At 42.9% G+C, this 263521-nt stretch overlaps 3 protein-coding genes across 3 annotated transcripts; 2 read left to right on the top strand and 1 right to left on the bottom strand.

Annotated features, from left to right (window-relative positions):
• The first annotated feature begins 48188 nt into the window (after positions 1-48188).
• Positions 48189-60854, top strand: TSGA13 (testis specific 13). Its single transcript, XM_058530157.1, has 7 exons — positions 48189-48211; positions 50413-50491; positions 52683-52754; positions 53932-54129; positions 57250-57392; positions 57971-58098; positions 60685-60854. The coding sequence occupies exons 1-7, from the start codon at positions 48189-48191 to the stop codon at positions 60852-60854; spliced, it is 813 nt and encodes a 270-aa protein (XP_058386140.1).
• Positions 60855-61234: 380 nt separating this feature from the next.
• COPG2 (COPI coat complex subunit gamma 2) lies at positions 61235-211949 on the top strand. Its single transcript, XM_058530084.1, has 24 exons — positions 61235-61324; positions 62494-62546; positions 63120-63200; positions 65877-65948; positions 77509-77588; positions 95774-95849; positions 97328-97420; positions 98398-98484; positions 99562-99719; positions 117517-117650; positions 118203-118270; positions 120098-120286; positions 124696-124791; positions 125090-125333; positions 127451-127526; positions 128356-128459; positions 128972-129097; positions 130199-130261; positions 130722-130861; positions 131448-131619; positions 209581-209678; positions 210437-210575; positions 210867-210965; positions 211461-211949. The coding sequence occupies exons 1-24, from the start codon at positions 61288-61290 to the stop codon at positions 211589-211591; spliced, it is 2616 nt and encodes an 871-aa protein (XP_058386067.1). The 5' UTR covers positions 61235-61287; the 3' UTR covers positions 211592-211949.
• A 13-nt stretch (positions 211950-211962) lies between these two features.
• Positions 211963-225313, bottom strand: MEST (mesoderm specific transcript). The gene is made up of 12 exons (XM_058530137.1): positions 225085-225313; positions 221628-221782; positions 219844-219923; positions 219372-219449; positions 219112-219248; positions 218876-218934; positions 217790-217830; positions 217169-217239; positions 216812-216913; positions 215383-215459; positions 214203-214266; positions 211963-213263 (listed from the first exon to the last, which is right to left on the bottom strand). Exons 1-12 carry the CDS (start codon positions 225108-225110, stop codon positions 213146-213148), a joined length of 1008 nt encoding a protein of 335 aa, XP_058386120.1. The 5' UTR covers positions 225111-225313; the 3' UTR covers positions 211963-213145.
• Positions 225314-263521: the final 38208 nt, after the last annotated feature.

The raw sequence follows: 263521 nt of genomic DNA, 5'->3' as shown, positions 1-263521 counted from the left end.
GGATAATGGAAGCAAGATTTGTAGGCTGGTCTTTCAGTCTGGGTATTGTTACCCTTTTCACTCCAGTGGCCAGAGAACTCTTAAGGAGAGGTTAGTAGTAAAATGCCTTGGAAGGGGCTTCCTAGTGTTTCTTTTGCTTCTTTTTGTTAATCAGTTGGAGCTCAGTGAGTGAATGTGCCTGGGGATTGGTTGGGGTCAGCTTGAACCTCTGGGCCTTTGTCCCACCCCTGCCATCCTGAGTTCTGATGTAGAAATGACCTAGTAACAGAATCTATTAATAGAATTCTTCCTGAAATCTGATTTGGAAGCTGGGAATGAATTCCAGACCTCGGGAATGAGAGAATTGGATCCTCTACCCCTGTCGGGGGGTGGGAGGGTGGTGGTGGTGGTGGTGGTGAAGGGTACAGGCCTTGCCCCCACCCGTGGGGACAAGAATATCTCATTTGTCCCTATTTCCCTGTTCTTCTCCAAGTAGGGAGCCATATTAGAATATTATTCTTGGAACTTGTCTCTACCTCTTACTCACTTCTCCCCAAAGGAAGATGGTGTTCTCTGATGGAGACATAAAGGCTCATTATACACACGCATACACAGATACACACATTCATGCTCTAAGCTCTCTTCTCTCTTTTGAACCCCTTTGCCTGCAATGTGTATGCACTCCACTCAGATCCTGTTTTCATATGGTAAGCACAACTGTTGAGACCCAGACCTGCCTCCCAGTGGCAGGTCTGAAGAACACCTCTCTCTGTCTCCACTTTTGGGGCGGCCATGCCAGTTGCAGCTCTCCAGGTAAGTGGTTTTCTTTTTGTCTATTCTCCTTTGGGTGGGTAATCCTAATACCAGGAATTGGGAGGGGTTGGAGAGGCAGTGGAAGGATGGTATTAGAAAGCCAAATTTTGGCCATAGGTACGGCTTCATCAACAAAATACTGATATTTTGATCCTCCTTAGTCTGATTCCTGTATCTATTACTCAGTTGGTTGAAAACTTAGAGGGGAAAGGATATGATTAATTTTCTCCCTGAAGCCCCAACACATGCAAATATGCATTGGCTGTTAAATCTTGAGAAATAGGCAGTCTGACTGGAATTAGGAAACCAAAATAAGATGTGTGGAGAGGGGGTGTTTGGTGTGCCAAGGCACAGGGCTTTAGTGCTTTAGCGATCTTGGGCCTTTCAGTTCTTTGGCCTTTTCAAGTCCTAGCAGCTTATGGTAGCTAGTGTCCACAAGCAAGTCACTATTTTTTTAGAGGTACTGGACATAGGGCTTTGCAGAAGTAGGCTGCATAAGCCACTGTGGCTGATCTTGATTCACATAGATATAGTTCAGACAAGCTTGCCGCAGAAGGGAAAGGCACTATGGAATGGAGCAATTTGTGCTGCCTTTATTCTCAGCCAGAGTTGTGGATGAGGACTTTAAGGTGCAATGGTATAAGTTCCACATGTACTTCAAAACACAAATTTGGGAGATTCTAGCCCTTAAATTGTGCTAGGGATTAGCAGGTGATGTTGGATCAGTTGCACCCTGTTTGGTTCTCTTTTATCTTGACTTGAATTGCATCCATTTGTAGGGCCAGAGAGAGACCTATGGGAGGGGCTGAGTTCTTTAATTCATATGGAGTATCCAGAGTCACCTTCTATTTGTGTCCCAAGTTGTTGCCAGATGTGTTGACTATATAAACCCTGACAGTGCAATTTCAGGGACTCAAGATGTCTGTTCAATCACAGAGGAATGGTGGATTTTAATTGTAAATAAAAAAGAGAAATGCAAATGTTTGTTTATATAGGGGTTTGAGGTAGAGAGAAGCAATGCTATTATAATCCCAAAAGCAAGGAAGAGTATTAAAAAGGGTTGTGCCTGGATTCTTCTCTCCCTAGGAATTGGGTCTATTCAGGAAGTCAAGTAGGAGCCATATTTGTTTCAAATATAAATTTAGATCTTGAAGTCAAAATGGAGGCGATGGGAGGGTGAAAAAGCAATAGAGAAAGACAGGCCAAGTGAGTTGGAGGAAGAGAAGGATTTCTTTAGAAGAAAGGTTTTATTCTTAAACGACAGATTTGACAATACAAATGAAAAATAAGACCAAGAACCAACCAATCTTGAAGATGGGATTATAAAAAGAGAGTGGTAGTTTAGTTAATACTAGGTTAGAGGAGGTGATTGAAACCCAAAGAGGTATAACAGAAGAATGGAAGCAAGCTCTCAGAGAGAAAACAGAAATGCCCAACTCCACCAGTGCTCTCAGGTCCAAGGTAATACTGAGAGGTACCTACCTGAATCTGCAAAGAAAGCAATGGGAAATCATCCCTTCAGCACTGAGATAAGTGTACTAGAAAGTTATAGAAAATATAGACAATACTTCCAACATTTTTAGCTTAGTCTCAGTGATGTTACCATTGTAAATGGGAATATAAATATGGCTTGGCAAATGTACAGACTTAGATCTCTAAGGGAAAGCATAAGGTAGATGAGACACATGAAATATGTCAAAGTAATTAATCAAATTAATAGAAATTAGGGGGAAAAAAGCATGATCATCCCAGTTGGTTCCAAAATAAACATTTGTTAAAACTCAACATCAATTTGTGATGTAATTTAAAAACACCTTAGCAAAACTAGTAACAAAAGATAATTTCTTAAAGTGAAAAAGAGCAGCTACCAAAAGCTTATAGTAAACATCAAATTTAATGTTGAAAGATTACAGGCATTTCTGTTGGCCATATGCTGAGATAGAAAGAAAGTCTCAACAAACCCCAGGCAGGTAATCACATAAAAATATGACAAAAATATAACCAAAGCCCCATACATTGAGAAATGTAAAAACAAACCTCTACCTACCTCAGATAAAAGAGGCAATTACAAAAATTTAGAACTGAATGAGAACCTAAATCACTACATAGCAAAACTTCTGTGATGCAAGCAAATGGTGCTGGGGAAGGAAGTGCAGTTTATAGCCTTAAATTTTTATTAAAAATAAAGATTGAAAGTGAATAAACTAAGCTTTCAGCTCCAAAAGAAGAAGAAAACAAACTCAAAGAGGTAGAAAGAGACATTATCATGGACTGTGATTCTCAATAGGGAAGATATTGCCTCCAAGGGAATGAAAATTTGTTCTTGAGGGGTGAAAAAAATGTTACATATTAATATGGTTGTGGCCCTCCGAAAGGCTGTACTACATAGATATACACTATATGGGTAGTTTAGAATTTTGGGGGGAAGGAGGTTGTGAGTAGGAAAAAAAAATGTCTAAAAAGGCTAATAGAGGAGTGATGTGAAAAAACACTGCCATAGATAAAAGCAGAAATTAATGAAACAGAAGAAAAAGATGAGTAGAGTTGAGCAGAACTCTTTTTAAAAGCCTAATAAAAATAGATTTCTTTGGCAAATATGGTTAAGAAAAAAGAAGGCACAAAAAAAGTTATCAGGAATAAAAAAGGACAAAATTATAATAACCCATGAGCAGACTTTTTAAATTGTAAGAGAATAATACAACCAGCTTTATATCAATAGAGTTGAAAAATATATGCATAATGTAATAGGAAAATATAAAATTTCAAAGTAGTCTAAGAAGGTGTAGAAAATCTGATATTGAGATGATAGTCAAAGGCTAGCAAAAAAGCACTAGGTCCCAAAAAGGCACTAGGTCTAGGCGGTTGTATAGGCAAATTCTCTAAACTTTCAAGAAACAGATAGCTTCAATCTTTTATAAATTGTTCCAAATCATAGGAAAATATATTAGATTATCCAATTTACTCTATATTATATAGTTAAGCTAACCCTAATACCAAAGCAAGACAAGTAGAAGGGGGAAAAATCCACTTTTATCTATAAAGCTGTGTGCAAAAATCCTAAGTAAAATATTAGAAATTCTAATTCAGCAGCAAATGAAAACAATAATGCATTATGATCATGTGAAGTTTATCTCAGGAATGCAAGATTAATTCAAAAATAGAGATGTAACAATGTAATTCACTATGTTAATTGAAGAAAGGAGAAAATCAATGACTTTCTTATATGCCAGCAATCATCAATCAGAAAATGTAATAGACTAAGTGATTCCATATAGAGTAGCAATGAATAACATAAAGAACCTTTATAGACAAAACTATAAAACTTTTACTGAGTGACATAAAAGAAAATATGACTAAGTGGAGATAAATAATGTGTCCATGGATGGTAAAACTCAATACTATAAAGATGTCAGTCCTTTTCTCAAATTTACATATTTAATGCAATTCCAATCAAAACCCCAAAAAGATTTTTCACGAAACTTTTTCAAGGAAATATTACAGAAGATCATGGGGGGCAGCGAGAGAGGGAGGGAGAATTGCTTTACCAAGAATCAAAATATTACAAAGCTATGGTCATTAAAACAGTGTGATAGGGGCTGGCCCCGTGGCCTAGTGGTTGACTTTGGCATGCTCTGCTTCAGCGGCCCAAGTTCGTGGGTTAGGATCCTGGGCACAGACCTACACCACTCATCAGCCATGCTGTGACAGTGTCCCACATACAAAGTGGAGGAAAGATTGGCATGGATGTTAGCTCAAGGCTAATCTTCCTCAAGCAAAAAAAGAGGAAGATTGGCGACAGATGTTAGCTCAGGGCCTGTCTTCTTCAGGAAAAAAAAAAAAAACTAGTGTAGTATAGTGGAATAGACAAACAGGTAAGCAGAATTGAATAAAAAACTCCGGAAACAGACCTGAGAATATAGAAAAATTTGGCATGTAAGAGAGATGGCACTTCACATCAGTGGGAAAAGACGGACTAGTCAATAAATGCTATTGGGCTCTTCATGAAACAAAAAAATTAAACACATTACTTTCTATCTCAAATCTTTCAGAAAAACAAATTCCAGATGGTAAAGACCCAAACATTTTTAAGCTATAAAAAGTATTAATCAAAAATACTGGCAAATATATCATCATTGCATAAGGAAGGCCTTCTTGTTTAGGACACAAAAAAATTTTTAAATAAAAATTTAAAGAGGGAAAAGACAGATTTGACTTCATCAAAATTCTAAAATGTTTTATGTCTGAAAACCTAAACAAAATTAAATATCAAGCTACACTCTGAAAAAAATATTTAACAAGCACAGGTTTAATATCCAGAACATATAAAGAACTGAAAATTCAAGAGACAAGGACCCAAAAAAGTGGTCAAAGCATAGTAACAGGCAATTAAAGAAAGAACCAGAATTGAGAGACAGTCAGTGGATCTTTAGCCTTGTGTATATAATGCCTTTGCTCTTTTAAAAGGAGAATATCTTCATGTATTGCTTGCATAAGTTAAAAAAAGACATTTAAAAAGTATTTTAAAGGAGAGGAAAATACTAGTGGTTAAAAAATAAAAGCAGATGACAGAATAGGAAATAATATACCAGACAAGCTTTAATAAAAGCCAGCAGGGTGACAAGATTAATATCAGAGTCAAAATAAAATTCAAAGTACAAAACGTTAGTGGGGCAAAGATAGACTATTTTATATGGAGAAAAAGAACAGTACACTAAGAATCTAAAGTAATCAAGAGCCTTTTTGCCCATATATTAGGGATGTCAGCTCAGGAGGTCTAGTGCCAATTCCAGAACTTGGAGAGGGGTTTCTTCCCCCATCCCTCGCTAGGAATCAGAGACCTCAAGCTCATTGCAGGGGCAGGGGTGGGGGTGGGAGGTGCCAACGAAGGTTAAATCACACAGGAACTAAGCCCAATCTCAATTCCCTTAGAAACTCCCACTCCCACCCCCAACTCCCGCCTTCCACGGCCACACATACACACAGCCCCAAGCCCTTCCTTCCTTCCTCCTCCTCTGGAATATTCTTTATCCCTCTCATTTTCCACAATAGCTCTTGATGATCCAAAGTTTGACCTCGAATGCTAGTTCCCCTTTCAAAATATTCTGGTTTAGTAAAGGGAAAGAAAAGAAAAACAGTCAAAAACATACAGACATTTACAAGATTGTAGCATCCTATATTATCTATAGCTGATTGCATCTTATTAACAAGCTCCCACACCTGTGAATGACAGAGGAAAAATTTAAATTTGTCAAACTGTCTCAGGGCTGCCTCCTTCCAAGGGTCTCCCCCCTCCTTCCTACCATGGTTTCTGAATTTTGGGAGTTTGTTTATCCTCATGATGGCAGACAGGGAAGCAATCTCAAGGCTGTGTGCTGTGATGTTCTGTGGGTCCTCACTCATTTTCCATGCTGTGTGGCTTTGCTGGAGATCTCTGGGCATATAGTGCTTGTGCCCAATGAGTTGCAACAGGTCCTGTCTGGTTCTTTGAGCTGCTTTTCTGATATTTGCTGCAGGAGCCTGTGGTCCTGCTGTAGCTTCTTGTTGTGAGGTTTCTGCTGATGCAACTTTTTCATTCCAAGTGCAGACCTCTTCTGGACATTGGGTTCTCTCAGCATTTCTGCACCCTCTCACCAAGGCATGAAAAATATTCTGCTTCCCCTCCACACCACACCAAGGGCACAGGGAACTGGAGTGCAGACACAGGTCCGTCTGCCTAGACACCTTTCGGCCGTTTCAGAATTACTTCTTGAATGGCACCATATTGCCCCAGCAGCACGCTGCACATGAAGTGGAAGTGAGGGACCATCCCAGAAGTTCCAGATTCTACCTCAACTTATCTGGGATTCCTGATGTCATGTCCATCTTCCCCATTCTGGGCACGGCCCAAGGAATGAGGGGGTGATGGGTTCTTTCTCAGGAATCCAAGCACCAGGTAAGTCTAGTCTCAACCCCTCTGACCTTCCCCCTCTTTGGCTCTTCCAACTGGAAGAACACTTCACTTCCTCCCTCAGTAGGTGGCAACTTTCCACAATCATACTCCAAGTTTGCTCTGCCTGTTGATTATAAGCATGTCTATTGATTATAGGCATGCCTATTGATTATAAGCAGCATGTCCAGGCTACATGCTTTTTTCTTAATATTTAAGAGTGTTTGAAATTTAGAGTTTCCTTTACTTTCCCAACAAAGCTTTCAAGACCATTATATAGTTATAGTTCAAAAGCTGAACTGAAATCATTATTTACCTTCGCATTCCTGCTATAACAATCATGATGTTCTCTGAGGCACGTGGATGCCTCTAGTTAAAAAAAGAATGGCCACATGGAAGAAAATAAGAAAAAAAAATCACATTAATATTTTGCAAAACATATCTCCCTCACACCAATTTTTAGTCTAGTTAAAGATTAAGTTATTAGTTCTGAAGGTGGAACTAAGAGCAGGGTTTTTCCCCCTTCTAACTAATTGGGTCCTTACAAGAGAACACACTTATCAAATATAAATAAAACAAAAGAAAGCTTTAGTCTGTCTTCTGCAGACCCCTAGAATCAGGAAAAGCCCCAGAGAAAGGAAGGATCACAGTTCTTACTGCTCCAGTAGGGTATGTATGGCACAAGTAGATGGCAGAGAGGGTATCAGCAGCATCCTGTCATCCTACTGGTCCCTAAGGAGTTCTAGGGCCACTCATCTAGTCAAGGGAGGGACAGCTACTTGGTCAGTGGGTTCCAGCAGGGGTCAGCAATAGATCGGACTGGAGTGCATCTAGCAGCCCCAGAGGCGGTGCTAGAGGCTTTCCTTCTGGGGCTGTGTGTACTCATGGCTTTTACCTAAAAGAACCAGGATTTCATGGGCCAGGACATACATTTCAACAAATATTTATTGAGTGTTTACATTGTGTCAGGCACTGCCATAGGCACTTGGGATACATAAGTGAATAAAACAAAGATCCTTGCCCTTATGATTTTATATTCTAGCAGAAGGGATATAGAAAATAAACAATAGGTAAATTATATAGTATATAAGGTAATAAAAGATATGGATTTAATAAAAAAGTAGAGCAGGCTAAATGGGATCAGGAGTGCTGGGTGGGATTAGGGGTTAGATTGAGGTAATAAATGGAGTGATCTGGATAGGCTTCACTGTGCAAATAAGACATGAACAAAGACTTGAAGGACAGGAGATATCTGGGGGAAAACTCTCCAGGCAGAGGGAACAGCTAAAGAAACAACCCTAGGGGATGAGATCAAGAAACAGAAAGGAGAGCAGCATGGCTGCAGCAGAATTATAAAAAGGAAGAGGGGATACCAGGTTATATGGACCTTAGAGGCCTTTGTAATGACTTTGGCTTTTTCTCTGGGTAGAATGGAGAGTCACTGAGATTTGAGCAGAAGCATAATATGATCTGTCTCATGTTTAAAAGGATCATTTTAACTGCTATGTTTGAGGAATTTAAACAAGGAGACATGTTAGGAGGCAACTTCATTAATCTAGGTAAGAGATGATGGTGGCTTAGACCAGAATGATGGTAGAGGAGATGGTGAGAAGTGGTCAGATTCTGATATATTTTAAAGGAAAAGCCAATAGACTTTCCTAAAGGATTGGCTATGGGGAGTGAGAGAATGAGAAGAGTCAGAGTGACTCAAAGTTCTTTGGCCCGAGAAGCTGGGAGGATGGAGTTGCCATCAACTGGGATGAGGAAGGCTAGAAGTAGGGGCAGGTTTGTAGGGGAAGAACAAGCGTTCTGTTTTGGACATATTGAGTTTGAAATGTATGTTAGACATCCCAGTGGAAATTTTGAATAGGGAATGAAATGTCGGGAGTTTGGGTGATAAGCCTGGGCTAGAGATAAAAATTTGGAGTTTACACAATTTAAAGCTGTACATCTAAATCAGATCAATGAGAGAGTGAGTGTAGAGGGAGAAGAGAAGAAAGGATAAGACTGATCCCTGGGGCACTCTGACATGAAGAACTGAGGGAGGTGGAGGAACCAGCAAAGAAGGCTGAGAAGGTGTGACCAGTGAGGTAGGAAGAAGCCAAGAGCATGATGTCCTAGAAGGCTAGTAAAGAAAGTGTATCCAAAAAGGGAGTGGTCCACTTTGTCAGAGGCTCATGCTAAGTCAAGTAGGATGAAGGATGGAGAGCTGACCATTGACTGTAGCCACTCAGTGGTCATTGGCGACCTTGGTAAAAGCAGTTGTGGTGGAGTGGTAAAAGTAAATGCCAGATTACAATGGATTTAGGAAAGAACAGGAAGAAAGTGGATACCATGATTATAGGGCACTATTTTGAGACATTTTTCTGCAAATGGAGCAAAGAAATTGAGTGAAAGTGGTAGGAAAAAATGGGGTCAAGAGAAGTGATTCTTTTTTTTTTAAGATAGGGAAGTGGAGGGGGTGAGGGGATAGGGAGAAACAGCTAATGCTAATGAAAATGATCCAAGAGGGAGTAAAAAGTTACTAATGCAAGACAGAGAGGGAGGAATATTGCAGGAGTGATATCTTTGAGGAGGCAAAGGCAATGGGATCTAGTGCACAAGTGGAGGGATTGATTTTAGCTAGGAGCATGGATCTTTATCTGTGAAGCAGTTGGAGATTCAGATCTTTTCTCCATTAAGGCCTGCTCCACATTATTGTGGCCCCTTAGTTACTCAATTACTAATACAAAATCTACGATGAGGCATTTGCTTCCCTGATGAATTTCCAGGTTCGACAGTAAAAGGAAAACATCCACCAAGAGTTCTGAGGTATTAAATTCTGAGTTCAAATCATAGATACCTTTTTCCTTAGATTGCTAATATCTCATAATTTCTCTTCCCAGCACCATTTTTAAGGCTGAGCTGGGCATTTTGATCTCCTTTATAACTGGAATGACTGAGACAGATGGGGTCCTCTAGTCCATTGGTCATTGGTCATTAGCTACAGTAGAGTCCTCGCAACAGGCAACCTTACCTTGTTCCTCAGGAGGCTTTGAACATGTATTCAATCCTAGTTAGAGGACCACTGTGATTGCGTTCAGAGTCTGGCCCATCCTGATGTAGTTCCTATGATATAGAGATAGCTTTTGTTCTGGAGTCCTAGAAAATAGACCTAGCTTCCCATCTTCTCAAGTATTTGTATAGCTAAAGCAAAACACTTTTCTCAGACAACCATCAGCTTAGCAGGTTTTGGGTCATAGACAATGTCACAGTGATAGTCCCCTGGGATATTTATGGATTCTTCCTTAGCCCCTCACCATGGGTGTTTTAGGTCTAGGATTAAAGGGTCTCAGCATCCACTTTTTATACCTAGGTGGAGACAGAAGGCACTTTATTGACTAGGGAGTAGTAGGTCAACCTTCCTGATATTGCCCAGAATCCCAAATTCAGTTCAACAAGAGCTGAAAGTTGCTTTTCTCCAGGGCTGTAATTAGGAGCTGGTAGTGGCAATATGCACATCCAGAGGTTCAGAGACTACTTTTTTTAAAGACTCAATGTTCTGCCAGAGCTCTAGAAGGCACATAATCTAACAAGGAGGCCTCAAGTGACAGAGACCAGTCAGAGTAAAGGGAACCTCAAAGCCAGAATGACAGAACTCCCTTGTGTACTGACTTGAGTCCTTCCTACTTCTTGGGGGCTCCCCACTCAAGGGAGCCGCAAGGTAGAAGACTGATGGGTGACTAAGTAGATAAACTGGAGTAAGATGCTGGTAACTAGACAAGTTGACAAGGCACTGAAGCTCCTTCTTGGAAAAAGCCACCTTCAGATGTAAATCCTTGTGACAACAGACATTTAATGCTCAGAAGTCAGAAAAGGCACTGAGACTTTGGAGTGTGGGTATGTGCAAATACCTCTGAATGGGCTCTAGATAAGGATGTCATTGATACAATCCTGCAAGGAAATTCTGAGGGAGAAGGGGACACCAAGAAAAAGGTCTTGCCACACCACAAAGTGGTACAAGTTGGGAGAATTCAAACAACCATAGTTAAGTATGCTGAGAGTGTGCTGCTGAGCAAGTGAAGGGGATGCTGCTGGTTGGAGTGGACAGAGATCTAAAGGAAAGCATTGACTGTATCAATGGCAGCAAATAACTGTGGTTGATGTTATATCTGAGCCAAGTTAAAGACCCACACAACAATCTCTATGAGTCATCTGTAGCCAATCTTTTTAAGAGGCCATATTGGAGAATTAAAGAGATAAGTGGTAGGAAAATGATCTCTACTGAAGGCTGTCAGGCATGGTTGTTGAAATTTCCTTAAAGGCCTTAAAAGCCACAAGGCACCAGACAGTGCCATGTTATTTAGAGTCCCAGCAAGAGATATATAGCACACTCAAATTGGGTCAATAGAGGAGTTTAACAAAAGCACTATCCTCAAAGCTGTGAGTAGAGGTTAAGCAAGGGATAGTTCAGTATCCTGCAGCTAGTAACTTAGGGTGCCATTACCATTCCTAGACTTGAAGGAGCAAGGTGAGGGGCTTAGCAACAGGTTACCAGAACCTGAAGAGAGAGAGCTATGTGGAGAGGGTCACCTGACAGGTGCAATGTTCTTCAGTTAATGGATGAAGCCATCTTGTAGCAAGCCTGCCAGGAGGGTACCAAGAAAAAATTACCCAGATCTCACTCTTCTCCCTCCCCTGGGTCTTTTCTTACTTGTTCACCATTGGCCAAACCCAACTGGAAACTAGAGAACAAGAGAGTATCTTGACTGGGTCAGATTTCTGAGGATGAGTAAGGTAGAGAGTAGATATGGAGGGATATCAAAAGATATCCATCAAAATATCAGTAATTTTGGAGGACTAGAGGAATGCCAGTGGTCCTATTTTTTTTTTAACTTGTTTAGATGATGGAACAAAATATCTATTCACTGAGAACAGGAGATCTAGACCACACATTATGGAACTCTATGTCTAAGTTACATCCCCCAAGAAGAGCAGTAACTATCATGCGGTTAGCATGGCCAACAAGATCAACTTTGAAAAACATTACCTTTTACTAATTTACAATTTTAATGATCTTTTATCCTTATTACAGAGCAAGAGCAATACATTTCCATTGTAGAACATTTGGAAACATAGATAAAGCAAAAGGAGAAAATAAAACTGTCTTGTAATCCCACATTCTAGTGATAATTATTGCTAATATTATGGGATGTATTTTTTAAGTTTCTTAATCATACCTTACATATATATTTGTATATTTTTTAACTTCTTATTTTGACATAATTTTAGACATAGAAGTTACAATAATAGTACACAAAATTGCCATGTTCCCTTCACAATGGTCCTCCAAATGTTAACCTTTCACCACATTTGCTTTATTCATATTTTTCTCTTTCTCTGTGTATACACCCACTCATATATACATACATACACACACAAATATAATTTATACACACATCATACATATCTTTTTTTCAGAATCATTTATAGTAATCAATAATAAATTTTAAGAGGCAAGTTATGCCAATAACCTCTAATATCCCCAAGTGTAATGAGAAATCCTCAAAATTGAGAACAAGAGAATAATAATGATAACAGAACCCTTATCAAGGAATTTTCATCAGATCAGAACAGACTTATGAACAAATTGAACACCCTCAGTCCTTTGTAAATACCCTGGGGTCTTATTGCAATCCTGAGAGAGGCTGTGAAGGTTCCTAGGTGACAAATGCCCAGCCATGCTCCTCTTTATGGGGATGAGACTCTTTAAACTGGGCTAGCTGAGAGATAGCAGGTGGCCATTAGGGGACTCAGATAGGAACCTCAGAAAGCCACCTGTGAGGGGATGTCTGGAGGCATCGAGCCAGATCACGAGCAGCCAGGCAAGTGATGCCCCATTCCAAAGATATTGTTGCTTGGCATCCTATCTCATTTAGAGTGTAGTAAACCATTGTGAAGAAGTCAATTCCAGGTGTCCAATCATAAATGCTTGGTATAGAAGATAGAGAAATTAGTCATTCCTACCAGGACATAAACAACCTCCCCCACAGTGGAATCACTAGGGAGAGAAGAGAAAGTAAGGCCTTCTGTTACTTGTCAGGTACTGGTTTAAGCAGAATAATGTGTTGGGACTGGGTTAAATAATTTTTTTCCAGCATAGCACATCACCTTGAGATTTGGCATAAAATGGAGCCAGATGCTAAAATGCCTTCCTGGATTGTTTTCCAGGTTTGGGCCTGTTCCACTGAGATGTACAGTTGAGGATATCAGATTGTCCATGCTTCTGAAAGCCAAATGGCAAGAGGCTTAGCAATAGGGTCAGAGCACCACAGACTGGCACTGAGCTGGATGTCAGCAGACAAGAGCCAAGAGAGTCTGACTTACGCTTATCAAAGAGAAGTGCATGCCTATCTGATCCCACACTTGGCCCTGTTTTAAAAGAGAAATTACATTATTTTCCTTATAAACTGACCCTTACAGCTTTCAATTAATTTAGGAGACTCTCTTGACCAAAAAGAGAAAGACTCATTTTAGCATAGTAATTCCTCGCAGAGTGATTTTCCTGAGGATACCTACCAATGTCCTGTAAGGGAGGCTGGCAGTTGGTACTCCAGGTGAATGTCTTCTTAGCCAAGGGACCTGCCCTGTGCTTCGAGATCAGAAGGAAAAAATGAAGAAGAGATAGTGTAGGAGGGCTAACAGGGAAGAGAGGGAGCCAGGACTACTCCCTCACCAAGTTCCCAGTTCCTGGGAGGAACTGCATGTGGATCCTCCACATGCCTGTGGGCCCAAGAGTTATCTGCAGAGGGTGGATGAGATTGGGCGCTACAGTCTTGCTGGGATGCCACAGCGAGGCAAAGATGCACACACATAAAAAGAATGTGATGTGAGCAACCCAGTTGGAAGGTAGCTGGGGGGAGAGCTTGAGAGCGAGTCTGCTCTCAGTGGAGCCTGCTGAAACTACCACCTTGTCCACACTGTGCCCATAGACAATAAGCCAAAGAGAGACATAGACAATCTTTTCATGAGCAACCCAAAAGAAGGTTTCTACCTTTGCTATCCCTTCACCCCGCTCTCTCATCAGAGGGTCATGTGACAGGGAGAGAGTCGTGAGAACCACTGCCTCCCTCCACTCTAACCTGCTAGAAACTAGGGTGCATAAGGGTTTTAGGGGAGACCTTGAAATCACACATAAGATTTAAGTTGTGGAACGAACAGCAGGGAGTCATAAGAACTGAAAATTACTATTCTGATAGATGAATCACTAGGAATCAATAGGAAAGGAAATTTCAAAAGAGCAGATAACAGCAGTCACTAGGGAAAAAATTTCATTTTATACCCAATAGTTGAGATTCTTCTCTGACAGTTACATTAGACATCCAGACATTTATATCCTCCCCCTCCTAAGACCCCTAGATTCCATCTATACTCCTCTCTCCATTTTTGCCCTCTTAGTACAGCAACAACCTTATCAAGGATCAAATGCACACCAATGAACATCATAACCTCCTTTTTAATCTATTTTCCCAGTGACATGAGGAGCGAAAATGGTCAGGAGAGTCTCAGCTTCTAATGAAATGAGACCATTGTGGATCTCCTGGTGGAAGCATTCCTTTCTTTGGTATTACAACCTTTAAATAAGCGAAGCCCAAAGCAGTGGAGAAGGGAAAAAAGTACTTTGCAAGTGAAATGAGAATCCCATCCCAACATTTACCCTGACTCACGTATTCTGGCTTTGGGAGAAATAGCCCCATATGTAGTCCTCGGTCAGACCACATGCCCCATCAAGCATCCCGATCCTGCAAGTGTGGGCTCTCAGCTGACACCACACACTCAAAGGATTTTGCGTCTTCAAAATCTTTTCCACCCAGTGACATCTGGATGACGCAGTACATGGTAAAACCAGTGGATACCATGGGCATAATTAACTTTTTGCTCTACTTCTTTTATGAAAAGTGAATTTCTTGGTCCAAAACAAAGTTATACAAAATACTATGTTAGCAAATCAACTCTAAGTCCAAAAATGATGGTAATGGGAGAAGAAAGGTAGGCAAGGAAAACAAATTAATATCTAGAGTTTTTATTCCAGTGTAGGGAAAAAGCAGTCCCTTTCATGACTGAAGGGATTTGGTTCAACTCATCAGACACCATTCACCTGACTGTGAGGGCTCAGAGGTCATTGTTGCTTGGAGGTTGATAACCTGAGAAAGAAAAAAAGAATCCACATTGTTGAGCCAATGTATAAACTCCAAATCTGCCACTATTTCACTTTGTTCATGAGTCCACGAAACAAGTTCTCAGTGCTGGGAAAGAGACCCACTGACATCTACAGGACAGGTCATTTTATCTACCTGGTAATTTAGCCTTCTCTGTAGTAGGAGCCTTTTGGTGAGCAGCCACAGGACACACAGATATCTTTACATTCTGGGTTCATTCTGAGCAGTTCATTCATTCATTCTCTATCACTCAGTGTCCCAGGAGAAACAAATGGTACATTCAAATTAAGATATTTCAAGGAAGTAAAGAGGGTTATTTACAAAGGTGTAGGCAGCACATAGCACAAAGGATAGTATAGTATCCTAGTGCTATTGCCACACTCAGACCCAAAAAGCACAGGGGAAAAAGAAGACCCAGAAAGAAAAAGCCACGTAGAGAGGGCCACCTGGAAGAAAGCTGTGACATTCATTTGAGATAACCCGATAGGGAGAGACTCAGAGGAATATAAAATTTGACTTCATTCTCCTTCCTTCTCATCTCCTGCTGGGTTCCTATTTACCAAACCCAACCAGAAGCCAGAGGACAAAGGATGCAGACCAAACAGGTCAGCCTTCCAGGGCAGAGAGCATCAAATGGGCAGAGAGGTGGAAATGAGTGAAGAGTGGATCTAGAGAGGCACATAGGAGATACCCAGCACACATTTTTTCAAAAATTATTTATCAAGTGCACCTACAATGTGCCAAACACTATTCCAAATTTTGGGGACAGAGCAGTCAAAAAACAGAGAGAAACTCTTAAATTCATGGAGCTCATAAAATAAAGTACATACATAAAATATATAGTATATTAGATATTCACAAGTAACAATGAGAAAATAAAGCAAGCAAGGGATGTGAGAAAATATTGGCTGAGGAAGACTATCATAATCTTAAATAAGATGACAAAGAGGGCTTCAGGGAAAACCTGAAGGAGGTCAGGAAGTGAGCCTGTAGATATCTGGGAAAAGCAAACCATACCTAGGGACTAGCAAGAGGAAAGGCTTTGAGATGTGCGTATACCTGGCGTATTTGAGGAACAGAGAGATGGCTAATGGGTGAGGTAAGCAAGAGGGACAATATTAAGAGATAACATCAGAGAGGTGGAAGAGTAGGGGAGGCAAAGTGGAGGCCATACCATGTAAGGCTTTATAGGACGTTGAGAGAAATTTCACTTTTACTCTGAGCGAGATGGGAAACCATTGGAGGGTTTTGAACAGAGGAGCAGCATGATCTGACATGTGCTTACATCACCATCCTGGCAGCTGTGTTGTGATAAACTGACATGGAAAGGAGGGTCAAGGTTAAGAGAAGGAGACCAGTTAGGAGGATATTGCAATAATCTGGTCAAGGGACAATGATGGCTTAGACTATGGTGGTAGCAGGGATAGTGGATGGTAAAGTTGAGAGGATTTGCTGAAGGATTGGAGGTGGACATGAGAGAAAGGGAGAAAGTTGACTCCAAGGTTTATTGGCTACTGGAAAAAAGTAATTGCTCGTTACTGAGACAGGAAGGATTGCAAGAAGTCAGTTTGGTGTATATTGCACTGAGTGGATATTAGGAGCTCAGTTTTGGACATGTTGTTTGACATCCAAGTGGAGATGTGAAAGTGATAGGCGGATATATTAGTCTAGATTTTAGGAGAGAGGGGGAGATTTAAATATTCATTTGACAATGTGGTGCCCTGGAAACCAAGGAGAGTTGATCATCTATGACAAGTGCTACTGATAGTTTCAATTAAAGTTGACCTAAAATTACCATTGGAAGAAGCAATGCCGGTGACATTTGTAAGAGCAGTTCTAGTAAAGGGTAGGAATGTGAGGCGGTTTGAAGTGATCAAGAAAAATGGAAGGAGAAACATTGGAGATAGTAAGTATAGACAAACCTTTCAAGGAATTTTGCTGTAAAGGGAAGGAGAGGGAAGTGGGACCAAGATAAGGTTTTTAAAGACAAAAGAAACTAAAAAACTTATTCTCAAACCTCATTGTCACCAATCATCCAATCTTGATCAATTAAAATTTATCTCAGATATTGAGATATGAGTCTATTTAAGAAAATCTATCAACAAAATTCACAAGATCAGTAGACTAAAGGAAAAAGTGCAGGAAAAAACTTTACACTACTAGGCTTCAAAAACATTTGATTTTTGATAAACACCTATTTATGATGGAAAAAAATACCTTTAAGAAAACTAGGAATAAAAGGAAATCTTTCACTTTGATCAGGTTTATATGTCAAAATCTAATAGCAAACGTAATTAACTTTAGATCAGGAGCAAGATTAATATGCCCCATCTCTCCTATTGTTTAAATAATTTTATTTATTTATTTTATTTCCCCCCAAAGCCCCAGTAGATAGTTGTATGTCACAGCTGCACATCCTTCTAGTTGCTGTATGTGGGACGCGGCCTCAGCATGGCCAGAGAAGCGGTGCGTCGGTGCGCGCCCGGGATCCGAACCCGGGCCGCCAGCAGCGGAGCTCGCGCACTTAACCGCTAAGCCACGGTGCCAGCCCCTCTCCTATTGTTTTTTTTTTTTTTTTAAAGATTTTATTTATTTTATTTTTTCCCCCCAAAGCCCCAGTGGATAGTTGTGTGTCGTAGCTGCACATCCTTCTAGTTGCTGTATGTGGGACCCGGCCCCAGGATGAACGGAGAAGTGGTGCCTCGATGCACACCCGGGATCCGAACCCGGGCCACCAGCATCGCAGCGCACGCACTCAACCACCAAGCCACAGGGCCGGCCCTCTCCTATTGTTTAATATCAAGGTCCTGGCCAACTTTATAAGGAAAGAAGAAGATAAGTGGATGAAAGGATTGGAAGGAAAGAGATGAAACTACCATTGTAGTTGCAAATGATATGATCATTGATCTAGAAAAACCAAGAGAATCAACAAACCATTATAACTAATTTCTCTAAACCAATAATAACCAACTAGAAAATGTAATAAAAATAAAACACTATTCACAGTAGCAACAAAAAACTATGAAGTAACCAGGATTAAATTTAATCCAATATACATAAGACTTCTTCATAAGAAGAAAACTTTAAAACTCTAGTAAAGGATACAAAGAAACTCTAAATAAACGGAATTTTTTCCTCTTAAATGGTACAACTTGATAGTGCAACAACTTATTTTTGGGAAAAAACACTAATAAAGGATATAAAGAGGATGTAAATAGATAAAATTTCTTGCTTTTGTGTGGGACAACTTTATATTATAGTAATGTTTCCCTAAATTCATCTATAATTTTAAGTAATACAACTCAAAATTCCAGTTGGATGTTTTGAGGAAGATGATAACCTTACTCTTAAATATGAATAAAAGTCAGCTTTAAAAACATTAAACCTTAAAGAAATAAGATTATAGAGGTGGAATTTGCCCTACCTGATATTTACAGAATATTGGCTCTTAATACCTAATATGAACAAGCTTTGGCTCAAGAAGAAACAAATAGACCACTGGAATAGAATAGAGAATTCAGAGACAACCATTTCTGTATTAGAATTTAACATATACTAAAGAAGGCACCAAAAATCCATTGAGAAATGAAGATTGATTGATTGATTAGTAGATGATGTTGAGGAAGCTGGCCCACTGTGTGGAACAATATAAACAGGATTATTATATAACATCATCACTATATGGAGAACTATAAACTGGATCCTTATCTAACATCAGATACAAAGGGGGATTCTAGATGGGTTTAAAGACTTAAATGTGGGGGAAAAAAGTCATAAAAGAAAAATTCAGAGAATATCTTTATGTCTTAGGAACTGGGATGGACTTTTAAACAAAAGTTAGAAATTACTAACCATAAGGCAAACTGTTGATGAATTTGATTACATCAAAATCAGAGCTTTCCAAAACCACAATGAGGTACCACTTTACACTCTCTAGAATGGCTACAATTTAAAAAGATGGAAAATAACAAGTATTGGCAAGGATGTGGAGAAATTGGAACCCTTGCATCTTGCTAGTGGGAATGGAAAATGGTTCAGCCATTGTGGAAAATAGTTTGGTGGTTCTTCAAAAGTTAAATACAGAATTACCATATGACCCCAAAATTCCACTCCTAGGTATATACTCCCAAAGAATTAAAAACAGGTGCTCAGACAATTGCATGTACACACGTGTTCATAGCAGCACTATTCATAATAGCCAAAATATGGAAACAGCACAAATGTCCATCAATGGAAGAATGGATAAACAAATTGTGGTATACCCATATAATGGAATATTATTCAGCCATAAAAAAGAATAAAGTAGTGATATGTGCTGTAACATGGATGAACCTCCAAAACACTATGCTAAGTGAAAGAAGCCAGACACAAAATGTCACATACTGTATGATTCTGTTTATATGAAATATCCAGAATAGAAAAATCCATACAGATAGAACAGATTGGTGCTTGCCAGAGGCTGGAGGGTAAGGAGGATGGGGAGAAATTGCTTAAGGCATAAGGAGTTTTACTTTGGAGTGATGGAAATGTTTTGGAACCAGATAGAGGTGGTGATTGCATGACATTGTAGGTGATCTACATGTCACTGAATTGTTCACTTTAGAATAGTTAACAAAAAGGTTTTGGTGGAGGTACTAAAAAAAGAAGCTTTCTATCCAGGGAAAAACCTAATACGCAGATAACAGAATTAAAGATAACCTGTATTGTTTAAAACTGACAATGGATTATATCTAGAATATACAAAAAAAAACTTGCAAATTTACAAGAAAAAGACAATAACCCCAGTAAAACAATAGGCAAAAGATATAAATCAGCATTTGCAGAAGTTGATAAAGAGGAAATGCTCACACTCATTCATAATCAGAGAAATGCAAATTAAAACAGTGAGATATTAATTTACACCTATTAGATAAGAAAAAATTAGAAAGTTGAATGATACTAAGTGTGGGTGAGGGGATGTATCTTAGATCATGTTCCCTAGAAGCAGACCTTGAGATGTGGCTTCATTTGCAAGTGATTTATTAAGGAAGTCATTTCAGGATAAACTGGTATTGGAGTAGGGGATGCAGGGCAGAAAAATGGAAGAAACCAAACAAGGAGTATTTCAGACAGAGTCCTAGCCTCAACCTGATCCTGTGGGGGAGTTCTAGAGGGGAAATACACCTCAGTCTGAACTATTTTACGGCAAAGGAGCTGGGCTTTAATACCTAGTACTGCAGTCACCCATTGCCTACAGGATGCCCTAGGATGACCTAAACCCCCAGGCACTTCCTATTCTCTGGGGTAAGCGGCTCCAACAGCCCAAGGGCCATCCTCTACAGAAGTTTTTAGGACTGGCCAGGAGCAAATCACACAGAAACTTGGAAATGAGCCCACAGAGGCAGAAAAAGGGATCAGGAGTTTCTGGGCATAGCAAGAATAGTATCTGCAACAAGATGTGAGAATACAGGAACCCCCAGGACTACTGGTGGGAAAATAGACTGAGGAAGCCATTGCTAAGATCAATCTAGCATTTCTCAGGCAAATTATATCAAACAGACATATGTGTATCATATGACTTTTTTTACTTTTGGATATTATCCCAAAGAAATTATAACATTTTCATAAGAAGAATAATTAGTTGCACATGTCCACGAGGACATGGCTTTTTCCCCAAAAAACTCTAGGAGTCACTAATGTGGTCCTATTATCAAGGCCTCACACAGGCTCCTTTCATCATCCTAACCTGTTAGCATCATTGGATCTACTGATTCATAAAAGCCAAGTGACAGAACTGCTTGTTTGTAGCCTGAACCAGCTGAAGAAACTTTCCTTGCTTTGGGCTCCACTCAAATTTGACAGTTTTTCAAGTGTCGCCTGTTAAATTTATCAATGCAACATACCTGAATGTGTCATTTGTTGCCTCCAAGTACTGTGCCTTTTTCTTAGTGTAAGGCAGGTCAGCGCTTTACTTGGGAGGAGACATCCTCATATACCTCAAAACTGGACCTCTTAGAAGATACATTGATGTAAAAGCCCTCATATTTCCCACTTTCTGGCACACATGTGTTTTACTAAGGCTTTTAGGATACTTCCTGGACAAACATAATTTTCTCTGCGATGGTGAAAGGATCAAGGTCGTTGTATTGGTGAGGGGTACAGTCAGAAAAGTGGAAACAAGACTGAGATGTAATTTCAAATGAAGAGTATTTATTAAAGGGAATTGGTTACACAGTTGTTGGAACACTGAACAAGCAAAAAAGGAGGTTGAGGTAACTCAGAGATTAACATCTTTAGGAAGAAGCTACCCTTCCTAGAGCTGGGGGAGCAAAATGGAAGATGTTAGCAGAACCTAGAGAAAAGGACACTTTACTGCTAGTGTGTACACTGCGGAGGGAGTGTAGCCCAGACCACTTAAGGGGATGTGGCCAAATGAGTAAAAGAGTATATAGTAGGCTTGGCTGTTATTCATCTTTTGAGGGATCATGGTGAGGTTATTGCTAGGAATTCTTGAAGAAGCTGGAGGCTTCTTCTTGAAGAGTTGGAGGGTGTGCAGATTCAAGCTGGAAACTGGAAGAAACTCCCTCCTTCTTCCCCTTTCCAATTCCTGAAAGTTCCTCCAATTGGCAGAACCTAACCAGAAGCTAGCTAGCAAGGGAATCTGGAAAATGAAGTTTGTAGAGCCCCGTTCCAGCATCATAGATAGATGTCTGACACACAGCAAGATGGTGAAGGTATATTGCTGGCCCTGCCAGATGAAAGCAAACAACCTCTAGTATTTTTTATCCTAGCCGAGATAATCCAATACCTGCCTAGATTCACCTGGGCATCACTAAGCTGCTGTTATTGGCTCTATTTTGTGGGGGAGACTCTTGGACATCACCTAGAACATAGAGATATGATGGCACAGGAAGCAAAGTAGAGAGAGGCGGAAGAGATTTAAAAACAGGAAAAAGAGAGTGGGCAGAACACTCTCTCCATGTACTACATTCCTTTGTTTTCAGCCATTCTGTGTTATATTTTAGATGTGTCTAGGTAAATAGTACATGGCTGGATTTTTAAAATCCAACCTGAGAATACCTATCTCATAGGTGAGCTTATTCCATTTATGTTTATTGAGAATATTGGTTTATTTGAACTTATTTCTACTATCTTATTTTGTGTTTTCAATTTACTGTGTTTTTGTCTTTGCTTTTATTCTTTTTCCTTTTTTGACTTATATTGCTTCAACTTTTCTTTATTTCCTTCTATTTATTTGAAAATTATAAATTTATTTTCAGGCATCTCCTACTTAAGTCAATAATCCTTTCCTGAAAACCAGATGTTCTGTATAAAAATGCTAAGCAGGAGTGTATTTCCTATAATTTTAAATGGAAATATTATAATGGGTTATATGTCAACAACAATCTTCTAATCAAGTTCTTAAAACATAATTAAAACACTTATCTATCTTAACAAATCATCATATTAGGAAGAAAAATGCTTTAAAATTGCTTTCTGATCAGAAGCAATTAATATAATTGTTAAACAGTTGATTTGATGCAATAATTTGGTCTCAGCATCAGCAACATCTGAAATGCATATTCCTTTGTCAATACTTGTGCCTTGTACAATGCCTACATATGATTTTGACATTCTGTTAATTGTATTCAGAATGTAAATCAAATTATTACTTGCACATTTTTAAAATACATATTTTTAAAGTTGTATTGAGTTTTATGGACATGAATATAAATTTTTCTTAGATAAGCAATGGATAGAAAACATTTCTGTGGAGAGATATACTTCTATAAAATTGGTCTTTAAAAGCAAGGAAACATTCACAGTATTAACAAGCAAGATATTTTGTGGATTATATCTATATATGCTTTTTGTGTATGTGTGAGGAATAGTAGCCCTGAGCTAACATCTGTTGCCAATCTTCCTCTTTTTGTTGAGGATAATTGGCCCTGAGCTAACATCTGTGCCCATCTTCCTCTGCTTTATTTTTTTATTTTTTTTATCTTTATTTATTTATTTGTTTATTTTGTGAGGAAGATCAGCCCTGAGCTAACATCCGTGCTAATCTTCCTCTTTTTGCTGAGGAAGACCGGCTCTGAGCTAACATCTATTGCCAATCCTCCTCCTTTTTTTTCCCCAAAGCCCCAGTAGATAGTTGTACGTCATAGCTGCACATCCTTCTAGTTGCTGTATGTGGGATGCAACCTCAGCATGGCCGGAGAAACCCTGCATCGGTGCGCGTCTGGGATCCGAACCAGGCCGCCAGGAGCAGAGCGTGCGCACTTCACCGCTAAGCCACGGGGCTGGCCCCTTCCTCTGCTTTACATGTGGAATGCCTGCCACAGCGTGGCTTGATGAGCGGTGCATAGGTCGGCACCCAGGATCCGAACCTGCGAACCCTGGGCCACCAAAGCGGAGGGTGCGAACTTAACCACTACGCCACAAGGCCGGCCCCTATCTGTATATTCTTTTAGTAATTACCCTTAACATTTCAACATGCAATTTTTACAAAGTTAAGAAATATATTATCCTCCTGAACATATGGAATTCAAAAGGAAGACTGATTACCTCTGAACTCTCCCCTGCCACCTTCCCTACTATTGACCAGAATTTTGGTTCCATCTTGTTTTCTTGGTAACTATTTGTTTTGAAAGCATATAAAACTTAAGAAAAGTTGCAAGAATAGTAGCTACCCCTAACCCAGACCTAACAATTGTGTACATTTTGCCCCATTTGCTTTATCATTGGTTTTCAGAAATTTGAGCATAATATGCTTCAGTGCTGTTTTCTTTTTGTTTATCGTGCTTTGGGTTTGTCAAACCTCTTGAGTATGTTGATTGATATTTTTCTTCAAATTTGGGAACTTTTTGGCCATTATCTCTTCAAATATCCTCCCCTTACAAGGGCCTCCAATTACACATAGGTTAGACCATTTGATATTGGCATACATGTCACTGAGGCTTTATTCATTTTTCTCAGTCATTTTTCTCTATATGCTTCAGTTTGGATAGTTTCTTTTATTATGTCATCAGATACTCATATTTTCTTCTTCATGTCTAATCTGCTATTAAGCCCTTCAGTGAAATTAGATATTGTATGTTTTTCCATGGAACATGTTAGACTCACTAAATTAGGTCATAAAAAGGCATACAAGGCTTTCCAAATATTAAAAAAGTAGTGTCATTGAATGTTTTAATTGTGTGAATTGAAGTATCTGACCAAACTGTTTTTGAATAGAATGATGTATTTCTCTTCCATGTGTGGATATTCTATCCTATATTAATTGAGGTTTTGATTAGGTTAAAGTTTTAATCTGATATAGTACATGTCCATAATTTTTTTTCTTTTTATAAATTTATTTATGAAGCTTCCCAGGAGAATTTCCAAAAGTGTTAATGGACCAACATAGAATCTCCTAGATCTCTTGAGGAGTATCTGTGGGTCAACTCTAGCAACTTGTCAAATGGACTCTATCCCCAGAGGACAAAGTCTCAGGTAAAGATTAAAGTCTGTACATGTTGAGGAGCTGCCTAAGGCTATACAGTGAGAACGAAGAAGTAGTCTACTCCCTACCCCATCCTCCACTCAAAGATGTCTGGACAAATAAAAGGTAAAGAGGACAGGTCTTGGGGAAGTAGATTAGACTCCTTGCAGATCCAATTATATAAAGTTCAAATGTTGTTTTAGTCACAATTTAGAGGCTATTTTCCACATCCAAAATTATGAATTTGAACACCCAGAATACATGTAATAACATAACTATTAATTTGATCAGCTTTCCAATACTTATTTAACTATATTGGTTCCCTTAAATCCAAATCAATATCTTTTTCTCTTGACTAATATTTAAACTGGCCTGAAAACTTAAAATTCCTCTGTATCTGTTTATGGATTCCTGAATTATCCTTTCCCAAAGCTTTTACTCTCAGGAATCATCCAAGAGAAGTCCCCCAATTGTTCATAACTAAGGACTTCCCATCTGTTACCATCAGAGGGCGACTTGCAATAATTTCCTGGTTCCAGGCTCCCTCTTGGGGTGTAATTCCAAATTGCTCCCTAATATCATTCCTTTCCTCTTCCATTAAATCTCTTTGGAACCCAGTCATTTTTCCAGACCTACTGTCATTAAAAACATCTTCCAACCCTTTTCCAGCCTAGTTCCCAAATGTAAAAGCAGTCTGGTCCAAATATAAAATCAGCGGGACATCCTTCTTTTCTTTTATAGAAGACTAGTAATGACGTTTCAGATCTCATGTCTTCCCCTAAATATCAGTCTCTTTTCATTCATCTGCTGATATGTCCCAGTTTGCCTTCTGTCTGTCATTTCTAAAGCTAACATTCTCAAGTCATAGTTCTCTCTTCATTTGAAACACCCAGTAGGTTGGCCCTACCTGCTGATCAGGGCCTTCCCACTGTTTCTGGGCCAGCCTGACTCCATGAGTGAAGACATGCCAGATGCAGGCTCCCTGTAATGAATTTTCAGCCTCTGAGATGGTATTGTTCCATTCTTCTTGTAAGCAGAGGCCTCTTTCTCTTCATCTAGTCATTGCTATACTGCTATGGTATTCACAAATGTGATTGGGTCATAACTAATGGACATATCAGGGTGAAACTGAGAGCACAGAGCAGAGGGTGGATAGGTAGGGAAATGCCTGAGAGAGGCTGTGGATAAGCCATACAAATCCCTTGATATTGGTTCCACTCTGATTTTTCCTTGCACCTAGCATTTCTTCTTTTTTTTTTCTTAATTCTTTTTTCTTTTATTGCTAAAACATTGGTTTTTAACGTTATAGAAATTTCAGGTGTACATCATTATAACTCAATTTCTGTATAGATTACATCATGTTCACCACCCAAAGACTAATTACAATCCATCACCACATACATGTGCCTAATCATCCATTTTGGCCTCCTCCCTCCCCCCTTCCCCTCTGGTAACCACCAAACCAATCTCTGACTCTATGTGATTGCTTGTTGTTGTTTTTATCTTCTATTTATGAGTGAGATCATACGGTATTTTAACTTTCTCCCTCTGACTTATTTCGCTTAGCATAATATCCTCAAAGTCCATCCATGTTGTCGCAAATGACTGGATTTCATCGTCTCTTATGGCTGAGTAGTATTCCATTGCATATATATACCACATATTCTTTATCCATTCGTCCCTTGATGGGCACTTAGGTTGCTTCCAAGTCTTGGCTATTGTGAATAACGCTGCAATGAACACAGGGGTGCATGTGCCTTTACAAATTGGTGTTTTCAAGTTCTTTGGATAAATGCCCAACAGTGCAATAGCTGGATCATATGGTAGTTCTATCCTTGATTTTTTGAGGAATCTCCATACTGTTTTCCATAGTGGCTGCACCAGTTTGCACTCCCACCAGCAGTGTATGAGAGTTCCCTTCTCTCCACATCCTCTCCAATACTTGTTTCCTCTCTTGTTAATTATGGCCATTCTGATGGGAGTGACTCATTGTAGTTTTGATTTGCAATTCCCTGATAGTTAATGATGTTGAACATCTTCTTATGTGCCTGTTGGCCATCTGTATATCTTCTTTGGAGAAATGTCTGTTCAGATCTTTTGCCCATTTTTTAATTGAGTTGTTAGTTTTTTGTTGTTGAGATGTATGAGTTCTTTACATATTTTGGATATTAACCCCTTATCAGATATATGGTTTGCAAATATCTTCTCCCAATTGTTAGGTTGTCTTTTCGTTTTGTTGATGGTTTCCTCTGCTGTGTAGAAGCTTTTTAGTTTGATGTAGTCCCATTTGTTTATTTTTTCTATTGTTTCCCTTGCCTGGTCACACATGGTACTTGAAAATATGTTGCTAAGATTGATATCAAAGAGCGTACTGCCTGTTTTCTTCTAGAAGTTTCATGGTTTCAGGACTTACATTCAAGTCTTTAATCCATTTTGAGGTAATTTTTGTGTATGGTGTAAGAGAATGGTCTACTTTCATTCTTTTGCATGTGGCTGTCCAGTTTCCCCAACACCATTTATTGAAGAGACTTTCCTTTCTCCATTGTATGTTCCTGGCTCCCTTAGATGTGTTGGTTTATTTCCGGGCTCTCGATTCTATTGAATTGATCTGTGTGTCTGTTTTTGTGCCAGTACCATGTGGTTTGGGTTACTATAGCTTTGTAGTATATTTTGAAATCAGCGATTGTGATACCTCCAGCTTTGTTCTTTTTTCTCAGGATTCCTTTGGCTATTAGGGGTCTTTTGTTGTTCCATATAAATTTTAGGATTCTTTGTTCTATTTCTGTGAAAAATGTTGTTGGAACTTTGATAGGGATTGCAGTGAATCTATAGATTGCTTTAGGAAGTATGGACATTTTAACTATGTTAATTCTTCCAATCCAAGAACACAGAATGTCTTTCCATTTCTTTTCCATTTCCATTTCCACCAGCTATTCCACAGCTATTCCTTTGTGTCTTCTATTTCTTTCAACAATGTTTTATAGTTTTCAGTGTACAGATCTTTCATCCCTTTGGTTAAGTTTACTCCCAGGTATTTTATTCTTTTTGATGCAATTGTAAATGGGATGGTATTCTTAATTTCTCTTTCTTCTACTTCGTTGTTAGTGTATAGAAGTGCAACTGATTTTTGTACGTTGATTTTAAATCTTGCAAATTTACTGTATTCATTTATTTTTTCTAAAAGTTTTTTGGTGGATTCTTGAGGGTTTTCTATATATAAAATCATGTCATCTACAAATAGTGACTGTTTCACTTCTTCCTTTCCAATTTGGATCCCTTTCATTTCTTTTTCTTGCCTGATTTTTCTGGCTAGGACTTCCAATACTATGTTAAATAGGAGTGGTGGGAAAGTGGGCATCTTTTTCTGGTTCCCATGCTTAGAGGGATAGCTTTCAGTTTTTCACCATTGACAATGATATTAGCTGTGGGTTTGTCATATATGGCCCTTATTATGTTGAGGTACCTTCCTTCTATAGCCGTTTTATTCAGTTTTTATCATAAATGGATGCTGTATCTTGTCAAATGCTTTCTCTGCATCTATTGAGATGATCATGTGATTTTTATTCTTCATTTTGTTAATGTGGTGTATTACGTTGATTGATTTGAGGTTGTTGAACCATCCCTGCATCCCTGGAATAAATCCCACTTGATCATGGTGTATGATCTTTTTAATGTATTGTTGTATTCGATTTGTTAATATTTTGTTGAGGATTTTTCCTCATCAGTGATATTGGCCTGTAATTTTCTTTTTTTTGTGTTGTCCTTGTCTGATTTTGGTATCAGGGCAAAGTTGGCTTCATAGAATGAATTAGGAAGCTTCCCCTCCTCTTCAATTTTTAAGAAGAGTTTGAGAAGGATAGGTATTAAGTGTTTGAATGTTTGGTAGAATTCACCAGGGAAGCCGTTTGGTCCTGGACTTTTATTTTTTGCGAGGTTTTTGATTACTGTTTTGATCTCTTTACTGGTGCTTGGTTTATTCAAATTCTCTATTTCTTCTTGATTCAGTTTTGGAAGATTCTATGATTCTAAGAATTTATCCATTTCTTCTAGGTTATCCAATTTGTTGGCATATAGCTTTTGGTATTATTTTCCTATAATCTTTCGTATTTCTGAGGTATCATTGTAATTTCTCTTCTTTCATTTCTGATTTTATTTATTTGAGCCTTCTCTCTTTTTATCTTGGTGAGTCTAGCTAGAGGTTTGTCAATTTTGTCTATCTTTTCAAGAACCTGCTATTGGTTTCATTGATTTTTTTCTATTGTTTTTCTAGTCTCTGTTTTGTTTATTTCTGCTCTGATTTTTATTATTTCCCTCCTTCTACTGATTTTGGGCTTTGTTTGATCTTCTTTTTCCAGTTGCCTTAGGTGCACTGTTAGATTGTTTATTTGAGATTTTTCTTGTTTGTTGAGGTAGGCCTGTATTGCTATAAACTTCCCTCTTAGAACCACTTTTGCTGTATCCCATAAATTCTGGCATGTTTTATTTTCCTTTCCATTTGCCTCCAGGTATTTTTTTTTCGGTGAGGAAGATTAGCCCTGAGCTAACATCTGTTGCCAATCCTCCTCTTTTTACTGAGGAAGATTGACCCTGGGCAAACATCTGTGCTCATCTTCCTTTACTGTATATGTGGGATGCCTGCCACAGCATGGCTTGGTAAGCACTGGGTAGGTCCACAACCGGGATCTGAACCTGTGAACCCCGGGCCACCAAAGCGGAGCGCGTGAACCCAACCACTATGCCACTGGGCTAGCCCCTCTCCAGATATTTTTTGATTTCTCCTTTGATTTCTTCATTAACCCAATCATTGTTCAGTCGCATTTTGTTTAACCTCCACATATTTGTGGCTTTTCTGATTTTATTCCTGTAGTTGATTTCTAATTTCATGTTGTTGTGGTCAGAAAAGATGCTTAGTATTATTCCAATCTTCTTAAATTATTGAGACTTATTTTGTGGCCTAATATGTGTGTTCTTCAGTTTTTGGATGGAATGTTCTCTATATATCTACTAAGTCCATCTGGTCTAATGTGTCATTTAAGGCCAATATTTCCTTATTGACCTTCTGTTTGGATGATCTATCCATTGGTGTAAGTGGAGTGTTAAAGTCCCCTACTATTATCATGTTACTGTTTACTTCTCGTTTTATGTCTGTTAATAATTGCTTTATATATTTAGGTGCCCCTATGTTGGGTGCGTAAGTATTTACAAGTGTTATATCCTCTTGTTGGATTGTTCCCTTGATCATTATGTAATGCCCTTCTTTGTCTCTTGTTACAGTTTTTGTTTTAAAGTCTATTTTGTCTGATGTGAGTATTGCTACCCCAGCTTTCTTTTCATTGCCATTTGCATGGAGTATCTTTTTCCATCCCTTCACTTTCAGTTTGTGAGTGTCTTTAGGTCTGAAGTGTGTCTCTCGTATGTAGCATATATATGGGTCTTGTTTTTTTATACAATCCACCACCCTATGCCTTTTGATTAGAGCATTTAGTCCATTGACATTTAAAGTAGTTATTGATATGTATGTACTTATTGCCATTTTGTTACTTTTTTTCTGGGTGTTTTAGTAGTTCTTCTCTGTTCCTTTCTTCTTCTCTTGCTCTCTTCCCTTGTGGTTGATGGCTTTCTTTAGTATTATGTTTGGGTTTCTTTTTCTTAGTTTTTTGTGTATTTATTATAGGTTTCTGGCTTGTGATTACCATGGGATTCATATATAATAACCTACATATATAGCAATCTATATTAAGTTGATGGTCTCTTTAGTTTGACCTCTTTCTAAAAGCTTTACTCTTTTACTCTCCTCCTCCCACATTTTATGTTTTTGATATCATATCTAACCTCTTTTTTGTGCATTTGTATCTATTACCTTCTTATCATGGAAAGAGATAATTTTTTCCTATTTGTGGTCTTCTCTTTCCCCCTTAAATAAGTCCCTTTAGCATTTCTTGTAGGACTAGTTTCTTGGTGATAAACTGCTTTAATTTTTGCTTGTCTGGATAACTCTTTATCTCTCCTTCCATTCTGAATGATAACCTTTCCAGGTAGAGTATTCTTGGCTGTAGGTTTTTTCCTTTTAGCACTTTAAATATATCGTGACACTCTCTTCTAGTCTGTAAGGTTTCTGCTAAGAAGTCAGCTGATAGCCTTATGGGGTTTCCTTTGTATGTAACTTGTTGCCTTTCTCTTGCAGCTTTTAGGATTCTTTCTTTATCTTTAATTCTGGACATTTTAATTATGATGTGTCTTAGTGTGGGCCTCTTTGGGTTTATCTTTTTTTGGTGCTTTCTGTGCTTCCTGTACCTGGATGTCTGTTTCCTTCCTTAGGTTAGGAAAGTTTTCAGCTATTATTTCTTCAAATAGATCCTCTGTCCCTTTTTCTCTCTCTTCTCCTTCTGGGACACCTATGACATGGATGTTAGTGTGGTTGATGTTGTCCCAGAGGTCCCTTAGACTGTCCTTATTCTTTTTAATTCTTTTTTCTTTCAGGTGTTCAGCTTGGGTGATTTCCTCTAGTCTTCTGTCCAGCTCGCTGATCCATTCTTCTATATCATCTACTCTGGTTTTGAGTCCGTCTAGTGAATTTTTCATTTCTAGTATTGTATTCTTCATTTCTGATTGGTTCTTTTTTATATTTTCCAATTCTTTGTTGACATTCTCACTGAGTTCATCCATTCTTCTCCCAAGATCAGTGAGCATCCTTATGACTTTTTGTTTGAATTCTGTCAGGTAGGTTGCTCATTTCTGTTTCACTTAGTTCTTTTTCTGGGGTTTTGGCCTGTTCCCTTACTTGGAACATATTCCTTTGCCTCTTCATTTTGCCTCTTTCTCTGTGCTTATATCTATGTATTAGGTAGGTCAGCTACATCTCCCGACCTTGGAGAGGTGGCCTTATGTAAGTGATGCCTTATGAGGCCCAGCAGTGTGCTTCCCTCTCGTCATCAGTTCCAAATGTCCCAGGAGTGACCCCTGTGTGGCCTATATGTGTCCTTCTGTTGTGGCAGGGTTGCTCTTGCTGCAGGTGCCCAGGGAGACTGGGTTGTCCCCCTGGCCAGCTGGTTGTAATGCTCAGCTGTGTGTGGCTGCTTTGTACCCTTCAGTCACTTTATTGGGTATAAGGGGCCCCAGCACAGTTAGCTGCATGGTCTAATAGCACATTCCTGTTGCGGTTTTTCTGTTAAGTGAGTAGGCCCCCACCATGGCTGGTTGCTAGGCTCAGGGGCTTACAATTGCTGTAAGCCTCCAGCCTCCAAGGCTCTTGTCAGCTCTTTCAGGATTGTAGCTGAGTGGGGCCAGCCCCAGGCACAGGAGCACCCAATTGCTTCAGGCTTTGGAAGGTGGACCCAATCCCCTATGTGGCTGTTTGAGAAGCACAAGTCTTCTGCAGCTGACAAGCCCCACCTCCCACAGGGCCACACACCCTGTCAACACAGGCCTGCCCCATGCATGTGCTCTGACCCCCTAAAGTGGACCCGGTTGCCCCACTGCAGAGGCCCCACACACTCCACCCACTCCTTGCACATGTCCTGCCCCACAGAGGTGGACCCACTCACCTGGCTGTAGAGAATCCAGGCAGCCAGCTTATGCAGGCCCACCAGTTGACCAAGGGCTTGCTGTTGGGTGGGGCCAGTCCCTAGGAGGCTGCCTTCCCTGGCTGAGCTGATCAGTGCTCTAGTGGGTGAGGCATACCATGGGTTAGCAGGCCAGGGAAAGAACTCCAATGGCATCTGCCAGTGTCTGTGTCAGCACACCGGTACTAGGTCACAATAATGGCTGCTACCCATGTCTCAGTCCCTGGAGAGGTCTCACCTCTCACCAAGATGCACCCAGGGCCTATCAGGTGAGTCTCTTTTCACCAAAGGACTGTGCACCTTTCTTTCTGGTGATTTTAGGTTGCTTTCCAAAATGGGTGAATTTGTGTCTGGGCCCTTTAAGAGCAGGCTTTTTTCCCCTTATCTCCTATAGCTTTTCTGGGGTTATTCGCCATCATTGTTAGTAGCCAGCAAAGTCAGATATTATGACACTCGTCTCAGTTGTGCTGGGACCAAAACTTCTGGCAGTAATGTTCCCCCCCTCAGGTCCTCCACTCCTCCAGGGAAGGCTGTGTACCTTTGGATTGCTCCCAGGCAGCTGTGAAGTGCTACAGCTTGTGAAGGTGGCTGTTTTTCTCTCCAGAAAGGAATTTCTGCCTCTTCCATCTAAGTCAGGACTGTCCCTTGTTGTGGGGGTTCTTTTTAACCAGTTTTCAGTTCTCTCTCAGGGGTAATTGTTCCAAGAGTAGGTGTAAATTTGTTGTGTCTGGGGGATAAGGTGAGTTCAGAGTCTGCCTACACCGCCATCTTGACTGTTCTCTAGTATTTCTTCTTTAAGAATAAGATAAAAAGGAAGAAAGTGTGGGATGGCTATGTAGTACCACCAATAATGCCTAGCACTAATAAATCAAACCCAAAAGTCTCACATAGTCAACATGAAACTTTTCAGTTGAGTTTTCAGTTACTCATTCAATCAACAAATATTTGCTGAGTGTCTACTGTGTGCCAAGTACTGCTGTTCCAGGTACTGAGGATATAATAGTGAACCAAGCATGCTAAATCCTTGCCACATTGGAGCATACACTCTAATGAAGGAGATGGATAAATGACTATATACAGATGTAACGTAAATATAATATATATTTTATTTATATATAATGTATAAATATAAAATATATTATATTTCTATAATATATAATATAAATAAATTTATTTAATATATTTATATTTAAATAATATATTAAATGTATTACAATAATATAATAATATAAACATTATACATATAACATATAAATATATTTAACATAATATAAATAAATTTACATATTTAAAATATGTAAATTTAGGTAGATCTAAGGGCTTTGAAGAATAATGATGCATAATAAAGGGATAGAATGTTACCGGGAGAGTGGCTAAGGAAGGCCTCTCTTATAAGGTGACACTTGTCCAGAAAAATGAATGAAGTGATGGAGTAAGCCATAGGGAGTTCTTGGTGAAGAGTGATCCAGAGAATAGAATTAACAAAAGCCCTGAAAGGGAATGACCTTAGCATGTTCAAGGAATAGTAAGAAGTCCAAGATGGCAAGAGATGCTGACATGATGGAGAGACTTGCAGGAGATGAATTGGGGAGGGAGCAGGGAGAATCACAGAGTCTTATATAATATGGTAAGGAGTTTGGATTTTATTCTTAATGTAATAGGAAGTTATTGACAGGTTTTGAGCAGGAAAATTCTATGATCTTTTTTTACATTACAAAAGATCTATCTACAAAAATACATTTGCTTGTTTCTCTCCCCTTCTCCTGTGTGTCTTTTTCACTGTCTCTGGGCTTAACTAGGTGTTCATGAGGACATAAGTTAGGCAGGCCCAGCTTGCAAGCTCAGGGAAATAACATACTTAGGCCATAGTTCATAGACTCTTCCTAAGTGCCTGAGAAAGATTATTTAGAATTCATTCTTTTTTTTTTTAAATTTTTTGTTTATTGCAGTAACATTGGTTTATAACATTGTAAAAATTTCAGGTGTACATCATTGTACTTCTATTTCTGCATAGATTACATCATGTTCACCATCAAAATACTAATTACAACCCATCACCACACACATGTACCGAATTATCCCTTTCACCCTCCTCCCTCTCCCCTTCCCCTCTGGTAACCACCAATCCAATCTCTGTCCCTATGTGTTTGTTTATTGTTGTTATTATCGACTACTTAAGAAGGAAATCATGCGGTATTTGACCTTCTCCCTCTGACTTATTTCACTTTGCATTATACCCTCAATGTCCATCCATGATGTCACAAACGGCTGGATTTCGTCGTTTCTTATGGCTGAGTAGTATTCCATTGTGTATATATACCACAGCTTCTTTATCCATTCGTCCCTTGATGGGCACTTAGGTTGCTTCCAAGTCTTGGCTATTGTGAATAACGCTGCAATGAACACAGGGGTGCATGTACCTTTACAAATTGGTGTTTTCAAGTTCTTTGGATAAATGCCCAACAGTGCAATAGCTGGATCATATGGTAGTTGATTTTTTGAGGAATCTCCATACTGTTTTCCATAGTGGCTGCACCAGTTTGCACTCCCACCAGCAGTGTATGAGAGTTCCCTTCTCTCCACATCCTCTCCAACACATGTTGTTTCCTGTCTTGTTAATTATAGCCATTCTGACGGGCGTCAGGTGATATCTCATTGTAGTTTTGATTTGCATTTCCCTGATAGTTAATGATTTTGAACATCTTTTCATGCGTCTGTTGGCCATCTGTATATCTTCTTTGGAGAAATGTCTGTTCAGGTCCTTTGCCCATTTTTTAATTGGGTTGGTAGTTTTTTTGTTGGTAAGATGCATGAGTTCTTTATATATTTTGGAGATTAAGCCCTTATCAGAAGTATGGTTTGCAAATATCTTCTCCCAATTGTTAGGTTGTCTTTTCGTTTTGTTGATGGTTTCCTTTGCTGTGCAGAAGCTTTTTAGTTTGATGTAGTCCCATTTGTTTATTTTTTCTATTGTTTCTCTTGCCCGGTCAGACGTGGTGTTTGAGAAGATGTTGCTAAGACTGATGTCGAAGAGCGTACTGTCTATGTTTTCTTCTAGAAGTTTCACAGTTTCAGGTCTTACATTCAAGTCTTTAATCCATTTGGAGTTAATTTTTGTGTATGGTGTAAGGTAAGGGTCTACTTTCATTTTTTTGCATATGGCTATCCAGTTTTCCCAACACCATTTGTTGAAGAGACTTTCTTTTCCCCATTGTATGTTCTTGGCTCCTTTGTCAAAGATTAGCTGTCCATAGATGTGTGGGTTTATTTCTGGGCTTTTGATTCTATTCCATTGATCTGTGTGTCTGTTTTTGTGCCAGTACCATGCTGTTTTGGTTACTACAGCTTTGTAGTATATTTTGAAATCAGGGAGTGTGATACCTCCAGCTTTGTTCTTTTTTCTCAGGATTCCTTTAGCTATTCGGGGTCTTTTGTTGTTCCATATAAATTTTAGGATTCTTTGTTCTATTTCTGTGAAAAATGTTGTTGGAACTTTGATAGGGATTGCATTGAATCTATAGATGGCTTTAGGAAGTATGGACATCTTAACTATGTTAATTCTTCCAATCCAAGAGCACGGAATATCTTTCCATTTCTTTGTGTCTTCTTCAATTTCTTTCAGAAACGTTTTATAGTTTTCAGTGTACAGATCTTTCACCTCTTTGGTTAAGTTTATTCCTAGGTATTTTATTCTTTTTGTTGCAATTGTAAATGGGATGGTATTCTTAATTTCTCTTTCTGCTACTTCGTTGTTAGTGTACAGAAATGCAACTGATTTTTGTATGTTGATTTTGTATCCTGCAACTTTACCATATTCGTTTATTACTTCTAAAAGTTTTCTGGTGGATTCTTTGGGGTTTTCTATATATAAAATCATGTCATCTGCAAATAGTGACAGTTTCACTTCTTCCTTTCCAATTTGGATCCCTTTTATTTCTTTCTCTTGCCTGATTGCTCTGGCTAGGACTTCCAGTACTATGTTAAATAGGAGTGGTGACAGTGGGCATCCTTGTCTGGTTCCTGTTCTTAGAGGGATGGCTTTCAGTTTTTCACCATTGAGGATGATATTAGCTGTGGGTTTCTCATATATGGTCTTTATTATGTTGAGGTACTTTCCTTCTATACCCATTTTATTCAGAGTTTTTATCATAAATGGATGCTGTATCTTGTCAAATGCTTTCTCTGCATCTATTGAGATGATCATGTGACTTTTATTCTTCATTTTATTAATGTGGTGTATTACGTTGATTGATTTGCGAATGTTAAACCATCCCTGCATCCCTGGAATAAATCCCACTTGATCATGGTGTATAATCTTTTTAACGTATTGTTGTATGCGATTTGCTAGTATTTTATTGAGGATTTTTGCATCGATGTTCATCAGTGATATTGGCCTGTAATTTTCTTTTTTTTGTGTTGTCCTTGTCTGGTTTTGGTATCAGGGTAATGTCAGCTTCGTAGAATGAGTTAGGGAGCTTCCCCCACTCCTCAATTTTTTGGAAGAGTTTGAGAAGGATAGGTATTAAGTCTTCTTTGAATGTTTGGTAGAATTCACCAGGGAAGCCGTCTGGTCCTGGACTTTTATTTTTGGGGAGGTTTGTGATTACTGTTTCGATCTCCTTACTGGTGATTGGTCTATTCAAATTCTCTACTTCTTCTTGATCCAGTTTTGGAAGGTTGTATGATTCTAAGAATTTATCCATTTCTTCCAGATTGTCGAATTGGTTGGCATATAGCTTTTCATAGTATTCTCTTATAATCTTTTGTATTTCTGAGGTGTCTGTTGTAACCTCTCCTCTTTCATTTCTGATTTTACTTATTTGTGCCTTCTCTCTTTTTTTCTTGGTGAGTCTAGCTAAAGGTTTGTCAATTTTGTTGATCTTTTCAAAGAACCAGCTCTTGGTTTTATTAATTTTTTCTATTGTTTTTTTGGTCTCTATTTCATTTATTTCTGCTCTGATTTTTATTATTTCCCTTCTTCTACTGATTTTGGGCTTTGTTTGTTCTTCTTTTTCCAGTTCCTTCAGGTGCATTGTTAGATTGTTTATTTGAGATTTTTCTTGTTTGTTGAGATAGGCCTGTATCGCTATAAACTTCCCTCTTAGAACTGCTTTTGCTGTATCCCATAAATTCTGGCATGTCGTATTTTCATTTTCATTTGTCTCCAGGTATTTTTTGATTTCTTCTTTGATTTCTTCATTAACCCAGTCGTTGTTCAGTAGCATTTTGTTTAATCTCCACATATTTGTGGCTTTTCTGATTTTCTTCCTATAGTTGATTTCTAGTTTCATACCGTTGTGGTCAGAAAAGATGCTTGGTATTATTTCAATCTTCTTAAATTTATGGAGACTTGTTTTGTGGCCTAATATGTGATCAATCCTGGAGAATGTTCCATGTGCCTTTGAAAAGAACGTGTATTCTTCGGTTTTTGGATGGAATGCTCTGTATATATCTACTAGGTCCATCTGTTGTAGTGTGTTGTTTAAGGCCAATGTTTCCTTATTGATCTTCTGTTTGGATGATCTATCCGTTGGTGTAAGTGGAGTGTTAAAGTCCCCTACTATTATTGTGTTACTGTCTATTTCTGTTTCTATGTCTGTTAATAATTGCTTTATATATTTAGGTGCACCTACATTGGGTGCGTAGATATTTACAAGTGTTATATCCTCTTGTTGGATTGTTCCCTTGATCATTATGTAATGCCCTTCTTTGTCTCTTTTTACAGTTTTTGTTTTAAAGTTCATTTTGTCTGATATGAGTACTGCTACCCCACCTTTCTTTTCATTGCCATTTGCATGGAGTATCTTTTTCCATCCCTTCACTTTCAGTTTGTGAGTATCTTTAGGTCTGAAGTGTGTCTCTTGTATGCAGCATATATATGGGTCTTGTTTTTTTATCCAGTCAGCCACCCTATGCCTTTTAATTGGAGCATTTAGTCCATTGACATTTAAAGTAGCTATTGATAAGTATGTACTTACTGCCATTTTTTAACTTTTTTTTTTCTCAGTGTTTTAGTAGTCCTTCTCTGTTCCTTTCTTCTTCTAAACAGAATTGATGGTCACTTTAGTTTGACCTCTGTCTGAAAGCTGTACTCTTTAACTCCCCTCCTCCCTCCTTTTATGTTTTTGATATCATATCTAACCTCTTTGTTGTGCATTTGTATCCATTACGTTCTAATCATGGAAATAGATAATTTTTCCTATTTGTGGTCTTTTCTTTTCCCCTTAAATCAGTCCCTGTAGCATTTCTTGTAGCACTGGTTTCTTGGTGACAAACTCCTTTAATTTTTGCTTATCTGGGAAAATTTTGATCTCTCCTTCCATTTTGAATGATAACCTTGCTGGGTAGAGTATTCTTGGCTGTAAGTTCTTTCCTTTTAGCACTTTAAATATATCGTGCCATTCTCTTCTAGCCTGTAAGGTTTCTGCAGAGAAGTCAGCTGATAGCCTTATGGGGTTTCCTTTGTACGTAACTTGACATTCTCTTGCGGCTTTTAGGATTCTCTCTTTATCTTTAATTCTGGACATTTTGATTATGATGTGTCTTGGTGTGGGCCTCTTTGGGTTTATCTTGTTTGGGGCTCTCTGTGCTTCCTGTACCTGGATGTCTGTTTCCTTCCTTAGGTTAGGGAAGTTTTCATCTATTATTTCTTGAAATAGATTCTCTGACCCCTTGTCTCGCTCTTCTCCTTCCGGGACACCTATAACACGGATGTTAGTGTGCTTGATGTTGTCCCAGAGGTCCCTTAGACTGTCCTCAGTCTTTTTAATTCTTTTCTCTTTTACCTGTTCACCTCGGGTAATTTCTTCTAGTCTTTTGTCCAGCTCACAGATCCGTTCTTCTGTATCCTCTACTCTGCTTTTGAGTCTCTCTAATGAATTTTTCATTTCCAGTATTGTATTCTTCATTTCTGATTGGTTCCTTTTTATATCTTCCATTTCTTTGTTGACATTCTCACTGAGTTCATCTATTCTTCTCCCCAGATCAGTGAGCATCCTTAACACTCTTCGTTTGAACTCTCTGTCGGGTAGGTTGCTCATTTCTGTTTCACTTAGTTCCTTTTCTGGGGTTTTGTCCTGTTCCCTTACTTGGAATGTATTCTTTTGCCTCTTCATTTTGCCTCTTTCCCTGTGCTTGTGTCTACGTATTAGGTAGGTCAGCTATGTCTCCTGCTCTTGGATAGGTGACCTTATGTAAGTGATGGCTTAGGAGGCTTCCAGTGTGCTTCCCTCAGTTCTCAATGTTCCAGGGGTGACCCCTATGTGGGCTACGTGTATCCTTCTGCTGTGGCCTGTTTGCTCTCCCTGTAGGCGCCCAGGGAGGCTGAGTTATGCTCCTGGCAAGCTGTTGTAATGCTCAGCTGCTTGTAGTTGTTGTGGGCCCTTCAGTCTCTTTATCAGGTGTGGGGATCCCCAGCATAGTTGGCTGCAAGTTCTAATACCACGTTTGTGTTGCAGTATTTCTTTTAAGTGAGTAGGCCTCCACCATGGCAGGTTGTTAGGCTCAGGGCCTTACAATTACTGTAAGCCTCTAGCCTATTAGGTCTCTTGTCAGCTCTCTGAGGATTGCAGCTGGGTGGGGCTGGCCTCAGGCACAGGAGCACCCAATTGTTTCAGGTTTTGGAAGGTGGAGCAAACCTCCTATGTGGGTCTTTGAGAAGTACAAGTCTTCTGCGGCTGAGAAGCCCTGCCGCCCACAGGTCCACACACACAGTCAACACAGTCTTGCCCCGTGTGAGCGCCCCGACCTCCCCAAGCGGACCCAGTCTCTCCACGGCGGGAGCCGCACACACTCTGCCACCGCCCCACACTCTCCACCGGCTCCTTGTGCACACCCTGCCCTGCTCAAGTCGGCTCAGTTGCCAGGCTGCAGAGAATCCAGTCACCAATCTATGCAGGCCCACAAGTTGCCTGAGGGCTTGTTGTTGGATGGGGCCAGTCTCTAGGGTGGGCTGCCTGCCCTGGCTGAGCTGGATTAAATCGGTGCTCTAGCGGGTGGGGCAGACCCTGGGCTAGCAGGCCTCAGGGAGAACTCCAATGGTGTCTGTGTCAGCACACCCACACCAGGCCACAACAATGGCCACCGCCAATGTCCCAGTCCCTGGAGAGGTCTCACCCCTCACCGAGATGCACTCAGGGCCTATTAGGTGAGTCTCTTGTCACCAAAGCACTGTACACCTTTCTTTCTGGTGATTTTAGGGTGCTTCCTGAAACGGGTGAGTTTGTGCACGGGCCCTTTAAGAGCCAGCTTTAGTTTCTTTGTGAACCGGGTTTTCTGGGGGTGCTCCCCAGTGTTTTAGTAGCAGGCACAGTCAGATATTATGCCGCTGGTCTCGATTGTGCTGGGTCCACAATATGCCCACAGCGGGGACGCTCCCCGGCTCAGGGCCCCGCGTCTCCAGGGAGGCTGCGTACCTGTGAGCTGCTCCCCTGGCCGTGAAGCTGGCGGCGTGTGAAGGCGGCATTTTTCCTCTCCGGAAGGGAGTCTCTGCCTCTTCCACCTCAGTTAGGATTGTCCGTTGTTGCAGGAGTTCCTCTCATCCAGTTTTCAGTTCTGTCTCAGGGGTAATTTTTCCACGAGTAGTTGTAAATTGGCTGTGTCCATGGGAGGAGGTGAGTTCAGAGTCTGCTTACGCCGCCATCTTGACTCCTCTCCTCTAGAATTCATTCTTATAAAATGTCTGTGATTTCTTAAGGGAAATAGAGCTGATAAGAAATTCCAAAATGCAGTCGAATCTCTGCCTGATAGATTATTCATTTCCTAATATTACTTCCCTTTTATCCCCCTCTCCTACAAAGGAGATTCATCTCAAGAAAAGCTGTAATTGTGTTTAGGCAGCCCAGAGTGAAAGGGAGCTTTGGCTTGGACCAGGGTGGTTGAAAAGCAGTCAGATTTGGAATATATTTGGAAGATAGGATCAATAGGACTTGACGATGGATAGATTGGATGTGTAGTTTAGGGAACGAGAGGAATCAAGGATAACTCCAAAGTTTTTGCCTAAACAACCGAATGAATAGCAATGCCCCTTCCTGAGATGGGAAAGATGGAGGGAGGAATGGGTTCAAGGGGAGGGAGAATCAAGAATTATTTGGACCTGTCAAGTCTGAGATGCCTGTTAGACATCCAAGAGCAGATATAAACCACTACTGCATACAGCCCCCAACCAGAATGGAAGCTCCAAAAGGACAGGGATTTTCGTGTTTTGTTTACACCGTATTCTCGAAACCTAGACGAGGCCCCGGCACACAGCAGGTGTTTAACAAGTATTTGCTGAATGAATGAACAAATAAATGAATAACTGTGAGTCTGAGACTTTTGTCATTTCAAGTCCTGGCCTGCAGCCCTTGCTGAGCAAAATGATAAAAAACAAACTGTGGCAACAAATACCATTTATTAATACCTAAAATAGTGAGAGAAAGCAGAGTCCAAGGGGCCTCTTCTCTCTATTGGAACTCAAAATCAAATGTCTGGATTGGCCTGCAACATGGAGGAAAGGTCAACAAAGAGAACGGAGGGCCAGAGCCTGAACAGAGGAGCGAACCAAACCACTTATGTTATCTTTTAATGTATAAGATCTCCCCAAAGAACAGAGGAAGCCCAAATAGTGATAGGGATTTCCTTCTTGAGGGAAGGCAAAGTGGGAAAGTGAGAAAGAAGAGGCTTCCTCAAGAATTCCCTCCCCACTCCCAACCCCCATAACCTAAGCCTAAGAACATTGATGTTTGGGGAGCCGGCCCTGTGGCATAGCGGTTAAGTGTGTGCACTCTGCTGATGGCACCCCAGTCCTGGATCCCAGGCGCACACCGACACACTGTTTGTCAAGCCATGCTGTGGAGGCGTCCCACATAAAGTAGAGGAAAATCAGCACGGATGTTAGCTCAGGGCCAGTTTTCCTCAGCAAAAAGAGGAGGATTGGCATGGATGTTAGCTCAGGGCTGATCTTCCTCACAAAAAAATAAATAAATAAAAAAGAACATTGATGTTTGAAAGCTTTTGCCAGTATTGAAATACAATATATGGCTTGGTATGAAAATGCAATGTATAGGAAGATACATATAGCTTGGTACAATTATGTATTATCCTATATCGCTGTTGCTGGCTATTACACAATGCAAAGTCTGGTGTTATTTGGAAGAACTGGAAGGAGCAAGAAAATAACAAAAGTAAGAAGGTGGGAGGAAGCTTCCTGGTTTCAGCTTTGCTGAGATGCCAATAAATTGGTGCTAGTTGCCTAGGTCTACCTTTTGTGGGTGCACTCAACTATGACACCATGTCTCCCATATCAGAGTAGAATTCTGTAACATTTACAAATATTCTTCTTTCTTGGAGAGAGGCATCTGAATTGATCACATCTATTTCCTAAATCATTCTGTCTTACAATTGGGTCTTTGATGCTTGGTCTTAAAAGCTAAGACTCTGTGACCTTGTTCTTTGGTTCCATTAAGCTAGATTAGGAGAAAGGCTCTAGGGAGACAAGAGAGTGAAACGTATCTGTGAGGTTGGGAGATGCCATGAATAGGAGCGCATATCCTCTGCTCCTTCATATGTCATCCTACCATGTTTGAAACTTTTAGAAATTTGCCCGGGTGGGCAGCTCTATTCCCAAGGTTTTTCCTGAGACCACTTTCTATCCCTTATTGTCTATCTTGTATGTTTAAAAACCTCATTTTTTTTTCCTTTCTGTTTCTCCTTTGGTCCCCATATCCCTGACACTCCAGTGCTAAACTGAACGGAAGTTCTGTGTAGAGAGACAGTTTCCACTCTCTCTTGGGAGTAGACATCCCCATATTTTTGATAGACAGATATACAAACAAATTTTATGGCCTTGAATTTCCCAGATTCCCAATGTCCTGCTCTTCTTTGTATTTCTCCATTTCTGGCAGACTTTATTAGCTCCCTATTTATGTCAGAGTGGCTATTACGGCAGCAACATTCTCCTCCTCATAAAATTCATTAGCTTTGAAAATCATTTCCATTCACTCATCTCTGAATAATGCTAGTTCTGTTCAGATTTGATGTTGGTCAACAGATGAGATGAATGAATTTATTAACCCCGGTCCCACTCTGCCCACGGATGGAAGGCAGGTTGCTAGGCAAAGCTGCCTGCCCAGTCTCCAGTTTCTAGCAGGCTTTCATTTTTGTAAGGACAACTTTCTGAAACCCCTATTTCCTGGTTCTATGGTATCTGAACCAATATAGAATGTTAAAACTACAGTTGCAGCATTCACTGAGCCAGGATGTTGAAGTCTTTGAAGTACCAAACATACTCCTCCCCCTACAGGTTCTGAAGCAATTAATAAAAACATGCAAGAATCAGGTAAGTTCAGTTATTTTGCTACAAGCTAGTTTGGAGACTATGGCTGGGGCCTGAATATAAATTTGGCTTCCTAATACATGCCCTTAGTCACTGATAAACAATAGGCCTCTCCTTGACAAAGGAAGAGCCTCCCCACATAACTTACCATATGCTGCTGGCAGGCTGTTTGAGAAACGGAGAGCTGAAAATGCTACCCTTGCTCAGAACTATATGCCACTACTTTTTCATTGCAGAAGGAAAGAAGGGTGGATACCAATACTTTCAAAGGGGTGGATGTTTCTATTTTATAAGCAGTCAGAGTAGGAGGAGAGGAAGAAAACGGTTCCACAAAGAGTTCTCCTGCCTTATACCCTCACTTACTGCTCTTTGCTCCTAATGTCACATCTTCCAAAATGCACTGTGCCACCTCTTGCACTCCATCCTTACTGCCTAGCTGTTACCTGGGGTGTGAGGTCACCATCTGGACGTGCAAAGTTGTGGAGAGAAGGGATGAGGAAGAACCATTTGTAGGTCCTACCATGGATCAACACCCAAGAGGCAGTAGAAAGGGATGATCAACCTGACTTTGGCTGAGGTAGGCCCTATGTCTGAAAAGAAGACAATCAGTGAGGAATGTGTGATGCATTCACATTATCTTCTCTCAGATGTCTCTCTTTGTTGAATTCAAGACTAGTCAGATTTTTCAGTCTAGATTTATCTCCCTTATAATTGGTAGCACTGGGTTGTTTATTAAGCTTCGGTAATTTTTGTGAGATTTTTATCTTTTTCTATACCTTCAAAAGTTGCAGTTTAGAGGCTTTAAGGTAGAGGCTCTCCTCGCCTTTTTCATGCTATCGTTTCTTCCTGTGACCTGTGGCTACTTTCTCCCGGTTCTCCTCCAACCCCCAGCCACACCTTCTCAGTGTTCTTGACGCCAGCCACTTGTGATGCTCTTCTTTTGGTGTTTGCATGGTCCAGGGCTCTGCCCTCTGTCTTAGCCTCTTTTCAGCCCACCATTTCTCCTGCTTGGTCTCATCTACTCCGATGGCTTCAACTAGAACATATACTTGAGGCTGACCCCCAAATCTGTAATTCTATCCTAAACCCCTCTCTCTTGAGCTCCAGACCCGTGTTTTAAACCATTTCCTAGACAATGTCCCCATCTGTACATCATATTCAACTGACCAAAATCGAAATTCATCATTTATCCCCCAAATGTGGTCTATCTCCTATATCCTCTAATTTGGCAAATTGCACCTCCATCCACTCAGGTAACCAAGCTAAAAATGTGACTATATCCATTATCCCGTGGACCCAGGTGGTTACTAGTCTATTAACTGTGCCTTCCTAACACCTGTCAGATATCCTTCCTTTATCCCTCTTCATTGCCACTACCTTGCTTCAGAACCTATGTCAGTTTAGGTTTTTTGGTTGCAAACAAGAGAAATGAACTCTGACTAATTTAAGCAAAAAAGATTCATTCGAAAGGATATTGAGAAAGCCCACAGAATTGACGGGAAAACTGAATAACCATACTTCGGGGGGACTAGATCTGGGACAGCTTTGGGGACCTCCATGGGTGGAGTTTAGTCTCTCTCTGGGATGCTGCATAAGGTAACTAAGCTACAATCATCTTTCATCTCTGTGCGTCTTTTGTTTTGTTTTGTTTTTTTTGTGAGGAAGATCAGCCCTGAGCTAACATCCATGCTAATCCTCCTCTTTTTGCTGAGGAAGACTGGCTCTGAGCTAACATCTATTGCCAATCTTCCTCCTTTTCTTCCCCCAAAGCCCCAGTAGATAGCTGTATGTCATAGTTGCACATCCTTCTAGTTGCTGTATGTGGGATGCGGCCTCAGCATGGCTGGAGAAGCGGTGTGTCGGTGCGTGCCCGGGATCCGAACCCGGGCCGCCAATAGCCAGCGCGCGCACTTAACCGCTAAGCCACGGGGCCGGCCCGATCTCTGTGTGTCTTTATCAAACTTTCAAATTCCTAGTAGAGAGAATCTGGTTGGCCATCTTTGAATAAGTCATCCAGGGCTAAGAGACAGGGGTGAGTGGCACAAATTTGTGACGACTACAGACCCTTATAATTTCTCAACCCTTCCTAAGAACTGCTATAGCCTTCTCAAAGACCTCTGCATCTTTCCCACAGGCGGCAGAAAACGCTGCCACCATTTTCATATTTCTAAATACATATTGCTCAATGTATCTCCTTATTCAAAATCCCTAATAGCTCTTCATTACTCATGGAGTAACCTATAAGCTTCTATCAGGGACTTCAACTCTAGGATTTGGACCTTGGCTAACTCTCAGTCTCATCTCTTGCTACCTTTCCGTTAAAGCTCGTGTTCCAGGCATCCATGCTTTGTTCTATTCTCATGTTTTTGCTCATGTTGCTCCCCATTTCTCAAATGCCCATTTTCTCTTCTCTTCACCTGGTTAACTCACACTCAGCTTTCCAGGCTCAGGTTAGGTATTAGTTCCAAATCTTTTCCCTCCCTTAAGTTCTCTTCCTCTTTGCTCTGACAGCATTCTGAACTTATGTCTAATATAGGTATTGCAAGCTGTTGCATTGAATTCTTCTTGTTTCTCTTCCTGGCTAAACTATGAGCTCCATGAGGTTGAGGACTACATCTGACTCATGTTTGGCTCCCATTACTTAGGATGGTGCCTAACATGTCATAAATGTTCAGTAAATATATAAATGTTCAGAAATAAACAAATATTGCTTTTTAATGCTTACTATACAAAGCACTATAGGGGGAACAAATATATATAAAATTCACATTTCCACTTTCAAGGAGCTTACCGCCTAGGAGGCAAACAAGACCTGCATTTAAGAAAAGTACATGTAGGGCCAGTCCCGTGGCTTAGTGGTTGGGTGCGCGCGCTCCGCTACTGGCGGCCTGGGTTCAGATCCCGGGCGCGCACCAACGCACCGCTTCTCCAGCCTTGCTGAGGCTGCGTCCCACATACAGCAACTAGAAGGATGTGCAACTATGACATACAACTATCTACTGGGCTTTGGGGGGAAAAAAGGAGGAGGATTGGCAATAGATGTTAGCTCAGAGCCAGTCTTCCTCAGCAAAAAGAGGAGGATTAGCACGGATGTTAGCTCAGGGCTGATCTTCCTCACAAAAAAAAGAAAGAAAAGTACAGGTAGTGCTACAAGATACCATGTAAATGCTTGCACAAAAAACAATGCCTATAGGCTAGAATTTGGGATTGGATTGGTCTGAAAAGTCTTCTCTGAAGAGGAAAGACCTAAGTAGTAACATAAAGAAAGAAGAAGATTCAAATGGTTTGAAGAGGTTAGGGAGAGTGTCTTAAGTATGGGGAATAAGAGAGAAATGCTCACTGTGTTTGAGGAATAGGCTGAAAACACTGGCTAAGGTAGAGGTTGATTAAGATATGGTGAAAAGGTCAGTTTGTGTGTGGAGGGAAGTCATAGGTTAGAAAAATAAATTGGAGCAGGCTGTAGCAGATTTTGTATAAGTATGTCTTTGTGCTTTTCATTTTCTGGTTTCAGCACAGAACACCTCTGCATTCTAGATTGCCTACTCATCACAAATTCCGTGTGTCTCCTCCAGAATCAAGAAAAGAATAATTAAGATATTTTCAAAATGGAAAGTTTCCATGCCAAGGAATTTCTTCTTCCTCCCCGAACTAAGATTTTCTGATATCCTTCAAGGTACTGTATACCAGATCTTCCCATTCTTACTTTGAATGTAGTTTTCGTGTTTGTGTGATTTTTTCTCCATCCTGGGTTGCAGACAAGTAGCAGAAGTCTTGTACCTCCCAATTTGATGGCTCCTATTTATTTTAGTTTCAATATATACATGAACTGGACTCACAATTCCAGAAAAACTAACGGTAAGAAAAAGGTGAAAAGCTCATTAGTCTGTTTCCCTTCAAGGGAACTTACAGAGTTTAGCTCAGTCTAGTCATAAACTCTAGACAATCATCTTTAGGGTTTATGTCTGGACAATCAAACTAGACATAAACCCTAAACAATCACCTGTCAACACTATTAACACTAACACAGATCTTTCCTCCAAATCCACGGGGTTTGTAGGAGCTTGGGCTGATAGGCCTTATCAATATTCTACTTAATTGTCAAGGCCCCCTTAATTTGACCCAGTCCTACTATCCACTCTTATTTCTTCCTACTTAAAATAACAACAACAAAAACAATAAGAAATAACCTTCCAGTTAGGCTACTTCACACACTATCCTGCAAGGCCCAGCTCAAGCTTCACAGTCTTTAGGAAACATATCATCATCATCAACTACATCATCAACTTTTATCTTCCATTTTTAATTGTCTATATCAAAAAGTGTAGCAACTCCCTGCCTCCCCCCTGACACACACACCAATATATACACCTTCTTTTCCCAGCTTCTCAGGCCTAATCTATGTACAAACATGGTTGTATTGAGAGGGGAAGTAAATTAGAGGATGTCTACTCCTCCAACTTTCTCCCACGACTGACGTGAATTTTCAGGGCTTTAGTTGGTAAATCTCACCACTACCATGGAATGAGAATGTCACCTTTAAATCATTTAGTTAACTCTCTCCAAGTTTACAGATGAGGAAATCGAGGCCCCAAGAGATGAAGTGACTTACCTAATATATTAGCATGTATTTGTCATTATTGTTTCACATTTAACCATCACTTCCACTTCCCTCCCCCCATTTACCAACTAAACTTAAGTTCTTGAGGGGAAGGATCATCATGTCTTGTGCATTTTCTGCATTCACAACAGCACCTATTGGTCTTCTCTTGTTTCCCATACAGGAACAAGAGCGGGGCTAGACACACAGTGTGTGCTAAGGAAAAAATGTCTGGATTGAATTGAACCCCTGCAGAACGTGGACTATTTAGAGGCACTGAGTTTGGCCTCTGAGTGAATACTTGCCTTGGGTTGGCCCACTTAGCAGTGAACAGCAATGGGCCAAAGGAGACACACCAAGTGCGTAGTCTTGTTTGCTCAACTAAGTTATAAATACCATCTTATACAAACTTATTTTGTAACCCGTAGCACTTTGAACAGTACTAATCACAGAGTAGACCCTCATTAAAGATGTTTTAATTGGGGCCGGCCCTGTGGCTTAGCAGTTGAGTGTGCGCGCTCTGCTGCTGGTGGCCCGGGTTTGGATCCCGGGCACGCACCGAGGCACTGCTTGTCCGGCCATGCTGAGGCGGCATCCCACATACAGCAACTAGAAGGATGTGCAACTATGACATACAACTATCTACTGGGGCCTTGAGGAGAAAAAGGAAAAAAAAAAAAAAAAGGAGGAGGATTGGCAATAGATGTTAGCTCAGGGCCGGTCTTCCTCAGCAAAAAAAAAAAAAAGAGGAGGATTGGCAGGGATGTTAGCTCAGGGCTGATCTTCCTCACAACAAAAACGTTTTAATTGACTGACTGTCTTCAGATCAAAAACCAGATCTTGGTCTGTGTTTCATGTAGCAACTAGAGTAGCTTTGCCAAAAGGAAAGCACCAGGCTGTCCAAAATGGACACTGCTGGGCTGAAGAAGCATTTTTCATGCAGCTCTATGCCTTAAATTGGCCTGAGGAAGAGTATCTGGGATCCTGTGCTGCCTTTTAGATACCAAAGAATCATTTTGAAAAGTGCTACAATAAAGATTATAATATATTATTAATTATTAGATAACTCAAGGTAATAGGACAGATCAAGAGGGCATAAACTTTAAGATGTTTAGTGGGGATGAATTTATTTTGGTCTATCTACAATGTGTTACCTGCTCCCCTTGGAACTATTTTTAAGACCTCTGGCCTGAGATGGAAGCTATCCATCCTTGGATGGGATTTGATCCTGGATTTCGTATTATTTGCGCCATGCTATAGCCAGTTGACCTACCAACTACATGGCTTGGCTATTTCTTCGTTTCTTATTTTGGTCCTTACTCTGCCACCCTCATTTTTAAAGGAGAGAGGTCTAGTTGAGGTAGTTGCAGGATCCTACTTAATTTGAGCTAGTTTAACCCCGAAATGGAACTATTTCCAAGGAGGAAGCAGGCCACTTATTTTTTTTTTTTTTTTGTGAGGAAGATCAGCCCTGAGCTAACAATCATGCTAATCCTGCTCTTTTTGCTGAGGAAGACCGGCTCTGAGCTAACATCTACTGCCAATCCTCTTCCTTTTTTTTTTTTTTTCCGCAAAGCCCCAGTAGATAGTTGTATGTCATAGTTGCACATCCTTCTAGTTGCTGTATGTGGAAGGCGGCCTCAACATGGCCAGAGAAGCGGTGCGTAGGTGCGCGCCTGGGATCCGAACCCGGGCCGCCAGTAGCGGAGCGCGTGCACTTAACGGCTAAGCCACGGGGCCGGCCCCCAGGCCACTTATTTTAACCATTAACCCTATCTTACTTATGAGCATCTTTCACTCTGTTCAGGAAGTAAATGGATTTAGTAAGAATCAGTCACGGAATCCAAAATACTTTATTACTAAATACTGCAGCTTCTGCCCCTTGCCCTCTTTTCTCCAATGGGAACTGTATCTGGGTGAGGAATGGGAAAATGGGGAATGGGTAAGTGAAAGAGCATAGTACGAAACTATTTGCCATTGATGATTATTTTTACTACCCTAGTTCTAGGAAGAGAAACTTAGATGTGGTTAGGAACATGAGGGAGCCAGTAATCTAAGCCTGGTCATTAAGAATTGGACATTTAGTTGTGAAGTTCCGCTAACTATATTCTTTCTCATGGAATCACCAGCTAATCATTGGTGAAGACAGAGCCATTTCCATGTGGAAAAGAGTAGGCAGGTAGGCATTCAAAACAGTAGGTAGTCTTTAAGGGTGTAATGAGGGTCCAGCTATAGAAAAGAATTTCCTTAAACAGTCTACTAGAGCACTTCCTTGAGTGGTCTAAAACCCCTATTTTAGAAGAAATCAACTCAACAGATGTCATCACATCTCCAATAGGTCCCACTTGCTTGATTCTTCGAACTGAGTTTTTGTTTTTCCCCAGCATGCAGGCTGGTTAATGAATCCTATTCTTCACTACCCATTCATATTCAATTAGTGATCACCTAAATTGAGCCCTTCTAAGTCAGGCTCCCAAACTTTGTTGCAGAGATTGAGAACATGCAGATGACCAGGGCTCTGAGTAAGAAAATACAACTGGATGTTTTGCCTCTTTTTCAGGTTTCACTGTGGCAAATCAAAGACTTCAGGCACTAGCCTAGTTAAACTTGAGAAAGGAACCGTTGTTAATAGTACTGAGGTAAGGAAGAGCATTAGCAAATGTTCATTTGTAATCTTTCTTTGGAGTTCCTTAGAGTACTTTATAAGCTGGGTCTCACAAACTTCCTGTTGTAAAGCAGAAATGGGTCAAGATTTATGTAGAGAGCGAGGTTAATTTATCTAATTTTATGCAAGGGAAACAGAGACACAGAAAAGAGAAGAGACGGGACACATCAGCAATAAATCAGGGCTTAAAACCCAGGGGCTAGAAACCTATCTTAGGGTGTGAGTAAGTGTTAGACTCTGACTTACCTAGACTTTGTGGCCACCTCTTGCAGCAAAACTCCATTAGGTATCTTGGTCGCTTCCCCAGGTTTATCATATTTGAGTGAATTTTCCAGGCCAACTTTTATTTTATCAGCCAGAGATAGTGCAACCCAACACAAAACTAAAAACATATTCCAATTTGGACACTCTTGTGAGTTTAGTCAACTGCTGGAGACTAATTTGGAACCGAGATGCAATACCTCAGAAAAATTCAAGAGTAAAAACATTTTCCCCAGAGACATTCCCCCCTAAAATCAATTTTTAAAAAATCTCATAAAAGAAAAGTCTTTGCATCTTTCTCCCAAATAAATTTTTCTGAGACTTCTATGATTCTAAATATATATGTCATATCTGTGAAGTAGGTTTTTCATACTATATTCTTTTTTATTTTTTTTGTGAGGAAGATCAGCCCTGAGCTAACATCCATGCTAATCCTCCTCTTTTTGCTGAGGAAGACCGGCTCTGAGCTAACATCTATTGCCAATCCTCCTCCTTTTTTTTTCCCCCAAAGCCCCAGTAGATGGTTGTACGTCATAGTTGCACATCCTTCCAGTTGCTGTATGTGGGACGCGGCCTCAGCATGGCCGGAGAAGCGGTGCGACAGTGCACACCCGGGATCCGAACCGGGCCGCCAGCAGCGGAGCGCGGGCACTTAACCGCTAAGCCATGGGGCCAGCCCACATACTATATTCTTATTTTGAACAAAAGGACTTCAGTTTTCCAAAAGGTAATAAAAATTAAATCAGTGCATCTTTGGATTTGTCCCATATTTCATCCCACCGTTCCTAAAGGAATGTAAGGCGCGGCTCTGCTAGTCTTCCTGGTCCTCCCCCAATCCCCAGGCATTGCCAAGTCCTGGCATTTTCCTCCTGGAGCATAATCACGCCTCCCCTCATTGCACAGTGCTGACCCATTCTTCCTACTTCCCTCTTCTCCATTCACCTTCTTGCTTTATTCACCTTTTCAGTGCATGTTGCCCTTCCTCTGCCCCCCATCTTGCCATATTACCTCCTTGGGGGCATAGCAATCTTTAGAAATGTTGATCCAAATACAGGTTGTGCTCACCTCCTCTTGTTCTGATTTCTGATTATGCCAAGCCCAAAGGAGGTAACTCAGAGCTTTTGTCTCCATGTGTTCTCATCCCTTTGATTCATCATATGATAACCTAGGGCTAAGCTAGAGGCTAGGCAACATCGCTGGGGTCAGGAGAAGGAGATGGAAGAGACCCAGCTCCTCTACCACCAGACATGACACTCAAACAATCCACCAATCACCAGCACTACCACCAGCAGAAAAATGCAAAGTGGTAGACAGAATTGTTACCAAAATTCAATTATTTTTGCAACATTTCGGAAGAATCACATACATACTGCAGAAATATTCAAAAATGCAAAATGCACCGTGGTTTCCCCTTCCTCTGTGAGTGTGTCCACCTGCAGCTCAGTTGGCAGTTATCCCCAGGGCTCCCTTCCACTCACAGCCCGTAGGTTCTCGCCCTTTTGTAACCTGCTTTTCTCCTTACAGGTTGTCCTCCATGTTGATTTTCACCTGATTTTACTCCTATAGAAATGGAAAAGACAGAAGAAAGAGGTGTGATCCCTTGGAGTGATTTGCCCCATCTGAATTTTGATGCTGCCCTTGTCTACTTTACCTCCTAACAGCTTGATCTGACATTTCATAAAGCTGGTCCACATTTCTGTGTACAGCTTCCCTGTCAGGTTGTCTCAGAACCTAGCTCTCCTTCCTGTGGCCCGCATTCCAGAAACCCAGGGTGCACAGCACGAAGCACAGTGTTCTCTTCACAATTTAAATTAGAGACCAGTTTTTAGCCAGACGAAGGTGAGGTAAGGAATGGAATACTGTTTAGGAGAGGTGCAACCACTAATTTTGATTATTGTCTCCAGATTAATGATGCAGTCTGGCAATCAAAATTTGTTCTCAAGAACCTTCGGTATTACACAGTCCATCCAAATTTGGTAGGTGGAAGAAGCGTTCTGCCAAGATCCCTAAGAGCAAGTTTCAGCAGTGGGGCAGCGGTCTGCTGCAGAGTACCCTAAATGCCTCCAGGTGCAGCCCGCTTCTGTGACTGTGCGTGTTCATGGGACTGGGAGGCAGAGCTGTCCTGGGACACCATGCCAGAGGCAGTGCTGGGAATGGTGGTGGTGAGGGAGGAGGGAGGAACTGGGAACACAGCCATCCCTGCAGCTGATTTTTTTTTCAAGTTGAGAAAACTTATATATAATCAGGAAGTAATTCATTCTCTCCCTCTTCCTTCCTCTGTCTCCAATCCTCTGCCTTCCTCCTATTGACAGAAAAGCAAATTTAGTGGGACTGCCACTTCCCCCACCCACATCTTAAGTGACATGCTGTCTTTTGTGATGGCTTTTCCCTTTTTTTTTTTTCGGTGAGGAAGATCGGCCCTGAGCTAACATCTGCCAATCCTCCTCTTTTTGCTGAGGAAGACTGGCCCTGGGCTAACATCCATGCCCATCTTCCTCCACTTTATGTGGGACGCCACCACAGCATGGCTCGACAAGTGGTGCGTCGGTACGCCCCGGGATCTGAACCGGCGAACCCCGGGCCGCCGCAGCGGAGCATGCGCACTTAACCACTTGCGCCACCGGGCTGGCCCCCGGCTTTTCCTTTTTAATGTTGTGCTTATTATGCATGTTAATGTGGTTGTGCCTGTGGAGAAACATTGGTGAGTGGGAAGATGTGGATAAGGGCTCTCTTGCCCCACCCTCAGAACTCCCTGAGCAAGGAGATTTGGTCCCTGACAGCTTGTCCCTTCTGCCTCAGAGAGAGTTGTGGAGAAGGCCATTTAGGGTTAACATAGAAACCTCTCTGGTTGCCCCATTATGTTGGGCATTAAGTTACACTGTTTTAGAAGAATTAAGTCACCTTGCTCCTTTTATTGTGGAAACCTTTCCATCTCACTTCTCCACCCTCTTAGTCTATGTGCACAGAATGTTCTCAAGGAAGAAGGGGACAGAGAGAGAGCTTCAGACGTTTTCTGTTAAATACATTTCAGAGCCGATTTGTCCAGCCCCCGTCCAGCCCTACCCCACAGAGGCAAAAGATTAGCCAACTGATTTGTTATTCTTCTCTTGATCTGAATCCTTTGTCTGTCTGGAAACCCTTCTGTCTGCTCAGGCCCAGTACTATGAGCCTTTGAAGCCCACTGCACTGCAGAAATTCCTGGCTCGAAACAGGAAAATCAAAAGCTTCATGTTAAAAGTAACAGAGTATGATCAGGATAAGACCTTATTGATTATGACCAACAACCCACTTCCCTGCCTGATCGACCAGCAAGTCACACCAAAATACTTTTCCAAGGAGTTACTGCTCAAGGTAATGGCACCTGGGGAAGTTTCCTGGCACCTTGAGTAAGGACCCTGAGGAATTAGGAGTTAGCTAGAAGAAGGGAGCTAACTTAGCATGGAGGATGGTATTCAGGAGCCAATCTCTTTCTTCTTCTTTGCCACATGCTTCACAAAACAGAATCGGGAGACCCTGGGAAATACTCAGAATCAGAGTTGTACAAGCTGGGGTCGTGAAACTTCATTGCATGGAGAAAAGACGGTCTTAATTAGAAACTATTCCTCTTTGGCCAAAACTATTTAGTTTGTAATTTACAAAGGGTAAACTAAGACTCTGGCTATCTAGTTGAGTATAAAGTAGCAAAGGATAAATGAGGAAATAAGGAATAAGGACAAGAAATGAATATCTACATGGGAAAGGAATAAAGGGCTATACTTTACACTTACTGCTTTTGGATGTCAAGAGAAGGGAAGAGGAACAGAGCATTCACTATCACAGCAGCCAGACATTTGGGACTCTGTTATACACTAAAGGAGTTCAAATTCAATTCGATAAACAATTGCTGAACATACACTAACCTAAGAAGTAAAATATAAAGATGGTTACAGGACAGTTTCTATCTTGAAGTAACTCGGAGTCTAATAGGAGAGACAAATCAGTAAATGAGATATACAAAAGTAATTATAATATACCGGGATATATGAATAATAAAAGAATATATAAGATACAGAACTAAAATGGAGTAGAGGTTAATATCTTTGTTAGGGGAAAGGGAGTAATCAGGAAGGTTTTACAGAGGAGGTGACCCCTGACAAAAGAATAGGAAAATATTACAATCAGAGGGAAGGGCAAAGGCATGGAGACATGAGAAAGTGAGGTGCATTTAGGGAGATGTAAGAGAGTAAATGGCAGGAAATAAAAGGATATAATCAAATTTGCATTTTATAAAGACCTTTTTTGGAGGTTGGGAGAAAGGCACATTATTTGTGAAGAGACAAAATTCAGAAAGATTAGTTTTGTTGTTACTACAATAGCCAAGGTGAGAGATGATTAAGAATTGAACTAAATCAATAGCAGAGAAAGTGAAGAAAATCAATTTAAGAGATATTTAGGAATCAAGACCTAAAAAACGTCTTGGCAGACTTGAGAGAGGGCCTAATAAATATAACAAGAAGAAATTAAATAAGTGAAAGTACAAACAAAAGAATCTAATTGTAACAGAAATTTGATGCTGGGAATGGCATTACCCAAGACAGACCCTTATAATAAAATGTGGTGAATTTGGAATGAGTATTTCCTTGGTTGTTGCTCAGAATTTGTGCCCTTTGAATCTAAACTCAACGGTTGTTTCTCATGGTAGTGAGTAATATACACTGACAGAGGGACAAATACCAGGCCAGGATTGCCCTGCTCAAGGTAGAAAAGGAAATACAAGACTATCAGTATTGCACTATTGTAACCTTGGTGCAAGAAAAGCTTTCTTCCAACAGCTGGCCCTTTGTGAACCTTCCAGATCACATGCAGGACCTGATCATATTCATGAACAAATTTGGTACCAGCCAAATTGTATCAATAGACAGAGTTAAGGCTCTGATTGTCAAAGACTGGCAATGGTAATTTTAAGGGGCTATCTGAAATAAGTCCAAGAAGATGGAAATGCCCAATATCTAGAAGGCCTCTTTAATATTTGTGCTGCATCTCCTCCTTCTCCTGCTTGACAAATGTGACAATCTTTTGTGAGCCTAAGATCATATTCAAAAGAAGTATTCATTTGCTATGCCCAGGCATGTATACAAAGGAGTGTGGGTTCCAGCAGGTAAGTAGTAGAATGGACCAGACACGTCTATCACAGTGATTGTTATACTTACAGCCCCTTCTAAGTGAAACCAACCCTACCATAGTTCCTGAAGAAAAGGATGCCTTCATAGGTCCTGTTTTGTACAACTAGACTCAGTCTTCTACTCTTAGCAGGCACTGTTATGGATGGTAGGAACATTGTGACTAAGCCAAAGTCTACGCGAATGAAGTTTAATTCTAGTGAGGTAGACAGACAAGCAAGCAAACAATCACAAAGATAATGTATAATGTGATAAATTCCACAACAAAGCAGGATAAAGGAATGGAGTGTGATGGGTGTGAGTGGTGATTTTAGATAGTGTAGTTAGGGAAGGCTCTCAGAAGAGGCAATGACATTTGAATAGAGATTTTAACGGGATGATGGGATGTGTCGTGCAGTTGCTACACCTAGCATGTTGTTTTCATTTCAGATTGCCACACATTAGGAAGAATATAAATTGTAACTTTCTCAAATGAGTTACAATGAGATAAATCAGGTGAATAGGGAACGCAAAGCCATGTCATATGAGGAAAAGCTCAAAATATTGCCAATATTGAGCCTGGAAGAGAGAGCGAGCTTAGGAGGAACATGACGGATTTCTTCAACTTCTTTAAGGACCCTGTGAAAGAGACACTCGATTTGTTCTGTTTGGACTGTAGGGTAGAAGTTGCAGGGAGATGGCTATCAGCTGATCAAAGATGAAATAGGTTGGGTTTTTAGGAATAGGAAGATTGACCACTTGATAGTGGTTGTGGAGGGGATATGAGTGTCAGATGAATGGTTAGACTTGATGATCTTTAAGATCCTTTCTGAAACCCTTTGATTCTGTGACCTTTAGTAATGATAAAATTATTACCTCATAAAACATCCCATTCTGTGGCCTTTTCAATGCAGACAGAGAATGGAATGTGAATGAGGCAGCCATTTCTGAGAAAGACAGGTAGAGACCTGTGGATCTATTTCCCAATTTATTATCAAATGTTTGGTTTGCTAAGCAATTCACTAATTGAATCCTTCTCAAAACTGGATAAATTCTTCTGCTTCACTTCAAAGGGTCAGTGGGCAAGTTCAATCAATTCCTTAGGAAACTGACCAAGCTTTGGACAAGTCATCTGGCAATGACACAAATGGGTATTAGCCCACTTAGGAACTGCTTCCTCTTCTTTTGGTTTCTGAGTCCCCACTTCCCTCTCTGACAGGTTTTGTTGCATCCTTTTAGGGGAATTGGAGCTTAGTCCAAGAACTTAGTTCAGCCTTTAAGTCCCAAATGACTCAGCTTACTCCCTTACTTACTCTTCTTCCCTCTGCTGCAGGAAAGTTGCCATCATCACAGACCGACTGAGAACTTCTGCCTGCCCCTGATGTCTCAGAAAAAAAAGTTAAGATCTGAGCTGAAACCAATCTTCCCTGTGATACTGTTGGAGGATCCTACATCGAAGCGAGAACAATGGTTTAGGTGAAGTCCTGGCTCTTCTTGTACTCATTTTCTTGCCTATCTTTTCCTTATTCACATTATTATCTCTTTTCAATTCGACTTAATAAACGCTTTTTGGTTGTAGGGAATATGTACAACTGTATAACAATAAGACAGCTTCCCTACATGGCTCGCAATCTCATTTACACCCTAATGACAAAGAAACCGTAATGCAAAACTAAGGTTTTTCACTGAGAATGATTTTCAAGAGTGAAGAGAAGTATTCGAAGGTCTATGCTTTGAGGAAACAGAAGAAAAATTTTCCCTCAGTGAATATCAAGTGCTGTAGCATAGGAATAATGTGCTATGAGACTTTATTTGAAACTAGTTACAGGAGCAGCCTATGTCTAGTTTGGAGAAGAGAGAGGAGATTCTGGGGTTCCTTCACAGGTTTACAATGTTAGGTTCTAGAAGCATCCCTTCCACTGAACAAAACTCCCACTCTGTACCAATGAACACCCTCTAGTCATTGTCCTTTGTTCTCCCCCAGAATCTGAGAATGTAGTGACTGATTCCACTAACCCCCTGCCCTAGGATCTACTAAATGATCTTTCTTTAAGGTTTTCCACCAACAACGATTTCAAGAGTGAAGGGAAATATTCGAAGGTCTACGCTTTGAGGAAACAGAAAAAAATGTACCCTCAGCTCAACTTTGCTCCAGTTAGTAAAAGAGATATGACGAAAGATGGTAAGCTCTTCTCCTTCAAAGCAATGGCTTATGGGACTGAGAGGTGGGCGGGAGGGACAATGTAAGGGGACTAGAAATAAGGGCAAATCGACATCTCTCATGGTGGTTCTGGAGACTATTTTTCCTTGTAGCATGGAAGCTAAGAACTGATAGAGACCCAAGTGGTGCTGGGCTTTGGATCCTGTTTAAACCCTCAAATTTCAGGAAAGCTCTAGCATAGTGTTTCCAGAACTGCATCATCTACCACTTTAATAGTTTTGGTCATATCCATGTGTTATTTGTCCTATTTTTTTCTTAATGTTTTTCTTTAAAAGGACTTTTTTTTGTTCTTGTCCTAATTGATACTGTATCACTGACATCATGGGTTTGATATATTAATTACACTTCTTTTGTCTGACATACATTTAATGACATTCATAATAATTAAATTTTAAATGTTTATGTGTCACCCAAACTACCCAATAGTACACATATCACACTGTGAATCTCATCCTTCCTCAAAGGATAAGTCTGTGAGGTCCATGAGTCTCTCTGGGGTTGAGGCAGGATATGGGGTGGAAGGGGTTTGAGAAAAGGATGAATGGAAGATGGTACAATGAGAATGCTCCTCACAAATTATCATTCATTTAACAACATTTATGGGGAACCTAGTTAGTGTTGGATACTTATCAAGCACCCATAACAGCACTTTCAATAAGTGAGGTAGATAAATGGACCAAACCATGAAGGGCCTTGTATATTATATATATAAGGACTTGGGTTTTATCCAGTAGGCAGTTGGGACCCACTGAAGGATTTCAGAGCACTCAATAGACATTTGTGTATTAGAAGTAATAATTGATGGGTCCCCAGATGTCACAAACTTATGGCTTCAAGATAGAGTTCATTTCTCCTATGGGGTTTCTCCTCTCAAGCAATTTCTGAGACTCCCTAAGCTATGCTTACCACTTCTACAAGGCCATCTTAGTGATTGCTTAACACCTTTGCCAGCCATCCTCAGTCCAAACAGTCACGGTTCCAGAGGTGTGAGGTCATATTGTACCGTTCCCGAACTAGCTACTTCAGGCTTCCCTGTTTCTCCTGCACCTATTTGCCACCCGCCCCACGCCCACCTGCTGCCTCTCTTAACTCCCCACGTACAGCTAAAACCAAGCTGTGATATTGAACATAGATAGATGTGGAGACAGATAGATAGATAGAACATCACAGATGTGGAGAGAAGTTAAAAAACAGCAGAGAGTCATTTACCTTGCTTTAAAAGGGGCTACTCTTAGGCTCAGCCTCAAACTGGTCTCAGTTCCTTTATACTTCCCAGCAGGCTCTCAGCACATGACCCATTCTTGGGAGTCTCCTGGCTTATCTACACTGTCTCTGCCTAGGCTCCCAATACCCTTGGCCCAAGGACGGGGAAGAAGATCGCTCCTTCCCAAAGCCTATTTATTTTCAGCCCCAGAATAAATAAGTAGGAACATCTATTTCCTTCAAGGGAAACTCCACCTGGAAAACAAGGTTTGAGCTTTATAAGCTAGATAAGGCAAGCATAATAGTTAACGGCACATTTAGTAAAGTCAGAGTTAAATGTTAAATGATACCATATGTAGGATACTAGCAGTTCCGCTTAAATTCAGATCAGGGGAAAGAATTTCTCCAGAATCTAGAATCTAATCTAGATTAAAATTTCTCAAGGTTGTGATCCTGTTAAGGATAACCCAATGTACATTTCTAAACAGAACATTTAATATCTCAGTCTGCAGCATTTATTAGATTTATGGTGACTTTAGTTTCCCTCAAGAAATAAGAATGATACTTACTTATGCTTCTGAAGGGCCCATTATGGAGCTTTTGCTAAACAAAGACAATCTGCTGTGAAGTTGAAACAATGTCTCCACTTCAAGTAAAAGAGACTGCTAGCAACCCCTCCTTCCACCACTAATGTTCCATGTTTACCAGGCATCCACAGAAAGAAAGATTACTGCACATAGAGGATGGTTTGGATATGGGCTGTGAAGGCTGGTTAGATGATAGGACCTGAATTAAGGTGATAGCAGTAAGAATAAAGAAACAGATTCAAGGAACATTTACAAGGCATAATGCATCAAAAAAGTGAGGAGGGATGGGAGCAGAAAGAACCCACAATAGAAGCTTCCAAGAACAGGCAGAGGTTGAAAGAGAATCTGGATAAAGTGATGACACTAAAGCCAAAGGCAGAAACAATTTCTCAGACAGGAGAACTGACAGCCAACGTACATTTTAGGAAAAGGCTAAGAGGAATATGAGCGAATGCACTTTGACTTAGTAGGAGTTACATAAGTCAACGTGGTTGCAGATGGAATCATTTGAAAGGGGTGGGATTAAACAGGGAAGACTCGAAACTGTCAGTGATTTAAACTGGGTTTTGATGAAGGGAAGGAATCCAGAATTATAAAGGTTAGTAATGGTAGTCCGTGGTCCGAAAATCTACCCTCACGCTAAGAGTAAAGACTAGCTTTCTCCCTCCAAGTGGGTCTCTTTCACGCCTCACATGAAGTGTCCTTCTAGACCCTGTGGAAATCCACATTCACCAAAGTGCCCTGTGCTTTGTTGCAGTCTCCAAGAAGTCAAAGAGTGACATGCCAACTTCCAAAATGACTTGGGAACCACTAACCCTTTCATCGCTCCTGGAAGAGAAGCCCACCAGAACTGTGCCAGGGGAGAACGCCTTCCGCAATGGAAGGGCCCAGCAGTGGATTATAAAAAATGCCACTGTCGTTAAGTGAAAAACAAACCCCTCAGGCCTTTCGCCTCAGTCTCCAGAGACTGAGGGGCCTGCAGAACTTGCCATCCAGGGCGTGCCAACCAAATAAAATCGCATTCTGCCCGATTCGGGCGTGGGCTGCCTGGTCGCTGGCAGGGTGGGCCGGGGCGAGCCCCCAGCTCCTACTTGTCGCCGCAGGGTCCGGGATGCGCCCCGGGGTCCCAGCGCCTGGTCCCGCCTCCGCCCGGCAGGGGGAGGAGGAGAGGGCGTGGCCCCGTCCCTCGGGGGCGAGGGCGGCCGCCAAAGCCGGGAGGGCGGGCCTTCTCCCCGAGTGACAGGACGCCGGCCCAACCGACGCCCGAGCACGAGGCCGGCCTTCCTGCAGCCTCTTCCGCTCACCGGCTGCGGCGCCTGGGACGGTTGCGGTGGTTCTGGGCGCTGGGAAGTCGTCCAAGATGATTAAAAAATTCGACAAGAAGGACGAGGAGTCTGGTACGCGCTGGGCTTCTGACGCCCACCCTCAGCCGCGGGCGACCTTTCCCCCGCCGGCCGCCACCTGCTCTCGGGGACTGCGGACCTGGGGGCGTGGGCGCCGGTGTGCCAGGGGGCCGGAGTTGGAGCCCGGCCCCTCCCTCCGCCCCGCTCCGCTCCAGCCGGGGGCCTGCCTCTAGCCCCTCCCCCGGGCGCCCGAGCCTCCCCTCGGGTCGCGCGCTCACGCCCCGGCGCCCGCGCCCCGCTCGGGCTGCTGGGGATCCGCGTGTCGTCCCCCCGCCCAACTCTGGCGCAGCCCCTCGGAGCCGCCTCCGCCCCGCTCACAGGGGGTGGGCTGCCGGCAGAGGGGGCGGGCCCTTCGCAGGTGGCGGAGGGAGTGGGTGTGCGCGTGTGAGAGGCGGCGGATGCTGGTTGTGTTAGGCACGGAGTGGGTCTGAGATCGACAGGGCAGTGTGTGTGTGTGTAGATGAACTTGGAGGTACCTTACAGGTACTCCATGTCTTTCTGGGGCCCTTGCTCTGTCCGCTTGCTGGGGGCAAAACTGTCCCATGGTACAGAGATCATTTAATGCTCAGGCATCCAAAAGTGAGTTGGGACTGAATACCCGTTTTTGGTCCAGAGCAAATGATGAAAATGCCAAGCTACCTTAAAAAAAAAAAAAAAAATCTCAGTGTTTGATAGCTGCCCTCACAAAGTGTGGTAGAGGGTTGGGTTAGTAAACCTCCATGGCCCCTTTCAGCTTTAAGTTTATATGATTCTCTGCTAAACGCTTCTTTTCTGTCTCACAGTAAATGTTAGAAACACATAAAATAGTGCCTGCATTTAGTGAAATCCGAAGGACCCTACCGCAGTCTCATTAATGTTAGTTGTGTGGACATGACAGATATTTGTAACATTCATTTAAAAAGAAAGCAAGGAAAGAAGGCACTCTTTTCTCGCAGGGCTCCTGCAAAAGAGAAATACAAGATCTTACAGGATAGCAATGGCAGAGCTAGTACCAGAATCAAAATGATTTTATTCAATTTATATGCATATTAGTAATGATTATCACTGTGATATCCAAGTGGTCACCTCACTTAGGTGAGATATCCCAAGCATTCAATACCCTTCTGTAGAAAATAAGTTTGTGTAGGACAGCTGTTAAAGACATTTTTTGTTTTATAATATAGGTAGTGGCTCGAACCCTTTTCGGCATCTGGAGAAGAGTGCTGTCTTACAGGAGGTATGGCTTGGAAGTATATTGTCGTCTTTCTTTTCATTCCATTCTAGAATGCTGGGCAGAGAGCCCCTGAAATGCTATGATCCAAAATAAGAATTAAAGAATGTAACTGAGTTCAGAGAATATAGACTTGAGGGAAAAAGAAGAGGGGTTACTTGTCACAGAAGAGTCTAGAGTTTATACAAATGCAAAAACACAGACTCGGCCTCATGTTGGGAATTCTAAACAAAATGCTAGAAGAGGTGTTTAGTGCAAGGTTATAGAAGGAAGTTATAGATATTAAGTTCACTGTGTTCAAATGATGTAGATAAATGTTGTGATTCTTACTTAACAGATAAAGGCCGCAGAGTTGAAGCAGTAGACCTCAGGGAATGAGTCAGACTGTAGAATGGAAAGTCAAGGCCACATCTAATAAGTTATCATATACCGTAATAAATTGAAAACTGTAAGAAACTAACATTATTTGGATATTGTGATTAAAATATAGAATAGTCTTTATTAAAGTTGATTTTCTGTAATCTGTGGTAGAGAAGATAGAAAATATGCTATGTATATGAGTGTTTTTTGTTTCCATAGGCTCGTATATTCAATGAAACGCCCATCAATCCAAGAAGATGTTTGCATATTCTTACAAAGATTCTTTACTTACTGAACCAGGTAAACTATTTTGATTTTCCTCAAATTTATGTCCTGGAATAGAATATAACATGCAGTGAAATACTTTCTGGAAAGTATAATAATTTCTTTTTAAAAAATTCACTTAATCTTAAAATCTACAATGTTTGATTAAGGTAGTAATATGTAAAACTTCTTGAGGACAAAAATTTTGACATATACTTCTTTTTTATTCATGAGGTGCTGAACCAGTTAAGCACATTGTAGATTCTCAGCATTGATGTGAATTTAACAAGTATTAACACATATTTGACAAGTTAATGTTAAAACATGTTTAGATTTGTTCAGAGGTCTTTATGTCTCTCCAGAAATATAGTACAAAATCTTAGACAAATTCCAGATAGATATTTTACCCTTTTTTTCTGTAGGGAGTAATAATAGTGATGTTTTAAAGCTTTGATTTTAATATTTAGGGATTATATATTTATTATTATATATTTATTATAATATATTTATTATCCCTAGTCCACCATTACAAGCAATATGATTCTGGGCTTAACCGTTTTGTACCTTAATGTCCTTTTCTGTAAATGGGGACTATGATAATACTTGTTTTACAAAGATGTAATGATTAAATAAGGTAATAAACATAAAGCATTGAGCATAGCCCTGGACACACAGTAAGCATTTGGTAATAGTCTTCATTCAGTCATTCAGCAAATAGTTATTACACACCAGCTGTGTCCTGTGCACTGTTTTAGGCACTGGGCGTATAGCAGACAAAACCAGCAAAAATATTTGCCCTAATGGAATGTAGATTCTGTTTGCTGTTATTGTTATTAATTTTATTTTTTCTTGTTTGCTTCAGACTAAAAAAATCTCATGAAATGTCTAGGGCCTTAGAAAATTTGATTTAGTTTCTTAGATTCATATATATATATTTATATATGTATATATGCACACACACACATATACACACACCCACACACATAACACACAAACACACAAGCACACGTGAACACACACATCCATATATACTTCAGGTGATTTACATGTGGTGCTAAGAAGACTATGGTTTCCAATTTGAATTCCATAGGAATGTTTTATCTTTACTATGTTTCATGACTGAAGACCTCATCCAGAGACGTAATAAAGTTTTGTAGTTTGCAAATGGAGATTGAGCAACAAGTACATACATTTAAATAATACATATGTAGTCACAAACATCATATCCCTCTCTGTAGCATATTAGAATCATTTAAGGCAGTCAGTTTAATTTAACTTTTCAGAGCACACATTTGTGTCCAAGTTGGCAAAATCCATTATATAAACAGAGTTTTGAGTAGTTGAAGTTGGTTCAGAGTAGCATATACTTTTATATTGGCCAATACCTCTTTGATAGACAACTTATGTTGGAACATTTAATTATCTTGATAGGGAAATTACCAAGCATGGTCTGATGCATAAATAGGTTTGTGAACTTTAGTTTTATCTTTTGCCTGGTTCTTGATAGTGCTTTATGGAAAAATACTTTTAAATTTCTATGAGTTGACATATCCATATATTCTCTGAGTTTCAAGTCAAAAAGTAGGGCCTTAGGACTTACTAATATGACTGAAAAGTACAGGGATCTCTATGTGTTCACTAAATATTTATGAAAGAAAGAGAAGGAAATCTCTTGCTGATGAGCAGGTTGAGTATTCTAAGTAATTGCAAACTCTTATTATACTTTGCCTTTCATCCTAAACTTTCAAAGTTTTTCATCAAAATTTGTTTATTCTTATACCTATGACAAATAGATTGAAGATTAGTTATATTCTCTGTGAAAATCTGAAGCCCTGAAAAGTAATTAAGCCTAACATATTATATAGGATTGCTTTTAATGAAGAAATTAAATATTGAGACAGTAATGTTTCAGGTGGTCTGTGATCTACAGTGTTTTGACTATTAGTGAAATAGGTTTTCTAACACCTTGCTACCCCAAAAAAATGTGGTTCCCAGATTAGCAGCATTCACATCACTGGGAGCAAGTTAGAAATGCAAAATTTCAGGCTTCACCCCAGAACCACTGAATCAGAATCTGCATTTTGGCAAGATCCTCGGGTGATTTATTAAGCACATTAAAGTTCTGATCCAAAGCATGTTTTTAGGGGCTTGAGCCAGTATCTTGAGATCTGTTAGCCCTTCAAGCCTTATTTTTATATGATTAATCTGGTTCCTTCTCTTTTGGTTGGTCCTTTTTAGCCATGTTTTCTGGGATTCCTAATAGATAGTTCTTTACAGTTTAATATATATTATGCTCCTTTGATATGTCAGGCTTTGTGCTGAGCCTTGGATTATAGAAATGTATAAGGTATGATCTCTGCTCGTCAGTAGTGTAACAATAGCATCCTTTTCTGATTAGGAGCTCAACTTGCTATCATTTTCTGCCTCCTTATAAATCATAATTCTTCTGGGAAATTAAAATAGTTCTTGCTAAAAGGTTAGAGACCACTATTCTAGAACTTTTATAACATGGTGTGTGATACTGAATTGTTTTAAATAAGAAGTGGATAAATGGTTATGCAGGTTTATAAATTGAAAGCCAGAAAAATAGCAAAGAGGCAGAATGTTTACAGAGATTTTTTCCTGAGCTCTAAAAGATTTTTGCAGAAATAAAGAGAAAATCTTTAATATACTTTTTTTAAAGTTTAAGAAATTGTTTTAAATTTTACTTAGGGTGAACACTTTGGAACTACGGAAGCCACAGAAGCCTTCTTTGCAATGACTCGATTGTTTCAATCTAATGATGTAAGTCTTTTTTTTATTCTTCTGGTCTGAAAAAGCTTCTTTTATTTGTTTTCCTTGAGGAACTTAGAGTGTTCCAAATTAGGGAAGGTTGCTTGAAATGTTTAAAATTACTTAAAAATTGTTTATCTCCATAAAACTTATAAATGTTCATTAAAGGGTATACGAAAATGAAAGAATGAAAGTATGTAGTATAAAGCTGTTCACCCGTAGATCTACCGTGCAGTCATAAAAGCTTTTAATATCCAGTTCTGGCGTGACACTGCAAAAATGGACTGGTACAAAAGTCAGTGGACATAGCTACCACACCTCTAAGTTCTTAGTCAAGTTTCTGGTGGGCCTGGGGTTGCTGTTGGTCTGTAGGGCTTACAGTTGAGAAGAGCTGGATGCAGAATGGGGAAGAGGACATGGAGTAGGAGAAAAAGAAGAGTGAAGACAAACTAAAGCTGCCAGGCCCTCTGCATCTGTCTGTCGTTACCTTAGACCACCTTGACTTTCAGTGTGTAATGGCTGCTGCTTTACTCTCTCTTCTAGATCTGGCACATATTTCTCTTTTGCTCAGCTGTAGCTCAGAACCATACAGGGAAGGGGATTCCAGGATATATATTTCCCAGCTTTCTGTTGACATAAATTGTCCAAATGTAGCAGTACTTTTGGTATGTATTGCGTGTCATCACAGGCCACATTTGTGCCCAACTCCCAGGACCTTCTGGGATTTGAGTCTGGTTATATGTCTAGATAATGAGAGGTTTTGGGAGTAGGTCCTCAGGAACATCAGCAGTCCCTTGTAAGGCAACTCTCTGAGGAGAGGCCATTACACGTTCTTCAGGTAAAAGGAGACTAATTTCCTCAGACAGGTGAGGAGGAACTGCTTCTACTTGTGAAGGAGGCTTGGAGGAATTTAGGGGTTCAAGGTACTCAGCTTCCTCAGAATTTGCCCATCTGTCCCCCATTCCAATTTTCAGGGCCCCACTCTTTCCCAATCAAGGTCCTAACTTGAACGTAAGATACTTCACAAGGGTGTGAATTGAATTTGCTTTGTAATTCAGCTGCTTGCAGGATATGCTCTTCAGAAATCTCACCCCTATGTCCACATGACATGAGGCTTTCTATTAAGGCATTATAGACGATTTCTAGTTCCTTACCCAGACCTTGAGCTATGAATTTAAAACTGTGAGCTCATCCTTTTCTTTTACCAAGTTCTCCAGTGTACTTAGAAGCAACTAACCCATTATACAACTCACTTTTACAAAAATGTTCTATGGCAGCAACTACTGGGTTACCCAAAGACTTGTCTTCTATAGGTTCTTGATGATACTTGTCCTCAGGTGATAATTTAAATATTTTGCCACTGCATGCCATGGACTACTAGTATCTCCTTTACCGCTGGAAACAGGGTCATTAATGCCTTTTATCAAATCAGTGAAGCAGTTTCAGATTCTAATTCTTAAGGTCGTTTCCCTTTAATGACTCCCTGTACCCCAAATTCGGGGCTTTATCAGGGAAGCACAACCACTATGATTGTTATAGAATTATTTATTAGCAAAATTAGACTAGAAAGCTAGGCATTTCAAGCTGCTGGAGTGCGGCCGCAGAGAGGGACTATTATAAAAGTTATGGAAGGCTGTTGCTTCTTTCTGCCTCTATGAATTTGTAGCCCAAGTGCCCAGTGGTGGGCTCGAGGTTGCTGTTGCTCAGAGGGCTGGCAGTTGGGAAGAAGAGGTGGACATGGAGCAGGGAAGAAGAGGCAGAGCAGGGAACAAACAGTGAGGACAACCTCGAAGCCTCTAGCACAGAGGTTGTATTAAGAAAAGAAGGCATGAAATAGTTTTCTAGGAAATGTAGGATTGTTGGACAGGATGAATGGCCCCTTGAAGTTAGTGGTATTACCAGGTAGCATAGTAAATGTTTTTCTCCAGCTACAGGCTTCAGGTTAAGGCACGGAACAGTAAGAGATTGGATTGAATCAGGGTTGGGGTTTTGCCAGGTGAGAAAACAGAGGGAGGAGCAAGGAAGTTGAGTGACTGAAATATTGACTGTGGAATGTATGTTTGGTTAGGAGGCAAGTAACAGGGACTAATCGATTGGGACAGTAAAAAGTTGATAGCATCAATGGATTGGAGGTCATGATGGAGTGAAAGAGTTGTTGGAGTCAGGAGTGGTGGTTGGACAGTGAAATGCTTAGAAATGAAATTATGAACGGGATACTGTTATTGATACAGGCTGTGACAGTGGAAGTGGATGATTGCAATAGGAAGGAGGAAAGGACCATCGAAGAAGAGGTCAATTCCATGGAGTGATCTGAGTTTTAGAAATATTGTCTGTATGGATGTTAAAATCACCAATAATTATTACTGGGATAATATTGGAGATAGTGATGGTGAACAAGGTACTAATATTTTAAAAAAACAAAGAAAGTAACCTGGGGTCTATATATGCAACCAGGAATAGTGGCAGGTGATACAGTCTAATGGCATAAGTATTAAAGCCAGAGTGTTTTTAGGGAGTAAGGAGATACAGTGAAAGAAGGCAGTGCAGTGATTTTGAAAAGACAACGAGAATCAACTTGGACAGCTTCACCACTTATAGGTCTGGTGGATGAGGGTAGGAGATAAAACAGCCAAGAGGGCTGCAGGGGAATCCTCAGGGGAAAGCCAGATTTCAGTTAGAGAAAAGATGGGAATGTTCAGAGAAGAGTTAAGGATATAAGGGATTTTGCTGATGAAAGTGCCAGAGAACATGATGGAGGGATTTGGGATTTGTGGAAGGATGGAAGATGGAGTCAGATTAGGTGCTATACCCAGCTGCATGGCCGTGAGTATCCACGTGATGAGTAGGGTCCAGGATATTTTAGGTTTTTTGTAACCATGTATAGCCTGATGTGATTCATTTTGATCGTCCCTTGGGCAGAATATGAAATTGAGGGTGTGATTTTTGGGGGAGAAGGAGAGGTGGCGATTTTGCCAGCAGCATGGGGAGCTCCCTCTCCCAGCCTTCCTTTACCAGAGGGTAATTACTGTCTTGAGATTGGTATCCTCCTATCCATGTTTATATGTGTATTACATATATTTGTATCCATAATCCATACTTTGTGTTTTTTGTGTTTTAAAATATAATATAAATTATATCGTTTTCATATTATTTTGCAATTTTCAGTAATGTATTTTTGAGATCTACCCACTTGCTACATGGACAACTTTATTCAGTTTCACTACTGTATAGAATCCCAGTGTGTGAACATACAGTATTCCTATTTATTTATCCATTCGCCCATTGGTAGCCATGAGTTGCTTTTACTTTTTTGGTATTACAAATGGTATTACACATAATGTTGACGTACATGTCTTCTGCACATAGAATTTTTCTGGGGTAAATACCTACAAGTGGAATTTCTAGATAATGCTAGTTATTTGATCTTGTCAAATTGATCTTTAAAAGGTTGTACTAATTTACACAGACATTGCTTTAAATCCTCACCTGGCTCCTGATAATAATTTCTTATTATCAGACCTAAATATTTGCCCTTCAGAAGAATGTGAAATGTCATCTCTTTGTGGTTTTAATTTGCATTTTTGTGATCACTACTGAAACTGAAACTTTTCATATGTTTAGTGACCATTTTATTTCCTCCTCTGTGAATTGTCTGTTCATGTTCTTTGCTTATTCATATTCCTCTTATTGATTTATAGGTTTAAAATTTTTTAGTATTTTTAAAATGCTTAGTATTTTTAGAACATTCTTAGTATTAAAAAAAAAGCTTTATTGAGTATAACATGTATAATAAAATTCACCAATTTTAAGTGTACAATTCAGTGAGTTTTGACCAACATATAGAGTCATGGAACCATTACCACAGTCATGATAGAGAAACTTTCGTTGATCCCAGAATGTGTCCCCATGTTCCTTAGTTGTCCATCTCCTCCCTCAACCCCTAGCACCTGGCAACCACCTATCTACTTTCTGACAACATAGTTTTGCATTTTCTAGAATTTCATTTAAATTTAATCATATGGCATATAGTCTTTAATGACTTTTATGTCTTATTTCTTCGCTTAGCTTATGGCTTTTGAGATTGATCCAAACTTTATGTGTGTCAGTAGTTTGTTCATTTTTATTGGAGGTAGTCTAATTTATTTATCCATTCACAAGTTAATGGATATTTAGGTTGTCTCCAGTTTATGGGTATTATGAACAAAGCTGCTAAAAACATTCAAGTACAGGTCTTTGTGTGGACCTATGTTTTCATTTCCTTTGTTCATATCTAGAAGTGGCATTGTTGGGTTTGCATTTCCTTAGTGATCAATGTATTAAACAAACATACGCTTATTTGCCATCTGTATGTCTTCTTTGGTGATGTGTCTGTTGAAATCTTTTTACTTTTTTTTTTAAATCGGGTTGTTTGTCTTCTTCTTCTTGAGTTGTAAGTGTTCTTTATATTTTCCGGATATAAGACCTTTATCAGATAGATGTTTTGTAAATATTTTCTCCCAGTCTGTGGTTTGCCTTTTCATTTACCTACCACTGTCTTCTTTTTCTTTTTTTTTAAGTATAATTTACAGACAGTAAAATTCACCCTTTTTAGGGTATAGTTTTATGAGTTTTGACAAATGCATACAGTAGTAGTATCACCACTGCAATCAAGAATTAGATTTCCATCACTCCAGAAAGTTCCCTCATGCCTCTTTGTATGATCTATTCCTCCCATCCTCAGCCTTGGGCAACCACTAATCTCTTTTCTTTCCTTATGGTTTTACCTTTCCAGGAAGTTGTAAGACTGATATTGCACTGTATGAAGCTTTTTGAGTCTTCTTTTCAGCTGCTTAGCATAGTGCCTTTGAGATTTGTCCATGCTGTTGTTTGTATCAGTAGTTTACTCTGTTTTATTTCTTGATAGTGTTCCGTTGTATTGATGTACCTCAGTTTGTTTATCTCTTCACCAGTTGAAGGATGTTTGGTTTGTTACCAGTTTTTGGTGGTTATGAATAAATTTGCTATAAACTTTCATGTACAAGTTTTTCAACATAAGTTTTTATTTCTCTTGGGTAATATCTAGGAGTTGATTGCTGGGCCATATAATAGGTGTATGTATGTTTAACTTTGTAAAAAACTGCCAACCCATTTTGCAAAGTGACTGTGCCATTCCCACCATCACTGTATGAAAGTTCTAGTTGCTCTGCATTCTGGCCAGCACTTTGTATTGTCTTTTTTTGTTTTTAATTTTAGCCACTCTAATGGTGGGTAGTGGTATCTCTTTGTAGTTTTAGTTTGCATTTTCCTTATGACCAATGATCTCAAACATCTTTTCATGTGCTTTTTTTGCCTTCCATGGTCAAGGATCTCTTCATATCTTTTGCCCATTTTTAATAATTTGGTTGTATATTTTCTTATTATTGAGTTTTGAGTGGTCTTGATGTAGTCTGGATGCAAGTCCTTTATCAAATATGTTTCCCAAATATTTTCTCCCAGTCTGTGGCTTGTTTTTTCATTTTCTTAGTCTTTCAAAGAGCAGAAGTTTTTAATTTTGATGAAGTCCAGTTTATTAATTTTTTTTCTGCTATGGATTTGTTTTGATGTATATTGTAGAAATCTTTGCCTAATCCAAGATCACAAAGATTTTTTCCTATGCTTTTTGCTAGGCATTTTGTAGTTTTCATGTCTTAGAATTATTTTATGATCTATTTTGAATTAAATTTTGTATATGATATAAAGTAAGGGTTAGATTTCTTTTCATCTCTTTCCTCTTCCTCCCTCTATCACCTCTTCCTTTTCCTCCTACTTTCTTTTCTCAACAAATCGCCCTGGAATAACTGCATATCAGTAGGGAAGGAGGAGGAGGTGGAGGAAATGATGATTGAGTTATGTTGGCACATTGGAACATTCTGTTTTGTTTCATTGATCAGTATGTCTGTTCTTATTCTAGTACCACACTGTCTTGATTACTATAGTTTTATAGTAAGTTTTAAGTCAGGTAGAGCATCTTTTCCTATCTTATTTTATTTTTTTTCTTTTTCAAAATTGTTTTGGCTCTTCTAGGTTCTTTGTATTTCCATGTGAATTTTAGAATCACATTGTCCATTTCTATTAAAAAAATGCCTGGCCGGCCCCGTGGCTTAGCGGTTAAGTGTGCGCACTCAGCTGCTGGTGGCCCGGGTTCGGATCCCGGGCACGCACCGACGCACCACTTGTCCAGCCATGCTGAGGCCGCGTCCCACGTACAGCAACTAGAAGGATGTGCAACTATGACATACAACTATCTACTGGGGCTTTGGGGGAAAAATAAATAAATAAATAAAATTATAAAAAAAAAAAATGCCTGCTGGAACTTTAGTGGGGATTGCGTTGAATCTAAAGATCAATATGAGGAAATCGACATTATAACATTATTGAGTTTTCTGCTCCATATACATGGTATATGTCTCCCTTCATTCAGGTCTCTAATTTCTGTCAGCAGTATTATAGCTTTCAGCATACAAGTCTTATACATATTTTGTGAGATTTACCCCTAAAGTAGTTAATATTTTTTTATACTACAGTAGTCCCCCACTTATCCGCCAGGGATACGTTCTAAGACCCTCAGTGGATGCCTGAAACCGTGGATAGTACCAAACCCTATATATGCTATGTTTTTTCCTATACAACCATGCCTTTGATAAAGTTTAATTTATAAATTAGGCACAGTAAGAGATTAACAACAACTAATAATAAAATAGAACAATAATAATAATATACTGTAATAAAAGTTATGTGAATGTGGTCTATCTCAGAATATCTTATTTTACTGTACTAACTGACCCTTCTTCTTGTGATGATGTAAGATAATAAAATGGCTACGTGATGAGATGAAGTGAGTTGAATAATGTAGGCATTGTGACTTAGCGTTCGGCTACTGTTGACCTTCTGATGATATGTCAGAAGGAGGATCATCTTCTCCCAGACCTTAGTTGACTGCAAGTAGCTGAAACTGAAAGTGGAAAGTGAAACCGCAGATGGGGGGACTAACTGTATTCAATTTGTATTGTTTGTAGGTAGTCTATAGAAATTAAATTGATTTTTGTGTATTGACTTGTTTCCTGTGGTCTTGTTAAATTCATTTATTAGTTCTAGGAGTATTTTGGGAGATTCCTTAGGATTTACTTTTTCCTTTTTAAGCTGTATGCCTTTTATTTGTTTATCTTTATTGTCTTCTTGCACTATTATACAGTGTGAATAGAAGTGATGGTAGGGGACATCCTTGCTTTGTTCCTGATCTTAAGAGAAGGTATTTAGTCTTTTACCATTAAGTATGATGTTAGCTCTGCATTTTTCATAGGTACCTTTATCAGGTTGAGGAAGTTCCTTTCTATCCCGAGTTTGCTGACAGATTTTTTTTCGTGAATGAGTATTGAATTTTGTCAAATGTTTTTTAAAATATCCATTGGATTATCATATTTTTTTTAGTATATTAATATGGTAAGATGCATGTATTTATTTTCTTAGAAAATATAAAATCTTTGGTTTCTGTTTGATAAAATTTTTAAGGATTTTTGAGTCTGTGGTCATGAAATATATTGGTCTGTAGTTTTTTCTTATAATGTTTTTGTCTGGGTTTTGTATTTGGATAATGCCGGCCTCATAAAATGAATTGGGAAGTGTTTCTTCCCCTTCTGCTTTCTGGGAGAGCTTTTGTAGAATCATTATTAATTTTTCCTGAAACATTTGATGGGGTTCACTATTGAAGCCATTTTTGTGTGTGTGTGTGAGGAAGATCAGCCCTGAGCTAACATCCGTGCTAATCCTTCTCTTTTTGCTGAGGAAGACAGGCTCTGAGCTAACATCTATTGCCAATCCTCCTCCTTTTTCCCCCCTCAAAGCCCCAGTGGATAGTTGTATGTCATAGTTGCACATCCTTCTAGTTGCTGTATGTGGGACGCGGCCTCAGCATGGCCGGAGAAGCGGTGCGTCCGTGCGCGCCTGGATCCGAACCCGGGCTGCCAGTAGCCGAGTGCACGCACTTAACCGCTAAGCCATGGGGCCGGCCCAAGCCATTTTCTTTGTGGGGAGATTTTTGATAATTAACTCCATTAAAAAGAAATAGATAGGATGCTATTCAGATTATTTGTCTTCTTGAGTGGGCTCTAGAAGTTTATGTCTTTCAAGGAATTTGTTTGTTTCATCTAAATTGTTGAACTCTGTTGGCATAAAACTGTTCATAATGTTCTCCTATTCTTTTAGAGTTAGTAGGTTCTATAGTCATGTCTCTTCTTTCGTTTTGATATTGGTAATTGTATCTTCTCTCTTTTATTCCTAGGAATTTTGTCCAGAGATTTATAAACTTGATTGATCTCTTCACAGAACCAGATTTTTGTTTCAATGATTTTTCTCTTAATTTTTTTCTCTTCCAAACTAATTGTACAGAAAAATAAAATGCTAAAAAATCAAGCCAGAAGAGGGAAAAAAGAGAAACATAGACCAAGAAGCAGGACAAATATAAATCATATAATAAGATGGTATATATAGACCCAAATATATCATTATCTACATTAAATGTAAATGAAGAACATTTACAAAAATTGACTATATACTGAGCCATAAAGCAAGACGCTACAAATTTCAAAAGAATGAAATCATATTGACTGTTCTCTAAATACAATGGATTAGTGTTGGAATTTAATAATAAAAGAGTAACTAGATAATTCAGCCTGTGTTTTGATATTAAGAACACATTTCTGTTCTGTTTCCAGCTGTAATGGAATAAAGGGGCTAGATTTACCCTGCTACCGTAAATACCTAGAAAATCAAACAAAATATATTACACAATAGTTTTCAGATTAACAGGCATTCCAGGACTGTGATCTGAAGAAAAAGAAGAACAAGGTGAGCTGTAGGATTGTACCAGCTCATTGCCGAGAGGCAGATTGCAGGCCTTATGTCAGGGAGGGCTACTGAAAAGGAGCCTAGCTATCTCTCTGAGTTGAGAAAACAGATTGGGTTTGGGGAAACCAAGAAAGCCGGGAATTTCTAGGTCAGAGTACTAGAGAGGAAGGAGGTGAGGAGAGGGAGGGAGGGAGTGAAGAAAGGAAGGAGATAGTTCCAGCAATCTGCTGAGGGGCTCCCCTGAATCTTTGGGTAAGAACTGATCTGTGCGTATGTAAAGGAAACCTACTCAAGGCCAAAAAAAGAATCACCAGAACAAGGGCTGAGAATAGTTTGTATTCCCACCAGTGAAAGTGGAAAGGCCTTGTCGTCTGGTATAGTTCTCAGACAGGTATCACTCAGTAATGGGAGTATGTTAGCCTTAGATTAAAGCTTAAAAAAGCTTAAAAGCAGGTCTCAAAGGTGAAAAACTGATGCCAGGAGCATGATTGCTGGATCAAATGGTAAGAGTATGTTTAGTTTTCTAAGAAACTACCAAACCACCTTCTGAAGTGGCTGTACCATTTTTATTCCCACCAACAGTGAATGAGAGTTCCTGTTGTTCCACATCCTCAACAGCATTTGGTGTTGTCAGTTCCAGATTTTGCCATTCTATTAGGAGTGTAGTGGTATCTCATTATTTTAATTTTCTTTTCCTTGATGACATTATGATGTGGAGCATCTTTTCATATACTTATTTGTCATCTGTTTATCTTCTTAAGTGAAGTGTCTCTTAAGATCTTTGGCCTATTTTTTAATCAGGTTGTTTTTCTTATTTTTGACTTTTAAGAGATTTTTTAATATTTTCGGTAAAGTCTTTTCTCAGATATGTGTTCTGCAAATATTTTCTCCCAGTCTGTGGCTTGTCTTCTCATCCTCTTGACATGGTCTTTTGCAGGGCAGAAGTTTTTAATTTTAATAAAGGCTAGCTTATCCATTATTTCTTTTATGATCATGCCTTTGATGTTGCATCTAAAAAGTCATTGCCATACCTAAGGTCATCTAGGTTTTCTCCCTTGTTTTCTTCTAGGAGTTTTATAGTTTTGCATTTTACATTTAGGTCTGTGATCCTCTTTGAGTCCATTTTTGTGTCTAGATTCGTTTTTTTTTGCATGTGGATGTCCTTTTGTTCTCACACCATTCAGTGAAAAGACTATCTTTGCTCCATTGTCTGGCCTTTGCTCCTTTGTCAAGGATCAGTTGACTTTACTTATGGGGGTGTATTTCTGGGTTGTCTGTTCCATTCCATTGGTATATTTGTTTCTTCTTTCACCAATACCACACTGTCTTGTTACTGTTTATCACTTTTTTTTAATTCTTCATTCCTTGCTATGTTTCTGAGTTATCTAGAATAATTTTCCCTGTGCTTGAAGAATATAGCTTTTAGAATCCCGTCCTTCCTGGACTTTAGATACTTTATAAGACCCTGGGCTTTTACTTCCATGGCTATGAGTTGTTTGTTTTTCTATTTTTGGCACTTATGAATTTCCCTTCATTTTGCCCTTGGCTACACAGTTAGATTTTTTTGTTCCTATTTTATTCAGCATCTTTGTGTATTTGTTTAGGCAGTATGTTTTAGTGGTTACAAGCACATCTTTGCCAACACTTTGTATTGTCACTCTTTAATTTTAGCCATTTTAGTGTGTGTGAGGTGGTATCTGAAATGTGGTCTTAATTTGTATTTCCCTGATGACTAACAATGTTGAGCCCCCATTTTTTGTGTTGTAGCTAAATTTTTTGTATCTCCAGTTTTATTCTGCTTCATGGTAGATTTTTATTTGTGAGGGGCAAATTTTCTTCAGCTCTGAACTTTTGATTCTTATTTTCTGTTTTCTTCTCATAGTAGCTTTGTATTGAGTGTCTTCTGCCCCATACTGGCTTTGTCTTTCTGGGGGTGATGTTTTCTGTGTTTAATGACCCTGATAATCCTCACTCCCTTCTCTTTCCTTACTGGGCTCAGTAGTCTCCACTGGATTCTTTCTACAGCTTGTACTCTGGATGGAGCTGCGTCTGATATATTTGAGTTTCACTACTTATAAGAAATTTGAAGTTACTTAGTAGGGGGTGAGGCTAGACAGGCTAGAGGAACCAATGCTCATAGTCTATGAGTAAATCAGAGATCCAAGTGAGGAGGAAGGATGGATGAAACTTTATTATTGTTAGCTTGATATTATTTTGGATCTATAAATCTTTGATAATTGAAAATGGAAGTTGGTTGTACAACCACAAATACGTTAAAGAAAAGTGTCTGTATACGCTGAACTAAGGAAAACACCGAGTCTGCATGTCTCTCCATATATGTGTTTAAAGAATTTTAAAAGTACATTTTTCAGACCAGCCTTTAACACTTTGAAAAACCTATGTCTTTGGACTCACGCTGTCAGAGTCCAGGTTTGGATCTCTCTATGTAAAGACCCATGTAATTAACTGAATTTTTGAGTTTTCATCTAGATGTTTTCCATTGTGTCAGTGTATCAGTTACTTGTGTTTAGGAAATAGTAGTATTCTGAATGTTTTTTCATTCAGATATATTTAAAAGGATTTTTGGGGTAGATGAGAATCTTTTTAGGAATAACTTTCTAAATATATCTATTTGAGGTCCTTACTTCAAATAGTTTAAAACACCATTTCCTTATGAATAACCTGTTGCCTTTTATAAATAATTTTTCAGCAAACATTGAGAAGGATGTGCTACCTTACCATCAAAGAAATGGCTACCATCTCTGAGGATGTGATAATTGTCACAAGCAGGTATGTGAATAGTCAAAACCGAGGATGGGATACTTGTATATTTTGTAGAATATTTGTTGTTCTTTTTCTATTAATTTTAGTTTTTTGACTGTAAGAAGGCCAATAGGAATTTGAAAGAATATATTATCTTAAAGCATTCTTTTCTAAAATGTGGTTGTCATCATGTGAAAACCATCCTTATCTGATAAAGCAAAGAAAGAAGTCAGAAAGGATAAAGCTAATAAATTAGATTACATTTTTAAATGTTCTTAAAAATATATAAACAGTGTATGAGAGTTCCCTTCTCTCCACATCCTCTCCAACACATATTGTTTCCTGTCTTGTTAATTATAGCCATTCTGACGGGCGTGAGGTGATATCTCATTGTAGTTTTGATTTGCATTTCCCTGATAGTTAGTGATTTTGAACATCTTTTCATGGGTTGTAATTAGTATTTTAGTGGTGAACATGATGTAGTCCATGCAGAAATAGAAGTACAATGATGTACACCTGAAATTTTTACAATGTTATAAACCAATAAAAAAAAAAGATATAGACAATGTGAATAGTCTTGAATCTATTGCAGCAATAACATTTGTAGTTGAAATCTTTAAAAAAAATAAACAAACAAACAAAAAAAAATATATAAACAAAACTAAAAAGTAAATGCTACACTGAAATAAAATATTTATAATTACATCAAAAGGCTAGTGTCTGTAATATATAAAGAACCTTTATACTTCAAAAAAATTCCAAGTGATAATGCATAAAATAACCAAGATAAAGGATCTAAATATCTTTAAATAGTTATTCTCACTAGTAACCAAAAAATGTAAATTAAAAATTCAAGAATGAGTTACAGTATTTTTACCCATCAAATTGGCAAAAAAGAAAAATAGGCAGTAAGTACTTGTAAGGGAGACTGATATTCCTGTATACAGGAGGCAGAATAATAAAGTGATTGAGTTTTTCTAGAGAGCAGTTTGGCAGCATTTGTTGAATGTTTGAGAGGGTTTATCCCTTTGACCCAGTAATACCACATCTATGGAACAATCCTCAGAAAATAATCAGGATAGCACAGAAAGACTTAGATGCAATATTTGTTGCAACACTGTTTACACTACCAAAAAGGATAAAACAACTTAAATGTCTGCCATTGTTAAAAATTATTTAATTAGCCATGTTATAATCATATTATGAAATATTTAACTTTTTGAAAATATTGCTGACACATCTTTAATAATATGGAAAAAGTGCTCAATAAAGTGCTGAATGAGAGTTGGATTCAAGTCTATGTATTCCATATAGTTTCACTTTTTTTTTTTTTTTTTTGTGAGGAGATCAGCCCTGTGCTAACATCCGCCAATCCTCCTCTTTTTTTGCTGAGGAAGACGGCCCTGGGCTAACATCTGTGCCCATCTTCCTCCACTTTATATGGGACGCCGCCACAGCATGGCTTGCCAAGCAGTGCGTCGGTGCGCGCCCGGGATCCGAACCAGCGAACCCCGGGCCGCCGCAGCGGAGCGCGCGCACTTAACCGCTTGCGCCACCGGGCTGGCCCCTAGTTTCACTTTTAAAAATGTTTTATGTATGTATATAAAAATATATGGATGGAAACACACTGATATATTACTAGTAGGTTATCGCTGGGTGTTTGGGATTGTGGCTATTTATTTTCTTTAAACTTTTGATAATTTCCAAGTGTCCTAGAAAGAGTATGTATAATTAATTTAGAGTTCTAAAATATATAACACATAGTTTTGTTTCTCTTCGGGTGGAATTTTACCTTTTGCTAAAATATAAAACAAATGTTATTTAAAAGATAGTTGCCTCTTAATTATTAATTACAGCTCATTTAAGTGAATCTGGTTTTTTTATGACAAAATAAATTTTGGAGGAGGGTGCTTATGTTTAGCCAGCAGTTGTGTTGAATGTAGTTTCAATTAGTAAAACTTTCAGCTGAAAATAACAGAGAGCCAGATGTAAATAGTGACTGAAACAAAACAGGCACAGAGTAGCTGATGTTAGTTCAGTAGTTCAACAGTGTCAGGGCCAGGGCTGGTGTCTCTTGAATTCTTTGGGACATTCTCACATTATTGCAAAGTAGATGCCTGAATTACTGGCAATGCACCATTCAAGGTGGGGGAGTACTGGGAAGGGGGCCAATACCCCTTCCATCTGCCTCTTTTATCAGCTATGCAATAGCTTTTCCCACGGTAATTTTTAGATTTCATTTGGCGCAGCTGTGTTATATGACTATCCTTAGGAGGCCAGGAAAGTATAGCTTTTACAGCCCAAGGGGCAGGCTAGAGAGAAGGGGTTGAAAATGGGTGTTGGATTAGTCAGCTAGCAGTGTCTGCCACAAGTAAGAAACAGCAAGTTTTCACTTAGATTGCTAGATTCTCTAAATATTGGAAAAATTAAAAATAGATTAGTCAACTACTGATTGAGGGTTTTTTGTTTGTTTAGCTGTTAATACTTCCCTCGAGTCCTGTTAGGCCACCTTGAATTATAGTTTGCTTCGAGTTCATTTTAAGTCATTAGTAGATGTAGGAGGCAGAATAATGGCCCCCAAAGCTATCTCTGTCCTAATTCCCAGGCTCTGTGAATATGTTACATTACACAGCAAAGGGAATTAAAGTTGCTAATCAGCAGATAGGGAGAGTAGCCTGGATTAACCAGGTGGGCCCAATATAAGGCTAAGGATCCTTAAAAGTGGAAGAGGGAGGCAGAAGAAAATTGTCAGTAAAGAGATGTGGTGATGGAAGCAGGGTCAGAGAGATGCAGTGTTGCTGGATTTGGAGATGGAGGCAGGAGGCCTTGAGCCAAGGAATATGGGTGGCCTCTAGAAGGTAGAAAAGGCAAGGAAATGGATTTATCCCTACAGACTCCAGAAAGGAATGCAGCCCGGGTGACACCTTGATTTTAGTCCAGTGAGATCTGTGTTGGACTTCTAACTTACAGAACTGTAAGATAAAGAAATGAACGTTGTCTTCTAAGTTTGTGGTTGTTATAGCAGCAATAGAAAATGAATAGATTTTGCAGTATATTAAGTGTATCAAATCAATATGTTATACACCTTAAGCTTACACAATGTTATATGTCAATTATATCTCAAAGCTGGAAAAAAAAAAAGAAAACTAATAGAGATTTTGGTATCTGGAGGTGGGGTACTGCTATAACAAACACCTAAAAATGTGAAAGTGGCTGGGGCCGCCCGGTGGCACGAGTGGTTAAGTGCGTGCTCTTTGCTGCAGCAGCCCGGGGTTGGCAGGTTCGAACCCCGGGCGCACACCTGACGCACCGCTTGTCAGGCCATGCTGTGGCAGTGTCCCATATAAAGTGGAGGAAGATGGGCATGGACGTTAGCTCAGGGCCAATCTTCCTCAGTGGGAAAAAAAAAAGAGGAGGATTGGCATCAGATGTTAGTTCAGGGCTGATCTTCCTCACAAAACAAAACAAAAAACGTGGAAGTGGCTTTGGAATTGGGCAGTGAGCAAATGCTGGAAGAATTTTGAGGATCATGATAGAAAAAGCCTACATTGCCTTGAACAGATTGTTAGTAGAAATGTGGATGTTAATGACTCTGCTAGACTCAGAAGGAAGTGAGGAGCAGCAGGAAAGAGGAAATATTTATTACCTTGGAGAATATTCAAATCATAAACAGACTGTTGGTGGAAATATGGACATTAAAGGCACTGCTGGTGAGGGCTCAGAAGAAAATGAGGAAGATGTTACAAACTGGAGGAAAGGGAATCTTCGTTATATAGTGCAGAAAGCTCAGTGGAATTGTGTCCTGCAGCTGTGTGGAAAGCAGAACTTGTAAGCAGTGAACTTGGATATTTAACTGAGATTTCCAAGCAGAGTGTTGAGGTTCGGCCTGGTTTCTTTTTGCCACTTACAGTAAAAGTTGAGAGTAGAGAAATAAATTGAAGAGAGACCTGTTAAACAAGAACCAGAAATTCTTTACAAATATAGAATTATTATGTTGTATGCCTGAAACTAATATCTTCTATGCCAATTATACCCTCAACACCCCCCCCAACAGGAGTTCTTGATTTTGGAAATTCTCAGCCTACCAAATGGCAAAGGATGCTAAAATCAAGAGATTCAGTAGGAAAGCGTGCTCCAGAGAACAAGTCACTGGAGTTACTCGAGAGCCTTTTGCTAAAACCTCAGAGAGATTAAACGGTCAGAGTATTTGCTCACACAAAACACTCTGAAGAGATCAAGGGTGTGACTCATAGTTTCCTTCAGCATCTAATCAGAAGCCCAAAATAGAGATGGGATCATCTAGGCAAGATCTGTGGAGGAGCCTCTTGTCTGATGCAGTGAGTCTCTGTACCTATATGGGAGTCCCAGAAGGCTCTTGAGAATCGTATACCAGCAGAAACACTGCCAGCTTGGACTGAAAGGGTCAGAGAGAGGATGAAGTGAAAGAAGGCTATCAGAGCCCCAAAATTCTACAGGCAGGAAACAGGCTGATAAGACTACTCAGCTTTAAACACACGCTGCTGTTTATAAAAAGGAAGGATGGTTCCCAGGGCTGAGGTGCAGGTCCATAGGGTGGAGCTGAGAACTATAGAGAATGCTGCCCAGGACTTGAAACCTTTTCCAGTTTGCCTGGATGGATTTCAAAACTGCTTGGGACCAGTGACTCCTCTTCCTTCCGTTTTCTCTCTTTTTGAAGAGGAATGTCTGTAACTTATCCTATAGCAGTCCCACCCTTGTATTTTGCCGGCAGAGAACTTGTTTTCTAGTCTCACAGGTCCACAGGTGGAGAGGAATTTTGCCTCAGGATAGGTTACACCCAGAGTCTCACCCATACCTAATTTAGATGATTTTGATGAGAAGATTAGGACTTTTGAGTGGGGTGAGATTTAGATGAGATTTTGGACTTTGAGTTGATGCTGTAATGTGTTGAGATTTAAGGGATCTTGGGAGGGGTGAATATATTTTGCCTATGAGATGGATGTAGCCCTGCTGATGCAATGATTTTAGCTTAGTGAGACCTATCTTGGACTTCTAACTCACAGAACTGTAAAATAATAAATTTTTGTGGTTTTAAGCTACTAATTGTGATCCTTTGTTACAGCAAGAATAGAAAACTAATATAGTAGATGACCATTCCACATACGTACACAGTTGTGTTAGCTTGGTAAGAAACCATGGATGTTGAACCTGAAGGCAGACACTATATATAAAAGAATATATACGACTTGCCAATAAGCACATGGAAATGTTCTCAATATTATTAATCATCAGGGAAATACAAATTAAAACCTCAATGAGATATCATTCTATACCCACTAGAATGGTTAAAATAACAAAGCCTGGCGGAACCAAAATCAAAAAGCCTGCTCTGTTACCAAGTATACAGAGTAGTCGAAACTCTCATACATTGTAAGTGGGAATGTAGAATGGTACAACCACCTTAGAAAAAGTGTGACAATTTTTTATAAAGTTAAACATATACCTGCCCTGAGATGAGTAATTCCATTGCTAGGTATTTACCCAAGAAAAATGAAAATATATGACCACAAAAAAGACTGTACAAGAATTTCATAGCAGCTTGATTTGTGATAGCCCTAAACTGGAAACAACCCAAACGTTCATCAGCAGGAGAACGGATAAACAAATTGTGGCATATTAATACAGTGGACTACTACTCAACAATAAAATGGAACAAATTGCTGGTTCAAGCAACAACATTTCTAAAAAGTTATGTTGGAACAAAAGAAAACAGACACAAAAGAATACATGCTGGATGATTTTATTTCTATAAGTTCTTGAGACCAGCCCAAACTCAATGGTAGTGATAGAAACCAGACGTCTGGTAGGTTGGAGGAAAGTAGGCATGAGGGAACTTTCTGAGGTGATGGAAATGTTCTGTATTTTATTTTGGGTGGAGGTTACATGGGTGATCACAACTGGCAAAACTTGTCTAACTGAACACATAAGCTGTGCGTTTTTACTCTATGTACATTACAACTCAGTTTTAAAAAACATGAAGAGATTTAGTTAATGGCTTACAGATAGTCGTCTATTGACAATCTGGTCATACTCTTCTACCCCTGTCTGATGAGACTCACTCAGTGAAAGTCTGCATCTGAAGATTGCTTAGAATTGTGGAATTGAGTCCTAAGGAATGATCCATCACTCACATGTGGAATTGAGTCCTAAGGAATGATCCATCACTCACATGAGGGAGGAGCATTGGGGTGGGGAGTATAGTGTGTGATAAGTTACATCCCTACTCTCAGAAAATCAAATGAGCAGTTCATAGACCATGATTTCGGAAGAAATAAATGGGTTGTAGAAACTGTTATCTAGCAGGCAGCTTTGAAATCAATTGTGGGGATAATGTGAGGATTTGGGTAGCAGGAGGACAATACTTTGAGGTTCCTGGGGGAACTAAGAAGCTAAGTCCATCCACTTACTTGGTAAAAAACAGTCAAGCCTGAAACAGCTTTTCTGCTTGAATGATGCTGCTGGCTTGAATATTACATCTGAGGTTTTACTACCAGGACGTGGTTTAGAACAAGAAAGAAAATGAGATACTAACATAATCTGACTTCACCACCACTGTGGTGAAACTTCTCTCAAAGATCTCAGTGACCACTTAATTGCAGAATCCAAAAGCCAGTTTTCAGCCCAGATTTTACCTGACCTCTCTCAGTTTTAACGTGGTTAAACACTCCCTGAAGTTCTACCATGTTTGGCTTGGAGAACTGTAGTCCTGAATTTCCTCCCATCTCTGATTACTCCATTTTATTCTTCCACAGAAGTGGCTGCTGTTCTTCTGCCTGTCACCTAAATATTGGCATTCCCTGGGGGTCTATATTAATGCTGTGGCCATTTCCCAAACTCATCATGCTATTTGATACCCTGTATCTTTGTCCTTTTGTCTCCTTGTGCTTGCGATTATCCTGTTTCCTTTTCCACATAGCTGAAACATCATTATACATATTGATTTCCCTATCTTGACAGGTTACTCATTGTCTCCTCTGTTCTTATAACAGTTTGTTTTTACCTCTATTCTAGTATTTAATACATTGTACTGTAATTATTTGTTTACATGTTTTTCTACCCTCTGTACTGTTAGTTCCTTGAGAACAAGAACCATATTTCATATAACTTTGTATCATTAATTACTGGAAAAGTGCTTTGTGTGTATTAGACATGCATTAAAAGTTCGTTGCATGAATTAAACAAAGGATAGTCCACTTTCTCCTTCAGTCAAAGGGACTGTAACTATAGGGCTTATTTATGTTTCTCCGTCTCAAGAAAGCACTCGCACATAGGAAGAAGTGGAGAAATGTAGGTGTATTAGGTTTCTCCAGAGAACAGAACTAATAGGATATATATAGATATACAGAAAGAGATTTACTATGAAGGATTGGCTCACGCACTTATGGAGGCTAAGTCCCACCATCTGCTGTTCTGCAAGCTGGAGGTCCAGGAAAGCCAGTGGTGTAGTTTTCTCCAAACCCGAAGGGCTGAGAACCAGGAGCACTGATGTCCAAGGGCAGGAGAAGATGGATGTCCTAGCTCAAGCAGAGAGCAAAGTCTCCCTTCCTCTGCCTTTTTGTTCTGTTCAGGCTCTCAATGGATTGGATGATGCCCATCCCCATTGGTGAGGGCGATTTTTTTTTTACTCAGCCTATGGATTCAAATGCTAATCTCTTCTGGAAATACTCTCATGGATACACCCAAAAATAGTGTTTTACCAGCTCTCTGGGCATCCTTTAGCCCAGGAAAGTTAATCATTACAGTGAGTTTAATGGATGTTGAGAAACTTTTCTGTATCCTGCTTTCCTTCCCTCTCTCCTGCTCAGTTGACAAGCAGACTGCCGTGATTTGTTTGGATTAATACTTATTCTTTTTTAAAATGAAATTGTGGAAGACTTTTGAGGAAACATGATGAAAATGATGCCAAATCATAAAATTTCCTTCTCCAAAGCCTAATGAAAAGAGTGACAATGAATAAAAGGGAAAGCTGGGAGACTTCTAGCCAAGGTGGTATGAGGCCACTGCAGGCCATCTCTCCCAATGGTGACAACAAAGCCTCTGGACAAAAGTACAGAAAGCAGCTACCTGAGGACTCTGAAAAGTGAAATATATCGGGTGAATTTGGTGAGAAAAAGCAGTAATTAATAAATAATCAATGTGGTAACAGTGAGTTTCATGGTTATTTTTCTTCTCTATACCCTGGATTTGACCCAAGGGTGGGCTGGAACTGTATAGTGGGTGAGGTCAACAAAGACTCAGAGAGAAGTCCATCTCTCTGGCCTGAGCACAGGATGAAAAAAAGGCCCCTGCAAGCTGAAGAGCTTGTTGTTTGTTTTTGTGGTTGCTGATCCTGCCTTGGGGCCAGCCCCAGTTGTGGAACAACATTACTGTGGTGTGACAGCACTGTTTCAGACACCTAAACCCCTGAGATAAAACCTGTCCCTGAGAAAAGGGGCCTTTGTTGTGTGAAGAGTGGGGGGAAATCCACATTATTATTTTTTTTTTTCTGTCACCTCTTATCTCTTTGTCCTGAGGACTCACTTCCACAGAGTTGTGCAGTAGCACAATGAGCTAAAACTCTTGAGAGAATCCCATATATCTGGCTAGAAGAACTGGGAAAAGAGGTTCTTGAGAGCCAGAGAGTGTGGGAGAAATGACATGCACAAAAGGCCAGGCAGATCTTGCGATCTGAAACTAACTGCAGGGATTGCTTACTAAAACAAAATGTCAGCATTCCTCAGAGACTTAACAGGACCCAGAATCTCATGACATAATATTCAAAATGTCCAGATACAATCCAACATTAGTCAACCAGGAAAGTCTGACCAATTCTCAAGGCAAAAGATAATCAATAGATGCCAACCCCTACATTACCTAGATGGTTGGGATTATTAAAGACTTTAAAGCAGCTAATGTAACCATGCTCCATAAAGGTGAACACTCTTGAAATGAGTAGAAAAAATACAAATTTTCAGCAGAGACTTATGTAAAAAAAGAACCAATTGAAAAATTTAGAAATGACGGAGTACAACATGAAAAATAAAAAACTCATTCGCTAGTCTCAATAGCAGAATGGAGATGTCAGAGGAAAGGGTCAGTGAACTTGAAGATAATTTCAATAGAAATAATCCCAACTGAGAATAAAGAGAGAAAAGATTGAAAACAAAAATAAACAGCCCCACTGACCTGTGGGACTATATCACAGGGTCTAACATTCATGTCATTGGAGTCCCTGAAGAAGAGGAGAAAGGGATTGGTGCAAAAAAAAAAAAAATTTGAAGAAATAATGGCTGAAAACTTCCGAATTTTGGGAAAGACATAATAGATTCAAGAAGCTCAGGGAGATGTGTACAAGATAAATTCAAAGGAATCCACACTCAGATATATAACAGAACTGCTGAAAACGAAAGATAAAGGAAAACTTTAAAACAGAGAAAAATGACACATTACATATAGAGAAACTTCAACTTAACATACCGTGGATTTCTCATCAGAAAACTTGGATGTTGGAAGACAATGGAACACCATCTTTAACGTGCTGAAACAAAAGGAACTAACAACCCAATATTCTATATCCACTAAAAATACCTCTCAGGAGTGAAAGTGAAATAAAGACTTCCTCAGATGAAGGTAAACTAAGACTTACTCTAAAGGAAATATGAAATGAAGTGTTTCAGGCTGAAGGGAAATGATACTAGAATGATCCCCAGGGCAACCACTACAACATCTTTATAATACTGAAAGAAAACAAAAAACACAACTGTCAACCCAGAAGTCTATGCCCAGTGAAATAGCTTTCAAAAACAGGTGGAATAAAAGCAATTTCAGACATACAAAAGCTGAAAGAATTAATCTCTAGCAGATTCACAGGTGAATGTAAAAGGAAGTTTTTTAGGCAGGAGGAAAGTGATACTGGATGACAATATGGATCTATACAGAGAAATGATAAGCACTGGAAATGCTAACAGCACAGGTAGATATAGAAGACATTTTTTATTTAAATCTCTTTAAAACAATTGACTGTTTAAACAAAAATCATAATATAGTATGGGATTTATAACACATGTAAAAGTAAAGGGTACGACAACAATAGGGTAAAGGCCCAGAGGGGAAATGGAACTGTACTACTATAAAGTCCTTACTCTGTGTTATGAAGTTTATCATATCACTTGAAGACAGTCTGTGATAAGTTAAAAATGTACATTATAACTTTAAAGCAACTAGTGAAATAACAATACAGAGTTATAGCTAATAAGCCAACAAAGGAGATAATGAGAAACATAAAAAATTTGTTGTTGGTGCCATTGAGTCAGTTACTACTCCTGGTCACCCTGTGTACAGCAGAGCTGAACCCTGCCTGGTCTTTTTTGAGCCATCCTCTCACCTTCCAGGGCTATATTAGACAGTGCTCTGCTGCTATTAATGGGGTTTTTGTGGCCGTTTTTTTCAGAAGTGAGTAGCCAGGTCCTTCTTCTTAGTCTTAGTCTAGGAGCTCTGCTGAAACCTGTCCACCATGGGTGACCCTGCTGGTATTTGAAATCCCAGTGGCATAGCTTTCAGCATCACGGCAACATACAGCTGCCACAGTATGACAGCCAACAGATGGGTGGTGTGGTTCCCTGGCTGGGAAATGAACCCGGGCTGTAGCAGTGAGAGCACTAAATCTTAACCACTAGATAACCAGGGCTGGCTTCATAAAAAAAACACCCAATCAAAAAGGAGGAAAAAGAAAAGGGAATAAAAAACAGATGAGATAATAGAAGAAAAGTAGCAGGATGAAAAACTCAAACCTAGCCATATCAGTAATCACCATTAAAGGTAAATATTCTAAACATCTTGATTTTAAAAGGCAAAGATTGCCAGATTGGATTTTTAAAAAATCCAGATCCAACTATATGCTGCTCACAAGAAACATACTTTAAATATAAAGACACAAATAGGTTGAAAGTAAAAGAATGAAAAAAGATATACCAGGCTAACTTTAAGTAAAAGGAAGCCATAGTCTTCATATTAATATCAGATAATATTGATTTCAGAATAAATATTATTAGAGATAAAGGGTCAACTCATCAAGAAGACATAATCCTAATTGTTTACGCACCTAAAAACAGTTTCACAATGCTCAAAGCAAAAACTCATAGAATTGCAAGGAGACATAGACAAATCCACAATTACAGTTGGAGACTTCAATACCCCACTCTCCAAAAGAAAGAGCAAGTATACAGAAAAAATTATTAATAATATGAACAACTTGAACAATAAAAGCTAGACTGTCTTTTTTGCTGATGACATGGTCTATGTGGAGAATCTGTGGAATCCAACAAAAGCTGCTAGAACTTAAGTGAGTTTAGCAAATGTGCACCATACAAGATCACTATGCAAAAATCAATTAGGTATTTATATACTAGCAAAGAACAATTACAGATTGCAATTAAGTTAATACTATTTACAGTAGTGTCAAAATATGAAATACTTTGGGGTAAATCAGATGATAGATGTGTAAGATTTTGTAGCTGAAAACTACAAAAAACATTGCTGATAGAAATTGAATAAGGCCTAAATAAATGGAGAGATACTGTGTTTATTGGTTGAAAGACTCAATATTTTTCAGATGCCTATTTTCTCCAAATTGATCTTCAGATTTAGTCCAAGCCCAATCAAAATCCTAGCAGGCTTTTTTTGTAGAAATTGATAATGCTGATTTTAAAATTCATATGGAAATACAAAGGACCTAGGGTAACCAAAACAGCTTTGTAAAAGAAGTTGGAGGAGTGATAATACCAGATTTCAAAACTTATTATAGAGTTACAATAAATTAGGTGGTTTATTGGCAGAATGATAAACAGATCAATGGAACAGAATACAGTCCAGAAATAGACACATGCAAGGACAACTTATTTTCAGCCATGTTGCAAAAGGCAATTTAGTGACGATGGAATAGACTGATAAATGTTACTGGAGCAATTAGATATCCATAAGGTTAAAAAAAAAAAAAAAGAACTTTGAGTCATATCTCACAGCATATACAAAAATTAAAATAAGATTGTCCATACATCTATAGACCTAAATGTAAAATCTAAAATTATAAAACTTCTAAAAAAAAAAAAATGAAAAAATCTTGTGACCTTGAATTGGGCAAAGATTTTTTATATATAACACCAAAAGCACGGTCCAGAAAGAAAATAAAAAGATAAACCACAGACTGGAAGAAAATATTTGTAAATCATATATGATAAAGGACTGGTATCTAGCACATATAAAGAACTTTTAAAATTAAATAACGAGAAAACAGTACAATAAAAAACATGCAAAATATGTGAATAGACACCACTAAAGAAGATATATACATGGCAAATAATGCACAAGAAAAGATGCTCAACATTATTAGTCATCAGGGAAATACAATTTAAAACCACAATAAGATACCACTACACATCTGTTGAATCAACTAAAAATTAAAAACACTGACTTTACCAAATATTGGCAAGAGTGTGGAGGAACTGGATCTCTCCTACACTTCTGGTGGGAGTGTAAAACAGTGAAATCATGTTGGAAAACGTTTTTTCAGTTTCCTAAAAAGTTAAATGTGAACCTACTGTAAGACCCAGTTATTCCACGCCTAGATATTTACCCAGGTGAAATGTAGCAAAAATTAAATGGAAGCTTTTGGTTTCTGCTCTGGGATATAGAGAGTTGGAAAGAGCCGTGCTTCCAGTGTTTCAGTTAAAAAGGGTCTGAACAAACAGCACGTTCACCAATTTATCTGAGACCTTCAGAGTACTGATGTCTCAGAGTAACCAGCTGGCTCGAAACCTAAAGAGAGACCAGGGCCTGCAGGGATAGATGAGATGTGAGCACTAACTTACTAGACAAGATGTGGTTGATACCAGTAAGAAGATTTCAGCTGAGGTGACTGAGTATACAGTCTCAAGAGAGGGTGAAGCCTCTGGGTGCCACAAATATAAGGGATTCTGAACCTCTATAATCCTCCAAGCACCCGTTGAGTACTTATAGAATATTTGAGAGAGTCCTGAGGATGTCTTCCTGGGGGCGTAGAACTGGGGGGGAGGAAACAGCAGCTACCCAGACAGGGATACTGAACTCCCCTTGGATCCTTGTCTTCTTTTCCTCTCTGGAAGAAAAGCCTTAATCTGTAGGAGGAATGGCAACAAACACTCCTTAGCATCCTTAGATGCTGGTGAAAATTCATTGCACCTGTGGGAAGGGGACAGGGGGAAAAACTTACTGTCCCTGGAGGAGCAACTAGAATATGCACTGTGTTCATAGCTACAGTTCTGGAAGGGGCAGAAGTACTGAGAAGGCCACGTCTCTAAGATCCAGGAACATGGTGCCTGCCTAAGACAGGCTTAATAAGACAACAAAGAACACCCTCCCATTCCCACCCCCCCCTACTGTGTTGAGTGACAAGTAACTTGCAAGAGACCAACTCTCTCTGAGGGGCTGGGTGAAGAAAAGACCAAAAGCTGAGTGTGGACGTTGAAAAAGAAAATCCTCTGGCACGCCCAGCCCTCAACCTAAATATAAGGTATCAATAGAGGAATTTGAAGCTAAATGGAACACTGAGGGTTACCATAGCAACAAGAAACCAAACTCAGTCCAGCTCCGAAGGAGGTTAACTTGAACCCCTGAGCTAAAGACTTAGCAGAAGGAAATAAGCCCCCATTTCAAGGAATGAAAACAATTTACTTCAGTCTCTAGTGTCACACACAGGATGTTTGGCTTCCAACAAAAAATTAGGAAGCATAAGAAAAAGCAAAAAGAATACTCTCAAGAGACAAAGCAGTCATCAGAACCAGTCACTACTATTCAACATTGTATTAGAAGTATTAAACAGTGCAATTAAGAAAAACCAATTTGAACATAAGAACGAATTAACAAAGAAATAAACTGTCTCTGGTTTTAGATGATGTGATAGAATACCTGAAACCCTGGATAATCAACGATAAAATGAACTCAAACAATAAAAGAATTCAGTGGGTGAGCAGGATATAAAATTAACATATAAAAATCAATAGCTTTCATATAAACAAACAATACACATAGAACCCCATTAGAACAACAAGTAAGATTAAATACTTAGGAATAATTTTGACAATAAATGCAGAAAACTTATAAGAGGAAAAATATTTTAAAGCCCTGAAAGATTCAGAGTATACTTGAAGAAATGTAAAGGTATCCCTTATTTTTGAATAGGTCAATTCAACAGTATAAAGATTTCAGTCCTCCCTAAATTGATTTATGAATTCAATGCAATCCCAATTAAAAAAAGACAGGCTATAGTATAGAGTTAGAAAAGTTGATACTAAAGTTCATGTGGAAAAACAAACAGGTAAGAATAGCCAGGAAATAACTGAAAAAGGAAAACCATGAGAGAGGACTAGCTCTACGAGTCAGTAAAATATTAAGGCCTGTACATTAAAATAGTGTGGTACTGACACATGAATAGACAAATAGACCAATGGAATAAAATTGTGTGATGACTTTGTAATGTGTCACTTTGACCTTGCTGAACTACATTTTTTTTTTATATTTTATTTTATTTTATTTTTAATTTTATTTATTTATTTTTCCCTCAAAGCCCCAGTAGATAGTTGTATGTCATAGCTGCACATCCTTCTAGTTGCTGTATGTGGGACGCGGCCTCAGCACGGCCGGAGAAGCGGTGCGTCGGTGCGCGCCCGGGATCCGAACCCGGGTCGCCAGTAGCAGAGCGCAAGCACTTAACCGCTAAGCCACGGGGCCGGCCCTGAACTACATTTTTTAGAATTTTCTGATACAAATGGAAACTATGGAATGAGACCCAAATACATATGGAAAGTTAGTATATGACAGAGGTGGCATCTCTAATCACTGGGGTAAACATTTACTTTTTAATACATGATGCTGGGACAACTGAGTAGCTGCTTGGAAAAAGATAAAATTAGATCCATATTTCACATCATACACATGAATAAACTCTAAATGGATAAGGAATATAAATTTAAAAAACAAAACCATACAAGCACTAGAAGAAAACATGAGTGTATTCCTCTTTAACTTTGAGGTAGGGAAAAGCTTTGTTAATTTGACTAAAATTCCAGAGGCAATGAAAGAAAAGATTGATAATTTTGACTACATAATTTCTTTTTAATTATTTGGCAAAAACACCATAAAATATAAGATGAAACGGGTTTGCAGTAGGTCCAAGTTGTGGTACAAACAGTTATTCTTAATTTATTGTCATGGTATCCTACATGACATTGCCACTCATTTTATGGCAAAAGTGGTGTGACAGTGGGCTCATGATTAGGAGATCCAATAGTTTTATCATATTCTGCTTCACCTAGGAGCAGACAGCCTAATGCAATGATGGGATAGCCTATTGAATGCTCAGCTGAGATAGTTGGTTAGAGCTATAACCCTATGAGGTTGGGGAATTCTCCAAGATACAGTATATACATTGAATCAATGGTCAGTGTATGGCACCATCACCGATAAATAGACTATGTGGGTCCAGGAATCAAGAGTTAGGTACGACTGGCCCCTCTCACCCTCACTCCCAGTGACCCACCTATAGAATTTATGCTTCCCATCCCCACCCTAAATGTGAATTTGAGGCCCTGGTTCCCAGGGAATGTTTTCAAGGGATAAAAAGGGGAAGCATTTAACCCATTGATTCCTGGTTCCTATTAGTTGAGTATTGTCTCCAGCACAGAAATACCTCACACTTCTGGATCATACATGTCTGAGTGACAAGGCATCCCACACTCGAGTGTCAGAGAAGTCCTGGGGCAGGAAGTGAGCCAGTTTACACATTTGAAATGATGACCACTATCGGGTCACTTTGGATTCTTCATGCTAGTGGACTAGCAGGTAAAGAAAGGAGCTGCTGTACTCATAGAGGTAGTTGACCTTGATCTCTAACAGGAGCTAGGGTTGTTTCTATATAAAGATTGCAGAGAGGACTGTTCTAGAATTCACTTGAGTATATTTTGGTGCATTCATGCTTGAGACAGTGGTGAATAGGGAACAACCAATGGTCTATCCAGGGTAAATCCAACAGAGGGCTCAGGTCCTTTGGGATAAAGGTTGGAGACACCTACCAGAAACATAACCAAGATGAGATGAAGTGCTGGCTAAGAACGAGGGAAATATAGGGTGAATGGTTATAGAAAAGAGACGGTGAGTATCAATTATTGCTTTGGAATGAGGTGTAGCAGCAAGGATTGTACCATGTTAGACTCACCTTCCTGTCTCTTGTAGAAATAGTGGGTAGTTACCGTCTTGAAGACTTGTGATAGATTAGATTTAATGGAGGACATGTTCAAATTTGAGGGGTGCAAAGGATGAACTGTATTGGATGCCACTTTTGAGCCACCTCACATTTTCTCAGGCTTTATCTTTGATTTTGGCTGTGGCTGTCGTCAGCACTTCTGTGCTCACTTGCATCGATGGTGCCTTACTTCAAGGATGCGCCATGTGTTTCACTTCCTGCCCTGCAGTTTCCCTGGCACTCCAGTTTGGGCACTCACTTGGAACTCACATGTGTGAGATAACACTCTGGGGTTAACTCTCAGCCAGGGGCTAAGAACTAGTGGACAAATTCTTTCCTTTTCATCGCTTGGATATATGGTTCTGAGATGTGTTTCACAAGGCTCCTCAGAAGATTGCCATTAAATAACAAGTTGCCGGTGGCAGTGACACACTAGAGAAAACTTCTTTAGAGTGATTTTCCCTCCCTCTTTGTTCAATTCCCTGTTCTTCACTTCTCCTCCCTCAGAACACATTCCCGGGTAAACTACCTGTATGTAAACTTCTGCTGTCAGGGCAGCCCAAGCTAAGAAGTACAGAACGAGGGTTGGCAAACTGTGGCTCATGGCCAAAACTGCTGCCTCATTTAGTAAACAAAGTTTTATTGGAACACAGCCACGCCTATTTGTTTATGTATTGTGTATGGCAACTTTCGTGCCATCTACAAGCCAAGGAGAGAGACCTCAGAAGAAACCAAACCTGCCAAGTGTGAGTTTTTTGATCTAATTGGAAAAATGCAAATATTTGTGAAAAAGACTGGTTAATAAATTATTTATATCCAAACAGTGAAATCTGTGCTAGCATTAAAAAGATATTTTAGATAATCTATATTTGGATATTTAAAAAAATCTGCCAATATGGGAAGATTCTCAAGTTAGATTATTAAGTAAAAAAGGAAGGTGCCAGGAGAGTGGAGATCCATTGGCATGCATTTTAATAAATCTCTGGGGTTGTATAGATTTTTATAAACTTCCTTAAGAAAACATGAACAACTGTTCACAATGGTCATCTCTAGTTGAGTGGCTCTATAAGGTAGGGTAGGTGAGGGGAGACTTAGACTTTATATTTTGTACCTTTCTGAATATTTGGAAAATGTATTGTTATATGAATGAAATACTTTTATAATTGAAAAAAGAAACTGAAGGACTGTCAGTTATTCACAACTTTCTCCTTTTAGTGTCCTAATGGAGTGAGTTGGTGTTATATGCCATTTTGGATTATGTGAAGGGAGTTGAGTGAGGAAGGAGATGGTTAGTCAGTTTGGGGTAGTATAAATGCATGGAGGACAGGGGAAGGGACAATAAAAGAGTGAATAATATAATATAAAGGCTAAAAACCTCTTTAAAGTTGAACATGAAATTTTGTACATCAGTCCACACTTCTCTGCCTGTTTTTGAAGCTCAGCAGAAAGGTCTGAAGCCATTGACACTTGTTACTTTAGAAAGCCATGTCTGAGAGAGAGACCTCATGAGTTAATAATTTTAGTCAGTTTCTTTTAAAGAGTTGTCTAGTCTGATGGGTTTTTCGGATTTTCGGGGATTTCAGCTTGGGTCTCTCTATCCCATTGTCTTTATTTTATTTTCTATGCGAATTATCAGTATCTAGAATAATGTATATATTGTGTTTATGTGATTATTCTCTCTCTCTTCCTGCTAGAATGTAAGCTCTGTGAAAGCAAAGACTTTGTTTTTCTCACTGATTTAGAACAGTCTTCTATCCAGTAGTTTTAATATTTATCCAAAGAAAACACTCAAGAAATATTTATTGAATCAGTAGCTACATTAAGATAATTTTGGGGACAACTGGAATTAGCTAGGGATGGACTGCAGGAGAGAAGACTTTATTCTAATTGATCTTATAGTAACGAATTTGATTTTTCTTAGTCTGACTAAGGACATGACTGGAAAGGAAGATGTGTACCGAGGCCCGGCCATCAGGGCTCTCTGCAGAATCACTGATGTAAGTTCTCTTTGTTTTACTGAGGCTCAAAGGCGGCACTTTGTTTATCTGCAGGTGGCCATGTAAATTTAGTAGGATTCCCTAGTCTGACTTTATGAATCTTCAGTGTAAGAGAAACATGACCACCAGAAAGGCTTTGTGGCTCCAGGCTTTTTTCTTTTAGATTGTTTTTTCCTTTTGTTTATTTAGATAGTCTATTTTTCTCTATTTTTGCCTTCATGGACTTTTGTTATCGTCAGGGCACATTGCTTGCAGTAAACAAAAACCATTTGAATTTAGTTTAGTTGTTTTTTTTTTTTTTTTTAAGCTTTATTACAGGATATGTATCTCTCAGAATTTGAGGTAAGGAGCAAGAAATAGGGAAGCTCTAAGGAACTCAGCAGCAAGGTTTCTCAGATATTTACTATTATGATCCATCATTTACCAGGCTCAAGCCTCTTCATTCAGATATTTACAATAGAGAAGCTGGTTAGCCATCAGCCAGCCAATGGCTTGTATCCACTTGGGTCTGAGTCAGGGGTAACCTTGACTCAGGCTGTTGTATGGAGGGACGAGCTTATATAGTATATTAGGCTGTCCCTTCCAAGGAACTCTGAGTAGGAAAGGTTAAAATGAAGAGCACATTGGGCATTCCCAAGCAAATTGAATAATATTTCGGCTATATTCATGCTTGAGTATATTTTATATGTATCTTCTCAAGTTTTAAAGATTGAGCAGGATCAAATGGTAAATCTGGATCCTAGAAGGAGTAATAGAAATGGTTTAATATTTTTTGCTGCTCAGCTGTTTTGTTGTTGTTGCTTTTGTTTTTAGCATTAAATTGGTAGCGTACGACTCAACAATGCCAGTGCTAGCAATGAGACTCTGTTTATCTGAATATTGATCTCAGTCTGTTTACACGTCTTCACCTGCCATCGCCTTCCCCGTGCTAAGCTTTCTCCCAGTTAAATTTAAAAAGAACTTCATTTTCAGAGGATCTCACATTGAGGGCTGACTATAGTAGTATATTAAACGTTTAATTTCTCATGTATCTAAAATAAGCAGGGATTCCATTTGATTTATAGGACTTTCTGGGATCCATATAAAATATATTCCCTTCACATAGAGCTATCTTCAGGACTTCAGAAGCAGCTTCTATCCCCATCTAGGAGTTTCTTTTATAACATCCCAGATAGGTTGAGCCTCTACTTATATATTTCCTCAAACTGGGATTCTCCACTTTGAGACAATTTCATTGTTGAACAGTTATTCTTCTTCATTACATATACTCTTAAATGTTCCTGCTTGAAGCTTCCACTCAGTTGTCTGGGTTCCACTCTCTGAGAAATGATTACTCTATTATATGATAATCCTTTTAATGCATTCTAAATATTTGCACAGAAACAAATATATGACTGGTGTTTGTAAATTATTTTGAAGTGGTAATTTTGCATGAAAATGTTTTGCTGTAACAGCTTTTTCTTTATGAATGTTAATAGGGAACAATGTTGCAAGCCATTGAAAGATACATGAAGCAGGCCATAGTGGATAAAGTCTCCAGTGTATCCAGTTCAGCACTGGTATCTTCCTTAGTAAGTAAACAAGTAGCTGCCTGCTTCTTATGCAAGGTATAGTTTCTAGTTGCAAAAACAAAGTATCACTCAGATTCTCTTCACAAATGAAACATTTAAAAAATATGTATACATCTCCATTACTTGACCCAAGAATGTTTTATCTGGCGGGGAGCATTGAGCAATAAAATGGGCAGTTAAAAACATGAAATTTTCATATGTTTGAAAGGTTTTGGTAATCAGAAAGTTATGTTGTTCACATAATAAAGATGGGGGGTGAGGGTGAGGTGAGGGACAGGGAAGAAACTGAGGATCCATCTCTTTTCTTTAAATCTTCCTTTATGACCTGCCCTTCTGCCTCTTGCCCCTTGGTCCTCTGCTTTCCTTGGTGCCCTGTGTCTGCAGTGTCCTTCGATTGAAAGTTTCCTGGCCCACTTCTAAATTTGCTCCCAGGGAGTGATCTTTGTTTTAGTAATATCTTTTCTTTCTCTCTTTTATCAAAACAAAATTTATTCATTACAACCTATCATGTTGCATTTGATTAAAATTGGTTACTAATGTGTGAATGGATTAGATCATCTGAATCACAAGAGTTCCTGGTTCTGGAATATAATTGGTCAAGTTTTACAACAAGGGATATATCAGTACTCTGTTTCTTTCTTCCAGGTGAGTTTCCTGGAAGTGAAACCTACAACATTAACATTATTTCAGGACCATTCTGTTAACTGTCCATTCCCTTGCTGTCCTTCCCCTCTAATTACGTCCTTTTTCACACCTCTCCCAGCCCACAGAAATACTCACCTTTGCAAAGAGGTCTTGGAGAAAGTGTTTCCGGTTTATTAGTTGCCTCAGGAGTAGAGACATAAAATACTTGTAAAGCTACAAAGTTGTTTCTTTCTTTTAGAAATTTCTGTTAGTGATTGTCCAAGAAAACTAATTCATGTTTCTAAACTTCTAGTGACCATGCATTGTCTGTTCTTAATTTTTTCTGTATTTAGCACATGATGAAGATAAGCTATGATGTGGTGAAGCGCTGGGTCAATGAAGCCCAAGAAGCTGCTTCAAGTGATAATATTATGGTTCAGGTACTGTCATTGAATCACCTTAGCTTATGTCCAGATCAGGTTTCTTTAAACCATAGATTTTAGGGGCAATTTATTAATTCCCCAGATTAGTATTAGCTAAAGTCTAATATTAAGCAGTTTACTATTAAGCGGCATATTAGTGCGTGTTCTCAAGTAGGTATTCCACTAATTATGATTACTGCCATAGGCAGTGTTTAGTAGAAGCTGTAAGGATGTTCGAGAAAGATTCTTATCTTCAGTGGTAGTCTGAGATGCTCATTGCAGAGGTCACAATGCATTTCAGTCCTTTGTTGGAAAAATAATTTGTGAAGAAGAATGTTCAGTTCTAAGCTTTTTAGGCCTTGATTATAGTAGATATTATAAAAACATTAAAGAGTAATTTTTACTTTGTGAAGCGTGAAGCTTTAAAACCATTTTGTTGGAAGGATCTCCATTTCATTAGGCTATTCCTAATTAAAAGGAATAAGAGTAAATTCTTAACTGGCAATTTTATGTAAAGTACCCCATTTGTTTTTGAGAGGGTACTTATTATCCCCTTTCAGTGTTTAGAGCGTCTCATGTTAGCATATTCAGTTATGAGGAAACAGAACAGTAATTTTTCCCGTGGGAAACATTCTCACTCTCCTAACTCTGATTATTATGTTTTTACACAAAGTACCATGATAATTACACTTCTTATGCCTACTTTAGGAGATTAATCCTTTAACTACTAACATGGCCACAGATGATTTAAAGCCACTAAAAGAGACCTGTGAGACTGGTAAAGCCTTGGACCTGAGAGCCTTTGTGCTAAGGATATATGGGGCAATGCTGAACCTGCTAGAGCATCTTCAGATTGTATGTCACCTCTTTAATACTTGTGCGGTCTGAATTGATAACTTCTGGGGGTGAATTAGAAACTCATCCCTCCAGTCTCACCTGTGTTTGATTCAGTATGAAAAGATATTCTCTTTGTATACATTAGGCTTGGGTATCTTTTTATTAAAAATCTAGTTCCATATGATTCTATTTTCATGTAAATTTTATCCTCTTCCCCCTCAGCTTTCTGTATATTACATTTCTTTTCTTGTTCTTTAGTACCATGCATTGGGAGTCCTGTATCACCTTAAAAAGAATGATCGCCTTGCTGTTTCTAAGATGCTGAATAAATTTACTAAATGCGGTCTCAAATCACAGTTTGCTTACTGCATGCTGATCCGAATTGCCAGTCGCTTACTAAAAGAAAATGAGGAGGGGTAAGTGTCTTCCCCTAAATATGTAATTTTCCATTTGCTGGTTAATATACCAAAGAGTTTATTTCCTTTATGAATATTTACAGATGGATTTGATGTTTTCCAAATTAAAGAAAAAAAATCATAGACTTCCAAGTAACACAACTTTTTTTTTTTTTTTACTGTAATGTATGCTTTGGTATATGTACTTGATAGATTAGGATTGCTAATAATACAGTGACAAACTGATACTGAACAAAAAATACTTACAGATAATGGAGTATACAATAATTAAATGTGAAAGTTGAAAGTGACATTAAGAATCATCTCGTTTATTCCTTTTATTTTCATAAAAAAAGAATGTTGAAGTACTGCATTTAATGATTTATTTAAATGATTATTTAAAGGGCATGAGGGAGAAAAATGGAATTACACATTTGTAAGGTTCTTAGATTGTTTGTGTAGCAGTGTTATTTTATTTGATGGTAGACTGTGATAATATAAGGATGAATATTGTAGTCTCTTGAGTAATCACTAAAAAAGAGTAGGAGATATAATAAAATGTTAACAGAGAAGATAAAATGGAATATTAAAGAATATTCAGGGGCCGGCCCTGTGGCCTAGTGGTTAAGTTCGGTTGTCTTCATTCAGTTTTGGGTGCGGACCTACACCACTTGTTGGCAGCCATGCTGTGGTGGTGACCCACATACAAAAAAAAAAAAGAAAAATAGAGGAAGATTGACCCAGATGTTAGCTCAGGGCGAATCTTCCTCAGCAAAAAAACAAAAACAAAAAACACAGAAAACAAAAAACATGTCAGTACTCTTTAAAAAAATATATATTCAGCTGAACTTCCTGCTTCCAGTAATGGTGGAGTAGCTTTCTTATATTAGCGCTCCTGCAAATAATGGTTATATCATTAGTACAAAACTTTGCCTCCCCAGAACAAGAAAACGCATAACTATTTGAAAATACTGGTGAGTGGTGAAAAGCAGGCAAAAACTGGAGGGGAGTTGTGCCTGAAAGACAGAAGCTGTACTGGGTGGAGATTTGTCTATCTCTGGCTAGTCTCCTGGGGGCACTCCACAATTCCTGGGTGTGGGATCACAGAAAAAGAGTGTTTACTGGACAGAGGGGTCAGAACACAGTTTGAAATTGGAAAAGTGATGAAAACTTAGGGTGGAAATCCTGGAAAGGAGGGAGCCACAAATGGGGTGAACCTCAAAATCAATTTTAAACTGCAAAAATTCTTGCTTGATCACTGAACTATGTATAGACAGGAGAAGACTCTAGGAAACCTGGCAAAAAGCAGAAGTTGTCAGCTGAAAGAACTGAATAGAGAATTCAGCTGCAACTCACTGTGTGGAAGAGAGAAAATTTGGAGTTTGATTCCAGCCAAGTTCACTGCCTGCTAGAGAAACATCATAAATTTTAGAGTCTTTGCATCATACCATTCACAATGTCTATAAACAGTAAAAAATTGCTAGAAGTGCAAAGAATTTGGAAAATGTGACCAGTAGTTAAGAGAACAAACAATCCCAGTAGTTAAGAGAAAAAGCAATCAATAGAAACTGACCCTGATATGACCCAGACATTAGAATTAGCAGACAAAAACTTTAAAGCATCTATTGTAAATTTGTTAAAGACTTTAATGGGAAATAGTTGTAATGAATGAAAAGGGGAAATGGAAACTATAAAAAAGAGCTAAAATGAAATCGAGAGCTTAAAAATACTGTAACAGTCAGAATTTGACCAGAGAAGCAGAACCCATAGGAGATAAATATATGAAGAGATTTTAAGAAATTGACATACGCAGTTTTGGGGCTTGCTAAGCAAGTCCAAAATCCACAGGGCAGGCTTTCAGGAAGGGAAGATCACAGGCGGGCTGGAACTCATGGTCACAGGCCGAAGCTGCTGTCCACTGGTAGAATTTGCCATCTCACATTTTACTGTAAACAGCAAGAAACTGGGTCATACCTTGAACACTTTCCTTGGAAATTCCCTCAAGTAAATATCCAAGTTCATGATTTACAAATTCTGCTTTCCACATAACTGTAGGACATAATTCCACTAAGCTCTCTGCCGATACCTTACAAGGATCCCCCTAACTCCGTTTATAATAAGTTCCTCACTTCCTTCTGATCCTCCAAGACCAGCTTTCTATAAGCAGTCTGTGAGCCCTCACTGGCAGTGTCTTTAAAGACCAGAGGTCTAATAACAGTCTGTTCAAGGCAATTTAGGCTTTCTTCTTCATGCTACTAAAATTCTTCTAGCCTTCACCCACTTCCTGATTCCAAAGACATGTCCACAATTTTAGGTATTTGTTACAGCATCACCTCACTTCCAGGTGCCAAAATTGGTATTAGTTTTTTATTGCTGCCGTTAACAAATTAACCACAAATGTAACGGCCTATCACAACATCCATTTCTGATCTCACAGTTCTGTAGGTTAGACATAGGTCTCATGGGCTAAAGTCAAGATGTTGGCAGGGTGTTGTTGCTTACTGGAGGCTTTGGGGAAGAATCCACTTCCAGTCTCATTGCTTTGTGGTCATGGATTGTAGGTCCCTCTTTCCTTGCTGGTGTCAGCCAGGGGTTGGTCTATGTCATGTAATGTCACATATTCACAGGTTCCATGGAGGAAGACATGGACATCTTGGGGGGGCCATTCTGCCTGCTACAAGTACAATAACTGAAATGGATAATTTGCTGGATGGGCCTAACACCAAATTACAGATGGTTGACAAAAGACTGAAAGAGTTAGAGTTAGTGAATTGGAAGATAAAGCAATAGAGGGTAACTAATTTGAAGAACAGAGAGCAAATAGATTAAAGAAAAATAAACAGAGTTTCAGAGAACTGTGAGGTAATAGCAAGTGGCCTACCACTTGATATGTAATTGGAATTCCAGAGGAAGATATGAGAGAATGGAGCAAAAAAGATATATGAAGAAATAATGAATGAATATTTCCCATCATGCATTTATTCTAGCAGTGCAAGGGTAATCTAACAGTCAAAAATCAACATAATATTCCTCATTTAAAGAATAAAAGAGAAAATCTTAACATCCTAATGCATGCAAAGAAAGCAATTCAGTGGCAATTTGTGATTAAAAATCTCTTTTCAAAGCAAAGAATAGAAGTGAACATCATTATTCTGATAAGAATACCAAAAAATCTCCAGTAAACTTTATGCTTATTGGTGAACTATTAAAGGCTTTCCCCTTGAGATTGAGAATGAGACAAGGATGCCTGCTAGTTTTTTGAATCACATTTTACTGGAAGTCCTACTTGGTGCAGTAAGTCAAGAAAAAAACATCTAAAGATTTGAAAGAAGACATAAAACTGTCTTTACAGACAACATGATTGTGTGTATAGAAAATGCAAAATAATCTATATGTTATCTATTAGAATTGATACATGAATTCACCAAGGTTAACTGAATAGGTCAATATCCGAAATCAATTCTATTTCTATATACCAGCAACCAATCGATAAGATAAAATTTTGAAAAGATGGTACCATTTGTATTAAAATCAAATCTTTAGGAATAAATCTACCAAAAATTGTGTACATCTCTACACAGAAAATTGTAAAATGTTATTTAAAGTATGACCTGAATAAATGGAAGGATATATCACGTTCTTAGATTGGAATATTTAATACTGTAAAGATGTCGCATCTTCTTATTTTGATCTATGGATTCAACAAACCCCCAGTCGGAATTTCAGTTGGCTTCTTTTAAATACCAAACAGAAATGCACACATTTGTGTGTCAAAAGACAGACTAAGGATACCTTTAGTACTGTTATTCATAATGGCTCTGAAATGGAAGTAGTCCAAATGTCCATAATGCTAGAATCAAAAAATAAATTTGGTATATTCATACAATCCATAGTATACAACAATGGAAATGAACAAATTACTGTTAAATGCAACCACATGGATAAATCTCACTAAGAAGTCACACAGGTACATTCCATATAGTTCTATTTAAGTTAATCTCAGACTCAACAGGCACAACTAATCTATAGCACTAAAAGTTAGGATAGTATTTATCTTTAGGGCAGCAGCACGGTAGTGCTTGGAAGGTGGCATGTAGGTGGCTGCTGGAGCACTTGAAATATTCATTTTCTTTATCATGGTAGGTTTGTAATAATTCAGTTATGATTTGCGCATATAAGTTTATCATAATTCACTTATGTTTTAGTTATCTGTTGTTGCATAGCAAATTGCTGCAAAACTTAGCCAGAATACAAGGACAATAAACATTTATTTCCCCACGCAATTTCTGTATGTCAGGGATTTGTGAGTATTTTAGCTGCTTGAGGTCTTTCATGAGGTTGCAGCCAAGGTGTTGGCCAGGGTTGCAGTCATCTGAGGTTTGATGGAAGCTGGAGAATCTGGTTCCAGGGTAACTCACTCACATGACTGGTGCCTTGATGCAGGCTGTTGGTAGGATACCTCAGTGTTTTGCCATGTAGATGTCTCCATAGTGCAGCTTGAATATCCTCATAGTATTTTGGCTGGCTTCCCCCAGAGCGAGTGATACAAGTGAGTGCGAAGTTGGGCCGGCCCCGAGGCTTAGTGGTTAAGTGCGCGCACCCCACTACTGGCGGCCCAGGTTTGGATCCCAGGCACGCACCGACGCACCACTTCTCCGGCCATGCTGAGGCTGCGTCCCACATACAGCAACTAGAAGGATCTACAACTGTGACATACAACTATCTACTGGGGTTTTGGGGGGGAAAAAAGGAGGAGGATTGGCAATGGATGTTAGCTCAGAGCTGGTCTTCCTCAGCAAAAAGAGGAGGATTAGCACGGATGTTAGCTCAGGGCTGATCTTCCTCACAAAAAAAAAGGAGAGAGTGCGAAGTGGAAGTCACGATCATTTAGGATCTAGCGTTTGAAAACACATTCCAACATTTCTGCAATATTCTGTTGATAAAAAGGTCAGCATTCAGTGTGGATGGGGACTACACAAGGGAGTAGATACCAGGAAACAAGAATTATTGGGAGTATTTTCAATGTTGGCTACTGTATTAGTTTGCTAGGGTTGCCATAACAAAATACTACAGACTGGATGGCTTAAACAACAGAGATTTATTTTCTCACAGTTCTGGAGGCTACAAGTCCAAGATCAGAGTGCCAGTAGGGTTGGTGTCTGGTGAGAGCTTTCCCTGGGGTTGCAGATGGCCACCTTCTCACTGTGTGCTCATATGGTCTTCCTTCAGTGCATGTGCACAGAGAGAGGAAGAGCAAGGTCTCTCTTGTCTCTTCTTTAAGGACATTAATCCTATCAGATCAGGACCCTACCCAAATGACCTCATTTAACCTTAATTACTTCCTTAGAGGCCCCATCTCCAAATAGAGTCACACTGTGGGTTAGGGCTTCAATATATGAATTCAGGTGGTGGTGGGGGGCACACAAATATTCGATCCATAAAAGTTACTTCATGTACTTTTCTATATTTTTGTTATAGTTTAATACAAAGTTAACTTTTAAAAATGGCTGATAATTTCTCAAAGCTGTGGAAAGATAAAATCTTTAGAATAAAAGAAAACAACAAAGCATCAAATGCTGAGTAGAATGAAGGACAAAGATAAATAAGCAAGCACGTTCTAACACTGAATTTTTTTTTTAACATCAAGGATAAAGCGACAATTCTAAAAATTGTATGAAAGTAAAGATATTTGACCCCTAGTTTTATTCAGATTTCTCTCAGCTGCATTGCATGCAAGGCAGCAATGGAGCAGTGTATTCACAGTGCTGTGGGAAGATAACTGTCAGCCTAGAATTCTATACCCAGCCAAACTGTCGCAGTGAGGGTGAAAGAAAGGTATTGTCAAACATAAGTGTTTACCACAAATAGTTTACCAATCACTTTGTAAGAATTATTTATAGATTTACTCCAGCATGAACAAATACTCAGAAGGCAATAGTGGGATTTAAGAAGTAATAGTGAGCAATAAAATTAGTATAAAAATTGATCATTCTAAATAGATGATATTGTAACTTTTAAAAATTGAATAACAATCTCAAACATTCCAGAAGACAGCAACATGATAAATAATGGTGTAGAAGGTGGTATTAGATGGAAGTAAAAGCATGCTAAGCTTTTTTTTGTGGTCTTGTTTGGGAGAAAAATATCATTAATGATTAATATTAAATTTTGTTAGAAAAATAATTGGGTTAGTAACTAAGAATATAAATGGAATGTAAAGGTTTAAAAATGTTGAAATAAAAATGGAACAAAGAAAACGACTGAAGGTTGGTAAGGAAAAAATAATAAAGTGTATAAATAGAAAACAAAATAAATTGGGTGGAATTAAGTGTAAAAGGGTTAGTTATCTCTAGCTGTATGACAGATTAGCCCAAAACTTAGCAGCTTATAACAGACATTTATTATCTCGCAGTTTCTGTGGTCAGGAATCTGGAACTGGCTGAGCTGTCTAGTTTGGTTCAGGGTCCCGCGTGAAGTTGCAGTCAAGTTGTCAGCCAGAGCTGCAGTCATCTGGATCTGGAGGATCCACTTCCAGTTTCACTCATGTAGTTGTTGACAGGCCTCACTTTCTCCCTAGCGGTTGTCCAGATGCTTCAGTTTCTCACTTTGAGAGCCTCTCTCTAGGCTGTCGTAATGTCCTCACAGCATGGCAGCTGGCTTCTCCAAAGTAAGTGAACTGAGGGAGAGAGCCTAAGATGGAAGCTGCAGTGTTTTATAACCTAGTCTCAAAAGCGACGTGCTATCACCTCTGATGTGTTCTCTTGGTCACACAGACCAACCCTAGTATAATATGGGGGGGAACTACACAAGGATGTGGATGTTTAAAAGTGGAGGTTTTGGGGGACCATCTTGGAGGCTGGCTAGCAAATAAAATATTTCAGTTATCATAATAAATGTTAGTGGGTTTACTTACATTATTAAGGGATTACTTATTAAAAGAGTCTCATATTGGGTAAACAAAATAGAGATCTATTGTATAGAAAAGATACTTCTAAACAAAATGACAAAGAAACATTTAAAATAAATATATCAAAAATATATGCTAGATATATACTAACAAAAAAAGTGCTGTTTAGCAATATTAATATAAACCAGAATAGGAATTAGGGTTTGAGCATTAAAAATGAGGAAGTGGGCTTTTGTATTTTGACAAAAGTAGTGATCTGAAAAGTGATGTAACAGAAATGAACTTGTATATACTTAATAGCATTATTTCAAAATATGTAAAGCCCATTCTTAAAGAAATACAAGAAGTTAAGTTCTTGGGAAACTTTAAACGCACCTCTCTCAGAAATGGACAAATCAAGTATAAAAACCTAAGACTGTAGTTGATCTGTGTATTAATGATAACACAATTGACCTCATTTAGAAGCCTGTATCCAAGAGAGAATATACAATATTAATTCTTTAGAATTTTTAAATTGAGAAACATAATGTACATACAGAAAAATGCATAAAACTTAGTTTTATATACATTATATCTAATTGCTGTGGAACACTCATATAATGACCATATACATTAGGTAGCAGTACATTTCTAGTATCCCACAAATGCGTTAGGTATCCTTCTTGATCATAACTACCCCCAGTAGAAACCACTATTCTGACTTTTATGGTAGCCATTTCTTTGCTTTTCTTTAGATTTTTATACCTTGAGTAAGCATCCCGAAACAGTAAAGTTTAGTTTTGCCTTGTTTTGAACGTTGTGTCAACAGAATCGTGCTATATTTTGCATCTTGTTTTTTTCACTCAATATTTTGGTGTAAGATTCACCCTTGTTTTTGCTGTAGCTCTATTTCATTTTAATTATATTTTATATCTCCTTGATTGAATACTTACAGTTTGTTTATATTCATTCTTCTATTAATGGGCATTTTAATTGTTTTCTGTTTTGAGCACTTATTAATGAAATGGCTATAAACAGCATCCCTGTACCTGTACCACACTGCCTCATTACCATAGCTTTATCGCTTTGTATGTAAGCATGATTTCTACAGGGTATATATCTAGGAATGGAATTGCTAGATCCTCGGGTATACATCTCTTTACTAGGGAATGTTAGACTTTTTTCCAAAGTGATTGTACCAATTTATATTCCAGCCAGCAGTGTGAGACTTCCTGAGGCCAAGACTTGATACTGTCAAACTTTAAAATTTTTACTAATCTAAGGGGTGTATTGTATATTTTTTGTTGAGATATAACTTACATATCATAAAATTCACCTTTTTAAAATATATAATTCAGTGGTCTTTAGTATATTCACAAAGTTGTGTAACTACCACCACTAATTCCAGAACATTTTTATCACCCCAAAAAGAAACCACTAACCTATTAACAGTCACTCTCTATTCTCCCCTCCCCACAGCCCCTGGAAAACATTAATCTGCTTCCTGTCTCTATGGATTTGCCTGTTCTGGACATTTCATGTAAATGGAATCATACAATATGTGGTCTTTTATTTCTGGTTTCTTTCACTTAGTCATGTTTTCAAGGTTCATCTATGTTGTAGAAGTATCAGAACTTCATTCTTTTTATGGCTGAATAATATTCCACTTGGTGGCTATACCATATTTTATTTATCCATTCATCCATTGATGGACATTTGGGTAGTTTCTGCTTTTTGGGTATTATGAATAATGCCACTAGGGACAGTCGTGCATAATTTTTTATGTGAACATGTTTTCAGTTCTCTTGAGTGTATATCTAGGAGTAGAATTTCTGAGTCATTATGTAACTCTGTGTTTAACTTTTTGAGCAACTGCCAAACTGTTTTCCAAAGTGGTTGCACCGTTTTATATTCTTGCCAGCAGTGTGTGAAGGTTCTGATTTCTTCACGTCCTCACCAACACTTCTTATTGTCTGTCTTTTTTATTATACACACCATAGTAGGTGTGAAGACGTATCTCACTGTGGGGTTTTTTTTCCCATTGGAAAAGTTTTATTGAAAAAAAATTGTACAAATAAATTCTTGGTTTGACAGTAACAAAGGCTGCATTTCCCTAGTGGCTAATGATGTTGAGCACCTTTTCATGTACTTATTGGGCATTTTATATATCTTCTTGGAGAAAGGTCTGTTCAGATCTTTTGCTCATTTAGAAAATCGGGTTGTCTTTTATTCTTGAATTGTAATAGTTGTTAAATATATTTTGGATACTAGACTTTTATTAGATATATAACTTGCAAATATTTCCTCCCATTAGGTGGGTTGTCTTTTCATTTTCTTGATAGTGCCCTTTGAAGTACAGAAGTTTTAAATTTTGATGAAGTCAGTTTGTCTGGTTTTTTTCTTTGGTTGCTTGTGTTTTTGTTATTATACCTAAAGGAAGGAAGGAAGGAACCGTCGTCTAATCCAAGGTCACAAAGATTTACACCTATGCTTTCTTCTTTTAAGAGTTTCATAGTTTTATCTTTTACATTTAGGTCCTTGATACATTTTGAGATTTTTTTGTGTGTGTGTGAGGAAGATCAGCCCTGAGCTAACATCTGCCAATCCTCCTCTTTTTTTTGCTGAGGAAGACTGGCCCTGGGCTAACATCCGTGCCCATCTTCCTCCACTTAATATGGGACGCCGCCATAGCATGGCCTGACAAGTGGTGCGTCGGTGCGCGCCCGGGATCCGAACCGGCGAACCCCGGGCTGCAGCAGTGGAGTACACGCACTTAACCGCTTCTGCCACCGGGCCGGCCCCGGGATTTTTTTTTAATGGTATGAGGTAGGGGTCCAATTTCATTCTTTTGCATGTGGATGTCCAGTTGCAATCTGAGTTTGCTGTTGTCTCAGCACCATTTGGTGAAAGATTATTCGTTCTCCATTGAATTGTCTTGGCATCCTTGTCGAATCATTGTGGTTTTAATTTGTAATTGCTTAATGACTAATGAGTTTGAGAACCTTTTTCTATGTTTATTAGCCATTTGGATATCCTTTCTATTGAAGTACCTGTTTGAGTTTTGCCCAGTTTTTTATTGGGTTATCTGCTTTATTCTTATTGATTTCTAGGAGTTCTTTATGTCTTCTAGAGGTGAGTCCTTTGTTGGCTGTATGTGTTGCAGATAGCTTTTCCCACTCAAGTTTGTTTCCTTTCTTGGTGTCTTTTGATGAACAGAACTTCTTAAATGTAACGTGGTCAAATTTATCAATCGTTTACTTTTGGAATATTGTTTTTGGTGTCTTGTTCAAGAAATCTTTTTCTACTCCAAGTTCTCAAATATATCTTCTGTAGTATTTTCTATAAGCATTATAGTTTTAACTTTCGTGTTTTAGCTCTATGATCTACCTGGAATTGTTTTTTGGATATGGTATGAGGTAGCAGTCTAGTTTCTTTTTTCTCCCATATGTATACTGAGTAGTCCTAGCACCATTTGTTGAAATATCTGTCCATACTCACTGTTTGGTCATAAATCAAGTATCCTTGTATGCATTGGTCTGTTTCTGGGTTCCTGTTCTTTGCTGCTCTGTATTTCTATCCCTGTGCCAGCAACAGATTATGGCCGTATTATCATAGCTTCATAAAAGTGTAGATATATGGTAGAGCAAATCCTCCACCCTTATTCTTTTACAAGAGGGTTTCCCAGCTCTTGTTTTGCATCCTTATTTCTCTGTGTGTGTCTGTATAATTTTATCAGGGATTGTTTAGCCTTCCCCTCAGTCGAATTTGCCTCTTCCTGGGACGCTTCTACCAAGGCCACTGATAACAACCAAGGAGTTCTAACCTGGGCAGTCTTATCTCTCAGATTTTTCATTCATTGGGACTTTAGGGCTATTTCCCACAGGCAGTTAGTGAGAAATAACTGATTTCTAGTTTCCAGTTTTCATTCTGTTATTGATTTCTAGTTTCACTCTATTAGGGCTATTTCCTACAGCCATTCCAATGACTGGCCATGCTGCCAAAATGCCAAAAATGAGTCTTTGTCCTCTGATCCTTTAATTCACTTCCAGAAAACCACAGTAGAAACCTGACTTGATGCCCACCTTGCAGTAACAATTTTTATGCAAATAAGTACAAGTGTCCAAGCAAAACTCACACATAGCCCACTGGAGTAACATTCATTGGAGGAAACTCTTAGAGACTGGAGCAATATCAGGTGCACTGGGCCCCCCATTGCTCATTCATTCTAGGTCAGCGTACAGAGGTCTATCAGGGCAGTTTTCACACCCTGAGAGAGGGATTATAACCCTTGGGCTTTGAGGCTTTTAAACTGCATTAAGCACGGAAGCACCAGCCACTCACTGTTGTGATCAGGAATGGGATGCAGAAGTAATATAATGTGGCAGACATTATATCTGATGCCACAGAAATAAGAAAGATCATAAGAGACAACTATGAACAATTATATGCCAAGAAATTGGGTAACCAAGAATCTATTTTGACAGCTTACTGTAAATTTTGAGGGGAAGCAGCCCTTCCCTGGCATAATCGGGCTGGGATCCAAACCTTGCAGCTATATGATGTGGCATGCTAGTCGCAGAATTCTCCACGTCTGCTTTCATGGTTGGGGAAGTACCAGCCCCTCCTTTGGCATGATGGGAAGGAGCTCAAGTCTAAGCTCGAGGTTGTGGTTGACCAGAATTGATTGCCTTAACACATTTGGCTGAGTTCAGTTGTTATGGAGGTTCATAGGAATCCAACTTTTTTTCTAGGTGGCCAGCAGATCAGTTTTGGACAAAATGACCCCTACCCCTCACTTGTTAACTTACTTGTTAATTCTCAGAACTTCTCTGGCAATTCTTTTTGATTTTGTGTGTATATTATCATAGATGGCATTTAAAAAAATTATAGTTTTTCATTGTAAACTTCCCTCTTAGTACTGATTTTACTGCATCCCATAAGTTTTGGTATGTCATGTTTTTGTCTCAAGATATTTTCTGATTTCCCTTTTGATTTCTTCTTTGACCCATTGATTGTTTAAGAGTATGTTGTTTAATTTCCACATATTTGTGAATTTTCCAGTTTTCCTTCTGTTATTGATTTCTAGTTTCACTCCATTGTGGTTGAAAAAGATAACTTGGTATGATTTTAATCCTCTTAAATTTGTTAAGATTTATTTTGTGACCTAATATGTGTTCTATCCTGGAGAATGTTCTGTGTGCGCTTGAGAAGAATGTGTATTCTGCTGCTGTTGGGTGGACTGTTCTGTATATGTCTGTTAGGTCCATTTGGTCTATAATGTTGTTCCAGTCCACTGTTTGCTTACTGATTTTCTATCTGGATGTTCTATCTATCATTGAAAGTGGGGTGTTGAAATCTCCTACTATTATTGTATTGCCATCTATTTTTCCCTTCAGATCTGTCAATGTTTGCTTTATATATTTAGGTTTTTGAAAATTGTTTTGACTATTTCTTTGCATTTTCCTATAAATTTTAGGATCAGCTTTGAATTTCTACAACAAAAAGTCTGCTGGCATTTTGATAGGGATTGCATTTAATAGAATAATAGATCTCTTTTGAATAAATCAATTTGAGAAAATTGCCATCTTGACAGTATTGAGTCTTCGAGTCCATGAGCAGAGACCGTTTCTCCATTTTTTTAGATTTCTCAGCAGGGTTTTGTAGTTTTCAGTGTAAAAGTCTTGCATTTCTTTTATTAAATTTCTAAGTATTTTCTTTCTGATGCTATTATGAATGGAATTGTTTTATTAATTTTGCTTTGGATTACTTGTTGCCAATATATAGAGATACAATTGATTTTTGCCTGTTAATCTTGTATCCTATAACCTTGCTATGGTCATTTATTAGTTCCATTTGTGTGTGTGTGTGTGTGTGTGTGTGTGTGTGTGTGTGTATTCTTTGGGATCTTCTATGTACAGAATCATGTCATCTGTAAACAAAGATAGTTTTATTTCTTCCTTTCCAAACTGAATATCTTTAATTTCTTTTTTTGGCCTAATTGTACTGTCTTGAACCTTTAGGACAATGTTGAGTAGAAGTGGTGAAATCAGGTGTCCTTGCCTCGTCCCTGATCTTAAGCGGAAAGCATTAAGCATGATGTTAACTGTGAATTTTCTGAAGATGCCCTTTATCAGGTTGAGGACATTCCCTTCAATCTTAATTTTTTGAGAGTATTTATCATGAATAGATGTTAGATTTTGTTAATTGCTTTTTCTGCATCTATTAGGGTGATCATGTGGTTTCTGTCCTTTTATTATTAATTTGGTTTATAACATGAATTGATTTTCTGTTGTTAAACCAATTTTGCATTCCTGGGATAAATGCTACTTGATTATGGCATATAATTCTTTTTATATGTTGCTGGATTCAGTTTGCTGATATTTTGTTCGGGAGTTTTGTGTCTATGTCAGGAGGGATATTAGTCTGTAGTTTTCTTGTGAAAATTTGTCAGGCTTTGTTATCCAGGTAATAGTGGCATCACAGCATTAGTTGAGAAGTAGTATGCCCTCCTCATTTATTTTCTGAAAGAATTTGTGAAGGATTGGTATTATTTCTTTAAATATTTGATGGAATTAACCAATGAAGCCAGCCAGACCTATGCTTTTTCTTGAGGGAAGATTTTAAATAACTAACTCATAGGTCTATTTAGATTCTGTATTTCTTTGTGAGTCAGTTTGGGTAGTTTGGTATTTCTAGAAATTTGTCCATTTTATTCTAAGTTATCTAATTCGTTGGCATATAGTTTTTCATAGCCAGCCCTGGTGGTCTAGTGGTTAAGTTTTGGTTGTCATAACTGTGGCGGCTGTGTGTTGCTGTGATGCTGAAAGCTATGCCACTGGTATTTCAAATACTAGCAGGGTCACCCATGGTTTTGATGGAGCTTCCAGACTAGACAGACTAGGGAGAAGGACCTAGTCACCCACTTCTGAAAAAATTGACCATGAAAACCCTATAAATAGCGGCAGAGCCTTGTCTGATATAGCGCTGGAAGGTGAGAGGATGGCACAAAAGACCAAGCAGGGTTCCACTGTGCTGTACACAGGGTCACTAGGAGTTAGAGTTGATGTGATGGCACTAACAACAAACAAAAAGTTGTTCTTATGTTCTTTTATAATCATTTTCATTCCTTTAGGGTCAGTAGTGTTGTCTCTTCTTTTATTTCTAATTTTGGTAATTTGTGTTTTTTCTCTTTTTTCTTGGTTAGCGTAGCTGAAATTTTGTCAGTTTTGTTGATGTGTCCAAAGAACTAACTTTGGGTTTCATTGATTTTTTTATTATTATTTTTCTTTATTCTAGTCCATTGGTCTCTGTTCTCATCTTTGTTTTCTTTCTTCTGCTTGCTGTGGGCTTGGTTCACTCTTCTTTTTCTAATTTCTTAATATGGAAGCTTAGATTATTGATTTGAGACCTTTCTTCTTTTGTGGTATAGGTGTTTAAATCTATAAATTTCCCTCCAAGCATTACTTTAGCTACATGTCATAAATTTTGATTTTTTGTGTTTTCATTTTCATTCAGTTTCAAATATTTTCTCATTTTTCATTTGATTTATTCTTGATCCATGGTTTACTTAGAAATATGTTGTTTAATTTCCAAATATTTGGGGATTTCCCTGATTTATTTTCTATTGTTGATTTATAATTTAATTCAGTTGTGGTTGGGAAACATGCTTTGATGATTTCCATCCTTTTAAATGTATTGAGACTTGCTTTATGACTGGCATTTAATCTGTCCTTGAGAACTGTCCATATGCAGATGAAAAGAGTGCACATTTCACAGTCATTGGGTTGAATGTTCTAAATTGAGCTGGGATTATGTTGTTCAAGTCTTCTGTATCCTTGATGATTTTCTGTCTAGTTGTTCTATCAATTATTGTGAGTATAGACATCTCCAACTATTATTGTTAAATGATCTATTTCTCCTTTTGTTTTGTCGAGTTTTGCTTTATGTATTTTAAGGCTCTGTTGTTAAGTGTGTATATGTTTATCATTGTTAAATCATTCTGACGTATTGACCTCTTTCTCATTAGGAAATGTCTCTTTTTGTCTCTTGTAATATTCTTAAATTCTGTTTTGTCTGATATTAACATAGCCACTCCTGATCTCTTATGGTTACTATTTGCATGGCATATCTTTTCCCATCTTTTTGCTTTCATCCTATTTGTATCCTTGAATCAAGTGTGTGTCTCTTGTAGATAGTGTATAGTTGGATCTTGCTTTTTGATCCTGTCTGGCAATCTCTATCTTTTGTTTAGGAAGTTTAGACCATTCACATTTAATATAATTATTGATATGGTTGGATTTATCTTTGCCATTTTGCTATCTGTTATAAGTCTCCTATTTTTTTTGTTCCTTTCTTCCCTTTGACTGCCTTCTTTTGTGTTAAATAAATATTTTCAGTGTATCATCTTAATTTCTCTGTCAATATGTTTACTTTTTTTTTTTTTCCAGTTTTTTCCTAGTTGTTACGCTAGGGATTAGAATATTCATTTTAATTTGCCACAGTCTACTTCAGATTAATACTAACTTACTTTTAGTAAAATATAGAATCTTTGCTCCAATACAGTTCCATTCTCTCCCTGCTCCTTTTGCTATTATTGTCATGTATATTACATGTATATGTGTTATAAATCCAACAATACAGTGTTATAATTATTGCTTTATACAATTTTATGTCCTTTAAAGTAGTTAAGAAGAGAAATATAAAAAAATTATCTACGGAATCTTTTATATCAACTCACATATTTACTATTTCTAGTGCTCTTTGTTTCTCCTTGATTATTCACATCACTGTTTGGAATTAATCTTTCAGTCTAAAGGACTTCCTATAGTATTTTTTATAAATCAGGTCTGTTAGCAATGCATTTTCTAAGTCACTGCTTATCTGGGAATGTCCTTTTTTAGCCTTCATTTTTTGGAGGTTTGTTTTGCTTGATATAGAATCCTTGACTTTATTTCAACACTTTGAATGTGGCATTCTGCTGCCCTTTTGCTTCCGTTGTTTCCGGTAAAAAGTCAGCCATTAGTCACGTTCATGCTCCCCTGTACAATGTGATGAGTAGTTTTTATCTTGCTGCTGTCAAGATTTTCTCTTTGTCTTATGCTTTTAGCAGTTTGAGTATGGTGTGTCTATGTGTGGATCTTCTTATATTTATCCCACTTGGGATTTGTTGAGCTTCTCAAGTGCCTAGCTTGTTTTTCATCAAGTTTGGGAATTTTTTGGCCATTATTTCTTCCAGTATACCTTTTGCCCCTTTTTCCCCCTCTTTTCCTTCTGAGACTCCTATTATGCAAATGCTGGTACACTTGGTCATATTCTACAGGTCTCCAAGGCTCTGTTATTTTTTCTTCATTCTTGTTTTCTTTATTTTCCTAAGGTGGATTATCTCAGTTTACCTATCTTCAAGTTCACTGCTTCTTTCTACTGCCAGTGCAAATTCGATGTTGAATCGCAGATTTGAATTTTTCATTTCAGTTGTTGCACTTTCCAAATACAGAATTTCTGTTTGGTTCCTTAACAGCAGCAACAACAACAAAAACTCATTTCCATCTCTTTATTGATATTCTTTCTTTGGTGAGGCGTGATTATCAGGCCTTTAATTCTTTAATTCCCTTTAATTCATTAGACATGGTTTCCTTTACTTCTTTGAGCATACTTATATTAGTTGACTTAAAGTCTTTGCCTAGTAAATCCAACATCTGGGCTTCCTCAGGAATAATTCCTATTGACTACTTTTTTTTCTATGTGTGGGCCATACTTCACTATTTCTTGGGATGTGGCATAGCTTTTTGTCAAAAACCAGATATTTTAAATAATATATGGGGTAACTCTGGTAATCAGATTTGCCCCTTCCTCATCCTCAGAGTTTGTTATTGTTGCTGTTTGTTGTTGTTTGTTTAGTGACTTTCTTAGGCTGTTCTGCAGTCTTTGTTCTTTTTCATGTGCAGGCACTGAACTCTCTGCTTGGTTAGCTGAGTTGTCAGCTAGTGATTTGATTGATTTTCTTAAATGCTTTAAATGAACATGTCTCCCACTCATTTTCCAGTGGGCAGTTTGGTGTTGGGCATGTCTTCCATGCTCTGGGGTTTACAACTCTGCCTTTGCCTTCACTTCCCACTGGAGCAGAACCTGAAAGTCAAGCATAGAGAGATTAGGGCTCTGTCAGGTCTTTCCTGGGCATTTGCACAGCTTTCTACATGTACAAAGCCTTCTAGATCCCCAGAAATATGTCAGAAATTGTCAAAGCCCCTTGCGGACATCTCATTCCTCAGATTTTCCTTTTAAGTTTTTGGCCAGCCTCTTGTTTGCCCCAACTGGAATTGCTGCATCTGGCAACTGCAGTGTTAAACAATTGCCACTGATTTTTTGGGACAAAATCCCTGAGAATAGGGCTTTCCTCACTGAGTGAACTCTGAGTCAGATGAAATAAAGACTAGCTCCATGAATGGGCTTTTCTAGGGAGCACCAGTTAGGTCAAAAAGTGACAGTTCTCTGGGGGCAGGGATTTTGAGGGAGCTCCAAACCCATCTTCCTCGTCCCATGGCTGTTAGGCTGCTGGCTTTCACAGTTACTGTGATTCTGAGGCTGCTGGTTTCCAAGGCTACCATGAAACTGGGAAGAGGGGATGGAAATAGAGCAAGTTAAAACATCAGAAAGCTTACTGTTCTTACAAAGATTCAGGTGTTTTTCTTGAATAAATGTTCCCTTCCAAGGATTGTTGTAAGCCTTTGGCTAATTTCTAGAGTGCTGAAAAACTGGATTTGACAGTGTTTTGCCAGTGCAGTCTCATTGCTTTTATGGAGGAGTGGATTTTCAGAGGTCTTTCATCCATAATTCCTCAAGTGCTTCTCAATCTGTCTGTGCTTTTAACCACCGTGCATATTGCCTGTGTTTTTCTTGATATCTAAATGATGGCTTATGTATATTTATTGGCAGCCATGAAAGTCCACTCTTTGATTTCATTGAGAGCTGCTTGCGAAATAAACATGAAATGGTTATTTATGAAGCTGCTTCAGCTATCATCCATCTTCCTAACTGTACTGCAAGAGAGTTGGCACCTGCTGTTTCAGGTTAGTTGTATATTTGATAGCTGGCTCTTGTTTATGTTCTTATATTTTTAAATTTCACAGGTCTGCAGGATAGGTATTAAGAATGATTTTTGAACCTTAGCTCTGTAAATATAGTCTTTACATTCTGATATGTAGATGATTTATTTTAGTTGTTCTTTACTTCTTTTTCTGAAGTTACCATTTCCCCATGTAAACATTAAAAAAATTTCACTTAAAAGACAAGTAACTTTAACGTCTGAAGTTCTCCTTAATGTTTAAAAAGCCCATTTGCTCTTATTACTATAAATATTTTTACCATTTAAATTCAACTATAAATGGATGTATTAATTCTTTTAGAAAAAAGAACAAACTTTGTTTCTTATATTTAAAGTTTTTAAAACTCAAAAAAAGTGCGTTTTCTTTTTTTGATGATACATTTTTCATGTGAATTTTTGATGCTGGGATCTAATTTCCTTATGCATATTTTGAATATGATTCTTTATGTACTGTATTTTCACATATATGCTATATAATGAAAAAGGCTGTATTCACAGCTTTTTTTTTCTTTTCTAGTCCTTCAACTTTTCTGTAGCTCTCCTAAGCCAGCTTTGCGATACGCAGCTGTGAGGACCTTGAACAAGGTAGGTGTCCCTTTGCTAACTCTTGACTTATATCAGTGTCTGATTGAGAAACATTAAATGTGAAGCATTTGGCTTTCTCTCCAGGGTGAGTAGACGTGATTTATGGGCTTCACTTCTACAGCACCTCACTTGTATTTGTGGACTTAGGTCTGGTCATTTTACTATTATTCAACTGAAGATTATAACTCATTTCTGACTTCTAAGGGCTTTATAGTCAAGAGCCACACTGTCCAGTATGATGTCCATTAACCATAAGTGGCTGTTTCCATTTAAATTAATTAAATTAAAAAAAATAACAATTCAGTTCTCAGTCACTCTAGTCACACTTCATGTGCTCAATAGCTACATGTGGTTAGTGTCTGTCATGCTGGACAGTGCGGATATAGAACATTTCTATCACAGCAGAAAGTTCTTTTGGACAGTGCTGGTCTACAGCAGCAATGTCTAATAGAAACCCAATGTGAGTCACATATATAATTTTAAATTTTGTAGTAACCACATTAAAAACATTTTTAAGGTGAAATTAATTTTAGTAATATATTTTATTTACCCTAATATATATATATAATGTCATATCCACATGTGATCAGCATAAAATTATTAAAGATATATTTTGCCTTCTATTTTTTCATACAAAGTCTTTCACATCCAGTGTATATTTTATATTTACAACATATCTCATTTGGACAAGCCACAATTTCAAATGCTTAGTAGTCACATGTGGCTTTTGGCTATCATATTGGACAGCACAGTGTCTAGAGGATACAATATAGAAACCAGAATAAATTAAATAACCATAAAAATTTTAAATAAAAGTGTAATGTAGTAGAAGACTTGTCATAAGTCAGTACATAATCGATTATAAGTTAATTCTATGAACAACTGGAGGAGAGAGAAGTTTAGAGCAGCTGTGGAGGAAGCCTTTATAGAACAACAATTTGAATTATATTTTGAAGAGTTGATATAGGTCCACATTCCTTCATCTGTAATCTTGAGGCCAAATGTATTCAGAATTCAGGTTTTGTGAATTTTAGAAAGGTAATATGGTGCTATCTTTTATATTATATGTTAACCCCAGTGGGTCTGAAGCAGCACCCCACTTCTAGACATCAATATTTCTGTACTATGCATATGACCATCCTTGCTAAGTGGGATAAATTAAGATTTAAATAGTTTTACACTAGTTTGGTCATGTTTTGCTGTTAAATGAATTTTGATGCCAATACTTTGCTGAATTTTCAGATTTTTTACATTGTTGGTAAGGGATTCTATACCAATATTGGGATAGGTAGAGAAGTGAACAATGCTGACAAAAGCAAAGAAGCAGGAGAATGACAGACATATTTTAGAGATGATGAGCAACCCAGTTTAGCTGGAGTTTGCTTGCTTAAATACAGAAGTGTTTTCTAAGTGATAAGATATTAACAGTCTTTGTTGAGTAGTGTTTACCGTGCTAGGTCCTATTCTCAGAGATCCTAACATCTAGTAGAGTAGGTATCCATGTACACATGTACTATAAGGAAAAATGGGCCAACTGTAATATAAGACAGACTATGTTATTGTTATAAAGGTTACAGAAACCTAGGAGGAGAAAGTGCTCTGCTATACTATGACTATGGCAGTTAATCATTTATCAAATGATATATCATACCTTATTAATTAGAAATATTCTTCTTGAAACAATTACTTTTAACCTATATTGTTCCATTTAGATTTTAAAAAGCCACTTACCTTAATTAAAATTGATTTTCCTATTCCTTTGTTTTTTAAAGTTCTGGGCTTTCTCAATAGCAATTTGCTTAATTTTTTTTCTTGCCCTTCCACAAGGTGGCGATGAAGCACCCCTCTGCTGTTACTGCCTGCAATCTGGACTTAGAGAACTTGATCACAGACTCAAACAGAAGCATTGCTACCCTGGCCATTACCACGCTCCTCAAAACAGGAAGTGAGAGCAGTGTGGACAGGCTCATGAAGCAGATATCTTCTTTTGTATCTGAAATCTCAGATGAGTTCAAGGTAAGAGTTTAAATATGACCATGTTTTCTCCCAGTCTCTGGCTTGCCTATTTCATTTCTTAACAGTGTCTTTTGATGAGCAGAAGTTTTTAATTTTTATGAAGTCTAATTGATCCATTTTTTTCTTTCACAGTTATTGCTTTCTATGTCCTAAGAAACCTTTGTCTACTTCCAAGTCATAAAGATATTTTCTTATGTTTAGTTCTAAATGTTTTCTGGTTTTAGCTTTTACATTTTGGTCTATGATCCAACTTGAATTAATATTTGTGTATTGTGTGTGATAAGTTCAGGGTTTTTTTCCATACTGATATCCAGTTATTCCAAAGTGATTTGTTGAAAAGCCTTCCCTTTCCCCATTGGAGTGCTTTGACATCTTTGTCTGAAAAGCAGATAACCATATAATTTTAGGTATATTTCTTGCTTCTTATCATATTCCATTGATTGGTTTGTCAAACCTTTGCTTCTAGTACCACACTGTATTGATTAATGTAGCTTTATGGTACCCCTTAAATGTCAAGTAGTGTAGTCTTCCAACTTTGTCCTTTTTTAATATTCTAGTTCCTTTGCATTTCCATATAAAATTTAGCACCAGCTTGTCAATTTCTATAAGACAAAGCTCACTAGGATTATGATTGGGATTATGTTGAATCTATAAATCAATTTGGTGAGAACTGACATCTTAGCTAAGTATTAATTCTTCCAGTTCATGAATATGGTATAACTCTTCCTTTATTTAGGTCTTCTTCAATTTCTTTGAGCAGCGTTTTGTAGCATTTACTCTAGAGGTCTTACATGTCTTTTGCTAGAGTTATGTCTAAATATTTTATGCTTTTTGATTCTATTTTATTAAAATTTCTATTTCATTATTTGTTGATAGTATATGAAAAACTTTTTTTTCACTTTCTCATAACTTGGTATCCTGTGACTTTGCAGAGTACTCTTATTAGTTCTAGTAGTTGTTATATACATTCCTAAAGATTCTCTATATAAATAATCATGTCATCTGTGAACAGAGACAGTTTTACCTCTTCATTTCCAATCCAAATGCCTTTCCTTTCTTTTTCTTGCCTTATTAAAATGACTAGGACTTTAAGTACAATGTTGAATAGAACTAGTGAGAATGTGTTAGAGATAATCAAAAGAACAATAAATTTTAGTTAGAAGAATTAAAGTAGAAAGATTTTATTTTTTTTCATTCTTAGTTAATTATCAGTCAAGACATATACCTGACCGACCCTATTTACTCTCTACTTAGTTTATATCTAGACTTGTAAAAAACAAACTTAGCCCATATATACAAGCAGACATTTTGAGTCTTTGGGGAACCTTGGGAGGTTATGAAGGTCATTTTGTAGTATAGTTTATTGAACAAATCTCCTATACTTGGGCATTTAGAGAGTTTGTGGTATTTTGCAATTATAAATAACGCTGCAGTGGATAACCTTGTGCATATGTTTTTTTGAAATGTTTCAGGTGTATGCTCAGAGTAAATTCCTAGAAGTCCATATGCTAGGTTGAAGGGTAAATGAATATGTAGTTTTGTAGAGAATGCTAAATTCTACTGGCAATGTATAAGAGTGCCAGTTTCCCTATAGCCTCACCAATAGAGTGTATTTTATTTTGAAGTTTTGCCAATCTGATGGGTGATAAAGAGTATCTCTATGTAGTTTTAATTTGCATTTCTCTTATTATAACAGAAGTTAAACATCTTTTCATATTTTTAAGGATCATTTACTATCTTTTTAAATGTTGTCTGGTCATGTCTTTTTCCCATTTTCTATAGGATTTTTGGCCTTTCATTTCCTCAATTATTTAAAGTTTTTTGTATATTAGGGATATTAGTTCTTTATCTGTGAAATATGTAATGATATTTTCTTGCAGTTTATCATTTGTCTTTTGACTTTTTTATGTCGTCTTTTGTCATGGAAAAGCTTTTTATGTAGTCAAATTTGTCAATCTTTTCTTTTATTGCATTTGATTTTTGCATAATAGTTAGAAAGCCTTTCCCATCAGATCATAGAATCTGAATGGGCGAGTAAGAATTCACTTAAGTTTTCTTCTAATGCATGTATAGTTTCAGGTTTTAGATCTCTGAGCCATTGGATTTTGTTATTATATATGGTATGAGAAACAGATCCAATCTTATCCTTTTCCAGTGATGATCCAGTTGCCCCCCAAAATTTTATTTAAAAGACCATCTTTGCCCCAGTGATTTGAGATATCATCTTTATCATATACTAAAGTTCCATGTGTACTTGGGTCTGTTTCTGGGCTTTCTGTTCTATTCCCCTGTTCTCTTTATCTAATCGTACATCAGTACCACACACTATTTTAAACACAGAAGCTTTGTTGAATATATTAGTATCTGTTAGTCCCCTCATAGCTCTTTATTTTCATTGTTTCCCTAGCTATTCTTACATATTTATTTTTCCTTATGAACTTTAGTATTAACTTGTCTAGCTTCATAAAAAATCTCATTGGCATTTTTATTGGGATCATGTTAAGTTTTATTGGGATCACGTTAAGTTTACAGGGGAGAACAGATACCTTGATGTTGAAACATCCTAACTAAGAACAAGGGATGTCTTTTAATTTGTTCAAGTCTACTTTTGTGCCCTTCAAGAATATTTTCTAGTCATTTTAGTTTTGAATGTTTTTTTAATGCTTTTCCTAAGTATTTTATCTTTTTTGTTGTTGCTATTATAAATATTTTTATCCATTATATCTTCTAACTAGTTATTATTCATGTATATGAATAGTATTGTTTTTGCATGTTAATTTTTTATCCTGCTACCTTCCTGAATTATTTTATTGAGTTAGTTTTATCATTGATTCTCTAGGGTTTCCTAGTATACTATCATGTCATGTATAAATAGTTTTGCCTTTTATTTTCCAATTCTTATTCCTCTAATTATTTTCTCTTGTCTAGTTGGATTGGTTAATATCTCCAGAGTAATTTTAAATAATAGTCGAGATAATGACATCCTTATATTGTTTCTGACCTTAATGAGAATGACTCTTGGGGTTCCCTAAGTAATATGTTCACATTAGGATTGAGGTATTTGTGTGTGTATAGTGGAAGTATCTGTCCATTCCTATTTCATTTTTTTAAGAATTTTTATTGTGAATGAGTGTTGGATTTTATCAAAAGCTTTTCAGCATCTATGGATATAATCATATGATTTTTCTCCATAGACTCATTAATGTGATGAATTATATTATCAATTTTCTAATGTTGAACCATTCTTGCATTCTTGGTATAAATCCCATTTCGTCATGGTGTATTATTTTCTTATGGTGGTGTTGGAGTCTGTTAGCTAATATATCACTTAGAATTTTTGCATCAATATTCATAAATGATTTCTGTCTGTGATTTTTCTTTTTGCATGTCTGCCATCTTTATTAGGTTTAGGTATCATTGCTTCATAAAAAGACTGGATGTTTTCCTTCATTTTCTATGCTCTGAAACGATGTATATAGATTTGGGACTCTCTGATTGTTGGGAGACAATTCTCAATTCTCCATGAGTTTCTTGTATTTCTGCACATCTTGCAAGTTAGGCACTAACTGCCCTTTGTTTTCTACCATCCCAGCTTTGTTCCCTTTGTGTAGTGCAAGGTATTTTCCAGCCTTAGAAGATACTGCTCTCTCTAAGAACAGGTTTCCATACAGCCCTGGAAGATATAGCTAGTACTCCCCCTAGAGCAAAAAGCACACATGCACACTGGCATGCTTATTACCTACTGTAAAATACTCAAGTTCCATACTTCAGGGTTTCTCTCCTGTAATGCAACCTACTATGGGTGCAAGTATTTTCTGGCCCTTTTTGCATTGCCCTGTGGGAATTGGGGCTCAGGAAACTGGCCCCAAAATGCTGATATTCTAGCTACTGCTATTGCTGTGAGTAATTAACTGTCTTTCATCTCTGACCCAGGAGTCTTGTGTTTTCTACTAGCATCCATGAAATTGGGGCAGGTTAACTCATTAGCTTGCAAGTAGGGTAAAACCCCACACCATTCTCACTTCTTGACACTGGTCTTTAAAGTTGTGGTAAAATTCTCCTAGAAACCATTTGTGGTTTCTTGTTCCTTGGTACAAGAGAAAGTTCCTTGGTAACTTTCTCTCTTTCTTCTACGGAAATTAGTCTGTTTAAGCTTTTTATCTTTACTGTTCACTTTAAAATTTTTATGTGCAATTTATTTGCTTGGAGCAAAGGGATGGGGTCTCTTGAGTGAACTTTATTTTTATATTGCTTTTTATTTTCCTTTGAGGTCTCCTTGCTTATCTTTCATGAAGAACCATTATTGTCATTTTAGATAACTACAGCACCCTCTTAGCTTGCAGTAAATAAGAGGGAAAGTATGCTTAGTAGCTCAAGTCATAAATATTTCTGTATTTGTTTTTCTCCAGGTGGTGGTTGTACAGGCAATTAGTGCTCTCTGTCAGAAATACCCTCGAAAGCACAGCGTCATGATGACTTTCCTCTCTAACATGCTCCGAGATGATGTAGGTGGATTATTTTTTAATCATAGGAAGTTGCTATCTTAAATTCTTATGATTCCCATTAAATACCATAATGTTTACAGCAGCCTTCTTTATCATCTCAGCATGGCTCTCAAATAGTATGCTTAATTCTGATTGCTGTCTCATCATTACTAAACATGCTGTTGCTTTGGCTTTCCCACTTGGAGAAAAAGACTTTCCCTAGGAAATAAAATTTGAATATTGTAAGCATGAGCCTTGGAGTATAAATATTTCTCCAAAATGTGTCCTCAGAATGAATGGCGGTTTTCTCTTTTGCCAGGGAGGCTTTGAATACAAGCGGGCCATCGTGGACTGCATAATCAGCATTGTGGAAGAGAACCCGGAGAGTAAAGAAGCAGGGCTCGCCCACCTTTGTGAATTCATTGAGGACTGTGAGCACACTGTCCTGGCTACTAAGATTCTACACTTGTTGGGCAAAGAGGGCCCCAGAACGCCTGTCCCCTCCAAGTATATCCGCTTTATTTTTAATAGGGTCGTACTGGAGAATGAGGCCGTCAGAGCTGGTGAGTCACTGGAACACTGATAATGATGTAACTGCTGATCTTTTGAAATGCTTAACTCAAGGGGGTGGTAATGAAATTGGAAAATGAAGGTGCCGAGTCTATTTGATGGTGGGATCTTGGAGCATACTTAGGCCCCAGATATGCTGCGTTTTCTCTGTACTCCACTTTCCATCCTGATTTCTGCCTTATATTAGAGACAACCCTTGACTTTCAGTATGATAGGAATACTGTTCTATTTTTTCAGAGTTATAGTCTTAAGTATGAATGTATGTAGAATTTGTGTGTGTCTATATATTTTTAAAGTGACTTTTTAAACAGGTCTTAGGAATTTTTCTGCTTCCCCCTCTCTAATCTTTCCTTCCCCTTAGCATAGGAACAGATCCAAGTCACTCTGGTTAAAAATATAAACCCTCCTTTGATCTGTTGTCTCTCACAAGCTACTAACTCTATACTTCCCTGTCAGATAAATTTGAAGTGGCCATTACTAGCCACCTCCATGAATGTGTTTTCCATTTTCTCTTCAACTCATTATAATCTAGCTCTCTCCCTTAAAAACTCTTCTGAAGCTATTTTTTTAAAAATTACTTATAAGCTAGTCGGAAAATCAAGGTAGACACTTTAATGTTCTTCTTTGTTCACCTCTCAGTCAATTTGATATACTGTTGACTAAACACTTCATGAGTCTCTCTTCCCTTGGTTTCCACAATAGCCTGCATCTTTCCATCACTCCTCAGTCTTATTTACAGAGCCTCTCTTCCATCCCTTAAAATACTAGTTTTCCTTAGGGGTTTGTCTTCTCAACATACACATTCTTCCTGGTGATCATTTCAGAGCTCTACTGATAAACTGTGACATTGCTGTCATGTCTCTGTCCTGAAGTTGTATGTCCAACTATCTAAGGCACTTCAAATTCAACTTGAAATTCAGACTAACACAAACTGAAATTCTCACCTTTGTCATCCACTCAGTTGCAAAGACAGAAACATTCCACTGCTTTAAAACCCCCATCTAGTCTTTGGCAAAGTTCTATCAATTCCGTCTCCTTAATATTTCTTCATTCTCTTTTTTCTCTGTTTACGTGGATGCTGCTTTAGGCTCTCATCCATTTCAGAGGCTCAACTAGTCTGATTGCTTGTAGTCTCACACAAGCAGTCTGTTCTCCATACTCTGCTACAAAAATGGCCTTTGCATACAAAATCTGCTTACAAATTTGGTGTTGCATACTCTGCTACAAATACACAAATTTATCCTGTATTTAATATGTTAATAATAACTTTGAGGTTAAACCATAACCTATTTTTGTTTATCTCTTGTCTCTCACTTGTCTCCTCCTGCCCTCCCACACAGGTCCTATGCTGCAGCCTGACTCAACTGTGTCCAGTTCCAGGATTATACCACGCTTTCTCCTCTGGACTCAAGGCCTTTGTACTTGTTATTCTTTCTGCCTCTAATACTCTTCCTGCCTTCTCCCTCTGGCTGACTCTACTTGTTCTTCAAATTTTAGCTCAAGTAATAAGTGTCAACTCCTTGTCTGTCTTCTCCACCAATTCTCATTTAAGTCCCTTTCTCAGTACTCACATAGCATCCTGGATATAGTTCTACCATGGACTTACTATGCTATGTTGGTTATCTCTTTACTTAGCTGTCTTTTTCACTAGAGTACAACTCCTTGAGGTCAGGGACTACTATGTCTGTTATCTTTCTAGCCCCAGCACCTAGCACAATTCCTGACAGAAGTTAGGTGAGCAATAAATCTTTGTTAAAGGAATGAATCTTACTAATAGAATTTCTTTTTATGCTTGGAGCTGCTTGTTTGAGATTAGAGCTTGTGTCAGTGTGGTTGTGGTTGGAGTGGAGGATAGCTCATATAAGAAATATATATGATTCTTTTTCCTCAATGCATGGAGGATTTTCCTATTCAGAGCTCTCTTGGGCCTGCAGATTTCTATTTATGTTTAAATAGATCAAAGGAATAAGATCAAGAAACACACAATAAGACAATAAGAGAGTTTATTCCCACTAAACGTGGGGAAGCTTCTCTAATTTTTTTTTGGATGATTATTGCTTAACTCTGAGAAACCAATATTTATATTGTTTCATTTTATGCTTCATTATAGCTGCTGTGAGTGCTTTGGCTAAATTTGGGGCTCAGAATGAGAATCTTCTCCCAAGCATCCTTGTACTCTTACAAAGGTAAGTAAAATAATTTTTTTTTAATAAGAATGCCCAATGGCGAAATAGAGAACTCCTTATTGTACCATATCAAATGCATTGCAGAGCCTAAGAGTGGAGCTGATGGAGTAAGTCAGGGGCAAATGGCATTTTTGTTATCTTTCTAGTAATTTTGCACATGCTAAGTACATGTAAAATTTGACTTTGAATTTCTCTTGTATGATTTTGAGAAAGTGACTTAAATATATATGCCTCAATTCGTATAATAGGGGCCAACTTCAAAGTGATTCACTATGTAGAGTTGAAAATACCAGCTTTTCATGGTTTCCATGACTCCCTATTTGATGAGGAAAAGACTTGCTTTAGCAAACACTCTGTGAATACATCTTGTAATTGAAGTGTAAAAATTACAAGCCAAAGGCTGGCTGATTTAAATAAAACAAATTGCCATTTGAGTAGTAACAATGCCTGGATTCTGAATGCTTTTTAGTATCTTTGGAAAGTATGATATTCCCATTTCTTAATTATAAAGAAGTCTAAGTCTTTACCAGGGTCATGTGGTTGCAGATCCAAGAATAGACTCCAAACTGCTGTCTCATGTTACTGTGTTTTTCCTAATTATTTTAATGTCTGCTTATGTAGTGCTTTTGATTCATAATGACAGTATTTCTTTACCAATTCAGAACAGTACCCAAGATTTGTGGAGATTTTAGGATCCACCATTGGCTATTGTTGAGCTCTTTTATAAGGGTAGTATCACATGGCCTGAATTGTGTCCTTTAGGTATGGTGGTAAAGCTACTGGAAATCTTTAGGGTACTGTGACATGCCTATTCTTTATCCCTGGACAGGTGTATGATGGATACTGATGATGAGGTACGGGACAGAGCTACCTTCTACCTGAATGTGCTGCAGCAGAGGCAGATGGCACTGAATGCTACATATATCTTCAATGGTCAGTGAGAGCCAAGAATGGAGACAGATACACTTTTGTTCCCCAAATGGTGTCTTGGAAGCATATTTCATGATGATTTGCATATGAGCTGACTTCACTAGGCAAAATGCTTGGTTTTTGTCTTCCATTGCATTTCCATTTCTAGGGAAACCTAAGGTATGTAAGGGCCCAAAGAATATTGCTTGTTCCTGGTTCTCCTTGAGCTCCCTCCTGGATAGGTTTACCTTTTTTCTCTTTTCTTATGCTATCATTGTGCCCACATAGCTAAGTTGCTTTCTTTTCTGGAAGGTACTTATATTTTGTTGAAAATTTTTATGCTCTGCTCCCATGCTTCCTTGGATGAAATTTTAAGGCGGTGTTATATAATAGCCTTTATTTTTAATTATTTAGGTTATAGTCTGGTTATATTTTTCTCTTCCTTCAGAAAGCTTAGCTAAATGTTACAGATCTGGGCCTATCTGGATCCTAGGATTGGCAAGAAGTTATAATGCTGAGATTTCTCTGTTTCATAGGTCTAACAGTCTCTGTACCAGGGATGGAAAAAGCCTTACACCAGTACACGTTGGAGCCTTCAGAAAAACCCTTTGACATGAAATCTATTCCTCTTGCTATGGCTCCTGTCTTTGAACAGAAAGCAGGTAGAGAGAATACTTAACTCTGTTAGTTTTTCTATATATAAGTAGTTTTACACCAGTAAAATATGCTGTTAGCATATTTTCTCTAATACTTCTTTTGTTTGTTTAATTGTCACTCCTTCTAAATCTTATAGAGCTAAGATTCACTCTGAGCTAATACCTGTTTCCAGTCTTCCTGTTTTGTTTTTTTTTTTTTTTTTGCGTGAGGGCGATTCTCCCTGAGCTAACGTGTTTGCCAGTCTTCCTCTATTTTATACATGGGTCACTGCCACAACATGGCTTGACAAGTGGTGCAGGTCTGCGCCTGGGATCCGCACCTGTGAAGCCAGGTCACTGACGCGGAGTGCGCTGGACTCAACCACTACGCCGTGGGGCCGGCCCCTGGATATTTTTGTAATTAGAGTTTTTAAAAAAATGTTCTAGTTTTCACATAAAAACAAGAATATGAAATGTGACCCAGATTTAAAGCCTTTTTTTTTAATACCAAGCATTACAGCATTTGAAGTTAGTTGTCACTGTGTGTCTCAGAGCAGTAATTGTTCTGTCTCCTCCCATTTTTATTTTCTGAAGTTGGTAATTTCTTAATTTTTCTATATTGGAGGTTTGTCTTGAAAGAATGTATGGGACAAGATCATAAAAAATATTCCCAAAGAATATATAACTTTAAGCGCCCCCCCCCCAAAAAAAAGGAACAAAGTGTTTAGTGGTTAGATCTGAGAATGAAAGATCTTATGGTTAATTGGCAACATTTTCAGTTTTTCTATTGGTACTACACAAGTAATTTTTCCTATTTGAATCATAAGATTGGTTTTATAAATTGTTCCTCCTTTTAAGAGTAGTATTTTTTTATGTATATATCCTGGTCCATTTAAAGCAAATTCTTTATTTTTTAGGGCTTACTTTATTAGTTCACAAAATGTGTTCACTAAATACATTGTAATTTGAGTGTCCCTCCAAAAAAGGTGACAGAGAATCTATTGGTATGATTTAGCAATAGCTCCTTATCTGTCTGCTACAAGTTTCTGCCTTCATCTCTTTCTGTCTGCATTTTTAGCTTGATAATAGGAGGGAAGCTCACTTGATTGCTCATATCTGTCTTTGTAGAAATCACACTTGTGGCTACTAAGCCAGAGAAGTTGGCTCCTTCCAGGCAAGACATTTTCCAAGGTATGATGAGTTGATGTGTAGAAGTAATAGTCTTGCACCCTAGGCATTGTGTAAATATAATGAAATCCTCTACTTTTATTCAATTTGATTAATTCTCAGTACAGGAAACCTTTGTATGGCTGACTGTTTATTGTTGTGGGTTCCAGTTGCTGGGTACCTGGAGTCCAAGGGACTTTCCAATTGCTAACTTACTAACTGGGAATGTTGTTCTTACTCTGTATCTTGGTTAATAGGGAACTCTAATTCCACCAAATTAGGAATTTAGTTTCTTTTTTTGTTTGCTTTTAGTAATTCTCTTATTTAAAAGATCATTTCACTAAAGCTTGGGGACATATTAGTTGAGTATTCAACTATTATTAGTAAAGCTATGGAAACTTAAAATATTTTAGGCATCCAGAGTAATGTCTTTCCCTGTCTTCTTATCCATCTTTCTTTCTTCTTCTTTTTTTTTTCTTGATAGAACAATTGGCTGCCGTTCCTGAGTTTATGAATTTAGGACCCTTGTTCAAGTCTTCTGAGCCTGTTCAACTTACAGAAGCAGAGACAGAATATTTTGTTCGTTGTATCAAGCACATGTTTACCCATCACATTGTGTTCCAGGTGAGATAAGTGCCATAACTGGCTCCTCTAGGGGCTTAGTATGCTTGGAGACAAGTATTAATTCCCCTTGATCTGTGATTCTAGTTCCTTTTATAGAGAAGTCACTTGGCAGCATTTCTGGTTTTCTTTCCTAGCTCTGTAACTATAGAGATGCTTTCATATATGATGGGTAGTTTTTGATGGTTATAGTTTAAAAGGACATAAAACCAAAATGTCTGAAGAAGTTGGACAACAAAGTATAACCCATCAAAAAATCATCATCATTTAAAATCAGAGTAAATTGAGTTGTTCCAAGAACTTGGATTTCACTTTGATTCTCAAACAGTGATCAGACTTCTACCATCTTGTTTGGTTGAACTTAGTCTCAGGAAAGAAAACACTGATGAATAATATGAACAAAAAGACCTCAAGAATAAGGCTGTTCCTGTTGCCTAAAGAAAAATGTTAGGAGAAGACCTGCAGTGCTGTTGAGAGGAGGAAGGAATAGTGGGTTCCAGAACTGATTTGTGGGTTATGGGTGGGAAGGAACAACTTGCTTGAAAACAGTTCTTATCTTTCATAACTTTTCTATTTCCTAACTTTTCAGTTTGACTGTACCAATACTCTCAATGACCAGCTACTGGAGAAAGTGACAGTGCAGGTGGAACCATCAGATTCCTTTGAAGTGCTGTGTTGTATCCCAGCCCCCAGCCTCACTTATAATCAGCCAGGAATATGTTACACTCTGGTTCGTTTGCCTGATGATGACTCTACAGCAGGTACTAACCCACGGAAGGAAAGAAATACTTTTATGATTAAGAATGCATTACCACTTGAGCTCTTAAATGTCTGGATAAATGTTGAGGGTTCAAGAATATGGTTTTTTTCCAGAATTAAATGTAATGATAGTGATGGTATATTTATATTGGTAAAATTAATTACTGCTGTAGAAATATTAATTTTATAGTTAAGTCTGAGGTAAAATTTGCTGGACATTTAATCTTAAAAAAGAAACTGAAGTATACAGTGGTAGCTCATAAAGGAACTCTGTTGGAACAGTGTAACCACTAGTAAGGGTTCATATACCTGATGTCTCCTGTGAAGGATTATGGCCTACTTCTCCCTGATGTTTCTTTCCAGGGCATCCTAAGGACTTTTAATTTAGTAGATCTATGGCATTTTAATATCGTTTTTGTGGGTCTTATAGACGCAAGGCTGCATCTGAGGGTATGTCTCAGCCTAATGAATGGCTTAGCCAACATTTGTGTATCCACATCTGAGAAAGATGATGTAATTCTCTGCTTGACCCATATGCAGTCTTTGAGGGGGTCGGGGGAGGCCCTTGAAGGGCCAACTGCTGGTGCCAATAGCATTTACAGATTTGGGGATTTGAGATCTTCTGACCTATCTCTTGTGAATGTCAAGTATTTGTTGTACTTGATTTCTTTTCCCCATTTTCTTCTCTTTCCATATTCACTGCAGAGTATTCACAACTGTTACCCAGTTTTCACAGAAATAAGCACACACATTTATGTTTTGAACAATTTTTATTACCAGTACAGGAAAAAACAATTTTTACTACTAGTACAGGAAAAAACAGAAGTTAACAAAATTAACAAATATTGGGGAAGTTACAGAGTTACAAGAAATCGTGAAAGTACTAGTAAATAGTTATCCCTGGTCATCATTCAGTTACATTTGGGGCTTAACCTGCCTTCTCTTAGTCCCTCTCACAACTCCCTCTTTAGATGTCGGTTCCGGGAGCCCTTGCCCAGTCTTATCTGTGTTGGATGGTAGACTGGGCTACTCACTCTAGCACGAGGTAGATTCAAGTTGGCACCGTTGCTGGGTCTGAATCCCAGGTTGTTCCCTCTGGCCCTGGATGGACCTGCACTTCTCTTCTGCAGCCACCCTGGATTAGTAACCCCCTGGGTAGGAAGGCACTTTCCTATCTGGTTTCCAGTATTTTTCCTTCAAGCACTAGGCCATCAGACTTTAACCTTTAATTACCTCCTTTATCCCTTTCTGAGGTTTCTCTAGTTCCATTCCCTTTTAGCTTCACTTTGTCTCCTGATCTGCTTCTCTTTGGTTAGATTTGTGTAAAGTATGTCCACTAGCCAGTAATTAAGGTGGCTGTACTCTTAAGTAAAGCTAGTTTTATTTACCCTTGTTCCAGACCAGTATCTCGGCCCAGTCTTAATGTAGCCCTGTGGTTTCTGCCATCATCCTGGGATATTCTGCACTTCATCAGTTTTTTCTCGTAGCCACCTTTCCTTGTTTCAAAATTCCTCCTCCTACTGTACTTCTCACTAAGTTTCTGTTTTTTAAGGGATGCCATTACTTTACCACTTAATTTTAGAGGGAAGCGAAATGCTGAACCAATTGAAGAACCAAGCTCATCCCAGTTGAGAATACTAGCTCCTCCCATTTCCCCAGGTTCACTTGGATAACTGATAACTCAGGTGCCTCACACCCCAGGGAGTGGTCTTAACAGAATATAATAAATACAATTTTACAACATCAAAATACATAAAACAACAATATTGAAATTACAGAAATTACATACAGTACAGGAGAAAACAACAACAGAAAACATTTCTACCAAGAGAGGAAGTATAGGGGAGGGTTTCTCACCCCTCTTTACTAGGGGTTAATTTCTTTTTAAAACATAGATATTACAAATTAGCCCAGAGGTTTCAACTTTTGGTCTGCTGGCTATGGACTCGTGCTTGATGGTTTGTTAGTATTTTGTTTATGAAAATTTGTCATTTAGAGAATTTTCTTTCTTTTCTGTTAAACTCAAAGGGTTTGCTGATTGGTGCTGAAAGTCAATTATAAACACTTGTCATTGCATCTTGGAGAAAAGAAATGGAATTTTGTCTCAACACTTGGACTTCTAAAACGTTGTTAAGTGGTTGATTTTTATTTGACTCATCATCTACCTGCTTAAAAACAAACTTTCTATTCTTTTGTCTTTGTCAGAAATTCTAAAATTTTTAATCCATGGCCAATCCAAAGTCTTTGCTGTGCAGTGAATGGAAGTGAAATACCAGGGCATAGATGGTAATAAAGGAGTCTTTTACCCATTCCTTCTCTCTTGCATTTTCCCATCACAAATATTTCGAATTTTGCCAATCACCTGAAGATCTATACATCACCTCTACTTGTCTCATCTCAGACAATATATTTTCCTTATAGAAAGAAAAAGAAATTATATAGATTGTGATTTCCTTTAACTTGAAAATTGTATAGCATAATAGAAAGGAATATAGGTTTTGGAGATAGATAAATTGGGGTTTGAATTCTGACTCTGCTACATACTGACTGTATAATCTTGGACAAGTTATTTGATCTCTGTAAGCCTTTTAGGATTGTTGTAAGGATAAGATGAAATTAAATAAGTAAAGTAATTGGCATAAATAGAAGCTATTGTTTTGGAACTATCCACTTTCTCCCTTTATCCCCTTTAAAATCAAGTCTTCCATAGTTCCAAAGACACATACCCTCCAGTCTCCTCCAGAAAGTTGTTCCATCAATTATTCTTATCTTTTGCTTTATCTTTTTTTTTTTTTTATTTTTTTAAAATTTTTTCTATGAGAAAGATCAGCCCTGAGCTGCCATCTGATGCCAGTCCTCCTCTTTTTGCTGAGGAAGATTGGCCCTGGGCTAACATCTCTGCCCGTCTTCTTCTACTTTATATGGGACGCCGCCACAGCATGGCTTGACAAGCGGTGCGTCCGTGTGCACCTGGGATCTGAACTTGCGAACCCTGGGCCGCCAAAGCGGAACGTGCACACTTAACTGCTATGCCACCAGGCCGGCCCCTCTTTGCTGTATCTTTAAACTTTCCCACTCCCCCTTACTTTATAAGTGTACAAAAAATCTACCCCATCTGAAAAAATTTCCTTTAACCCATCATCAAGATATTACCATAACTCCTTCCCTCAAATCATCGGCAATTTGTGGTAAGAGTAATCAACATCGTAAGTCTCAACTCCATTAGTCCTAGTTATTATCTTCTGTCCTCCAGCAGTACTCAAAATTCTTAGAAAAGCCTTCAAGGCAGCATTCTTAGCATCCTTTCTTATTCAGCACCTTTCTTTCCTCTGAATATTTACCACACCAGTAACACCATATATTATATATGCAACATTCTACAAATTTCCACCCACTTTGGCATAATGCCCCTACCTATTTAACTTTTTGTTCCATTACCTATTCAGAACCATTCTAATCCCTATATTGCTTTTATTATTGGACTATTGAGCCTTATTGCATCATATTTTTCTTCTTAAACCGTTTCAACAAATTTAAATAACTCATTTAAAAAGTCTTCCATAGAATATGTCCATACCAAGATCAGTTTTAACAGTACATGTATATGCGTTTCTTCTCTGTATTTTTCATTAGGGATGCTGCCTTCCATATGACAATTCATATACATGTCAGTTCTTGACTTTCTGAATACACTTCCTTAAACCTCCATCTTAACTTGAGCTACCACAGGATTCTGATGGACTCTGAACTCTTCTCCATTCCATTATTTTTTGTTCAATATTAACTATTAAGTCCTGACATTCTGTATTAAATCTGCAACTTCAATTAAGTAAAATTTATCTCAGAGTTTTTTACTTTGACTCACTTCCAACCACTCACTGGGATCCATATTAATGATCCTTGATGAAACTTTGCATTCTTCCAAGCTAAGCACATAATCTGAATATTTATTCAAATACTAAAAATGCAGGGTAGGTAGAATGTTACTATTCAGCCACCATTTCCCCTGCCTTTATCGCTAGAGTTTGTAATCAGTCTAGCCTTAAAATCAGTATTCCTCCAATTTGACCCAATATGAAATTGGCCAAGATTCCCAGTTTGAGACCTCCTTATTCACCTGCATATTCATCTTGTAACCAATCTGCCTTTCCTCAAAGACAGTGAAATTTCTAACATTACCTCTGTACTTACTTTCAACCTGTCTTTCTATCCTATTTCATGCTCCCTTTTCACAGCATCATCATCAATATCCATACTCTTTATTGCTGCCTTTCTTAGATGGTAACATCTCTCCAGAATGCAACAATAAACATGGCATATCCACTCATTTCCTCTTTTTCCCTCTTTTGGCCGTAGGGGAAAAAAACCTGTGCTTGTTTGTGCCACCCAGGCTTGGTTCATATCTGTCTGGCCTTTAAATTGATTCAGTATGTGAACATGTGTGAACTTCCTCCTTGACCTACTTTTATTACTCAGAACAATCCCACCCTATCCCACGCATCTTCAGCTTTGGATATCAGAAGTACTAATGTTATAACGATTGCTGCTGATGCTGTCCTTTCATGAATTTATCTCTATATGATCATTTATTCTCCTGAATTGACCCACTTTGACATGATTATCTGATAGTTTTCAGGCAGCCACTAATTTCCCTATGACAATTTCTTTTTATATATTTCTCCCATTTTCCTTTATTCCATTAATTGTGATCAAGTTTAACAGGCAACACTATACGTTGTAACCATTATAACATTCCTCGATAAGTCTGAGAATGTGTTAATATGTGTACTGTTGATTTAATTCCAATTTCATTTTAAGCACTTCTTTCCATTTTTCCTCTGCTCATTTTCATTGGAAGAACATTAAACATCTGAATACTGTGTCACTGTCTGTAGGATGCATATTTTCCAAGTGCTAAATACAATTCTTTCAAAGTCAAATTGATTGCGCTATACCACCTTTGCTTTATACTTGGCTATCCTATAGCCTTCTCCTTCTTGAAATAGTCTACGTTGTCATATTCTTCCCATAAAACAGTACTGGCCCACAGATATGACAGACAGCATCGACACTTTCTTATATTCACTAGTATGCTCCTAGCAACTGCCATCAATACCACACATGCCACCCCTCTAGTCCCGAGATTGCCGACATCCCCAGATTGTGAGCTCTTCAGGAGTTGTCCTGTTATCTGCGATACCACTTTACCAACTTTGAGCCCCACTCATGATCATAAGGTTCTCTCCTCTCCTCCATGCCACATGTCCCTTTCTTGTCCCATTGAATCCCATGACACAACTCACATCCCATTGACCGCCTTCTCTTGGCTGCCTGACCTCCACTGTATCTCGCTATCCACGCTGGATGCGGAATGACCTTACTTGGCCCATGTCTGCCATTTGATGAACTCTGGTCTTTGAGAGACCCTCTGTTTATCTTCAGTATCCCGTCCTACTTCCCCCACCACCGGCCAGTGATGGGACAGATTCCCTGTCTGTTCCTTGACATCTGCTCCCATCATGACCTGCCCTCATGCTCCCCCGATGCCAGCTTCTTCTTCCCCAACATGCTGTACTGAATTCATCTGCTTTCCCAATTCACCCCTAAGTCCCCTGCCTTTTTGGTTCCACCATTCTGGAGACTGTCATTCCTTCTTTGTGCTTCTCTCTCTGCTTTCACATCTCAACATGCCCACACTGACAGGGTTGTCCCCAGTGTTTTCCATGGGCCACTACTTCTACCACCTCATCTTCCTCCTTTATCCAACAAGCTCTCCTTCCTTCTTCGAATTTCTTACCTGCTCTGTACTCTCCCCCTGCATGGGCATCCTCACGCCCTTCGTCCATGTTTGTGGAGCAGAGTTCCTCAATTCTCCAAATCCACTCTCTCCTGTCAGCTCTTGGCATTTCCTCTCTGCGCAGTGCGATCCCTGATCCTCTCAACAAGCCACTCCTGACCTAGCTGTGAGGTGCCACAGCCTATCCTTACTAACCCTCCCGGCCCAGTGGACCACCTCTCCTGTACCATACTCTCCCACTTCTTGGACACTGCTCACCTGACCTACCTGCTGGGTCCGCTTACATCTCTTCTCCTTTGCTTCTCTACTGCATATATAGAAAGGAACTGTCTGACTGAGTCATGTGACATGCTTTCAGCTACTAGCTGTGACTCTCCAAGGTAGATTCAGTAGTCTTCTCTGCTGTGTGCTCCCTTCTGAATCCCCCACCATCAGCTCACGCCAATTCAGATATCCTTCCCTCACACATACTGTATAGAATCCACAGGTTCCACCCACGAATCCATGGTCACGTCCCTGTAGACCCAGGCTACACTTTCCTACTGGACCTCCGTGAACACCCCTCCTTGTACTGTTTCACGTTTCCAGTCAGACCTCTTGAGGCACACTCCTCTCACACAGCTGTTGGGGAGCCTATCCTCTTATTCCCGAATCTTCTTCCATTAACCACAGCACTTTTGCCTTTTGCCCTTCCTGTGGCTTGATGCCAGTGAAACCCAAGTCTGACACCATCGTAATCACACTCATCCTGCACAGTGCCCGGGGCTCTGCTGTTGCCCCTCCTCCTCTCCTTACTTGCAGTCGCCTCTCTCCCAGATGTTCTTCTTCAGCGTGGTCTACCTCACGGTCTGCCCCTTCCTTCAGCCTAGACATCCTGTCCACTGCTCTCTCTTCACCTCCTGACAACCCAACTTCCTTTCGGTCACCACTGCCATCTCTCTCAGCCTTCTGTGTTGTGCATCCTCAGTTCCGGGACCATCACCTTGGCCCTCCACTGCCTACCCGCTGTCGGTGATTCCCAACCCACCCGGCGTCATTCCAGGTGCCTTGTCGGCTACATCCATTTGCTCGCTGTCTGCCTGGTCCTGGCTCCTCTGCCCCCATGTCTGACAGTCTTGACTCTGATGGCTCCATCTACCCCGACTCAGGGGCTCACGTGCTCATGCTTCTCCTCTCTGCCCAGCTCTCCGCTCTGCCCCTTCCACCCAGTGATTCTCACCCGAGGATGCATGACCCCCAAGGCAGCCTATCAGCATCATCTTTCGGGCGTGTTTTTGTGTTTTCTTTTTGGTTTGTTTTTGGTTTTGTTTTTGTTTTGAGCAGAGCACTGCTCCCCCTCAGATGTTTTGATAGGCCTCCCTTGGGGTCCATGCCCGCAGCCCGCCCTCGGGTGAAATCCACCCCCCCCCCACCCCCGAGAAGAATCACTGCTGTGGAAGCCCAGCCTGCCTCCCTGGGCTGCACGCTCCCCTGGGCGCCTCTCGCCTTCCACCATGTTGCCACTGACACTTGTTCCTCAAAGACCCCAGCATTGGCCCCACTCTGACATCAGCCCGGCACTGTCCTCTTGGAACCACCGCATTCCCTTCCATGAACACTCACTGACACCCGACGTGCCCCAATCCCCAGACTGTATTAGAGCACTGTTCTTGTCACGCGCCCTCCCCACAACACCCCTCCAGCCCCCACCCTTCAAAGACTCTCAGACGTTGTGACCATATCTTTGGTCCAAATCGGGTCTTCCTTGGCCCTTGCCATTGTCCCTTTGCCTAGGTCACCCCTCCTCAGTTGAGACCCATGACACTGTCCACCTGCAGAGCCCCCGCCCCCACCGTGGTCCTCAGGTACCTCCTTGTTTCTTGCCCACCAGACCTTTGCTTTCCACCCGTCCTGCAGCTACTCTCCTGTGTCCTTCCGGGGCGGGGGTGGGATTCACAGCTCTTCCTCCACCCCACCCTGGACGTGTCGTTAGTCCAAAGCTCAGTTAAAACAGATGGTTTTCTTAGTACCTAGAACTCAGCTCATGTCCCTCCCAACTCACCCCAATGCCTCTCGATCCCAACCCTTCCCTCCTGGCCAACCCTGTCACCTCCACCCACACCCCAACCCGAAGCCCGAACCCAACTCCCACCCCATCCCCGCCGGATCCGTAGTAAAGAGCCTGGCCGAAAAGTTCTACCCTTGCCACTACATTCAAGGCCGCAGGAGCAGCCGCTGTTCCCGGCCCACTGCTAGCCACCCCTTATCCACGCCTCCTTTTCCCCATCCCTCAGCTCCTGTCGACTGGCCCTGACGCTGCTAACTGGCCTCCGGTTGGGACCTCTGAGGTCTGCCTGCATGCCTACTCTGCCACCTCCCTCTTATTTTTGCTGCTTCTGCTGGTGTCCAGCCTGTCTCCCTTCCACCACCCTCCACCCTCCATCCTGCCCTGGCTGGCTCTCTTCACCTTGTTTGACTCGGTGAGGGGACCCTCCTGTCACGCTGCATTAACGTCTCACGTTGACGTTTCTTCCCGCGACCTCTCCTCACGTGACGCATTGCTTCCCTTTCCCCAGCTGGCCCAGCGAGAGCGCCCAGCCTCTTTTCCAGGGCCCATGCATCTCATGTCAGAGCTCCCTGATGCCTGTCATGTAGTTGTATTCAGTCATCCCTTCTCCTTAGGGGTATGCTCCCTCCTGTGAACTGCTCTCAGAGCTCACACTCTTTCCATCCCCTCACTGAACCACGTTCGCTCCAGGAACCATCTGCTGTCTCTCGTCACGTCCTGCCACTGGCTGCCACCACCGCCTTCCCCTGAGGCTCCCTTTTCCCTAGCCTTGTCCTGTCTCGCTCTCCTTCCTCTTCTCTCTTGCCTTTACTCCAGCCACTGTCTAAGTGGACTTTACACAGTGCCACCACTTACTGCTCTGCTTCCTTCCTTCGCCTCCACTGCTTCCACCTCTCCTCCATGGGGCCCCGTGCTGCACCCCTGCCGATGGCCCTCGCCCAGCGGACAAGGTCCACATCCCCCCTTTGCCCTCTTGGCCTCGTTCCCCTCGCCCCACCCACATGCAGATTTTAAGACCCTCCTCTCGCTCTCCATCCTGTTCCGCCTCGCCGTCTCTCTCATCCTTTGGATCAAGGCTCCCGAACAGGAACCCCCTGCCTGTCAAGCCCTCACTGACCCACCCCTTGCTCTCCCCCTCGGTGCCCCTTTGCTGCCCACGTTATCTTCTCGGACTAGACCTATGACACCGCACTGGTTTGAAGGTCCCCCTCCTACCGTACTTCCCTGTCTGGAGTCACTCCACAGCATGCTAGACCTCTACCCTTTACAGCCTCCTTGTAATAGCAGAAGTGGGGATTCGGTGATCATCGAGAAATCGTCACCTCTGCTTTGGTTCCCGCTCGCTCGTTGCCATTTCTAAGCGTATTTGCCACCCCCACTCCGGACTCCGTCCACCTCAGTCCATCCTAAAGTCCCCGAAGTCACCTGCCAGTGGTGTCTGTACAGGGTGCATCTTAATGTGCCACGCTGCCCTCTTTCCTCTGTTTCACCACCGTCATTGTGGCCCCCACTCCCCACTTGCTCCTGTGGGCCCAGGACTTCAAACACCTGGGCTGTGGCATCTCGCATCTGCTCTGCTTCTGTCGTCTGGCCTCAATACCGAACCAGCCAGCCCCCTTGCCCCCTGAGGTGTGCCGACGTCCCCACCCTGCAAGCTCTTCAGGCTGACTTCCCTTTTCTCCACTCTGCCCCCTTTTCCGACCCTGAGTCCACTGCACGTTCATGAGGTTCTCTCCCCTCTTCCATCCCACCCGTCCCTTTCTCTTCCCATTGACTATCCTGACCCAACTGACATCCCGCAGACCACCTGCTCATGGCTGCCCGACACTCCGCTATCTCCCTCTTCCCATGCTGTGCGGTTTGAACCTTTCTTGGCCCATTGTCTCCTTTTCTCCCACTGTTGTCTTTGAGAGATCCTCGCTTCATCTTCACCTACTGTCCTACTTGCCCTAGTACCTGTCAGTCATGTGAGGTAGTCACTGCTTTTCCTTGGCATATGTTCCCTTCATGACCTGCCCTCCAGCTCCCTCGTTGCTATCTTCATCAACAGCGTGCTGTAGTGAATCCATCTGCTGTCCCAATTCACTCCTAAGCCCCCGACCTTTTAGGTTCCACCATTTTGGAGACGGTCACTGCCTGTCTGGGCTTCCCTCTGACCTTTCACGTCTTACCATGCCCCACACTGACAGGGTTGTCTCCAACATTTTGCGGGCCACCACTACCATCACCTCGTCCTCCTCTTTTCTCCCCCCACCGCTCCTGCGTTCCTCGATTTTCTTACCCAGGCTGTGCTCTGCTTCTGCGCGTGCTTCCTCACGCCCTTGGGCCACTCGTGGGAACAAAGTATCTTCATCCTCCACATCCCTTCCGTCCTTCGGACTCTTTGCTATCCCTCTTGGCCCGGTGTGACCCTGATCCTCTCTGCAACCCTCTCCTGCCCTAGCTATCAGGCGCCATCGCCTGCCCTTTCTCACTCTCCTGGCCCGTTGGACCACCTCTCCTCTACCGTACTCGCCCACTTCGTGGTCACCGTTCACCTGACCTCCTACCTCCTGGGTCTGGTTCCATCGTCTCTCCTGCTTCGCCTCTGCGCTACATACACAAGAAAGGAACTGTCCTACCCGAGCCGTGCAACATTCTTTCAGCTACCATCTGTGACTCTTCCAGCTGGACTCAGTAGTCTTCTCTGCTGTGTGCTCCCTTCTCAATCCCGAACCCACGGCTCAACCCAATTCAGTCGTCTGTGCCTCACACGTACTGTACTGAATCTGCATGCTCCACCCACCAAGCCGTGCTCACGTCCCTGTAGACCTAGGCGATGCTTTCCTCCTGAACCTCCGCGAACGTCACTCCCTGTAACCAGTCGTGTTTCGATCAGACCCCTTGCTGCACACTCTTCTGACAGCTCTGGGGGAGCGTCTTCCTCCCCATCTGCTATCGTTTTCCTTTCACTGCAGTGCTTTTGCCTTATGCCCTGCCTCTGCCCTCACACCTGTGAACCCCAACCCGACACCAGCGCACTCAGTCTCCACCTGCACAGTGCCCTGGGTTCTGCCGTTGTCCTTCCTTCTCTCCTTCCTCCCTCCCTCGCAGTCGTCCTCTCTCCCAGATGTTCTCCTTCAGCGTGGTCTGCCTTACCGTCTGCCCCTTCCTTCGGCATGGACATCCTGTCCACTGCTCTCTCTTCACCTCCTGACAACCCAACTTCCTTTCGGTCACCACTGCCATCTCTCTCAGCCTTCTGTGTCGTGCATCCTCAGTTCCGGGACCATCACCTTGGCCCTCCACTGCCTACCCGCTGTCGGTGATTCCCAACCCACCCGGCGTCATTCCAGGTGCCTTGTCGGCTACATCCATTTGCTCGCTGTCTGCCTGGTCCTGGCTCCTCTGCCCCCATGTCTGACAGTCTTGACTCTGATGGCTCCATCTACCCCGACTCAGGGGCTCACGTGCTCATGCTTCTCCTCTCTGCCCAGCTCTCCGCTCTGCCCCTTCCACCCAGTGATTCTCACCCGAGGATGCATGACCCCCAAGGCAGCCTATCAGCATCATCTTTCGGGCGTGTTTTTGTGTTTTCTTTTTGGTTTGTTTTTGGTTTTGTTTTTGTTTTGAGCAGAGCACTGCTCCCCCTCAGATGTTTTGATAGGCCTCCCTTGGGGTCCATGCCCGCAGCCCGCCCTCGGGTGAAATCCACCCCCCCCCACCCCCGAGAAGAATCACTGCTGTGGAAGCCCAGCCTGCCTCCCTGGGCTGCACGCTCCCCTGGGCGCCTCTCGCCTTCCACCATGTTGCCACTGACACTTGTTCCTCAAAGACCCCAGCATTGGCCCCACTCTGACATCAGCCCGGCACTGTCCTCTTGGAACCACCGCATTCCCTTCCATGAACACTCACTGACACCCGACGTGCCCCAATCCCCAGACTGTATTAGAGCACTGTTCTTGTCACGCGCCCTCCCCACAACACCCCTCCAGCCCCCACCCTTCAAAGACTCTCAGACGTTGTGACCATATCTTTGGTCCAAATCGGGTCTTCCTTGGCCCTTGCCATTGTCCCTTTGCCTAGGTCACCCCTCCTCAGTTGAGACCCATGACACTGTCCACCTGCAGAGCCCCCGCCCCCACCGTGGTCCTCAGGTACCTCCTTGTTTCTTGCCCACCAGACCTTTGCTTTCCACCCGTCCTGCAGCTACTCTCCTGTGTCCTTCCGGGGCGGGGGTGGGATTCACAGCTCTTCCTCCACCCCACCCTGGACGTGTCGTTAGTCCAAAGCTCAGTTAAAACAGATGGTTTTCTTAGTACCTAGAACTCAGCTCATGTCCCTCCCAACTCACCCCAATGCCTCTCGATCCCAACCCTTCCCTCCTGGCCAACCCTGTCAACTCCACCCACACCCCAACCCGAAGCCCGAACCCAACTCCCACCCCATCCCCGCCGGATCCGTAGTAAAGAGCCTGGCCGAAAAGTTCTACCCTTGCCACTACATTCAAGGCCGCAGGAGCAGCCGCTGTTCCCGGCCCACTGCTAGCCACCCCTTATCCACGCCTCCTTTTCCCCATCCCTCAGCTCCTGTCGACTGGCCCTGACGCTGCTAACTGGCCTCCGGTTGGGACCTCTGAGGTCTGCCTGCATGCCTACTCTGCCACCTCCCTCTTATTTTTGCTGCTTCTGCTGGTGTCCAGCCTGTCTCCCTTCCACCACCCTCCACCCTCCATCCTGCCCTGGCTGGCTCTCTTCACCTTGTCTGACTCGGTGAGGGGACCCTCCTGTCACGCTGCATTAACGTCTCACGTTGACGTTTCTTCCCGCGACCTCTCCTCACGTGACGCATTGCTTCCCTTTCCCCAGCTGGCCCAGCGAGAGCGCCCAGCCTCTTTTCCAGGGCCCATGCATCTCATGTCAGAGCTCCCTGATGCCTGTCATGTAGTTGTATTCAGTCATCCCTTCTCCTTAGGGGTGTGCTCCCTCCTGTGAACTGCTCTCAGAGCTCACACTCTTTCCATCCCCTCACTGAACCACGTTCGCTCCAGGAACCATCTGCTGTCTCTCGTCACGTCCTGCCACTGGCTGCCACCACCGCCTTCCCCTGAGGCTCCCTTTTCCCTAGCCTTGTCCTGTCTCGCTCTCCTTCCTCTTCTCTCTTGCCTTTACTCCAGCCACTGTCTAAGTGGACTTTACACAGTGCCACCACTTACTGCTCTGCTTCCTTCCTTCGCCTCCACTGCTTCCACCTCTCCTCCATGGGGCCCCGTGCTGCACCCCTGCCGATGGCCCTCGCCCAGCGGACAAGGTCCACATCCCCCCTTTGCCCTCTTGGCCTCGTTCCCCTCGCCCCACCCACATGCAGATTTTAAGACCCTCCTCTCGCTCTCCATCCTGTTCCGCCTCGCCGTCTCTCTCATCCTTTGGATCAAGGCTCCCGAACAGGAACCCCCTGCCTGTCAAGCCCTCACTGACCCACCCCTTGCTCTCCCCCTCGGTGCCCCTTTGCTGCCCACGTTATCTTCTCGGACTAGACCTATGACACCGCACTGGTTTGAAGGTCCCCCTCCTACCGTACTTCCCTGTCTGGAGTCACTCCACAGCATGCTAGAGCTCTACCCTTTACAGCCTCCTTGTAATAGCAGAAGTGGGGATTCGGTGATCATCGAGAAATCGTCACCTCTGCTTTGGTTCCCGCTCGCTCGTTGCCATTTCTAAGCGTATTTGCCACCCCCACTCCGGACTCCGTCCACCTCAGTCCATCCTAAAGTCCCCGAAGTCACCTGCCAGTGGTGTCTGTACAGGGTGCATCTTAATGTGCCACGCTGCCCTCTTTCCTCTGTTTCACCACCGTCATTGTGGCCCCCACTCCCCACTTGCTCCTGTGGGCCCAGGACTTCAAACACCTGGGCTGTGGCATCTCGCATCTGCTCTGCTTCTGTCGTCTGGCCTCAATACCGAACCAGCCAGCCCCCTTGCCCCCTGAGGTGTGCCGACGTCCCCACCCTGCAAGCTCTTCAGGCTGACTTCCCTTTTCTCCACTCTGCCCCCTTTTCCGACCCTGAGTCCACTGCACGTTCATGAGGTTCTCTCCCCTCTTCCATCCCACCCGTCCCTTTCTCTTCCCATTGACTATCCTGACCCAACTGACATCCCGCAGACCACCTGCTCATGGCTGCCCGACACTCCGCTATCTCCCTCTTCCCATGCTGTGCGGTTTGAACCTTTCTTGGCCCATTGTCTCCTTTTCTCCCACTGTTGTCTTTGAGAGATCCTCGCTTCATCTTCACCTACTGTCCTACTTGCCCTAGTACCTGTCAGTCATGTGAGGTAGTCACTGCTTTTCCTTGGCATATGTTCCCTTCATGACCTGCCCTCCAGCTCCCTCGTTGCTATCTTCATCAACAGCGTGCTGTAGTGAATCCATCTGCTGTCCCAATTCACTCCTAAGCCCCCGACCTTTTAGGTTCCACCATTTTGGAGACGGTCACTGCCTGTCTGGGCTTCCCTCTGACCTTTCACGTCTTACCATGCCCCACACTGACAGGGTTGTCTCCAACATTTTGCGGGCCACCACTACCATCACCTCGTCCTCCTCTTTTCTCCCCCCACCGCTCCTGCGTTCCTCGATTTTCTTACCCAGGCTGTGCTCTGCTTCTGCGCGTGCTTCCTCACGCCCTTGGGCCACTCGTGGGAACAAAGTATCTTCATCCTCCACATCCCTTCCGTCCTTCGGACTCTTTGCTATCCCTCTTGGCCCGGTGTGACCCTGATCCTCTCTGCAACCCTCTCCTGCCCTAGCTATCAGGCGCCATCGCCTGCCCTTTCTCACTCTCCTGGCCCGTTGGACCACCTCTCCTCTACCGTACTCGCCCACTTCGTGGTCACCGTTCACCTGACCTCCTACCTCCTGGGTCTGGTTCCATCGTCTCTCCTGCTTCGCCTCTGCGCTACATACACAAGAAAGGAACTGTCCTACCCGAGCCGTGCAACATTCTTTCAGCTACCATCTGTGACTCTTCCAGCTGGACTCAGTAGTCTTCTCTGCTGTGTGCTCCCTTCTCAATCCCGAACCCACGGCTCAACCCAATTCAGTCGTCTGTGCCTCACACGTACTGTACTGAATCTGCATGCTCCACCCACCAAGCCGTGCTCACGTCCCTGTAGACCTAGGCGATGCTTTCCTCCTGAACCTCCGCGAACGTCACTCCCTGTAACCAGTCGTGTTTCGATCAGACCCCTTGCTGCACACTCTTCTGACAGCTCTGGGGGAGCGTCTTCCTCCCCATCTGCTATCGTTTTCCTTTCACTGCAGTGCTTTTGCCTTATGCCCTGCCTCTGCCCTCACACCTGTGAACCCCAACCCGACACCAGCGCACTCAGTCTCCACCTGCACAGTGCCCTGGGTTCTGCCGTTGTCCTTCCTTCTCTCCTTCCTCCCTCCCTCGCAGTCGTCCTCTCTCCCAGATGTTCTCCTTCAGCGTGGTCTGCCTTACCGTCTGCCCCTTCCTTCGGCATGGACATCCTGTCCACTGCTCTCTCTTCACCTCCTGACAACCCAACTTCCTTTCGGTCACCACTGCCATCTCTCTCAGCCTTCTGTGTCGTGCATCCTCAGTTCCGGGACCATCACCTTGGCCCTCCACTGCCTACCCGCTGTCGGTGATTCCCAACCCACCCGGCGTCATTCCAGGTGCCTTGTCGGCTACATCCATTTGCTCGCTGTCTGCCTGGTCCTGGCTCCTCTGCCCCCATGTCTGACAGTCTTGACTCTGATGGCTCCATCTACCCCGACTCAGGGGCTCACGTGCTCATGCTTCTCCTCTCTGCCCAGCTCTCCGCTCTGCCCCTTCCACCCAGTGATTCTCACCCGAGGATGCATGACCCCCAAGGCAGCCTATCAGCATCATCTTTCGGGCGTGTTTTTGTGTTTTCTTTTTGGTTTGTTTTTGGTTTTGTTTTTGTTTTGAGCAGAGCACTGCTCCCCCTCAGATGTTTTGATAGGCCTCCCTTGGGGTCCATGCCCGCAGCCCGCCCTCGGGTGAAATCCACCCCCCCCCACCCCCGAGAAGAATCACTGCTGTGGAAGCCCAGCCTGCCTCCCTGGGCTGCACGCTCCCCTGGGCGCCTCTCGCCTTCCACCATGTTGCCACTGACACTTGTTCCTCAAAGACCCCAGCATTGGCCCCACTCTGACATCAGCCCGGCACTGTCCTCTTGGAACCACCGCATTCCCTTCCATGAACACTCACTGACACCCGACGTGCCCCAATCCCCAGACTGTATTAGAGCACTGTTCTTGTCACGCGCCCTCCCCACAACACCCCTCCAGCCCCCACCCTTCAAAGACTCTCAGACGTTGTGACCATATCTTTGGTCCAAATCGGGTCTTCCTTGGCCCTTGCCATTGTCCCTTTGCCTAGGTCACCCCTCCTCAGTTGAGACCCATGACACTGTCCACCTGCAGAGCCCCCGCCCCCACCGTGGTCCTCAGGTACCTCCTTGTTTCTTGCCCACCAGACCTTTGCTTTCCACCCGTCCTGCAGCTACTCTCCTGTGTCCTTCCGGGGCGGGGGTGGGATTCACAGCTCTTCCTCCACCCCACCCTGGACGTGTCGTTAGTCCAAAGCTCAGTTAAAACAGATGGTTTTCTTAGTACCTAGAACTCAGCTCATGTCCCTCCCAACTCACCCCAATGCCTCTCGATCCCAACCCTTCCCTCCTGGCCAACCCTGTCAACTCCACCCACACCCCAACCCGAAGCCCGAACCCAACTCCCACCCCATCCCCGCCGGATCCGTAGTAAAGAGCCTGGCCGAAAAGTTCTACCCTTGCCACTACATTCAAGGCCGCAGGAGCAGCCGCTGTTCCCGGCCCACTGCTAGCCACCCCTTATCCACGCCTCCTTTTCCCCATCCCTCAGCTCCTGTCGACTGGCCCTGACGCTGCTAACTGGCCTCCGGTTGGGACCTCTGAGGTCTGCCTGCATGCCTACTCTGCCACCTCCCTCTTATTTTTGCTGCTTCTGCTGGTGTCCAGCCTGTCTCCCTTCCACCACCCTCCACCCTCCATCCTGCCCTGGCTGGCTCTCTTCACCTTGTCTGACTCGGTGAGGGGACCCTCCTGTCACGCTGCATTAACGTCTCACGTTGACGTTTCTTCCCGCGACCTCTCCTCACGTGACGCATTGCTTCCCTTTCCCCAGCTGGCCCAGCGAGAGCGCCCAGCCTCTTTTCCAGGGCCCATGCATCTCATGTCAGAGCTCCCTGATGCCTGTCATGTAGTTGTATTCAGTCATCCCTTCTCCTTAGGGGTGTGCTCCCTCCTGTGAACTGCTCTCAGAGCTCACACTCTTTCCATCCCCTCACTGAACCACGTTCGCTCCAGGAACCATCTGCTGTCTCTCGTCACGTCCTGCCACTGGCTGCCACCACCCGCCTTCCCCTGAGGCTCCCTTTTCCCTAGCCTTGTCCTGTCTCGCTCTCCTTCCTCTTCTCTCTTGCCTTTACTCCAGCCACTGTCTAAGTGGACTTTACACAGTGCCACCACTTACTGCTCTGCTTCCTTCCTTCGCCTCCACTGCTTCCACCTCTCCTCCATGGGGCCCCGTGCTGCACCCCTGCCGATGGCCCTCGCCCAGCGGACAAGGTCCACATCCCCCCTTTGCCCTCTTGGCCTCGTTCCCCTCGCCCCACCCACATGCAGATTTTAAGACCCTCCTCTCGCTCTCCATCCTGTTCCGCCTCGCCGTCTCTCTCATCCTTTGGATCAAGGCTCCCGAACAGGAACCCCCTGCCTGTCAAGCCCTCACTGACCCACCCCTTGCTCTCCCCCTCGGTGCCCCTTTGCTGCCCACGTTATCTTCTCGGACTAGACCTATGACACCGCACTGGTTTGAAGGTCCCCCTCCTACCGTACTTCCCTGTCTGGAGTCACTCCACAGCATGCTAGAGCTCTACCCTTTACAGCCTCCTTGTAATAGCAGAAGTGGGGATTCGGTGATCATCGAGAAATCGTCACCTCTGCTTTGGTTCCCGCTCGCTCGTTGCCATTTCTAAGCGTATTTGCCACCCCCACTCCGGACTCCGTCCACCTCAGTCCATCCTAAAGTCCCCGAAGTCACCTGCCAGTGGTGTCTGTACAGGGTGCATCTTAATGTGCCACGCTGCCCTCTTTCCTCTGTTTCACCACCGTCATTGTGGCCCCCACTCCCCACTTGCTCCTGTGGGCCCAGGACTTCAAACACCTGGGCTGTGGCATCTCGCATCTGCTCTGCTTCTGTCGTCTGGCCTCAATACCGAACCAGCCAGCCCCCTTGCCCCCTGAGGTGTGCCGACGTCCCCACCCTGCAAGCTCTTCAGGCTGACTTCCCTTTTCTCCACTCTGCCCCCTTTTCCGACCCTGAGTCCACTGCACGTTCATGAGGTTCTCTCCCCTCTTCCATCCCACCCGTCCCTTTCTCTTCCCATTGACTATCCTGACCCAACTGACATCCCGCAGACCACCTGCTCATGGCTGCCCGACACTCCGCTATCTCCCTCTTCCCATGCTGTGCGGTTTGAACCTTTCTTGGCCCATTGTCTCCTTTTCTCCCACTGTTGTCTTTGAGAGATCCTCGCTTCATCTTCACCTACTGTCCTACTTGCCCTAGTACCTGTCAGTCATGTGAGGTAGTCACTGCTTTTCCTTGGCATATGTTCCCTTCATGACCTGCCCTCCAGCTCCCTCGTTGCTATCTTCATCAACAGCGTGCTGTAGTGAATCCATCTGCTGTCCCAATTCACTCCTAAGCCCCCGACCTTTTAGGTTCCACCATTTTGGAGACGGTCACTGCCTGTCTGGGCTTCCCTCTGACCTTTCACGTCTTACCATGCCCCACACTGACAGGGTTGTCTCCAACATTTTGCGGGCCACCACTACCATCACCTCGTCCTCCTCTTTTCTCCCCCCACCGCTCCTGCGTTCCTCGATTTTCTTACCCAGGCTGTGCTCTGCTTCTGCGCGTGCTTCCTCACGCCCTTGGGCCACTCGTGGGAACAAAGTATCTTCATCCTCCACATCCCTTCCGTCCTTCGGACTCTTTGCTATCCCTCTTGGCCCGGTGTGACCCTGATCCTCTCTGCAACCCTCTCCTGCCCTAGCTATCAGGCGCCATCGCCTGCCCTTTCTCACTCTCCTGGCCCGTTGGACCACCTCTCCTCTACCGTACTCGCCCACTTCGTGGTCACCGTTCACCTGACCTCCTACCTCCTGGGTCTGGTTCCATCGTCTCTCCTGCTTCGCCTCTGCGCTACATACACAAGAAAGGAACTGTCCTACCCGAGCCGTGCAACATTCTTTCAGCTACCATCTGTGACTCTTCCAGCTGGACTCAGTAGTCTTCTCTGCTGTGTGCTCCCTTCTCAATCCCGAACCCACGGCTCAACCCAATTCAGTCGTCTGTGCCTCACACGTACTGTACTGAATCTGCATGCTCCACCCACCAGGCCGTGCTCACGTCCCTGTAGACCTAGGCGATGCTTTCCTCCTGAACCTCCGCGAACGTCACTCCCTGTAACCAGTCGTGTTTCGATCAGACCCCTTGCTGCACACTCTTCTGACAGCTCTGGGGGAGCGTCTTCCTCCCCATCTGCTATCGTTTTCCTTTCACTGCAGTGCTTTTGCCTTATGCCCTGCCTCTGCCCTCACACCTGTGAACCCCAACCCGACACCAGCGCACTCAGTCTCCACCTGCACAGTGCCCTGGGTTCTGCCGTTGTCCTTCCTTCTCTCCTTCCTCCCTCCCTCGCAGTCGTCCTCTCTCCCAGATGTTCTCCTTCAGCGTGGTCTGCCTTACCGTCTGCCCCTTCCTTCGGCATGGACATCCTGTCCACTGCTCTCTCTTCACCTCCTGACAACCCAACTTCCTTTCGGTCACCACTGCCATCTCTCTCAGCCTTCTGTGTCGTGCATCCTCAGTTCCGGGACCATCACCTTGGCCCTCCACTGCCTACCCACTGTCGGTGATTCCCAACCCACCCGGCGTCATTCCAGGTGCCTTGTCGGCTACATCCATTTGCTCGCTGTCTGCCTGGTCCTGGCTCCTCTGCCCCCATGTCTGACAGTCTTGACTCTGATGGCTCCATCTACCCCGACTCAGGGGCTCACGTGCTCATGCTTCTCCTCTCTGCCCAGCTCTCCGCTCTGCCCCTTCCACCCAGTGATTCTCACCCGAGGATGCATGACCCCCAAGGCAGCCTATCAGCATCATCTTTCGGGCGTGTTTTTGTGTTTTCTTTTTGGTTTTGTTTTTGTTTTGAGCAGAGCACTGCTCCCCCTCAGATGTTTTGATAGGCCTCCCTTGGGGTCCATGCCCGCAGCCCGCCCTCGGGTGAAATCCACCCCCCCCCACCCCCGAGAAGAATCACTGCTGTGGAAGCCCAGCCTGCCTCCCTGGGCTGCACGCTCCCCTGGGCGCCTCTCGCCTTCCACCATGTTGCCACTGACACTTGTTCCTCAAAGACCCCAGCATTGGCCCCACTCTGACATCAGCCCGGCACTGTCCTCTTGGAACCACCGCATTCCCTTCCATGAACACTCACTGACACCCGACGTGCCCCAATCCCCAGACTGTATTAGAGCACTGTTCTTGTCACGCGCCCTCCCCACAACACCCCTCCAGCCCCCACCCTTCAAAGACTCTCAGACGTTGTGACCATATCTTTGGTCCAAATCGGGTCTTCCTTGGCCCTTGCCATTGTCCCTTTGCCTAGGTCACCCCTCCTCAGTTGAGACCCATGACACTGTCCACCTGCAGAGCCCCCGCCCCCACCGTGGTCCTCAGGTACCTCCTTGTTTCTTGCCCACCAGACCTTTGCTTTCCACCCGTCCTGCAGCTACTCTCCTGTGTCCTTCCGGGGCGGGGGTGGGATTCACAGCTCTTCCTCCACCCCACCCTGGACGTGTCGTTAGTCCAAAGCTCAGTTAAAACAGATGGTTTTCTTAGTACCTAGAACTCAGCTCATGTCCCTCCCAACTCACCCCAATGCCTCTCGATCCCAACCCTTCCCTCCTGGCCAACCCTGTCAACTCCACCCACACCCCAACCCGAAGCCCGAACCCAACTCCCACCCCATCCCCGCCGGATCCGTAGTAAAGAGCCTGGCCGAAAAGTTCTACCCTTGCCACTACATTCAAGGCCGCAGGAGCAGCCGCTGTTCCCGGCCCACTGCTAGCCACCCCTTATCCACGCCTCCTTTTCCCCATCCCTCAGCTCCTGTCGACTGGCCCTGACGCTGCTAACTGGCCTCCGGTTGGGACCTCTGAGGTCTGCCTGCATGCCTACTCTGCCACCTCCCTCTTATTTTTGCTGCTTCTGCTGGTGTCCAGCCTGTCTCCCTTCCACCACCCTCCACCCTCCATCCTGCCCTGGCTGGCTCTCTTCACCTTGTCTGACTCGGTGAGGGGACCCTCCTGTCACGCTGCATTAACGTCTCACGTTGACGTTTCTTCCCGCGACCTCTCCTCACGTGACGCATTGCTTCCCTTTCCCCAGCTGGCCCAGCGAGAGCGCCCAGCCTCTTTTCCAGGGCCCATGCATCTCATGTCAGAGCTCCCTGATGCCTGTCATGTAGTTGTATTCAGTCATCCCTTCTCCTTAGGGGTGTGCTCCCTCCTGTGAACTGCTCTCAGAGCTCACACTCTTTCCATCCCCTCACTGAACCACGTTCGCTCCAGGAACCATCTGCTGTCTCTCGTCACGTCCTGCCACTGGCTGCCACCACCGCCTTCCCCTGAGGCTCCCTTTTCCCTAGCCTTGTCCTGTCTCGCTCTCCTTCCTCTTCTCTCTTGCCTTTACTCCAGCCACTGTCTAAGTGGACTTTACACAGTGCCACCACTTACTGCTCTGCTTCCTTCCTTCGCCTCCACTGCTTCCACCTCTCCTCCATGGGGCCCCGTGCTGCACCCCTGCCGATGGCCCTCGCCCAGCGGACAAGGTCCACATCCCCCCTTTGCCCTCTTGGCCTCGTTCCCCTCGCCCCACCCACATGCAGATTTTAAGACCCTCCTCTCGCTCTCCATCCTGTTCCGCCTCGCCGTCTCTCTCATCCTTTGGATCAAGGCTCCCGAACAGGAACCCCCTGCCTGTCAAGCCCTCACTGACCCACCCCTTGCTCTCCCCCTCGGTGCCCCTTTGCTGCCCACGTTATCTTCTCGGACTAGACCTATGACACCGCACTGGTTTGAAGGTCCCCCTCCTACCGTACTTCCCTGTCTGGAGTCACTCCACAGCATGCTAGAGCTCTACCCTTTACAGCCTCCTTGTAATAGCAGAAGTGGGGATTCGGTGATCATCGAGAAATCGTCACCTCTGCTTTGGTTCCCGCTCGCTCGTTGCCATTTCTAAGCGTATTTGCCACCCCCACTCCGGACTCCGTCCACCTCAGTCCATCCTAAAGTCCCCGAAGTCACCTGCCAGTGGTGTCTGTACAGGGTGCATCTTAATGTGCCACGCTGCCCTCTTTCCTCTGTTTCACCACCGTCATTGTGGCCCCCACTCCCCACTTGCTCCTGTGGGCCCAGGACTTCAAACACCTGGGCTGTGGCATCTCGCATCTGCTCTGCTTCTGTCGTCTGGCCTCAATACCGAACCAGCCAGCCCCCTTGCCCCCTGAGGTGTGCCGACGTCCCCACCCTGCAAGCTCTTCAGGCTGACTTCCCTTTTCTCCACTCTGCCCCCTTTTCCGACCCTGAGTCCACTGCACGTTCATGAGGTTCTCTCCCCTCTTCCATCCCACCCGTCCCTTTCTCTTCCCATTGACTATCCTGACCCAACTGACATCCCGCAGACCACCTGCTCATGGCTGCCCGACACTCCGCTATCTCCCTCTTCCCATGCTGTGCGGTTTGAACCTTTCTTGGCCCATTGTCTCCTTTTCTCCCACTATTGTCTTTGAGAGATCCTCGCTTCATCTTCACCTACTGTCCTACTTGCCCTAGTACCTGTCAGTCATGTGAGGTAGTCACTGCTTTTCCTTGGCATATGTTCCCTTCATGACCTGCCCTCCAGCTCCCTCGTTGCTATCTTCATCAACAGCGTGCTGTAGTGAATCCATCTGCTGTCCCAATTCACTCCTAAGCCCCCGACCTTTTAGGTTCCACCATTTTGGAGACGGTCACTGCCTGTCTGGGCTTCCCTCTGACCTTTCACGTCTTACCATGCCCCACACTGACAGGGTTGTCTCCACCATTTTGCGGGCCACCACTACCATCACCTCGTCCTCCTCTTTTCTCCCCCCACCGCTCCTGCGTTCCTCGATTTTCTTACCCAGGCTGTGCTCTGCTTCTGCGCGTGCTTCCTCACGCCCTTGGGCCACTCGTGGGAACAAAGTATCTTCATCCTCCACATCCCTTCCGTCCTTCGGACTCTTTGCTATCCCTCTTGGCCCGGTGTGACCCTGATCCTCTCTGCAACCCTCTCCTGCCCTAGCTATCAGGCGCCATCGCCTGCCCTTTCTCACTCTCCTGGCCCGTTGGACCACCTCTCCTCTACCGTACTCGCCCACTTCGTGGTCACCGTTCACCTGACCTCCTACCTCCTGGGTCTGGTTCCATCGTCTCTCCTGCTTCGCCTCTGCGCTACATACACAAGAAAGGAACTGTCCTACCCGAGCCGTGCAACATTCTTTCAGCTACCATCTGTGACTCTTCCAGCTGGACTCAGTAGTCTTCTCTGCTGTGTGCTCCCTTCTCAATCCCGAACCCACGGCTCAACCCAATTCAGTCGTCTGTGCCTCACACGTACTGTACTGAATCTGCATGCTCCACCCACCAGGCCGTGCTCACGTCCCTGTAGACCTAGGCGATGCTTTCCTCCTGAACCTCCGCGAACGTCACTCCCTGTAACCAGTCGTGTTTCGATCAGACCCCTTGCTGCACACTCTTCTGACAGCTCTGGGGGAGCGTCTTCCTCCCCATCTGCTATCGTTTTCCTTTCACTGCAGTGCTTTTGCCTTATGCCCTGCCTCTGCCCTCACACCTGTGAACCCCAACCCGACACCAGCGCACTCAGTCTCCACCTGCACAGTGCCCTGGGTTCTGCCGTTGTCCTTCCTTCTCTCCTTCCTCCCTCCCTCGCAGTCGTCCTCTCTCCCAGATGTTCTCCTTCAGCGTGGTCTGCCTTACCGTCTGCCCCTTCCTTCGGCATGGACATCCTGTCCACTGCTCTCTCTTCACCTCCTGACAACCCAACTTCCTTTCGGTCACCACTGCCATCTCTCTCAGCCTTCTGTGTCGTGCATCCTCAGTTCCGGGACCATCACCTTGGCCCTCCACTGCCTACCCGCTGTCGGTGATTCCCAACCCACCCGGCGTCATTCCAGGTGCCTTGTCGGCTACATCCATTTGCTCGCTGTCTGCCTGGTCCTGGCTCCTCTGCCCCCATGTCTGACAGTCTTGACTCTGATGGCTCCATCTACCCCGACTCAGGGGCTCACGTGCTCATGCTTCTCCTCTCTGCCCAGCTCTCCGCTCTGCCCCTTCCACCCAGTGATTCTCACCCGAGGATGCATGACCCCCAAGGCAGCCTATCAGCATCATCTTTCGGGCGTGTTTTTGTGTTTTCTTTTTGGTTTGTTTTTGGTTTTGTTTTTGTTTTGAGCAGAGCACTGCTCCCCCTCAGATGTTTTGATAGGCCTCCCTTGGGGTCCATGCCCGCAGCCCGCCCTCGGGTGAAATCCACCCCCCCCCACCCCCGAGAAGAATCACTGCTGTGGAAGCCCAGCCTGCCTCCCTGGGCTGCACGCTCCCCTGGGCGCCTCTCGCCTTCCACCATGTTGCCACTGACACTTGTTCCTCAAAGACCCCAGCATTGGCCCCACTCTGACATCAGCCCGGCACTGTCCTCTTGGAACCACCGCATTCCCTTCCATGAACACTCACTGACACCCGACGTGCCCCAATCCCCAGACTGTATTAGAGCACTGTTCTTGTCACGCGCCCTCCCCACAACACCCCTCCAGCCCCCACCCTTCAAAGACTCTCAGACGTTGTGACCATATCTTTGGTCCAAATCGGGTCTTCCTTGGCCCTTGCCATTGTCCCTTTGCCTAGGTCACCCCTCCTCAGTTGAGACCCATGACACTGTCCACCTGCAGAGCCCCCGCCCCCACCGTGGTCCTCAGGTACCTCCTTGTTTCTTGCCCACCAGACCTTTGCTTTCCACCCGTCCTGCAGCTACTCTCCTGTGTCCTTCCGGGGCGGGGGTGGGATTCACAGCTCTTCCTCCACCCCACCCTGGACGTGTCGTTAGTCCAAAGCTCAGTTAAAACAGATGGTTTTCTTAGTACCTAGAACTCAGCTCATGTCCCTCCCAACTCACCCCAATGCCTCTCGATCCCAACCCTTCCCTCCTGGCCAACCCTGTCAACTCCACCCACACCCCAACCCGAAGCCCGAACCCAACTCCCACCCCATCCCCGCCGGATCCGTAGTAAAGAGCCTGGCCGAAAAGTTCTACCCTTGCCACTACATTCAAGGCCGCAGGAGCAGCCGCTGTTCCCGGCCCACTGCTAGCCACCCCTTATCCACGCCTCCTTTTCCCCATCCCTCAGCTCCTGTCGACTGGCCCTGACGCTGCTAACTGGCCTCCGGTTGGGACCTCTGAGGTCTGCCTGCATGCCTACTCTGCCACCTCCCTCTTATTTTTGCTGCTTCTGCTGGTGTCCAGCCTGTCTCCCTTCCACCACCCTCCACCCTCCATCCTGCCCTGGCTGGCTCTCTTCACCTTGTCTGACTCGGTGAGGGGACCCTCCTGTCACGCTGCATTAACGTCTCACGTTGACGTTTCTTCCCGCGACCTCTCCTCACGTGACGCATTGCTTCCCTTTCCCCAGCTGGCCCAGCGAGAGCGCCCAGCCTCTTTTCCAGGGCCCATGCATCTCATGTCAGAGCTCCCTGATGCCTGTCATGTAGTTGTATTCAGTCATCCCTTCTCCTTAGGGGTGTGCTCCCTCCTGTGAACTGCTCTCAGAGCTCACACTCTTTCCATCCCCTCACTGAACCACGTTCGCTCCAGGAACCATCTGCTGTCTCTCGTCACGTCCTGCCACTGGCTGCCACCACCGCCTTCCCCTGAGGCTCCCTTTTCCCTAGCCTTGTCCTGTCTCGCTCTCCTTCCTCTTCTCTCTTGCCTTTACTCCAGCCACTGTCTAAGTGGACTTTACACAGTGCCACCACTTACTGCTCTGCTTCCTTCCTTCGCCTCCACTGCTTCCACCTCTCCTCCATGGGGCCCCGTGCTGCACCCCTGCCGATGGCCCTCGCCCAGCGGACAAGGTCCACATCCCCCCTTTGCCCTCTTGGCCTCGTTCCCCTCGCCCCACCCACATGCAGATTTTAAGACCCTCCTCTCGCTCTCCATCCTGTTCCGCCTCGCCGTCTCTCTCATCCTTTGGATCAAGGCTCCCGAACAGGAACCCCCTGCCTGTCAAGCCCTCACTGACCCACCCCTTGCTCTCCCCCTCGGTGCCCCTTTGCTGCCCACGTTATCTTCTCGGACTAGACCTATGACACCGCACTGGTTTGAAGGTCCCCCTCCTACCGTACTTCCCTGTCTGGAGTCACTCCACAGCATGCTAGAGCTCTACCCTTTACAGCCTCCTTGTAATAGCAGAAGTGGGGATTCGGTGATCATCGAGAAATCGTCACCTCTGCTTTGGTTCCCGCTCGCTCGTTGCCATTTCTAAGCGTATTTGCCACCCCCACTCCGGACTCCGTCCACCTCAGTCCATCCTAAAGTCCCCGAAGTCACCTGCCAGTGGTGTCTGTACAGGGTGCATCTTAATGTGCCACGCTGCCCTCTTTCCTCTGTTTCACCACCGTCATTGTGGCCCCCACTCCCCACTTGCTCCTGTGGGCCCAGGACTTCAAACACCTGGGCTGTGGCATCTCGCATCTGCTCTGCTTCTGTCGTCTGGCCTCAATACCGAACCAGCCAGCCCCCTTGCCCCCTGAGGTGTGCCGACGTCCCCACCCTGCAAGCTCTTCAGGCTGACTTCCCTTTTCTCCACTCTGCCCCCTTTTCCGACCCTGAGTCCACTGCACGTTCATGAGGTTCTCTCCCCTCTTCCATCCCACCCGTCCCTTTCTCTTCCCATTGACTATCCTGACCCAACTGACATCCCGCAGACCACCTGCTCATGGCTGCCCGACACTCCGCTATCTCCCTCTTCCCATGCTGTGCGGTTTGAACCTTTCTTGGCCCATTGTCTCCTTTTCTCCCACTGTTGTCTTTGAGAGATCCTCGCTTCATCTTCACCTACTGTCCTACTTGCCCTAGTACCTGTCAGTCATGTGAGGTAGTCACTGCTTTTCCTTGGCATATGTTCCCTTCATGACCTGCCCTCCAGCTCCCTCGTTGCTATCTTCATCAACAGCGTGCTGTAGTGAATCCATCTGCTGTCCCAATTCACTCCTAAGCCCCCGACCTTTTAGGTTCCACCATTTTGGAGACGGTCACTGCCTGTCTGGGCTTCCCTCTGACCTTTCACGTCTTACCATGCCCCACACTGACAGGGTTGTCTCCAACATTTTGCGGGCCACCACTACCATCACCTCGTCCTCCTCTTTTCTCCCCCCACCGCTCCTGCGTTCCTCGATTTTCTTACCCAGGCTGTGCTCTGCTTCTGCGCGTGCTTCCTCACGCCCTTGGGCCACTCGTGGGAACAAAGTATCTTCATCCTCCACATCCCTTCCGTCCTTCGGACTCTTTGCTATCCCTCTTGGCCCGGTGTGACCCTGATCCTCTCTGCAACCCTCTCCTGCCCTAGCTATCAGGCGCCATCGCCTGCCCTTTCTCACTCTCCTGGCCCGTTGGACCACCTCTCCTCTACCGTACTCGCCCACTTCGTGGTCACCGTTCACCTGACCTCCTACCTCCTGGGTCTGGTTCCATCGTCTCTCCTGCTTCGCCTCTGCGCTACATACACAAGAAAGGAACTGTCCTACCCGAGCCGTGCAACATTCTTTCAGCTACCATCTGTGACTCTTCCAGCTGGACTCAGTAGTCTTCTCTGCTGTGTGCTCCCTTCTCAATCCCGAACCCACGGCTCAACCCAATTCAGTCGTCTGTGCCTCACACGTACTGTACTGAATCTGCATGCTCCACCCACCAGGCCGTGCTCACGTCCCTGTAGACCTAGGCGATGCTTTCCTCCTGAACCTCCGCGAACGTCACTCCCTGTAACCAGTCGTGTTTCGATCAGACCCCTTGCTGCACACTCTTCTGACAGCTCTGGGGGAGCGTCTTCCTCCCCATCTGCTATCGTTTTCCTTTCACTGCAGTGCTTTTGCCTTATGCCCTGCCTCTGCCCTCACACCTGTGAACCCCAACCCGACACCAGCGCACTCAGTCTCCACCTGCACAGTGCCCTGGGTTCTGCCGTTGTCCTTCCTTCTCTCCTTCCTCCCTCCCTCGCAGTCGTCCTCTCTCCCAGATGTTCTCCTTCAGCGTGGTCTGCCTTACCGTCTGCCCCTTCCTTCGGCATGGACATCCTGTCCACTGCTCTCTCTTCACCTCCTGACAACCCAACTTCCTTTCGGTCACCACTGCCATCTCTCTCAGCCTTCTGTGTCGTGCATCCTCAGTTCCGGGACCATCACCTTGGCCCTCCACTGCCTACCCGCTGTCGGTGATTCCCAACCCACCCGGCGTCATTCCAGGTGCCTTGTCGGCTACATCCATTTGCTCGCTGTCTGCCTGGTCCTGGCTCCTCTGCCCCCATGTCTGACAGTCTTGACTCTGATGGCTCCATCTACCCCGACTCAGGGGCTCACGTGCTCATGCTTCTCCTCTCTGCCCAGCTCTCCGCTCTGCCCCTTCCACCCAGTGATTCTCACCCGAGGATGCATGACCCCCAAGGCAGCCTATCAGCATCATCTTTCGGGCGTGTTTTTGTGTTTTCTTTTTGGTTTGTTTTTGGTTTTGTTTTTGTTTTGAGCAGAGCACTGCTCCCCCTCAGATGTTTTGATAGGCCTCCCTTGGGGTCCATGCCCGCAGCCCGCCCTCGGGTGAAATCCACCCCCCCCCACCCCCGAGAAGAATCACTGCTGTGGAAGCCCAGCCTGCCTCCCTGGGCTGCACGCTCCCCTGGGCGCCTCTCGCCTTCCACCATGTTGCCACTGACACTTGTTCCTCAAAGACCCCAGCATTGGCCCCACTCTGACATCAGCCCGGCACTGTCCTCTTGGAACCACCGCATTCCCTTCCATGAACACTCACTGACACCCGACGTGCCCCAATCCCCAGACTGTATTAGAGCACTGTTCTTGTCACGCGCCCTCCCCACAACACCCCTCCAGCCCCCACCCTTCAAAGACTCTCAGACGTTGTGACCATATCTTTGGTCCAAATCGGGTCTTCCTTGGCCCTTGCCATTGTCCCTTTGCCTAGGTCACCCCTCCTCAGTTGAGACCCATGACACTGTCCACCTGCAGAGCCCCCGCCCCCACCGTGGTCCTCAGGTACCTCCTTGTTTCTTGCCCACCAGACCTTTGCTTTCCACCCGTCCTGCAGCTACTCTCCTGTGTCCTTCCGGGGCGGGGGTGGGATTCACAGCTCTTCCTCCACCCCACCCTGGACGTGTCGTTAGTCCAAAGCTCAGTTAAAACAGATGGTTTTCTTAGTACCTAGAACTCAGCTCATGTCCCTCCCAACTCACCCCAATGCCTCTCGATCCCAACCCTTCCCTCCTGGCCAACCCTGTCAACTCCACCCACACCCCAACCCGAAGCCCGAACCCAACTCCCACCCCATCCCCGCCGGATCCGTAGTAAAGAGCCTGGCCGAAAAGTTCTACCCTTGCCACTACATTCAAGGCCGCAGGAGCAGCCGCTGTTCCCGGCCCACTGCTAGCCACCCCTTATCCACGCCTCCTTTTCCCCATCCCTCAGCTCCTGTCGACTGGCCCTGACGCTGCTAACTGGCCTCCGGTTGGGACCTCTGAGGTCTGCCTGCATGCCTACTCTGCCACCTCCCTCTTATTTTTGCTGCTTCTGCTGGTGTCCAGCCTGTCTCCCTTCCACCACCCTCCACCCTCCATCCTGCCCTGGCTGGCTCTCTTCACCTTGTCTGACTCGGTGAGGGGACCCTCCTGTCACGCTGCATTAACGTCTCACGTTGACGTTTCTTCCCGCGACCTCTCCTCACGTGACGCATTGCTTCCCTTTCCCCAGCTGGCCCAGCGAGAGCGCCCAGCCTCTTTTCCAGGGCCCATGCATCTCATGTCAGAGCTCCCTGATGCCTGTCATGTAGTTGTATTCAGTCATCCCTTCTCCTTAGGGGTGTGCTCCCTCCTGTGAACTGCTCTCAGAGCTCACACTCTTTCCATCCCCTCACTGAACCACGTTCGCTCCAGGAACCATCTGCTGTCTCTCGTCACGTCCTGCCACTGGCTGCCACCACCGCCTTCCCCTGAGGCTCCCTTTTCCCTAGCCTTGTCCTGTCTCGCTCTCCTTCCTCTTCTCTCTTGCCTTTACTCCAGCCACTGTCTAAGTGGACTTTACACAGTGCCACCACTTACTGCTCTGCTTCCTTCCTTCGCCTCCACTGCTTCCACCTCTCCTCCATGGGGCCCCGTGCTGCACCCCTGCCGATGGCCCTCGCCCAGCGGACAAGGTCCACATCCCCCCTTTGCCCTCTTGGCCTCGTTCCCCTCGCCCCACCCACATGCAGATTTTAAGACCCTCCTCTCGCTCTCCATCCTGTTCCGCCTCGCCGTCTCTCTCATCCTTTGGATCAAGGCTCCCGAACAGGAACCCCCTGCCTGTCAAGCCCTCACTGACCCACCCCTTGCTCTCCCCCTCGGTGCCCCTTTGCTGCCCACGTTATCTTCTCGGACTAGACCTATGACACCGCACTGGTTTGAAGGTCCCCCTCCTACCGTACTTCCCTGTCTGGAGTCACTCCACAGCATGCTAGAGCTCTACCCTTTACAGCCTCCTTGTAATAGCAGAAGTGGGGATTCGGTGATCATCGAGAAATCGTCACCTCTGCTTTGGTTCCCGCTCGCTCGTTGCCATTTCTAAGCGTATTTGCCACCCCCACTCCGGACTCCGTCCACCTCAGTCCATCCTAAAGTCCCCGAAGTCACCTGCCAGTGGTGTCTGTACAGGGTGCATCTTAATGTGCCACGCTGCCCTCTTTCCTCTGTTTCACCACCGTCATTGTGGCCCCCACTCCCCACTTGCTCCTGTGGGCCCAGGACTTCAAACACCTGGGCTGTGGCATCTCGCATCTGCTCTGCTTCTGTCGTCTGGCCTCAATACCGAACCAGCCAGCCCCCTTGCCCCCTGAGGTGTGCCGACGTCCCCACCCTGCAAGCTCTTCAGGCTGACTTCCCTTTTCTCCACTCTGCCCCCTTTTCCGACCCTGAGTCCACTGCACGTTCATGAGGTTCTCTCCCCTCTTCCATCCCACCCGTCCCTTTCTCTTCCCATTGACTATCCTGACCCAACTGACATCCCGCAGACCACCTGCTCATGGCTGCCCGACACTCCGCTATCTCCCTCTTCCCATGCTGTGCGGTTTGAACCTTTCTTGGCCCATTGTCTCCTTTTCTCCCACTGTTGTCTTTGAGAGATCCTCGCTTCATCTTCACCTACTGTCCTACTTGCCCTAGTACCTGTCAGTCATGTGAGGTAGTCACTGCTTTTCCTTGGCATATGTTCCCTTCATGACCTGCCCTCCAGCTCCCTCGTTGCTATCTTCATCAACAGCGTGCTGTAGTGAATCCATCTGCTGTCCCAATTCACTCCTAAGCCCCCGACCTTTTAGGTTCCACCATTTTGGAGACGGTCACTGCCTGTCTGGGCTTCCCTCTGACCTTTCACGTCTTACCATGCCCCACACTGACAGGGTTGTCTCCAACATTTTGCGGGCCACCACTACCATCACCTCGTCCTCCTCTTTTCTCCCCCCACCGCTCCTGCGTTCCTCGATTTTCTTACCCAGGCTGTGCTCTGCTTCTGCGCGTGCTTCCTCACGCCCTTGGGCCACTCGTGGGAACAAAGTATCTTCATCCTCCACATCCCTTCCGTCCTTCGGACTCTTTGCTATCCCTCTTGGCCCGGTGTGACCCTGATCCTCTCTGCAACCCTCTCCTGCCCTAGCTATCAGGCGCCATCGCCTGCCCTTTCTCACTCTCCTGGCCCGTTGGACCACCTCTCCTCTACCGTACTCGCCCACTTCGTGGTCACCGTTCACCTGACCTCCTACCTCCTGGGTCTGGTTCCATCGTCTCTCCTGCTTCGCCTCTGCGCTACATACACAAGAAAGGAACTGTCCTACCCGAGCCGTGCAACATTCTTTCAGCTACCATCTGTGACTCTTCCAGCTGGACTCAGTAGTCTTCTCTGCTGTGTGCTCCCTTCTCAATCCCGAACCCACGGCTCAACCCAATTCAGTCGTCTGTGCCTCACACGTACTGTACTGAATCTGCATGCTCCACCCACCAGGCCGTGCTCACGTCCCTGTAGACCTAGGCGATGCTTTCCTCCTGAACCTCCGCGAACGTCACTCCCTGTAACCAGTCGTGTTTCGATCAGACCCCTTGCTGCACACTCTTCTGACAGCTCTGGGGGAGCGTCTTCCTCCCCATCTGCTATCGTTTTCCTTTCACTGCAGTGCTTTTGCCTTATGCCCTGCCTCTGCCCTCACACCTGTGAACCCCAACCCGACACCAGCGCACTCAGTCTCCACCTGCACAGTGCCCTGGGTTCTGCCGTTGTCCTTCCTTCTCTCCTTCCTCCCTCCCTCGCAGTCGTCCTCTCTCCCAGATGTTCTCCTTCAGCGTGGTCTGCCTTACCGTCTGCCCCTTCCTTCGGCATGGACATCCTGTCCACTGCTCTCTCTTCACCTCCTGACAACCCAACTTCCTTTCGGTCACCACTGCCATCTCTCTCAGCCTTCTGTGTCGTGCATCCTCAGTTCCGGGACCATCACCTTGGCCCTCCACTGCCTACCCGCTGTCGGTGATTCCCAACCCACCCGGCGTCATTCCAGGTGCCTTGTCGGCTACATCCATTTGCTCGCTGTCTGCCTGGTCCTGGCTCCTCTGCCCCCATGTCTGACAGTCTTGACTCTGATGGCTCCATCTACCCCGACTCAGGGGCTCACGTGCTCATGCTTCTCCTCTCTGCCCAGCTCTCCGCTCTGCCCCTTCCACCCAGTGATTCTCACCCGAGGATGCATGACCCCCAAGGCAGCCTATCAGCATCATCTTTCGGGCGTGTTTTTGTGTTTTCTTTTTGGTTTGTTTTTGGTTTTGTTTTTGTTTTGAGCAGAGCACTGCTCCCCCTCAGATGTTTTGATAGGCCTCCCTTGGGGTCCATGCCCGCAGCCCGCCCTCGGGTGAAATCCACCCCCCCCCACCCCCGAGAAGAATCACTGCTGTGGAAGCCCAGCCTGCCTCCCTGGGCTGCACGCTCCCCTGGGCGCCTCTCGCCTTCCACCATGTTGCCACTGACACTTGTTCCTCAAAGACCCCAGCATTGGCCCCACTCTGACATCAGCCCGGCACTGTCCTCTTGGAACCACCGCATTCCCTTCCATGAACACTCACTGACACCCGACGTGCCCCAATCCCCAGACTGTATTAGAGCACTGTTCTTGTCACGCGCCCTCCCCACAACACCCCTCCAGCCCCCACCCTTCAAAGACTCTCAGACGTTGTGACCATATCTTTGGTCCAAATCGGGTCTTCCTTGGCCCTTGCCATTGTCCCTTTGCCTAGGTCACCCCTCCTCAGTTGAGACCCATGACACTGTCCACCTGCAGAGCCCCCGCCCCCACCGTGGTCCTCAGGTACCTCCTTGTTTCTTGCCCACCAGACCTTTGCTTTCCACCCGTCCTGCAGCTACTCTCCTGTGTCCTTCCGGGGCGGGGGTGGGATTCACAGCTCTTCCTCCACCCCACCCTGGACGTGTCGTTAGTCCAAAGCTCAGTTAAAACAGATGGTTTTCTTAGTACCTAGAACTCAGCTCATGTCCCTCCCAACTCACCCCAATGCCTCTCGATCCCAACCCTTCCCTCCTGGCCAACCCTGTCAACTCCACCCACACCCCAACCCGAAGCCCGAACCCAACTCCCACCCCATCCCCGCCGGATCCGTAGTAAAGAGCCTGGCCGAAAAGTTCTACCCTTGCCACTACATTCAAGGCCGCAGGAGCAGCCGCTGTTCCCGGCCCACTGCTAGCCACCCCTTATCCACGCCTCCTTTTCCCCATCCCTCAGCTCCTGTCGACTGGCCCTGACGCTGCTAACTGGCCTCCGGTTGGGACCTCTGAGGTCTGCCTGCATGCCTACTCTGCCACCTCCCTCTTATTTTTGCTGCTTCTGCTGGTGTCCAGCCTGTCTCCCTTCCACCACCCTCCACCCTCCATCCTGCCCTGGCTGGCTCTCTTCACCTTGTCTGACTCGGTGAGGGGACCCTCCTGTCACGCTGCATTAACGTCTCACGTTGACGTTTCTTCCCGCGACCTCTCCTCACGTGACGCATTGCTTCCCTTTCCCCAGCTGGCCCAGCGAGAGCGCCCAGCCTCTTTTCCAGGGCCCATGCATCTCATGTCAGAGCTCCCTGATGCCTGTCATGTAGTTGTATTCAGTCATCCCTTCTCCTTAGGGGTGTGCTCCCTCCTGTGAACTGCTCTCAGAGCTCACACTCTTTCCATCCCCTCACTGAACCACGTTCGCTCCAGGAACCATCTGCTGTCTCTCGTCACGTCCTGCCACTGGCTGCCACCACCGCCTTCCCCTGAGGCTCCCTTTTCCCTAGCCTTGTCCTGTCTCGCTCTCCTTCCTCTTCTCTCTTGCCTTTACTCCAGCCACTGTCTAAGTGGACTTTACACAGTGCCACCACTTACTGCTCTGCTTCCTTCCTTCGCCTCCACTGCTTCCACCTCTCCTCCATGGGGCCCCGTGCTGCACCCCTGCCGATGGCCCTCGCCCAGCGGACAAGGTCCACATCCCCCCTTTGCCCTCTTGGCCTCGTTCCCCTCGCCCCACCCACATGCAGATTTTAAGACCCTCCTCTCGCTCTCCATCCTGTTCCGCCTCGCCGTCTCTCTCATCCTTTGGATCAAGGCTCCCGAACAGGAACCCCCTGCCTGTCAAGCCCTCACTGACCCACCCCTTGCTCTCCCCCTCGGTGCCCCTTTGCTGCCCACGTTATCTTCTCGGACTAGACCTATGACACCGCACTGGTTTGAAGGTCCCCCTCCTACCGTACTTCCCTGTCTGGAGTCACTCCACAGCATGCTAGAGCTCTACCCTTTACAGCCTCCTTGTAATAGCAGAAGTGGGGATTCGGTGATCATCGAGAAATCGTCACCTCTGCTTTGGTTCCCGCTCGCTCGTTGCCATTTCTAAGCGTATTTGCCACCCCCACTCCGGACTCCGTCCACCTCAGTCCATCCTAAAGTCCCCGAAGTCACCTGCCAGTGGTGTCTGTACAGGGTGCATCTTAATGTGCCACGCTGCCCTCTTTCCTCTGTTTCACCACCGTCATTGTGGCCCCCACTCCCCACTTGCTCCTGTGGGCCCAGGACTTCAAACACCTGGGCTGTGGCATCTCGCATCTGCTCTGCTTCTGTCGTCTGGCCTCAATACCGAACCAGCCAGCCCCCTTGCCCCCTGAGGTGTGCCGACGTCCCCACCCTGCAAGCTCTTCAGGCTGACTTCCCTTTTCTCCACTCTGCCCCCTTTTCCGACCCTGAGTCCACTGCACGTTCATGAGGTTCTCTCCCCTCTTCCATCCCACCCGTCCCTTTCTCTTCCCATTGACTATCCTGACCCAACTGACATCCCGCAGACCACCTGCTCATGGCTGCCCGACACTCCGCTATCTCCCTCTTCCCATGCTGTGCGGTTTGAACCTTTCTTGGCCCATTGTCTCCTTTTCTCCCACTGTTGTCTTTGAGAGATCCTCGCTTCATCTTCACCTACTGTCCTACTTGCCCTAGTACCTGTCAGTCATGTGAGGTAGTCACTGCTTTTCCTTGGCATATGTTCCCTTCATGACCTGCCCTCCAGCTCCCTCGTTGCTATCTTCATCAACAGCGTGCTGTAGTGAATCCATCTGCTGTCCCAATTCACTCCTAAGCCCCCGACCTTTTAGGTTCCACCATTTTGGAGACGGTCACTGCCTGTCTGGGCTTCCCTCTGACCTTTCACGTCTTACCATGCCCCACACTGACAGGGTTGTCTCCAACATTTTGCGGGCCACCACTACCATCACCTCGTCCTCCTCTTTTCTCCCCCCACCGCTCCTGCGTTCCTCGATTTTCTTACCCAGGCTGTGCTCTGCTTCTGCGCGTGCTTCCTCACGCCCTTGGGCCACTCGTGGGAACAAAGTATCTTCATCCTCCACATCCCTTCCGTCCTTCGGACTCTTTGCTATCCCTCTTGGCCCGGTGTGACCCTGATCCTCTCTGCAACCCTCTCCTGCCCTAGCTATCAGGCGCCATCGCCTGCCCTTTCTCACTCTCCTGGCCCGTTGGACCACCTCTCCTCTACCGTACTCGCCCACTTCGTGGTCACCGTTCACCTGACCTCCTACCTCCTGGGTCTGGTTCCATCGTCTCTCCTGCTTCGCCTCTGCGCTACATACACAAGAAAGGAACTGTCCTACCCGAGCCGTGCAACATTCTTTCAGCTACCATCTGTGACTCTTCCAGCTGGACTCAGTAGTCTTCTCTGCTGTGTGCTCCCTTCTCAATCCCGAACCCACGGCTCAACCCAATTCAGTCGTCTGTGCCTCACACGTACTGTACTGAATCTGCATGCTCCACCCACCAGGCCGTGCTCACGTCCCTGTAGACCTAGGCGATGCTTTCCTCCTGAACCTCCGCGAACGTCACTCCCTGTAACCAGTCGTGTTTCGATCAGACCCCTTGCTGCACACTCTTCTGACAGCTCTGGGGGAGCGTCTTCCTCCCCATCTGCTATCGTTTTCCTTTCACTGCAGTGCTTTTGCCTTATGCCCTGCCTCTGCCCTCACACCTGTGAACCCCAACCCGACACCAGCGCACTCAGTCTCCACCTGCACAGTGCCCTGGGTTCTGCCGTTGTCCTTCCTTCTCTCCTTCCTCCCTCCCTCGCAGTCGTCCTCTCTCCCAGATGTTCTCCTTCAGCGTGGTCTGCCTTACCGTCTGCCCCTTCCTTCGGCATGGACATCCTGTCCACTGCTCTCTCTTCACCTCCTGACAACCCAACTTCCTTTCGGTCACCACTGCCATCTCTCTCAGCCTTCTGTGTCGTGCATCCTCAGTTCCGGGACCATCACCTTGGCCCTCCACTGCCTACCCGCTGTCGGTGATTCCCAACCCACCCGGCGTCATTCCAGGTGCCTTGTCGGCTACATCCATTTGCTCGCTGTCTGCCTGGTCCTGGCTCCTCTGCCCCCATGTCTGACAGTCTTGACTCTGATGGCTCCATCTACCCCGACTCAGGGGCTCACGTGCTCATGCTTCTCCTCTCTGCCCAGCTCTCCGCTCTGCCCCTTCCACCCAGTGATTCTCACCCGAGGATGCATGACCCCCAAGGCAGCCTATCAGCATCATCTTTCGGGCGTGTTTTTGTGTTTTCTTTTTGGTTTGTTTTTGGTTTTGTTTTTGTTTTGAGCAGAGCACTGCTCCCCCTCAGATGTTTTGATAGGCCTCCCTTGGGGTCCATGCCCGCAGCCCGCCCTCGGGTGAAATCCACCCCCCCCCCACCCCCGAGAAGAATCACTGCTGTGGAAGCCCAGCCTGCCTCCCTGGGCTGCACGCTCCCCTGGGCGCCTCTCGCCTTCCACCATGTTGCCACTGACACTTGTTCCTCAAAGACCCCAGCATTGGCCCCACTCTGACATCAGCCCGGCACTGTCCTCTTGGAACCACCGCATTCCCTTCCATGAACACTCACTGACACCCGACGTGCCCCAATCCCCAGACTGTATTAGAGCACTGTTCTTGTCACGCGCCCTCCCCACAACACCCCTCCAGCCCCCACCCTTCAAAGACTCTCAGACGTTGTGACCATATCTTTGGTCCAAATCGGGTCTTCCTTGGCCCTTGCCATTGTCCCTTTGCCTAGGTCACCCCTCCTCAGTTGAGACCCATGACACTGTCCACCTGCAGAGCCCCCGCCCCCACCGTTGTCCTCAGGTACCTCCTTGTTTCTTGCCCACCAGACCTTTGCTTTCCACCCGTCCTGCAGCTACTCTCCTGTGTCCTTCCGGGGCGGGGGTGGGATTCACAGCTCTTCCTCCACCCCACCCTGGACGTGTCGTTAGTCCAAAGCTCAGTTAAAACAGATGGTTTTCTTAGTACCTAGAACTCAGCTCATGTCCCTCCCAACTCACCCCAATGCCTCTCGATCCCAACCCTTCCCTCCTGGCCAACCCTGTCAACTCCACCCACACCCCAACCCGAAGCCCGAACCCAACTCCCACCCCATCCCCGCCGGATCCGTAGTAAAGAGCCTGGCCGAAAAGTTCTACCCTTGCCACTACATTCAAGGCCGCAGGAGCAGCCGCTGTTCCCGGCCCACTGCTAGCCACCCCTTATCCACGCCTCCTTTTCCCCATCCCTCAGCTCCTGTCGACTGGCCCTGACGCTGCTAACTGGCCTCCGGTTGGGACCTCTGAGGTCTGCCTGCATGCCTACTCTGCCACCTCCCTCTTATTTTTGCTGCTTCTGCTGGTGTCCAGCCTGTCTCCCTTCCACCACCCTCCACCCTCCATCCTGCCCTGGCTGGCTCTCTTCACCTTGTCTGACTCGGTGAGGGGACCCTCCTGTCACGCTGCATTAACGTCTCACGTTGACGTTTCTTCCCGCGACCTCTCCTCACGTGACGCATTGCTTCCCTTTCCCCAGCTGGCCCAGCGAGAGCGCCCAGCCTCTTTTCCAGGGCCCATGCATCTCATGTCAGAGCTCCCTGATGCCTGTCATGTAGTTGTATTCAGTCATCCCTTCTCCTTAGGGGTGTGCTCCCTCCTGTGAACTGCTCTCAGAGCTCACACTCTTTCCATCCCCTCACTGAACCACGTTCGCTCCAGGAACCATCTGCTGTCTCTCGTCACGTCCTGCCACTGGCTGCCACCACCGCCTTCCCCTGAGGCTCCCTTTTCCCTAGCCTTGTCCTGTCTCGCTCTCCTTCCTCTTCTCTCTTGCCTTTACTCCAGCCACTGTCTAAGTGGACTTTACACAGTGCCACCACTTACTGCTCTGCTTCCTTCCTTCGCCTCCACTGCTTCCACCTCTCCTCCATGGGGCCCCGTGCTGCACCCCTGCCGATGGCCCTCGCCCAGCGGACAAGGTCCACATCCCCCCTTTGCCCTCTTGGCCTCGTTCCCCTCGCCCCACCCACATGCAGATTTTAAGACCCTCCTCTCGCTCTCCATCCTGTTCCGCCTCGCCGTCTCTCTCATCCTTTGGATCAAGGCTCCCGAACAGGAACCCCCTGCCTGTCAAGCCCTCACTGACCCACCCCTTGCTCTCCCCCTCGGTGCCCCTTTGCTGCCCACGTTATCTTCTCGGACTAGACCTATGACACCGCACTGGTTTGAAGGTCCCCCTCCTACCGTACTTCCCTGTCTGGAGTCACTCCACAGCATGCTAGACCTCTACCCTTTACAGCCTCCTTGTAATAGCAGAAGTGGGGATTCGGTGATCATCGAGAAATCGTCACCTCTGCTTTGGTTCCCGCTCGCTCGTTGCCATTTCTAAGCGTATTTGCCACCCCCACTCCGGACTCCGTCCACCTCAGTCCATCCTAAAGTCCCCGAAGTCACCTGCCAGTGGTGTCTGTACAGGGTGCATCTTAATGTGCCACGCTGCCCTCTTTCCTCTGTTTCACCACCGTCATTGTGGCCCCCACTCCCCACTTGCTCCTGTGGGCCCAGGACTTCAAACACCTGGGCTGTGGCATCTCGCATCTGCTCTGCTTCTGTCGTCTGGCCTCAATACCGAACCAGCCAGCCCCCTTGCCCCCTGAGGTGTGCCGACGTCCCCACCCTGCAAGCTCTTCAGGCTGACTTCCCTTTTCTCCACTCTGCCCCCTTTTCCGACCCTGAGTCCACTGCACGTTCATGAGGTTCTCTCCCCTCTTCCATCCCACCCGTCCCTTTCTCTTCCCATTGACTATCCTGACCCAACTGACATCCCGCAGACCACCTGCTCATGGCTGCCCGACACTCCGCTATCTCCCTCTTCCCATGCTGTGCGGTTTGAACCTTTCTTGGCCCATTGTCTCCTTTTCTCCCACTGTTGTCTTTGAGAGATCCTCGCTTCATCTTCACCTACTGTCCTACTTGCCCTAGTACCTGTCAGTCATGTGAGGTAGTCACTGCTTTTCCTTGGCATATGTTCCCTTCATGACCTGCCCTCCAGCTCCCTCGTTGCTATCTTCATCAACAGCGTGCTGTAGTGAATCCATCTGCTGTCCCAATTCACTCCTAAGCCCCCGACCTTTTAGGTTCCACCATTTTGGAGACGGTCACTGCCTGTCTGGGCTTCCCTCTGACCTTTCACGTCTTACCATGCCCCACACTGACAGGGTTGTCTCCAACATTTTGCGGGCCACCACTACCATCACCTCGTCCTCCTCTTTTCTCCCCCCACCGCTCCTGCGTTCCTCGATTTTCTTACCCAGGCTGTGCTCTGCTTCTGCGCGTGCTTCCTCACGCCCTTGGGCCACTCGTGGGAACAAAGTATCTTCATCCTCCACATCCCTTCCGTCCTTCGGACTCTTTGCTATCCCTCTTGGCCCGGTGTGACCCTGATCCTCTCTGCAACCCTCTCCTGCCCTAGCTATCAGGCGCCATCGCCTGCCCTTTCTCACTCTCCTGGCCCGTTGGACCACCTCTCCTCTACCGTACTCGCCCACTTCGTGGTCACCGTTCACCTGACCTCCTACCTCCTGGGTCTGGTTCCATCGTCTCTCCTGCTTCGCCTCTGCGCTACATACACAAGAAAGGAACTGTCCTACCCGAGCCGTGCAACATTCTTTCAGCTACCATCTGTGACTCTTCCAGCTGGACTCAGTAGTCTTCTCTGCTGTGTGCTCCCTTCTCAATCCCGAACCCACGGCTCAACCCAATTCAGTCGTCTGTGCCTCACACGTACTGTACTGAATCTGCATGCTCCACCCACCAGGCCGTGCTCACGTCCCTGTAGACCTAGGCGATGCTTTCCTCCTGAACCTCCGCGAACGTCACTCCCTGTAACCAGTCGTGTTTCGATCAGACCCCTTGCTGCACACTCTTCTGACAGCTCTGGGGGAGCGTCTTCCTCCCCATCTGCTATCGTTTTCCTTTCACTGCAGTGCTTTTGCCTTATGCCCTGCCTCTGCCCTCACACCTGTGAACCCCAACCCGACACCAGCGCACTCAGTCTCCACCTGCACAGTGCCCTGGGTTCTGCCGTTGTCCTTCCTTCTCTCCTTCCTCCCTCCCTCGCAGTCGTCCTCTCTCCCAGATGTTCTCCTTCAGCGTGGTCTGCCTTACCGTCTGCCCCTTCCTTCGGCATGGACATCCTGTCCACTGCTCTCTCTTCACCTCCTGACAACCCAACTTCCTTTCGGTCACCACTGCCATCTCTCTCAGCCTTCTGTGTCGTGCATCCTCAGTTCCGGGACCATCACCTTGGCCCTCCACTGCCTACCCGCTGTCGGTGATTCCCAACCCACCCGGCGTCATTCCAGGTGCCTTGTCGGCTACATCCATTTGCTCGCTGTCTGCCTGGTCCTGGCTCCTCTGCCCCCATGTCTGACAGTCTTGACTCTGATGGCTCCATCTACCCCGACTCAGGGGCTCACGTGCTCATGCTTCTCCTCTCTGCCCAGCTCTCCGCTCTGCCCCTTCCACCCAGTGATTCTCACCCGAGGATGCATGACCCCCAAGGCAGCCTATCAGCATCATCTTTCGGGCGTGTTTTTGTGTTTTCTTTTTGGTTTGTTTTTGGTTTTGTTTTTGTTTTGAGCAGAGCACTGCTCCCCCTCAGATGTTTTGATAGGCCTCCCTTGGGGTCCATGCCCGCAGCCCGCCCTCGGGTGAAATCCACCCCCCCCCCCACCCCCGAGAAGAATCACTGCTGTGGAAGCCCAGCCTGCCTCCCTGGGCTGCACGCTCCCCTGGGCGCCTCTCGCCTTCCACCATGTTGCCACTGACACTTGTTCCTCAAAGACCCCAGCATTGGCCCCACTCTGACATCAGCCCGGCACTGTCCTCTTGGAACCACCGCATTCCCTTCCATGAACACTCACTGACACCCGACGTGCCCCAATCCCCAGACTGTATTAGAGCACTGTTCTTGTCACGCGCCCTCCCCACAACACCCCTCCAGCCCCCACCCTTCAAAGACTCTCAGACGTTGTGACCATATCTTTGGTCCAAATCGGGTCTTCCTTGGCCCTTGCCATTGTCCCTTTGCCTAGGTCACCCCTCCTCAGTTGAGACCCATGACACTGTCCACCTGCAGAGCCCCCGCCCCCACCGTGGTCCTCAGGTACCTCCTTGTTTCTTGCCCACCAGACCTTTGCTTTCCACCCGTCCTGCAGCTACTCTCCTGTGTCCTTCCGGGGCGGGGGTGGGATTCACAGCTCTTCCTCCACCCCACCCTGGACGTGTCGTTAGTCCAAAGCTCAGTTAAAACAGATGGTTTTCTTAGTACCTAGAACTCAGCTCATGTCCCTCCCAACTCACCCCAATGCCTCTCGATCCCAACCCTTCCCTCCTGGCCAACCCTGTCAACTCCACCCACACCCCAACCCGAAGCCCGAACCCAACTCCCACCCCATCCCCGCCGGATCCGTAGTAAAGAGCCTGGCCGAAAAGTTCTACCCTTGCCACTACATTCAAGGCCGCAGGAGCAGCCGCTGTTCCCGGCCCACTGCTAGCCACCCCTTATCCACGCCTCCTTTTCCCCATCCCTCAGCTCCTGTCGACTGGCCCTGACGCTGCTAACTGGCCTCCGGTTGGGACCTCTGAGGTCTGCCTGCATGCCTACTCTGCCACCTCCCTCTTATTTTTGCTGCTTCTGCTGGTGTCCAGCCTGTCTCCCTTCCACCACCCTCCACCCTCCATCCTGCCCTGGCTGGCTCTCTTCACCTTGTCTGACTCGGTGAGGGGACCCTCCTGTCACGCTGCATTAACGTCTCACGTTGACGTTTCTTCCCGCGACCTCTCCTCACGTGACGCATTGCTTCCCTTTCCCCAGCTGGCCCAGCGAGAGCGCCCAGCCTCTTTTCCAGGGCCCATGCATCTCATGTCAGAGCTCCCTGATGCCTGTCATGTAGTTGTATTCAGTCATCCCTTCTCCTTAGGGGTGTGCTCCCTCCTGTGAACTGCTCTCAGAGCTCACACTCTTTCCATCCCCTCACTGAACCACGTTCGCTCCAGGAACCATCTGCTGTCTCTCGTCACGTCCTGCCACTGGCTGCCACCACCGCCTTCCCCTGAGGCTCCCTTTTCCCTAGCCTTGTCCTGTCTCGCTCTCCTTCCTCTTCTCTCTTGCCTTTACTCCAGCCACTGTCTAAGTGGACTTTACACAGTGCCACCACTTACTGCTCTGCTTCCTTCCTTCGCCTCCACTGCTTCCACCTCTCCTCCATGGGGCCCCGTGCTGCACCCCTGCCGATGGCCCTCGCCCAGCGGACAAGGTCCACATCCCCCCTTTGCCCTCTTGGCCTCGTTCCCCTCGCCCCACCCACATGCAGATTTTAAGACCCTCCTCTCGCTCTCCATCCTGTTCCGCCTCGCCGTCTCTCTCATCCTTTGGATCAAGGCTCCCGAACAGGAACCCCCTGCCTGTCAAGCCCTCACTGACCCACCCCTTGCTCTCCCCCTCGGTGCCCCTTTGCTGCCCACGTTATCTTCTCGGACTAGACCTATGACACCGCACTGGTTTGAAGGTCCCCCTCCTACCGTACTTCCCTGTCTGGAGTCACTCCACAGCATGCTAGACCTCTACCCTTTACAGCCTCCTTGTAATAGCAGAAGTGGGGATTCGGTGATCATCGAGAAATCGTCACCTCTGCTTTGGTTCCCGCTCGCTCGTTGCCATTTCTAAGCGTATTTGCCACCCCCACTCCGGACTCCGTCCACCTCAGTCCATCCTAAAGTCCCCGAAGTCACCTGCCAGTGGTGTCTGTACAGGGTGCATCTTAATGTGCCACGCTGCCCTCTTTCCTCTGTTTCACCACCGTCATTGTGGCCCCCACTCCCCACTTGCTCCTGTGGGCCCAGGACTTCAAACACCTGGGCTGTGGCATCTCGCATCTGCTCTGCTTCTGTCGTCTGGCCTCAATACCGAACCAGCCAGCCCCCTTGCCCCCTGAGGTGTGCCGACGTCCCCACCCTGCAAGCTCTTCAGGCTGACTTCCCTTTTCTCCACTCTGCCCCCTTTTCCGACCCTGAGTCCACTGCACGTTCATGAGGTTCTCTCCCCTCTTCCATCCCACCCGTCCCTTTCTCTTCCCATTGACTATCCTGACCCAACTGACATCCCGCAGACCACCTGCTCATGGCTGCCCGACACTCCGCTATCTCCCTCTTCCCATGCTGTGCGGTTTGAACCTTTCTTGGCCCATTGTCTCCTTTTCTCCCACTGTTGTCTTTGAGAGATCCTCGCTTCATCTTCACCTACTGTCCTACTTGCCCTAGTACCTGTCAGTCATGTGAGGTAGTCACTGCTTTTCCTTGGCATATGTTCCCTTCATGACCTGCCCTCCAGCTCCCTCGTTGCTATCTTCATCAACAGCGTGCTGTAGTGAATCCATCTGCTGTCCCAATTCACTCCTAAGCCCCCGACCTTTTAGGTTCCACTATTTTGGAGATGGTCACTGCCTGTCTGGGCTTCCCTCTGACCTTTCACGTCTTACCATGCCCCACACTCACAGGACTGTCTCCATCGTTTTCCATGGGCTGTCCTAGCACCTCATCATCCCCTGTTGCCTTCCCACTGCGCCTGTGTTCCTTGATTTCCTTTTCCGCACCATGCTTTCCCTACTGCATGCTTTTCCTCACTCCTTAGGTCCGCTCATGATGGCACAGTTGTTATATTCTCCACATCCCCTCCCTTTTTCAGACTCTTTGCTATCCCTCTTTGCCCAGTGCAATCCTGATCCTCTCAACAAGCCTCTTCTGCCCTAGTCTACAGCGCCATTGCCTGCCCTTTCTCACTCGTCTCACCCGTTTGACCACCACCCTCTACCATACTCTTCAACTTATTGTACACTGCTCACCTGACCTCCTACCCTCCTGGGTCTCGTTGCAGTGCCTATCCTGCTTCCCTTCTCCACTGCACACATAGGAAAGGAACTGTCCTACCTAAGCTGTGCAACGTTCTTTCAGCTACCATCTATGACTCTTCCAGCTAGACTCAGTACTCTTTTCTGCTGTGTGCTCCCTGCTTAATACCCTACCCTCAGCTCACCCCAGTGCATTCATCCATGTGTCACACATAGTTTAGTGAAGGCACACAGTCCACCCACCAACCACTCACATCACTGTGGACCCAGCCTTTGCTGTCCTCCTGAGCCTCTGCAAATGTCACTCCCTGTAACCTTTCATGTTTCCATTCACACCCCTTGTGGCACTCTCTTCTGACATAGCTCTCGAGGAGCCTCCTCCTCCGATACCTCTGCCTCCTTCCTGTCACCACCTCACTTTTGCCTTCTGCCCTCATGCCTGTGAACCCCAGGCCCAACATAATCGCACTCAAGTCTCTACCTGTCCCGTGCTCTGGGTTCTGCTCTCATCTCTCAAACATTATGACAATACCTTTGGTCTAAATCTGGTCTTTTTGGCCCTTGCCATTCTCCCTTTCCCTAGGTGACCTCTCCTCAGTTGAGACCCATGACACTGTCCACCTGCACAGTCCCTGCCTCTGCCGTGGTCCTCATGTTCCTCCTTGTTTCCTGCCAACCAGACCTTTTCCTTCCATCTTCTTGCAGCTGCCCTCCTTTGTCCTCTCGGAGGGTTTCACTGTTCTTCCTCCACTCCCCACCCTCGTCATGTAATTAGTCTACAAGCTCAGTTAAACCAGATGGTTTTCTTAGTACCTAGAACTCAGCTCATGTGCCCCCCCATCTTACCCAAATGCCTATCCACCCCAACCCTTCCCTCTTGTCCAACCCTGTCACCTGACCCATACCCCAAGTTGAACCCTGTTCCCACCCCATCCCTGCCTCCCACCCCACCCACCCCCTGCCCAGCTCCCCCCATCCCCCTGCCCCCATCCCCACCTCCCACCCCATCCCCACCTCCCACCTCCCACCCCATCCCCACCTCCCACCCTATCCCCGCCGGATCCGTAGTAAAGAGCCTGGCCAAAAAGTTCTACCCTTGCCACTCCATTCAAGGCCGCAGGAGCAGCCACTGTTCCCGGCCCACTGCTAGCCACCCCTTATCCACGCCTCCTTTTCCCCAGCCCTCTGCTCCTCTTGGCTGGTCCTGACGCTTTCAACTTCCTTCTGGTTGGCACCTCTGAGATCTGTCCGGATACCTACTCTGCCACCTCCCCCTTATTTTTGCTCCTTCTTTTGCTGTCTAGCCTGTCTCCCTTCCACCGTCACACTCCACTCTCCATTCTCCCTTGCATGGCTCTTTACTTTGTCTCTCTAGGAGATGACTCTCCCTTTGAGCTGCTTCAAGGTCCAATTTTGACAATCCTTACCTCAGTCTTTCTTCTGGCTCTCCATCTCATTCTGCCTTGCACTCTCCGTTCTCCATGCATCGAGCCTCCCAAACAAAAGTCCCCCATCCCTCAAGCCCCCACCATCCCACTCCTTGTTCTCTCCCTCTGTGCCCCTTTGCTGCCCACATTATCTTTTTGGACCAGACCTATGACACTGCACTGGTTTGAAGGTCGCCCTCCTCCTTATTTCTCTGTCTAGAGTCTCTCCCCCACGTGCTAGACCTCCACCCTTTCCAGCCCCACTGGAATAGGAGAAGCATGGATTTGGTGATCACTGCAAAATGTCACCTCCCTCCTTGATTCGCTCCTCTGCCATTTCTAAGCATATCAGCCATCCCCATCAGTCCATCCTGAAATCCCTGGGATTACTTGCCAGTGGTTTCTGTACAAGCTGCATCTTAATGTGCCACGCTGTCCTGTTTCCTCTGTTTCACCACAGTCATTGTGGCCCCTCTCCCCACTTGTTCTGAGAGCCCCAGGTATTCAAATGCCTGGACTGTGGGGTCAGTTCTGCTATGGTATGCTCTGCTCCTGCCATCTGACCTCAATCCTGCACATGCCACTCCTCTTGCCCCCTGAGATCTGATGACATCCCCACACTGGGAGCTCTTCAGGCCTTCCCCCTTTCCACAGTGCCCCCTTTACAGATCCTGAGTCCCTTGCATGTTCATAAGGTTCTCTCCCGTCTTCCATGCTGCCCCTTCTTTTTCCTTCAACTACTTGACCCAACTTACATTATGTGGACCAACTTCTCATGGTTGCCCGACTTGCACTTTCTCTCTCTTTCCACACTGCATGCTGAGTGAACCTTGTTTGGCCCATGCTCTTCCTTTTCTCCCATTGTTGCCTTCGAGATACCCTCTGCTTCATCTTCAATATCCCATCCTGCTTTTCCTACTACCTGCCAAGATGTGACAGATTCCTTGTCTGTTCCTTGACATCTGCTCCCTTCATGACCAGACCTCATGCTCCCCTCGTTCCTAGCATTTTCGCCCCCAACGTAGGTACTGAATCCAACTGCTGCCCCAATTTATCCCTAAGCCCTTTACCTTTCAGGTATAGCAACTGGAGACAGTGATTGCTTACTTGGGCTTCCCTCTCACCTTCCGTCATCTTACCACGCCCTTCACTCACTTGGCCATATATAACATTTTAAATGGGCCAATACCTCTACACCTCATCCGCCTGTGTTCTCCTCCAACCTCCCCTGTGTTCCTCAGTGTCCTTATCTGGGCTCTGCTTTTCCTCCTGCATGAATTCCTCACGGCCTTAGTCCACTCACGGGGTACAAAGTTCCTCGATTCTCAACAGCCATTCCCTCCTAGGGGTTCTTGGCCATCCCTCTTAGCCTGGTGCAATCTCTAATCCTCTCAACAAGCCTCTCCTGCCCTAGCTGTGAGGCGCCATTGCCTGCCCTTTCTCTCTCTTCTGGCCCCATTGGACCACCTCTCCTCTACTGTACTCTCCCACTGCATGGACACTGTTCACCTGGCCTCCTGCCTCCTGGCTCTGGTTCCATCACCTCTCCTGGTTCCTTTCTCTACCGCATACACAGAAAAGGAACTGTCCTACCTGAGCCATGCAACATTCTTTCAGCTACCATCTGTGACTCTTCCAGCTGGACTCAGTAGTCTTCTCTGCTGTGTGCTCCCTTCTTAATCCCCCACTCACCACTCACTCCAATTCAGTTGTCTTCGCCTCATACATACTGTAGTTAACCCACACACTCCACCCACCAACCATACTCGTGTCACTGTGGACCTAGGCTATGCTTTCCTCCTGGGCCTCTGCGAATGTGACTCCTTTTAACCTTTCATGTTTCCATTCAGACCCCCTGTTGCACACGCTTCGGACACAGCTCTCGGGAGCCTCTTCTCTGATTCTCCTATTTTTTCCTTTCACAACAGTACGTCTGTCTTCTGCCCTCACACCTGTGAACCCCAGGCCTGACACAGTAGCACTCAGTCTCCACCTGCACAGTGCCCTGGGTTCTGCCGTCGTCCTTCCTTCTCTCCTTGCTGCCTCCCTCGCAGTCGCCTCTCTCCCAGATGTTCTCCTTCAGCGTGGTCTTCCTTACGGTTTGCCCCTTCCTTCAGCATGGACATCCTGTCCACTGCTCTCTCTTCCCCTCCTGACAACCCAACTTCCTTTCGGTCACCACTGCCATCTCTCTCAGCCTTCTGTGTCGTGCATCCTCAGTTCCGGGACCATCACCTTGGCCCTCCACTGCCTACCCGCTGTCGGTGATTCCCAACCCACCCGGCGTCATTCCAGGTGCCTTGTCGGCTACATCCATTTGCTCGCTGTCTGCCTGGTCCTGGCTCCTCTGCCCCCATGTCTGACAGTCTTGACTCTGATGGCTCCATCTATCCCGACTCAGGGGCTCATGCGCTCATGCTTCTCCTCTCTGCCCAGCTCTCCGCTCTGCCCCTTCCACCCAGTGATTCTCACCCGAGGATGCATGACCCCCAAGGCAGCCTATCAGCATCATCTTTCGGGCGTGTTTTTGTGTTTTCTTTTTGGTTTGTTTTTGGTTTTGTTTTTGTTTTGAGCAGAGCACTGCTCCCCCTCAGATGTTTTGATAGGCCTCCCTTGGGGTCCATGCCCGCAGCCCGCCCTCGGGTGAAATCCACCTCCCAACCCCCAAGAAGAATCACTGCTGTGGAAGCCCAGCCTTCCTCCCTGGGCTGCACTCTCCCCTGGGCGCCTCTCGCCTTCCACCATGTTCCCACTGACACTTGTTCCTCAAAGACCCCAGCATTGGCCCCACTCTGACATCAGCCCAGCACTGTCCTCTTAGAACCACTGCATTCCCTTCCATAATTACTCACTGACACCCAACATGCCCCAAACCCCAGTCTACATTAGAGCACTGTTCTTGTCACGCCCCTCCACAACACCACTCTAGCCCCCACCCTTAATGACTGTCAAGCCCTTTGGTCCAAATCTGGTCTTTCTTGGCCCTTGCCATGGTCCCTTTCCTCAGGTTACCCCTCTTCAGTTCAGACCCATGACATCATCCAACTGCAGAGCCCCTGCCCTGTGGTCCTCATGTCCCTCCTTGTTTCCTGCCAACCAGACCTCTCCCTTCCACCTTTCCTGCAGCTCCTTTTTTGTCCTCTCGAGGGAGGATTCACTGGTCTTCCCCACCCCCAACCCTGGATGTGTAATTAGTCCACAAGCTCAGTTAAAGAAGATGGTTTTCTCAATGCCTGGAGCTTGGCTCATGTCCCCCCACTTCACCCCAACATCCATCCATTCCAACCCTGCCATCCCATCCAACCCTGTAAAACCTGACTAGCACCCCGTCCCATTTCCCACCCTGCCCCCATCCCCCAGCTCCCACCCCGTCCCCACCTCCCATCCTGTCATCCCTGCCTCCCACCTGGTCCCCATCCCCTATGCTGTCCCCAACTTCCACCGTGTCCCCCACCCAGTCCCCATCCCCTACCCCATCCCCGCCTCCCACCCCATCCCCGCCTCCCACCCCATCATCCCTGCCGCCCTCCCGCTCCCCGTCCCCACCCCGTCCCCGACTCCCACCCCATCCCTGCCGGATCCGTAGTAAAGAGCCTGGCCAAAAAGTTCTACCCTTGCCACTACATTCAAGGCTACAGGAGCAGCCACTGCTCCCTGCCCTTGCTAGCCACTCCTCCTTCCCCATCCCTCTGCTCCTGTTGACTGGCTCCAATGCTCTCAACTTCCTTCTGGTTAGCACCTCTGAGATCTGTCTGGATGCCCACCCTGCCACCTCCCTCTATTCCTTGCTCCCCTTGTTGGTGTCCAGCCTGTCTCCTTTCCACCACACTCCACCCTCCATCTTCCAGTGGGTGCCTCCCATCACCTTTTCTGTCTCACACTGCATCAGAGCCTCACACTCGTGTCACACTGCATCAAGGCTTCATTTTGACATTCCTGCCCATGAGGTTTCCTCATGTGACCACTTTCTTCTCTGTCTCTCCTTAGCCCAGAGAGAGCACCCAGCCTCTTCTCTAGGGCCCATGCGTCTCATCTCAGAGCTCCCTAATGTCCGTCATGAAGTTATATTCAGTCCTCTCTTCTCCTTAGGGGTGTGCTCTCTCCTATGAACTGCTCTCGCTGCTCATACTCCTTCCATCCCCTCCTTCCATCCCCTCACTGGACCACGTTTGCTCCAGAAACCATCTGCTGTCTCTCATCACGTCCTTCCACTGGCTTCCATCACTGCCTTCCCTTGAGACTCCCTATTCCCTAGCCTTGCTATCTCACCTTCCTTCCTCTTTTCTCTTCCTTTTAATCAAGCCACTGTCTACTGGACTTTACACAGTAGCCAGTAGACTTTCCACCACTTAATCCTCTACTTCTTTCCTTCACCTCCACTGCTTCCATCTCTCCTCCATGGGGCCCTATGTTGCATACCTGTCCATCGCCCTTGCTCTCCCCCCGCCAGTGGACAAGGTCTGGATCTCCTCTTTGCCCTCTTTCCCTCTTGACCATGTCCCCCTGACGACACCCATGTGGAGATTTTAAGACCCTCCTCTTGCTCTCCATCCCAGTCTGCCTTGCCCTCTCTGTCCTCCATGGATCAAGCCTCCTGAACAAGAGCTCCCCACGCCCAAGCTCTCACCATCCCATCCCTTGCTCTCGCCCTGTGTGCCACTTTGCTGCCCACATTATCCTCTTGGACTAGACATGTGACACCATACTGGTTTGATGGTCTCCCTTCTACCCTACTTCTCTGTCTGGAGTTGCTCCACAACATGCTAAACTTCCAACCTTTCTGGCCCCACTGAATTAGCAGAAGCATGAATTTGGTGATCATTGCAAAATGTCACCTGCCACCTTGATTCACTCCTCAGCCACTGCTAAGCATATCTGCCATCCACACACTGGAATCCATCCACATCAGTCCATCCCAAAGTCCCTGAGGTTACCTGACAGTGGTTTCAATGCACAATGCATCTTAATGTGCAATGCTGCCCCCTTTCCTCTGTTTCACTACAGTCATTGTGGCCCCTTTCCCCACTTGATCCTGAGGGCCCCAAGTCTTCAAATGCCTAACTCTGAGATCTCAGCTCTGCTCTGCTCTGGTCATCTGGCCTCAGTCCTGCACATGCCACTCTTCTTGCCCCCTGAGATCTGCCAACGTCCCCACACTGGGAGCTCTTCAGGCTGCTGTCTCTTTTTCCATGATGCCTCCTTTACTGACTCTGAGTTCATGAGTCCCTCACCTCTTCCATGCTGCCTGTCCCTGTCTGTTCCCATCGACTCCCCTGACCCACCTTACATCCCACAGTCTGCCTTCATATGGTTCCTCAAAACACCACTGTCTCCCTCTATCCACGCTGGGTGTAGAATGACACTTGCTTAATTATTCCTTGGCCTTGTCTCTCACACTCATCATCGACTCCCTCTGCTTCATCTTTGGCTACCATCTACTTCCCCCGCCACCCTCCAGTCCTGGAATGGATTCACTGTCTTTCCTTTCACCTTAGCTCCCTTCATGATCTGCCCTCATGCTACCCCTGATGCCATCTTCTTTGTCCCCAACGTGCTCTACTGAATTCATCTGCTGTCCCAATTCACAACTACATTTTGGTTATAAATTTTGGAGACTTTTTGGTTCCACCATTTTGGAGACAGTCATTACTTGTCTGGGCTTCTCTCTGACCTTTCACGTCTCACCATGCCCCACGCTGACAGGGTTGTCCCCAGCGTTTTCCATGGCACACTACTTCTACCACATCATCGTCCTCTGTACTCCTCCCACCTCTTCTGCATATATCGATTTCCTACGCTACACTGTGCTTTTCCTCCTGCGTGCTCTTCCTCAAGCCACCGGTCCACTCATGGGCCAAAGTTCTTAGATTCTCCACATCCACTCTCTCCTTCAGACTCTTTGCTATCCGTCTTGGCCCAGCACATTTCTGAGCCTATCAACGAGCCTCTCCTGCCCTAGCTGTCAGGTGCCATTGCCTGCGCTTTCTCACCCTTCTGGCCCACTGGACCACTTCTCTACGGTACTTGCCCACTTCTTGTACACTGCTCACTTAACCTCCTACCTCCTGGGTCTGGTTGCATTGCCTCTCCTGCGTCACTTCTCCACTGCATACACAGCAAAGGAACTGTCCTACCTGAGCCATGGGACATTCTTTCAGCTACAGTCTGTGACGCTTCCAGCTGGACTCAGTGGTCTTCTCTGCTATGTCCTCCCTTCTTAGTTTCCCACCCTCAGCTCACCCCAATTCAGTCGTCTTTGCCTCACACATACTGTACTGAATCTGAAAGCTCCACCCACCAACTGTGCTCATGTCACTGTGGACCTAGGGGATGCTTTCCTGCTGGGCATCTGCGAATGTCATTCCCTGTAACCTTTCATCTTTCCATTCAGACTTCTGGATGCACACTCCTTTGAAACAGCTCTCAGGAGCATCTTCTTCTGATTCTTCTACTCTTTCCTTTCACCACATCACTTTTGCCTTCTGCCCTCACTCTCCCCTTCATACCTGTGAATGCCAACCTGACACCAATGACTCAGTCCCCAGCGGCACAGTGCCCTAGGTTCTTTCTGCTGGGGTCCCTCCTTCTCTCCTCCTCCTTCCGTGGTAGGCATCTCTCCCCCAGATGATCTTGTTCAGTGTTGTCTCCCCAGCCATCAGCCTCCTCCTTCTGTATGGATCCGATCCACTGCAATCTGTTCACATTCTCACAACCCAACTACCTTTCGGTCACCACTCCCATCTCTCTCAGCCTTATATACGTGCATCCTCAGTTCCGGGACCATCACCTTGGCCCTCCACTGCCTACGCACTGTTGGTGATTCCCTACCCACCCCCCATCATCCAGGTGCATTTTCGGCTACATTCATTGGCTCACTGTAGGCCTAGTCCTGGCTCCTCTTCTCCCATGTCCAACAGTCTTGACTCTGATGGCTCCATCTACCCCGACTCAGGGGCTCACGTGCTCATGCTTCTCCTCTCTGCCCAGCTCTCCACTCTGCCCCTTCCACCCAGTGATTCTCACCCGAGGATGCATGACCCCCAAGGCAACCTATCGGCATCATCTTTTGGGTGTGTGTTTGTGTTTTATTTCTGGTTTGTTTTTGTTTTGAGCAGAGCACTGCTCCCCCTCAGAGGTTTGGATAGGCCTCCCTTGGGGTCCATGCCCAAAGTGCCCCCTCGGGTGAAATCCACCCTCCCACCCCCGAGAAGAATCGCTGCTGTGGAAGCCCAGCCTGCCTCCCTGGACTGCACTCTCCCCTTGGGCGCCTCTCGCCTTCCACTGGATACCACTCACACTTGTTCCTCAAAGACCCCAGCATTGGCCCCACTCTGACATCAGTCTGGCACTGTCCTCTTGGAACCACCGCATTCCACTCCATGAACACCCACTGACAGCCAACATGCCCCAAACCCCACTCACCCTCCACACAGCACCTGTCCAGCCCCCAACCTTCATGACTCTGACATTGTGACAATATCTTTGGTCCAAATCTGGTCTTTCTTTACTCTTGCCATAGTCTCTTTCCCTTGGTTACCCCTACTGGGTTCAGACCCATGACACTGTCCACCTGCAGAGCCCCACTCGTGGTCCTGAGGTCCTTCCTTGTTTCCTGCCAATCAGACCCTTCCCTTCCACCTTTCCTGCAGCTACTCTCCTTTGTCCTCTGTGGGGAGGATTGATCTTCTGGGGAGGATGCTCTTTGCCAACCACCTCTCGCTGTGTAATTAGTCTACAATCTCAGTTTAAAAAGATGGTTTTCTTAGTACCTAGAACTCAGCTCATGTCCCTCCTAACTTACCCCAATGCCTCTCAATCCCAACCCTTCCCTCCTGGCCAACCCTGTCAACTCCACCCACACCCCAACCCAAAGCCCGAACCCAACTCCCACCCCATCCCCGCTGGATCTGTAGTAAAGAGCCTGGCCGAAAAGTTCTACCCTTGCCACTACATTCAAGGCCGCAGGAGCAGCCGCTGTTCCCGGCCCACTGCTAGCCACCCCTTATCCACGCCTCCTTTTCCCCATCCCTCTGCTCCTGTCGACTGGCCCTGACGCTGCTAACTGGCCTCCGGTTGGGACCTCTGAGGTCTGCCTGCATGCCTACTCTGCCACCTCCCTCTTATTTTTGCTGCTTCTGCTGGTGTCCAGCCTGTCTCCCTTCCACCACCCTCCACCCTCCATCCTGCCCTGGCTGGCTCTCTTCACCTTGTCTGACTCGGCGAGGGGACCCTCCTGTCACACTGCATTAACGTCTCACGTTGACGTTTCTTCCCGCGACCTCTCCTCACGTGACGCATTGCTTCCCTTTCCCCAGCTGGCCCAGCGAGAGTACCCAGCCTCTTTCCCAGGGCCCATGCATCTCATGTCAGAGCTCCCTGATGCCTGTCATGTAGTTGTATTCAGTCATCCCTTCTCCTTAGGGGTGTGCTCCCTCCTGTGAACTGCTCTCAGAGCTCACACTCTTTCCATCCCCTCACTGAACCACGTTCGCTCCAGGAGCCATCTGCTGTCTCTCGTCACGTCCTGCCACTGGCTCCCACCACTGCCTTCCCCTGAGGCTCCCTTTTCCCTAGCCTTGCCCTGTCTCGCTCTCCTTCCTCTTCTCTCTTGCCTTTACTCCAGCCACTGTCTAAGTGGACTTTACACAGTGCCACCACTTACTGCTCTGCTTCCTTCCTTCGCCTCCACTGCTTCCACCTCTCCTCCATGGGGCCCCGTGCTGCACCCCTGCCGATGGCCCTTGCCCAGTGGACAAGGTCCACATCCTCCCTTTGCCCTCTTGGCCACGTTCCCCTCGCCACACCCACATGCAGATTTTAAGACCCTCCTCTCGCTCTCCATCCTGTTCCGCCTCGCCGTCTCTCTCATCCTTTGGATCAAGGCTCCCGAACAGGAACCCCCCCTGCTTGTCAAGCCCTCACTGACCTACCCCTTACTCTCCCCCTCGGTGCCCCTTTGCTGCCCATGTTATCTTCTCGGACTAGACCTATGACACCGCACTGGTTTGAAGGTCCCCCTCCTACCGTACTTCCCTGTCTGGAGTCACTCCACAGCATGCTAGAGCTCTACCCTTTACAGCCTCCTTGTAATAGCAGAAGTGGGGATTCGGTGATCATCGAGAAATCGTCACCTCTGCTTTGGTTCCCGCTCGCTCGTTGCCATTTCTAAGCGTATTTGCCACCCCCACTCCGGACTCCGTCCACCTCAGTCCATCCTAAAGTCCCCGAAGTCACCTGCCAGTGGTGTCTGTACAGGGTGCATCTTAATGTGCCACGCTGCCCTCTTTCCTCTGTTTCACCACCGTCATTGTGGCCCCCACTCCCCACTTGCTCCTGTGGGCCCAGGACTTCAAACACCTGCACTGTGGCATCTTGCATCTGGTCTGCTTCTGTTGTCTGGCCCCAATACTGCACCTGTCTGCCCTCTTGCCCCCTGGGATCTGCCAACGTCCCCACACCGGGTGCTCTTCATGCTGCCTTCCCCTTTTTTGTGGTGTCCCCTTACCGACTTAAACCCATCTCATTCAGGAGGTTCTCTCCTCTCTTCCCTGTCAACTCTACCTTTCTTGTCCATCGACTTCCCTTACCCATCTTGTTCAGCCAGTCGATTACTCATGGCTCCTCGAAAATCCACTGTCTCTCACTATCCATGCTATGTGGTGACTGAACCTTGCTGGGTCCATTCTCTACCTTGTCTCCCACTCTTGTCCTCAAGAAATGCTCTACTTCATCCTCACCATCCCATACCATGGTGAATCCATCTACTGTCTGGATTCACTCCTAAGCCCCCCTACCTTTGGGTTCGCCATTTTGGAGAAGGTCATTGTTTCTCTGGGCTTCTCTCTGACCTTTCATTGTCTCACCATGCCATGTACTGACAGAGTTGTCACCAGTGTTTTCAAAGTCCACTACTTCTATTGCCTCAACAACCTCTGTTCACCTCACAGCTCCCCCATAATCCTTGATTACCTACCCTGCCCGGCTCTTCCTTATTCATGGGTTTCCTAATGACTCTGGTCCATTCATGGGGACAAAGTTCTCAGATTCTTCATATCCACACCCTCCTTGGGACTTTTTGGCATCCCTCTTGGCCCACTGCCATCTCTGATCTCTCAACAAGCCACTCCTGCCCTAGCTGTCAGGAGCCATCACCTGCCCTTTCTCACTCTTCTACCTTATTGGACCACCTATCCTCTACTGTACTTTCCAACCTTTGGACACTGAACACCTGACTTACTGCCTCCTGTGTCTGGTTCCATCATCTCTCCTCGTTCGCTTCTCCACAGCATACATAGGAAAGGAAGGGTCCTACCTGAGCTGTGTGAAATTCTTTCAGCTACCGTGTGACTCTTCCAGCTAGACTCAGTAGTTTTCTCTGCTGACTGCTCCCTTCTTAATGCACCACCCACCGCTCAATTCAATTCAGTCGTCTTTGCCTCTCACACATTGTAATGAATCCGCACACTCCAACCACCAACCCATACTCATGTCGCTGTGGACCTAGGCGATGCTTTCCTCCTAGACCACCGCAGATGTCACTCCCTGTAGCCATTCACGTTCAATTCAGACCCCTTGTTGAACACTCTTCTGACAGCTCTTGGGGAGCGTCTTCCTCCCAATTGCCTATCGTTTTCCTTTCACCACAGTGCTTTTGCCTTTTGCCTTCCCTCCGCCCTCATGCCTGTGAACTCCAACCCAACACCATCACACTCAGTCTCCACCTGCACAGTGCCCTGGGTTCTGCCCTTGTCCCTCCTTCTCTCCTTCCTCCCTCCCTTGCAGTCATCTGTCTCCCAGATGTTCTCCTTCAGCGTGGTCTCACCTTCCATCAGCTCCTTCCTTTCCTGTGGACATCCCATACGGTGCTCTCTGCTCACATCGTCACAACCCAACTTCCTTTTGGTCAGCCATCCCACCTCTTTCACCTTATATCTCATGCATCCTCAATTCTGGGACCATCACCTTGGTCTTCCACTGCCTAGCCACTGTCGGTAATTCCCATCCCACCCCGCGTCATTCCAGGTGCCTTGTCGGCTACATCCATTTGCTCGCTGTCTGCCTGGTCCTGGCTCCTCTGCCCCCATGTCTGACAGTCTTGACTCTGATGGCTTCATCTACCCCGACTCAGGGGCTCATGCGCTCATGCTTCTCCTCTCTGCCCAGCTCTCCACTCTGCCCCTTCCACCCAGTGATTCTCACCCGAGGATGCATGACCCCCAAGGCAGCCTATCAGCATCATCTTTCGGGTGTGTTTTTGTGTTTTCTTTTTGGTTTGTTTTTGGTTTTGTTTTTGTTTTGAGCAGAGCACTGCTCCCCCTCAGATGTTTTGATAGGCCTCCCTTAGGGTCCATGCCCACAGCCCGCCCTCGGGTGAAATCCACCCTCCCACCCCCGAGAAGAATCACTGCTGTGGAAGCCCAGCCTGTCTCCCTGGGCTGCACTCATCCCTTGGGCACCTCTCACCTTCCATCGGTTGCCACTGACACTTGTTCCTCAAAGACCCCAGTATTAGCCCCACTCCGACATCAGCCCGGCACTGTCCTCTTGGAACCACCGCATTTCCTTCCTTGAACACTCACTGACACCCGACATGCCCCAAACCCCAGACTATATTAGAGCACTGTTCTTGTCACACGCCCTCCCCACAACACCCCACCAGCCCCCACCCTTCAAAGACTCTCAGACATTGTGACCATATCTTTGGTCCAAATCGGGTCTTTCTTGGCCCTTGCCATTGTCCCTTTGCCTAGGTGACCCCTCCTCAGTTGAGATCCATGACACTGTCCACCTGCAGAGCCCCCTGCCCCTGCCGTGGTCCTGAGGTCCCTCCTTATTTCCTGCCCACCAGACCTTTCCCTTCCACCTTTCCTGCAGATACTCTCCTTTGTCCTTTCAGGGGGCATTCACTCATCTTCCCCACCCAACCCTGCACGTGTAATCATTCCACAAGCTCAGTTAAAGAAGATAGTGTTTTCATGCCTGGAGCTTGGCTCACGTCTCCCCATGCCCATCCCAATGCCCATTGAACCCAACCTGCCCTCCCTCCAACCCTGTCTAACCCAACCCATACCTGTTCCCACCCTCTCCCAGCCTCCCATACCGGAAGTCCAGCCTCCCTCCCAGTCCCCCTCCCCACTCCGTCCTGGCCTCTATCCCATCCCCAACTCCCACCCCATCCCCGCCGGATCCGTAGTAAAGAGCCTGGTCGAAAAGTTCTACCCTTGCCACTACATTCAAGGCCTCAGGAGCAGCCACTGTTCCCTGCCCACTACTAGCCACTCCTTATCTGCTCCTCGCTCCTCCTTCCCCATGCCTCTGCTCCTGTTGACTGGATTCTGATGGTCCTAACCTCCATCTGGTTGGCACCTGTGAGATCTTCCTGGATGCCCACTCTGCCAACCCCCTCTTATTTCTGCTCTTCCTGTTGGCGTCCAGCCTGTCTCCCTCCCACCACAATCCACCCCCCATCCTCTCCTGGGTGGCTCTCTTCACCTTCACTTCACTCTCTTCACCTCCCTTCACGGGAGGGGACCCTCCCGTCACGCTGCATTAACATCTCATGTTGACGTTTCTTCCCGCGACCTCTCCTCACGTGACGCATTGCTTCCCTTTCCTTAGTTGGTCAAGTGAGAGCACCTAGCCTCTTTTCCAGGGCCCATGCATCTCATGTCAGAGCTCCCTAATGCCTGTCATTTAGTTGTATTCAGTCATCCCTTCTCCTTAGCGGTGTGCTCCACCTGTGAACAGGTCTCACTACTCACACTCTTTCCATCCTCTCACTGAACCACGTTTGCTCTAGAAACCATCTACAGTCTCTCTTCACGTCCTGCCACTGGCTCCCACCACCGCCTTCCCCTGAGGCTCCCTTTTCCCTAGCCTTGCCCTGTCTCACTCTCCTTCCTCTTCTCTCTTCCCTTTATTTCAGCCACTGTCTAACTGGACTTTACACAGTCCCACCACTTACTGCTCTGCTTCCTTCCTTTGCCACCACTGCTTCCATCTAACTTCCTTGCAGCCCTGTGCTGCACCCCTGCCGATCGCCCTTGCTCCCCTCCTCCCAGCGGACCCGGTCTAGATCCCCTCTTGGCCCTCTTGGCCACGTTCCCCTCACAACACTCACATGCAGATTTTAAGACCCTCCTCTCGCTCTCCATCCCATTCTGCCTTGCCCTCTCTGTTATAGTTGGATCAAGCCCCCAACAAGAGCCCCCCACCCATCAAGCCCTCACTGTCCCACCCCTTGCTCTCTTCCTCTGTGCCCCTTTGCTGCCCATGTTATCTTCTAGGACTAACCCTATGACACCGCACTGGTTTGAAGGTCCCCCTCCTACCGTACTTCCCTGTCTGGAGTCACTCCACAGCATGCTAGACCTCTACCCTTTACAGCCTCCTCGTAATAGCAGAAGTGGGGATTCGGTGATCATCACGAAATGTCACCTCCGCCTTCACTGCTGCTTGCTCCTCGCCCTTCTAAGTATACTTGCTACTCACAAAGGACGCCATCCTCATTAGTCCATCCCAAAGTCCCTAAAGTTACCTGCCACTCGTTTCTATACATGGTACATCTATTAACGTGCAACACTGCCTCCTTGTCTGTTTCAGTACAGTTATTGCGGCCCCTTTCCACACTTGTTCACGAGGGTTCCAGGTCTACAAACGCCTTGGCTATGAGGTCTTGGCTCTGCTCTGCCTCTACCATCTGGCCTCAATGCCTCACATGCAAATTTGCTTGCCCCTGAAATCTGCTGATATCCCAAAATACAGAGCACTTTAGGCTGCCTTCCCCTTGTCCATGGTGCCCCCTTTACCCACCCGAAGTCCCTCCCACATCCATGAATTTTTCTCCCTTCTTCTGTGCTGCCTTTCCGTTTCTCTTCCCTTCCACTCCTCTACCACCTATCATTCATGAGAAGGATTCGGTGTCTTTTCCTGGACATCTCCTCTCTTCATGCCCTGCTCTGATGCTCCCTCATTGCCATATTCATCCCTGACGTGCTGTACTGAATCCATCTGCCATTCCCATTCACCACTAAGACCCCTACCTTTTTTGCTGCACCATTTTGGTGATGGTTATGACTTCTCTACGCTTCTCTCTGATCTTCATGTCTCACAATGCCCCAGACTAACAGGATTCTCCCCAACATCTTCCATGGGCCACTATTTCTAGCACCTCATCATCCTCTGTTCTCCTCCCAGCTTTCCTGCGTTCCTTGATTACCTACACCACAATATGATTTTCCTCCTGCATGCTCTTCCTCACTCTTTTGGTCCACTCAAGGGGGCAAAGTTCTTAGATCCTCCACATCCATTCTCTCCTTCAGACTCTTTGCTATCCCTCTTGGCCCAGTGTGACCCTGATCCTCTCTGCAACCCTCTCCTGCCCTAGCTATCAGGCACCATCGCCTGCCCTTTCTCACTCTTCTGGCCCGTTGGACCACCTCTCCTCTACCGTACTCGCCCACTTCGTGGACACTGTTCACCTGACCTCCTACCTCCTGGGTCTGGTTCCATCGTCTCTCCTGCTTCGGCTCTGCACTGCATACACAGGAAAGGAACTGTCCTACCCAAGCCGTGCGACATTCTTTCAGCGACCATCTGTGACTCTTCCAGCTGGACTCAGTAGTCTTCTCTGCTGTGTGCTCCCTTCTTAATCCCCTCCCTCAGCTCACCCCAATTCATTCATCAATGCCTCACATATACTGTACTGAATCTGCACGCACCACCCACCAACCACTCACGTCACTGTGGACCCAGCATATGCTTTCCTCCTGGGCCTCTGCGAATGTCACTCCCTTTAACCTTTCATGTTTCCATTTAGACCCCTAGTTGCACATTCTTGAGACACTGCTCTCAGGGAGCCTCCTCCTCCGATTCTTCTACCTCATTCCTTTCACCACAGCACTTTTGCTTTCTGCCCTCTCTCTTCCCTCAGACCTGTGAACTCCAGCTTGACACCCTCACACTCAGTCTCCACCTGCACAGTAACCTGGATTCAGCTCTTGTCCCTCCTCCTCTCCTTCCTCCATCTCTCCCAGATGTTTTCCATAGTGCTGGCTCACCTGCCATCTGGCCACGCCCTTGCTGTGGACCTCTCACCCAGTGCTCTTTGCTCATATCCTCACAACCCACCTTCCTTAAGGTCACTACTCCCGTCTCTCTCAGCCTTCTGTGTCGTGCATCCTCAGTTCCGGGACCATCACCTTGGCCCTCCACTGCCTACCCGCTGTCGGTGATTCACAACCCACCTCACGTCACTCCAGGTGCCTTGTCGACTACATCCATTTGCTCGCTGTCTGCCTGGTCCTGGCTCCTCTGCCCCCATGTCTGACAGTCTTGACTCTGATGGCTCCATCTACACCGACTCAGCGGCTCACGTGCTCATGCTTCTCCTCTCTGCGCAGCTCTCCACTCTGTCCCTTCCACCCAGTGATTCTCACCCGAGGATGCATGACCCCCAAGGCAGCCTATCAGCATCATCTTTCGGGCGTGTTTTTGTGTTTTCTTTTTGGTTTGTTTTTGGTTTTGTTTTTGTTTTGAGCAGAGCACTGCTCCCCCTCAGATGTTTTGATAGGCCTCCCTTGGGGTCCATGCCCGCAGCCCGCCCTCGGGTGAAATCCACCCCCCCACCCCCGAGAAGAATCACTGCTGTGGAAGCCCAGCCTGCCTCCCTGGGCTGCACTCTCCCCTGGGCGCCTCTCGCCTTCCACCATGTTGCAACTGACACTTGTTCCTCAAAGACCCCAGCATTGGCCCCACTCTGACATCAGCCCGGCACTGTCCTCTTGGAACCACCGCATTCCCTTCCATGAACACTCACTGACACCCGACGTGCCCCAATCCCCAGACTGTATTAGAGCACTGTTCTTGTCCCGCGCCCTCCCCACAACATCCCTCCAGCCCCCACCCTTCAAAGACTCTCAGACGTTGTGACCATATCTTTGGTCCAAATCGGGTCTTCCTTGGCCTTTGCCATTGTCCCTTTGCCTAGGTCACCCTCCTCAGTTGAGACCCATGACACTGTCCACCTGCAGAGCCCCCGCCCCCACCGTGGTCCTCAGGTACCTCCTTGTTTCTTGCCCACCAGACCTTTGCTTTCCACCCGTCCTGCAGCTACTCTCCTGTGTCCTTCCGGGGCGGGGGTGGGATTCACAGCTCTTCCTCCACCCCACCCTGGACGTGTCGTTAGTCCAAAGCTCAGTTAAAAGAGATGGTTTTCTTAGTACCTAGAACTCAGCTCATGTCCCTCCCAACTCACCCCAATGCCTCTCGATCCCAACCCTTCCCTCCTGGCCAACCCTGTCAACTCCACCCACACCCCAACCCGAAGCCCGAACCCAACTCCCACCCCATCCCCGCCGGATCCGTAGTAAAGAGCCTGGCCGAAAAGTTCTACCCTTGCCACTACATTCAAGGCCGCAGGAGCAGCCACTGTTCCCGGCCCACTGCTAGCCACCCCTTATCCACGCCTCCTTTTCCCCATCCCTCTGCTCCTGTCGACTGGCCCTGACGCTGCTAACTGGCCTCCGGTTGGGACCTCTGAGGTCTGCCTGCATGCCTACTCTGCCACCTCCCTCTTATTTTTGCTGCTTCTGTTGGTGTCCAGCCTGTCTCCCTTCCACCACCCACAACCCTCCACCCTCCTTCCTGCCCTGGCTGGCTCTCTTCACCTTGTCTGACTCGGTGAGGGGACCCTCCTGTCATGCTGCATTAAAGTCTCACGTTGACGTTTCTTCCCGCGACCTCTCCTCACGTGACACATTGCTTCCCTTTCCCCAGCTGGCCCAGCGAGAGCGCCCAGCCTCTTTTCCAGGGTCCATGCATCTCATGTCAGAGCTCCCTGATGCCTGTCATGTAGTTGTATTCAGTCATCCCTTCTCCTTAGGGGTGTGCTCCCTTCTGTGAACTGCTCTCAGTGCTCACACTCTTCCCGTGCCCCACACTGACAGGGTTGTCTCCAACATTTTGCGGGCCACCACTACCATCACCTCGTCCTCCTCTGTTCTCCTCCCACCTCTCCTGCGTACCTCGATTTTCTTACCCAGGCTGTGCTCTGCTTCTGCGCGTGCTTCCTCACGTCCTTGGGCCACTCGTGGGAACGAAGTATCTTCATTCTTCACATCCCTTCCCTCCTTCAGACTCTTTGCTATCCCTCTTGGCCCAGTGTGACCCTGATCCTCTCTGCAACCCTCTCCTGCCCTAGCTATCAGGCGCCATCGCCTGCCCTTTCTCACTCTTCTGGCCCGTTGGACCACCTCTCCTCTACCGTACTCGCCCACTTTGTGGACACTGTTCACCTGACCTCCTACCTCCTGGGTCTTGTTCCATCGTCTCTCCTGCTTCGCCTCTGCGCTGCATACACAGGAAAGGAACTGTCCTACCCGAGCCGTGCGACATTCTTTCAGCTACCACCTGTGACTCTTCCAGCTGGACTCAGTAGTCTTCTCTGCTGTGTGCTCCCTTCTCAATCCCGAACCCACGGCTCAACCCAATTCAGTCGTCTTTGCCTCACACATACTGTACTGAATCTGCAAGATCCACCCACCAACCCATGCTCACGTCCCTGTAGACCTAGGCGATGCTTTCCTCCTGAACCTCCACAAACGTCACTCCCTGTAACCAGTCATGTTTCGATCAGACCTCTCGCTGCACACTCTTCTGACAGCTGGGGGAGCGTCTTCCTCCCAATCTCGTATAGTTTTCCTTTCACTGCAGTGCTTTTGCCTTATGCCCTGCCTCTGCCCTCACACTTGTGAACCCTAACCTGACACCAGCGCACTCAGTCTCCACCTACACAGTTCCTGGGTTCTGCCGTTGTCCCTCCTTCTCTCCTTCCTCCCTCCCTCGCAGTCATCCTCTCTCCCAGATGTTCTCCTTCAGCGTGGTCTGCCTTACCGTCTGCCCCTTCCTTCAGCGTGGACATCCTGTCCACTGCTCTCTCTTCCCCTCCTGACAACCCAACTTCCTTTCAGTCACCACTGCCATCTCTCTCAGCCTTCTGTGTCGTGCATCCTCAGTTCCGGGACCATCACCTTGGCCCTCCACTGCCTACCCGCTGTCAGTGATTCCCAACCCACCCCGTGTCATTCCAGGTGCCTTGTCGGCTACATCCATTTGCTCACTGTCTGCCTGGTCCTGGCTCCTCTTCCCCCATGTCTGACGGTCTTGACTCTGATGGCTCCATCTACCCCGACTCAGGGGCTCACGTGCTCATGCTTCTCGTCTCTGCGCAGCTCTCCACTCTGTCCCTTCCACCCAGTGATTCTCACCCGAGGATGCATGACCCCCAAGGCAGCCTATCAGCATCATCTTTCGGGCGTGTTTTTGTGTTTTCTTTTTGGTTTGTTTTTGGTTTTGTTTTTGTTTTGAGCAGAGCACTGCTCCCCCTCAGATGTTTTGATAGGCCTCCCTTGGGGTCCATGCCCGCAGCCCGCCCTCGGGTGAAATCCACCCCCCCACCCCCGAGAAGAATCACTGCTGTGGAAGCCCAGCCTGCCTCCCTGGGCTGCACTCTCCCCTGGGCGCCTCTTGCCTTCCACCATGTTGCCACTGACACTTATTTCTCAAACTCCAGCATTGGCCCCACTCTGACATCAGCCCAGAACTGTCCCCTTGGAACCACCGCATTCCCTTCCATGAACACTCACTAACACCCGACATGCCCGTAATCCCAGTCTACTTTATACAGTTATACCTCATTTTCTTAGGTTTGTCCTGCCTGTTCAGTAAGAACCATTATTCTTGATGTTACTTTCATTTCTTTTTAGTTAACTCTCTATTCTATGCCTCCTTCTTTCCCTGTTTTAATTTTACTTGTTTTCAAAGTGCTTAGTCTTTACTTTGCTTTTAGAACTTTGAAAGTCTACTCATTGAAGCACTCATTCTTTTCCATATTTAATATTTTGCAGGAGAGACTCCAATCTTTTCCTCTCATCACTTGTTCTTCTACTCCACTCTCACTGCAAAAGTCTTAATTTTTTTCTCTTCTAGATCTTGTCAAAAACTTGAACCTTCCTTGAACTTACCTATAAAAAGGTATATATACTCTTAATCCCCTTCTTCTTATCAGATTTCCCTCTTACTCCCATTCAGTATTTTCTATTTTGTCATTAATACTTCCTCCTATCTTGTACATACCGTGGCTAATTTGGCAAGACTCTCTCCACCACCCCCTTAAGTTACCTTCTCTATGCTGTCATCCCTCTCGTGCATTGCTTTCCTGTACTCTTAATTTTTTCACTGTCTCTGTATATGGTATAATCCATGCAATTTTCCTTGCCTCTATTCCTCTTTTATTTCCATTATTATTGAGGACATTTTCATCTCATTTTTGTTTTTTCTCAGGGACTCTCTTATTCCTATGTGTAACTCTATTTTCACAGATCCAATCTGTACCTCTCTCTCTCTTTGCCATATTTAAGCCCCTTGCCTTATCCTGCCCCCATTCCATAATTTCTCCAGTACCCTCTTTCTGACGAAGTTAGAAGTCCTTTCTAGATATGGATGTGCACTTTACAATTCCACTCCTTGGCACCCATTCCCCCGTGTCAACTGAATTCCTCCTTATCTATTTCTGAACTGCTATTTCCCCTCCTTTGTTTGGAAGTGGATTAAATGTACAACTCAATCTATCTTTTCCACTTTGCCTTTTTCTAATATTCCATTATAATGCATATAATTGCCTTCTGACTTATTTCCATCCTGCCTTCACTTTCTTCAATACCTTTGGCCCATCTTTAATCCTATATCCATGTCCTTGATTTATGCAGTACTTCTATGGCCCTCATGTTTCTGGGTCTCCTTATTGGGAAGTTGTTTTACCCTTTATTTACTCTAGCTACTCTGACATGTTGTCTAATCCAAATAGGGCTCTTTTTACTTGGTTTCTATCATCTATATTCTTCCTTGTTCCATTAGATACAATTATAGTGCCAAACCTTGTTTTTCAGTGTCATTTACCACCTAAAGGTAAATTTTGTTTTTCCACCCATTTTCTTGTTTTGTTTTTTTTTTCCTATTCTGCCTTTTGTTAACCATCCATATACCAAACATGTATTATTCTCATACACTCACTGATACCTTCCTCTTTGGTTCCTCTTTTTTTTCTACATTCATTGTTCCATCCATTTCCATATTTCTTCTTTCCTACATATTTTGCTGAATTAACTTTGGTTTTCTATTTATTCCTTAGTAGGATCCCTGCAACTTGCCTTGTTTTAGGTCCACTTCACTGAACCTGTCTCTAACCTTTCTATCGACCCCACTTTTTATGCAAACACACTTTCCTGGATACTGTCCCTCGTATGTCTCAGTTTTAGTTATCACTTTATCTGTCCCCCGCCTCTGTCTTCCTTTAAGAAGTGCCTCACCACCCAGTTCTCTTCCTGATTCACTGCTTTGTAAGTATAAGCAATTTTCATTATCCTTTGTTTAAAATATGCTGAATAACAGTTTTTGTTAGTAAATGCTTATATTGCAATATCTTAAATTTGAAAAAGCCCTCGACCATCTCCCTTTAAAAAACCCAACATATTTTCTCAACCATTACAAAAATACTATTATAAAAACTTTTAAGTATTTCTTATAATATAAACCATTTTAAAGGACAACTACATAATTATTTAACATATAATTCACTCATTAGTGTACATGTTTGTATGTAGTACAAAATGATCCCATACTATAAGACTGTAATTGCATTCTCCTTTTACACTGCAAGGAATAATGAAAAGTTTTCAAGATAAATATAACAAATACATATACATTTTTTTAAATGAAATATATATATATATATAAGAAAATTTTTAGAAACATTTACTTACCGATTGGAGAATTGCTTGAGTTGTTCCATACATATTGTGGGGAAGGTGATGGTTATAATGCACAACACTTTGAAAAACCTTGAGCATAGGTAGAAGTATGACCTATCGGCAGAAGTATGACCACAGCAAACACATACCATCCCAAACAGACTTGTTTGAAACTAAAAGTTTTTGCTAGCACAAGAATGCTAACTCACTGTACCAAGTTTCCCAAACACATGGAGATATATGGATAAAAACTTTTCATGTTAACAAGTATTTTGATAAAATGAGTAGATAGCTGATGATACCTGCCTTCCTCATTCTGGTCTCAGTAATATTTGCCATTTTGCATCTTGCATATTCCAAACCCAGCCCGATTCATACATCCCCTTTCCAGCCAGCATACACTCTCCTTTCCCCTTTCCTCTTTTTTTCATACCAGTCTTTTCAGTTTCTTCTCTCACACTTTCAGCCAGTCCTAGTATGATTCCTTAACTTCTTGGCAAATTTAACATCACACTAACAGGCAGGTCTTCCATACTCCTTTTGAATATTTGCCCTGCCAGATCTTAAACATTTTACATATCTTTCACCCACTGACTCTATAATATATCGATGAATGCAGAATTATTCTCTTGAGGTTTACCTCGTTATGATCCTCAACCACTCCTCAACCAATAGCATTCATTTGTTCTACAGAAAAAGTATCTAATCCACACCTTCTTAAAGGTCAATGGTGATGTTTTAAGGTTTCCACCAATGGCTTCTTATCAGGATTTATCTTAATCCATCTCCTTCTAACCTTTCCTACCAAGCAATCACTTCGGTCATAAATTTCCCACTAAGACTTCAAGAGCCAGCCTGCCCAACTCCTATTCTCTTGCAGGCCCAGGATCCTCTCCCATTTTATACACGGTTCTGCAATCTGACAGCTCTGATTACTTTCATTCACACCTGATGTGTCTTGTTGCAATTACATCTATTCGAAACTGCTCTCTAATTCATGCAATGCCCCTTTATTTACTTGCCATTCTGTCATGACCTTTGGCCTAAGTATGCAGCAATAGCCATTTCTCCCATCAATATCTGTGACTATTGAAATAACATTCCATCTGTAAGCAACTTGAACATTGCTCTTCTATTCCTATTCTCCTTTTGCTGCAAACTCCCTACATTTCCTCCAACATTCCTTCTTCTTTCTGCTATATCATTTCAGTGAATCTAATCATCTCTTCTAGATATGTGTACTTTTGATATTCAGCACTCACAATTCAATCTTCTTACGTCTTCCTTATTTCCTACACTCTTTACTGAGTCTTTTTCTACCAGCCATTCAGTCTGGACTTTCCTGGGATTCCTGCTCTGGCCCATTTTAAGTCCATCACATTTCATGTCTCTCTAACCTCCCATTCTACTGACTACACTGATGGCTTCAAATCTTTCTCCAACAAAGCTTTCTGGACAGCAACACGTCACACTCCAATTCTTGTTTAGCCACGTTCTCACTTCTCTCTTTCCTCCACTGATTGACATCTGGCTTAACATACAACCCTTCACTGAACTTTCAATTCTGATATTTCTCAGTGTTCCTCACCCTGGCCCTCTTTAATGCCCTTCTTGTTTAACATTTTGTAAAACTACATGCTCTGCACCGCAGCTAGATCCTATACTCCCTTTCCTTACTTAGATTTCAGGCCCAATTTTTCTCTACCTTTTCCTTCTCTTTTTTTAAATACATGTCTCAATAGTTTTTCTCACAGCCAGTTCTAACATAATACTTTAATTTCTGAGCAGACTTGAACATCATACTTGAACAAGTTCTTCCTGATTTCCTTTAATTATTTGCTGTCATATATATTAACATCTATAATATTTTCAGCTTCTCTCTCTATAATAGTGATGGATACATTATTCTTCTCTTGAGATGTAATCTTGAGGTATACTTCCTTAATGATACCCACCCACTTCTTATTAAATACATCTTACTAAATACATCATCCTCTGACCAGATAAACCACCCACCCACACTCTCTAGTTGGTCAAATGAGTGTCTTTCAGGTTGCTATCAATGGCTTTTTATCAAGATTCACCTGATTCATCCTAATCTTCCACCCTAACCTTTCTTAACTAAGCCCTTTAATTAAAATTTTCCATCTCCCCAAAATTCGTACACATACTACCCCAATTCATATCTTAACTTTATGTGGTATTTGATTGAGATTTTTTTTCAAGAAATAAAATACTGCACATATAATTGAGTCTTCCTCTGTACCACTCCAGAATCATTAACCTCTCCCTTAAGAGTAAAATCACTACGTAATTTGATACTTATCCTCATACATACTTTTATAATTTTAAAAAATGTTTATATATCCATAAGTAGTATGTAATGCTATCTTTAGGAGTTTTAAATATATATATAGAAATTATATTTTAAAAAAATTTTTTCCCATCAAGACTTCAAGAGCTGGTTTACTTTCTGACTCCTATTCATATGCAGGCGTTTACTTCTCTCATCATATATTCCCACTCACTGTAACCTTCAACACCAAACACTGAAACCAGTTAGACCCCTTCTGAGATCTGACAGATTTCTACATTCTGGGTGTCTTTAATCCACAACTTATTTGCCTTTTTAATCCACAACTTATTTGCCTTTTTGCCACTCTGACTACTGAGATCCCTCCTCTAATTCATGCAATCCTCCCATTACTCAGATTAAAACCTTCCTCTTCTTTCTTATTCTTTTATGCTCTATGCTTTTATACCATATATCACGGCAATGGACACAGTATTCTTCTCCTGAAGTTTACTTCCCTCATGATTCCCAACCACTCCTCAAGAAATGCAAATAATCTTCTCTATAGACAAACCATTTACCCGGGCTCTCTAATTGGTCAATCCTGATGTATTTTAAGGTTGCTAGCAATGTCTTTTTAGGAAAATTCATCTTAATAAAACTCCCTTAAACTTTCCTATTAACCAAGTTTTTAATTAAAAATTTCTACCCATAGCATTAAGGGCTAGTCTGCTCTCTAATTCCGCTTCCTATCCAAGTCCTTGAAACTCTCTTAGATACACCACTCATTACCATTGGGCCTTCCCAAACAATCTGACCACCTAGGCCCATTTCAAGATCTCCATTCTAGGTCTCTTGGTTATACACCTGCTCTGCATTGTTGCCTCTCCATTTACTTTTAACTCTTCTCTAATTCATACAATGGTCCTTCTCTCAGCCATCAGACTCTCTCTTCCTTCTTCTTCCATCATAACCTTGGTCTAAGTATGGTGCCATAACCCACCAGTCAATATCTGCCATTCTTAAAATCATCCCTTCACATCTGCAGGAACCTTCCCTTTGCTCTTCTATTCCTTTCCTCCTTGTTCCTTATTTTGCCCTAGAGAAACATGCTGCCTTATCTTCTGTGTCCCTCCTTCTGTCAGCTACCACCTACATACACATCATTCTTACAGATTCAGTTATCTCTTCAAGATATTCCCCTCGTGTTGGGCACTCACTGCTCCACCCACTGCCATCTCCCCTTGTGTCCTGCGTTCCTTACTGCATTCGTTTGTACTCTCAGTTCAGCATAAACTTCTATATGATTCTTGCCACTGGCCTGCCTTTTATGTCCATCCCACTTAGACTACTTCTGACCTTTCACCATATTGACCACACCCATTACTTCCAGTATTTTTCCAACAAAGCATCCTGGTCAGCAAAAACTCATACTCCAGTTCTTACTTTGCTACATTTTTACCTCCCTCTCTCTCCTTGTTAATACAGACCTCTGACAAATTTCTAGCTCCCATTTCCTAATGTTCTCATTTAGCCCTCTTTAAATGCCCTTCCATATTTGTTATTTTTCTACACTGCATGTTCTGCACCCTAGCCTAATTCACACATCCCCTCTCCTTAATTAGCTTCCAGCCTCCATCTTTTCCTCTCTCCTTCTTTGCTAGTTTTCATACAAGTCTCCTCAGTTGCTTCTCTCACTTTCTGCAAATCCTAATACGTTTCCTTAATTTCTGAGTATATCTTTAACGTTCTTTTCATAGGACATTCTTTCCAATTCCCCTTTGGAGATTTCCCCATATATGTTAACCTTTCATAGTGATGAATGCACATTCTTTCTGAGGTTTCCTCCACTCCTGAACCCCACTCTCACATCTCAAAACCAATTTTCTACTCTTTAGACAAGCCTTTCCCTTAGATAGCTTCTAACCTGTCTTCTTCCTTTTCCATCATGACCTTTGGCCCAAGTATAGTATCAGTGACAATTTCTACATCAATATTAAGTAATACCTTCTCATCTGGCAGCAAATTTAACTTTGCTATTTTACTCCTTTTTATTTTGCGTTATAAAAACTCTATCTTATATTCAGCAACCCTCCTTCATTTAGAGACTTTGTACATATCATTCCCATAAATTCAGTGGTCTCTTCTGGATAAACACCTCATATTCAGCACGCACTGTTCAGTTCACTGTTCAGACTTTCCAAACTGAATTATAGGTCCATCCCACATAGCCTCTCTCTACCCTCCCTCTTCCACGAAGCTTCCCGAACAGTTCCCTCTTATAACCTCACTTCTTACTTAGCTACATTCCCTCCTTCCTCTCTCTGAATGGTGTGATCTGGATTAACAGAAACTCACTCTACCCAGGTTTCCACCCTCCCCTGTCCAGTCTTCCTCACTCTAGCACTCCTTAACGCCCTTACCCTTCGGCCATGTTACCATCCTGCAAGTCCCCACCCCAGCCTAATTCATATGCTCCTTTCCTTTTTAGCCTCCAGTCTCTCCTTATCTACTCTCCTCTCGTACAAGTCTCCTCAGTTGCTTCTCTTGATTTTCAGCTAATCCTAATATGACAGGTTGCTAGCAAAGACCTTTTTATCAGAATTACTCTTAATCTGCCTTCGTCTAAAGCAGTGGTTCTGAAACTGCAGCTTGTTAACACAAACTGCTGGGCCCACCCCAGGTTTCTGATTCATTGGGTCTGGTGGGGCTCAAGAATTTATATTTCTTTTTTTTTTTTTGTGAGGAAGATGGGCCCTGAACTAACATCTGCCAATCCTCCTCTTTTTTTGCTGAAGAAGACTGGCCCTGGGCTAACATCCATGCCCATCTTCCTCCACTTTACATGGGACGCCGCCACAGCATGGCTTGACAAGTGGTGCGTCGGTGCGCGCCCAGGATCTGAACCGTCGCACCCCGGGCCACTGCAGCAGAGCACATGCACCCAACCGCTTGTGCCACCAGGCTGGCCGGAGAATTTATATTTCTGACTAATTCCTAGGTAATGCCGATAGAACACATTTTATGAAGCACTGCTCTAAACTTTCCCCTCGACCAAGCCCTTTAATTAAAAATGTCCCCCCAAGGCATCACGAGTGAGTCTACCGTTCCTTTTCAGGCCTTTTTAAATCTCCTATTATATGTACTATTCACTGAAATCTGGCTAATATTTGACCAGTTAGGCCCATTCTCATATCTGACAGGATTCCCCATTCTGGGAATCTTTATGTTGCTTGTGGTTTTTCATATCACCATGCTACCTACTCAGAATCTCTCTCTATACGATGCACCTCTTGGCTTTAACCTTCCTCTTTCGTGCCTTTTGGCTCAAGTATGGGGCCTTCTCCCTCCAGTCAATACCTGCCATTCTTCAAATGACCTTTTAATCTGGGGCAACTGTAATGTTGCTCTCCTATTCCTTTTTGTCTTATTATCTATCTTGCCCTAAAGAATACACTAACTTATCTCCAGCCTCCCTTCTTCATTAGGCTACCATCTACATTTCATTCAAATGGCCTTGGTCTCCTCCTGAACAGCTCTCCTTAGCCAGGTCCTCTCCCCAGTAGCTGTTTCTCACTTTCAGAAAATCTTCACATGATGGAGTAAATTCTAAGATTAACTTTAATGTTGTACTTGCATGATATTCATTTGTATCTCCCTTTGGTGGTTTGCCCTCCCTCATCTCAACTACATATAGTATAATCTCATCTACCATCTGTACACGGAAATAACAAACGAAGTTTTACTCTTGAGTTGGGTTCCCAACATGATCTCTGGCCACTCATCTCCCAGTATTAGTCATCCATACTGTAGACAAACTACTCAAGAGATTTATCCTGCTGCCTTTAAGGTTGCTGCTCTGGCTTTCCATCAGAGTTCACCTTAATCCATCTCCTTCTAATCCTAATTAAAACTTCCCACCAAAATTTCCCATTACTTTTCAGGCCCTGTTCTTCTCCCATTATATATACTGCTTTTCAAAGTATGGCAAAAAGGCCCAACATTTGACCAAATAGACCCATTATAAGATCTTATAGGATTTCCCATTCTGGGAAACTCTATTCCTCACCCTCTCCACCCACGCCACTCCAACTACTCTCAACTACTCTTCATATAGTACTCCCTTTACGTAGTTTCCACTCTCTCCTTTCTTATTTGATCGTGATCTTTGGTACAAGTATGGTGCCATATCCCTCCTGTCAATACCTGCCAATCTTCAAATAACTCCATCTCTTCAGCAGGCTCTTCCACTCTTTTCCTGGATTGACCCTAGAGAAACAGCCATGTTACCTACACAGTTCACTACCATCTTTGTATCATTTCTCATGGATTCAGTAGTCTTTTCTTTCATCTTCCTTGTTTTCTCTATACTGTGGTAAATACAGTTGCACTCTCAGTTCAATCCAGACCTTCATAGGATTCCTGCCACTGCCATGGCTCAGATCCATCCCATTTAGACTCTTTAACTTTTTACTCTCTTGGTCACACTTGCTTCAAATAAGATTCCCAGAGGGCACTACCTCATAACACCAATTCTTATTTACCCACTTACTCTTCACATTCTCTCTCCTTTGGTTGTAATCTAGCTTAACTCACATCTCTCTACTTAATATGCAACTCTGCCATTTTCCAGTGTTCCTCATTTGGCCCTCTTTAATGCCCTTCCCTACTCACACCTTATTTTCTGCACCCCAGCTTAAATCCTCTGTCGTCTGCATTCTTAGCTTCTAGACTCCATCTTCTCCTCTCTCTCCTCCTCCGTGATATTTTCATACAAGTCTCCCTAGGAAATGTCTGTCACTTTTAGCCGGTCCTCACATGGCAAGGTAACCTCTAAGAGCAGCCAACTTTCAGGCACACTAAGCAATAACGTACCATGTCTTAACTAGCCGTCATCCTTTCACCTTACCATCTCTCTTCAGGACGAATGAATGCAGAAACTTCTCTTCAGATGTACTTCCCTCATCGTCTTCCCCCATCTAATACAATAATTCTATTCTCTGGACAAACCACCTATTCACACCCTCTACTAAGTCAAGCCTAGTATCTCTAAAGTTGCCAGCAATAGCTTTTTATCAGTATTCATCTTAATCAGCTTCCTTATAAATAAACTTTCTTATCACCCAAGTCCTTTAATTAACAATTTCGCTCCAAATTGGTGCTTCAAGGGATAATCTACTACTGCCTCCTACTCGAGTCCTTGCTCCCCACACTTTCTTTGTACTTCTCATTGCAATATGGTCTTATACCCCAAATGTAACCAATTAGACTGTTTTGAGCTCTGACAGGATTCCCCATTCTGGATCTTTATTCCACACGTGCTCTGCCTTGTAGGCCCTCCATTATATAGTACTTCCTCTTCTTTGCCTCCAGTCTTTCTTTTCTTTCTTGTTACATCATGACTTTTGGCCCAAGAATGATGTCTTATCCTTTCAGTTGATGTCTGTCATTCCTTAGTGACTCCTTTTCATCTGAGGGCAACCTCAGTGTTGCATTTCTGTAGCCTTCCTCCTTTTCTCCTAATGTTTGTCCTAGAGACAAACCATATCTTCAGCATCCCTCCTGCCATATGTCCAGCATTCCCATGGATTCAACGCTCTTTCCTGGTGTAGACTCCTCATTTTGGGCACTCACTGCTCAACTCGCTTTCATCTTCCTTGATTCCCTCCATGCTCTACTGCATCCATTCCTTCTCAGTTCAGTCCAGACCTGCATGGACTGCTGCAGTTAGCCTGTTTCAGATCCCTCCCTTTTACACCCTTTCTAATTTTTGCCCCATTGACTACACCCTTTTCTTTAATTATTATTACAACAAAGCTTTCTGGAATCTCCTTATAACCCTGTTTCTTAGTCAGTCTCCCCTCCAGCAGTTGAGACCTAGCAACGCCCCACCAAATTTCCCTCTCTGCCATTAGCCATGCTGCATGTTCTCTACCCCAGCCGAATTCACACGTCTCTCTCCTTACTTAGCTTCCAACATCGATCTTTTCTCTAATTTTGTGTGTTCTCTCTCATTTTCAGTCAGTCCTCACAAGACAAGCCTTATTTCTGAGAACAGACATTCTTCTCTTATTCCCTTTGGTTATCTGCCTCACTTTGTTCATGAAGCTCTCATCTGTTCATTATGGCAATGGATTCAGTATTGTTCCGTGGAAAGGCCCCCTCTCACCTCCTCTCCTCATCACCCAATGTTAGTCATCCTCTCTAGCAACACTGATGGATTGCTGCCAATGGTTTTTACTGGAGTTCACCTTAGATTCCCTGTAACCTCTTATTGTATCAACCAAACTATTTAATTAAAAATTTGCCACAGAAGTTTCAGGAACCTTGTCTCTACTAATACCATTGCTATTTGCTTCCTTAATCCGTTTCTCTGTATCACTTACTTATATGTAAATAAGTGTCTTCTGTCTTTACTTATACATAAAATGCAACCAGTTTGCCCTAGTCTGTGATCTACCATTGTTCCTGACTCTCCTTACTCCTCTTCCTCATTTGCCTGTAGCATCCCTGCTTAATCAGAACCAAACTGGGGTTCATATAATCTTCTATTTCTTAATGTCTATCCTGTCTCTCCATTCTTATTTGATCCATGACCTTTGTCCCTACTATAATCCCTTATCTCTCCTTTTGGGTTATTTTTTTTTTAAATACCTCAACTGACCCCTTCTGGGTTTGTGTTAACTTATACTTTTTTCTTTCTTCTTCCTCCTTCCTCCAGCAGAAAACCCTAGCTTAATTTAACCATGATCATTCTTTCATCAACCCCTAATGCACTGAATAGATTCTGTAGTCTTGATAGGTATACTCTTTCCTATATGGGTCACCCCACTACCATCATCTATTTTTAACATACTCTATTAAATTTATTTGCTCTCTGAATTCAGACCTAGTCTTCATAGGATTCCCATCACTGGCTTTAATTATCTTTAACATTTCAGTCTCTTGACAGCCTTGGCTCACCAGAGGCTGCTAGAAAATATCTAGTCTCTTTCATTTGAAATACATGGTACTTCAATTTCATTCCTACACAAATTCTCTTCTCAGTACCTGTGCATTAGCAAATCGCTTACTGTTTTCAACTACCCCATAGCCTTTCTGGCCTCTTTCCTTTTGCTCATATACTTTCCTCTACTTCCCAAAGCTCTTTCACATCTTTTGAGATCCAATTAAACTGTTACATCCTTTCAAATTTTTAAAGATTTTCCCAGGCTGTTAATCCTGCACTCCCACACAGCCCTCTATTAAAACTTACATTAAAGAACCTACAGCATTGAGTTGTAATGTCATAGGTATACAGGTAGATCACACACACACACATCCAGTCTTATTTAACTCCTAACCAGCTCTTGGAGAAAGAGGTCATGTCTCAGTCATCTTTTTATCTAAGGATCTAGCACATTAGTTTATACCTTTACATGTAATGTCAACATGTACTAATATAATTTACTACATGTTTGGATGGAGGGAGTTTAAAGCAGATGAAAGTATTACTACCTAACCTGTCACAGATGGTCCTTACATCTGAGTGTGTTTTTTCCTGTCCTTGCCCACCTCCCAAATAACTTTCTAAGTCCTCAGTTTCCAATATTTTTTGTACCTATAAGCCTTTTCCAGACCATGGATTAGACTCTAACTGCCTTTTCTTCATCCATGCTTAATAAATCCCCTCCTTCAGTTTGGAAAATCCTATCTTCTTTATAGAAGACTTCACTTTCCAAAAATGAGCCCCTTACTTCCATTTCTTATTACTTCTACCAGTCATCTCAAAACATCTAAGCACCCACTTGCTTTTCCATTTTAAGACAGTCACTTTACCAATACTAGAACTTCATTACTGACCCACTCACTGCAGGTTGAAAGTTGACATAAAGCTAGTTCATTCTGGTGATCTGTGGACCCACTACTGTCTGTCCACAATCTGAAGATAATATTGATACTCTGATGTACTTGGTCGGTGTTAATTTAATGATCTGTGTGCTTTTTACCACGGGTATTTTATGCTTTTTCAGCTCCTAAGGTAGTGGTTCTTACATCTTTCAACATGTAGACCCTTTTGACAGTCATGGCAAAAAGCCCCCAAAAGCATCTCCCCTGCTGCTTTCTTTATCCCAATACTATTCCAACCCAAAGCAGGGGATAGATTTTAAACTCATACTTTGTGAAACTACCTTTTTGACCAGCCTACAGGCTGCTTTTGAGAACCACTACCCTAGAAAACAGTCTGCGTGTTGCACTTTGTAGTATAGAACACAGTGCCAAGTGCAGGTGCTGCTTCCTAAGTTACTGATGGAAACGTGGTGCTTGCATTACCCACTAACACAGGCTTGCCTACTTTCTCCTCCAGTTGCAGGCACCTTTAGCTGCACCATGAAGTTTACTGTCCGGGACTGTGACCCTGACACTGGGGTTCCAGCTGAAGAGGGGTATGATGATGAGTACGTGGTGAGTCTCACCTGCACAGAGACCCACTTTGACACCCTTGCACCACTGAGGGACTTCTGCCCAGAGAGAACATTTTTCTAGGAACATCTGACACAAACTTATGGGGTTTTATTCTTCTCAAACATATTACCACTGAGGAGGACCTGGACTAATCCTCCTCTGTAGTGGGAGTGTGTCATGCCAAAGAGAAATGAGATTTATAACTTCATAATTGATTAAAACAAACTCACTCTTTTTTATGTCTATTAATAATAGGAATAATTAAGAGATGAAAATAATTACATGATTTTCATTGAGATCAGTTTTATTTAAAGTATTGGGGGGGTTTGTTTTTTGTTCAGCAGCTTTTAGTTTGCTTATAAAGTAGCCACATCATGGACTGAAAAGCCTTCACAGAATGCAGGGAAAAGTTTTAAAAATATCAACCTGTTAGTGGAGACTAAGGTCAGAAGGCACTGCATGGTCTGAACTCGGTGGTTAGGTGTGACATGACTGCTTTGTATCCCAGGGCTGCAGATGTTGATCTGAATATGGCTCTTGCCAGATGTCCTATTTTCTTGCTTTCCTTTGCTAATGCCTACATCATTAGATTTATCCAGATTACAGAACTTAAACTAGTTTGGCAGTGACATTTTTCCTAGGCTCCCTCAAAAGATATGACACAGAATGATAAAACCATATTAATTAGTCCCTTCCATCTTTGTTCTGTAGTGAGGGGACTTTCATTTACTGACTCCTGTTTCCTTGTTCTCCACTAGCTGGAAGATCTTGAAGTGATTGTGTCTGACCACATTCAGAAGGTCCTGAAGCCTAACTTTGCTGCTGCCTGGGAAGAGGTGGGAGATACCTTTGAGAAAGAGGAGACCTTTGCCCTCAGTTCTACCAAAACTCTTGAAGGTGAGAATAATTTTGCTATCAGAATATTACCTGACAGCAGTATAAAACCTAATAGGCATATTTGTTATTCCAAAAGAACTCATTTTTCTTTAAATACTTCATAAACTATTTCACTTAAAAGGCCAGGACCCTGTCTGTATCATCTAACTGAGGCAACCAGTTTCTGGTCCAGTAGCTTCCCTCCACACACTACCAACCCCTTTCACCCCCCAGCTCCCAGCACATACTAGAGCAGAGGCAGATCCCATTGTGACCTTTACTGATACTGTTGCATCAATCTTCTCAACACAGAAGCTGTCAACAACATCATCTCATTTCTGGGCATGCAGCCATGTGAGAGGTCAGACAAAGTACCGGAGAACAAGAATTCCCATTCCCTCTATCTGGCAGGTAAGAAACCTCCATCAGATTTCCCCTTTATTTTGTTGCAAAGTTTAATAGCAAGGGATGTGCGTGGACACCTCATGCCCTGCTCTTGCCCCATTATCCCATTATATGAGTTACAATTTGAAGCCCCATCAAAATGAATAATTTGTTTTAGATGTTTAATTAATTTGCATGTTTGTCTGAGGTTGTTCTTTTAAGATGTACATTTGGCCTAAAACACTTACTTAAATCTCTCTTGCAGATACCAATGCCACCATGCCCCCCACTTTGAGCACTCCAAATCAGTATTATTGAATACCTTCTATGTACCTGGTATTATGGGAATATAAAAGATTATTTAGATTTTCTATGTAGGATTCAATTCCCACCATAAACACAGATCTATAGAAAAGCTAAACTAAACTAATAGAAAGGAAATGCAGGCAGAGCATGATAAATTTCATTATTCAGAGCTTTTTTTGAGTTCTTAATATGGTTCTCCTCCCTTTTTTCTCTCAGGTGTATACAGAGGTGGCTATGATTTATTGGTGAGGTCCAGGCTGGCCTTAGCAGATGGAGTAACCATGCAGGTGACTGTCAGAAGCAAAGAGGCAACACCTGTAGATGTTATCTTGGCTTCTGTTGGATAAATTTTTACTGGCAAGATGAAATTGATGTATACTTCACTGTCAGTGGGCTTTTAGGCTAGTGGCATGAATTGCCCAGAATCATAAACGTTAATGATTTTGGAGAAGCAAATTCACTGTTTGGCCCTGAGCCAGCAGATCAAGCAAATGTCTGTCTTTGTGCATGTCTTTTTTTTTCCGTTTTTTTTTTATTACACTTGGTCAACTTTGGTCTGATAGTACAGCTTTGGGTGATCTTGAAAATCAAATACTATCCTATACCCCAGCTGCTTAACGTCATTATATTCTTTAATTTAATGTGTCTGAAAGCTCCTGGCAATGCTGGAAAGCTCTTATCCCAGAGGGGTGGTGGGGGAGGGGAAGCCAGAGTCCACTTTTGTCAAAATTCATTTTTATTAATAGAAAATAAACACTTATTCCAGTTTCAGTTATACTTGAAGTTGCTAATAAAAAAAAAGAATTGAAAATAATCACTTAATCCTGTTTTGACTAAAACAATGAAACTGTGGTTTAAAAAAAAAGTATTCAGCACCATTTGCTCATAGGCCTTTCAGAATTTGTTCTTAAAAGTTTCTGGAACTTTCCTGTCTGTAAAGCACAGGAATTGCTGAGCTATATAAGGAAGCCTCTCTGGGACAACCAACGAGAAGTTAAGCAATCATCATAAAAGGAATCAGTGTACATTCGGCATGGTCACTTGGACTGTACAACGATCCCCTCCCCTCCACTTTAGCTCAGGAGGGACATGCTTCTAAGCACTGAGGTATGAAGAGCCGGACTGTTATTTGCTGTTTGAATTAGTCTTTCCAGCTAATAACAGTGAAACTCTGGCACAGATTGCTGTTGGTCCTTAATGTCCTGTGATTTTAGGAAATTCTGTAAATAGTCTGGATTTAGTCCAATTTATTCAGAAATTAAAGAATTGATGTTTAAGAAGGTTCACTACTCTGCCAGAATAAGTGTGTGCTGGTTTAGTCTGCTTATAAAATATATATAATTCATGTAGCTAAATCATAGTCAAAGTATATTTAGAATACTGCATTATTTAAACCAAAGCCTATTTTAACAAAACATCTATTGCTTAGAGAACGTAAAAAAAGCATGTGCCCTTAAAGCCATCCAAAGGAGAAGTAAGGAGGCACCATATCCTCATTCTTTGTTATATGATTCCAATTGGGGTTGGGCTAGAAATTAGCATTTCTAAATATTTCAGAAAAGTCCATAGAAATGTTAAGACTTTTATGCAAAAGAATGTCTGTCTGTTTGTCTTTCTGCATCAGTGAGTAACTGTGCTCATCAGAATTTCCTAATAACACAAAGACAAAGGCAAGTCCATACACTTGGTCAGATGTCAGAGGAACGGAAGGTGGACTATCAGGTCACCCTTAGAGCCTCTGCTGGCTTTTTACTATATACTGTTCACCAGTGTGAGTCAGGTGGACTTCTGTGAGAATAGTGTTTGGTGGCCAGGACCTCTTTTGGGCATTGCTTCCTAAGTGGAATACACAACAGATAAGGGAGTAGGGGAGGTAATACAGGGAAGCTACTCTTTCCAGCTCAGAAGGAGTTGATGAAGCCCATATATGCATTCAAGAAGCCCATGGGATCCTCTAGCTGTGGATAGTGGCTAATGTGGTCATCCAGAATCGACACTGTGGACCGCGGCAGCGTTTTCCTAGTGGAAGAGAACAGCATGTAGGTGAACTTGAGGCGGGAGGGAGGGAGAGGGATGTAAGCCAGTGGGCAGCCCCAGTAAATGCCCCTGTGGACATAACACAGGAAGGAACCAACAAAGAGCTTATTTACCTTCTACTTTGGAATTATCTTAGGCAGATAAACTTGCCAGTTCCATTTATGATGTATACAGACTAGTTTTTAAATGTTCATAATCCAACAGACAACAACTAGAAAATATAACACTTTCGCAACACATGTCAAAGCAGGATAACTTCCAGCTCCTTAGAGAAGCATGAGGCATCAAACAAGTGGCCACTCAGAAACTCACTGTCCAAGTAAAGATAACAAAAGACCTTCCTTAACCCTGGAAGGAGATGCGAGAGGGTATTTTGTTTAAAATTAAATGCAAGCTATCTACTACTAGGTGTTTCTACTAGGCCATATGAAGGTATGGAACATTCTTATGTGACAAAGTCAAGATTTCATATTCCGACACCTTCTGAGTAAGTACTTAGTGAAAATAACCAATGAGAAGGCACTTTTCCACAGTGAGCTCTTAATCTCGCCTTGCAGTCTGCTCAGCTGAGGTCAATAAGTTGGCTTTAGAATCACACTAAAGCAAACATTTCTTATAAACTTCACCCACTTCCATTCCCTGGTTCACATGACAGCTTTTTCTTACCTGTACACCTAGGAATATGCAGTAGCCGTGACATGAAAACAGGCTGAATAAATCAAGAGAATGTATAACTGAATTTCTTGATCTTTACATTTATGTGAGAATAAGATCCCCCAACTCATCCTTTTGTTGTATGTTTCCTGGATGAACAGCCAATGAGGTCAGAAACAGTGGCTAGAACAACAAGCCTGAGCAGACAATCCTGTTCACCACTGTCAGGATGAGGAACTGACAAAACAGAGGCCCCTGAGGACTCACCTGTACAGCTCCAAAAACTCCGGATAGGGATTCACGGGATCCAAAGGCCCATAGATAAAATGAACTAAGAAAGAGAAGAGAAATGAATTACTAACAGCCCTCACATCTCTTCTCCTACCCCCACCCTAAAGTTATCCCTCCAAAAAAATATTTTCTTTAAATGAATTTTTCTTTGTGATAGAAACCTAGCTTCTATCAATAAGTAGGTTCTAAGAAACTTCTGGGAATAAGTCTAAAACTTAGTCCATTTGGGACATATTCTCCTATATACTTATAGCCATTCAGCCCCTTCTTCTGTGCCCTGGACCAAAAGGAAGAGCCCCACTTTCAACATTCTCTTTCTATAAATCCAGGATATTATCATTCTTTTTTTTTTTTTTTTTTGCTGAGGAAGACTGGCCCTGAGCTAACATCCATGCCCATCTTCCTCCACTTTATATGGGACGCTGCCACAGCATGGCTTGACAAGCAGTGCATTGGTGCGCGCCCAGGATCCAAACCGGCGAACCCCAGGCTGCCGCAGCAGAATGCGCACACTTAACTGCTTGCGCCACTGGGCCAGCCCCAACACTATCATTCTATAAGTCTCTCTCTTCAGTTATAATTGACCCTTGACATTTGAAATCAACCAATAATTTCTTGAGCACTAACTACCATGTGTGAGACACTGCACCGACTTTTTTCTTTTTAAACCTGTAAGAATGAAGAGACAAATGAGCAGAAACTATCTATAGCCTCTTGATTAGTAATCTAAACAGCCTTCTGCCCCAGCAATTCAGTATTTAATGTGACAGCCACTGATGACGCACAGCACAGAAACCAGTCTAACTCCATTCCTGACAGTGACACCAACTACCTTTGCAAGAGTATCTCAATGTTTTATCTACTTCATTCCATAACACACGTCACTGGTGTTCCAGATGCTGGGAGTAGGGCTGCCAGATTACATAAAGCGTGACCAGTTAAATTTGAATTTCAGATACAGTGATTTTTTTTTTTTTTTTTAGTATAAGTATGTCCCAAATATTGCATAGCACATACTTATCCTACGAGTATTTGTTGTTTATCTGAAATTCAAATTTAGCTGGGTGTCTCGTATTTTTATTTGCTAAATCTGGCAATTATTTTAACCCCACTGTGCCTCAGTTTTCCTATCAAGATGTAATATAGAAATACTCACTGGGAATAGTTACAGAGGCAAGAGCTCCCACCCAGCGTCTTCTGAACTTCTTCCGCTGATTGATGTACTGTAAGAGACTATAGGAGAGGTAAGTCAGCAGGAGTAGAACAGAAACTTGGATTGTTATAGGGATGCAGAGGCCTGAAATGAGCCACAAGGAACACAAGATATGTTTTCTCAATCCAGAAGCAATTTGGCACTCCTGGGAACGGCCTACTTAATTTACCCATTTCTGTTATCCTCTAGAGTTAACCACCATGTCGCCATGGCAGTGACAATGCCACCTATCGATGTAAGAATCAATGTTTCTTGGTGTTTATTGATCAGGGAATGAGACCTAGGAAGTTAGGTTGGGTTCTGTGTGACTAAAGCCCGGGTCTAAGTTCCGATTGTGGCTCCACCTCTAAGTAGCTCTGTGACTAAAAGGTGTAACACACATCTTTCAACCTCCATTTCTTTGTCTTTAAAAAATAAGATGATTGAACTACATGATCTCTACATTGACATCTACTTCTAAAATTCTAAGTGTAGAAGTTCATGAGCACAAAGCTTCAGTCCCTGCATTTCATTTGACCACAGATAAAACTGAGGAGAATTTCTCTTCCTACAGTGTTAAGATCATAGCCACATTACAAACTCATGTATTCCGATTATTCTGCCTGGCAACTCCAGGAGTTATGAACCTCAAATATTACCTCTTAGAAATGGTATTTACTTTTTGGAAAGTATAAAGAGAATTTTAAAGGAGGATTTTTTTTTCAATTTTTTATATTAAAATGAATCTTCAGGGATCCCATGGAGGTTGGAGTGGGAGGGAGGAATGGCTCCCCCTACCTCACAATTTCCAGCAAAGCCATCAGTTAAAACACTGGAAGCTACACTGACCCAGTTGGCAAAAGGACAGGGCCTTATCTGACACAGTTATGGATATCGGCATCTCTAGGTTCCTCTGTGAAAGCAGCTACAGTCTCATTTGAACCAAGGTATGGGAATTCTTCCTTCAAGACAGAGAAATCTCCCCTCTCAGTCCCTGTTGCTACAGAAAAGATATGAAAAAGGAAGAGACTAGTACTTTAAGAGAGACACTAAGTGCCTTTCACAACTATGATTAGACATTTTGAAGTATTTATTATTAACAAAAAGTCCAAAGAAGGATTTGCCAAAGTCAGTCAGTCAGTTACAAACTGAATTAGCATTAGAATTGGCAGCTGTTTATCCAAACTTTTTGTGCCACATGGCTTAGGCTCAGGGCTCACTCTCTTCTCGACTTCTTTCTTCTTAGAAAGTACAGAGCATGACATTTTTTGGTTCGCCTCGTAGGTCATAACCCACCTTTTTGTGAGAGGGAATGAGAACAAGCAATCCTACGTCTTTCCCCACTTTCCAAAAAAAGCCTCTCCAGAAACCAAAGCAAAGGGTTATTTCTTACCTGTCAATAACTAAGTTCCCGTCATTGTTGCGTATCCCTGCCCACATGTCCCACAGTTCACTCTCAGAGGGTCGGGTGTATGGCCCAAAGACTGGGGTGAGACTGAAAAAAGCCCAAAACAGCAGAAAAGACAAGTGTAAGAAGAACTCAGAATGTCAAATATGATTGGAACCTCAGAGGTCATGTAGTCTGACCCTTAACTGATTTATGAATTCCTTCTACTACTTCCCTGGCAAGTGGCCAACACCTTTGCTTTAAAATATCAAACCCTAGGATTTGGCCCAGAATTTTAATGGCAGCAACTTTCCACTATATTGTTCCCAGGCTGTAGGGAATCAGTCTTTGACAATGACTTACCCTCGCGAGAATACAAAGAAGTTCATCAATCGTGTGAGGATGGGGGACAGCATACCTCCATCTTTGAGAAGCTGGAGGTAAATAAGTAAAAGTAAAAAATCAAGAATCCAGAAGAAGAAGACAACTAACCAGGACAAAAGGTTTAACAGCAGGAACTAAAAAAGGACTTGAGCGAAATCTCCTTCTACTGAAAGGTTTGGTCATTAGCTTTTAGTTTTTTGTTTTGCCTACCTACATTCTTCTCTCATGGAAGACAAACTTATTTCTAATTCCCTTTAAGATTTCTACATTTCACTAGATCCTTAAGACTTTTAATTGATATCTTCCACTTTATAGACTAGGAACCCAATGTGTTCAAACGTCAAGCTGATGACACTAATTTTTAGATAGCTGTATTTCTCCAAATATTTGTTGATTTCTTAGTCTCAGAAATAGTTTTAGGCTTTATGTAGGGACCACTTGCACTGCTTTATTTGCATAAGGTAAAAACGAACTTCATTAATGTAAATTCGTGAAGATTTTAACTACAGCCCATTATACCAGGTATGGCTCTTATCAAGGTCCCAGCATTATTTAGTAAAAATCTTAAAAACTACAAATCTATTCAGTGGAGTAGCCAACCTTTTGGAGAAGGAGAGGACGGTGAGTCTCAGGAAATATACCTGTAGGAGAAGAGACTTAAGTCATTTACCAACAACTTTAGGCCAAACATAGGCCCATTATTGGAGACTGTGGACCCTATTCACTATCACCTGTGGGGCCTTGACTGCCAAAAACAGAATGGCAAATAAAAACTTAGAAGTGTCATCTAATTAATTCTCCAGGGAATTCTGTGTTTAACAGGTCAAATTATATCCGACTAGGATTACTTTCCCCATTGTAAAGATAGAGAAATGGGGAAAATAACATACATGGTCGTCCATACTGCTGATGACTAGGCTGACTCCCCTTAGCGTTTCCTCCCATTCCTCACAACACATAGTGTTATTAATGATTTGGGAAGCAAAAGAAACCAGAGATGTTTCAGGAAGTGTAGGTCTTTAAAAAAAAAAAAACCTAGAGTTTTTCCTTTTCCATTTTCCTCCAGAGTCAATGGGAGAAAGCCATGAGCACTGCTAATAAAGGGACAAACAGACTCCTCTCCCTATCTGCCCTTAAGGTATTCAGGGGACATTTGGATATCCATGGATTTACAAGCCAGGCTCAATGGCACGCAAAGAAAAAGAAACATCTCCAAAGGTCTAATCAGGAGTTCACTAATTTCTAACTGAAACTTGGCACTGCCATCAATTAAGAGTTTCTGAAACAAACCACAGTAGTATTAGAAGTACCTCTGGCTTCATCTCAAATATCTGCATAACTGCATCTGCATCTCAAATTTTTCGCTCTAGATACATAGATCTTGCTAGGTAATGCATTAAAAAGAAGCACATATTACTATAACACAGCTTTTTATTAACTGTATGTCAATAAAATTAGTTTCCTTTGTAATCCTATTATTTCCTATATTTAAAAACATTATTCTGAGAAAAGGTCAATAAATCTCATCAGACCACCAAACCAGTTCATGGCACAAAAAAGGTCAAGATCTAGTTAAATTGTGTCTGTTTGCAGTACCATCAGATTACCATTTAGATGTCACAGTGATGTCTAACCATGGCCTTTCTAGGCTACACCTCAATTTTCACTGACCACCAAGGCAATTACCTCCATTTGACAGACAGAGACTCTTGATGGTAAGCCGACCAGAACGATTCTGCTTGAACCTAGAAAGAGGGGAGGGAAACACACATCTGAGTCTCGGACTTATACCAATGCAGCGGCCGAAGACAAAACTCCCAAGAGGGAAAAGGGCTAGAAAGAATCCAGGAACAATTTACTTTTCCCAACATCTTAAACAAGTGAACCTTGTGACTAGTACAGAAGTCTATGAGTTCACTGACCTATAGAGCAGCTCTTGAGCAACGGTATCTCCATAATCATGAGACAAAAGGTTGATCCTGCGGTTTTGGAGCCCCAGATGCCGCAGAAGAGCCTCCACGATGCTGGCCTGCTCAAATATGGAGTAGTGATGTGGTCTCTAAAGAAAGGAAAGCCCAGACAGACAGGATAAAGTCATGAGTGGAGATCTGTCTGCCAGCCTGACCCCTCTGTCCTCACCTACCTCCACCCTCTACTCTGGTCCCGTCTGGATACTTCTTACCGGTTTGTCACTGAAGCCAAAGCCTAAGAAATCGAGGGCTATCACTCGATGAAACCTCAGGGTCAGACCTTCCCAAATCTATAAGAAAGAAAGATGATTTGGACTTTCTGATCCTGCCCGTCCTCTCCTGCAACCTACAGCAGCATGGGAGTTTCATCCCCACCTCAGCGTAGCAGGCAGACTTCAATAAAGGGAATACCTCATGAAACCACCACAGGCCCACAGATCAGCCTCTTGGAGAGTGCTTTATTCCTAGTAATTAATCTCTATTGAGGGAGGAATGCTAGCATTTTTAACTTGGCAGTGATTCTTCCCAGACTGCCAAAGAGTTTTTTACTCCCTTACAGTAAATGAGAAACAGTTCTACATTTAATTCTATTTTATTAAGCAATTCAAATATGCAAAAGCCAGCAAAATCCTTGATTTTGGACATTTAAAGACATAGTAGGACTTAGAAGTCTGATTTCCTTACCTTGTACCAATCATAGCTGGATGTTGGAAAGCCATGTAAAAGCACGACTATCTCTGGACTTCCAACCACACCCACAGAGTCTAGGAAGAAGGAGAGAGGGAAGTTAGGCCGGCTCCTAAAATAACCTTGAAGATATTAAAATCTAAGTAATCATGTATAAAGGACAAGAAACCCTGCCGAAAGTAATGAAATTAAAATAATAGATTTCCTTTTAAAATACAAGATGATTGCTTTAGGTAAAAACACACATTTGATTCTTTATTTTCTTTTAATCTGTATATTAAAAAACTGTAAATGGCACACTTTAGATGAAAATACTTGAAGACAGTCTGCTTACTTTCACCTAGATTTTTTTAAAAAGTATTTCCCCATTTCTCCCTTTATTAATATGCAAATTGTTTTTCACAGTAAAAAAGTAAACTTTCATAGTTAAAAGTATACAGTCACAACATATAAACCACAAATTCTTCATGTCTTATCATTAATGGCCTCACAAAATTCTCTAAAATATAGCAACCCTTCCTCAGCCTGGTGAGCGCCTTAGTGTATGCTGCCTGTCCAGCCCCTTTATTTCCCGCAGAGGAGACTCAATCCAATGCCAAAAGCATAATCCTCAAACTACTGCAAAATTCTAACAGCTATAAAAAAGGGTTAGTCGATATAGAGATGAACATTTTTTAATGCATAAACATCTTTTAAATCAGCCAAACATTTAAACAGTAAAACGCCTTGCTAATTAATAGTATTAGATTAAAACTGACACATTCATATACTGCCAGTGGCATGAGAATTTGGTAAGGTTTGCAAAAATAAATTAGTTACAAGCAATTAAAAATTTTATATACTTTAGCCTAGGAGTCTTATTCTTGAGAATCTATGCAAATAAAATCATTCCATTTACACTAGTATACTTTGCAAGTATAAGGAAAAAATAAACACATACATGCAGATTTCCCTTCAACATTAACTATTTAAAACATTAAAAAACTGGAAACAACCTAAATGACCAATGTAAAGAAATTATATACTTACTTAGTTGAATATAGCAGATGAGAGGCGGTCAGGAGCAATAATGAAAAACGGTTTATGACAAACATTTTTCGTTATTGCTCTTGACCTCCGCTCAAAAGAAAGCTTTTCCAATCGCGTTTCCCAGTTTCTTTACCTATAAAATGAGATGAATGGCACCTCTCTCCAAGTACTGTTGTAAAGATTAAACGAAATAACGAAGGCTGAAAACATAATTCAATGCCTAGCATATGGTAATTACTTGATAAGTAGCAGTCATAACAATATCATGAGCAAATTAATTTATACAAAAGTATAAGACAAATCACATTTAGTTATGCATATCACAAATAATCTTTATAGAAAACAATAAAAAGAGATCAGGAATTTGAGGGGGGAGAACAGAACCAATGGTAACTATTATCTATGAATACTGTTTATATTACCTGATACTGTGGGTGCTCAAAAGAGAAAACCGGTATCTATCAGTACAAGTCAGGCTACAAAGAAAAATTATACTAAGAAGTCAGTTCTACAGAGATTAGAATCTCAATTCTAGCCACCCTCCCCTCCCACCCCCCCAGCAGTTTTCTTTGAGTTTCCCTGCTATCAAGTTAACAGGGAGAATTAGTCTATTCCTTCAAGCACACTATACAGAAAAAGGAGTTTTTACTGGATCACTGAGGGGCAATAGAGACCAATGGACACAAAATAAGTACCTCAGTGGTACCTACGGGACCTGTAGAGGCAGGGTGTTCCAACAGTCCTGTTCTTACCTTGGTAGAAGATGCGCAGTCCCTTGTAGGTGAAAAATTTGCCTGATGACTTCCATGAGTGAAGAGCAGGGGAAAGCTGGGGGGGCGGGATGTGCAGGTAGGCCGCAAGCAGGGGCACAGCCAGTAGCCCCACCTGGACCCACCACTCCCTCATCCTGTCGGAAAATCAGAGACCCAGGTAAGCAGTCAGGTGATACTATACACGCTTCTATAAGCCACAAACTGGTAAGATCGGATGGGAAATTTCTGTACCATGCAGTGACTACCTTGCCCTCCATGTGAACATGGCAGAAAGTTTACCAAGGAGAATGTAAGCACATCTCTGCCTGCTGTGGCAATCATCATATTGGCTCACCATTCTAATTTTAAGGAAAAAATATATTATTTTAATATGTAATCTTCCCCGTCTCCTTCTCCCCACTTTAACCCCTCAGCCCCTCCCCCTTGTGCTCTTCCCAAGACCTGCTGAAGAGGATTTATGTAAAGTAAAAGGAAGGTTACTTCAGTATTGTGCATGTTTTCATGGGCTTTTATTAAGGCTTCCCAAGAAAAAAATAATAAAATCCTTCATATTTACTCTAAAAGCTCTACCACCTAGTAAGTAAACTGTTTTATTTTTTAACTAATTTTAGTTAACTAAAATGTTTTTAAACTGTTTAAAATATACATATATGTAGTAACATCACATGTCCTTAGGCAGGAACCTGCTCTTGATTTTTTAATATTTATTAGACCTCTGACCCCAGTGAAGCCCCATTTGGCCCTCCTATCTGGATTTGTGTTGAGAAACTGTGAAAGTTTGTGAAAGTTAAGAAGATAGGTCCACTGTATATTCCAACATAAGCAGCTCTGTCATGACCCTGAATATCTAATCTCTTGAGAGGTCAGGGAAGCAGATTATATTTCTGCTTTTCTTAGCAGACTCTTGAGGAAGCTCTCAATTATTTAATTTCTTAGGACTCCCCCTCCCCGCCACCTCCAAAAAATGATAATAATAAGACAGAGCTCATACCTAACATCTGGGAATTAATTTTCTTTGGAAGGAAAGCACTGGTTTGCACACACCCAACCTTCCCATGCCCAGGACTACAAAGGTCCAGGTCAGTTTATCCACAATGACAAGGAGTGCTAAACAGGAATTAGAAACAGTTCCCTCATTTCTAACTTACAATTGCTGATGGTCACCAGGGAAAGAATTGTCAGTAGAATGGGCGTTATCTTAAAATAGCCAGAATGGAAATATCTTTCAAAACTGAAATCAGAGTCCTCAAGAAAACAGAGCTATAAATAAGGGAAATTAATTGTCAAAGCCCTGGTGGAAATGGCTTTGTGACTGTACACACACCCTCCCAACATACTACCTGTAATCTGAACACAATTCCTACCCATCACAAACAAATCCAACTCACAAAATAATTTTTTTTAAACTCTAAAATAAATAAATAAGCCTGGGGTTCCACAGTGGTAAAATAACCACATCCATTATTAAGGAATCTCAGCTCCTTTGCCTATTTTTTAGGCATCACTAGGGCAGTCTTTTTTTTTTTTTTTTTTTTTTCTTTTTTTCCTCCAAACTAACGGTCCATAAAGCAGACCCAGTGATGTGGTTCTACCTTTCAAGGTAATATTAGAAATGATTCGAAAAAGTGTCCAGAACATGATCATTATATCATAATTTTCACCCCACGATACTAGCCAGCTATATCCCAATATCTCCTTGAAAGATGAGATGACAAAAAGCATTAGGTTTCGATTATCATTTCTCAGAGCTATCTGTCCTATACTTCAGCTCATACATTTTCACCTTCGCATTTCATCACTCCTTATCCCCATGCTCCTCATCTCATTCATTCACAGCTTCCAGCAGCCGAATATCTGCAATGACTCAGCAGAGAGCCAGGGAGGGGCTACTAGAGGAGCAAGCGGAAGGAGCGCCCCGGGGGGGCAGGGGGGGCGCAGGAGAACAACACACACTCTGCTCCTGGACACCCCCACCCTCCACAGGTTCCTTCTCTTTCACTCCAAGAACGCAAAGAGGCAATCCCTCAGGAAGCCGTTTTCTGTTTTAATTACCTCAGAAAAAATGCCCTAACGACATTTTAGGATTTTTAGTAGGGAAGCAATCTGGCAGTCAGTAGGAAAAATGGATTAAACATTTTTTGACCAAAATCTCCATTATTTGATGAGCCATGAGTCAAGAGCATAAATTCCACAAACCTTCTGGAAATTTATCAACCTTTCCGAGCCTTTATTTCTTCATCTTGTACATAGAAAAAATACACTCATTTAATACCACCAAACCTGCCCGCTTTACAGCATCCCCATGAGACTACGAACTACTTTGTAAACCAATGCAAACAATTCATGTGTAACATTATAACAGTTTGGTCACATGTCCATTCTCACTTGGCTTCTTGTTACTGAAATCTCAAAAATACATACTCATTGGTGATAAGGCCATGCAAGTTCTAGTCACACCTAAGCGGTAACTCCCACCACGGCACCAGGGTCTCGAAATTCTAAATTGCGGCAGGTCGACGCCCGGGTCTAGAAATTTTAAATTGCGCCACAGCAATACCAGGTCTTGAAATCTTAAGTCGCACCACGACAATACCACGGTCTCCAAATTCTAAATTCAGCAGGGCGATGCCAAGGTCTCGAAATTCTCAATTGCGCCACAGCAATACCGGGTCTTGAAATCTTAAATTGCACCACAGCAATACCAGGGTCTCGAAATTCTAAATCGCGGCAGGGCGATGCCGGGGTCTCGAAATTCTAAATTGCGCCACAGCAATACCCAGGTCTTGAAATCCTAAATCGCACCACAGCAATACTGGGGTCTCGAAATCTAAATCGCGCCAAGGCTTTGCAGAGGTCTACAAATCCTAAACCGTGCCAGGATGATATCCGGGTGCTCAAGTCCTAAATCACACCAAGGTGAAACCAGGGTCTAAAAATCCTAAACAGCGCGAGGGCGATGCCTGAATCTAAAAATCCTAAATCGCATCAGAGCGATACCAGGGTCTAGAAATCTTAAGTCACGCCAGGACGACGCTGGAGCCTAGAAATCCTAAATAGCGCCAGGGCGACACGAGGGTCTAGAAATCCTAAATCGCATCAAGGCGACGCCAGGGTCTAAAAATCCTAAATCGCGCGAGGGCGACGCCGGGGTCTAAAAATCCTAAATCGCATCAGAGTGATACCAAGGTCTAGAAATCCTAAATCAGGGAGATCCCGCTTTCGTGCAGGAGTGACATTCCCTCCCAAGTAGGCTGAGCAGGCTCAGAGGACAAAAACGCGCGCCCCCTGCCCCCGGTGGGGTTTTCCCTCCACCGAGGCAGTCGCAGTCCGGCAGCCAGCTCGGACACACCAAGTCCCCATCCGCTAGCCCGCACCCCGGTCAGGGACAACGGCTCCCAGCCAGCCACACCCCCTCGCGCCTGCCGCGCACACCCACCTGCGGAGGCGATCTCGGCGCACCATGGCCGCGTCTTATCCCATGCCGTCCGGCACACCGGTACGGAGCACAGGGCGCGCCGTGGCGCCCACAGCCGCGCAGAGCCGGCCGGCAGCGAGGCGCAGCCCACAGCCGCGAGGGCAGCGCCGGCCGCGGCAAGCAGCGAGCGGCCACCCGGGCTCGCGCTGCGGCACTGCGCTAGGGCGGCTGCCGCAGTGGAGACGCCGCTCGCGGGGATGCGCGGGACGTGCTGGTTGCCGCGGCGGCACAGAGCGAGTGGGCACCGACTTTTAGAGCCCACCCGCGCCCCGCCCCTGGCCCGCCCACCGCGCCGCAGTGCCCCTCCCGCCACAGCTGCTGCCCCTCCCCCTAGCCCTGCTGCTGCTGCAGGAATGGGGTGCCTCCCTCACAGCAGCTCCTCCGGGGGGCACCTTCAGGGGTGTCGACCCCGCCAGCACCCTGCTGCTCCCTCACAGGGCCCCCAACCCTGAGCTCCAGGGCCTGCGCAGAAATCCTCCTCCAGCTAGTTAACGCCACAGACCCCTGAGACCCACCCCGTTAGACCACCCACCGGCTCCCCAACCCCAGAAGTGGCCACTCGACCTCAGGTGCGGCGAGGATCAGGGTGCCAGCTGTGGGCCTGCTCCTGTCCCGCGCAGCGCCCAAGGCGTGGGTTCTGAACTGCTTGAGTGCCCGGCCCAGAGCAGCGGTCCACAAGCACCCAACACCTCCTAGGTCCCTAACTACGGGGAACCCAACGACAAGCTCGGTAGGACCTACCACCAAGCCAATCGGCTGATTCATGGGATGGCCACCACGGAGCAAAAAGGGCAAAATTTGAGCAAAGTCTAGGTTCTCTCGCTCTGCCACCACCGCGGCGCGGGGCACGTTTGCTCTGCAGCAGCGCGACGTGGTCCGCATGCCAGAGCCCCGCCGCAGCCTCCCGCGCACCCGCTCCCAACAAAGGGCCTTTCCAGCGCCGGAAAGAATGATCATCACAATTATGAGACTAGCTCCCCTTTATCTGTGTAAGACTGAATCACAATGCAAGGGCCCCAGTGGTACAGGAAAGAGGGAAGAATTTTTTCCTTCATCCATAATCCTTGAAAAAGCATCTATTACGCCTTCGAAAAGAAAAGTGTAGAGAATCACTGAGTGTCTGTGTTCATTTTCTGGCTGTAAAATGAAATTCTGACGAATGTGCACGGGCTGCGAGCGAGCCAGGCAGCCCGAGCAGCGCCGGCTCCCTCCAGCGGGGGCGCTGCAGGCCTCTCTAAACCCCGCGACCGCCGGGCCCTCCGCCGCTCTGTAGCCAAGCACGATGTGGAACATTCGTGCAGAAGGCCGGTCCAACCCTGCCGGTCCAACCGAGCCCACCGGACACTAACAGTGCGCCGGGGAGCTGAGGGCCACCAACCAGGTATAGGAGAAACCACCTTCTATGAGCATGTCATGAAAATGTGTGGCGCAATCTACTGTACACTTCTACTGGTGTTCGATTAAGAGGGTCGTGAAACAAATGCTTATGGTACCTACGGAGCGCTTAAGAGCCGGGATGCAAAGATGAGCGAGATATGGTCCCTGCCCCAGAGCAAGATGCTGACCATGGTGGTGGTGGGGGGGGAGACACACAAGAACCGACGCTGCTTAAATGTTTCCTTTAATTTCCTGGCCACATTTTGTGACAAGCTGGCCCCCTCCTCCTAACGTGTAAGGCCCTCAAAGGCCAAGCCCAACTATTATTCACCTTTTGTATCCCCAGGGCCCGCCACAGTGCTGTCCACAAAGCAGGCCCCTAATAAATACTGCATGAATACGTACAAGAATTTGAGGGCGCACAGAGGAGGAAGTAATTAAGGGGAGGGGGGAAGGGTCGTCTTGGATGATGAATAGACATTTACCCGAGAGACAAAAAGCATTCCAACCAGAGGGGTTGGCATTGGCAAGCACCGGAGGCGCAGGACTGCACGACCTTTGGGGAAAACTGCGAGTCCTTCGGGCTGGGGGGCCGACAAGCAAAAAATTAGGCTAGAAAGAGTACTTCATCCTAAGGAGTTTGGAATTTGTCCTAAAGAAAATTGGAAGCCACAGACGGATTTAAACCCCTTATGGCCTTAATTGGTTACTTAACAAAATTTAAATTAGTCCCTTTACAAATGGAAGATTACCTATTTTAGCTAACCACCGCCACCTTTTAAGTACTGAATTACTTAGCAAAATTTAAATCGGTCCTTTCAACGGAGTAAAGGCTTTCCTATTTCAACCAACGACAACGATAACAACCTTTGGACGATATTTTGTTTCCTGTCTACTGTCAATGGAACCTGTGAGTCCTACAAACAATTCTGCACTTTCATTCTCACCGGCCAGAAGGACCAGCAACAGGATGAAGGCAATTTTGTATTTAATGGACTGAGTGCACACAAAGGAATCTTATTCTGAAAGCCATGGAACATGTCCACCCACAGGGAACAAGTGGGCAGACAGGAGGAGAGACCCTTTGAGGGGCTGGGGAGGGGACCAAGGGAAGCTCTTGAAGACAAACAGGAATTCTAATTTGGTCGCTCAAAAGAAACCCTCCTGGACAGAGGGACCAGGGAAAATTTCCTTGGAGAAGGAGGCATGAGTTTGAGAAGGATCTTCAACCTAAAACTTGGTTAGGTGGGGAGAAAGCGTTCCTATTTGGAACAACCTCCAGCACAGAGGCAAGGAGTCCGAAAAACGCAGAGGATACTCTGAGAGATTAACTTGGCGAAAGTCGGGATTTTGCTTTGGAAAGTCAAGGCAGAAATGCTTGCAATAATGCCCCAGGAGCCAAAGAGTTAATGAATTTTCTAAACGTGCCTGACTTACTTCCAGAAAGGAGCTTCCTCTACTGGGGGAGAATCTGGCCCAAGGTATAAAACACTTGGAGCGCCTGAGAAAACATGTAACCATACATAAATCCAAAATCTGCCTCTGGCTGGCTCTCAGCGCACCCTTTCAGTTCCTAGACACAGACATCATGCTTAACCGCCACCACAGGCAGCGGTATTCCCTCAACCAGTAGCTTATCATACATTCCTGTCACATTCCAATTCGAAGACAGTCCCTCATAATAAGACCTCTGATTTGTGCAAAAAGTAGTGTCGAAAGCTCGGCATTTATTAGCTTGCTGATGTATAACAGCGGTATGAGATCAGCAGGGCTGGTACCACAGGTTCAATAATCATATTTTTCTAACCCCAGTTTGAGACCCATAATATGACAAATACAAGGATATTTATGGAGACAGCAGGACAGAACTGGGATTGCCACTTTCAAGAGCCATAACTATCGATTCAAATAAACTAAAAAAGTTCAAGATGGGAGAAAAATGGTTCAACAGCAGCACATGTTAAAGAAACTTCGGGTTTTAATTGACAGTGAGGCCATGTGATATGGCTCCAAAAAACCCATTGCCGATTGTAGGCTGTAATTACAGAAGTACCCAGCATAAGCTAATCCTACTCTATTCTGATAGACCTCACAGAAAGTATTTTATTCTGTTCTACAGAGCAGATATTAAGAGACACATAGACAAACAGGAATTTGTTCAGACATCAACTAAAATGCATTGCAGGGGCCGGCCCAGTGGCACAAGTGGTTAAGTGCACATGCTCCGCTGCGGTGGCCCAGGGTTTGCTGGTTCAGATCCCGGGCGCGCACCGACGCACCGCTTGGCAAGCCATGCTGTGGTGGCGTCCCATATAAAGTGGAGGAAGGTGGGCATGGATGTTAGCCCAGGGCCAGTCTTCCTCAGCAAAAAGGGGAGGATTGGCAGATGTTAGCTCAGAGCCGATCTTCCTCATAAATAAATAAATAAATAAATAAATAAATAAAATGCAAATTATGTCACTGAAAGTATAACAGCTCTCATATTTTAAGCTCCTACTACAGCATGGATCTTCACCCAATTTATCCCTAATCCTCACAATAACTTGGCTAAATGAGTATTGCCATCCACATTTTTCAGAAAAACACAGCAGCTCAGAGCACTAAGTGTTAGTATGTGAAGGGACTAGGAACTGAACGCAGATGTGTCTGGCTCCAAAGCTGGCGTTCTTTCCACTACCCCACACTGCCTCCCTGTTTAAAATAACTGGGCATGTTTGGTTGGAAGAAAAGAAGCCTTGTGGAGTGAGTGGAAGAAGGAAATGTGTTAGCAGTCCTCAAATATTTGTGGAAGCAGCATTAGACATTTTATTCTGTATGGCTCCAACGAGTGCAAATTGTAGAGAAACAGATGTCGATTCAACATAAAGAATTTTCCAACAGTCGGAGGTGTCTAGAGACTGGGTGGCTCAGCCATTTTGGGGACCTGACAAGTTCCGTCACTAGGGGCTAGGTAACCCTATGGCAGGTATGCAAGCTCTGGATGTATGAATACATGAATGTCCTTTAATGTTTTTCTCCATCTGATAGAAACTAAGGCTCAGAGAGGTATTGGAACTTGGCCAAGGTGACCCCTCTAAGGGGTCAAATCCACAACAGGTCTTCCCTGGGTGTCCCTCAGCCCAGAGCTCTTTGTACCACATGCTATTTCATCCTGAGGGCAAGATAAATTGAAGAAATTATCCATAGAATCACATCAACCTCCCTCTCAACCAAATTTAACCAATATATCCCAAAAGTGACTAGTGACTTCTTTCCTCTTCAGGCTCATTTTTGGGAAAAGTCTTTGGGTGCAAAAAGTTCAAAAGATGAGGGGTAGAGGAGAGATGCAAGGGAGCTGAATAATCCATTAACCAGATCAGATGAACCCAAGTGACAGACAGCAGTTTCTAGAGACTACAGTATTACTAGGCACCGGTACAGTAACTTTACACACCCTCTGCATTGCTGGGCACACCCCATAATCCCACACCTAGAGTACATCTTAAACACTCACACAGATAAATAGGTTGAAGGATGCAAAATAAAATCTTCTCTTGCATTCTTATAACTTTCCACTCTTTCACTTTTATAACTATTCTCCCATCTGATGCTCACCACAGTCCTCTAAGGAAAACAACTACTTTCTTTCAGACAGACAAGCAATTTCCCAGCTGCCTGGGGAAGAAAGGACTATATAGCACGACTCTGTTTCCCTTTTTTTTTTTTTAACTACTTTCCCCATTAGATTCTTCTTCCAGCCGGGATGAGCCAACCCAGAAGCAGGTGTTCCGCTTTTCCTCCATTGCTTCCATCACCTCTCACCCTCCTCAGCGGCCCTCCCCGCCTGCCCTCGTGCCCCCACGCACGCTCCGACCGCAGGCTTCTCCCCATCCCGTTCCTGCCACACTCGCTGTCTAACTCGCAGAGACCACCACCCACCCGGCCGCTGGCTGCCGGCCGCGTCCACGCGGCCCACTGCACACCCGCCGGGCCCCCACACTCGCCCGGGCCCGGTGGCTGCGCCTCCTTAACCCCCACGCTGTCCCAACGTGGGAAGGCGCAGCCTCCCAGGAACTCGAGTCCTCATTCCCCGGGGGAGCGGTCAAGCCGACTAACGGAGTGACTAAACGTGGTAGGGGAGGCAAGCCTCGGGCGAGGGCTAGGGGACTTTTGTGTTCTCGTCCAACCCCGAGGTTCTGGGAAATGACCACCGAGGACCTCGCCCACGTGGCCCTCGTGTGGCTACCCACGAACCCCAGCGGAGTCCTGCAAGCCCCACATATGCTCACGCCCTCCTGGGCCACTCTCACTCCAAGTTTGGCCCCCAGGACTGGTGTGGTCCATGCACACTATCCACATACCCCAAGTGTGGCCATACCCACTCAGGGTGAGGGTGGTGGGTCACTCCTTCCCCGCCCGTCTCTTACCTGACTCAGGTAAGACTTGGGCTACAAGACTCCATATTTGGGGAAAGCGGTTGCGCATGCGCTCCCAGCGGTCAGAGGTTCCCAGCCTTATCCTAGCCCCCAGGGAAGACCCGGCCAGGCCACCGAATACCCGGCTTTGGGCTAGAGCGTCGCCAACTCCGCGCACCGGCCCATCGTCCCTGAGCCCAACATGTGCAGCCGCCTACTCCCTGCCAGGCGTCAGCGCCACCTATTGGAAAGGGTATGAAATGGCAGGCCGTGCCTTGGCAACGAATCTAAGGGATTGGATAAATAAGAATACATTTTTAGACGGCCTAACGTGAGTACTTTTACGTGATAGAGCTGAAGGCCAAAGAAGTGAGATTTTGGTAGTTGTTAACTATGTAGAGATCTTTGGTGAGCCTTCCCTATCTCAGCCATTCCCTAACTTCATGGTTACCCTAAAGACTCCTACATCTACATCCCCAGCCCTACCCCGAACTCTAGATCTAGATATTTGCCGGCCTTCTGTTCCTCTTCACGTGAATGGCCCACACACATCTCATACTCAACAAGGGCTAAGTTAAATTCACTACCCTTACTCTATCTGCTCCTTCCCACACTATGAACTGACCCCTCTTCTCCAGAATCTGTGCTTCCTTCTAGAGTCTCTATCTTGGTTAATGGCATCACTGCCCATTCCAGTCTCCCACACACAATCACCAACACCTTTGACATCATGAAATGAGGCTGAAGTGCCAGGCAGCCTTGGGTACAAATCCCAGCAAGCTCCCTCCTTCCCCCTCCTATCCTCTTACCTCCCAATCATCTCTTGAATTCATCTTGCTTCCCTCCGTTCACACTGCCATTTACCCTTGTTCAGGCCTCATTATCTCTCACCTGGACTACTGCCTCCTAATTGGTCTCCAGGCCTCCACCATCACGCCTTTCTAATCCATCATTCGCACACCTGCCAAAGTGATTTTTCTAAAATGCAAATCAGATGACATCTCTTTTCTTCTTAAAACTCTTTACTAACCTCTATTTCCAATGCTGAATTCAAGCTCTTTATCTTGGCATGCAAAACACTTCAAAATCTGGTCCTAGCCTTCCTCTAGAATCTTCTCTCTTGCCCACCCCCTAGAAGTTCATAATCTGACCAAACGTTACTAATTGTAGTTCCTTCCAGAATACCATGCAGTTTCCTTTCTTCATGCCTTTACACATGTTCTTTTCCTATACCAAATATGTCCTTCCCCACTTTGGCTACCTAAAAAATTCATTCCTCAAAACTCAACTTAGTTGTCAATATCCTCTTGCAAGCCTTCCCTGCAACCTTCCTACAGAAATAATCACTCCCTCCTCTGTGCTATCTCTGTCCCTTGTACACACTTCAACAGTTCTACGGATCACACTGCATTGTGATGACGTTTGCATATGTGTCTTGTTTCTCCTACCACATTGCTGAACTCCTCAAAAACAGGGACAGCATCTTATTGATTTCTGGGTCCATTGTGCCAACCCAGCATTTTATAATAATGATGATAAGAATGAATAAAGCACACATTTGTTGATCACTATGTGCCATACTCTGTACTAAACTCCTTCTGTACGTTATATTATTTAATTCTGAGGATAACTCTATAAAAGAAGTATTATTATCCTAATTTTACAAATGAGAAAACTGAGGCTTTGAAAGATGAGGGAGCTTGTGCAAGGTCGTGGAGCTGGTAAGTTGTGGAGCCAGGATTTGAACCCAGATATGTCTGCTCATGTTTAACTATTTATCAAAAAGGTTTGTAGAATTAAAATATTTGAAAAATTACAGATCATTTTTTAACAGTATTAATGCTTACAGATTTCATATATTTTTAAAAGGAAAACACATAACTATTCTATTGTAATGGATGGAAATAGAGTGTTTTAATTTAAATTAATGGTGTAGAAGGCCAGATAAATACCCTGGATGTCAGGCTAGATGAGAAAACAATCCTGCTGTTACTCTGTATAGTTTCTTCTTGGTATATGAATGTTATGAATATTTTTGCTAAGGGATTGATGTATGGTAAACCAATAATAAGTAGATTTTTTCCAAAACTCCTTCTGGATAAGTGTGGGAAGAGAGATCTAAACTGAGTCACCACAGGAATGTTCAAGAAGTTGCCAGAGATGAGGATACCAAGATATTGTGAGGGATATGTGAGGTCTGGATGAGTTAATATGTGTAAAGCTCTTAGAAGAATACCAGGCACATAGGAAGCACTATATTATTGCTATTATTATTGTTATTGTTGTTAAAAACTTCAATAGCTCCAAGTCCAAGGGTAGAGATAAACACATAAGCTGATAGCAAGCAACGTGATGAATGAGTAATACAACTATGAGCCAAGGTCTATGGGAGTTCCCAGAGGGGGAGGGGCGAATATCTGCCAGGAAACAGGGAGAGGGGCAGGGAACAAGACAGCACCTAGAAGTCACATGACTGAGGAAGGAGTTGCTAGAACCAGAGCAACACCAACTATCTTCTGCAGAAACATTTTATTTGTTGGCAAATCTTTACTACTGATGGCTCTATTTCTTAATACCTCTAATGTTTAAAGTTTCGTCGCTACTCCAAGCATTCTTTGCCTCTGACACAGTGATGGGGCCTTGGCCACTGGGCAAAAGAGCAAGACTTTCACCAAGATGACATAAGAATATGAGGGAAGGAAGAAGAGGTGACTGAAGCTTATGATGGTGTGGCCCCATACTTGAAGGAAGTTCTAGCCCCACCCAGAAGTCCAACTGGGATAATCAAGACTCCAGGAGGGGAAAGCACATTCCCATCCCCCGGGCTCCAGGCCCTCCCTAGCAGAGGAGAAACAGTTGGGCACAGACTTGGTGATACGTGCATTGAGGAAAAGGGAAGGGGTAGGCAGCGGAGGCCATCATCCAACTTGGCAAGCACTGCCCAAGAAGGCCCACCTTTTTCCTCCAAACCCGTGCCAAGTGCCTCGCACACTAACCCAGTGTTTCCCGAGCCAAACAACATGGAAGGCTGCTTAAAAGTCTACATTCTTTACCACAGGCCATTAACTTTATATGTAGGCAAAACATATTTATGTTCCTCCTGTTCTTCAATAAACAGAGTAAAGAAACTTTTCTGTGGGTAGTTCACGCGGAATCAGTGAAATGAGGGCTGCTATTCTGATGGGAATAACTAATGAGACACATACAGAAAAAAGTTAAACATTAAACAGAGGAACACTGTTGATAGAATTAAGTAGATACAACTTTTTTGGAGGGCATTTTGGCAATGGCTATCACAATTGACCTGGCAATTCCACTTTGCCAAATTTATCGTATGTGTATACTCCCTGACGTGTGTCCAAGGGTGAACAATGCTGCATTATTTGGAAAACATTTTTTTAAACTGAAAACAAACATAAATGTCCATCTTTAGGGTTCTAGTTATGAGGCTGTCTAGCATGTAAAACTTCACGATGTACATGAAAAAGGTGCAAAACAGTATGTATATTATAATCCTACTCATGTAAAAACATATATATATATATTATATATCTAAATCTCTATATGTATATATACAATATTGGTATATTTGTATATGTATTAGAAACTCCTGGAAAGATCCCTATGTGGCAGATTGGCAGTTTAGGGACAAATTTGGTCTGCAGGGAGATTTGTTTATTATTTTTTTTGTTTTAAATTTAAACTTGGATGCCTTAGAAAGGGCTCTCACAGTCCTCTTTACTCTATTATCTTACACCCTTTGCTTCCCTCGGTTATTACTTGCCTGGCCCCTAAATGCAGGTGTGGAGACAAACGGGCACGTGTGGGGATAGGTGGAGAGATGCTTTTAGTTTCTACTTTCCACTTCTATGCTATAAGCAAACATGACCTTTATGACTTAAGGGAGGGTGGGGTAGGGTCTGACGTGTGGGGAGAAGAAGAACTGGAGGGAAATAAGGATCCTGAAAGAAGAGGCACTCATTTGGAAGGTATCGCTATAGTCCAGATAAGGAGCAAGGAGAGTCTGAATGAGCCAGTAACAGCAAGCATAAATTGTGAAACCCAGATTTGAAACTTTTTTTAAATCCCTTATCGGCCACTGCAGTTAAAGGAATGCACAGGCTCTTCTTTCTTCTTCCTTCTCTCCCCATCATGAAAAATTGCAGCCTATAGTTTATCACGTGGGCCTCTGGGCAGGGGTCTGCTGTGCTCTGTGGGAATCCATCTTTGCTCATAGCGCTCTTGGAGAGTCTCATTCTCCCGTGCCTGCAAGTTAATTTCTTTCTCTTCACTGTGTTGGCACCAGCTGTATAGAAAGCAGGAGTCTTCAGCACCAAAGGTACAGCAGAAATCAAACTCGGATGTCCCTGGACAGTCTACCAGGCAGTACTGTCCTGGCCCTTGTTGTCTACCTTGTAGGATTAGTGGTTTCCACAGTTAAGTTTGAGATAATATTAGAAACCGTACGGTCTCAAATAAGAGTAAAGCTTTACCTTAAAATAAGAACAAGGAGAACTTCCAACTGAAACATGCCCTTGTTTCTGGCAGCAGCTGAAAGACAGACTGCTGTGAGTCCTGGATGCCATACTATGCTCTTTCACCTGCTGGAAATTCTTTGGTTGAATGAAATTATTTATTTGAAAAGGTTTCATTGAATTTAGGCTGGAATTTCAGAGACTTTCTCTTTTGTGGTCTGAACAGTGGGGAATGCAACATCGTACTAAACTGGGAAGACTGGGCCATGAATAAAGTCAGATCCATGATTTACTCATCTCTTCGGCTGGTTCATTGCTCAAAAAAAGAGAGAGAGAGAAAAACAGAGGTTCTACAAACATAGAAGGGTTTTTGTTCCCATCTGTAACCAACCCACTCTATACGTATTCCCACTATCTCTGTCTCACAACATTATATCTGTCAGTGATATTCAAGGCCTTCAATGCAAATCCACTGAGTTCACACAAGTACCCCAAATGTCCATCAACTGATGGATGGATAGATAAAATGTGGTATACATATACAATAGAATATTATTTGGCAATAAAAACGATTGAAGTACTGATACATGATACAACATGGATGAACTTTGAAAACATTATGCTAAGTGAAAGAAGCCAAACATAAAAGAACACATATTGTATGATTCCATTTCTACAAAACATCCAGAATAGGCAAATGTATAGAGACCAAAAGTAAATTAGTGGTTGCCTACAGCTGGGGGAGGATAGAAGAGAAGTGATTGCTAATGAGTATAGGGTTTTACGGGAGGTGGTGAATATATTCTAAAATTAATAGTGGTGATGGTTATACAACTCTATGAATAACCTAAGAACTACTGAATTGTATATTTTAAATAGGCAATTTATATGATATATAAATTATATCTCAATGAAGTTTTTATTTAAAAAGGAAGAAAAGATGTATACCAAGAAAACATTAATTTAAAAAGCTGAAGTGGCTTATAATATTTTTAAAAAGGATTTTGGAACAAGGAATATTACCATGGATAAGGAAAGATTTCACAATGAAAAAGGGATCAATTCATTAAAAAAAATCCTAAATGTGTATGCATATGATAATAGAGCTTCAAAATAACTGAAGCAAAAACTGATGGAACTTAGAGGAAAAGTAAACAAATCCACAATTATAACTGGGGATTTTAATACTCCTCTCTCAATAATTTAGAGAGGAAATAGACAGAAAATGAGAATGTAAAACACTTGAACAGCACCTTCAATCAACTTGAACTAATTGTCATTTAAAGAAAATTTCACACAACAATAGTAGGACACACAGTCTTTTCAATTGAACATGGAATATTCAACAAGATAGATCACATTCTGGACCATAAAACAATCTCAATAAATTTAAAAAAATTGAATTCATATGACATATGTTTTCTAACCACAATGGAATTAAATCATAAATCAATAACAGAAAAATATATGGAAATCCCCAAATATTTGTAAATTAAATGATAGACTTCTAAATAATCCATGAGTCAAATAATAAATCACAGGAGAAATTGCTAAATATTTGAATGGAGTGGAAATAAAAACACAACATATCAAAATGTGTGGGATCCAGCTAAAGCTGCGCTAAGAAGGAAATTTGTAGCAATGAATGCTTATATTCAACAAGAAGAAATGTCTCAGATCAAAAATATAATCTTCCACCTTAAGAACTATAAAAAGAACAAAGTAAACCGAAAGTAAATAGAAAGAAGGAATAATAAAGAGCAGAATCAATGAAATATAAAACAGAAAAACAATAGAGAAAATCAATGAAAATAAGAGCTAATTCTTTGAAAAGATCAATAAAATTAATAAAATGCTAACCAGACTACTGAGGGAAAAGAAAAAGGAGACAAAACTTACCAATATCAGAAGTAAAAGAGGAGAGAATACAGATCCTCAGCCATTAAAAGGATAAAAAGGGAATATTATGGACAACTTTATGCCTCTAAACCCAACAACTTCAATGAAATAGACAAATTCCTTGAAAAATACAAACTACCAAAGTTCATTCAAGAAGAAAGAGATAGACTGAATATCCCTGTATCTACCAAATAAATTGGACTCATGGTTAAAAACCTTCAAGCCTAGTTGACTTCACTGATGAATCCTACCAAACATTTCAGGAAGAAATAATCCTAATTTTACACAAAGTCTTCTAGAAATAGAAGAAGAGGGGGCACTTCCCAACTCATTGGGTGAGGCCAGCATTATTCTGTTGCCAAAATCAGACAAAGGCATTACAAGAAGAGATAACTACACACCAATATCCTCATGAACATAGACATAGAAATTCTTAACAAATTTTTGGCAAATTGAATCTAACAATCTATAAAATGAATGACACATCATGACTAAATGGGGTTTATCCCAGGAATGTAAAATTGCTTTAACATTAAAAAATCAATCAGTGTAATTCACCACATTAACAGACCAAAAAAGAAAAACCATCTCACTAGATGTAGAAAGCACTGGACAGAATTCAAACCCCATTCTTGATAAAAACACTCAGCAACCTAGGAATAGAAGGGAACTTCCTCAATCCGAAAAAAGAACATCTAAGAAAAACCTACAACTAACATTCTTAATGCCTTCGCTCCTAACATAGGGAACAAGGCAAGGATGTCTGCTCTCCACATTTCTGTTCAGCATTGTACTAGAGGCCCTAGCCATGGAATAAGGCAATAAAAAGAAATAAAAGTCATACATGTTGAAAAGGAATAAGTAAAACTGTCACTATTTATATACTACATGATTGTGTATGTTGAAAATCCTTGAAAATCTACAAAAAGGCTACCAGAACCAAGACGTGAGTTTAGTAAGATTATAGAATACAAGATTAATACACAAAATCAATTGTATGTCTATTTGCTAGAAATGAACAATTAGAAATTGAATTTTTAAGCAATATCATTTATAGTAACATCCAAAAACATGTACTTGGAGATAAATAAAATATTACAAGATCTGTACATTGAAAATATTACTGAGAAAAATTAAAGAAGATATAAATAAACGAAGAGTTATATCATGTTCACAGATTAGAAGACTCAATAATTGTTAAAATATCAGTTCTACCCAAATTGACCTATAGATTTGACACAATCACAATAAAAACCTGAGCACGCTTTTTTAATAGAAAATAACAAACTTATTTCAAAGTTTATGTGGAAATGCAAAGGACCTAGAATGGCCAAAACAGTTTTTAAAATAAAGAACAAAGTTAGAGGACTTGCACTATCTTATTTCAAGAGTTAACTATAAAGAAATATTAATCAAGACAAGGTGATGTAGGTGTAAAAATAGACATGTACGGCAATGCAACAGAATAGAGAGTCTAGAAATAGACCCACATATGTATGATCATTTTATTTTTAACAAAATTGCTAGGGAAATTCAGTAGTGAAAGGATAATATTTTCAGAAAATAGTACTGGAACAAAACATAGTACTATTAGATATTCATATCAACACACACACACACACATATATACAAATGAAGAAAAAAAAACATGGACTTTTACCTCACATCATTTACAAAATTTCATCCAAAATGAATCATAGACCACATTAAAAATATGTTCAAAATGGGGCACAGATCTAAATATTATAAGAACTATAATAGTTCTAGAAGAAAACATTAGAGACAACTGTTAGTGGGCTTTAGTTAGGCAAAGATTTCTTCACTAGCCCATAAAAATATAAAATATAACAGGAAAAATGATAAATTTGAGTTTATCAAAATTAAAAACTTTTGTTCTCAAAACACACTGTGACAAAAATGAAAAGGAAAGCCACAGACTGAAAGTATCCACAATACATATAACTTATAAAGGACTTTTACCTAACATATCTAAAGAATCCTGCAACTCAATAAGACGACAAACAACCCAATTTTAAAATGAGCAACCCAATTTTCGAACAGACACTACACCAAAGAAGATATATGAAGGGCAAATAAGCATATGAAAAGATGCCTAACGTCATTCACCATTAGGGAAATGCAAACTAAAATCACAATGAAAGACTACTTCAGAGCCAGTGAAGTGACTAAAATTAAAAAGACTGACAATACCAAGTGTTGACAAGGATGTAGAACAACTGAAACTCTCATACATTGCTGGTGAAAATGCAAAATGAGATAACTCTTTTGGGAAACAGGCTGTTTCTTGTAAAGTTAAACATGTACTTACTATATGATTCAATTCCTCTGATCCTAGGTATTTACCCAAGAGAAATGAAAATGTATGTTCATGCAAAGACTTGTTGAATGTTCAGAGCAGTTTTATTTGTAACAGTCAAATCTAGAAAGAACCCAAACGTGCTTCAACTTATAAAATGGATAAATTATGGAATATCCATTCAATTGAATAATACTCAGCAATGAAAAGGAACAAATTACTGATATATGCAACAATGTGGATGTTTCTTAAAAGCATATGCTAAGTGAAAGAAGCCAGGTACAAAAGACTACAAACTGTATGATTCCATTTGTATAAAATTCTAAAAAAGGGCAAAACTATAGTATCTATAGATAGAAGGTAAATCAGTTGTGGCCAGAGGCCAGGGGTGAGGGGAGGGAATTAATTGCAGAGGTGGCCCAGGGAACTTTTTGGGAATGGTGGAAATGTTCTATATCATGATTGTGATGGTGGTAAAATGGCTGTGTACAATACACACTTAAACCTATTAAATTTTATTGTATATAAATTATACCTCAATAAACCTGATTTTTAAAATGATATAAAAAATATTTAGCATAGGTTTAGAAAAAGTCTGGAAGAAAACACATTAAATTCTTAATAATGAGGATAAGATCATAAAAGACTTTTACTTTCTGTTTCACTGTTATATATTTCTATTATGTTTCATCTTTTTACAAAGAGACTTTTATATTAGTGAGGATTCTTGTGATTGCTAGTGATAGAAACCCAACTCTAACTTAAAAGAAGGAATTTATCGGTTCACGTGCCTGTCTAGTCTGGGCGTAGATTCAGACATAGCTGAATCCAGGTGCTCCAATGAAGTTGTTGGGAATGAGGCTTTCCCCAACTACTGTCTCTTCCTTCATCTGTGTTGGCTTTTTTCTCAGACTGCCTCTCTCCCTGTGATGATGACAAAGCAGCCTACTAACTTAGCAAACCCAGAGGAAAAGACACACCAGGGAAAGTCCTGGACCAACTCTTAATGACCAAACTTGGGACACATGTCCTTCCCTGAGCAGTGGGACTGGGATGACCAAGCCAGGGTCACAGGACCATCCACGGAGCTGAGCAAGGACAGGTTGGTCTCAGCCCCACATTGAAGAGTGGATCCCAAAAGGAGAAAAAGAAGAAGGTCTGATATCAGAATAAAGGCAGCTTGGTAGGCAAAAGCAGCAGATGACTACTTATTATAATGTACTGCTTTTGGAACTAGAAAGAAAAAAGTTATTTGTTTCTAGTCTTTAGAATAACTGAGCCCAAGGCCATATCCTTTAGTGTTCTTCTAACCGAGCATAGTGTAAAGGAAGAAAGAGGCGGGGCTGGCCCCGTGGCGCAAACAGTTAAGTGTGCGTGGGCTCCGCTGTGGCGGTGGGGGGTTTGCCGGTTGGGATCCCGGGTGCGCACTGACGCACCACTTGTCAAGCCATGCTGTGGCGGTGTCCCATATAAAGTGGAGGAAGATGGGCACAGATGTTAGCCCAGGGCCAGTCTTCCTCAGCAAAAAGAGGAGAATTGGCAGATGTTAGCTCAGGGCCAATCTTCCTCACAAAAAAAAAAAAAAAAAGGAAGAAAGGGGCATTCCTTGGCCCACTGTTATGAACTGAGTGTTTGTGTCCCCCCCAAATCCATATGTTGAAACTCTAGTCCCCAATGTGATGGTATTAGGAGGTGGGACCTTTGGGAGGTAATTAGGTTTAGATGAGGTCATGAGGGTGGAGCCTCCGTGATGGGATTAGTTTCCTCGTAAGAAGAGGGAGAGACTCAAGCTCTCTCTCCACACTATGTGAGGATACAGTGAGAAGGTGGCCATCTACAAACCAAGAAGCAGGCCCTCACCAGACACTGGATCTGCTGGCACCTGGATCTTAGACTTCCTGGCCTCCAGAACTGTGAGAAATAAGTGTCTGTTCTTTAAGCCACCCAGTCTACAGTATTTGTTATGGCAGCTTGAGCTGACTAAGACACCCACATATCAGCATTCTCTAAGATGGATTTGAGAGGAGGTAAGGAAGATGCTATCCAAGGGGAACATTTTCCTTGCCAAAACAGAAGGTAATTTGTAGAAAGGGGTAGAGGTAAGATAGGGCTTGGAGGGGATTGGCGTAGTCCCTTGGGGGAAATGGCATAGAAAGTTGACTAGGGATGAAAAAAGGATTTCTGAGTCAAGCTAAGGGTGGGTTAGATTGCATCATGTAACCATTCTGGGGTATGGGGATGGCTGAAACCCTGGTGGGGTCACTTCCATGCACCACCTGCACTTGAGCTCTGGGATAAAGATATTGCGCTTCTGCAGCAACAGGCCTATTTTGCTTGATGGTAAATAATTTTAAACACTTTTATATTAATACAAATAGGAATACATTAGAAGTAGAATGCAAGAATTACATGAATTTTTAAGATAAAATATTAATGTCTGGTTTGCAATAACCTCTTCAGGCTGCCTCTCACTCTCTCCTTCATGTGAATTCCATCTTTTCTGCTGTTAGGATGCTTTGGTGGAAAATTTTGAGAAGTAGTCCTTTAAGGAATAAGTGCTAGAGATAGAGAGGTTCTTGAGGTTTTTACATTGTCCAGACACTTTGCTAGAAGAAGAAACCAGGCCAGGATTCAGAATTGAAAGATTTGGGATTTTGAGGACAGGGCTAACATCTGGATGGGTTGGCAGAACTACTATAAGTATACACATTAGGGACCGAGATTCAGGGCTGCTCAAACAAACCCTAAGAGCAGCTGCATTCCTGGGTAACATCTCATGTGGAAAGTATGGGGTCCTGCCCTGGCTCAGAGTCTGGCTTAGCGTCTCTTGGTAGGAGTAGGAATCTAGTATTCTTGGAGAGGCAGATTCATTTCTGGGGTCAGGGGAAGTTCATCTCCAAACAACGAGCTCTAGTGAGCCAGCTTTAAGCTTCAGAATTGGTAGAGGAGAGAGATGGAGCCCAGAAGTTTTGAGTTCACAGGTTTAATAAAATATGAGAGATCAACAAATGGTCATTTTAACACCAGAAAAGCGGGAAGGACAAAATGGAAATGAAAACCCTTCTCCAGAAAAGGACCATTAGCTGGCACTTCGTCTTATTGTTTTCTCTCTCTTATCACAAGGCAGAAAAAAAACTTTATCACAGATCACATCATTCTGAGGAACTGGGAACCAGTGAAGGACAGGATGAGTCCTTCCTCTCATGCATTGTAGGATGACATGAAGATTACCCCCAGGAGGACTTGATTAAAAGACAGAGAGATTAGCTAATGCTACGGTAGTTGTCATATTGTAATACATAAATGTATCAAACCTACACATTGTATACTTTAAATGTACACAATGTTATATGTCAATTATATCTTAATTAAAAAAAAAAAAGGCAACGACCAGCTCATGGCAATCAGCTGGATATCTACAGCCTGACCACAGGATAGCCAAGAACACCGTTGCTTCTGTCTCTCCCGGGTGTGGACCCTCCGGAAATCTTAATCAATAAGTCTTGACTATCATGGTGGATTTTAGAGAACAGGGAACAAGGAGGGGTGGGGTGGAACGGGAGAATTAAATTGGAAATATAGATTCTTGGACTGAGGTGGATGAAGAAATTAAATAATTACAAACCTAGAGGCCAAAAGAAAGAAAGAAAGAAAAACAATCAGCCTGCACCTGGAGCATTAGGTTCTGGAAATCCAATTTCCACATAGAGAGTGGAGGGGCCTTCACCGAGGGCGGGCAGGAGCTGAGGACTTGCTAGTGAACAGAGGATGGTTGCCCTGGAGACAGTCTTAGCTTAGAAATGGCAAATAGGAAAATAACAGGGGCTTAAGAGAAAAAGAAGAAAAAAAGGCACTACATACGATGGCTGAAATGTTAGAAACCAGACTAGACTATATGAAAGAAATGTACTTAAAAGGACAAATGCAGATTTAATTTCTTTGAAAAATGAAGATAGGAAGAAGGAAGCTACTTTAATTGTTTCTAGGTTAGGATGGGTGATCAAACACTCAAGAGATTTAATAGAGAGGAAGAGGGAAATTTGTCAGGACAGAAACTAGAATACTCTTGTCCATCTCCCAGCCTCTGTCCCAGAGGGTATCATGGAAATGTGCTCTTAGAGAGTCATTGATAGAGAAATAATAATAAAAATAAATTCAAGGAGCCTCCTTGGTGCCCATGATAACTTGAGGTGGCAGACTTAAGAGGGGGAAGACCAGAGAGCTATTAGCATGAAATCCATAGATAATAATCTGCCAGTTTCAAGGCAAAGTGATGATTGAGGGGAAATGGCTTGGGCAACTATGGCCAGGAGGTTTCAGAATTAGGACTTGGTAAAAGTTGGTCTGGACACACCCTGCAAGGTGGCGAAGGGTTTTGGTACTGAATTTGGAACCCTGAGAGGCTGGAGCTAGAGAAGGGGCTTCCCGGAGCAGGAAGACCAGCGCGACAGGTCAAAGGGCTTACAGTGAGGGACAATTGGGGAACCAAGCCTGGGATGAGCACAAAGGACAGATGTGGAGCTAAAAACAGTAGCCCATAACAAATGAAAGAGAAGTAGGGGCAATTGGATATTATATGATGGAGGGCCCTGGGCAGTTGCTGAGAATGGTTGAGAGCAGTAGTTCTCAGAGTGTAGCCCCCTGACCAGCAGCATCCACATCACCTGGGATTTGGCAAAATGCAAATGCTTGGTCCCCCTGAACAGCAACTCCAGGGTTGGGGCCCAGCAATCCGCGTTTCAACAAACCCTCCAAGTGATAGCAATGCACACTAAAGTTTGAGAACAACCTTACTAAAGCATCCCTGACTTGCCTTTAATGGCTGCTGAGTGCAGCTTAGTAGGGAGCAGGGGGTCCCTTAAACCTCCAGGTCAACCTAGACAAGTGGGTGGGTATATGGTGAGACTCACTGGAGAGGAGCCACAAGAAGGTGTGTCTGGGTTTGACACTGGTGTTGGACTGATGGTAAGAGAGCTTTTAAGCAAAATTACCCAGCTCATAGAAGAGAGATAGACAGGACTAGTTAAGCAACAGGACTTTGAGAAGAATAAGAATTCACTGATAGTCTCTCCCTATCAGAGAACTAACTCTGGAAAACTACACGTTTGCAATAGAAAAATTAGTGAACCCAATAACAGAAAACAAACAAACAAGGGTGACCCTATGATCTTAATATTGAGCAGGTCTACAGATCAGAAGGCCCCCACGAAATGGAAAAGGAAAATTTTCAGCTTGGCGGGATCAGGTATTAAAACAACAAGAAGCTTTAGACATCGGGAACCAAAAACATGCAGACGTAACTGGATGGGGTCAGGGCACTAATGGAGAGGACTGCAAATGACTGTAATTTTCAGAGCTGTGAAGCCATAAATTGCACTGGGAGGACTGTCTGCTATTAGTGTAGCGCTCTCTGCTCTCAAGATGAAGCAGCTGGAGGCAGTGGAATTGGTTAAAATGATTCCTGGAAAAAGAGAAAATTGAATATGAAGGATAAGAGGTTTTCTCTCACCCCCTCAAAAGAGATGGGGCCCAAAGCCCTGGATATAGGGGCCTGGACCATCTTCAGAGGTGAGACTGTCTTTGTGTTTCTGCAATTCCAGGATGGAGTTTTGAGGCTAAAAATTCAAGGGCACTAAAAAAGCAGACTGCCAATTCTTGCTACCATTAAACTTTTGGTTTTACAGAGAGGTAGTGGAAGGGCCTCGGCCTATGGGGGCAGCAACTATATACAGGATGTATAGAGAGAACAAAAACCGTTGCTCTGGAAATGATCTTACATTTGGAAATGACAGAAGGCACACTAGGGACATAACAGGCACTTAAGGGAAAGAGTGAAAAGACCCAGTACCCTCTCCAAGTTCTAACCCCATAAACTTCTGACACAGCAACAGGAAATAAAGCTAAGATACAGCATCAAAACGAGGGAGCATCAAGGCACTAGGAAATCCGAGAGTGAGAATTAGGCAAGTGGGTGAGCCAGAGATGGAGGACTGCCAGAGACCAAGTCTATTTCAAAGCTTTCCTCAGCCCTCCTTTTTTCCTTTTTTTTGGGGGGTGCAGGGATGGGAAGTGAGTTTTTACCAGCTTTATTGAGATATAGCTGACATACAATAAACCACAAATATTTAAAGTATATAATTTCATGAATTTGAACATATATATGTACCCCTGAAATCATCACCATAATCCAGATAACAATTATGAACATATCCATCACCCCCAAATTTTCTCCTGCCCCTTTGTAATCCATTTCTTACCCTTCCCACCTCCTATCCACCACCCCCCATTCCTAAGCAATCAGTGATCCAATTTCTGTCACTGTAGGTTAGTTAAATTTTTCTAGAATTTTATATGAATGGAACTGTGCAGTATGTACTCTTTTTTTGAGGGTGTCTTTCACTCAACATAATAATTTTAAGATTCATCCATGTCATCGTATGTATTGATACTTTGTTCCTTTTTACTGCTGAATAGTATTCCACTATGTGGAATCAACTATATAGCCATCAACTATCTATTCATTTGTTCATTTATCTAGTCATGTATAGATGGACATTTGGGTTGTTTGCATTTTCAGGTATTATAAGTAAAATTATTATGAACATTCATATGCGAGGCTTTGTGTGGACATATTTCTCTTAAATGATGATGTATTCTTTGATTTGCTAAACTTTCATTAAGAATTTTTGTGACTATGTTCATGAAAGATATTGGCATCTAGTTTTCTGTTTTTATAATTTCTGTGTCCAGTTCTGGTATCAAGGTAACCCTGGCCTAACAAGATAAGTTGGGAAATGTTTCTTCCTCTTCTATTTTCTGGAAAAATTTGTATAGAATTAGTATTTTTCTCCCTTAAATTGCTGGTATAATTCATTAGTGAAGCTATCTTGGCCTGGATATTTTATGGGAGAGAGAGATTTTTAATCTACAATTCAATTTCTTTAATAGATATAGGAATACTCAGGTTACCTATTTCTTCTTGAGTGAGCTTTGGTAGTTGTATCATTGTCAAATTTATTGGTGTATATTTTTTCAGAAATGTTATTATCCTTTTAATGTCTGTAGGAGCTGTAGTGATATCCCCTTATTCATTACTAATATTGATAATTTGTGTCTTCTCTCTTTTCTTCCTGATCAGTATGGCTACAGATTTATTTACTTCATTGATGTTCCCAAAGAACCAGCTTTTAACTATCTCAAAGAATGAGCTCTTATGCAAGTTTCTAGGACTTTGAACTCTTAATCCCTTATCACAAGAGCATTCCAGACATGTCTAAAGGGACCCTCCTATTGATGCAATTATCGTAACTCAGGTTGTCAAGGAATTGTGCTTGAACATAAATTCACCATCCATCTGGATACAGGGGTCCCCAGCAGGACCAGTAGGGCTAGCCTTCCTGATACCAAGAAATGCCATTTTTCATTGAGAGTAAAAAATCTACAGGTATTCTTAGGCCAGTGCTTGAGTTCACTGAATATCATAATTTTATAGGCATGTTGGTGCTCCCTGAATGCACACCTCTCTGTTAAGAACCAAAGATCAGCATGGCTAACCAAGAAAAAAGAGAGAAGATTAAAGTTACCAATATTAGAAATAAAAGAAGAGAGACCCCATCTATATTAAAAGGGTAATAAGGCAATGTTACCAATAACTATATGCCCCCAAATTCAAAAGCTTTGATAAAATAAACCAATTCCTTGAAAGACACGAATTACCACCCCCCCCACAGAGGGAATAGATAAGAATAGTTCTGATAACCCTATATCTATTACAGAAATTAAATGTGTAGTTAAAAATTTTCCCCCAAAAAAACTCCATGACAGGATGGTTTCACTGTGAATTCTACTATATACTTAAGGAAGAAATAACACTAACTCTGTACACTCTGTTCTTCAAAACACAAAAGGAAGGAACACTTCCCAACTTATTTTATGAGACCAGCATTACCCTAAATACAAAAATAAGACAAAGAAATTACAAGAAAAAAAAAAACTATAGACTAATATCTCTCATGAATTAGACACGAATCCTTAACAAAATATTAGCAAATTGAATCCTTCAATATATAAAAAGGGTAATACATATGACTAAGTGGGGTTCACATTAGGAATGTGAGCCTGGATCATCATTCAAAAGTCAATCAATATAATTCACTATATTAATAGAATAAGTGTAAAAATCATATGACCATATCTGTACATGCAGAAAAGGCTTTTGACAAAATTCAACATTGATGCATGATAAAAATTCTCAGGAAACTAGGAATAAAAGGGGACTCCTTTAACCTAGTAAGTGGTATCTAAAAAAACCCCTACAGCTAACATCATTCTCAACGGCAAGAAATCGAATGCGTTCTTTCTGAGATCTAGAACAAGGCATTCCTATTCAACGTTGCACTCGAATTCCTAGATAGTGCAATAAGGCAAGAAAAAGAAATTAAAAGTATACATATTAGAAAGGAATAAGTAAAAGTGTCTTTAGTCACAGGCAACATGATTGTGCATGTAAAAAATCCCACAGAACCTACCAAAAAAAATCTCCTAGAACCAATAAGTGAGTTTAGCGATGTTACACAATAAAAGGTTAACATACATAAGTTAATTGTATTCCTATACACAAGCAATGAACAATCGGAATCTGAAGTTAAAACAAAACAAAACAATACCATTCATGATAGCACCACCTCCAAAAAGGACTTAGGTAAATCTAACAAAATATGTGCAATACCTTTGTGTGGAAAACTAAAAAAACACGTTGATGAAAGAAATAAAAGAAGATCTAAATAAATGGACAGGTATACCATGCTCAAAGATTGGAAGACTCAATATTGTTAAGATGTTAATTCTACCAAATATGGTCTATAGATTCAATACAATTCCAATCAAAATCCCAGCCAATATTTTTTGTAGTTTTCTATAAGCTTATTCTAAAATTCACATGGAAAAGCAAAGGAATTAGAATATCCAAACACTTTTGAAAAAGAGCACATTACCTGGTTTCAAGACTTACTATTACTATAACACTACAGTAATTATGATAGTGATTATGTGTAAATTAACCAGGATGCTGGGGGAATCCCAGAATGGAACGTAAACTGTGAAAAATAAATCTAACTGTATTAAAAACGTATGACATAACCACACTTAAGGGTGTGGGAGAAAAGGAGCTGACCTAAGTAACTTTGGAAACTGCATTTTGACTGGAAGTTTTAAGGCTAAAGACAAAAGAAACTATACATTAAAACTGTATCCTAGTTGGTAAATTTGTTTCTTACTGGAATACAGGTTCATAATACTGAAATTGATTCACATGTATATGGCAGATGAATAATTACGTAAATGAACAGTGGATAGTGGGAGCCAGGTTTCTCACTGTTGGAGAGGGAAGTAATGTAAAAGAAATAAAGCAAGACTAAAATTAACGCTGTAATACTGCTTTGGAATCAGAGGCATCAATATGAACTCATGTATGTATTATATATATGAACTCACGTCTGTGTTCTATACACACACACACACACACACACAGATGCAGACACAATTATAGATGTACTGGTGTTTATGAGTTAGTATACATACATGTATTATCTAGCTGTCTGCTGAGAGGGCCTAAAAGCAATAACATCCCAGTAGCAATGAACAACCCAGTGCCCAGATTTTGGTTTCTGTATACCACTTTCAAATTAAAATAAAACAAAACAGGCATAATAGAGAAATGGCTGATTCTAGGACTGGGGTGGGGAAAGGAGCATCTTGTAATACCAGAAAGCAAGAAAATGCTCAAGAAACAAAAGGATGGGACACATCAAAGTGATGTACGAACCAACCTGAAAGAGTTCCCAACCGCCAAAATCTGGAACCATTTGAGCAACAAAATAAATAACAGTATTGGATTATAACCCAAAATACAAAGTAAATATACGAGTCCATACTGATATAAATAAATGATTGATAAATGAATTAATAAATAAATAAAATGAAAGTGAAGAGACAAATCTTCTCTAGATAGAAATTCATATATATATCTTTTTTTTCCAACTCCAACTGGTGAAATTTAATTGCTTCTTCCCTTGACTTAGTGACTTATTTCTAAATAATAAAGCATGGAAAGGGAGAAATATTAACTATACCATGGAGAAACCTGGCAAATACTACCTCAACCAAGTGATCAAGGCTAATATCACCAGTGATATCATGTGAACATCGTATACCTCCTAATAGGATGTGATGAGAAGGGCACCTTACCTCTTTGGTCTTCCTTCCGAAAACCCAGAGCTTAAATCTAACTATGAGAAAAACATCAGAAAAACCCAAATTGAAGAACATTATATAAAATACCTGACCAGTACTCTTCAAAACTGTTGGGGTCATGAAAAACAAGGAAAGACTGAGAAACTATCACAGACCAGAGGAGTCTAAGGATACATGATTACTAAATGCAATGTGGTATCCTGGATCCTGGAACAGAAAGGGACATTAATGGAAAAACTGCTGATATCCAAATAAAGTTCTGGAGTTTAGTTAATAGAAATTTACCAATGTTGGTTTCTTAGTTTTGACAAATGAACCACAGTAAAGTAAGATATTAATAATAGAGCAAATAGTGAGGAATTTATTAGAATTCTCCATGTTATCTTTGCAACTATTCTGTAAATCTAAATTTATTCCAAAATAAAAGGTTATTTTTTTAAGATGAAGGTGAAATAAAGATATTTTTAGACAAACACAAAGCTGAAATAATTTGTCTCCAGCACAACTGTAGTACAAGAGTTGTTGATGAAATTTTTTAATCTGAAGAAAAATGATATCTGAAGAAAAATGATTCCTTCTTGAAGGAAGGAACCTCAGATCTACACACACACACACACACACACACCAAGTCATCAGAAATGGCAAGTGTGCAGGCTAAAATAAATACATTTTCTCATTTTTATAATTTCTTTAAAGTATACTTGACTGTTTAAACTAAAATATTAACAATGTATTGTGGGATTTATATATATAGCAGTAAGATGTTTGACAACAAGAGCACAAATGACAGGAGGGGTGTATAGAAGTTTACAGTTGCATGCTTACTATTAAATATAACATTATTTGAAGTTACAATGTAATAAGTTAAAGATGGATATTTCAGATATAGAACAACCACAGAAAAATAAAACAAAGCCATAATGATTAATGCAAGAGAGGAAATAAAATTAAACACTAAAAAATACAAAATTACAGCAAAAGAAGGCAGAAAAAGAAAATAAAAATCAGATGAAACAAATAGAAAAGTAATAGCAAGATGGTAGACATAAGCCAGACCATATATGTAATTAAATTAAATATAAGTAAACAAAAATACTCAATTATAAGGCAGAGATTGTCAGAGTGAAAAACAACCCAAGACCCAACTATACAATGACTACAAGAAACACACTTGATATATAAAATAACATTTAGACTAAAATAAAAAGATGGAAAGACATATAATGTGCAAATACTAAACATAAGAAATCTAGAGCAACTATATAAAAATCAGAGAAAGTAACTTTAGAATAAGGAATATCGCCAGAGAAAGAAGTAGTATATCGATTTTCTATTGCTGCATAACAAATTATCACAAGCTTAGCAGCTTAAAACAACACCCATGTATTAGTTCACATTCTGTACCTTGGGAGTCTGGCACAGCATAACTGGTTTCTCAAGTCAGGGTATCACAAGGCTGAAATCAGCCAGGTTGAGTATTCATCAGGAATCTGTGGGACAAAAAATCTGCTGTCAAGCCCACTCTTATTGTTGGAAGAATTCAATTCCTTGTGATTGTATAACTGAGTTCCCCCTTTCTTTGCTGGCTGTCAGCCAGGGGTCACTCTCAGTTCCTAGAAGTTACCCTCATTCTTTGACACATGGTACCTTCCATCTTCAAACCAGGAACAGGGCATTGAATCCTTCTCATGCTTCAAATTTCTGACTTCTCTTCTGTGACCAGGTGGAGAAAACTCGCTGCTGTCATGTGATTAGGTCAGGCCTATCCAAGACAATCTCCCCAGTTTAGAGTCAATAGTGCCAATATAACATAATCTAACCCAAGGAGTAAAATCCATCATACCAACAGTCCTGGAGATTATTTGGGTCACATATATCAGAGGGGAAGGAAATTTTGTAGGTCACCTTAGACTTCTTCCTGCCATAAGGACATTTCATAATGATAAAACACATTTTTATTCATTTAGATGTAGTAAAACTAATGTGTTTGTATCTAATAACAGAGCTTCAAGATATATGAAGCAAAAACCAATGGAACTAAAAGAAGAATTATATCAATTCACAACTATAGTTGGAGATTGCAGCCTTCCTTTCTCAGTAAATGACAGAACAAATAGACAGAAAATTAGTTAAGATATAGAAGACTTGAACAACACTATTAACCAAATTAACCAAATTTATAGAGTACTACTCCTAGTGATTTTAGAATGGCCATTCTTTTCAAGTTCATGTGATACAGTCACCACTATAAATCATATGTTGGGCCACAGAACAAGTTTCAACAATTGTAAAAGGATGGAAATCATATAGGGTAATTCTCTGATGGCAAAGTCATTAAATTAGAACTCAATAAAACCCCTGTTATAGCAACTCCACTGTAACATGGAGACACTCCAACTTTATCTTTGGATGTCAATATGACAGTAATCCTTTGGTATGATCACTCACATAGGAGTGGAAGTCCCAAGGTGGGTGATGGGGAGGACTGCTCTCTCTGGGAGAAAGTCCAGAATAGAGAGATTGAATAGTGAGTGAGCAACATTTTATAAAGGGAAAATCCTGCCAGCGTGAGATGTGAAAGAGGTCCCACCGGGCATGAAACTTCAAAGAGGCAACAACAGGGTACATGTGCTTGTGGGGCCCGGGCGTGGGTAAGCTTTAGCAGGATGCTACAGGAGGCAACAGAGTAGGCAACAAGACTTGAAGGTGTTGACCACTAAATCGGATGTCAATGGGAGTTGAAGTTTCTTTCATATGGCCATCATAACCCCAAATAGAAGGACATTAAACAAAAAACATAAATAATTTATGGATCAAGGATGAAATCACAAGGGAAATGAGTAAATATTTTGAACTGAATGACAATGAAAATACAATATATTAAAATTTCTGGCATGCAGCCAAGGCAAAGCTTATAGAGAAACATAAACCTTATCAAAAAGAAAAAGATCTGAAATCAATGACCTAAGCTTCCACCTTAAGAAACTAGAACAAGAAGAGCAAAGTAAGCCCATAATCCATAAAAGGAAAGAAATAATAAAGATAAGAGTGGAAATTAACAAAAGAGAAAACACTTAGTTAATGGAAAAATTAACAAAGTAAAAACGTGCTTCTTTGAAAGGATCAACAAAACTAACAAACCCTTAGCTAGACTGGTCCAGGAATCAAGAGCACAAATCACCAATATCAGGAATAAAAAAATGTTATCGTCATAGTTATACAAACATTAAAATGATAATAAAATAGTATTTTGAATAATTTTATGCCAATAAATTTGACAACCTAAATGAAATGGAGAAAATCCTTGAAAAATACAATTTATAATAATAATTGATAACCTAAAAAAGCAAGTATTCACAACACATATAGCAGACAAAGGACTTGTACCCAGAATATATATATTGATCTCTTACATCTCATTAATAAGCAAACTACCAATTTAAAAATGGGCAAAGTATTTGAAGAGATCTTCACAAAATAAGATATATAAGAGTTAATCAGCACATGAAAAAATATACAATATAATTAGTCATCAGGGAAATGCAAACTAAAACTATTATTTACCACTAACCCCAATAGAATGATCACAATTTTAAAAAGGGACATTCTTAGTGTTGGAGAAGATGTGGAGAAATTGGAACTCTCATACATTGTTGATGGGCATAGAAAATGGTACAACCACTTTAGACAACAGTTTGGTAATTCCTTATAAATTTAAACATACACTTACCATAGAATTCTGCAATTCTACTCCTCTTTACCCAAGAGAAATAAAAATATATGCCCACACAAAGGCTTGTACATGAATATTCATAGCAGCTTTATTCATAATGGCTAAAATCTGAAAACAACTCAAATGTCAATTAACAGGTGAATGGATACACAAATTGTAGTATCTTCATACTCAGCAATAAAAATGAACGAAGTACTGATACCTACAGCAACATGGATAAATCTCAAAAAACAGTATGATGAACAATGAGAACACTCATGCCATATGATTCTATTTAAATAAAATTCTAGAAAATGCCAGTCTAATCTATAGAGACAGAAAGCAGACCAGTGGTAAGCTAGGACAAGGGGAAGGTGTATTGCCTGGACTGGGGCATAAGGGAACTTTTAACGGTAATAGAATTGATTGCAGGTGTGATTACATGGATATATACATTTGTCAAAAGTCACTGAATTGTATGCTTAAAAATGGTGCATTTTATTGCATGTAAATTATAACTTAATAAATTTGAGTGTAAAATATCTTCCCACAAGGAAAACTCCAGGCACAGATGGTTTCACTGGTTTTTATTAAACATTTAAAGAAGAAATCATACCAATCTTACACAAAAGTTTTCAGAAAATAGAGAAGGGAATGCTTTTCAACACATTTTATGAGACCAGCAATACCCTGATACTGAAACCTAACACATTACAAGAAAATAAAACTCCAGGGCAATATCCCTCCTGAACATAGATACATAAACATAGACAAAATATTAATAAATTGAGTGCAGCAATATATAAAAATGATAGTACATCACAACCAAGGGGAGTTTATCCCAAGAACGGAAGATTGGCTTAACATTTGAAAATCAATTGATGTAATTCAATATATTAACTGAATAAAAGAGGAAAAAAACATTAACCAGGCAGACAATTTTCTAGATACTTTAAGAATACCTTTTAAACAATTCTCCCTCCAGCTGAATCTTGTCCAGTATGGGTTAATATTATGGTGAGTGGCTTGACCCCACCTGCCAATTTGCTCCACACTTAATCACCAGCTTTTTTTGAAAGAGCTTGGCATTTTCAACACCCTAGGCCCATGCCTGCATGATTGCATGTGAGGGTCAGAAGAAGCATTCAGACGATGACATCACCCTTGCTTCCTGACTACTCTGTTGAAAGATTTCTTTCGTAGAAAGGGTTTACACTGCTGTGGCAATCACAGTGGATTCTTGGATTTGTTATATTCTATTTTCCCAGGGAACAACATCCAAATATTTGCCCCAGACAAGGAGAATTCCTGTGTGGTGCTCTTCTCCTCCAAAAACTTAGGAAGCTAGTGAAAGGGGCTGCCTGCCCCCTCAAACCAGAGGCATCCAAAGGATGCTCTTCACCACAGCCAGATTTTGCATTTAAGAGCCACCCTGAATCCTGGAAACCTGTTCTCACTAATCTCTAGGCAGCAGGACTCAGCTTCTGTGCTTTCAAACCTGATTACTTACCTAGGTCCTTGCAGCCAACGTGAGTCTCTTCCCCTGCACTTCCAAAGGGGCTTCAGCCAAGCCACTTACACCAGGAAGACCATTATAGCAAGATTTCCTTCACTAGATAATTCAGCACCATAAATCCCAAGGTATATCCTGGCTCAAGGAGCCCATAGAAGACCTACTACATGGCTGCTCTTACCAGCCATAAATGGGAAATGTCTGCAGGAGCTTAGAGGTGGGCCTGAGTTCCCCTGCTAGCCAAAGCAGGTGGGAGAAGGATCCAGTGATTGCTTTGTAGTAACTCAAGAGGAATCAGCTTGAACCAACTCACCCAAAATGGAGGTTCAAGAAATACTTGAGAAACTGTGGTAGAAACCTTTATGCCTTTGTTGGGGAGCCATGCTCAGCCTTTCAACTGTCCATCCCCAGGTCCATTCTTGGTACCAGATTGGCTCCCCATGTTTTCTGTGCTTGCAACAGTCCCTGACTCGTCTGCTGACTTCCTCACCTCCTGTTTCTGCCAAAAACGTTTTTGTTGTTATTGTTAGTGCCGTCTAGTTGATTCTGACTCCTAGCAATCCCGTGTACAGCAGAGCTGAACCTTGCCCAGTCTTTTTGCACCATCCTCTCGTCTTTCAGCGCTATATCAGGCAATGCTCCACTGCTATTCACAGGGTTTTCATGGTCAATTTTTTCAGAAGTGGGTAGCCATGTCCTTCTCCCTAGTCTGTCTGATTCTGGAAGCTCCACTGAAACCTGTTCACCATGGGTGACCCCACTGGTATTTGAAATACCAGTGGCATAGCTTTCAGCAACACACAGCTGCCACAGTATGACAACCGACAGATGGGTAGTGTGGTTCCCTGACTGGGAAATGAACCCAGGATGCGGCGGTGAGAGCGCTCAATCTTAACCACTAGACCGCTGGCTGTCGATACCTAGGGTGGCCATAAAATTTATCATCCAAACTGAAACACTTCTGCGAGTATAAAGTGGGTGCTATTAATTATTACAACAGATATAAACTAGGATTGTCCCAGGAAAACCAGGATATATGGTCACTCTAACAATGAATGACCTCTCCACCCCAAGGAGTTCTCTCTCTCAAAACTAACTGGAGAGTCACAGTCACCACACCATTCTCTTTGCTGCCCCCACAGAAATGCAGACAGAGTTTTTATTTTAAAGGTGTTATTTCTAGTCATTAGAGGTAAATTGACAATGATAACTTAAAAAACCAATAAGGGAAAATTAAAGAATAAAAGTTCCTAGCTTATGATCCCTGGTCTGAAGAGCCAAATTCACTGGGGTGGCAACTAAAATTCCATGAACTTTAGTTTTAGATTTTATTTCTTTTTTTTATGTAAATGACTACTTATTATTGCAGATACATGACAGGTGTATTGTGGAAAATTAGAAAATAGAGACAAACCAAAACGACAAAATGAAACACTACGTGCCCATCACCAAGAGATTACTGCTGCTGAGTGATATTAGCAAAAATAGTGGACTAAGAACCTCAGAATCCTCTCCTCCATAAAAGCAAGGGAAAAACTAGCAAAAAATCATCAATCAACTTTTTCAGAAGTCTGGAATTTAAACAAAGGCTTATAGCAATCCAAAAAGCATTATTCAGGAAAAACAGCTGAATCTCAGTAAGAACTAGGAGTTTTGTGACAATTTAATGTGCCCTATTCCCATGAACCTCTTTCCAGCTCCATAGTAGCCTTGAAAGCCAATAGCCCATCATTACATTGAAAATCAGCAGGCTGGCGGCCATCAGAGAGGCAGAATGGAGTTGGAGCTCTGTCAAAGCCTCATTCATAAAGAATTGTCATTATTTGGCCTATCTGGTGGTTCCCTGGGAGACCCCACTTGCAAGGCTGACTTTATTTGACTGACTCAGGTTTCATCCAGTGCAAAAAACCTTTTCCCCAGGACATTTGTCAAAAACAATTAAAGGTAATTCTTTAACTTTACAACTGCCTGTGTATTGGGTAATGGTTAGGGCAAATAAAAGACTGACCAAAAAGCTTAAAAGGAAAATCTCAGAATGAAATGTCCATTAAAAGATCTGTATATTCCTGGGAATCCAGAAGGCCACATGCATATGCAGAGCTGTGCTCATGCCCAGGGCTGTGCACATTATCAACAATGACCTTAAGAGCTCACTTTTACTGACCTTGAGGCTCTATGCAAGCAACAAGTGAAGGCTAAGGAAGAATTTTCAGCTGCCTGGCTGAGTGTTAAAGGTGTGCCCCAATATACACACTGAGCTCCTCTGCAAAGACTAGGAGACTTATTGGTTCCAAGGAAATCTCTGTCATATTATTAGCTGACCACTAGGTTACCAGAGCTGAGACTTCAGTGGTTTTATACAACAAAGAATACAGACCTTACAGAATGTGTTCAGAAAAGTCACTAAACAAACAAACAGCAACAGCAATGACAAACCCTAGGGAGGAGAGAGAATCTGATTTACAGATTATATTCCAGATTGCCAATCTGAATTTCAGATTACAATATTATATTATTTAAAATGTCCAATTTTCAGTAAAAAATTGTGAGACATGAAAATAAATAAGAACATATGGTCAACACACAGAGGGAAAAAGCAATCAATAGAAACTCCCTGAGGTAGCCCAGATGTTGGATTGAAAGGACAAAGATTTAAATCAGCTATTATAAATATTCTCAAAGAATGAAAAGAAACCATGTCTAAAAAAACTAAAAGAAATTATGAGAATAATGTCTCATCAAATAGAAAATATCAATAAAGAGGTAGGCATTATATTTAAAAAAAAAAAGAACGAAATAAAAGTTCTGTAGTTGAAAAGTACTATAATGGAAATGAAAAATTCACTAGATGAGCTCTAAAACAGATCTGAACAGACAGAAGAAAGAATTTACAAACTTGAAAATAGGTCAGTTGAGCATATCTAGTCTGAGGAATAGAAAGAAAAAAGAACAAAGAAAAGTGAAAGGAATCTCAGACACCTGTGGGACATCATCAACAATTCAACAAAAGGTGGAAACTTCAATAATCCACTTTCAATAATGGGTAAAACAACTAGACAGATTAGCAAGGAAATGGAAGACTTAAACAACACTATAAACCAACTAGATCTGACAGACATCTATAGAACACTCCATCCAACAATATAAGAATACACATCCTTCTCAAATGCACATGGGACATTCACCAGGTTAGACCATATGTTAGACCATAAAAAAAGTCTTAATAAATTTAAAAAGGTTGAAATTGTACAAAGTACGCTCCCTGACGAAAATGGACTGAAATTAGAAATAACAGAAGGAAATGTGGGGAATTCACGAATATTTGCAAATTAAACAATACACTCTGAAATAATCACTGGGTCAAAGAAAATGTCACAAAAGAAATTAGAAAATAATTTGAGATGAATGAAAATGAAAACACAACATACCAAACCTTATGGGATGCAGTGAAAGCCGTGCTCGTACAGAAATATATAGCTGTAAATAGCTATATTCAAAAAGAAGAAAATGTTCATGTCAATAATCTAACCTCTCATGCTAAGAAACTAGCAAAAAAGAGCAATCTAAACCCAAAGCAAACAGAAAGACAGAAACAATAAAGATTAGGGATGAAATACATGAAATAGAGAATAGAAAAACAATAGAGTAAATCAATGAAACCAAACGTTGGTTCTTTGAAAAGATCAACAAAATTGACGAAATGTTAGCTAAACTGATCAAGAAAATAAAGATAGAAGACTCAAATTACTAAAATCAAGAATGAAAGAGAGGACAATACTAGTGACCTTATAGAGATAAAAAGGATTATAAGGAAATTTTTTTTTTTTTTTGTGAGGAGATCAGCCCTGTGCTAACATCCGCCAATCCTCCTCTTTTTTTTTTTTTGCTGAGGAAGACGGCCCTGGGCTAACATCTGTGCCCATCTTCCTCCACTTTATATGGGACGCCGCCACAGCATGGCTTGCCAAGCAGTGCGTTGATGCGCGCCCGGGATCCGAACCAGCGAACCCCGGGTCGCCGCAGCGGAGCGTGTGCACTTAACTGCTTGCGCCACCGGGCTGGCCCCGGATTATAAGGAAATTTTATGAACAACTGTTTGCCAACAAATTAGATAACTGAGATGAAATGCATAAACTTGTAGAAAGACACAAACTATGAAAACTGACCCAAGAAGAAATAGAAATTTTGAATCGACCTATAACAAGAGACTGAATTAGTAATCAAAAACTTCCCACAAAGAAAAGTCCAGAACCAGAATTCCTCAAATGTTTCAAGAAGAATTAATGCCAATCCTTCACAAACTGTTGCAAAAAACAGAGGAGGAAGGCACACTTCCCAACTCATTCTATGAGGCCATTATCACTCTGATATCAAAACTAGACAAAGATATTACGAGAAGAGAAAACTAAAGACCAATATCTCTTACGAATTTACATGCAAAAATCCTCAATAAAATACCAGAAAACTGAATCTAGCAACATATAAGAAGGATTATATACTATGACAGAATGTAAGTTTGGTTCAACATATGAAAATCAATGTAATCCATTATATTAATAGAATAAAGCACAATATGACATGATCATCTCAATAGACACAGAATAAGCATTTGACGAACTTCGACACCCTTTCATAATAAAAACACTCAACAAACTATAAATAGAAGGAATTTCCTCAACCTGATAAAGGGCATCAACAGAAAATACACTGCTGACATCATACTTAATGGTGAAAGACTGAAAGCTTTTCTTCCTAAGGTCAGGAACAAGACAAGGGCATCTACTCTTGACACTTCTATTCAACATTGTACTGGAGGTTCTAGGCAGGGCAACTAAGCAAGAAAAAAAAATAAAAGTCATCCAAATTGGACAGGAAAAAGTAAAAAAACTCTCTACTTGTAGATGACACAATCTTGTATATAGAAAATCCTAAAGAACACACACACACAAAATATCAGCACTAATAAATGAATTCAGCAAGATTTAAAAATCAGTTATATTTCTATACACTACCAACGAACAATTCAAAAATAAAATTAAAGAAACAATTCCACTTACAATAGCATCAAAAAATACTTAGGAACGAATTGAACAAAAGAAGTGCCAGACTTGTACAATGAACACCACAAAAACATTGTTGAAATAAACTAAAGAAGACCTAAATAAATGGAAAGGCACCCTGTGTTCAAGGGTTGGAAGATTCATTATTGTTAAGATGACAATACTCCTCAAATTGATCTACAGATTCAATGCAATCCTTATCAAAATCCCAAATGCCTTTTTTGTACAAGTTGGCAGGATGATCCTAAAATTCAAATGGAAATGCAAGGGACCCAGAAGATCCAAACAATCTTGGAAAAGAAGAACAAAGTTGGGGGACTCACATTTCCCAATTTCAAAACTCACTATAATGGTACAGTATTCAAGATCACATATAGATAAATAAACATATAGATAAATAAAATAGAATTAGAGTTCATAAATAAACCTACACATTTATAGTTAACTGACTTTCTACAAGGGTGCCAAGACAATTCAGTGGGGAAAGAATTGTCCTCTCAACAAATGTTTCTGTGGCAACTGGATACCCACCTGCAAAAAAAATGAAGTTGGACACCTACCTCATGCTATATACAAAAATTAACTCAAAATGAATCAAAGACCTAAATGTAAGAGCTAAAACTATAAAACTCTTTTAGGGAAAAATATAGAAGTAAATCTTCATTAATCTAGATTATGCATGGTTTTTAAGATATGACACCACAGGCATAAGCAACAAAAGAAAAAATAGATAAGTTGAACTTCATAAAAATTAAAAACTTTTGTGCTTCAAAGCACACCATTAAGAACATGAAAAAACAACTCACAGAATGGGAGAAAATATTTGCAAATCATATGTATGACAAGAGTCTAGTATCTAGAATATATAAAAGAACTCTTACAGCTTAACAGTAAAGAGACAACATGATTTTTAAAACTGCAAAGAACTTCGATTGACATTTCTACAAAGAAGATACACAAGTGGCCAATAAGCACGTGAAAAGGTGCTCAACATCATTAGCCATTAGGAAATGAAAATCAAAACCACAATGAGATACCACTTCACACAATAGGATGGCTCTAGTAAAAAAGATGGATATAACTAGTGTTGGCAAGGATGTGGAGAAGCTGGAACCCCTATACATTGCTGCCGGAAGTGTAAAATGGTACAGCCCCTTTGGAAAACAGTTTGGCATTTCCTCAAAAAGTTAAACACAAAGTTACCATATGACCAACAATTCTCCTAGGTATATATCCAAAAGAATTGAAAACATATGTTCACACAAAAACTTATACACAAATGTTCATAGCAGCATTATTCATAATAGCCAAAAGGTTAAAACAACCCATGTGCATCAACTGGTGAACGGATAAACAAAATGTGATATATCCATACAATGGAATACTATTCATCCATAAAAAGGAATGAAGTATTAACACATGCTACAATATGGATGAACTTTAAAAACATGTTAAGTGAATGAAGCCAGACACAAAAGACCACATATTGTGTGCTTCCACGTATATGCAATATTCAGCATAGGCAAATCCATAGAGACAGAAAGTAGATTATTGCTTGCCAGAGGCAGGGAAAGAGGGATATGGGGAGTGATTAATAATGGGTATGGAGCTTCTTTTGGGGATGATGAAAATGTTTTGGAACTATATAGCAATGACAGTGACACACCTTGTGAATATAGTAAAATCCTCTGAACTGTATATTCTGAAAGGATTAATTTTATGGTATGTGAATTATATCTCAATAAAAAAGAGATATGCTATTGCTAATACCCACATTAACATCTTTTGGGATCGTTCTCTATGCTTATACGTAATATGTAATGTCTTAACCAAAATAACATATTACTAAATATATCTTTGAAACCTTCTTTTTTAGTCACCTTACCAGTTCCATAAATTTAATTTCATCTCACACTCAATCCATATTCAGATTTCTCCATTTGTTTCAAAAATGTTCTTTACAGCTGGTTTGCCCAAATCAGTATCCAATCCAGGATCACACATTACATCTTGTTTTGATGTCCCTTAAGTCCCTTAAGGCTTTTCCATGACACTGGCTGTTGAAGAGGCCAGGTCAGCTGTCTTGCAGGATATTCTAACCTCTGGATTTGTCAGATTGCTTCCTCATGGTATTGTTCAGCTTGTTCCTCCATCTCCTGTTTTTCATATAAAATAAAAGTTATACCTAGACTATACATTCAAGTTACATATATTTGGCTAGAACATATCATAGGTTATATTGTATACTCCATATTGAGTCACATCAGAGGACACATAACATCTGGTTGACTGTCTATTAGTAACACCAAGATGGATCCAGGATATGAGAGCGGCTCCTTTATTGAACTTTTTTTTCACCTTGCCACTGGAAAGCTTTCTGTGATGTGTTATGGCACTATACGAGTATCTGCTCCCAACAACCACCCACCAAACAGTTTTTTAACACCAATTGAAGCACCTTGTCTGAATGAATATTTTCATTAGAGTTTCCAAAATATTATTTTCCTTATTGTATAATTCTTTCTATATTAATATGTTGGCATTCTTCTGGTAGAGCTTTCCCTCATCTGGTAGGGCTATTTGCTTACCCTGAAATACAGTTCCTACTAGAAAGGGAGGATAAATGCTTAATTCCTTCCATTTAATTACTAATTTTCAGGGTTTTTTTTTCTCTTAAAGTAGGGTTCACCAACCCCATCTTCCCTCCCTCTACTTTTTGTGGCTCTTCCTTTCAGCCTGAAAATGTATTCAAGGTCTCTCTCCAACCCAGCATTGATCTATTTGGCATTTCTTCTCAGCAATCCTGTTAACTTAGCTCAACTTTTCCTAGAACTCAAGTCAGCCCATCGAGACAAAGCACCCGGCAGAAACACCCATAGTACTACCAAAATCATTAGTTGAGGCCTTAGGGCCTACAGAAATTGTCCAGGCATCCATTTCCACAAGATTAACTCAACCAGGTAGAGGCTGGTTTCCTTCTCCTTCTTCCATTCTAATTGTACCTGAGCCCTTGACAGGGCAAGGCCTTGCCAGACTCATCTCAACTCAACTATGTTCTCTGAAAGTATTTTCGCTAATCCCTGGCCTTTGGAAATGATTACTAAGGTAAATAAATACATTATCAAGGAATCATGGTATGGGAATATGAGAACCGTATCATTAGCAGAGGCCAGATTTCTGAAGAGGAGAGAAAGTCCTAAGGAAAGACCCTGCACATTAACAGGGATTGTGTGTCCAAAGCCCTTTCCTCTACAAGGAAGAATTAAGTCTGAAGCAAGATGGGCCGGAACCCAGAGGAGCCATGACTGACTCGTGATCCTTTGTCCTCAGCCCATGCTGAGTGAGGGTGCAAACCAAGGGGAACAGGACCTCGCTGACAGTCTCAGTGAGAGCTGGGAGA

This window comes from Diceros bicornis, chromosome 3 (genome assembly GCF_020826845.1).
Source record: "Diceros bicornis minor isolate mBicDic1 chromosome 3, mDicBic1.mat.cur, whole genome shotgun sequence".
Lineage (NCBI taxonomy): Eukaryota > Metazoa > Chordata > Mammalia > Perissodactyla > Rhinocerotidae > Diceros > Diceros bicornis.
The sequence above is the reverse complement of the archived record's forward strand: the minus strand, read 5'-3'. Positions and strand labels throughout refer to the sequence as shown.

Excerpts from the sequence above, each read along its gene's own strand:
- MEST (XM_058530137.1), bottom strand. The coding sequence starts at position 225,110 with ATGGTGCGCCGAGATCGCCTCCGCAG. Across the intron at positions 221,783-225,084 it reads CGCCGAGATCGCCTCCGCAG|GATGAGGGAGTGGTGGGTCC; the intron begins GTGGGTGTGCGC and ends ATTTTCCGACAG. Across the intron at positions 218,935-219,111 it reads GCTCAAGAGCTGCTCTATAG|GTTCAAGCAGAATCGTTCTG; the intron begins GTCAGTGAACTC and ends CCCTCTTTCTAG.
- TSGA13 (XM_058530157.1), top strand. The coding sequence starts at position 48,189 with ATGGGCCAAAGGAGACACACCAA. Across the intron at positions 48,212-50,412 it reads GGCCAAAGGAGACACACCAA|GTTTCACTGTGGCAAATCAA; the intron begins GTGCGTAGTCTT and ends CCTCTTTTTCAG. Across the intron at positions 58,099-60,684 it reads AAGAGATATGACGAAAGATG|TCTCCAAGAAGTCAAAGAGT; the intron begins GTAAGCTCTTCT and ends GCTTTGTTGCAG.
- COPG2 (XM_058530084.1), top strand. The coding sequence starts at position 61,288 with ATGATTAAAAAATTCGACAAGAAGGACGAGGAGTCTG. Across the intron at positions 118,271-120,097 it reads CTGTGAGGACCTTGAACAAG|GTGGCGATGAAGCACCCCTC; the intron begins GTAGGTGTCCCT and ends CCCTTCCACAAG. Across the intron at positions 125,334-127,450 it reads GAATGAGGCCGTCAGAGCTG|CTGCTGTGAGTGCTTTGGCT; the intron begins GTGAGTCACTGG and ends GCTTCATTATAG.